The following is a 252,828-nucleotide window of genomic DNA, read 5'->3' as shown; positions in this document are numbered from 1 at the left end:
CATCAAGTTCTACATCCTCTGATAAAATCATTTAATGAGCACATCCTTACCGTCAGCTTCCACGCCATGAGCAGCAAGAATGAACAAGGTAAAATCACTCTTGAGTCAGAGATGTTCAACATGAACTTCAAAGTTACTCAAAGGAGCACATATTGTCTTAATTGTGTTACACTCTCAGAAAAAAAGGTACAAAAGCTGTCACTGTGGCGGTACCTTTTCAAAAGGTACACCTTTGTACCTAAAGAGTGCATATAAGTCCCTCAAAGGTACATATTGGTACCAAACGTGTCCATATTAGTACCTAAATGGTACATATTAGAACCCTTTTGAAGGGTACTGTCCCAGTGACAGCTTTTGTACCTTTTTTTCTGAGAGTGTACAATATATTTAATACAAATATATTTACGTATCAGTGTGATACTTCCTGGCATTTAAACATTTTGTCAGAATGGATTAAACATTTTATTTCACCTTGATAACATTCATCACGTCCTACATATAAAATATTACAAAAATATGTGTCTCAGAAAAGATGACTTTTTAAAAATCAATTTTACTGTATTTTTTTTCTAATAGGTTTTGGTAAATTGACACCAAACAGAAACATTGCCACTATATTATTTAACAACGCCGTTTCTAAATAAGTTAATGCCTAATTTGTGTGGGTTAAAGCTTCAAAAACGGCTGTCAAAGGAACTTAAATAGGTTAGAGGACCATTTTTAAATAATTTAAAGAGAAAACAATTGGTAGAATTCCAAAATTACCAATATTATTTTTACCTTTACATCATTGGAGTCTCTGGGACCCACAACATAAAAACAGTAAAGTCAATCTTAAGTGATAATATGACTGCCAAAAACATCTATAAAAATGTAAAAAAAATAACAAAATGTTTGTTAAGTGTAGAATTCGGTATCGTCACGAATCAATGATGAGTTACCTTAATTCCTTACCCGTTTAGGAGCTCAATAAAATATGATTATTGTCGTATTCCAATGAGGGAGTCTCTTCACAATGTTGTCACTAAGTGGTCCATGCTCACTGTTGCGAGTGCATCTCTAAGCAAAGAGCAATCCCGTAAATTATTGTCAAAATGGCCTACATGGGCAGGCACACTAAACAATGCCCCGCAAGCCAGGCAATCATTCACACAGTGCTTTGAATAACCTGGATATCTGCCACAAACTTGCTTGTAGTCATGGAAAGCCTTTTATTTCAACTCTCTGCTGTAGCCTGATTGGCTTATCAACAATTATGGCCAATGTTCGTAGTCATGGGTAATCAAATTCATTTTACCAGTAACATAAATTTTTTTGTTTGGTAAATGTTTTGCTATATGTTATTTTTGTATTTCCCATAGTGATATGGAGCTGCATCGCAAATGATCTCTTGTATTTGAGAGCGAAAAGGTGCTGATCTCTGGTTGCCAGTGGGCTGCATCAGGCAGAACCATCTGTTTCCACTGCAATCAAGAGGAAAAGGAGGGCTGCAGTCACATTCAGACACAAGCAGCTCATCAAACGTTCCTCTGTGCTGATTCTCTGACTCACTAAACCAATTCCAGCAATGTCAGTCAGCTATTTCAGAAAGAACAACTCAATAACTCTTGTGAGAATGATCTCAAAGAATATCACTGACAAATACTTTATATCTAATGGAAAAATTGTTGTTCATAATTATGAAAATATGCGTAATGTCAAACAGACTTTCCACACATGGTCCACCCCCAAATTTACCCCTCTAATCTTTTTGTTGTTAGTCATGCGAAACATATAGGGACATTTGTGAGGAAGTTGGAAATAAATGACAGACGTGCACTGGTCAACGAGTTCTAGCATGCCTGGACATGTCTGGAGATGTATCAATAAACTAGTGGAGTTTGAAAAGTGCTGACAAGCAGAAAATACAAACGGTGGAGACAGATGAAAAGGCAAGACCTTTGAGAGGGGAAAACCATGCATAAACCGTGTTTTCATATAGATGGACTCTCTCTCTTTCATAAATCAACTAGTAGATCGTCGCAGTACAGAACTGAAACTGAAAAAGTATAGTGTTTGCCACCAAATGATTACCAGTTTTACAATGGTGTTTTGGGTGGTTGCTAGGGTGTTGCTATGTTGATAGGCTGCTTTGAGTGGCTGTTATGTGTACCAACCTCCAAGCAGTGTTGTTATACGCTGCATCCAAAATTTAATACTTTGAATACTAATTTGCCCTCATGTCATTTTAAATGTAAGAACACAAGATTTGGTAATGAGTTCGTTCAGAATTGTGAATCGTTTGTTGAAAAGAATTGGCTTTTTTTGGGGCATTTCTGAAGATTAATAATCACAGTCAGTATTAACTGTTAATATAAATATTCAATTGAAAATTGTATACGTTTGGAATGACATGAACAAAACAATTTTCATTTTTAGATGAAGTATCACAATAAGAAAGAGCTACAGTACAGATTTAAAGTCATTTATTCTAGTAAAGTTACCACCTCTCAAATTTTTGAGTGGAAAGTTTCTAAAAACTCAACTTTTTTCTTTTTTTTTGCTACTAAATATAAGACGAAACATTTTTTTACTGAAATGTTTTTAAGGGCATTTAATCCATAGTTTAAAAAAAGACAGTTTCAGACCCGAATTGACATTTTGACCTATTATTATCATATCAAAGTATTCTGTTTCTCTGCATTATTCATTGAGACCTACGCTGATGCATTTTTCATTGACTTTAATCATGGTGTCTGATTAACATCTTTTCTGAATCACAATTAAATGCACAATGTTTCATAAACAGAACAAGTGGATGTGCATGTATGGCACGAAAATACCTAGTTTCATTCAGAAAAGATGGGTTAAATTGATCAAAATTGACAATAAAAAAAACGTGTAGGCCTACATTATTTATAAAATTCTATTTCAAACAAATGCTCTTTTGAACTTTCTATTCATCAAAGAATCCTGAAAAAAATGTATTAAGCAGCACTACTGTTTTCAACATTGATAATAATAAGAAATGTTTTTGAGCACCAAATCAGCAAATTAGAATGATTTCCGAAGGATCATGTGACACTGAAGACTGGAGTAATGATGCTGAAAATTCAGCTTTACCATCACAGGAATAAATTACATTTTAAAATATAATAAAATATTATATTTTACAATATTACTGTTTTTTTTTTTTTTTTTATCAAATAAATGCAGCCGTGGTGAGCATAAGAGACTTCTGTCAAAAATATAAAAAAGGTTAAACAAGTAGTCTAATTGTTTATATATATATATATATATATATATATATATATATATATAAATGTATGCCAGACATAATATCAGCTTATGTTTTTACCCTTGGTGTGGCAAAATCTGATCTGAATACCTAGTAGAGAAAACTTTGGCAGTAACAAACGAATAATAAGAGGTGTCCACATCCTTGGCTGCTGTAGAAAGATCTTTCCTGCAATATTGATCCTATTAGTTAATGTTTTCGTCAAATGAGCCTGCTGCTGACGCATCAGATCTTGAAAGTCGAAGCAAAGCTTTGCAGTGAAACAAATCAGTCTTTAGGGAGATAGCATTGACCCCAAAATTGAGAAAACAGTGTTAAAAGTCAAACAACAATCTGACTTACAACAGTGTGACTTTCATCACATGTGCAATAAAGAATAACCAGACTGAAAAGGAAGTTGCCATTCTACACTTAACCAACTGTGCATGAATCAGGTCATTCAAACTTTGTTGTACATGTTTCTGACAGACCCCTTTCACAAACAAATACGCCCTCATTATTTTTTGCTGAGACAAACCAAGACTAGGGGGCTTTCCCTGAAAATTCTTCAACACGGTCCAACAAACAAAGGTCTGCTTATCTAGCCCTGCCCTGTGCCGGTGTCCAGAGGAAGTCCACAACAGTCTCCCATCACCCACAGCCCATACAATCCCTGCTTTTGTCAGGAAACACTGAACAAGCCAACGGACAAGGCCCTGTTTGGTCTTCGGAGTGTTGCCATGTGGTGGGACTGAGGAAGTTAATAATTAAAGCCAGTCGCTAAACATCAGCAACTGCTCTTTCACTAGGTCTGACCACTTCCTCTTTGTGTTGATTACCATGAGGTTTTCCTTAAATACGCCATAAAATCCCAAATGGAGTTTTGTGGCATTTAGTCTATGCTGTTAGCTGTAAAGTCGTCCATACCAGTGGTTCTCAACCACTATGAGGCCTTAGAAAAGGGGGAGTGGGGTGGGGGGCGGGGGATATTTTAGGATATGTTAAAATTAACATAATCTTAATCACATTTCTGCACAACAGTAAACTAACAGCATTTTTGGGTGTATAATTTTTTTATTACAACAGAATTACCAGGGGGTACACATTCGAAAATCATCTTAGACATTAGTTGGAATCAAAAAGAAGAGAATCGTTAAAAGGATAGTTCACCCAGAAATATACATTCTGTCATTATTTATTCACCCTCATGTTGTTCCAAACCTGACTTTGTTCTGATATTTTGAAGAATGATTCGATTGTGTTTTTGTTCACACAATGAAAGTCAGTGGAGTTCAAAACAACATGGGACCCATACAACATTTATATGGGGGGGAAAAGGGAAGTCAAGTTTGGAACAACACGAGGACAGAATTTTTCATGATTTGGCTGAACTGTCCCTTTAATAGTTTTGAGCCTGTTAGCTACTAAAAATAAGGGATGAGCCCTTCATTCACAGGCAGTGTTTGTATAAGGGTCTCTCAGTTTATTTACACTACTGTAGAGCATATGAGTGATATCACCTGGCCAGCAGTGTCACAGTTTGTGTTACTCAGCAGTGACTTTCTCAGCACAGCCCACCAGTTGAACTCCACCAAGGAGGGGGCAGGGCGCAGTGGGATTGGGCCAAGGAAATGGAGGACGTTGTCAAAAGGAAACAAAACTTCTGTCTGACTCCTTCTTTTTTTTTTTTTTTTTTTGGTTCCCGAATGTGATTCACTGGTTCTAAGACTACCTCTGGAAATACTGGCAAGTGGGTGACACTAGATTACTTAGTCAGAGTGAGAAATGCACCCCAGCTTTTTACTGTTACTTTTTACTCACGCAGGCTTACTCAAAACATCAAACGACTACAACGTCACGTTATGAGAGCTGTGGGATATTTATGAGACAAAGTCAGATGTTTATGTTGAAAAAAAAACAGTTTTATTTCATACTTTTGTCACAGTTAACAAATTAGCAGAGTTATAGGTACACTTTATACACAGTATATAAATATCTCTTTGCTTAAGGAAACATGTTTGTAATTAAAAAATGTATTCTGCTTAAACCTTCAAATGCTAGAATTTATTTTTTTTAAATGCATTTTGGGTTAATAAATATAAATATTTTGGACAATATAAATATAGATGGAAATTAATTTACAAAATGGCCATAAACATATGAGAAAATTAAATAGATGTAAATGTAAATAAATTTTCTGCTAATCTATATTGTTACAACCCCCTTTATAGGCTATATTTATTTATTTATTTATTTACTTGACTTAACATCCAGCTCAGTTGGAAAAACTGATTTCTCATACGCTGACACAGTCTTATCCATTAATAAGGATAATAAGGACATGACATAAGGACATGTCACATGACACATTGGCTGATCTTTGCTTAAACTGTTTATTATTAATAACTTACTGTCAGTACGACCCGCTCTCCCTGCTCATTCACCATCTGGACTGGAAATGTATCACTGTGACGCAAATGGAAATTTGACTGGAATTAATACTTAGGTAGACTATACAAAATGCTTTTTAAAAATTTATGTTTTTTCATTTTTAAAACATAAAAACATACATTTTTTAAAAGATACATAAGGAGATACATAAGGAGATGCAAACGATCTGAGAGATTAATAAAACCGAAAGAGGACAAACAAACAGCTTTGAAAGGTTTTAGACTATATTCTCTGGTAAAGTACAACATCTGTCCTTGGCTTTGACTTAAAGCCTTTTCATTCTCACTCTTTCTTTCTTTGAACATTCTCTTTTTACAGGCCCAAATATTATGCCAGACCAATAAGACATTCCAAAGTAACAGATAGGGGGAATTCCCACAACATTCCCTGCTGATTATTATGGCAGCCTGGATCCCAGATGCACCTCACAGCAGCACTAAAGCCAAAGGCTTGAAGTTTAAGTATAAAAACATCAGTGGATTTATGTATATCCTACATGTTTAGACAAAGAGATTTACTTCTGTTAGACACGACTTTGTACTTTCCCTTAAAGTACAAAGTTTTTGTTTGCCACATATTTTATCAGTAAAAAGAATGATATCTTTTTTTGGTGACACAAAGCCAAGATTATCATATTGAATTTTTGGAAATATAATCGCATACATTTCTCTAATCAGAAGCATTGACGTTCAAGATAATAACACTTTTCCAGTTATTTTAACAGATACATCTTTAATAAGCCAGCTGATTTCTGTAAAACTAACATGGAAAAATAAAAATACACTGTAAAAAATTTCTAACCTCCCTAACTCAAAATTTTCTAGTGACTGATATGTTATCAGTTTTTAATTTCAATTGGCCTAAGTGAAAATCTGTAAATTTAATTTTATAATTTACAGAATTTCACTTGGGCCAATTGAAAAATTTAGATGTTATCAGTCACTAGAAAATTTTGAGTTAGGGAGGTTAGAATTTTTTTACAGTGTATAGACTAAGATTAATCCAGAGAAGCACAACATTATCTATATACAGTATATGAGATGACTTGGAAAAAGTGTCCCAACCACCCTGAATTTACATACACACATGATCTTAACTAACAGACCAAAACCACCCTTCTGAAAAAATTATAATCAAATTTTTCAGGTTCTAAGAAATTATTTTAATGGAATGTCACTACTGTCTGGCTACACAAAAAGAAATTAATTCAGAATTCAGAAGAAAATACAGAGGTGTTTCTCAAAATCATCTCAGCTTTCTCATCCTCATTCTGAATGCCGCTGGCTCGGCTCATATGAGACGCGTTACTGTTATTAGCTCTACGCAGTCAGGCAACGCTGAGTTTTTCAGAACTGAACTTTTTTGTCCAGAAATATGTGGGTGTTTAAGCTTGATTCAGTGACAGGGTATTTCAGAGGTGACATTCATAACAGTGGGTGGTTACGGTTTTCAAGGTGTGCAGAACTGATGACAATGTAATCGAGGGAGACGAGAGCATCACGCACTTCACGCCGGAGCTGAAACAGAAAGAGACTGAGGGAGGTTAGACTGTGGGCGGAGGACAAGTGTTTTACTCAGTCAGAGGAAAACCCATCAGGGGCCTTTCCTAACAATAATAATAAAGAGAACATGATGAAGAAGAATGTGCACTTAATAAGAGTATACGGTAAATCAAAAAAAAAAAACTACCTGTAGTTTTAAAAGCCTGAAAAAATTATAAAAACACTAAGATAGAAATCAATAATTAATCTTGCTTTCTAATAAATAAATAAATTGTGCTTAAAATGTCTTTGAAAAGAAGTGTTAATACTTTAATACTTGTGTCTCAGAAGCATGGAATGTAAGACACTTCTCTTGCCGTTCTTCTGTCAGACCGGGACAGCCCCGTGCCTGTCTCTCCAAAAACTCCCTTGTTCTTCAGAGTCATAAACCAGACATCTCTCAACTATCTTCTGCTCATTTTCCTAGAGTAGAGAGAGAGGGAGTAGAAACAAAAATAAAAACAACAAAAGAGAACAAGAAATCTACTGGGGAATTTATCGTACTTTCTGCTGTTCCAGACTTCTTGTGAATAAAGCATTATAATTATGGGATGTTCTGTGTCATTGGTAGCATTATAACTTGAACTTAAAAAAAAAAAAAAAAAAAAAAATCTACTGCTGTTGTGCTGTCAAAACCCAAACTAAAGTCGATGGCTTATTGGATGTAATTTCCATGAACACAGTGTACTACATGCATATTTCATGGGTTTTCCATGTGTATGTTTTCCCCTTATTAATTCTACTCCCACATTATGCTCAGTGTATACAAATGTTTGTATGGCCTGTGTTTGCATGAGAAGTGCAAAAACCTGTGTGATTGTATCAAGCTGATAAGAATCACAAATTGAACCCTGAGGGTTATTTATTACACAAATAAACATGCCCACAGTAAACTAATACTGAAACAACAGTACAACCCCTCAGTTTCACACAATGGAAATGTCCATCCATGGACTGCACTGTCACCACAGTAGACTGAAGAGTTACCATACCCTATCGTGACATTTGTGTGTGTGGTGTGTCTCCTGACATTATAATATATCTGTTCCTATTGAGTTTATGTAGCCCTGTTCCACTAAGTTTTTTTAGCAACTATTCAAGATTTTTGTTGACTCATCACACACCTTTCTTTCAGTAAGCATGTTACAACGCATATTATATATATATATATATATATATATATATATATATAAACATATATATATACACTGTATATATATACACACACACACTAAATTAAATTATAGCCTATATAAAATTATAAATATATAAATTACATTTATTAAATTGAATTAATTAAAAATTAATTAATTAAAAATTCATGAACAAATTAACAAAAAAAATTGATATATTTATATATATTTATAGTCAAGATTTGTGTGTGTGTATACATATGTAAATAAAATAAAAACCGATAAATAAAAAAATTATAAAAAAACAATATAAATTATATAATACACAAATTAATATATAAATATAAAAGTAAAAATTGTATATATACCGTATATAATGCGCTAAATATCAGTGCTTTATGTAATATATATATATATATATATATATATACAGTATGTATGTATATATTACAGTCATTATTTCTCTTGACTACTCCACCATTTAGGATTCATTTTTTCACCAAGCATGTCACAATGCATTGGGATTGCCTAATTCACAAAGGATACATGTGATGCTGCTTTTGAATTTGGCCAAAATTAGGTATACCTAATTTTCAAATTTTCATAAGGAAGCATAATTGTGCAGCCTAATGTTCTTTGCTGGCTAGACTCTACGTTTAGGAACATAATGTGTGACTGTCTATGCCTACACAGTAAAGCTAGTGGTGAAAGTTCATTCGAGTAGAAGTGCTGATGTCCATGTGGGTGACCTTTTCCAGTAGATCAACACAGCGTGAGGACGCTCTGAGGTCCAGAACAGAGTCTTACCACTAAGGGTCGACTGAACAACAACAGTTCTCAAGTGATGTGCGGTGAGAGATATTACTTCAGGGGATTATCTTTGAAATACAAGCGCTCTTAAATCTGGCCAAAAGATAAAATGAGTTTTTATAGGAGTGACAACTGAAACTCCCAATGTCTGTCTGTTGTAAAAACATAAAAATTGGCGGCTCGCCTTGTGAGGGAATGTTATATGGGAGGAAAGATACAGAAGGAATTCAACTTATCTGAGCTATTACTCAGATATATTTTGACTGATACGTCTGGACTCTCTCCGCGTTTAGCATCGCAACTGTTTATGAGCCATTCCATTGTTGCTCAAGTCTGTAAAAGACACACAGCACCTTTATAAATCTAAATCAATGTCCTTCTCAAATCTACACACAGTGTGCTTTCTCGCCTGGTACATGAGAGGCAGGGGATGTGCTGTGATATGTCAGCAGAGCTGTGATTTTATTCATCCACTGTTTGCATGAGCACTCGGTTGATGAGAAGGAATCAAATGATACTCAAGAGAATATCTCTGAGCCAGCCAACCAAAGCCCAAAATCCTGCTGTCTGAAACCAGATTTCTGGTGAGAGGACACTGTTCCTCCTAAGGATTGCACCCTGATACAAGGAGGAACTTATCGGTTAAAAGTACAGATTCAAGACACCACATGAGACACATGACGTGTGAATGATTATCGAGCACACTGTCTATGTGCACACCCGATCTGTGTCTTAAGTTATCATGAGCTACAAAATGACATGGTAATAGATACTTCATGGATTGCCAATTATTTGGACTGCTGAGATCAGTGCTTGTCAAGACACACGGGTCAAAGGACAACGCCGTCCTCCCAGCTAACAAAAATCTGTTCTATGTTTGCTAACATTCCCATTAAAGGTGCAGTATGCCAAATTGACAGCTAGCGACTAAAATATTGGAGAGAGTTGTTTCACCCTCTTCTTCAGACTCAGAGCTCACACGGTTTGCCAGATTACGCAATTGATAAAGAAAGCGACGAGCCTTACACTGCAAGTTGATCAGCTAATGTATACGTGTGTAATGTTTTTAATGCAGAGGCTTTTTAGGTCGGGTAGAATCTGTGATCTCTGACCCAGTTCGTATGCTGGATTCCATGGCTGCAGTAAGCGGTGTTTTCCGTCAACTGGCAACCCGGGGTGTCGAAATACTAAATTGGCAAATCGTAAATTGGCAGCAGCCAGGATCACACAGACCAAAACAAAAATAGACATTCTGACACAGAATGCACATTTCAAATTAGTAGAACTGGCTGTAACATTGTTTTCCAAAGTATTTTAAAATGTTTCCTAAATCTCTGCAAACATATTATGGTATTTTTATGCTTAAGTTGGGGACATTTCATTTAATATTTAATATTCAACAATAATATTGATCTGCCTGCATTGACACCATTATATGAGAACTGAACTGAGCTGGACGATGACGTCACGGTTTTCTCCAGAGTGGCTGTATAAATGAAAAAAGAAATTTGCAACAAAAATGAACCATCACTTAACTTACTTAAGTTGGACTGTGACGCTATTTTCTTCTAGAAACAAACTTTCTTGCATTATTTTCCTGTTATCTCTGTAAAGCTGCTTCGAAACAATCTGTATTGTAAAAAGCGCTATAAATAAAAGTGACTTGACTTAAGTACAGTAAAAAAAAAAGGAAAAAAAAAAGACAGCACCTTTAAGTTATGAACATGTCATTTCTGAATGTTCTCTGTGATGAGTTTTTTTAAATGTTTAGAATTTTTTTTTTTTTTTTTTGGTTATGCGAACATAAAGGAAACATTCCATTTGATCATTCTGCAAACATTTTGGGAATGTTACTTTTGAACATTCTCGGAACATTTTGAAGCATTCTGAAAATAGAAAAAATGTTTGAAGAACATCCAACTGAAACGTTTCAGAAAAAAACGTATAAACAATGTAAAAAACGTTTTTGTGCTAATGTTTTGAGAACATTATTAAAGACCAGATAACTGAAGAAATGCTCTATGAACGTTACTGAGGAACATTTGTAGAGAACCTTTTCCAGAACGTATAGCCAAAGTTCTGAGAATGTTCCCTGTTAGCTGCATGGGATGGTGGAAGTAGTATTATCAGGAATGTATTCATACTACACACCTGCATAAGTCAAGAAGTTCTTCATCAAATTCTACTTAATATTAAAGCACAAGTATTTGGATGCATCCCAATGGCCAAAATCGATCATCTTGCTGATCAGACATGCACAGGTGCAGCAACCAACCCTTGAAAAATGGAGCATTTGCCCCCCACCATGTACTTTGCATTTGCTTCCCGAAGCACCACAGAGCTGCTCTCTGTATTAATCTTGCAACATTACAGCAGCGATTAATCAGGGTACAGTCTGCTGAGGCTGGCAGAGGGGCTTCCCAGCAAAAGAGAAAGAGAGAGAGAGAAAAGAGAGTGAAAAGTTCTCATTTGCTCATTGTATTTCCAGTCACACATTATCTCCTCAGGCAGCCGCCCCCACCCCCTTCTTTTCTCTATTTCTCTGTCTTTTCTCTCTCTCTCTCCCCCCTCACATCTGTTTCCTGGGGTGATGTCCATGTTGCTACCTACTTTCCATAACACATTTGATTCCATCCAGGGGAAACACCGGTGTGCTGGAATGTCCAGGAACCAGGTGCATCAGCGCTCTCTGCTTTTCACATCAGAGAGGCTTCACGATCTCTCTGCCAAAAAAAGAAGGATTAATAATTTGTGTAGGCCTACACAGTGTTATTAGTGTAAACAGTGCTTGCTACTGAAGAAACGGCTGTATGTAACCGTTAAACATTGCTTTATCATAGACAGATGGTTTGATAAACTTCACCACGCTCTGATAACTACTTTCACTTGTTTTTCTGAGGATCGTTTAGAGATTGTTTAATGTTGTTTACCATCCAGGCAGTGTTAGCTGACTGTGAACATTGAATAAAAAATAAAACAGGGAGTCGATTAACGTAATTAAGCATCACTTGTTATCAACCCATCTACGCAGTTAGACGGGGCCCTTGTATAGAACTGTTCCTGTTGCCATGGCAAACCTCCAAACCTATCATCACATCAAGGATATGATGAGTCATCCACATGCAGATCCATATTTATACTCCGTCACCTTGGTAGGTTACACCCCCACCCCTCTCGCTTTCCATTTATGTTTATTAGCCGGATGTAAGATCTTAAGATCTTATAAGTAATGCAAAAGCACAACTGTGAGTCATGTGGTATGTAACTTTCTTTATGATTCATAAAGAGATATGTAATATACTGCTGTAATTCTTTATAGATAACATTAAAGTTTATAGTTATATTAATGGGTCATGGTTCAATATATTTACATTACCGTTCAAAAGTTTTTCGGTACGATTTTTTTCGTTTTTGAACATTATGCTCACCATGGCTGCATTTATTTGATCAAAATACAGTAAAAACAGTAATACTGTAAAATATTATTACAATTTAAAGCAACTGTTTTCTATTTAAATTTTGTTTCAGTCTTTACAGTCACTTTTGATCGATTTAATTTATCTTTGTTGAATAAAAGCATTAATTTCTTTAAAAATTGTAAGAAAAATGTCATTTAAATATTAAGAATGATATATAATTCAAAGTTAAAACATTTAATTAGCATGGCAAAAAAAAAAATTAAACATTAACAATGACTATATATAAACATTATTTAAAACAAAATAATATTATAAAATATTGGGGAAAAATGTTAACCTAAAAATGTGTTGCAACGTTTAAATTATTTTATTGAAGTAAAAAATATTAACATCACCGAATCAACCTAAATTTATTGGTTAAGCCTTCATTTAATTCACAAATGCCTAAGGTAACAACTGCAGGTTAAATTTTAATTTAATTTAATTTAATTTAATTTAATTTAATTTAATTTAATTTAATTTAATTTAATTTAATTTAATTTAAAATATAAAATAAAATAAAATAAAATAAAATAAGAAATACAAATAATTGTAATAAAATGGGGAAAAAAAAGAAAAAAAAATACATTTAAAAAAGTTTACATGTTTTTTTCCATGTAATTGTACATCCATTCAAATGCTATTGTAAACACAATGCCATCAGTAGACACAAAATAGAAGAACTGAATAGAAAACTAAGAGACTAATGTGGCTGAAACAAAATACAGTGCAATGTTCTAAATCACTGATCTCTTTGAGCAGAGGGTAATGCTGTTTTGGTGGCAGACACACAGGGTGATTTCCCATGCTGTGTGAGAGAGAAATGTAAACAGTGGGGTGAGAGGGCTGACACCATGGGTGTCTGAGGGTGTTTTCCTAAGCCCAGTCTCTCCTAGCTTTACAGCACGTAGGTGTGAGATGCTGCACAGTTAATAGCACCCTTCGAGTGAAATAGCGCACCATGCAAGCTTCACACACAGGCAGATGGCACCTTTCTAAACACTGCACAGGCTCGTAAAGGCCTATTTCTCTGTGTGCGTCAGCAGGAGGGAAGACTTTGTCATCTTGACTGGCTGTAATATAGATTCCACATGGAATGTCAAAACGGCTCCGGCCCTGTTCCTCAACCACACATCAAAGTAAAGAAGAGAGTTCATGAGCTCAAGATGTCTAATAGTGGATATTCTAACCTTTGACCCTTGAGTATAAATGCTGAGGGTAGTCGTTAAAGGGTTAGTTTACCCAAAAATGAAAAATCTGTCAGAAATTACTCACCCTCATGTTGTTCCAACCCCGTAAGACCTTACGTAAGACACAAACCGTAAACAAACCTATCAATATCAATCCTGCTAAACACTTTCTTTATTCCACTCCGCTCATGTTAATATTGAAATATTCGCCAAGGAACACTCAGGTAAGATCAGTGGCGGCTGGTGCTAAAAAAATTTGGGGGGGCGCAACAAACTGAATTATTAATCCAGGACTGAATGTAGGCTAATTGTTAAATAACAATTTAACAGTGATAATGTAGCTATCATTAGCCTAAAGTTTAGCTAAAACTTCAGCCGGTAGGGTTGGGAAATAGCCAATTGCCAAATAAATCTGAATTTTTGGGCTAAATGGCGATGTATGGTATAATCTGAGTATTTAATTATTATTTTTCTATTTGAATAAAAACAAACTGTATTTAATTTTTTTTATATATATATTTAATATCCAGATCAATATTGTCCTACAAACAATGTTCATATTGAAGGTTATAAAAACAAACCTTGCTGTCTATCTGCAGTCTATCCAAAAAAGGGGTCAAATCACATTACATTCTAACATTGCAACATTACAATCTAAAAACAAAATAATGCTTTTTAAAGAAGTAGTTAAATTTACTAAAAAAAAAAAACTACTATCATAAAAATACACATGTAGGTTTGAAATTCTCTAGCACATTTATGTTCACCAACAACAACAAATATTCAACAACAAATATTTTAGCTAAATATATTTATAATTTAGTGCTAATGTATATTTTAGTCAGAATAATTGCGCTCCGTCTGTTCGGCGCGCATGCACGCGGCGGCGCTCGTTCACGGAAGTTTATCTCATGACAGCAAGCTGGAAATATTGACTTTCTAACATTTACAGATGGAGAATATGTCCGTGAAATGTAAGTTACGCACTGAGGAAATTATTGGATGTCACTTCAGCTTATGGATAGATGTTATTAGAGGTATATTTGTTTCAACCAATCGCTGCACAAGTGAAGTTTACGTATGATGACGAAAGCACGTTAGTGCGAGCCCTCCCGGAAGCCATAGAGAATGCATTGCAGTGCCTGCAGTTCGAAAAAAAAAATCTTTGAATAAGTCTATGGGAACACTCTGGGCGATTCTCAGCCAGAGTGAAATCGCCCAAAAAGAGGCGGTACTCCACAGAACGTGACTTGGCGCTGATTGGACTATATCCAGAGGCAGAACAACAGTGAGTGACTGCTAGCGTAACTCTGTGGTTGAATGAGATTGTGATTGAAAAAGTCCCTTTCACACTTTGGTGGTGCGTCGCCCAATCGCCCTAATGAAGAAACCGCCGCTGGGTAAGATGACGTAACATTAACACAGCCTTCTATCTGTTCCGTTTTGACTTCTTTGCTCGCTGTTTTGCTATTATTCTTGTATTAGTCTCGTTCACTAAGCTGAACAGCTTCTCTCTCTGAGAGAGTTCTCTCTCTCACCGACGGCCCAACGCCAATATAGCTACATGTTGAATCGGCCCAAAAAAAACCCGACGCCGTCCAACTAGAGCCAACAGTGCGGAAACACACCAGAAAAACTACGTCGGCCGACGCTCAAAAAAGGCCCGACGATCGGCTTGGTGTGGAGGTACAAACAGGAACCTAAACTAAGGAGGAAACAGGAACCTAAAGGAAACAGGAAATAAAACTAAACCAAACCAATACAATCCCTGCGTCCCAGTGTCCATACTATCCATCCTAAATAGTATGTGAGATTAGAATAAGTTTGTCCTAAAGCATGTTGAAAATAGTATGTCAGAAGACCCCGGATGGTCTACTATTTCCGGAAGATTTTCGAAATGTGGATCCGTGTTCCCTCTAAACTAAAGGCTAATATTGCCCACAGCCCATTGTGCTTTGGAGGAGGATTCGGGTCAGAACTACAAACACAAGCAAAAAGTGTTCAAAAAAACTACACAACATGGCGGATATGCATGACCGATGGTGAGAAGTTTAGATAAAGGTTTGAGTGACTAATAATCAAAGTTTAACCTGATAACAAAAAGTTATATTTCATCTGCAATAACAATGTGGACTTTTATAAAGATCTGTTTGGCCATTAACTTTAAATGCATCATTATGCATTAATATGAGGAGGGTTCTCCGCATGAAAGACAGCAGATCAACATTTCTACTGCATTTCTCTCCGATACGGTAGGAGGTGAAATGAAATGTGGAGGATTTTAACTGTGACAAGATGATTGACAGCCACAGGCCAGTTTACGTTGACAGGATGCGACAGAGAGCAACAGTTAAAGACGCAATTGTATGACGTGATTGTATGTCCTAAAGCTTACATACATACTTTTAGGGCGTAGTATAAGCAGGCGAATTGGGCAATACTCAAATTGGTGCTTCCTCGTTTCCTCGCTCCAGAGGAGACATTAACGAGGATACACAGGTGTATCCTTCCCTCGTATCCTAAGGGGGTGGAGCAAACAAGCAAGGAAAGGAAGCGAGGGAAGGAAACGAGAGTGTACAAATAAGAAATGAGAAGTATTGAATTAAACCAACATGCGTGACAACTACATATTCATCAAAGAATCATAAAAAAAATCTATTAATGTTTCCACAAAAATATTAAGCAACTGTTTTCAACACTGATATTAATAAGAAATGTTACATGAGCACCAAAATTCAGAACATTCAGCTTTGTCCTCACAAGAATAAAATATATTAAAATAGAAAGATTCATTTTACATTGTAATATCATTTCACCATGTTACAGTTTTACTGTATTTATATGATCAAATAAATGCAGTCTTGGTGAGCTTAAGACTTCTTAACCTACAAGCCCCAAACTTTTGAATACTAGTGTTAATTTTTCAACCAGTTTATTTACCCAATAATAGAGTATTAGAACCTATTTTCAGTGTTTTACTGATTTTCACAGTTTTTAATCATTAAATATTTTTACAACAAATATTGGTCTAAAGCTGTGCAGAAAATAATTACATTCAACCAGAAAGCAAGCAGATACAAAGCTGAGAAAACTATGCATACAATACATGTAAAAACATAAACAATGCATATGTTGCAAGGAAGGAGAATACTTAAAATATTTTTGCAAACTCAAATGGGTATTTTGTTAAAAATTTTGCAAACATCTGGAGGGTCCACTGACCCTATAGTTAAACAGATGGATAATAAGATAATAGTCATTTTTAATAATAGTTGTATGATCCTTATCTACCTTTTTATTTACAGGGATAGTAGAGAAGGGACAGGAACATTTCACATCCACCTTGCACATTAGCACAACATGTAAGAGCATGTTGTACGTCCCTGCTTGCACTGATTCACCACTTACCATTACGTCTAAAGCTTACAAACACAATGTTTCGAAATGAGGGAGTTGAACTCTGTTGCCCTGACAACAGCAGCAACCAGGTTCCCTGGTCTCTGGTCTCTGGCCAATACGTCAGACACACAGAGTAATCATAGAATGAGTTCACTGAGTCTGAGCCGGAAACTAATGCATGTCTATGAGTCTCCCAGTCACCACACACATCGATGAGTGTGACATGTGACACCTTGACGACAACACATTGCATTTTCTTGGATATGATCTTATGTCGGTTATTCATTCTTATTACAGGTTCTATGCAATGCCCTAATTTGCTATTGAATGAACTTATTACAAAGACTATTCCCAAAACACAAACAAAGTCTTTCTGGAAACCAAACTCACCAAAGTGAGTTTTTAATCAGAGGAAAGCATCTGAATAGGTCAGAACAGCTGATCTAGAAGAAAGTTCGCATGGGCCACATAAGCACTGAGGCAGGAAGGCATGTAGCCCGAGCTCCATTAAATTAAGTGAGCAAAGCAAAACAGCCCAAATGATGAATCACGCCTGCCAGCAATGTGCACCTCTCCAGAGAAGAACTAAGTGAGAGAAAGCCATGTAATTATGTAAGTGAGCTGAAATAATCCAGGGAATAAAAAACAAAGCCTGAATAAATCATAAGCTGTTTGATTGCTTTGTTTTTGTCTACTGAAAGTGGATTCCTTATTTCTGCAACAAAGACATACAGTACTGACAAAAAAAGAAAAAGAAAAGAAGCATGGTACCAGCTTACATATACACACATTTATAATTCAGGGAATCAGTGTTATAATGAGTCTGTGGCTTTCTGTCCTGGAAAATCAATGGATTTTTCATAAAACAAAATGACAGCAATAAAAGATTTACTGCAGAAGGATAGGACCATTGCCAATTTACCGTCACAGCTTATTTTATATGGCCAATTAAAATTGTGAACATAAAACACCCTTGAGATTTTGCTGAGGTTCTGATTTAATTTCACACCTTTTCCTGATAGGAATCATTGACGGGAACTCAAATATACATGTTAATGAGTACTTAGTGCATAGAGCATAAATCTACATGAAAGTTAATTAATGCTCAAACTGTGTTATAGTTGTCATCAAAAAACTAAAATGAAAACCAAATAAAACATTTTCCTTTTAACTAAAATAAAAATAATTACAAACATATCATAAAATATGTTTTTTATAAACTATAAAACATGCATTCAAAGTCATAAAAGTTTTTTTTTTTTTTTTTGGCACACATGGCTGTCGTTTTTCTGCTGCCTAAATAATGCTTACACAGATATCATTATACATAACTATCATTTTTGGTTTGGGTTTTGTCTGACAATGTGTCAAAGTATACACTTATGTCTCAACCAATTATATGTCAGATATGTCTACCATCACAAGCATTCATTAGATACTATGCTAATGTGCAGCCTTGGGGGTTTCAGGAATACCTTGACATTTGTTTCTCTTTCACAAGCATGGAATATTTTCTCAGGGAGAAGCAAATACCTGCATATTGTTTGTTTTTAAACTATGATCATCCTTTGGGCACTAGAAAGTTAAACACTTCAAACTTTAAACTGACAAAATCACTGACTGCTTTGCATAACTGCCAACATACTACTGTAGGTATGAGCGTTTCGCCGCGAGCTAGACAGTAATATAGGAATAATATTTTTCTGTTTTAGAAAATGTAATCTTTAAATACAGGAAATCTTCTCCAGTCTATCAGATTCTACACAGAATATATTGATAAATGAATCACACTTAAGATCTGCCTAATAAACTGTAGCTAAACCAGGGAAAACGCTCATCTCCTTAAGCCAGCATTGAATCAATATGCACCCGACAGAAGATCCATGCTTGGCGTCATTTCTCTGTTTGCTGTGTGGTAATCTGCACAGTAAGGAATTAGGTTACACATCACATCCTTGAATGGACTTCCTGTTGCCTGCCTGCTTGTTTGCCTCCATCCGCTCTCAAACACGGCTTTAAATTACACCCATTCAATTTCAAAGGATTCCTCTAAGCAGTATTTTTCTATCTATTCATTCGGTCATGGAGTTGCAAATAATGCATGTGAAAACACCAGGGTTTGAAAAACAGTTCCGAAAAAATGCGGAGTCCTTGAGCGTTTCCGTGCAAGGGTTATTGACTGCTTTGAAATGCTGTTGGAGCGTACAGCTGTAGCACTGAAGCCTGAGACCGATTGCAATTTATATGCTAGCGCTGTTAATGAGGCCAGTGTAATACAGCGCATCTGCAACAGCACACATCACGCCACAACAAGTTTAACGGTTGACAGCAGTGGACTGCTCTTTGTTTAAGGCCACTGAAAGTAAGAATTTTAGCAGTGTTTCCATATGACCTCTTTTGAGTGATGTAATCCTCTAGCGAGGAATGTCACCTCAGAAAGAGATTACAAAAGAATTTGCCACTGACACACAACTCTGAACCAAAAGTGGACTCAAAAATGATCATTCTGTCATTTACTCATCCTCATGTTGTTCCAATTCCAAACAACATGAGTTAACCATGAAAACCATTTTTGTTACTTTTTACAATAAAACAATTTATAACTTAAACTAATTTTATTTCAGCTAGGTGACAAGGCAATATTTCTCACCTAATACCTATAATAAACAATTACAATGAATATGGACTGAAGTTTTTGCTTAAAAATAAATGTAAAATACCATAAAGGAATAATAAAGCAATCTGTGTGGTATATGTGTTTTCAAATCTTCTGAAGACATTTGATTGCTTTGTGATGTATAGACTTATTGATAATACTGATATTTTGTTAACTGTTATTCATTGAGTCAGTGAGTTGAACTGGAGATCTAATGGTGTGTTCCATTTTTTCTCGGAAGTGGAAAAGTCCTAATTCCCAGTAGGAACTTTTAAATGGAACGCCCCCTCAAGTCAGAGTTGCGACTGGGAAACTCTGGGAAGCGCAACAAACCTGACTTCAGAATCAAATATGGCTGCTCAGCGCATCAACCGCAGTGAAACAGTAATATATTGTTTATTAGCACTTCTGTTTGTCTGTCTCAATAAACTCACTGGTGTACACAGTGCTATCCAACCTCTATTTGTGGACATGAAACTTTGACATTATCTGTGAGTAAATATCGTTTTTTTTATGTGTTTGTATTCCAAAAGATCAAGCACAACGAAGGTTTGCCTTCTAAATCCATCAGTCCGATTCATGAACGAATAATTCGGTTTTGTGAACAGAATCAACAGATTCATTAAACTGATCTGATTCAAAGTAAATTAATCACTAATTACTATTTAAATATCAAAATTCAGTCCGTCTCTTTTTTTGCTTATTTTGGAGCTTGACAATCCTTTCACTATATTGAAAAGTCCATATGCTTCCAAAATTCACCCTCTGTGTCCCACGGAAGAAAGAAAGTCATACAAGTTGGGAAGGACGAGAGTGAGTAAATGATGACCGAATTTTCCTGTGTAGGGGAACTATCCCTTTAACATCAAATATGCATTGAGGACACAGTGTGATTGTTGCAGGTCCTGGTTGGATTCCTCTCCTCACTTGCCAAATTAGGAAACTGTGCTAAAATAACCCCTCAAACATCCAGGAGCAGGTGCAGAAATCAATCACATAAATCAACATGAAGCACCCTCATCAGAGTAATTAGCATTGCTTCACAAAAGAGGATCTGAGGAGAGACGTGCGCATGGAAAATTCGAGAAAGAGAGAGAGAGAGAGAGAGAGAGAGAGAGAGTACATACAGTATAATTGCAGGGCTCAGAGATGGTCTGATGCTCCATGAATATGCTGCAGCCCACACACAGAGGGGCAAACACACTCAGACAGTGCTGTGACACAGCAGAATGATGTCATCTCATTGTAGACGTGCGCTCCATTCATATTCGCACAAGACAAATGAGTTACCCCCTTACGTAAAATATCCATTTATAGGAACAGTCAATGTACAAGTAACTGTAAGAGTTGTAGAATCTTTTGTATTACAATACAGAACTAGTTCTGATTATTGAGTCATTTTCAATGTTTACTGCAACACAATAAAGCCTGCTTGCCATAGACCTAGTGAACATATGATCTGAAATGGCCAACAAAATCAATAAACAGAGTTGGCCATAGGTGAAATGAGTTTTAGTACAAACACATCATGGAAAGTTTTGAATTCTTAAGATGATTCGAGTCACACAGCCTTTTAGCAGCAGATCACTTATGAGTACAAATGCAAGCTGAATGGATTTTCACAGGCTAGCCTACAATCCAGCTAAGTACATTTTCATGTTCTTTCAAACTGTCAAAACATATTACCTTACTGATAGGCCACTTCAGACAGAAAGCAGGGGTGGAAAATTAGCATAACCCAGCTAACAGGGTACATTCTCCGAATTTTAGCTAACGTTCTAGCAAGGTTCTCTCAACAAACGCTCTACTATTCTGAAGGTGTTTCCTGTATTACTAGTGCAAAACACAGAAAGAATAAAATCAGTGAGCAAATGTCAGCCGGTTCTTTTTAGTGAATCAAAATCAAACAGCACGACCAGAGAAGATGAATTTTCGAGCAAATTACTTGTATGAGCAGGTTCTTTTCAGTGAATTTAAAAGATACAGCACACTAGAGATGTCTGATTCCCGAACAAATGACTACTGAGCCGCTTCTTTGTAGTGAATAAAAAACTTACAGGTCAGACTGAATCCTGAAAGAATTCTAAAGACTCTTGTAACCTGGTTCTTTTTACTGCAGCATAAACGTACTACGCGGCAAGATAAGTCCAATGCTTGAGCAAAAGACTCAGCCTTGAGCCGGTTGTTATAAGTGAAATAAACATCGCAGACAGAGACTTATACACTCACCTAAAGGATTATTAGGAACACCTGTTCAATTTCTCATTAATGCAATTATCTAATCAACCAATCACATGGCAGTTGCTTCAATTCATTTAGGGGTGTGGTCCTGGTCAAGACAATCTCCTGAACTCCAAACTGAATGTCAGAATGGGAAAGAAAGGTGATTTAAGCAATTTTGAGCGTGGCATGGTTGTTGGTGCCAGACGGGCCGGTCTGAGTATTTCACAATCTGCTCAGTTACTGGGATTTTCACGCACAACCATTTCTAGGGTTTACAAAGAATGGTGTGAAAAGGGAAAAACATCCAGTATGCGGCAGTCCTGTGGGCGAAAATGCCTTGATGATGCTAGAGGTCAGAGGAGAATGGGCCGACTGATTCAAGCTGATAGAAGAGCAACTTTGACTGAAATAACCACTCGTTACAACCGAGGTATGCAGCAAAGCATTTGTGAAGCCACAACACGCACAACCTTGAGGCGGATGGGCTACAACAGCAGAAGACCCCACCGGGTACCACTCATCTCCACTACAAATAGGAAAAAGAGGCTACAATTTGCATGAGCTCACCAAAATTGGACAGTTGAAGACTGGAAAAATGTTGCCTGGTCTGATGAGTCTCGATTTCTGTTGAGACATTCAGATGGTAGAGTCAGAATTTGGCGTAAACAGAATGAGAACAGGATCCATCATGCCTTGTTACCACTGTGCAGGCTGGTGGTGGTGGTGTAATGGTGTGGGGGATGTTTTCTTGGCACACTTTAGGCCCCTTAGTGCCAATTGGGCATCGTTTAAATGCCACGGCCTACCTGAGCATTGTTTCTGACCATGTCCATCCCTTTATGACCACCATGTACCCATCCTCTGATGGCTACTTCCAGCAGGATAATGCACCATGTCACAAAGCTCGAATCATTTCAAATTGGTTTCTTGAACATGACAATGAGTTCACTGTACTAAAATGGCCCCCACAGTCACCAGATCTCAACCCAATAGAGCATCTTTGGGATGTGGTGGAACGGGAGCTTCGTGCCCTGGATGTGCATCCCACAAATCTCCATCAACTGCAAGATGCTATCCTATGAATATGGGCCAACATTTCTAAAGAATGCTTTCAGCACCTTGTTGAATCAATGCCACGTAGAATTAAGGCAGTTCTGAAGGCGAAAGGGGGTGAAACACAGTATTAGTATGGTGTTCCTAATAATCCTTTAGGTGAGTGTAGTTCCTTTTTGTGAAATACAAACACTTACCAGTTGTTTTTCAGATTAATCTGATACTGTTTTATGTTGTCACTGGCTAATTGTTCATATGACAATGTATACACAATATGAGTTTTTTTAGTGGTATTTTATGAAAATGTTTTGTTCGTTGTTGTTTTAAATGTATTATGAGATTAAAATGATCCCAGCATTTGGCAACAGAATTATATTTCTGCATTCCAAATATTTATTCCTCAAATTCAAAAGTATTGTTACCCTGAATTAAGACAAATCAGAATTCGAACCCAAATCATTACCTTTTTTTATGATTACCATTATATTTAGCAACCAAGTGAATTTTGGAAAGGATAGAAGGCGGCCAAGAAGAATCAATGGCAGATGTGTGTTGTTAGAATACATGTGACCCCCTACAAGACCCCTTTTGAATATCAGTATGTTCCGTGTTTACACGCTTGGCGCTGCATGAAAAGCGGCCTTGGGTCCAGCAGTCTGCAGACTCATCTTGGCCTTTGTGACGTGTCGGTCTGGCTTTTGTGTGGTCTTGACAGGTGGGGTAGACACACTCTGTCCGGAGGTTCGGAGCAGCGAGAGGGGTTTATCCCCCATCTGCTGCTGTGAAAGTGGGGCACGCGACCCTTGTAGCAGCCCCTCCCGACACAGCCTTCGGCGGTAGAGTGAAAGAGGCCCAACGTCTTTGAGCACACAATAGAGGAGTCTGCACGTCTGTCACTCTGGGCGTATAACACAGACCGGAGGCCCCAAACAGTCATTTTAGCTTTTCACTTAATGAAATGGTGTGTGTGTGTGTGTGTGTGTGTGTGTGTGTGTGTGTGTGTGTGTGTGTGTGTGTGTGTGTGTGTGTGTGTGTGTGTGTGTGTGTGTGTGTGTGTGTGTGTGTGTGTGTGTGTGTGTGTGTGTGTGTGTGTGTGTGTCTGTACACCTGTCACTGCATTGCCTTGGTTACTCCTTAAAGGAATGCTATTTCATGGTGTCTTTCTGTCCTTATGTGTTCATGCAAGTATAATATATAGGGAGAGGGCTCAGCACATTTCTAAAAGCACAACTGTAGTGAACACCTGATACAGCCCTGACGAGTAAAACCTCCTTTGCCCTTTCATTAGGGGTTGAAACTGGTTTTACACATTTAACAAGCCAGCAGAGCATTGAACTGTTTTCCTAAGGGCTTGACATGGTATTTTGAGAGAGAACATGTAATATGCACCTTAAACTTTTCTCGTAATGTCGAACAATGAGTTTGCCAAGTATCCACTTAAAAAAGAAAAAAAAGAAAATGCTATGTAAGATAAGGTAGAAAAACATCCAACACAACAGAAGCTCAATTGTCAAACAAAAGGTCAAATCAAAGCTTATTTGCTCAACATGCAACCAATATTTAAATTAAATATTAAATAGATTGACAATGGCATTTGTATGCTCCAAAAAACAAACAAAAAAACAAACAAATACAAATCAGAAAAAGAAATAACAATCATGGAAAATGTCAAATTGTTCATACATATACAGTACAGTATACACAGACACACACACACATTACAAAACCTCTCTCTTTCTACGTATGCGTGTGTTTCAAATGTCTTAATGTTAGAAAGCTACTATAAAATTGCTGTATATTTCTAACAAAATATATGTATATATATATATTTTTTTTGTCTTAATTGCTCTGTTTTGCATGCATTTTAGAAAATTAATTGTTGTTGAAATGATTTCGAACATTCTTAAATTAGAAACCTCATGTCAAAAAGGTGTCAATCCCTGCGGTGCAATGTTTTAAAAAGCCTAAATACTTTTTCTCTTTCTCTGTCCTCTATCCTTCCACACCAGTTTTAGCTTGGAGGAAGTTGTGGTTTGACCTGTGCTATTTTATAAGTTTGGTTCTAATGAAATCAGTTGAGTACTTGGCAGTATGTTCTTTTTGGTCGTTAACATGGTGTCTGACATGTGAAGAAGCAAAATTACTAATTACAAAATTAAGTCTTTAGCCATTGATTTATTGAAAGTGCCATTGGAAGGTCTTTAGCAAGTTTATGATACTGTGAAGAAGGCGTAAAAATGATATTGATAAAAATATGCATGTGTCTGTGGCCATGTCAGATTCTCTAACTCTAACTTACTCATATTTAAAAATACTTTGTATATGCATTCTTGAAACACCCCCTCACATCCACAGGAAGGATTTCCTTTACTGGCAGAGCAACAGTGACAGACTGTGCTCAGATTGTACAGACGTTATAACACTGGAGAAAAACCCATTAGAGTATCTTTTGGAAAAGGCCAGTCAGCCAGCATAACATCCCCTTCACCCACCACAAACAAACACACTCCACATACACACCCCATTCATACTGGTACCTGAATCCCACATGCAACATGATTTATGATGACAGCAGCTGAAGCGACACCCCCCACGTCAGATCAAGAGCAAACTAAAACTCTCTTTGGGACAGATTTAATCTACTTTGACAGTGGGTCTGTAGCAAGTCTGTCTGTCACGCCATGAGTGTGTGCAATGTAGGGATCTGCAGTCTAAAAGAGGTGACCTTTAACATTTCACCCCCCAAACCCTGGCAGCTGTCTGTGAAGCCAGTTCAGAGCTGCCCCCATCTGTCACTGACCTCCTGGAGGTGCAGGGGGAAGGATGTCTCTTTATTTCATTAGGCTGAAAGAGAAGAATGCCATTCTCTTTGTTAGTGCACTTGTTTGTTATATAGTGTGATACAAGTATATAGCCATTTGATAGATAGATAGATAGATAGATAGATAGATAGATAGATAGATAGATAGATAGATAGATAGATAGATAGATAGATAGATAGATAGATAGATAGATAGATAGATAGATAGATAGATAGATAGATAGATAGATAGATAGATAGATAGATAGATACTGAGACCATATATTTTATATACTGGATGGATGGATGGATGGGTGGATGGTTGGATGGATGGATGGATGGAGCAGGCAGACAGCCAGATAGACATATAATATGTAAATATACTAGACAGCACACACAAAAAGTTCAGGCAAATTATGAAGTGAAAAGTGAACATTGATATCCGGCCAATGCATTAATCAAAAGATCCAGATCATGCTTAAAAATCTTATACCAGATTTCCTCATCCCAGACCTACTTCTAAACTTATCCATTACATAAACTGATTTGTACCCAAACCAAAGTTCAATACAGAAGGGGGTTAAACTTGATTATTTAAAGCTGTAGTACACAAAGACTCAATTGAGAATACCTCTCTGAGCTCCCCTAAATCCCTAATGCTAACTGCGGTCTAAGGAAGCTTGGAGTGAACTCTCACTGGAGGTAACATAAGATGGCAAATTTCTCTGAGAAGCAGCACACATAGCATAAGGAAATGTAATTTCTAGTTGATGCATCAGTGGTATGAGACTCAAAGAATACAATGAACAGTGGTCAGTCCAGTAGACAAATGCGTTAATTTAAATATCAATGGACAATGACACGAATGAGAATTTGAGTGTTTTTAACATACTTAAAGGCTTAGTTAACCCAAAAAATTCTGTCATCAATTTCTCACCCTTATGTCATTCCAAACCCGTAAGACTTTTGTTCATCTTCGGAACACAAATGAAGACCTTTTTGATGAACTCTGAGAGCTTTCTGTCCTTCTGTTGACAGCTATGCAACTACCACTTTGTCGCTTTTAAAAGTTCATAAAGACATCGTAAAACTAATCCATATGAATAGAGTGGTTTAGTCCCAAATTTTCTAAGACTCGATCGCTTTATATGATGAACAGATTTAATTTATGCTTTAATTCACATACAAACATTGATCAGCAAACATAAACAGAAGCTCAACTGAACCTGCTGAGAACAAACCTCATTGGTTTTTGCTGAAGCTCGAACATGATGTCTAACACACGAGAATGAACCTCATTGGTTCTTGCTGAAGCTCAAACGTGCTGTGTAACACGAGAATGAGCCTCATTGGTTCTTGCGGAAGCTCAAACGCTGAGTAACACAAGAATGAACCTCATTGGTTCTTGCTGAAGCTCAAACATGCTGCGTAACACACGAGAATGAACCTCATTGGTTCTTGCTGAAGCTCAAACATGCTGCGTAACACACGAGAATGAACCTCATTGGCTCTTGCTGAAGCTCAAACGTGCTGCGTAACACACGAGAATGAACCTCATTGGTTCTTGCTGAAGCTCAAACATGCTGCGTAACACACGAGAATGAACCTCATTGGCTCTTGCTGAAGCTCAAACATGCTGCGTAACACACGAGAATGAACCTCATTGGCTCTTGCTGAAGCTCAAACATGCTGCGTAACACACGAGAATGAACCTCATTGGTTCTTGCTGAAGCTCAAACATGCTGCGTAACACACGAGAATGAACCTCATTGGCTCTTGCTGAAGCTCAAACGTGCTGCGTAACACACGAGAATGAACCTCATTGGTTCTTGCACATCAAGCAAACACTTGAGCTTCCGTTTACCACAACTGATGTGTGACATTATGAATGTTTAAATTCAATCTGTTGATCATATAAAGCAATTGTGTCTCTTCAGAAAATTTTGGACAAAACCACTCAATTCATATGGATTAGTTTTACGATCTCTTAATGAACTTTTTGAAGCATCAAAGTGGTAGTTGTGTATGTCTAATGGAGGGACAGAAAGCTCTCAGATTTCATCAAAAAGATCTTCATTTGTGTTCCGTGGATGAATGAAAGTCTTACAGGTTTGGAATGACATGAGGGTGAGTAATTAATGACAGAATTTTCATTTGTGGGTGACCTATCCCTTTAAAACAATTTCAGTCTCACAAATGACAAGTAAAATGCCTCCAATCAAACATGCTTGCGGCAATTAGTAATTTCTGAGATCACAGTATAAACAATACATTAATGTGCCCAAGGCTGTTAGCGTTCTGCCTGATTGGTTGCCGGAAGTGACTCTTTAAGGTGTGGAGAAGTCTCTCTTTCATAGCCGTGTGATGATAAGGGGAGGGAAAGAGTTCGGGGAGCTGTGGGCGGTTGTGAAACGCCAGGAGAACACTTGCCGTGACGCACGGGCGGCTGCTGTCACAGGCAGGATCAGCTCGGGCTCTGCAAAGGCATGGTGTGAGAGGAAACCCCGTTCTGGGATCGCTGTCTAGCTTGTGTGGGTGGTATGGTGCTTGCTGTTGCCTTGGAAACAAAGATCATCTGACTACAGTCTTCCTGTCTTGTTCACACATGCAGTGTGCATACAAGCATAGATACATAAATAGTGGCTTTATCTTTACTGTAGCTAAAGGGAGTGTCTGTTTGCTGTATCTGTGAACTGTACTGCACTGTATTGTGTAGTAATAATCGGCACTCATTTATGTCTGTGAGATGCAGACTTTGACAAGGTGTGGTAAAAGTAATTTGGCTTTGAGCATTTACAAGGTTCCTGGGACTCTATTGAAACTGATAAGACAAACATGTGACATAATATGCTATGCTTTCTAAAAGATACTTTATGTAATCTATACACATTTACTTTCATCAGTTCCCTTTCATCACTATCATTACAGCCTTGATTCCCCTTAGTTTAGTACGTTTCGGATTAAATAAAATAAAAAACATTCTAGTGTGAACATTTGCACATAATGGAGGCTTCAGTTAAAGAGCTACAGTAGTCACCCAAAAAATCAGTCATCATTTACGCATTCTCATGTTGTTTCAAAACCTGTATGACTTTCTTTCTTCTGTGAAACCAAAAATAAAATAAATAAATACTGTTCATTTTTTACATGCAATTACAATTAATAGGAAATGCAGCTTCAAAGGATGCTTCAAAGGATAAATTATAGCATAAAAAAAAGTAGTTCAAACAAGTCTTCTGAAGCCATATGATTGCATTGATGATCACATTTAAGTTGCTATTCACTGAAATATTCAAATCAATCTGAGCTCGTTTTTGGCAAGTTCTTTAGACTGAATCAGTTTATTCATTTCACAGAATGGAGAAAAAGACCTGAAATAATTCATCCTGTAATACAGTGTTCTGTTCCGCATGTTCATACTACTTATAATAGAAATTAAAATAACTGGGTTATAAATTAAGCATAGCGTCAGTTCTGGCAGGTCATGTTAGTCAAGCTCGCATCAGCTGCTCTCAGCTAAACTACGTCTACCTATAGGAATACGACGCCTATCAGCATCCATAAGCTCCTTACGTATTATCAACAGCAATCACGTTTCTCAGGATCTAATTACCCTCCCAGCTCCTCCTCTCGTCCAGTCAGGATTTGGCATTCTGATTCCCCTTTGAATCAGACTAAATTCTATAATTATGTTGTACATTAAAATCTTGAATTAATGATATCTGCAATACATTCATGTTGGTTCTGTTCTGTTTACCCTAAGGGGGGGTGGGGGGGGGGGGGGGGGGGGGGGGGTTTGCTGCTCTCCCTGCTCTTATCCAAGCTGCATGAATTCTCATGGAGTTCTTGCCCAGAACAGAACCATACCGCCAATCCAAACTGTATGCTTGTCAATCGTATTTGACGACAGTGGTCCTGACAGAACTTTAGGTAGTTACCCTGAACCTACCCCTGTAGTTGCCTTACCAGTACTTTCACTGTAAGTACACGTACTGTAAAATAAAGTGAACCATTCATCTTTCATTGTAATTGTGAACTATTCCTTTAAACTCTTTTGCAATTCTCATTTTCTGATATTGTATGACGCAAGTTTTGCAAAGACAGCACTGATTATCTATAACACTGATTGTTCTGATTAGGATAGTGCTCTTGCTGTGTTTTATGGTTTCAGTGCAATGGAGCCATCTGCTATTATTTTACTCAAATACTTATCTGGAGCTAAGCTGAGCCCAACTAAATCAAGGCAAAGTGTCATTCAGTAAGATATACTTTAAATTTGTTGGGTTATTTGTAAAGGTTTCTTTCGTAACCATAACAAAGGGTGATTATTCAAGTATACAGACCGATTAGAATTTTGGGTGATTTCAGACTTGACAAAGAATAACAACATATTGCACCGCCGTGACGTACATCAAAATATGTTGATTTCATTTCTCTCGACCCTAAAACCACACATGACACTTCTCTTGTGGAGTCTGAAATATCTTGCGGTTGTGGCTGGCTTGCAAACATGCACACAAAAAAGGTGTGAGTCTTAAATATAAGTGTAAAAACTGAAAACAAGCCTGACCTAACTGCGTCAAGTGGCTGTTTTGTTTGTGCTAACATAACTGTGACATTTCTCAAGAGATTTATGCCGCATTTATGTAATCACTCAGTCTTTTCTGAGTATTGAGGCAGGTACCTATGTGGATCAAGTCAACAAATAAGTGCAGTAACCACACCTGACATATTTTTAGACTATAAAATGCAGTTCAGATTTCAGACTAGATCAGTTTTGTTAATTTTATTCATTTTAATGAACTTAATAAATACATATTAACATGATCATCAATTCAAGTGATTAGTTCACAACATTTGACAAAATAAAGCATTTTAGTGAAGGAATGAATTAAAACACCACATCTGAATACATGTGGAGCATCTACTGAACTGAAATACTGTAGAAAACCCCCCAAAAGAGAGAATATAGGACAACCATAATCAGGACAAGCACAAGTTTTGCTGCCCGCCACCCAGATAATCAGCCACCCAAGAAGCAGATCTGCTACTGCCCGTCAAGCTACAAAAACAGCTGGATGTCCTCAACTCAGCAGGACAAAAAGACATTAGGAACTCTAACCTGGAAACTAGAGCACCTCACAAACTCCCAAATGGAGAGGAAGACTTTCGCCAGTATCTGACAGTATATTGAGCTTGTTATCCTTACCCTAGAGGCAAATGTTCACATAATATGTTCTTTGAGGGAAAGTGTTTGTGCCTTTAAAAATAGCTGAGACAGGATCAAGGAACTGGTCAGTCATTCTCTCGCTTACATTTTTAGAAATGTCTACTCTTATTATTCCAGATAATCAATCCTCATGAGCCATGCCATAGTGTATCTTTTAGGATAACAGAGGTAGACAGAATTGGAATAGGATCATATTCAGACACAAACTTGCATCATCTTGAACCAAAAGCTCTTATATCACATCAAACAATGCGATTTCTGCAACACAGTTCCAACACAAAACACTACAAATAATTTTTAGATGTGTTAAAAAGGGAAAGTAGAATATGTATTTTAACGTTTCATTGCACTATTGTATATTATCATTATTATTATTATTAAAATCATGTAATGCCATCGCTAGGCCCAGACTAAATTTGCTGCCTTTTTTTAAAAGAGAATTTCTGCACCGATTTTGTTGCAAAATTCTGCAGAATGGATTTAATGAGTAAACCTACATTATATGTGGGCCTAGTTATTTGTACGTATACAGACAGGAAGTTTCGGTTGTTTGATTTCAGCTAGACAGTTACAGATTGCTGATGAATTCTCATCTCTATATACGGTACTGTTTGATTGGTTTTTAAACAGATAAAATCATAGCCTACTTTATGAAAGCATTATGGCTTTATTTCTCAAGATCAAAGTAGCAATCGCATTATTCTTTAAGGATTTCTCTTAACCAAAATGTGTTTTCCACCTGATCAAAGATGACTTTGACTCTAACGTGAAAGAGAGATACAGATGCAGAGTGAAAATAAAACAGAACAAAAGGAAACAGCTTAGCATAACCACAAACACCCTCGTGCACAGGCACAAACACACACATTATACGCTGCTCAGTAAACAACTCTCCATAGTTCTAACAGTCCTCATCAACTATAATGAGCAGACCTCACCTTTACACATCCATCATACACAAGGTCAAGAAGAGCCAGAGGTGCAACTGTGCAAATTGCAACGGAAATTACTGGCACAACCTCATAACATATGACTCATTCTTTAGAACTTATTACATTTTAAAACATGGTGACAGAGGTAAAGAGTTAGTTAGGTACTTTTCTCTGCAGGGTATTATTACAGTGCACATGTAGTGCAGCAGAACTCTGCAGGACACAATAGAGGAGAACATTATGCAGAACTAACAGTGCTGACGACAATCAATGGCACTCAATTGTCCTAAGTTCTGCTTTTGTGTAAATACCTACATTCACTCATTGGATCGTCATTGAAAGCTGATGTAAAATGCGTTTATGCATGACCTTCAAGGCCTTAAAGGACAAAACACTGATCAAGGTCAATGCTACAAGTCAGTTTTTTGCCTTTTGTCATATTCTATTGTTGATGCAGTCTGATAAGTCAGGCAGTCTCGTTACGCTGTCAATGTAAAGGTTACAGATTCCAATCAAGATAAGAAATCAACCCATAACAAGTGTAACGTGTGAAAGAGACTCTTAACTGTGTCTAGCTCCAGAGGGACCGTCCCTGCAACCAGCATGAGTGTCATTTTGATTAAAAAGCATCTGCTAAATGACAAGAAATAAAGTTACACAGAAGAGATCTAAGGGATTTGGTTTGCTGCATTATTCTGTGCCATAGTCAAAATCCTTCACTTGATTAAAAAGAAAGTGCATTTTACCTGAAATTTAATGCAACTTTTCAAAGGTTATTGTTTGGTTATATAGCCCGAAAACTCTATGAAAGTATCACACAAACAGTCCATGATTTGTGAACTCTGCATCTGAAGCCATGATAAATTTGTGTGAGAAACAAAAATTTTAGTTATTATTCACGTTGCATCTAAAGGCACCATATTTGAATGTATGTGGACACAAACATTGGAGGAAAAGCTTTTCTGTGGAAAAATGACCTAGATTTCTATGTCTGTTTATAACAGAATTTTCATTTTGTTCCTATTTTCATTTGTCATGAGTGGCATTTAAGGAATATACTAAAAGCACATGTCATGCATGACTAAAATAAATGGATGGATGGATGGATGGATGGAAAAGAATGTGCTAGAACAAAAAGATGACAGAATGCAGAACTCTCCTGAATCCATAACATTCTCTCTCCCCTTCTGGCAGAGCTCAAGGAAGCAATATGTTTGAGATGTGGGGCACTGGTCCGCACCCAAAACGATATCAAGGTGATGAATCTGTGCCCACTGCAGCTTGAATGCAGCACTGCGTAATAACCATCAATGGAACTGGGAGCAATCTGTTTCTGCATCAAAATCTGCTTGTGTATTATCATCATGATGACACTTACTGGTGTCGAGTATGTGCCATAAACACCACCTGGAACATGAGCCTGTGTAAAAATATTCATGTCTCTTATGCCATCACTTAGGGCTGTAAAATTTGGTCCAAAAAATAATATTGCCACTGCTTAAATATCATGTTTTTGAATAAGAAACTTAGATTCTCTGTAAAAGCATTTTGCCAATAATGAGACCGCAGGTGTACCTCAACTGAGTGCGCCTCTGATTTCACTGGAAAGAAATGTTTATGTATGTCAACCGTGTTACACACAGTTAGCTGTACGCACAATCCATTTATAGATGCATCCTGTGGAAACGTCTCTCAACATAGACACCTGTGTTTGTGAAACACAATGTTTGTTTACAGCCCCTTTTGCTATCAGAATTATTTGTGTACTGTTGTTTCCTTGCGTTGGATTGTTTCTATGCAGCATGGCCTTTTTCTGATATGTCAGCTTCCTGTTGACTTTTGTGGTTACCACACTGCAAAGTGAGATCATCATCGTAGACTAAAATAGTTGAACTGTTTTTCCAACCACTTTCTTTTCCATCGAGCGGGTCACATGGTTTGAACTTGTGAGAGTTACAGACATGTTAAATCATGACTGGTGTCAACTACTTGCACGATTTTCAACTTCTTCCACTACTACTAATTCCAGATTGATTTGATGTGATGTTTTACTTTGTGTAACACACAAAAACATTCAATGTTAAAAATTCTTAAACAGGTCTCAAGGAAATCTGACCTATTACAAAGAACATAAATGCCATAGATCTGCTTACAGTTGATTAGTGATCGTATAGTGCAGAGTCTTAAATATTTCTTGTTCAAATTGAAAATGTAAAGTTTCACTTTCCAAAGTTAACAGTCTTCTGTTTATCCCCAATTTAAATAGAATTCAGATTTTCAGTGTGGACTTTTGGAGCCTAGTACCTGCTGTTTGATTACAGGAATACATATTGTGGTGATTAAGACAATGCAAATCATCTCGTAGGACTTCAAAGAGTTTAACAAAGAAAGACTGTGAACAAATGTAACTAAAGTCATCGCATCACCAAAACCAGAGTGATGATCAGATACCGAGGTGCATAACCAGAGAATTTCCTACCCTATTGAAAAGCATCACAGGGTACGACTCTGAGTTAGGGTTATGACAAATCAAAATTTCATGTGATACATTAGAAAGACTCTTTTTAAGTACACAAAAAAATCCTATTTTTAGAAATTGTGCTTTGTAGCACTATAGCGAAATCTGTATGTATGTACTGTATGTATGTATACACACACACAAACACACATATATATATTTATAAACGTTTATGTTATGCGATTGATCACGATTAATCTATTTGACAGCGCTAATTTAAAAAAGAAATGTATACTTTTATTCAGCAAGGATGCATTACAATGATCCAAAGTGACAGTGAAGACATTTCTAATGTTACAAAAAAAAAAAAAAAACTTTTTGTTTGTTTTTACTTTCTAGAATCCTGAAAATATGTAAACAAACATGTATCATGGTTTCCATAAAAATATTGATAATAATAAGAAATGTTTCTTAATTAAATGATTTCTGAAGGATCATGAGACACTGATGACTGGAGTAATGTCATCACAGGAATGAATTACACTTTCATTAAATTGTAATAATTTTTCACAATATTACTGTTTTACTGTATTTTTAACCAAATAAATGCAGCCTTGGTGAGCATAAGAGACCTCTTTCAAAAACGTTTAGAAATCTTACCGACCTCAAAATTTTGACGGTAATGTATATCCAGCTGTCCATCTATATCATTATCTCACCCAGACCCATACATATGCCACCATTCAGACCAACAGCCTCTGAAAAAATTGCCCAAAAAATGCCTCTGTAAGATTTGATAACTTATGTTATTGGCCTTTAAATCACACCTAATACTAGCCTGGGTTTCCCCATGCTGCCTTGTGCGCAGCGCGATTTTATTCACGCTGCTAGGCAGCCTGGATTCCATGGACCAGATTTTCGCCTCAGCGAGGGGACCAATCACAGAACGGGGAGGGAGCAGCAAGACGATGACGACGTCTATGCGACACACCGAAGCAGTTTGTTTATATCTATGGATCCAACATGGCAGCAGACGCGAAGTTAACCTTTCGATGCAGCCTTAGATAGTGTTCTAAGTAGTTTAGAACGCAAGTTTATTTCGTCTTCTTCCTCGTCGAATTTCTGTCGCTCTACATACGTCATCTGGTATAATTGAAACGATTGGCTATGAGCTACGTGCAGGCGCATTTGATAGACATTCGTAGCGCCCAATAAACGGCTCTGGGCATTCGTAAACCACGCCTCAAATACGAGAAAATGAACATGTGGTTCCCAGACCACGTCTCATGAGAAAGAAGTCTGACGTTAGCCAGGCTAACCTAATACTAATAATACTAAGAATTCTCACTCCTAAACCACACACATAGTACTATTACTAGGTCACGTTAATGTCATTCCAAACATAAGTAGGCTATATGGGTGAGTGTATGTAACTGCCAGACTGGTTGCATCACGGCCTTTAAAGTGTAAAATGCTTTAAAGAATGTGAATACTCAACATGTACAAAGCGGTTAAACCTGTTTTCCTTAAACAGGTGTGGCTGAAGTATCATGAAGAGAAGAAATCCAACACTATGAGTTGGCAGAAACAAACATAAAGACTGAAACTTCCCCATTTTCGGCCTGACGGCTTAGAGAAATAGCTTTTCTCTTTGGATCTCTCGCAGTGGAAGACGTCACCAAGACGTCAGGCTGTAATCCAGCGTAGAGGAGTCACTGTAAAGCAGCGGACATCATTGGACTCTTAGGACCCGAAAGCCTTTTACTCATTTCCTGAACCCAGTCTTCTAACGGGGTTATTTTTAGTGTGCCGTGATTCAGCCATAAGTGCAGTTTGCAGAATTCAGGTCAAGCTGAGCCCGATTTCTAATTTCAAGGCAGAAACGTAAAACAGACACGGAAGAACGAGGAATATGGCGTCAGAAAGAGATTATTTTAGATTAATAGGGCAGAAGGGCAGCTCTTCATTTAGAATGAAGCAAAATGAAAGTTTTTTCATTCCTGATCGAAGGTCTTTCGTTCAGTCGCTCATAACAGCTTTAGCCTAAATTACATTCTTGGACAGATTGGCAGAAATGGAGCTCAGTGACTTTAATAAGATGATGTAATGGACTTACACAGCAATACAAGACTGTGTTGATTCTCAATCCACTATGATTAGCCTTGGGACCAAGCTGGTCAATATAAACTCGTAATTAAACCATTCATCAGTTACAAAAGGAGGACAAAGGAGGGCTGATGCAAGCAGCCGCAACCTACATAAATGCAAAGACCTACTGTATTTTGGCCACAAGTGTTTGCTATATTATGGCACCTATCAGTGAAATCTCTGAGGCTTCTGACAGCCCCAGGCACATTAGTACTCCTTAGACAAGCACAGATGTTGTTTTGCCGTTTCGGAGAAGTGAAGCATGACTGCACAGGCTTTAACGGCTCTGAGTACAGATGCCGACAGTCCACACTTTAAATGGTGAAAACAGCCAGACGTGTGTTCATCTCACCATAACTGCAGAACTTTGAGAATTTGAAATGGTTAAGTGGTTTACTGAGCTAGTATCTGATGGTTCTAATAGGCTGTTACAAGCAATCATAGACAAACAAGGGAGCACATGTATGTGCATATACTGTAGCAATGTTTTCTTAAAAAAAAACAGAAGGTTTTATTATTTTGAATGTGTTGCAGCTAATGTTGTCAATTAAGTAAATCCTATAAATTTTTCCGTGACACTATAGGACTAGTAGTTTAGAGAATGGATTAAACAAAACAAAAATGAAATGAAATATTTGTATTAAATAAAAATAAAAAGGCTAAATAAAAGCATGTCACAACTTTTCACTACATAATTAGACTACATAACTTAGGGTGACCATATTTTAGTTTTCAGAAAACAGGGACGGGGGCGTGGTTGATGGGCGGGGCATGGTTTGGGGAGGTGTGGTTAAGGGGTGGGGGCGTGAAAAAATACTTGACAAATGCATCCACAACCTTGCAACTATGTTATTGTACTTTAATACATAAAGTAATACATCCTTTCCATTCAATGTTTGGCCCGCAACAATAGAATACTATAAAAAAAAAAAAGTTTAGCTTTTAACACCTTTTACATGACACTATTCAAATAAAAAATCTACTACACTATTTCAGTAAAAAACAATTTCAATCCTCGATGTTCTCTTGTAGCCTATACTTTCTTTCTTGAATTTACATTTGGGCTTTTTTTTTTTTTTTTTTTTTACGCTGTTAGCTACTTACATCTTATCTCGCACTTGAGCGTAAACTGAAGCGTTGAGTCACGCTGCTAAAATTCTGTGGACGTAAAGTCCGCTTACTTGGATTTGATTGGTCATTTCAAATATTCTGACATTGAGGAGCAGTGACAGACCAGTGAGGCTGAGATGAACACACACACACACACACACACACACAGGCCTCTGTATTCTGACATGCTCTCTGCTTGCCGCTGCGGATTGAGGAACGCGCTGATTAACAAGACGGGGCGAAGGAGAAACTGGTTTCATGTTTTGTGTGCAAAGGCCATCATGTATTTAAAGTACATGCTTAATGGCCCAATGAAAAATAATGAAAACCAGGACATTTTCATCATTTTATAAAAAACAGGACGGCCAGGACAGGACGTGAAAACAGGACATGTCCTGGGAAAACAGGACGTTTGGTCACCCTAACTGCATAACTGAAACGTAATATTAACACCTGTCTTCCATCTATCTCTCTCAGGCTTAGCTGACGTATTTCTACTGCTACTTTTCCTTTCATTTGCCTGCTCCCAATATTCCTATAATTACAGACCCACATCATAAAAAAGTTTCCTCCTTTGGCCTAAAATAGAGCAACTGGAAATACAGTCATGTCATTCACTGAACACACACATGTTACAAATAGACTTCAGTGACAGAGCAGGACTTATGCACAGGTCAGGAGTGGATAGCAGAGCTATGACAAGTCAGAACCTTTGACACAAATCCATTCATTCCACATTCTTTACACACCACCATTAACACACACACACTCTCTCTCTCTCTCCCTCTGTAATGTGATCGTTCCATGCCTTGAATGCAACTGTCAGTGTGGCATGACATGATGTCACTAATATCCGAAAGTAAATAATGCTTCTCCTCTGTAATTGAGCGAATTCTACCACATATCCTTGCGTCATATTGTCTAATGATCTGATGATGCTAATGGTGGACACCAATGCTGAGTTGAGGTAGCTAACCCAGAATTGCAATAGCCTTCAGGTATTTAAACTTGTCATTAGCTATATTTAACAATTAACGTTCCTGGTTTTACTTAAATGAGGAAGTTCTTGTTGGAATGTACAATGCCATCACATGTTAACAACAGTGAATTTGCACTCTTTCCCTGTGTCAGTTGACTTTCCATTGCTTATTATCACAAGATAAATAACCTTTAAGAGCATCATATGATTTCTTTTTCCCTTTTAAATGAAATATCACAAATTTACCACAAGAAATCTCCCTATTCCTCATAATTTCCCCTCTTCCTCTCATTGAAAACACAGTGTAAATACTAAATGAAGTGGATTAGAACATTAACTGATACTAACACATCATCGATTTGAGAATTCACTTTTCAATACTTTTCATTTAGAAGAATCAAAATAAATGACTTCAAATACATATTTTATCTTGATTTTGATTTTCCTTTTCAATATCAGTCCTTTATAATGTGATGAGAATGTAATTTCCATAGAGAAGCCTGAACCTTTCGTGGGCTTTCCATTTAATCTTCTTTATTGAAAATTGTCTTTATGTTTCACATAAATAAACTTTCCTGTTTCTTTATGTGTGTAATGATCCATAACATAAGTCTGTTCTATGTACATACATGTTCCTGGCTGAGATTACAGATAAAAGGTTTTGGTTTCTAATCTGATAATTACAGACATAAATAAGGGTTGATGCTATGTGCTTATTTTCTTCTTAGGATCTTCTTTCTATCAGCAAGAAAATGTCATTTCTCAGTTCAGCTGAGCTCAGATTCTCAGCTCTTCTTATTTCATAAAACAAGCAGCAGCAACACCTAGTGGCCAGCTAAAGTAATGACCAAAATGACTGCACGGTTGCCATAGAGACAAGGCACGCAGGCACTTACAACAACATCCCACTTCTGCAAGTCATAATGCGGTCAGCTGAGGAGAAAACTGTACTTTTATGTGCTTTAGATGGTGATGTAGAGGGACTTAAGCGTCTTTTGGAAAGTAACAGTGCCACTGATAGTAAACAACCGGAGAATATTTTGTGGGAAAAAGATGAGGTGGGACGAAATGCGCTGTTTGCTGCTTGTACGTTAGGACGGAGCGGCATCGTGAGCGAGCTCGTGCAGAACGGCGCTGACGTCAATGAATTCACAGCGCGGGGTAGGCTAATTAGCGAAAGTTTCTTTGTTAAAAAAGTTAACTTATAGCTTGGCTAATTGAACTACTGCAGTAAAGGTTGTTGTAGATGGGGTTATTTAACATAATAAGACAGGATGTAATTAATCTTATCAATATTAATTTTATGTGCCATGCTGAAAAATAAATAAAATAAACTAGGCTAGGCTAGGCTAACGTTACTACTGAGCTGATTTAAGATGGTTTCTGAGCCTGGCCAAATTGTCTAAAGCCCCTTACCTCCTGGGACCCAGGAATAAACGTTTGCCCTCTGTAGTGTTTAATTATATTTTGAGTGAATTTCTCTGACAGCATACATGTAACAGATTTAAAAAACCAGGGGCCAGTTGTTAAAAAAGTTTAATCTGGATCAGAATGATCTGGATTTGAAAATCCCATGTTTTGCTATCCAGGATCTGGTAATCCATCTTACTTTTGTGCCATTGTTGTGCCGAATTTCGACTCCCTGCCAAATGATTACCCCCCTCGTTGAAGTCAGTACCTGATTGTCTAATCCTAACCCCAACCCTAATCCTTAACCCCTCCCCTAATCCTAACCCCTCCCCCACGACTAATCCTAAACCTACCAATAGGGGGTAGTAATTTGGCAGGGGTCAGAAGTCGGCACAACACCGGTTTTTCAAAGCAAAATTGATGGATCACCCTGATATACACTTTTTTATACCAAATCTGGATTACTAGTGCTGTGATCTACGGAGCCCCTAGGGACATGGTGATGGGGGCTTGGGGGTTGGGGTATCAATGCTTTTGCGTTCTCTTAGAAAAGTTTGGCGTAGCATTCTCCCGATAAACTTTGTGTTCGCTCGCAATAACTTTTGACTGGTGGTTCATCTCTTATGATGGGGATTGGGGGATTATTTTATGGCGCCAAAATCTCTTTTTTACTTTACTGTATTGGCTACCGAAAGGCTTATTAATAGGAAGCCTAATGTCTACTTCTAATGTATTACTTTAACAGTTAAACTAATCAAGAGTATTTGAACAATTTAAAAATTTTATTAAATTCCACCCTTCTGCTGAGATCAGTATAATCCAGATTTTTTGGATCAAATGTATCCCAATCTTACTAAAACGTTTTGAACAACACAAACACATTTGATCCAGATCAAAACCAAGATTGGATTTTGTGATCTAATCTGATTTCAGAATCCTTTTTTTCTTTTCTTTTGAACAACCCATTTTCAAGATTTTACCCAATCCGATAGCCGAAATCTGATCATATTACTTTCGAACAACTGGCCCCAGGATCTAAAGCATGTTTATCAGGTATTTTGGGAGACACTAGAGAATAGGGAAATAAATTCAATATTGCTATGAAATATTATAGCCTATATTATTATGAAAATTATTACATTTCTTTTTTCATTACATGTTGGCCCAAGAATACATGAATATGCGTATTAGATAGTGTCATACATCATATTGAATGGGACTGCCCATTTATGGCCATTGTACCCACATATTGCATAAAGTAAAATGATATATCAATTCATTCTGTTACATCTTCCATAACATAAATTTGGTTAAACAAAATTCTGAAACCTTAAAATTGATTGGTGAATTAAAAAATAATCCCACTGTATTTTTTTATTTATTTTTTTTAAGAGGATATAGCATGACATGAATAAAATATATTTTTACAAAAATGTTTTCCCCCCATTTGTTTCATATACTCTAAATGTAATGTCATGAAAACAATACTAATTATTATTATTATTATTATTATTATTATTATTTTAAACCTGGGTGTCAGAAGGTTAAAACCAGCTTGACCAGGCTGGGAGACCAGCTAAGATCTGCAAACCAGCTTTCTTTGTTGGTATCTATGATTTTGTTCACCCAAAAATGTACATTTTGTCATCATTTACTCACCCTCAAGTTGTTCCAAACCCGTATGAGTTTCTTTCTTCTGTTGAACACAAAAGAAGATATTTTGAAGAATGTCGATGACCAGACAGTTGACGGCACCCATTGACTTCCACAGTTTTTCTTCCCTACAATAAGATACAGAAAGATACTCCAACAGGTTTGGAACAACTTGGGTGAGTAAATGATGACAACATTTTCATTTTGGGGTGAACTATCCCTTAAATGAAGAACTTGTAACATCCATTGACCCTTTCCATTGCACAAAAGGTCATTTAAATGGGAAAAGGTTCTTTAAATTATTCAAATGTTCTTTAAGAATTTTTATTTTGTATTTTTTTTAAGAACTGTTCACTGAAGTTCTTTTGGGAAGCCAACATGGTTCTTCTATAGCATTGCCATGGAAATTCACTTTTGGAACCTTTATTTTTTAGACTGTTTAAACTGTTGCACTGAAGAACAATTTGTCAAGAAATAATCAATGTGGTTCACTGTAGGCTACTCACCATTGCATTGTTCTGCCATGTGGGGTCAGCTGGACACTTTGAAAACTTTGGTTGAGCTCAACGCTGATTTTCAAGCTACCAATTTCCGCGGAGAGAAGGCTGTTGACGTGGCCCGACGTTATGACAAACTGGACTGCGCAGAGTATCTGGCATGGGCTGGTGAGAAAGTGAAATATTTCAGCACATAAAGTCTGGTTGTGATTAATACTGAGGATTTTTTTTTTCTCCTAACAGAGGCCAAACAAAGTTTGCAAGCATTAATTCAAGAAGTCAGAGACATTATCGCTGATCAGGAGAAAATTCAAGGAAAGCTCAGTAAGGAGGACAAGGTAATTCATAATTCATTATATCCATAGTGAAATAGTTTCAGACTGGGTTTGCTAAACCCAAAAAGTACACACTGTCTAATCACTGTTTGTGTGTTGCTATAGAACATGTGTATAAACATCTGTTCGTCAAAATCAAACTGGATACACAACACCCAAAATGCAACAATTCAAGACTTTATTGAACAGGAGAAGCACCTCAAAGACGTACTGGCACCTATTCTGCTCAAGCTTAACACACAGTGTGAGTATGTGCTATATCTGATTTATATGATTTGCATATAAGCTAACAACTTGCTATTATACTTGATATTTCTATATCAAACAGTGCATAATTAATTTGCACTTTTTCACTGAACCCAGTACATTTCTGCCAAATATGTTTTTCTAGATGTTCTTGTCTTTTACTCTTTATTCCCTAAATGAAGTTTTTGTGTCTTATTTATTCACAGCTGAAGCCACAACGAAGACAAGAAAGCAGTAGAACTACATTGCACAGAGGCATTAATATTATGTAGTTTAATGACAATAAATATTTAAATAAAACGGTCGGTTGCATTTACTCAATACATGTTCTGCATTTAGTCTTTACAAAGATAATAATTAAACCCTTAGATGAAAATTGTGTGATTCCCGACAGATCATTGCAACACACTGTAAAATTAAAAATAAAATTGATCATTTACATTCAATTGTTGATTTAAATGTTTAATTTAGAACATGCATTGTACTTTTTCTAAATGAACAATAGAGGGAGACAAAGGCCGCATTTCATGTTCCGCTAAATCATCTCTTAAATATCTCCAATATTGAATATTACATATATTTTTCAATCTGGGTTATGGCTGCAAAATATGTTCTTCAAGAACTAAATACAAAGTCTATTAACAATGTCAAAACAAAAGAAAATCGTTTTGTGACATTTATGCACGAGATTAACCAGCAGATGTCTCAGACTCGATAATCAGTCCACATCTGTCTTACAATGTCGATCGATGCCGGCAAAGTCTCAATTCGTCCTCTTTCACGTTCAACAAATACGTTATGTATTTTCTGAACTTGATGTGCAAAAAACGTCTCCAATTTACAAGTAGTAAAAGCCTGACTGAAGCGGTTTAAAACATTATTTGTATTGATCGATACTCTCGGTCATCCTCTAGTTTCCCCTGAATCCCAGCGCACAGGCTGGCAATGGCATGTGATTGAGGTGGAAAAGCGGTCTGGATTTTGAAGTGTGAAAAAGGGCTGTCTGTCCTCCTCACCACAGGACAGGGAGGAAGGGAGGGAGTCCCAAACAACGAGTCACACTTTAAGTGGACGGCAGAACAATAAACAGATACTTGCTGTTATTTTGATGATCTTTGCCGCAAGGACAATGCAGTAAACTCCTGCCGTCGATCCAGGAAAACCGTCGCCTGGATTCATTCAATTATTACTGCTGTTTCCACGACCTGACTCATGGACACATGCCAGCAACAGCAGTTCTTCCCAATATAACGTTAAGAGCTGCTGCTTGTTTCTGTTTTAACTTTTGCCGGCTGCTTCGGGTTAAGAAAACTTTGCACTTTCGTAAGTTGTTGGCTTTGATAAGTTTTTAAATACACTATCAAAGCTTTATTTTATTAGTATTTCCTTGTTTTATTGTATTTTATTGCCGACAACGTAGGTACAGTGTAATGTAAACACAGATTAGAGTCTCGCGAGTCGCGTGCATAATATATATTCTGACTTTAAAAAAAGAAAAATCATGGGAAAATCCAAACGTTTAGTTTGAACATTGTCATACTGCTGTCGCTAGTTTATTTAAACATTTTTTTTAGCTGTATGGTTTTAAGCTCAGTGATTCTAAACCAACACAAACGAACAGAAAACATTGTGACTGAGGTTCTCCAGCCACGCGCGTGGAAATCCACCGGACTGGAGTCTTTACCTGGACGTTACCGTGAACTGGTGTATCGAGCATGGAGACGGATTCAGTAACCGTTGGCGACGTGGACTCCGTTCAGGGAGGCATGATTTCTTTGGACCCAGTCGACGGGATTTTGATGGACTCGTTTTGCCAGCAGCAGGGATGGGTGCGGGTGTACGGTAAGTGATATTCAGTGGCCGCGCTGTCTTCAGTCTCTAGATCTGTTCACCTTAACACCTCGGTGATATGAATCACAATTTAAAGATAACTCTGAACTTATTAAGTAACTGAACGATTTGCGGTTTTATTTTCGATCACTCTTTAGTACAGAAGGGAATTCAGTCTTATGTTTAGCGAAGCATTGTCAGACAGCAGGACTGTTATGGCAAGCCGTCTGACATTTAGCCTATTCCTTTTCAGGGGGAGTTTGTGGACATTCATCTTACTGGGGCACAGGCCACTGACTTTTTTTAATTTATTTTTTTAATTGTCTTTACCTGCAGTACAGAGTCTTTCAACAGTTACACACCCAATAAAGATCTTAATCGCTGACAAACGATAGTAGATATAGTTTTGTTTGTGGATTATTGGTAAATATCCACTTTTATTCAATTAGTCACTAGCACTAATGATTATATAACGTTACTAGTATTTATTCTTTTGCTACTAGTCAGTCTCAATACTGACAAGTAGCTGCTTCGAGACCAGTAGAATTTTTTGCCAATTAATTATACTTTCAACTAATATGAATCCCAATTGTATGATATGAATAGTTTGGTAACAATTCTAATACACCCTAGTTAGAAATGAAGGCTGTAAAAGCGTACTGAGTTTACCTGTTCTGCGTGATGACGTAGGCTAGATGATGTAGGCTAGTCCCATTTATCCAATCATTAGCAACCGCCTTTTTCAAGACACATAACAGCTTAAAAAATCCTGAGTGGGGTAATACTGATGTATTTTTTGTCGTAGAGTAAAAGGTGAAAGTGTCTTGAGCTTGTGTTCACCACAGACCTTATTTCAGCCATTTAACCAAAATCCCATTTAAAAAAAAAAAAAACATTGACTTCGGGACGATGGAACCGGAAGTGATAAAATTCTAACTCGTTTCCGCATTTTAGCCTACAAAGTGATGTCATACCTGCACCACTCTATAACATTAATATAGATAGCCTACTAGTTAGTTGTATGGAATAAATATTAAAATGGCATGCCATAGTAGCACAGCTCTAATAGAAACATTTATTTTCTTTCCTGTTTGTGACTTATTCTAGACACTTGAAAAGATTAATTCTAGGTTAGGGTTATATGTGCTAATACATTATATAGTGTGCTTGATCTAGTGCATTTTTACTGTTACTGCTTTTAATGTGATTTAATGGCATGATATATGATGGATTCAAATCTGTGTATATTATGATTTGTGGTTAAGGGAAGGGCTGTGGAGAAAATCCTGGTTGTACATAACCGGTTTGAATGTTGATCTTGTTGTGAATGTTTATGTCTCACTCTCATAGCTGTAATAAGAGATAGGGTGCAAATAGGATTCATCGCATTGTTGACAAACATTAAAATGTGTTCTTGTCATGGTTTCAGGTGGAGTTTTAATGAGGGGTTGTTCAAATGGACCATTTTATTCTGATTTACAAAACTGAATAATATTAAGCCATTACTGATTGTGTTGTCAGAACAGTGTTGTAAAGCTTCTTTAAGGCTGTTTAGACCCTATAGACATGTTGCCAGGGACTGTTGTCATGGCAGCCTGTTGTCTTCTTAGGATGTAAGTCGAAACCAGGGACTTCACATGAAAGACAGGACATCCAGTTCTGTCCATCTACTGCCACTGACATTTTCCATTAATTCTGAGCTGAACCAGCTAGTTCTAAAAATTATAAATCAACCAACAAATTAAAGGTTAAGCACTCCTACAAATAAAAAGTGTCACAATTTACTCTCACCCTCATGTTATTAATTCCAAATCCTTATGATGATCTTTCTTCTGTGGAGCACATCGAGGAAAAATAGAGGCATTTTACCAGTGTTTTCCCCACATGCAATTACAACGAGCTTCAAAAAAGGACAAAAAGTGCCATAAATGTATCATTTTGATCAAGAATCATTATTTTGAGACAAATCTTTTGTATGAAATGGTGATCCAGTGAAGTGTTGTTGTCATGCGTTAAGAATTCTCACATTTTCTCCAGTCATGTGCTGTCCAACACCATATGACATCATTTTTGTCTTTAACTCACTAAAGTCCCACTGGTGTAAGTGCAAAACTCACAGTGAGGCAGAAATGAGTCATTAGAGTCAGAGAGCAGTCAGACCTCTTCCCCCCTCTCACATTAAAGCTGGCCTAAGCAAGGATGTCATATCATTCATAATTAAATGACCACGGCAGCTACATGCTCATCATGTTCAACATCACTTTCTCAGATGGAGTGGAAGTGTATCGTGGTTTTAAAATAATCAGCGGAGCAGGAGCTTTCGTTTTTGTTATTCCTGGGAAGTCTTTTTCTCTGTTTATAGCTGTATGTTTTATGTCTGGGGAAACTAATAACATAACTGTTCTGTTATAGTTCATGTTCCTCCCACAGTCTTACTTAAGGGCCAATTGTGTCTTATGTAAATGGTGTTTGTGTGCTTTAATTGGGGGTTTGTATGGCATTAGGCAGTCTATTCGGGAATCGGGACCCTTTTTAGGTTTGTTGCTGCCTAGAGTTATGCAAGTAAAAATGTTGAAATGTATAAATGTACTTCCTCTATTCGTTTACACAAAGCTCGGGGTTGGCGGGTGCGTAGGTTGTCCTGTCAGATTTGGCATCTGTTTGGGCCTGCAGGTTCAAAAAGTTCGCCTACATCCACCAAGCTTCTTACGTCATGTCCCTCATACTAAAATGAAAAGGTACGGGACGGTTCTGCCATGGTGGATGAAAGTGAATGCTGATGAATGTTTGTGAAGTTGCTGCTTAGATGTGTTTAATCTTGTAGAGGAAGCCGAGAGAGGCTGGGGAGGGGCTGGAGTGAATAGTGGGATTGTGTTAGCGGCGGGCGGCTCAGGATGTGCGCCCTGCTGCACCAGCTCCCCTCCACCCGCCGTGAGCCGCTCGTTCGTTCATTGTAGCTGTCAGCAGACAGGGCTGGGACTATGATGTAAGCAGACCGTTCCGAGAATGACCTCAGTGGACTGGATTCCAAAATTCCAGAGCAACCGGCACCAGTGCGTTCATCACAGCATTCCAGAGCTGAAATAGCTCAATAAGGATGCTGTTCGGCTTCTCTCCCACTCACTTCCCTTATGTATCTGTTAAGAATAATGTTTTCCATGCCAACTTGCCTATTCATGGACTTGTTTTGACCATGGGCATTCTTTTCAGCGATGACTACAAAACATTTCCGTGTAGACTTTCAGTCAGAAGGCAGAGCTGCCATCACGGTTTCCAGTACTTCTGACCTGCATGTTCAAGTTGGGAATTTTTTTTAGTCAATATTACTGACAAAAAATTATCTCTCTATATATAGCCTATATATAGTTGCTTAACTGATTACTACAATATGAAAAATGGATATTCATTTTGAGATTTGCTAAAAATTTGTTTTAACAGTGTATAAAAATAATAGGCTAGTGTAAGATTACATAAGCGTTAGATGATGGCAAAAGCATTTTAAAAGTAAAAAGAGAGGAAATGAGCATGTACAATTAAATATCCATTGTTACCCAATGTTCAGGTTTACTTTTACGGCAAGTCTTTTATGCTTGACTTGTGCATTTATTTGATCAAAACGTACAGGAAAAACAGCAATATTGTGAAATATTATTACTATAAATGTTTTCTGATTTCAAATATTTTAAAACATAATTTATTCCTGTGATGGAAAGCTTAATTTTCAGCATCATTACTCCAGTCTTTATTGTCACATGATCCGTCAGAAATCATTCTTATATGCCGATTTAGTGCCCATTTCTTATTATTATCAATGTTGAAAACACTTGTGCTGCTTCATTTTTGTGGAAACCGTGCATTTTTAGCAGTCTTTGTTAAATAGAAAGTTAAAAGAAAAGCATTTGTTTGACATGGAAATATTTTGTAACATTATAAGTGTCTTTACTCTCATTTTGATAAATTTGGCATTACATTTTAAAAAACCTTTAACAAAAGTACATGCTTTTTTTGCACAATTTTGATGCTGATGATTTTTTTTTTAATAATAATCTCTTATTGACCTATAATTGATATGATTCCATTAATATGCTGTGCATCCATGGGTCATTAGAGCAGCAGCTGTGTCCAGTTTTTTTTTTTTTTTGCATTTCTGCATCCAAAGTTCTGTCTAAAATTCACTCACAAAGTCAGATTTAATTGCGTTTCAGCGACTTAATGTGTCCTTGACTTGCCTCTCTATTAATCCCTGATTTTCAGTCTATTAAGCACCTTATAGATAGGGATTAGCCCCCGTTTAATGTGGATTGTGGATGCTCACTTCATGCCATTTACTTGGAGAAAGACCCTTGTGTCTAAGCTTATTAAAGTTTAGCTAGAAACAGGAAAATGTGGAGCATATCTTTTTAGCATGAACTCCTGAGGAACCAATTGGGACAATGACAGTTTTTCAGTGATTTGTGTCACAAAGAGTGATGAGTAAGAACACATGCTGCCTAGTCAAGATCCTCATCAAGTTTGACGCCGTGCCAGGTACTCCACACCAACATGTTAGTGAGTTGCCTGCGGTGCTGAATGTTCAGTTTGAAAAGCCCCTTAATTAGAGAGTTCGCTGAATTGAGTTCACTGTAGTCACAAGAGTTTCACATGCTCAACTCCGATGTACCAGGCCTCCTGCTTTGCTTCCTCTCACAAGGCTGGTTCAAAGGTGCCTTTGTCTCTGTAGATCTTTCAAAAGAGCATGCTGATACTTCTGGGCAAGTCATCTGTGTAAAAAAAAAAACACAATTTTTTAATATTTTGAGTCCGTAGAGTGTGGCGCACTGGTGTTTCCCAGGAGACGAAGGCAGGTATCTGTCAGTTCTCCACCCTTTCCTTTCACTTCCAGTGGCTGAGTGGCTGGAAGACAATGTCCTGGGATTCCAGGCGTTACCTGAAAACACAGGAAGCCCCCTTTCCTGTTTTCAGGCCCATTCCTGATCATTCTTGGATAAATATTTTGCTCCTCGTCTTGCGACAGAACGTGGTGATGAAGAACATCCTAATGCCCTATTATTTGTATTATTACATGACTTTCTGGAATACTTGATACTTATGTCAGTCACATCATTCTGTGGTCTGAGTCTGACTGACCAGTTTCCTGCTTAGCTGTGCTAGTTTCATATCTCTATTACTCTGTGGTCTCTTCTTCTCACAAAATAATGTGATTTCAGATCAATATTTCATGCTCATTTGTTATTTATTTGGCAAGCAGTCATGCAATAAGCAGGGTAATGTACAGTAAGGTGGTCATTACAAAATAAACCCCTTTAGAATGATACAAGAACCCTCTGCTTTTTTAATGAACCTGACTATACATCATTTTTTTACGTATTGATGCACTAATATATATTACTCAGATTGAAATGGTTATATTAAATATGCTTTGTTTGAAGTAACTATATAAATTATATTAATAAAAAAAGATTTACCAGAATTTTCTGTCTTCGATGTATAATCTTTTTTAACATTTGAAATGTTATATCCGACATGCCGTTAAAAGCGTAATATTGTTACGAACAATATTATTTTATATTGAATGAAAATATTTTGATGTTTATAATATTTATGATGTTTTAATTATGACTTTTGGCTTGTAGTTTTCAGCATAAAATGTTGTGCATTGCTACTTTTTTATATTATTGCTATTGTACAATTAGCTTTGTTTTGCTTCCTGAATTTAGTGTGAAGTTTGGCTTCTTTCTAGTGATGAATGATTTTGTCACTTTATTAGCTAATAACTATATTAGCACACAAATGAACTTTGCTATACATTTTTTCCTTTATAAATGACTTGGGAATGTCTGTTTGAACACTCTTGCAGCTTTGCAGCTTGTGTTCTCCCATCTGAATATTAATTCCATGTGGAAGAGATCCTACGAAAGAATTCCTGCCACTCTGGGCTATCGATTCGAGCGTACCAGCAGACTGGTGGCATGTGCTTCCTTCCTGCTCTTTTAAAGACTGATACTGGAGTGTTACTTACCCCCAATGGACCCGTGTGGATTGTCAGGATTGATTGGCTTAATTGGTTTGATTGTGATAATACCCCTAAGGTTGAACAACATCCTCTTGTTAACCAGCTCATGTCTTCATTAGAAAGGCACTGAGGATTTGGTGCCTTTGAATTTCTGTGGCTGGAATGAGACTCATCTGTGCCCGTAAGTAGGCCTATCCAATTATAATGTTCCTCAATTTGTATTTATCCAGTGTAGCTGTGCATTCAGAGATAATTCATTAGAAGTTACTCAAGGTCGGGCTGTATCCTCCAAGCAGCGTATTCTTTTAATTAAATGCTCTCTTGCCCTGGGTTAATGTAACTCATGTGTTTTATCACAGCCCCTTGATAAATGTGATTCATTACGGGTGAGCAGGTCGAATGCAAAAATGCATCAATAAAGCTTCCGCTCATCTGGGATCATCTAAGCCAAGCTGTCAGAAGGGAAGTATATCTTCTCTGGCCTGTGTGGCACCTGCTGTAGATAAAGATACACATGGTTTGCAGATACAAGGAAGAAAATGAGTGAGATTTCCAAAGGGAAAGATGAGGTATGAAAGAACATGAGAAAGACAAGGCTGTCTGATTAAAGATAAACCTTCAGGTTCTTTTGTTTAATATTCAGCACTGCTATAATTCATGACAGCTCATATTTGGTAGGCACTTCCTCATCGTAAAAATCTAGATGGTAATTTTCCACCTGTCTGCTCTGATTCACCATGACCAGTCTGAGGAAGAAATGCCTGAATAAAACGGAGAATAAAAGCCACGCTGCACTCGGACTTCCACAATCTCGTATTACTGGCAGAGACTCATGTGACGCCGAGCCGAAGGTTATTTGATATGCTCCCTTAGTGTTTCGTTTTTGCCATCAGCAGCACCTTCACAACAGTCTGTTCTGAAGCTTTTAATGTTTGCCTTTGTAGGTGCACTCAAGGCAACCACATTTATTTAGGAAGGCTTGGCATATGTAAACATAGAGCCAGAAGGGATTTCGACATCTTGCGTTGCAAAAAATTTGAAGCATGTATTGTAGAGCTTCGGTCTACCCAGAGTTCAGCAAATGGTTTGCTCAGTCCACTAAGCACATATAACGTAATGTCTGTCATACACAATGCTTCACTTCAGATGGCTTGTTTGAGGAAAGCGCAAGGGACTGAATGACATCACGATGCGTAACAAGACTCCTCCCATTAGAAGAGCTAGCATTTGATTGTGTGACACCAGCTGTGTCTATCCATGTCGTTCTCTTGGAGATGGACGGTTGGTAGGTGTAGCTGCTGTTTTGTAGAGGGCTTGATGACAGTGGTTGCATCAAACCAAGCAGTTCTTGGTTTAAATTCTATAGTAATAATGATTTTTTTTATCATAAAATTATATCTTTAAACATAAGCTTCATTTTCTGCATTTCATATAGTATACTACCATTCAATTGTTTGGGGTTGGTAAGATTTTTTTTATTTTTAAGTGTTTTAGAAATAAGTATTTTATTCTCACCAAGGCTACATTTAATCAAACATTCATAGAAAGTTATTTGAAATGTAATTTTTTCAACATTATAAAAGTGTTTACTGTCACTTTTGGTTAATTTAAGACATCCTTGCTCAATTAAAGTGTTAGGCTAATTTCTTTGGAATTTTTTTATTTAATTTTTTCATTCGTGAGATTGACATTTTTGCTGCACATTTCTATAATTGCGTTTTTTGCTACTGTAAAATTATATTACTGGCAGAGGCTTTCCATGCACAGCACACAGATCCGAATAATCTTTTAATGAAATTCATTGATTTTCATTAGTTGTTGCAACACTGCAAATCATTCCAAAAAAAAGGAACTTCTTGTTATACTTGGTACTTATTGTTGTTGTATTTTTGCAAAATGATCAGTTTTTTTTGTATTCAACCTTTCTTATGTTCATTTTGTGTGTTTTTGGGCCTTTCGGTTCATAGTAATATGATGATGTTTTTCTTTTTTTTTTTTGTTCAGGGTGGGGTTGTACAATTTTGGTTCTTTGTTTGGGTCGCCAAATGATTATACAATCAAGCAAATATATAGCCTAGAAGCAAAACCAGTTGAGAACCACAAACTGATGTTCCTTCATTTAATAGGCTAGTGTTCTATTATTTCTAATGTGAGTACCAGCCACTTCCTGTCAGAAATGATGGTCTGTTCTCACTCTTTGTATCAAAATGACGTGTTTCAGCCTGATGGTCATTATGGTGTGTCTTGTTGATGTAGAGCTTCTGTGCTTTTTGCCCTCTAAATGACTGATACCAGTCACAGTCACACTTCATTGCTTAGCAATGCTGTGCAAACTGCCAAAAGAGAGAAGAGAAAGAATGAAAGGCTGAAGAAAATCAGACTTCCCTTAGTGTGTTTCATGCACTTTGCAGCATTCCAGACCCTAAGGATATTAGGCAACTTTGAAAGCCTCATTTGATTTGTTGATCGAGGATGGCTAAATGGGGTCAGCCACTGTGGGCTCCTCAGAGTCTGACTGACCGAAGTCAACTGTGGGAAGCAATACGAGTTTTACCATGCTAATGCACAGCTACAGTACCACAACTGAAAAAGCTCTAAGGTTACTGCATAAAAGATTTTAGATGGCTATCACTTAGTCCGAGATAAGACCTATTGATGTGGCGCCTTTGCATAAATAGACGTCTGCAATCTTTGCATCATTAAGATGTTAAAGGTGTATAGGGCGAGCATATTTGTAGTTCAGTTTGCTTTCAACGTTAGATATCTATTTGTGTTCATATTTTAAATGCATTGTGAGTCTTGTTTTGTGTATGTGCATCTCCGTGAAATGTCTTTCCAGGATGAGCCATCTCATCTATTTTGCACAAGACCTTTAGTCTGGTGTTTCCACTCAGTCTGTTACTATCTTATCAGGGCTTTGCAGCAAACGGCTTTTGAAAACCGCTCAGCTGGACTGGACACGTACAGTGAGGCAGGTGAATCTGAGCTCTTGACATCCTTTTCCCATGCCACCCTAAAGAGCCCACCAGAGACGAGCCACAAACAATAGGTCATCAGTTCTACTCAAGAGTCCTCATTTGTCCTCTTAGTTTTCAATTGTGAAGTACGATCTGCACAAACGGTGAAATAAAAATGTTTAAGGGATAGTTCACCCAGTAATTAAAATTCTGTCAGCATAGAGTGCTGCAATGATGATGTATTTTTGTTGGCCAACCCAGAAGTTTGCATCACTCTGGTTCCCTCGACAAAAACCCAATTGGATTTTTCTAGAGATGGCCAATACCGATCCCATTTGCAATCATTCAAGCTTTATGAAAGTGATATGTAAGCTCTCTGTTGACTGTCACTGTTAACCCCTTACACTCTGAATGCATTTTTAATGATTTCATGTTACAACTTGTTAAAAAAAGGTATCAAGTGCATGATCTCATTTGTTAGAAAACCTTTGATCACTTTGATTTTTATCATGTTTGGAGGTTCTTATGTTACAACACTGCTTGACAAAGTGATGCAATATATTTATTTTTGTTATTATTCATGATTGACATGATATTAGAAAGTATACATGACATGATCATAAAATCTAGTTTGGGCTTGTTCACAAACATGTCAACTGCATCTGGGCTAGAATTTTGTGCTGATCTCAAAGCAATCAAAAGTAATGGTCCCGGTTGATGATCTTCCAGTGCTGTTTCAGCTGTGCACTCCTAATGGTGTACGGTAAATCAAGACCTTTCAATCGGAGCGATCAAACCAATCCAATCCGCACTCCAGCTGTAAAACAGTGTTCTATTGGTCTCTACACATCATATACCCACCATACCAGAGATCCAGTTTCCATTGGTTGAACTTTCAAATGACCGAGAATAAATGCTGTATGGAGACAGAACATGTAAAGTTTAGTTCAATTACGGTTATAACTTATTTTTCATCTTGCTTTTATCCACTATTAGTACAAGCCTGTTGTAGCGGATCGCGTCCGAATGATGGCCAAAAATGTACTGATGAGTTTTATGAAGTTTATTGTACATCACACAAAAGATGAAGTATTAGTTTTACTCCAGAAAATCACCGTAAGAGCTGAATAAACACAGTATAAGAAGTGAGCATTAAAGTCTTATCCATAACTCTCTCTCCCTTTCATTATCATCAACATACACAGCGAATTAAACAGAAACACTCGCTATAATTAACAGTAAACATATATATACACCTTTTCAGGGCGTGCTTAATAAACTGGTAAACTTCATATCCGTAAAACGACTCAGATGAACTGTAATAAAATGCGTGCTCTCCCTTCCATTTCTGCCGTGATCAGTAACGTTAAGCCTATCGCTGAGGAGACTGTAAGCTGGATCTCACGTTCATAGCTATGTTCATTCTTACATCTTATAACAAAACACCTCAATCGCTTAGGAGACATTCTTATCTACAGCTGCTCCGGCGTTGAAACAATGGCGGACTGTGTTTAGCTCACTCAGGGCGGGTCTTCGCTAAAACTGCAGCGTCCATCAACGGTCTTGGGAGGGGCTTGTGTAAATCTACGTCACATTGCCCCAAATCTGAGAACGGCTTGTTCTGAGACAGTGCTTATGATTTATGAGGATTTAAAAAAACAAACACTGGGTGGATTTTTATCATTATAGGGTGGTTGTGTACACACACTGCCAACATACATTTATGTTCAAACACCATGTAAAATTGAATTTTGCATAATAGGTGGCCAAACCTCTGTTTTTAGGTTTTGGCCTGCATAAATACATCATCCTGCTGCACGGTATTTACTAACTTTCATATTGTTCCAAGCCTTCATGAACAACCAAAAGAAAAAGATAATTTGAAGAATATTGGGGTCCAAACAACATTGGAACCAATTTACTTTCATTGTATGGACAAAAACACTAGCCTGGGACACACCAAGCTGATGTCAAAGAACTAGCGGTGACGAAAGCTGACAGTGTTGTCGCCTCTCGTCGGCTGCGTCTGGGCCATAAAGCTGGTCTTGAACACACCAAAAGGACTTAAGGCGACTGTCAACTAGCATGTGTGTTCTGTGCCTGCATGTAAGTGAATATATTGTCTATAACAGCAGTAGTCTATTTTCGTCATTCAAAAAGTGAAACCGAAACTAGGACTGCAGATATACAAGGCAGCGCTTGCTTACCATTTTGAATATCAATCGTGCTGATCACTTTCCTTATTCCAGTCGGCTCATGTTATTATGAAAAATATTCATGCATTCGATTGCTCAGGTAAGATGATGTAAAATTATAACAGCCTTCTGTCTGTACCATCTTGACTTCTTTGCTCGCTTTCATCACTTTAACTATTATTCTCGTGCACTGACTCTATCGCCAAGCTGAACAACCAATCAGAGTTCTCTCTCACTGATGCCCCAATGGCGATTCTGTAATTGGCAGAATTGGCCCCCAAAAAACAACGCCGTCCGACTAGAGCCAATGGTGTGGAACACACTGGAAAAACTATGCCAACCGACGTTCAAAAACTGCCCGAAATTGTCCAAAGGCCGATCGTCGGCTTGGTGTGTCCCAGCCTTAAGACTTGGTTTAAGATATCTAAATTTTGTTCCATAGAAGAAAGAAAGTAATACAGGTTTGAACGATATGAGGGTGAGGAAATGATGACAGAAGTTTCATTGTTCATGTCCTCTCCTCTGTAATCAGATGATGTTCACTTTTAATGATCTTCTCCATGTGTTTTGGATTCAAATCTCTTAGATTTCCCACTTTTTTTCCAAAAGTAAAGTTGCATGCAGGCTGTTGTTGATGCGAAATCCTTTGTGGGCCTGCTGTACTGAGGACGAGATGGAAAGGTTTTTTTTTTTTTTTTTTTTTCAGCGGGGGTGATGTCTGGAGGTGGCAGGATTTCCCCTCCTTAAGAGCCAAAGCAAGAGCGCTAACCTATGTGTGGGTTAAAAATACACACTCCTCTGTTTCTGGGGGGTCTGTTCTTGTTGAGTGAAAAATAAATGCATGTAAGAATTCGTCCATGTCTGTGTGTTTACTGTACTAATGGGATGTTGCTAGCAACTAGTGCTGGGCTTCACATCAAATATTCTTAATATATTTACTGCAGTGTTTTGATGCTAATAACATTTAGCAACATCATGAATATCATGAACCTTTTATTAAAATACATGTTCATGTAACATGTAACAATTATTAAATAGCATTATTCCTTGTCCTAAGAAAGCATGTCTTGATTATTTTGAACTAGGTTTTTACCGTTTAACTTCTTGTTAATTTTGAATCGTTTTTTTATTTTTATTATTATATAAATGTATAGATTAATAATAATAATAGTAATATTACTATTGGCTACATCCCTTAGATCATGTTCTTGTTCTCCTAAATTCAGGGCCGTGTTTTTTTAGTTATTATATTTTTATAAATATTTTGAGTTGGCTTTTATTTGTAGCCTATATTTTTAGTTTTCCTGATACTTTTTTTTGTTACATTTTTAGCCATTTCATTTTGTCCTTTTGTCTTTTTTATTTTATTTTAAATGTATTTGTATTTCGGTTTTAATTTTAGTTAGTGTTTATTTATTTCCAATTAATAATTGTATTGCTTCAATTTAAACTTATTTCAGTTTATTGCCAAGGTAACATTTCTAATTTTCATGTATTATTTTTCCAGCTTCATTCCAATTAACAGAAATGTTTTAATAGTTTTAGTTGACGATAATAACCCTGCTTCAGGCTTTCATGATGTGATTCATGATCTTTGCGTTATCTTTATCATCAGTGACCTTCAAAGGTTACAGTGCATTCTAACCGCTGATATAACTTTCATGCGTTGTGGGTGTGTGTGTCTTTTTTGATTTGGTCTTGTGTCCCCCCGCCCCCCTCCATGATACTTTTTTGACAGATTTGTAGGGCCTAATTCTTGAGAGGTGCTATTTTTAGTATGGGGTGTGCGTGCATGCCCTGTCCCTCCTGGTTTCCTCCTGCACTAAATAGTATAGAGCTAAAAAAAAACAAAAAGAAATCACTGACAATGTGGCGGTAGGTGTAGCTGGAGGTCTTGTGTCATTACTTCCTGTGGTCAGATGTAGACAATGTGTACTTTGCTGCAAAGGTTGGTGTTTTTTTTTTTAGGTGATGCCAGGGTGAGTGGAGATTTGAGAGAGGGAGGAAGCTTTGAGCAATGTCAAACCAACAAATGTTATCAGTCCGGCATTAGCACTTCTTTTAAGCAGTCGTAATGGTCTACATATATTTGCTTTGTGGAATAATTACTGAAACATGGAAAGGAAATGTGACCTTTGCACTTTTTCAGATCAGATTGTGAAGTAAGATAATGGCGTTTTTCTGAATCTCACGCTCGCAGTGGTGGAGAGGGATACTGGTGTTTAATGATTGCTTTCATGCGCTGCCTCCAGGCACTGAGCTTGTTTGATGGCTGTAACAGGGTGCTAATTGCTACTGTCCAGACTGGACTATCACATGGAGTCTGAATTCTAATCCAGGCTGGAATTGGCTTCACCAACTTTTTTTTTACCATCATAAATAGTATAACAATAGAAGTTCATGGATGTTGCTATTTCGCTCACCTGCGTTAAATGCTCTGCCTACTAGACAAAAAAGATGTTTATGGATAACCTGCATCACCCAGATAAATAATGTGAAGTTCAAGAGCACAAATGCAGTGAAGCACATCTGCCATTTATTAGATCTTCGTTTATATCATGTTTGAATTCCATCTCACTTGATGGTTTAACTGAAGACCACACTTTCTTTAATGTGAGTTTCTTTTATGAGTGGTAGCCTAGATTAGAGTAGATTTAGGTTGACCAATGTATTTTTTTAATGGCTGATACTGATATTAGAGGGGAGAGTGGCCAGTAAAATCAGTATAATAGATAATAATGATATGTACAACCAGTCAAAGTTAAAAAACTTTATTTAACCTAATTTGGTTTGTTTGAATGAGTAGGTATCCAAACTTTTTTGACTATGTACATCATATAATGTCAACCATGTAAACACAATTTTTGCTAGAATTCACTTATAAATATTTTAAAATAGAAAATGCTCATCCATGTTAAAGGCAGTTAATTGTATATTTTGAACCCAATGCACTTCTCTTAATTGGCCATGCTGGCACAATTATCCACTGGTTCCTGATTTCATAGATGTACGCCTAAATATCAAATTAAAATGGTAGGCTTTTAATCGTCATAATCTACAGAAGTGTCAGTAATCCACATGGGTTAATCTCAGTAGAGATTGTGGACTTTAATATTCACAGCTTTGACCTTTTGTACTAAATCCGTTGCTCTGGAAATGGACTGCCCAATCCCAAAATCTGGCATATGACAGATTCCTGCTGACAAACTGTATGTTTCTTCTTAATGTCACACAAGGACATATTTACATCATAAGCTAGTTTTTCCTGTGGCTTGGTTATTTAAAAGTATAGGAATTAAAAACCTGTTTGTAATGTTCCTGATTATATAATATTGAAATATACTGACCACCGTATTTAGATGTTCTTTGTTCTTCAGAACACTAAAGTTGATATTTTGAAGAATGTTGGCAACCAAACAGTTTTGGTTACCATTGACTTCTTAAAAACCTTGTCGCATTGAAAACCCTAGTTATCAGCATTGAAAGGATCAGACTTGGAAGGAATTTTTTCTTTAAATGTCTCATTGGTTCATTGGTCGCTCTTGAGTTCATTGGGCTCTTGTTCAGACGTGGGTGTGCTGATGTTGCGCCGACATGCTGTTGACCGCCAATATGTTACAAAAAAGATTGGTTTTCAACCTCTTCATGTAATCAAGATCAAAATGACATTCATTGTATTCATGTCTCCTTTTGTACAAATACCTTAATTTCTCTTATTCAGTGACAACATTTCTGTTCTTTGCCAGTTTCACTTTGCTATTGTTTTTAAAACAGATATTTTCATCGCTTCCTTGAATGTATTCTTGTTACTAATCCATGTGACAAACATTTTATTGACTTGACACTGACGAACCAGATTCTCTGAAGTCAGGGTATTTTTTTGTTGTTGTTCTTCTTCTGATTTTACTTTCATGAAACAGTTGGTGTTCAGGCCAACCACAGATTGGGGCCCTTGGATGGGCAGCACATGCGCTGATTGGATAGTGAGGCAAAGTGTTTCTACGCACACATATCTGACATCTATTTCCTCCCAGAAACCCTAGCAGCAACCCAGAATCCAGGAAGTGGTGGCTCACCAGTGGACGTCATGCTGCTCGCTGAGAAAGACGAGAGACATTTGCTCAGCATGTTTCTTCAAGGCGATCTCAGGGACATTGTTATTCGCTATGTCAGGCATCAAATTTAGAGTATTACGTTCGGATAACTTGGTTAGATCCAGCCTAGCTCATCGAGATGAGACTATGATGTAATAGGGAGTGTTTGAAACTGACTGAAATTGATTTTTGGCTTCCTGCTTCGTGATATTGTTAAGCTTTTTTAGCTTTTCTCTCCTCATTTACCATGAGTTTATCACGGAATGCCACACCGGAGGAACAAACCGGGTCAAACAGGAACCCATCACGCTGTTCGTCTGGCAGGGAGAGTGCTCGTCGCTGGCGTCTCCTCAACAGGCCTTGGCTAAAGCATCGTTCAAATTCAGCCCCCGAGGAGCCCTTGGACATGCACAACAGAAGGATCCTGGCTGGATGGGACATGCGCACGCAGAGCTTGACATGGTCCAGAAGCAGCAGCAGTATGGCTCCGTCCAATTCCCCCATCTCCAGGGTCCACAGTCTCCCGGACCCTCAGAGGGTCACCAGCCGTGGAGTCCTCCTGGAGCATGCTAATCTTCAGAGGGACTGGTTATCTCGCAGCTCAGCCCCTTATTTAAGATCTACATCTGAACCGGGGAATGAAATTCGTACTGAGACTCCACCGCTCAGACGGGTGCCAAGCTCTCATGCGTTTTCAGGGATTCTGCTGTCCATGTCAAGACGAATTAGCCGAATTTTAAATACCTCTCCTGAGCCGGCTGTCGGTCAACTTTCAGATGACGGTAGGAACTTTGATTAATGTTTGAAGGCACATCAGGGAGGCAACCACATTTACACTAGTTTATGTTTGAAAACTGGAGTATTTCTTTTTACTTAGTAGTTTTGATATTATACGCCATATAAATGTTCTCACTTGATGGTTTAACTGAAGGACTACTGTCTTAAAGGGATAGTTTAACAAAATATTTAAATTCTGTCATCGTTTATTCACCCTCATGTCTTTCCAAACTGTATGACATTCTTTGTTCTGCAGAACTCAAAATATCCTATTCTGAAGAATTTTGGCAACCAAACAGTTTTGGTTTATTTTATGAACAATAAAAACACTTCTCATTTTCAAAAATACATTTCTCAGTTTCTTCTTTAATGTTCCACAGAAGAAAGTAAGTCATGCAGGTTTGGAACGACTTGAGTGTGAGGAAATGATGGCAGAAATTTAGTTTTTAAGTGAACTGTCCCTTTGAAGTGCAGCCTCCACGTATATATATATTTTTTTAAATTTGGTTCAGTCATTGGACTTGTTGAGCACTGATTTGTTTCAGATATGTGGCAAGTACTGTAAGTGATAGTTTGACTAACTTCAGAATGATAAAGCCCAATGAGACGTTCAGGGGTTTAAGCCAGTCATATTGAGTCGTCCCATGCATCAGTGAAGGTGAAATTACACACACTTTTTGAGTAACATGTTTCATCTTTAAATAGAGAGATGTAAGCTATTGAGCTTTCTTGTATTTTCCCAGTGTAGATGTTACTTGTTTATAAGCATGTGGTGCTTGAGTCCAATCTCATTGTGTACCAGAAAACACACAAAAATGGAAGCTCAAGCTGTAAATATGGTGGCAATAGCTTTAGACCTTTAGAAACATCTTTAAGATTTCCATATCATCCTCTCTTTAGTTCTTTAAAGACATACTCGTTTGTTTTGTTTTTGACCATATAAGAAAGGGCCATAATATATCAAACCCACAGATTTGAATACTCATGAATTCAGTTTGAGATTTAAAGGGATAGTTCTCCCAAAAATGAAAATTTTGTCATTTACATACTCATACTATTCCAAACCTACAAGACTTGTTCACGTTTGAAATACAAATTAATATAAACCTGAGAAATTGTTATCCCTCCACCAAAGCTTTTGAAGGTTCTTCAGAATTTCGTAAAATATAAGAATGCAGCGATTTAATCCAAGTATTTGGAAGAAACATAGTCGCTTTGTATGAAATCACTCAGGTTTCATTTAAAATATCTTTATTTGTATTTTGAAGATTAACAAAATGGGTTTGGAATGACATGATGAATAAATGATGACAACATTTTCATTTTTGGGGGAACTAACCCTTTAATGTTGCTTGATACCAAGATTATGGCTTTGATGGTCAACAATGATGGCCCCCCATGCTATCCATTTTCCAAACAGTGTTTTTGTCTTATCCTGAATCACTACGGTACACCTATGAGAAGTGTTTATATTTTAGACTGGTTCGGGCCTTACCACTGCGGAGTAGCCCAGTCCCTGCGTGACTCGTCACAGAAACAGAGAGTTATGGACTGCAGCTTTAAACACCTTTTCCTCTTTTAGATTCACTTCCCATTTTCCAACTAATCGTTCAAAATTTCCCATCACCATTAACATATTATTTCTAATTAGCTAGCATCCAAAGGCAAATGCATAAATTTGGTACAGAGCTGAACCGAGCAAAAACGTTCCCTTTGAGCTCAGAGCTCCGCATTGGCTCTGATAAAGTAATTATTGCTTTCGGCTCCTGTGATTCAGATCCATGGGTTTGCATGGAGTTTGTGTCAACAAACCTCGGGGTCTCAGCAGGAGTTTGACCCCCTCCTAAGTCCAGCCATTCCAACTTTTTCCTCCATTCCCATAGAAATGTAGGAAGCAGCTCACTCACCTCCTTTTGTATGCTAATACATGTTCCTGCAAAGATACAAAGACCGTGGGCTCACCACCTTTTAGCCTTATTACCCTATGAAAGGCTATGGCAGAGGTGGTCCGCAGAAATCATGAGAAAGGACCCTGTGGAATTGATTTGGAGTGGAAGAGAAATAACTCTACCTTCAATAAAACCAGTTTTTGTGTTAAAGTGGAATGTGAAAAGTACTTTTTTAGGTCTTTCTGACACATTGGTAAGCACAGTTTCTCTATTTAGGTCTTCTCGTCATGGGCTGGTTTCTCCAGGAATGCCCCAGCAGCCTGACAGAAACACAGTGGGTGGTGAGAGCAGATAGTCTTAGACCTGCAGCTGAAAATGGAGCGCTGCTGAATTTGCGGTGCCAATGTCGTTCTGTCGTGCAGATATTCCCCTAAGAGTTGGCCCACAAACCTTTGTCGTTCTGTGTCTTAAGAATGAGAGCGAGCAGGAACAGTAAAGACACTTAATCCTTTAGAGTGGAAAATGCTGCCAATGAAGAATCAACTGGCTTAAAGGGTAACTCTCGCCAAAATGCAACCTAGAGTCTTTTTGTTAAACTACCCAAGGCAAACTTTCATTTAAAAGCATAATTAGAATGGGAACACCACTTTAAAGTTTGACCGTATTTTCGTTTTCGGTTAAATTGCCTTTTGAAGGGGAGTGCTTGGGGCACTTCTATGATAGCATCAAAAATCGCTATTTTTAAAACACTAAGAAGACTCGACACAACATGAAACTTGGCTCGAAGAAAAAAGTATTATGTAAAAAAAAAAACTTTCATGTCAAAAGCGATTAATCGATTCGACGGCACTATTTTTTTTTTTTACATATCCATGCCTTAAGCGAGAAAGAACCGGATAAAAAAATTTGACTTTAGGTTGCAAAATAGCCTTTTATTTTTGTTAAATGTTATAGCACAAATAATAATAATCATCATCTAGACAATTATTATTATTCTGATTGTTGAGGTTGTTTAAGCATTTATAATGCATATGTTTTGTGATCTAATTTATTTTTGTAATAAGAATTTTGATAAAACAATATCACAGCATAAAATAATAGTAGTCAATTTCTAGGCTTGAAGCAAATGCACAGGAGGTGAGTTTATGTAGGAGTGGGGGATATAAGGAGAGAGATGCAAATGTTCCAGTCATGCTGACGGCAACCTATTTAAATATGTAACAATGTCTCTCAGTGGCGGAGTGTCGTACTTGCGAGGTGAACAAAAGCGTGTGCGCTCGGTGCCCTGCCTCATGCACTGCCTCTCTGTAACAATGGAGGACAGGAATACCAGCACTGCTAATTATTTAACATGACAGATGTCGGACTGTGAGAAATGCATGACCTCCACGTGCGACATTAACGTTTGAAGAGTGCAAAAAAACACGTAGCCGTGACAAATGTGCTAATTGCGCACAAATTTAAAGAAGTGAAATTGATTTTCTTCACCACTGTTTTAAAAAAAAATACATTCCAGTACTTGCAAAGTCCAGTTTGATAAATGTCAAATTAAACACAGGCTGAATTGCACAATAACGCAAGTGATTCCAGTTCAAATGAAGTCAAAATATTATTAATAATTACATTCAATTCATGGGGTCTAGTGTCCTAACAGTGCCTGTAACTCATCCCTCAACAGTATGCATATATTTAGAGGGGCTCAGCTGGGCAGAGAGGATGTTTTGTAGGCGTAGTGTCTGGGTAGTGTGGTGTTTGAGTTTCTACAGGGAGTCACAACTGACTGAACAAATCCAGCCTTTCAGATTTAAGGAGGAAGATGTTTGAGCGTGCAGATTAAAGGGCAGAGGGACGATGGCGTGTCGTCTCCGAGCTGCTTCGCTAGAGTTGCACGATGGTAAAAGGGTTGTGACGCTGATGATGTGAATTATGAATGACACGAAGCACTCTCTTGTCACTGTTATGGCACAAACCCACAAGCTCCATTCTGCTATTCGGAAGCATTTTGTGCAATTTTGCTTTAGGGAAATGACCCGGAAGGGCACCTTTTATATTTCTAAATGAATTTAAGGGGCATTTAAAGAGAAAGTGAATCCATTTAACAGCAGGTGTTCTTTGGGTGAGTTTGACTCTAGCATGGCCTAGATTCCATAATTCAATAATAATATAATATAAATGGGGATGCGCCAGTAGTATTTTAAATTTAAATTCTATTTTAAATATTGAATTCTGGCAGATAGATACTGTAGTGGCCAATATAACATTTTATTGTTATAATAAAATTATAAGAATAAAAATCAAATCAATAGCTTTAAATACTACAAGTGAATTTTGCCATCATTATTATAATGTACAGTATGGAAATTAATATTCATTCTGAGATTTTCTAAATATTACATTTAACAGGGTTATTAAATTATAAGTGTTTAAACATTGACTTTAAGTGAGTGCTAAATGCTGGCAAAGGTGATCTAAATGTAAAAATTAGGGAAATTAGCATGTACAATTAAATATCCATATATGTTCAAATAAAAACAGATACTGTGGATGTGTATATATATTAAAAAATTTAAAAAGCTGTGCCATTTTACAAAGATGGTATGTGTTTATGTGTGATACGGTATGAACGTAGAGCGAAACTCTCAAGTGTTCAGCAAGTGAAAATATATCTATGCTAAACTTATACTTGGCCTCTAACACACACTGGCGAGTAAAATCTAAGAATTTATTACCCAATGGCTAATGATAGACATCATTTAGTCGCCCAGAGTGAAGATTTAGTCATATGCGAGTGGGTGGCGTGTCTGCCCTCGTATGTCCTGAGGTCATCGTGGGTAAGAGGAGAGCACTGCCCCACCTCGCCCCACAGTCAACAGCTGTCCCTCCCAGGCCGGACAAGTCCCTGTTAGATTACTGATTAACCGGTCCTAGCACATTACATCCTGCTTAACCAACTGTGTCAAAACAAAGTTGCAACTTCCCCTAAGCATCCCCACTTTGTTCCTCCAGCTGGAAGCTCCACAAACGCATCCTCACAGAGCTGCAATCATAGCCCAATCTGTTAATTGCAGTCATTTCCTCTCTCTGTAGACCCAACTCCCCCTTCTCCCCAGACACCAATTAAAGCTGCTAATTTGAAGGGCTTATGAATTGCCATCCCAGAGTGAGATGGCTATGGATGGATCTGTATGGGCGTACGCTGAATTTGCGAAGATCTGTATTAATTTAATTCCTTCACTTTGCCATGCTTTTCATAAACAATCTGCAGTACCATGGCACTTTTTGTACTTGTTTTTTGTTGTTGTTGTTGACAAATGCCATATCAAAACTCACTGATGTGAAATTTAACCCATGTTTATTGAACTAAATAATAATTAAACTAAATTATTCACTTGTTAATAATTGTGTTAATATAATGCATATATATCAAATCAGCATAGAATGATTTCGGAAGAATCATGTGACACTGAAGATGTGTGTAGAAAATTCAGCTTTGTCATCACAGAATAAATTACATTTTAAATTGTATTAAAATAGAAAAGGATTTTTACTGTATTTTTGATTAAATAATGCAGCCTTTACCACTCACTCAATATATTTTAAAGTACAAAGTATTACCATCTGATACCCTTACAGTGCCATGTGATATGATTGCCGTATGAATATGAGCGGAAGTGCTTGACAGAAACACTATTTTATTTCTCTTAGTGCTGCCGTTAGTCTGTGGTAACAGTGGTAAAACATTTGCTCTCTCACGGTTTCATGTAGGCTATTTATATAACACGAGAGGAGTAGTCATTCAGGGGTATACGACAGCCAGTTTCTGTACCACACCTTCTCGTTCTTTTCTCTCTCCATCCGTTACATACACACTGTACCATGTGCTGACTCTAATGTTCTTCCACATGAATTGTCAACCTGCTGTGGCCACACCCCTCCCTCTGTGCTGATGCATTGTTATTGGACAGGCTGTTTGTGTTTAAGGGTTGTTGCGGAGACCAGGTGGTTGAGCACTGTGTTGGCTCATGAGAGGGCAGAAGGGTGACGCTCCACAGCCTCCGCGGCTGAGCGACACAAAGCATCTTCTGTTCTCCTTCGTGATCTGTTTGTGTGTCAGGGTGTGCACACACCTGGCAAGCACTGTGGGAATTTGGCATTAGGACGTATATGAAACTAATGAAAGTCCAACGTAATGAAAAGACTCATTTGGGTGAAAGATCTCTGCATAATCGGCCAATTCATGTTTCTAAACTGTGCAATAGTCTGGATGTTTTTGAATCTCTGCTTAATAGGGATGTAATTTGATTTATTTATCTTATATTGAATGTGGGGTTGGGAATCAGGAGCACTATTATACAGAACAATACAGTTTCATTTGAAAGAAGAAAAAAAACAGGATGAATGATTTTCTATTGATCGACATTGGTATAAGCTTGCAATTGCTATGAGATTGCAATCTGTCTTGAATTTGATGAAAGGGAATTAATACTGTAGAGTAAAACAAAGGCATTAAATGAACATGGTCATATCTATTGTGGGGCCAGTATAGTCCAATTAGTGGACAAATAACTCATAAGTTTATTTTTATGAATCTGTCTAAAAAGGCTTATGAGACACAGTGTAAGGCACATCCTGTCAATCCAAATGTTAAAAATGAGGAATAGAAAAACTCATGATGGAATGGCACCTTTAGAGGCCATTATGGCACATACAGCAATGTAAATCTATGTGGTGTTTGCCAGTGTTATACTGGGTGAAAAATGCATAGTAAATAACTGTACAGATTACAGAAATGTCTAACAGTGTAGTAAGGACTTGTTATAGTGCAACACAGATTTACTTTTCCTTAGTAATTGTAAAAAGACTGCACATCATTAACATCCGTATTTTAGTTCTGCAACAGCTAAAGCTTCCCTGTTGCCTCACTTTATAACACTTCTGCTTTCCTCATATCTCCACAATACTCTAAGAACCACTTTTATAGTGTGGTTTGTCATGAGAAAAAACAAGAGAAGCAATGTTTTTCCATTTGTGCTCAATCAATCAGATTCGCTTTGTAAAGTGTTTGTGAATCGCTCAACTATAGGAACCATGTTTGCTGCAAAAACCGATGGGTCCTATTTAGATTAAATTATATTTAGTCTTAAATTAATGACTATTATAAATCATACATAAAAGCATAAACCGCAGCATTAAAGGAATGTACTTTAAAATGATGTCGAACCTGATTCAGTGCATCTTAAGGTCCCATATTTAATTAAAGAGCTACAGTGGAGGTGGGGATGGGCGTATGACGATATATATCAAAACCACGGTATGAAATGTCTATCGTTAGAGATTTTGCTATATCGTGTATATCGCGGTATGTAAATATATAGCACTATTGACACTTCAGAGTGATATTATCCATGAATAGGAGAATATAAAGAGTGGGAACGTACTTGATGTTAAAAAGAGTTATAAGCGCAACATATCTTGAAAGCTGCCTCTCTCAGAAGGCGATCGCGAATTTGGTACGTGCTTGATGTTAAAAAGTGTTATTAAGCACAATAAGCAGTGAAAAAGAACTCAATGCGTTGCACGGCTGACTGACACACTGCTTAAGAAAGCCGCAGGCATGCGATCGCAAATTCAGTCCTCAATCACGTCTTATTGCACTTAAATGGTCGAATACAAGTGTTATTGTCACATGCCCATTTTGTGGAGTATTCATGTAAACACAGCCGGTTATGTCTCAAGTGAAAGTAAACAGTTGGGTGTAAACCAGATTTGTATCGGTATAATGGATCCGTGCATTTAGTCTTAAAGTGACAGCAGCCTAATAAACCTACCTGCTGCTCTGTCATTAATTTGAATCAAACAAAAGAGAAAATGACTTACTGCTTTTGACTGAATAACCTTTTTAGCTTTAATAAGAATAAATGTACACTTAATTCATTTAACTTAATCTATATTGATTCAATTCGAAATAAGAATTTGGTCATATCGCCCAGCCATAAGTGGAGGGTGAGATTTTCTAGACAAAATGACAAAGTTTGGTCTATTTGTTGTCACACTATGCCATCGTTTGACTTCAGATGACTTGGAATATAGAAGATAAGTCATATGGACCAGTTTTATTGTGCTTTTTGCCATTTTGGAGTTTGATAGCAAAGCAAACATTGCCATTTACTTTAATTTATATGCCATTAAACGGTTCTTCAGGAGTTCCCCTATTGTGTTCAACAAAAGAAAGTCAGTCATGGGTTTTCAGGGTGAGTAAATAGTGTTAAGTTTTAGTTGAACTATATTATTCCTATTAATTCTAACTAATATTATGTATTCTATTCCCACCAGTTTAAGCAATGTAACTTGCAAGGGGTCTTTGTTTGGGTGAGGAGAGTTTAGTTTCTTGACAAAGTGGTGTTTTAAAAGCAGGAGCCAGTTGAGTTTTCTCTGTGTTTGGCAGTGATTATCAGTCCCAGGCATTCCCCCGTCTGAAACCTCATCCTGGACAGGTGGTATGACCTCTCCTTCAGCTGAAGACATTCCAGGCAGGGCTGCAGGGGTTAGGATTACCCTTCATCAGACATATGTGAGGCCGGTCTGGGCCTCAGTGGGTGTCTGTGATCGTAGAGATATAGGTTGGGTCAGTGTCACACACATGTTCCTCAACTATGTTTGATCTGCGTGCCAAGTTGCTCTTGCACTCATCATGATGTGAAGAACGTGGTGTACCACATCGGATGCAACACTGGCTTGACTCATCGGTTTTACCATTTTCATACTTTCATGCACACACACAATCAATCCATTGCTTGTTAACTATTACCTCAGATGTCTCACAAACATGATAATATTACTCATATCATATCATCATTCTATATGGACGTGAAGCTTTAATTTAACAAATGCATGTTGTTCACTTCCTGCTAGTCTGTCTGAACCTTTGCTGACCTCTTGGGTAAGCGCTATTTGTGGGCTCCAGCTCCATTACAGGGTCACAAACTGGCAGCTCTTGGATCAGCTGGCAGCCACCCTGCAGTAAGTGTTTTCAAGCTGTGCTGCTGCACAAACAAACATATGGGAGCATGTATAGGACCATGTCCAGGACACCCACATGGTTACTGTCTTATTACACCCTTTCTGGATCCCAGGTGTCTCTCTACACACCACGGCCTACTGCTGTTAAAAGTATTGCCCTCATGGCTCAATGTGTATCTTGAAGGCCAAAATGATCAGCTCAGATGCCAGGGTATGATGTGCACATTTTTAATTCGCTGTAGACGTAGGGAATCGGGATGGGTCACAGTGGTTCACTAGTTAAACAGCTAAACAACTAAACTGGCACAGTATAGATTTCTTACATTCTTTTTTTTTAGGGTTGGGCAATTTTTTTTTTTATTGTTGTTGTCTCTCAAAAGTGTCTTTTATATTAACTTACTTTTAAGCACCACCACTACAGCCATACACATTTAGGGGCAGTTCACACAGAATGCGTTTTTGCATTCCAATGCAAAAAATTTCCATTGGTTTTTCTATGTAAACACGCGCTAGATGAACGTGTGTAACCATTGCACTCTTTGCGTGTCTCGCGCATGACACAGCGTTCTAAAAACACGCCGCTTAAGTTAAAAGAAGTTCACCTTTTAAAAAAACATGTCTCGAGGCAATCAAAGAAAAAACACGTTCTGTGTGAATAGCTCCTTAGACAGACTTTTTTTGGCTGTTGCACCACATCTCACGGCTTTTTTTTTTTTTTTTCGTTGCAATTTTAATATGGTGCGTCAAGTTCAAAGTCCATATTTTTCAAAACAAGTCTTGAGACAATTGCTTCTATTCCTTTTCACTCCTTCTAGCTGCTACAAAACCCTAAGCAACATCTTTGATTGGTGTTTTGGTGTGGGTAAACCCCAAACAATTCTAATTTTACAGGGCTTCCTTAACATAGATTAGTCGACTAGTCATTCAGGCAACCCATGAATAGTCATTTTGAAATCATGTAGTTTTACACATCCCCTATTCAGAGGAATGGCTTCATTTATATCTGTCATTTGTGTTTCACTGCTGTGGTGGCTCGATCTAGACTTAGGTTCTGTGGTTGCGTTTCCCTTCCAGGGAAGTGTTTGTTCTCTACATTTTTCAAGTCTTTCTTATGAAATTCTATGGCAATACATTTGTTTAGATAAGATTATACTGCCTATTTTGTATACTGCCTATACTGGTTTTTATCATCCCCTTGTCTCTTGACATTTTAACTGACCTGTCATTTCAGGGTTTGATTAGTATGTTTTCTAACTTCAGAGCTGCCGCCCCCCTCACAGAGCATGTTGGGTAACATCCTTTCCATGTACTCTGTCATTGCTTACGCTGCGCTTCGATCTAGAGAATATTTGGAGTGATTAGATGATTAGATGATGTTTGGTTGATAATGATGGACATGCTGAACTCTGCAGAAATAACATTTGTGTTAAAATGACTTTCGTTTATGTAACAGGACTTTTTGAAGGACTTGGTTAGGACAGATTTGTTTTTCACACTAGATTTCAGATGACATACACTTAACTATATTGTCCGAACACCTCAGGGAGGGGTCTTTGTATACCTCTGCTATATTTAGCCGAAGATCACAGTAATTAGGTTCCTGAGCAAGTGTTAAATGTTTTTCCTTCTCAATGGACTAGTGTCTCTTTAGTTGTTTTGCTAATGCTTCTAAAGGAATATTCTTGGTTAAATACAACTGAAGCTCCAATGACAACATTTGTGTTACGCTTTTGATTACCACAGTAGATCATTTTGCTCATTCATCTTCATCTTCATCTATGTAGAAAAGTAGCATGATTACTAAGGATTAAGGATTTTTTTCAGTAATTGAAATGACTTTTCCAGATTTAGAAATCACACTTTTAAAATTAGGCATCCTCATATATCAAGGTTTTTTAAGACATGGGAACCCTGTTTTTTCAACAACAATAAAAAAAAAGCTTTATTAGGGGTGAATTAAAATAAGAAATATCTTAATTTTTAGCTGATTTAGCTTAATTTAATGCTTGTTTTTTTTTCTTATTTTAAATGAGGCCCCCTTGGAAGTTTGCTATGCCCTCTAATGGGCCCTGGCCTCTTGGTTATAAACCACTTATTTAGGCCATAAAAGATCAAATGATGTTTTATATGCTTATATTTGTGTACTTAGAAGTTCATTGCTGTAAGTAAGTTTATTTGTTTTTAGAAACTGATGGATATGTCAAAATTATTTTCTGTTGTAATTGGCACTTTGCCCAAGATGCTGTTGATAGAGCTTACATTCAGGGTTCCCATAATTCCGGAAAACCTGGAAATATTAGGGGAGCTTTTGAAAATATGAATTCCCAGGCCTGGAAAATTCATAGAAAAGTAATCGTGTTAAAAGTCATGGAAATGAGTTTTGTTTATGGACTCTCATGAAGCTGAATCCTCAATAAGCTGCTATTCAAATCTCACGCTTTTCTTTTGCAACTTTTGGAGACTTCTGTATATTGGTATATTTATCTGTTAATTCCAATAATTGGTGCCTAAAATAAAAATGGAAATCTTCCTCAACAAAAACCTTTATTGTGATAAATGAATGTAGATTTACTTGCTCCATCATGAACGACTGGAAAAAATCATGGAAATATATTGATTAAAAAAGGGTGGGAACATTTATTTAGCTTTTCACCCAGCATGTTTGTTTATCCTGGGTTTTCTATTCAATTCAAATTCAAAAAAGCTTTATTGTCTATCCCCACAGGAGTAGAAATTTGTCTTTGGCAAGGGCTCAACAAACAATACAAAAGACAACCACAAAACAACAATTTAAGATTGTTAACCCCCCCCCCCCCCCCCCCCCCCATTTAAAATAAATGTGCAGTGTTCTAAAGCTTTCCAATAATATTGCTGCAAATTAAGTTAAATGTATATGCAATGCCTAGCTTTCCATGTGCAATCAAGACTATTTCAGTGAGATGTAAATGAGAACTCTCAGCTCTGAAAGCACTATTGAGTTCTTTCCAAAGGCGAGAATAAAGGCTTTTGAGAGGCTGTTCCATCTGCTGGTTTTGAGAAATCTCTGATCCTCAATGTTCACTGGCCTTTTACTCTCCCCAGAGAGAAGCAGTGATTTGCACATAGCTGGTATGAACAGGCGCAGGTGAAGCCCTCATCCTCACAAGAATGCAGAGGCAGTGAAACTGTACGAGATGCAATTAAAAATCCTAATAATAAATCTCCTCTGGCGCTGCGTTGACAGTCACGCCATCGTGTGGCACAGTGGATGATGCTGGCTGATGAAGTTTAAATAATGAGACCGTACACAGAGGTTAAAAGTTGTCAAGTATGCAAGTGGTGCAGAATGTACACATTTGTAATGCAAATATTGGTGTTATTGAACAGGGTTATTTTTGAATATCTCGTGCCTGGGAGGCTCAATATGCGTAGATAATTATGGAAGATAATGTGTTCCATCAGATGGAGTTGTCAACTGCTTTGCCAACAGCTTCACACGTCTCTTAATGGCATATGAGATCTCTGGAGAAGACACTTTATCTCACCCGTCCATATGTTATATGCTGCCACTGTGCCGCTGAGCGCGAGCTGTCGTCTCAAACAGACAGGCTTTAGATTGGACTGGCTCCCTCCACTCCCACACATTTCACCTCCATCTTTCCACAGCCGCCTTGAGTGGAGCGCCGTCAGTCTCCCTCGTTTGCCTTCCAGCACTTATCCAAACACCCATTAAAGCATGTCTGTTTACACAGTTGTATGCTTGTTTGCAGAGCAATAAATAGAAGAACAGTTTGTTTCGTCAATGTTGAGCTCAATCTCTCCCTACCTCTTTTGTTCATAGCTAGGGCGGGTCGATATAATTAGAGATAATACACCAAAAAATTACATTTCTGTCATCATTTAATCACCCTCATGTCATTCCTCATAAGTATGACTTTCTTTTTCCATAAAATGTCAGTGTAGGTTGTCAACTGAATCTTAATAGTGTCTCTGATTCAATGTATAATGGCAAAAACAACATTAAACGAGTTAGTATTTGATTTAGTTTTTTTTTTTTTTAAGTACCAGTTCTGTCTGATTCAAAGAATCATTTTAAAACTTTCATTTATTTATTGTTTAGTCTTTTTTCTTTAACATATTTCATTAATATGCTACCATTCAAAAGTTTGGGGTCTGTAATTTTTTTAATGCTCTTTATGGAAGTCTCTTGCGCTCACCAACTTCACCAAGGCTGCATTTATTTGATACAAAAATACAGTAAAAACAGTAATTTTTGTTTTAATATGATTTAAAATTTAATATATTCCTGTGATGGCAAAACTGTTTTCAGCATTACTTCAGTCTTCAGTGTCACATGATCTTTCAGAAATTATTCTAATATGATTTGGTGCTCAGAAAAACTTTTATTAGTATCAATGTGAACAAACTCCATCGCACACCTGCAGGTGATAGGTGCGTAGGATAACAAGACCAAATAGGTAGATCGTTTCAGCAGATAAGGACCTCCCGCACACTATCGTTACTTGCCATTAAAATGAATTTTATTAACAACGTTTCGGTCACACGACCTTCATCAGGAATATACAGCAGCCATATCACCCTGTAGCCCAAGACTGGTTGCCCACTGAAGCTAAGCAGGGCTGAGCCTGGTTAGTACCTGGATGGGAGACCTCCTGGGAAAACCAGGTTGCTGCTGGAAGAGGTGTTAGTGAGGCCAGCAGGGGGTGCTCATCCTGTGGTCTGTGTGGGTCCTAACGCCCCAGTATAGTGACGGGGACACTATACTGTCAAAAAGAGCACCGTCCTTCGGATGAGACGTTAAACCGAGGTCCTGACTCTCTGTGGTCATTAAAAATCCCAGGATGTCCTTCGTAAAAGAGTAGGGGTGTAACCCCGGCATCCTGGCCAAATTTGCCCCTTGGCCTCTGTCCATCATGGCCTCCTAATCATCCCAATATACTGATTGGCTTCATCACTCTGTCTCCTCTCCACCAGTAAGCTGGTGTGTGGTGAGCGTTCTGGCGCAATATGGCTGCCGTCGCATCATCCAGGTGGATGCTGCACATTGGTGGTGGTTGAGGAGATTCCCCCTTCTATGTAAAGCGCTTTGAGGTCTCAGAAAAAGCGCTATATAAATGTAACGAATTATTATTAAATGTTCAAATTCATCTCTTTTCAGATAAACACATGACCAAACTTTATCACCTAGGGGTATGAACGATTAAGCATTATTTAATGTAATGTTATAGTGATATTTTGTAACTGTTTTGAATGACGGGTTTTTTCTACTATGTATTCTCAATGAGTTTTAGTGGCTATGGAGCCTTGCTGATTGTTGTAACAGTTTAGAATTACAATTTGATACTGTTTGATGACGACGTGTTGAGTATGTGTTCTCGGTGATCTTGTTAACCTCCAGGGGGATTTTTGCTGATTGTTGTAACTATTTATGATGTGGTGTTAATTATGTACTCTCAATGAGCTTAATTGTTTACAGATGGAGCTCTGTTGATTGGTCATGTTTATCTGAAAAGAGATGAATTTGAACATTTGTATATTCCCGATGAAGGTCGTGTGACCGAAACGTTAATAAAATTCATTTTAATTGCAAGTAACGATAGTGTGCGGGAGTTCCTTATCTGCTGAAATTAGTATCAATGTTAAAACAGTTGTATGCTTAAAATAAATAAATAAAAATCCTAAATTCTTTATTTTTGTGGAAACTGTGATCCGAGGGGTTAATAAAGGCCTTCTAAAGCGAAGTGTTGCGTTCTTGTAAGAAAAATGTCCATATTTAAAACTTAGAGAGAGAGAGAGAGAGAACTATGAGAGATATTGACCATTTGTTTCTTCACAAAGCTCTATTCACACCAACTTGGCCTTTTTTTTTTAGGTCTCCGCTTTAGTCAGTTTGCTCTTTTTAAATCTCTCTATCAGTTCTCTGTTCGCTCAATCTCCTGATCTTACCTCATTCAAAGAGCCAGTGTTTTTTCTTTCTCCCTCCTAACATTGCTTTAGGCTGATAGCTTATGTGGAAATAGTCGTGGGCAAGACGACTGCGTTCAATAACCAAGCGGAGATGCAGCAGTCACACCCGTCCTCTTGAGACACATTGCGTCACTTTCTTCTGCGTCTGTGTGGTGTTAATTTAGTCATGCGGCCTGGGAAAAACTCAAGTACGGCCACAGTCGGCCCAGTCGCCTGATCTAGAGTGACATCAGGGCGGGCTGACCTCTGACCTTGAATCCTGACATGTTCATTCTGTCTCTCGCTCTGGTCAACCCGTACAGCAAAACTGTCAGCCAGAACTGATTGATGAAGCTTAGCGAAGGTCTAAATGATCAACTAATAGACAAGGAGGACCGTTAGGCTTTTTGTCAGTAATGTTCTCTGACAAGTGTTTCCACTCGTTGGTATGTGATATGTGACCATTCCCAAAATGCACTCTTCCTGTGTTGCTCTGAAAGGTATAGCCTAACGCATCTAATCACTCAGTTCTTGCTTTCAAAAAGCAGATGTTTGCCCCTAACAGGGTTGTTTTGTTTGCTCTGACAGATATGCAAAGAATTGAGCTTTCTGGTGTCATTTTTTCCCCATATTGAGATTGACTCCTTTAAAAGAGGTGGATTGCTAGAGCACATGAGCAACGTTGTAAGCCAGTGTAACGCTGCTCTCTACAGGCAGCAGTGTGTGGAACACTTTACACATTTGCTCACAAGGTGAAATCAAAATATACATTCTTAATATAGTCCTCTTGTCTTATTGTGCATGGTATAGCATGTTATTTCAAAGAAAAATGTCTCTGAAACAACTGAATATGGCCCAGAAATGTTGGAATTTTTCTGCCATTGTGTGGCAAATGTTTGTCCAAACAATGGAGGACAGTTTTGGAGACTGTAGTTACTTTTACAAGTTAGTTACAGAAATTGCTTACACAGTGGCATTTAATGAGTCCAATGTGACTCATTTTCTTATGAACAGCATCATTGTCTGGAGTCTATTTTTGTGATGTGAACTGGTGATTTAAATAAAGAAGAGGAGCGAGTTTGTGCCTCTCTAAGGGCCATGTCTATTTCTGCAAGATGTGAGGGAATACAAAGTCCCATTAAAAGCGTTGCTCATTCTTGAAGAGAATTTTTGTTCAAATGAAGAGGACTTGTTTTTGTGGTGATCCTTTCTTGTGGCAACCCATTCTGAGATGTCTTTTCTGTCCCCTGTGCACAGATGTGAAGGGGCCGGCCAGCCACCACTTCTCCTGCGGCCAGTCGCCATTCACGGAGCCCTGCGTTTGGGAGAGGAAGTACTGCATCCTGACCGATAGCCAGCTCATCCTGCTCAACAAGGAGGAAGAGGTGAGAGCGCTCCTTCCCTATGCTTTATCCCCTCATTCTTCTCTCTTCCTCTCCCTCCGAATGAAGAGCGAGGGACGGTTAAAGAAAGACACGCAGATGATGTTTGTGCTTTGTTGTACGTTTCCCCTTTTGAGGGTTAAATGCTTACGGATGTCATTTATTGACCTGGATGGATTTAGGTTTCCAAACGACATTTGAGTTATTTACATATTTACATCACAAAGCAAATTTAACTGACCCTCTTAAGGAAAACTAGTCCCATCCGAACTGTTGTAAAGAGACTTGTTTTGCAGTTTAATGATTAGTCCTCTTCTGTACTGAATTGCAGCGCATCACTGTCTCTGTGCAGGGCAACCGATTTCACCTTGAGGTTATTAAAGGGAATAATCAATTCACTTAATGTATTGATATAGTTTCTGATTGACAGAGTGCTTTCAGATTCAGTTTAACGGTCAGTTAATTAGTAGCAATGTTAGGGAAAAGGACTTTCTTACCCGCTGTTAGAATGTGTACCCCTGTGACCTGCACCTACTGACCTCTGACCTCTGACTTGTTCCCAGATGCCATCTGAGGTCCATGAAAGCCCCACAGCATCCTCATCAAAGGGCCGCAGCCTGAGAAGGACAGTCAGTGTGCCCTCTGAAGGACAGTTCCCAGAGTTTCCACCAGAGGGAACCTCCATGTTAGGTAAGATCCATGTGGTGCTTCTGTTAAGATGGCAAAACTGCACCGTGCACTCTTTCAGGCAACCATGAATACAGAATTTTAATAGGGTTATCATCAGATGATATATTTAATTGTTCATGCCTTTCCGCCTTTCTCTACATTTAGATTATCTTTGCTGTCATCTAACATGCAAAGTTTATTTTAAATTTAACATTAGTAACATTTGATAACATTGATAAATGGCTACATTTTGAAATGTAGTTTTTAGGAAATAATAATTAGTTTACTGTTGTATTTACCAAAATCATTTACATTTTTGATACAAGTAGAATTTTAATATCAGCCATGTATCAGTTATCAAACAAGATGAAAATCATTATTGGCTTAAGCTATTAATTACCAATCAATATTGTGATGCCAATATTCACTGTAGCATTTAAAATAATTCATGTCTTATTTTCTGAGGAATAATATAGAAATTTAATATCAAATATCTATCAGTTATTGGATGTAAGATCAATATAATTATCGGCTTACGCTTTAATCAATCATTTTTATATTGGTTTTATTTTTATTCTAAATGTATTTTATTGTAGTTATGCTTAGACTATATTTTTTATTGGCTCGAAACTTCTCTTTGCAGTCTTTTTAAAAAATATTTTAATAACTTTCATGTAGTAATCACGAGCCATTGGAAATGTCATTGATCAAAAGGTGTGGAAGCGCTGATTCAAACAATAAAAGGACCTCTAGATACTTTAGACAGAGGTTTTTTGTTCGGTCTATACAAATATGAAGCTTATACTGGTGGATCAAATGGCACTCTTTTAGCATTTACTGTAGCTTTAAGATGTTGTTAAGCGGGCACACTCACACTGCAGCTTATAGAATACGGATTTGCGCACTAGCAGGCAGAGCATGAGGTGAATCATGAACAAAATCACGTCAGTAGGTGCATTTGTAACACCAGGGCCATTACTCTGAATCCACTGCCACGAGCACGGAGGATCAGGATAACAAAGCAGTGGATTTAAAAGGCAACAACGCAGGGCTTAGAGAAACATCAGATTGGGGGCGAAAATATGCATGCTAAAAACTGCAGAATATTTCGCAAAAACAAAGATCAGTTGTACGGCAGAATCAAATGCATAATTCTTCACATATACGCTGCCCTCATTGTTTCTACATGAGATTGTTTTGTCTTGCTTTTGTCAGCGATTACTCACTCTAATGTTGATCCAAACCTGAATGACTTTCTTCAGTGAAACACAAAATAAGTTATTTTGAAGAATGTTTCAACTGTTTTTGTTCATATTATGAAAGTCAATGGGGTCCAAAACAACATTGGACCCCACTGACTTTCATTGTATGAACAAAAAACAATGAGGCCTTTTTTCAAAATGTCATTGTTTGTGTTCCACAGAAGAAAGAAAGTCAAACGGGTTGAATGGCATGAGGATAAGAACATGCTTTCACAATTTAGATTTCCCTAAAACTGAGTCAAACGAAAGCTCCCTAGTCCCTACGCAATGCAGACTGGTCTGAAAGCAGATTAATTAGGGGGAATTTTTAGTGGTTGTAAGAATTATGATTCACATCCCTTCTCTCTTTTATTTCCGTCTTATTCATCCCTCCATATCTGCACTTTTTCTCATAACGTTTCGTTATGTTTGAGTAACTTCGGTACGTTTGGATAGATTTGATCCCGCGACCTCTGCGGGCAGGGCGTGCTTGTGCGAGGAGGAGTATAGAGGAATGTAATTCCATGGAACAAAACTCACTGTTGTCAATGTGTTAGTTTTCTTTCTGTTTCTCTCTGCGGACATGGGGGTGTGGGGTGGGGGGTTGTGTTGCTTTCCCTCCCAGGCCTGGGGGGGAGGCAATAACTGAAGCTGCCCTCTGACTGGTCTCACATTCAGCGCCCGTACGTGCGGGGGTGCGGACACTGACCCAGTGGGCCGGTTGCTAAAGGCAGCGGTCAGAGAAATGCACAAATCTCTGTGACTAAGAGAGTCATTCATTCTCCAGACCCTCGTAAGCTGCACCGCCACGGATTCATAGAGCGAGAGGAGAGGGTTATTTATATGTTAATGTTCGCTCTGTTTGACAAAGAGGAATTCTGTGGCCATTCAGAACACGTTGAGTCTCGAGAGGCTGTTGAATTCACAGCAACAAAAATTTAGTGAGATCATATGTGGTTTTTAGTTTGTTTCGATCTGTGAATCATAATTTTTTTTTTTTTTTTTTTGTTCCAATGAGGAGAGATACATCACTTACTGAAGCTTCAGCTCCGTCTTTCTCACAGTTGTCAAGACAATGAGTTTCTGACTTCTCTCACATAGCAAACAGAGATATTTATAAACTATGTTTGGATGGTTGATGTTGGTTTTCATTTTTCTCTCACACACACACACACATGTACAAGAGGAGAACATCTGATTTAAATGGTTTGCTAAAAAAAAAAAAATTCTGTTTACTCACTCTCACTCCAGACTTTGTCTTTCTTTCTTCTGCAGAACACAAAAGAAGATGTATTGTAGAATTAATGTTTCAGTGGTTTTCGTCCATGCAAGGAAAGTAAATGGGGTTCAAAACAACATTTTTGTATGACAAAAGTAAATAAATACATATATATTTTTAAATATCTTCTTGTGTGTTCCACAGAAAACTTAAGTCATACAGTTTTAGAACTAAAAGAGGGTAGTAAATAATGACAACATTTTAATTATTAGATGAGCTATCCATTTCAAATCCGATATTTGAAATGATAACATCCAAATGTTCCGTTAACCTCTGGGGTAAAAGTAATGAAGCGTTTAATAGAGACTAAAATAGAATAATGGTTATCTATTTTGGTAGATGAAATGCATCTTGTCGCACTACCTAATATGTCCAATTGATTTTGCTATTAATACATGTCGATGCCAGAAGGATGTCTCAGCTTTACAGATCTACTTATATTGTTCCCCAAGTCTGTTTTCCATAAAGGTCTTTGTGCAACATTTTTTTTGGGGGGGGATTTTATTGAAAGAAATAAAAAGAATGAAAATAGTTCAGTGAGCAGTGTCATGGGGCACGCTGTCCTGAAAAAAATCACATTTTACGTGGTGGGCGAGATCAAAAGTACTTCCTGGCGTATTTAGGGCAAGGGAAACTGCTACCAGTATGTTGATAGCTGAATATCTTTGTTTTGCTCTTTGGGGGAAGCAATGTATGGAAGCTTAAGGGTAACAATATTCCATTTGAAATGTAAGATGCAAAATGGCAATACAATATGCAAATAATTACAAAGAAATATTATAATGACTTTAATCTTAAAGAGCAAATACTAATATTAAATCTGATATACATACCCTAGAACTTCATTCTTATGGAAGCTTATGGGTAGCGATATTCAATTTTAAATGTAATATGCAAAATGGCAATGCAATATGATATATTAAAATCACAGATGATAAGGTATGTTTAACATGTTCAAGCAAAATTTTTAGCAAAATGATCATTTAAACGTTATTTTTCTTAATTGCATATATTTATAACAACTGATTGTTGTTTATGCATCAATTATAGGCCTATAATAAAACGATGTCCATCCGGACATGCTAATAAGTGTTCTTTATAATAATAACAATAATTTCTATTTCCAAAAATAACTGATGTTTAAACCCCTCTAAAGTTTATTTATTTATGAACATTTTATTTAAAACTTCACAACTACTAATGTTTTTCAACATTGTACAAAAGCATGGAACTCCTGTTCCAGCACATCCCAAAGGTGCTCCATTGGATTGAGATCTGGTGACTGTGGAGGCCATTTGAGTATAGTGAACTCATTAGCCCCTTTCACACAGCAATCCCAGTAAATTACCGTAAAATTGACAGATTGACTTTACCGGTAATACACAAATATGCTGTTCACGCAAGCAATGGCATTCTGGCTTTTTACCGGTTAGTAAAAAGTAGAATTATTTTTATTCACACATCAGCTCCAAAATACCGGTAAATTCTGTGATGTCAGTCATCGGAAACGATCTTTAAACGCCGCGCCGTTGTCATCCGCCCGCATGAGGAGAAGAGCTTTAGTTTCACTATCTGTTCAATTTGACAAAAAATTTTGACATCTGAGTGAAAGGCATAAGCGGATGATCAAACAGAGCGCGTTTTTGCTCCTAAAAAACACGAGACGCTCATAAACGGTAATCTTCATTCCACGTTCACACAGAGCGCATTACCAGTAATTTACTGGTAATGTTACAACTTCCTTTACTGGTAATGTTACAACTTCCCTTACTGGTAAATTGCCAGGACCAATTTACCGGTATTTTTGAAAAGGTCCTGTTCACACATGATCTCTTACTAGTAATTTACTGGTAAGGACTGTATGTGTGAAAGGGGCTATTGCCATGTTCATGAAGTCAGTTTGAGATGATTTGAGCTTTGTGACATATGCGTTATCCTGCTGAAGTAGCCTTTAGAAGATGGTAAACTGCGGTCATAAAGGGATGAACACATGGTCAGCAACATTACTCAGGCAGGCTGTGGCTTTTAAACGATGCTCAATTGGTACTAAGCAGCCCAAAGTGTGGCAAGAAAATATCCATCACACCACCAGCACCAGTTAAAATATATGTTTAAATTATATGTCAAAACTATAGTGTAGGAAATAACAAATGTAAATTATATTAGTGAATTTGAACGCTCATTTTGTTCCAAACGTTGCACATATGGCATGGAAAATGTAAATGTAAATACAGGAATGCATTGCATTTTACATATTGCATTGCCATTTTGCATATTACATTTCAAATTGAATATTGCTACCCATAAGCTTTCATAAGAATGAAGTTCTAGGGTATGCATCATATTTAATATTAGTATCTGCTCTTTAAGATTATTGTAATATCATTGTAATATTTTTTTGTAATATTTTTAATATTAAGACCATAATTTCTCTGGTTGCATTTATCTTCTTGACCATGTTTTTAGCCATTAGTTTAGAGTAGAGTGAAACAAATACATTGCAATGCTGGGTTTTTAGGGTTACAAAATTTCTGTATGCTTTAACTTTCCCTAACCCTTCCCAGCAAGTTAGAAGCCTGGATTTTGGATATGTTCATCCCAGAGCATTCCTCTGTCATTCTCTAAACTAAAGTATCAGGATCCTGTAATATTCCTGCACCTCACAGACTCCCCATAAAGTAACTCCAAATACATAGTTATAGGCTTGGAGTGCAGTTGCTTTGACCTCTATAAAAGCTTTTCCAGTGAGCTAGAAGACAGAAGCTTCAGTTTGTTCATCTCCAAACAACCATGTTGCACTCTATAAATTTTAATCTGTTAAAAAGTATTTGAATTATTTTATCTTTGATTTACTGTATCGACTCTGTTGTGTGGGTAACATAAAAAAATGTTAATCACTAAGTATGCATTTCTGCAACATTCTAATGCATTTTTTGCATTGTTGCAACATTTATTTCTAAATTTCCTTAGAATTGGAAGTGAAAGCTATAGATCAAATACCTGAAAATTGCTAAATTTGATTTAAAACAGTCAGCAATGATGCCAGTCGGCAGTGAACATATTGTGTGACTTTGGCATGCTGGGAGATTCAAATTGCAAATGTTTCCCTGCCAGACTTGTTGCCATGATACATTTCACAGTGTGAGCTGCAGTTATATGTAGCTTCAATAATATCCCATATTAAGTGAAAAATAGGCATTATTTAATTGATTTAAACAAGGACTCTGTGGGTTAACTATCTATAATATTTTAGACGGCCACCAAATTTAATTTACACTGAACCAAACCGTAAACCGTGAACTAAACTTATTTAAAATTTAAAAAAATGTTTTTATGAATTACATGTCTTTTGAAAATGCAAATCTAGTTCGGTTTTTTTTTGGTTTTTTTTTTTTGCTTTCTTATGACATTAGGCTAATTGTCTAATTGATTTATGTTGAATCCACCTATACAGTATGAAATAGCATTCAACACAATGCTGTTGCTCAGAAAAATCGAGTCGAGTTGTACATCCAGCTGCTTCACTTCCCCCATTCATTCCACTATATTGTTATGCACCACTGAGATTTTCCTGTCCTTTCTCACGCATGTAACTGGTAAAATGTGTTACACAATGAGTGAAATACAATAGTGTAACCATACTTTTATATTTCTGGTCATGTCGATTATCATAATCAATGCTATAGGCTATTTATTATGGCTAATATAAAAAATTAAAATTTGATCTTAGGGACTGTCATCCCATCCTTGCATCTTTTTTCCCCATATAATGATGACTGAGTATAAAGAGTGTGTGTGTGTGTAGGCTATGTATATAGTTGTAAGTGTGATATAGTATAAGTAGGCTACATTCCTGGTAATTTAATGTCTGAAGATGGACAGTGTGCTGTCGTCTATAGATTAAAGGATCCCTTTGAAAGGACAGCCATTGTTGTGATTTTCAATAGACACGGAGAAAAACAGAGTGGGTTTGACTGGAGCGGACTCAGGCTTTACTGCATTCCTCAGTGAGTGTATCGACTGAGTGAAGGGGGTGTGAGAGACTTCACTCACTGAACACCGGCTCGGCTCATCTCATCTGCTCTCTGGGATTGTTTCATTTTGTTTTCTTGAAGGGATGTGACTATAACTGATTGCGGGATCGATATCAACCATGGAGTTTATAGGTATGTTTTCCGAAGCACTTTATATTCAACGGTTGTGTACGGCAGTAAGTTGTAAGAGTTTGAATTGCCGCCGCATATTTGATCGTTCGGTCCTCTAACGTTACTAGGATTTGTATTTCTCCATGCAGTTCGACCACCACATTTTAATTGAGATTTCCACACTTGTTATTATTTCCCATGCTAATGAAGCCTACTGACGATGCGGTGTTTATTCAACAGTTGTCTGAAGTAGAAACTTCTTCACGTTTGTAGCCGATACTATTTACTTTTCGGTTTATGATTCGCAATCGATAAACGGTTCTTTCTCATTTCATGATGTGGATGTTTCATGAACATGTGTTTTCCCGCCGTTTCGGATGGAACACCATAATAAAACAGCCTCTGAATCTGTGTGAAACATACAGCGTGACTACTAGCATAGTCCGATTCTCCAACGAACGAATGGATGCGTATGAGTCGGTTCTTTGTAGTGAATCACTAACACACAGCCCAACCGAAGTAGCCCGACTCCCGAGTAAATGTCTCTTTTGAGTCGGTTCAAAATGTGATTCACTAATTGAATTGTTCAAATAGGTTACTGGCATACTGAATTGCGTGTAGTTATTTATGACGTCATTTTAAACCAGGAATTGTTACTGTCTAGGTTGTAATAGTTTAATCAGTAGTGTTTTATAAAAAAAAAAATATCTATATATGTATATAATAAACTAATGAAATATGAAAGTGCTAAAGGAATCGTTAATGGAACCAGAATCGTTAAGAGGAATTGGAAGCAGAAATGCTTAATTTCTAAGAGGTTTCTGGTTTTAAAGGGGGACCTTTTCCTTGTCCGGTTTAATTAAAGCCTTATGTAGATTAACAATGGCTCGTTGTTATCGTGCTTTCAACATCAAGTAGAAGAAAGCATCGATTCTTCCGCTTGCCTGCACCTCTATCCTTCATTAACGGTCACCCCTCATGACGTCCACTGCTGTTATTTATTTATTTGCCCTTTTAATGTCATCTATCCTTTTATGCTCCTGTATTAAAAGCCAGTGGGATGCTTCCTTGAAATGAATCATAGAACAACACCCTGGATTTGAACTTTATTACTGTATGAGTTTTTCTCAGACCTATCCATCTATCTAGAATCATTCAATTATCATTCAAACTCCCTTAGGATTTGAGATTCCTAAAACATATTGAAATAATTTGATTTGTCATGAAAAATATTATTTGGATGTACACTCCTGCTTGGAGTCATTCAATCTTTGTTGCTCATTGCCCTGCCCCCTGTCTGACAAGATTTTTAGGCCTGAAACTTGCTTGTGATAGCATCATCTGAACATGACAGTCATCACAGTCATCACATACATTAGCTGTATTGTGTATGTAGCCCTAAGAGTTTCAGTTTTAAGTGGAAAGGAACTTAGTACGCCATATGACCCTTTGTTTAAACATCACCACTCTTTTAATACCTGATATTAAACTTGAAAAACCTGTCTGTGGGTTTCCGCCATTTTTGACCGAACCTGTTTGACCTTTAGATTCTGAGGCGTCATAAACTAAAACAATGCAAGGCAACTGTGAGTTGCAAGGATCTTAACATGGTGCGCCACACCTGTCTGCTGAGTGTAAGAGTGGAAAGGACGTTCTGCATGTCTCCAGTGTCTAAGCTTAGTGTTGTGGCATCACTACATTCCAGACATTTGGAATCACATAGAAACAGAGAGATGAAAAATAAATAGTGAAAGAAGTATTGTCATCAGGAAAGGAAGAGAATAGATATACTGTTGTGCTTCTGTTTGCACTTGTTTCATTCGAGAACTCATTCTCAAGAGCAATGGTATTTAAGAAGGACCTGAACTGAAATGGCAAAGCAAGAGATAAATTGCTGTCTTAAGCCCTATTCGCACGGGATAAGTATTACCTGGTGACCTCTAGTAATTTGTAATAATTGCGGAGGTTGTCTGTGATCTTAATCCCGTGCGAATCGGCCATGTCTGTAATTTGTGAAGTAAAAATTCCTCCGCAAATGACCTACCATATTTCGCCGAACACCGAGGTCCTGTGATAATATTAGTCCCGTGCGAATCGGCATCTCTGTGATTTAGCGGGGTCGTTAATAATTTTTTCAAGGTTTTTGTTTCCTGTGTGCTTTTTTTTAATCCATCTTTCACGAAGAATGAAGTTGGAGTTGGAGTGTTTTGATAGTATTTTGGGTGCTGGGTCATATCGCTATACACCATACGATACAACTATACAATTTGCAGAAAGAGAAAGCTGAAAACCATCAGAAGAGCAAAAACAAAAAGAATGATTAGATGGAGATGGATGACATGTATAGCAGCATGTGGTAAAGAACATTCTTCTGTTCATGATATATCATACAGCTAGACCTATAATAACGACAAGACATTTCCAAGCGATAGCCTATTGACATCAAATCCGGGAGATAGGCTAAGTCAGTAAATTCGAGTAAAATCACAGGCTTCACTTATCCCGTGCGAATGCGCCACACGAAATTCAGATGTGGGTGGGTAATTTCTAAATCACACGAGGTCCCCAGATAATACTAATCCAGTGCGAATAGGGCTTTAGTCAGTAAACACTTCTGGAAGTGTTCTGTAGTGCCAACAATCTGTTAATATGGTTTAGCACCATAAAGAAGTTTAGAAGTTTCGTAAACCCAGCAATAAAAAGAAATATAACCTCTCATAAAATGCGGATATCTGACTTAAAAAAACAAAACAAACAAACAATCATTGGGATAAAAAGTAGTTGTGAGAAAATCCTGTCCGGGCCCAGTGCTTTCCACTTACCAACTAAAACCCCTCTGCGTTTTGCAGTGGCTTTCATAGAGGATTTTCCCATAGCTTACCGTCTCTGAGCATTATGATGCAGAGAAATGCTGCAGTTGCGTGTGGCGGAAGCGTGGAGCTTTGCTCCACTTCGCTGTGTTCTCTGCTGTTCCACTAAATGTGAATAATTAATGTCTGGCCTGCACATTTCATATCAGGTATCATCATCTTTACTGTGATGTTGTGGAGAGGCCTGACAAGCAGCCTTTTCATGTATTCCATACTGTTCAGGCATGTAGTATTGATAAGTTTAAACAAGGTTTCTCCTTCTGTAAGGTCTTGTTCTTGTAATCATGCTGGGATAATGAGTAATGATTGCTAACACTCATTCTTGGGCAGGGCTCAACAACAAGGAAGCATGAGGGCAGTGAGACAGTTTTGGGCCTGTTATCTTATGTATTATTATGATCCTTAACATACCTTAAACCTGAACAGTTGGTGGCTAATTTTGCCTGTCACCTTTTAAATGTTTAATTTAATGGATTAGCATTGAATGAGGTTTTGTTGTTGCAAGAAAGACTTGTTTTTGTTCCATCTAATCTTGGTAACATTGGTGAGAATTTTGAAAAAATTGTTTGCAAATATATCACACTCTTGAAGACTACTGTATAATTACCAGCTATTATTGCAAATTTTCTTGCCTTTTTTTATGTGATGTATACAGTATCTCAGAAGTGAGTACACCCCTCACATTTCAGCAAACATTTTAGTATAGCCTATCCTCTCAAGGGACAATACTATAGAAATGAAACTTGAATATATTTTAGAGTAGTCAATGTGCTGCTTGTATAACTCAACATACAGCCATTATTGTCAAAATAGCTGGCAACAAAAGTGAGTACACCCTAAGTGATAATAGCTGTATGTCGTTTAACCATGCAATGTCCTATTCATCATGTATGTTTTTGTCTGCTTGACCATAAATGTGTGTATCTTGTATTAGAGTAGTTAAAATTTGTGCTTTGCGTACAATTCTCTCATACTGACCACTAGATGTTCAACATGGCATCTCATGGCAAATAACTCTCTAAGGATTTGAGAATTAGGATTGTTGCTCTCCACAAAGATGGCCTAGGCTATAGGAAGATTGGTAACACCCTGAAACTGAGTTACAGTAACAGGCCAGGGTCATACAGAGGTTTTCCAAGACAGGTTCCACTCGGAACAGGCCTCACAAGGGTCAATCAAAGAAGTTGAGTCCTTGTGCTGTGCGTCAGGTGCAGAGGCTGGCTTAAAAAAACAGACGCATGAGTCCTGCCAGCATTGCTTTAGATGTAGCAGAAGCGGAAAGTCAGCTTGTCAGTGCTCAGACCACACACTGCAACAAGTCGGTTTGCATGGCCGTCGTCCCAGAAGGAAGCCTCTTCTGAAGCTGGCTCACAAGAAAGCCCGCAGACAGTTTGCTGAAAGCAACCTGTCCAAGAGCATGAATTACTGGAACCATGTCCTGTGGTCTGATGAGACTAAGATAAACTTGTTTGGCTCAGATGCTGTCCAGCATGTGTGGCGACACACTGGTAAGGAGTACCAAGAAAATTGTGTCTTGCCTACAGTCAAGCATGGTGGTGATAGCATCATGGTCTGGGGCTGCATGAGTGCTGCTGGTACTGGGGAGCTGCGCTTCATTGAGGGAAACATGGATTCCAACATGTACTGTGACATTCTGAAGCAGAACATGATGCCCTCCCTTCAGAAACTGGGCCGAACGGCATGACAACGACCCCAAACACTCCGCCAAGATGACAACTGCCTTGCTGAGGAAGCTGAAGGTGAAGCTGATGGAGTGGCCAGTATGTCTCCAGACCTGAATCCTATTGAGCACCTGTGGGGCGTCCTCAAGCGGAAGGTGGAGACATCCAACAGCTCCATGATGTCATTATAGAGGAGTGGAAGAGGATCTCAGCAACAACCTGTGCAGCTCTGGTGAAGGCCCAGGAGGATTAAGGCAGTGCTAGATAACAATGGTGCTCACAAAATATTGACACTTTGGACACAGTTTTGACATGTTCACTTAGGGTGTACTCACTTTTGTTGCCAGCTATTTTGACAATAATGGCTGTATGTTGAGTTATTTTCAGAGGACAGTAAATATATACTGCTATACAAGCAGCACATTGACTACTCTAAAATATATATATATATATATATATATATATATATATATATATACGTGTGTGTGTGTGTGTTATATGCATGTGTGTACATGGTATACTGTTTATGTGTATTTTTTTATTTAATATTTAAGTGTTTTTTAAATCCTAAATGTAAGTAATGGCATAACATTAAATTACATTCATTCGTTAAATTGATATTCTTAAATTGAGGTCAGTGAGTGTTGGAAAGCCAAGTTGACCCGTTTTTTTTTTTTTTTTTTTTTTTTTTTTTTGGTTGATGGATGATGAAATGGTTGAAAAAAATCTCATGATTCACAGTGAAGGAGAGACCTAACCACCCTAGCATTATGGCTTAGAGTTTTGCACAAACGAGCTCCACACATAAAACGTAAAAAAGTTTGTGTGTCTCTCCTACAAATGCATCCATATATCAATACATTTAATGATGGTCTTCTCATCCATGCAGAGAATGATGGATAATGTTAGTGTAGTTCTGCTTAATGTTGCAGGGAGTTTGGCTCTAGAAAAATGCATTGTGGCAAAATCATTCTTTTTTAGCAGCTAAATCCGTATTGATTCATTTACACCCTCCAAATGGCATTTTACCACCGATTGATTGCCCAACAGAGGGCAATAAAAGGCAATACGGTGGTGTTGCGCTAACTAGGGACCACCCTTTCTCGCCATCCCCCACCCTCCTATCCACCAACACCAGAGCACCCGCATCACTTCTAATTACAGCCTGGGTCCTTGTTTCAGGTCTTGCTGTGTTCATTTTAACCCCTCTGTTATCTCCAGTGCCGTATTGATCCGAGGAAGGGCTGGGCCAAATCAATGCAGTAAGTGGATTTCCAGGGGCAGTCGAAGCCTGGAGGATATAGGAGAGAAGGAGAGACACTGTGCTGTGCTGTGCTGGCCTCACAGAGGGGCTTACAGGGAGACCTGTCGACTCTGACGCCAGGGGACAGAGGACAGTCAGGGACAGTCTGACCTTGGATGCACATAGTGAGGAGATGGATGGGCTGAGTTACAGAGAAGGAGAGAGACAGGAATAATTGTAGGTGTGATGTAATAGCTGTGATTTAAGGGAGCTAAATGAATGTGTAGTCACTGAGAATAGCTGGTTTGTCCACGCTGCCTTTTTTTTTGTGTGTCTGCTTTTTTGGGGGCTGATGCAGTGTACAAAGATTCATAAAGCCTTGAGTTGAGACCTAAGCTGGTCTCTATTTGCATTGCTATGATGTGAACATTTTTGCTCTACCATTTTTAAGACTATCAAAAGATGATTTTTTTTTTTTTGGGATGGAGGGGAGTCAAATTTTAGACATTGCTGCAAGTCATTGTTTGTTTATTCATTTATTTACTGTTCATAAGTTTGGGGTTCAGTTATAATTTTTGTGAAAGAAAATCATACTTTTATTCAGCAAGAATGCAAATTGATTGCAAAGTGACAGTAAAGACATTTATTATTTATACTAGTGTTACAAAACATTTCTATTTCAAATAAATGCTGTTCATTTGAACTTTCTATTCATCAAAGAATCCTGAAAAAATAAGAAAAGTTATATCACAACCCTCTGTAACAGTCTTAAATGATACATGATGTATCAATTCCATTGTGGATTCTCATCCTTTTGAAGTGCATGCAAAGTTTTGCAACGCTGAAAACAGCAGGTGCGTCTCAATTTGTGTTCTTGTGCCCTATTCTATGACGTTCTGTAGTATAAATAGTGTGCATAGTGTATAGTTTGTCATTTGGGACACAACTAGCATCTTTTCGACATGTCAACAACACAAACCAATCTCTTCAAGGCCTCTGTGCTCCTGCAACTACAGTGTTTGAGGGCGGTTTAAAGTAGACATTGTTCATGGGCAGCCAGTGAAGACCATTGGATGGCATTATGCTAATTTGTTACATATGTAACAGGAAATGAGACTGGAGCTGCTGACTACTCGTTTCTCCTTTCTTTTAGGAGACAGAAACTTGATTTGTCGTGCACTTTAATCTTTAAAACTTTGCAGACCTTTTACAAATCTGAACATCTGCAGTGTAAAGATCCCAACAGGTTTATAATGAAGTTCACATGTAATTTATTCACCATGACATTTATTGTAGTATGATGCATTTAAGCCATTATTAATTTGAGCATTTGACGGATTATCAGTGATTATTTTTTTATCATAGTTTTTGTTTTTATTTAGTTTTTCACTCCAACACCTAGTTGTGCTAATGTGAACAGCCTTAGTTTGTGTCTGGCTTGCGTCATTTCCTGATCCCAGTCTCCTGATAGCAACTGATATTGCTTTATTCAATTTAAAAAGGATTTTGAAGGACATGCTAAATATAGCACATCAAGTCGTGCACCATACCCTTTCAGTTCAGTCCACGTGCAATCTTATTTCAGTAGGTCACGTCCAGCTAATAGCTCTAACATTCTTTGACCTGTGTAATCTGACACATGCTTGTGTTCCTTATCTATTATTTTACTTCTCCAATCCTTAATGACCTCTAAAACGCAACTCATACCAATGACATGCATTCACAGGCACAGCACAAGCCTCCAGAGCAGTGTCCCACATGAAGTATGAAAACAAAAGTCTCGAGGCAAAGAGCGCCTCTTCGTTTTTCCTAATGTGCAAGGCTGCAGCAGGCAGACGGAGCCAGATGCGCCGAGGAGGGGGGGAACAAGCAAATGAGAGAGAGAGAGAGAGAGAGAGAGGGATGGGAAGTGCTTGCAGTTCTGCTGAGAGGAACAGAGGAGTGAGGTTACAACGATTGATTGAGTAAATGCGGTAAAATCTTTTCCGCTGGTCTGCCAAAAAAGAGAAAGGGAAGAGGCTGATAAAGTGAGAACTAGGATTGCTGCCCAGAGAAACGGATAGAGAGAAGAGGATGGACTAAGACGGGAGAGAGAGGTTTAGCAGAGGACGTTTCAGTCTTTGAGGGAGAGCGCTGGAGTGCTGGTACGGAGAGAGAGAGAGAGAGGAAGAAGGTACGATGTGGCAGTGAGCCACAGCAGGACAATGAAGAGGCTGCAGTTTATCAGTGCGGCGGAATCTCTCTCAGAGTGATGGACAATTAAAGGGAAGGCGCTCAAGCTCATTGGATGAGGGTGATGGTCACTCTCCAGCCAATCCAATGGTGACCAGCTCCATTTATTCAGCAGGTGATGGGCAACAGCTGTGATAGAGGTATCTTGCTCTCTCTCTTCCTCTTTCTCATCTGCGTGTTATTAGATTAACTTTTATAAGATTAAGTTATCGTCCTGCTCTCAGACTGGAGGGTCATTAAAAAATCCATAATGATTGAAGTTGGGTTGAATATGCTGTTACAAGTCATTTCCTGTTTGATAAGTTTAGAGGCGAAGCGAGGTGATGTTTTGCTGATTTTGATTTGCATTTACTCACGTTCATGCATCTTGCTTTTATCCAAAGTGACATAAAGTGCATTCAAAATGTATGTTTTATCACTGTGTGCATTACCTGGGATTTGAACCTATGATCTTGGTGTTGCTAGTGCCAAGATTATATAAGTACAACTGTGCTTAGTCATAGGGATTGCTGCGATTTGTCAAGTTCGGCACTGCAGAGCTCTAATGCAAGCAGCAACTTCACGGAGAGTGTGAGAGATGTACGTAAGAGTTCAATCCGAGGAGCTTTTTAATACAATAGGCAGTCTTCAAAACCCAGCTCTGGCTGCAAAGGAGAAGACATGAGAAGTTGCTGTTTTTGTGAAGCAGTGTTCTGATCTCATATGTTTTAATACAAATTTAATGGCATGCACACTTTTTTCTTAAGGGCAGCTGAGCAATTTGAGATGCTGTATGAAACATTTTCTTAATCTTTAAATATCAAAAAGTCGGACGGACTGCACAGAATTTGATTGGACCACTCCTGGGCTGCAAAACAGGTTGAACTGCTAAATTTAGCCGTTAATCAATGGCTCTCTGGATATCAGCCAAATGCGAGTGTGACTGATGTGTAGTTTAAGAGACATTACGTCCTGTTCATTTGATGAGAGGTTGGGTGAGTGTATGTGTATTCCAAGATATTAAAGCAATAGTTCAGCCAACAAATAAAATGTTGCATAATTTACTCACCCTCGTATTGTTCCAAACCTGGATGACATTATCGCTTCAGTGGAACATAAAAAAAAAAAGTATTGAAAAGTGTTATTTTGACCATTCATTGAAAGTCAAAAGGGATGCAGTTTTAGTTTTTGGGCCCCTTTTTTCTTTCTAAATATCTTTTGTATCCCACATAAAAAATGAAGTCATACGGGTTTGGAATTTTGGGGCGAACTATCTCTTTAAGCTCTTTATTGTGAGTGGAGGGTTTGATCTTGAGCAGCAGTGGGCAGCTCTCCAACAGACCAGGCACAATCTGTATTGTATGGATCCACTGAGGCCTGCAAGCTGAAACCAGAACCAGCGTCTTGGCCAAAAGGCCTCTGGGTCAATTTCAACAGTGTTTTTTGATTCAGTGCAGACGCTGAGAGGCGGAAGTTCTGCGGCTGGCTATTCCTACTTGATGGACTGGGTTTTTATTTCTCAGGGTGAATTAACTCATTATGGGGTGATCTACACTTCAGTGAGGCGGACGGCCCGAGGGGTGGATCTCTGGGAGGCTGTGCGGATGTAGGTTACGTCCTGCTCCATCCTTGACACACATTGACTGCGGGCTCCCTGCAAATGCAGAATAAATCGGTCTGAGGAAATTAAAAATAAACTTGGATATGAAAGGAAAATGACTAATATATGTGAGAGCACAGGGCATCCATCTGGACGTCTGGTGGCGGCAGGTAGAGTGGGCGTTTATGAGTGGATGGATGACTGCTTTATTAAGAGGACTTAGTGAAAGCTTTGTGTTAAATCACTCTTTTACACCTGTCTGACTGGCACTTTAGCCAGGCGCAAGCAAGCTCTTTGTTAGGGACCCGCTGGGCATCATTAGGGGAGAGATAGATTTACAGAGGACCGGTGACTTCATCAGACCCCAGACTCCATTTAAGATTGGTCAGGATCAGTCAGGGGTGTAGAGACAGTTTGAAAAGTGGGGGGCACAGGAAGGCACACCTATCTTTGCAAAGCAATAATTAGTGACCCTTAATATATGTATACGTTTTGTCTGTAAGATGTTTTCTTCTGCTCACCAAGGCTACATTTATTTGATCAAAAATACAGTAAAATACGTAATACTGTGACATTATTAACATTTGAAATAACTGTTTGCTATTTTAATTAAAAAAAATATATATATTATTCCTGTGATGGTAAAGCAGAATTTTCAGCAGCTATTACTCCAGTCTGCTGATTTGGTGCTCAAGAAAAAAAAATGTAAATGCGCAAAAGTTAAAATAACAGCATTTATTTGAAATGGAAATCTTTTGTATCGATTTATTGACTCCAAACGCGCGCGCGCGTGTGTGTGTGTGTGTGTGTGTGTGTGTGTGTGTGTGTGTGTATGTACAGGCCTATGTATCTTAAAAATGTAGAAAGAATGTGGACTGTTGCATGCAATCAGTTCAGGCAACAAACCTAAAACTATTTAATAGCTATGCAGTTATAGGAAACAATTGTGTACCTATTGGAACATATCAGCCAATCAGAATGCCCTAATCCGTGGTAAAAGTATTCATAATATAGATCTTAGCTATAACTTTGTACAATAATTATTGATTTTGTGTCAGCCATCATTTCTAAATTAGTGCATCCACAGTAGTAGTGTAATGTACAAATGTTGATTCCACTTATAATGATTCCTCTGCCTGCAGTATCAGTAGTTTATCACTAACGTCAAACTCCCTCCTGGAAGTGATCCACAGTGGGCTACTCCCTCTGTAACAGCTCTCCTACTCTTCATACTTCTCTGATCATTATTGTGCATATTAAAACGTTTAAAAACAACCACCCAGTCTCTTTGAATATTTGCTGTGGTCTAATCCTTCCTTTCCTCTCTTCTCTCACAGCGGAAGCGTCTGCGGAGCGCTCTCCCAGGCGGAGGAGCATATCGGGGCTGGGCAGCTCGGAGAAGAACATTTCCATGGATGGCCCCAATTCGTCACCCTTCAAAGTGCCTGTGAGTTCATTCAGCAAAACTCATATTAGCATTGCACCAGCTCATCATCACATCTCATTGACCTCTTCACTTCTCTCAGTCTGCAGTGCCAGCACTCTGTGTCCTTCAGACATTATTTCATTTTTTTAGGCCTCAGGATTTCCAGTAATTTTTAAGTGTATTATCATCATTTTGGTAACACTCTACAAAAAGGTCTCATTTGTTAACATTAGTTAATGTCTTAACAAAATTAATATGTTAACGCATGCAATACGTTTTTCCAGTTAAACGCGTTCAAAATATTGAACGCATTTAACGCAGCATCGGTTTTTTTTTCAGTCATCCATTGGCTGCGCTATCATTCATTCAACTGCTATCAAACCATACAAGCTCGCACGATAAAAATTCCGAAAGAAGGAAGAGAATGGCCAGTACAGATAATAAATCTATACTGGCCATTCTCTTCCTTCTTTCGGAATTCTTTTCTTCTGTTTACACAGCTTTTCAAAGCAGCGCTACCACTCTCACACCTTTGTGCAACTGTACCGGCTCGGGCACAAGCTCAAATCTAATTGGACGGCTTGTTTCATCGCGGGGCGATGGAAAAAAAAATTGAAGTATAATTTGTTTTGCTTTGTCACGCTGCGATTGATTGCGCTCGTTGAGAAAAGCTCTATAGGGAACTATTGTTTCGATTCAAAGGCGTCATCTCAACGTACATTTAAGGGCCTTTCACACTGAGCGAGATTAAGCAATGCGAATGTATGTCGTGATGACGCTCAGAGAAGAGAATGGATGTTGATGTTATCATTGGTGTCTGTTCTTTATACAGATTATAATTTGTACAAATTTTCCACTGAATTATGTGATCTGAAGAGCTTGAAATGGCGTATAGAGCGCTGTTTTCTTCCGTCCATCTCTGTTATGAGTCCCGAGAGCTCATTCGCTCTAGAGCTGTCAATCATATTATGTGATCAGAACTCTTGCCCTTCTGAATGATTACGTTGTGTTCATTTCCTTGTTCGGGGTATTTTTATAACAATAAAGATTGAGAAATGCTTATATGAGAAATGCTAAGCAGGACAGTTCACTGAAGCAGTGGAATTTGAGGAAACTTGAGAACTTTAAGACGATCTCTTTAAAACACTACAAATAGGGACTAACACACATCTGCCCATTATTTCATCAAAATCCGCTTTAGATCGCAGTCGGAAGTTATTACACGGGCTCGATGATAGTTTCTGTACAGTAGCAACATTTATTTATCTTAATTTGCTGTTGTATGTTGTGCAGCAGACGAAATTAAAGCCAAATGGGGAAAACCTACGAGAAACATATATGAGGAAAAATGTATTCTCTGTCAGCGCCACCTATCGTGCAGGCGTGAATTAGCTGAAGGCAATCAATATTGCATTCGGTGTGAAAGCTCAGTTGGTCGACAATTCGCTTATCTCTTCACACTCAGTGTGAAAGGGCCTTTTAGACTGTTATTAAATGGACACAAAAACACTTTTTCAAACAATCGTTTATGCTCCACTGAAGAAAGGAAGTCAAATTAAATAAGTAAATTACATTTTTGTATTGTTTCATATTGGTGTCTCTACTGTTAGTTAGTCCCCACCATTAATCATTGTCTCTTACAAGAGGCTGGTTACATGTCACACTGCACTAATGTAGAAATAGACCAGAATTCCTGCTTGGGATAAATGCCCCACTTTAATTACCCTCTTGAGCCCCTGATTAGTGAAATGTCGTCGTCCTCCGTTTATCTCCAGCCACTAATGGTCTTCCTTATTCCAGGCCAGTTCTTATGCATTAAGGACAGAATGATATATGTATAAATATGTATAAAGTTTGCATGTTCAGTTTTTGTGCAAGTTTTTCAGTACTGCAATGTATTAACAATGAACAAATGCTTTCTCCGATACGTATATTGTAACAAAGGCACATTCTTGAAATAGTCTGTGCCTCGGAGATGCATTAGAAATTGTTTGATGATATTTTTAACCAGGCAGGAAGTGGGACATGGAAGATATTTATATCCACAGCATTTTTGCGTGTCATTTTATAAGTGATTAATCGTGCATATTGGTCTCCCTGTCACAAAATTCCTAGACAAATAAACTGATTTGGTGCACTGAGATAAAAGACTTAGATGTTGGATGTGTCCCATTACAGCTCAAGTCATTTTCTGTAAGAAATATATAGAAGCATTGATTGACAGGTGCATTGGGACTAATGGGCTCTGTTAAGGCAGCATATAATAATATATTAATTATCTGAAGACTGCTTGAAGCCTGTCAGTATATAGTATAGTAGCTTGTATGTTAAGATACATCAGCAGTCGTCACATAATTCCCAGAGGAGTAAACACTGTTAGGAAAGACTGACTCCCTATTAATGTCAATGATTTTAAGATTGAATGTTTTTTTTTAATTTTGTGGTGTTTAGGTGTCCACATACTTCCAAGGGGGAAATTGACAGACATTTTGTTCTTTTCTTTACCCAGTGACTCCCTCCACATTACTGTCTCACAGTGCTTCATCGCTCTGTCTTCTATCTTTCACCCTCTCTCTATTTCACCTTTCAGACTTAAAGCTTTCTCAAATCATCCCTCTGATGAGTAGTGACTAATTTATCACATACTTTCTATCTCATCACTGCTAATGGCCCTTTTACTTGCCAAACGCGCTCCTACTTATAGTCTGGCACTTATCTGAACAGGACAGATCTTACTTTCCCTGCCCTATTTCTTTTTAGACAGTCAGTGTCATTGTAATCTTATGATTTTAACTTATAGCCGCTCACCTAACCCTCTGTGGGTTAATTACTACAGAATACTCTTGATTTTTTTACTTCCTTATTTTCTCCTCCTTCCTCTTTTCTTTAGAATATAAAATTCTATGTAAACAGTGTTAGGCCATGTTTTTTTTATTTTTTATAGACATCACAATTTTCCCACGTTTCAGATTAGACAACTAAATACAATAGCATGTACTTTACTAGAGGTTCTAACAAAATGTTAATTGCTGCAGTCTATTTAAAAATAATATTTAATTAATTTGAATTATTTGTTAAAAAAAATAAAATAAAAATGTATCAGTTTGAATTGTTTCAATAGCCCCTTTCACACATACAGTCTTTTCTGGTAAATTACCGTTAAGATATCATGTGTGAACAGGACCTTTTAAAAAAATACCAGTAAATCGGTTCTGGAAATTTACCAGTGTGAGAAGTTGTAACATGACGAGTAAATTACCGGTATGTTTACTCTTCTCACTTTCCTTTTAATTATGAGCAACTCCTGAAAAATGGTGCTGGCTTATATAACAAGCCATCTTCTTTTAAATTCATGCAACAGCTGGTTAGAAAATATGCTGTGCTGGGACCTGGCATAACATGAGATCAGTTTTAAAAGAAATTTTAGACCAATACTATAGCAACTATTATGAGTCTCGTGTTTTAAAGAGCAAAATACCGTTCTGTGTGACCTTCCCCTTAAGGGGCTAATGACTCACTTATAAAGACTTCACGTGTTTCATTACTGGATGAATCAGTATTTTTGAATGAATGATTCAATGACAAACACATTTTGTTACAATCACTGATGTAATTGTTACAATCTTTATTTGAAGTTTAATAGACATAGTCAAATCATTGTCATTTAAGATAGATTTGCTGCAAAATTGAATACTTCTCTACTATATAGTCTGTGAAAAACAGTAGTATGTCCGGATACATAGTATTAGAAAAACAGTAGGCGAAAAGTACCCGGATGACTTATTACTTCCGTCGAGATTCTGGAATGTGCATTCAGTCTGATTTCAGAGTTAAAACAAAATATTATTATAATTTTTGTTTGTAATATTGATTTATGTTGCCCCTCCTACTGACTAAAATGAGCTGGTAACATGGATGGTTAATAACTGGACATGAATGAATAAGCCCATGCTGAGTTTTTTTTTCTGTTCCTTCTTGTTTTGCTGAAACTAAAGAGCCTTGTAAGAACAGCTCATTCTGACCCAGAACCAAATATTACTCGCATATATATCCGCAGGTGACCGTTTGAACTCTCTGACTTGGTTACTTATTAATATTTTGTTTTCCTCCAAGACTCTGAGCAAGCACTGTCTGTGCCACATGCAGACGGTAAACTATTCAGCCGGCCTTGGCCGCCCTTTATTATTAGTCTGTGCAAGTGCATTTTGACCGCCAAGATAGACTGATATGTCTGCTGAAATGTTCTGTTGGATTTTACTTCAGCTGCCTCTCCTGTAAAGTACAAACCTGCTTTTGAAAGGTCAAAGAAGTCTTCACTGATGTTGCCATCTGCTTTTTTGTGATGGTGCCATTGTCTCTGTCATATGTTCTCAGGGTGGTCTACATGTATAATTGATCATGACTTTAAAGTTGAATGTACAGACGCTTACTCTTGAGCAAGCTTGAGTCATGCAGGGCAAAGCCGTACACTCAGCCGTCATTCAGCGACTGAAGAACTTGAGTTTCTTAAAGGGACACATCTGACTTTCTCTGCTCTTCTGCTTCACAGGGCTTTTTAAGTAAACGACTGAAAGGATCCATCAAGAGGACGAAGAGTCAGACGAAGCTGGACCGCAACACAAGTTTTAGACTCCCGTCACTACGACCAACAGAAAATGACAGGTACAGTTTACGCTGGTTTGTTTCTCAAATGTATTCAGAGTGAACTTTGACTGAACCTCATTCAGTTTCCTTCAGTCTTTTTTGTCTCTGCCCTGAATTTTAAGAGACAGATGTGGTTATCTGTGAGATAAAAAAATCAAAGCTGAATAGAGATATTTGAATGGATCTGACCTTTTGTAGGTAATAAAGTGATATACATTTATTTTTCTCCCTTTCCTTTAATTATGAGGACCTATTGAAAAAATGGTGCTGGCTTACAGCTTTTAAATTCATGCATGTCTCTAATAGAGAACAGCTGGTTTGGAAAATATGCTGTGCTGGGACCTGGCATAACATGAGATCTGTTTTAAAAGAAATTTTAAACCTTTCAGGCAGTCTGACAGCTCTCTGGCAGAACCGTTCTGGCGGTTCGTCCCAAATGAAGCTAATGCGTCAAAGCTACGATTTAAACTGCTCTTGCTCTACCAGTCAAAAGTTTGGATACGCTTGACTGAATTTATGCTTGGCATGATCTTAAAAATCTTTTGACTGCACTTAGTGTTAGCTTTTTTACTGCCCCACTGGCTGTCTGACTCATGGTTTGGCTGGTTAGCGTAGTCCAGTTCGCCATTGATCCCCATTCAAATGTTCTAACAGAACTTTTTATTTTGTGAGCAGGTGGACAGCTCCTGCATGCTGCTGAAAAAAGACCAAAAATAATCTTCCTCCTTTGTTCCTTTCTGATTAAATTAAATCTTTATTTTATAAAATAGACCCCAAAAAATCTTTCTCCAATGATCCTTGAAAAGTTCCCATGCGTTCTCATTAAATGACATTTTTTTGTTTTGTAAAATAGACCCAAAACATCTTTCTTCATTGACTGCCATTCAAAAGTACCCTTTTTGTTTTCAGCGGCCACTGAAATGAATGTCTCTCTAGGTATTATAGACCTCTTTGGTCCAACACACTGTCCACCCATAAGACGTTAAATCACATGGACAGTGCCTCTTTGTTTTCTGTCATTTGATTTGTCAGATTTACTTGTGATGTACTTCCTCGCTGTGCTGCGGTCGGGTGTGTAAGTGCTGTAAATCTTACTTCAGCTGGAGGATTAATGGATAAGCAGGGCTGTTAATAGCATTAGGCAAAGTCACTTTTGCTTTATTACTACGCAGTCAGTGTGTCACAGGCCTGAGGGTTGAATTAGGGCTGGTTACCTGTGGTGACGAACCAGAAGTTGTGTTTCTTGCCCATCCTTTTTGTTTGTGGCAGTTACTTGGAAACAGGTAGGAGACTGTGGGCTCTGGCTGTGATGTTGCTGCTGGTGTATCTGCTCTCTCTGTATACTCTAATGGCCACAGCTGCTGTGGAAAGACTACAGATGAGGAGGAGGTGCAATTGTAATCAAGATGATTTCTCACACTGCTCCTTGTGGATTGAGTGCATCTGTTTGTGAGGAGCACTTGCTCATAAAGTAATGCTTGGAAGGAGCGTGCGTGTGAGTGTTGTGGTGCATGAGTGTGTGTGTGTGTGTGTGTGTGTGTGTGTGTGTGTGTGTGTGTGTGTGTGTGTGTGTGTGTGTGTCCCTGTAGCTACTAGCTAAGACAGAGGAACTGCATGTGACTGAGATGTTGATTGAGATGAATTACAGCTGAACTCTCAACGGTCATCTGTCAGTGCATTCACATGCACTTATGAGCGTGTGTGTGTGTGTGTGTGTGTGTGTGTGTGTGTGTGTGTGTGTGTGTGTGTGTGTGTGTGTGTGTGTTTAAAGGGATAGTTCACCTAAAAATTAAATCATTTTAATTTATATACATTACCGTTTGATTTTGTTTGGAGTCGGTAAGATTCTTAAATGCTTTTGAAATTAGTTTCTTATGCTCCCCAAGACATTCATTTAATTGATCAAAAATACAATAAAAAGTGGAATTTCTCCTCCCATCCAAGTTAGTGCACACACATTAGGAGCAGAGTACATGAGTACATGCAGAGTACATGCACAGTGAACATACACACACTGCAAAACGTGATACACACCCAGAGCAGTAGGCAGCCATTATGCTGTGGCGCCCAGGGAGGGATTGCTCAAAGGCACCTCTGTCATTTCCTGCCGGTACTGGAATCAAACCAGCAACCTTTGGGTTACCAGTCGGACTCGGAAAAAAAATATTATTATATTTTTGAAATATTATCAATTTAACTCACTGTCCTCACTGAAATTTGAAATATGATTTGTTTGTTCAGTCTGGTGTGTCTGCATCAGTTGCTTAAGTAATTATTTAGTTGTCAGGACAGTGTCAAGAAACTTTCTTCCACAACAACTGAGAGTAGCTGTCAGTGGAAAAAGAGAGGATAGAGTTTTGCATGACATCTCGCTACGGTGGTGAATTCATAATGCGCTTTAGAGTAGACAACAGCAACGTTTAACGCATTCATGCCTATATTGTCCAAACCTGCTGACTCATTTACTATTGACTACACTATATAGCTATATAATTCGCTATATGATAAAAGTTTGTTTTCACCTATAAATTATGACAATTTAGAGTTTTTGCTTTGAGTTTGTATAAATTTGGCAGCATTTTACAGTGAAATTAATGTGATGTTAAACCATTTATAATCTACACCTACAGCTAACCAATTAAAGGTGTTTACCGCAGCTTCTTGTTACCATTTTTATGTGAAAAAATACATATATTTTTACTGTTCATTTGAATGAGATTTGAAACATCAGATTTCATGTGGGGATTTTTGTTTGCTTGTTTGTTCGTTTGCATTTCGGGCTACAAAATGTTTTGTTAGATGTACTGAAAAGCCAAAAGAAAGCCAAAGAAAATGAATTCAAACTTAATTGGTTGCCACATGTATTATGAGCGTGCCAAGAGCATCCAGCTAACTAAACCTCTCTTCAGATAAGGCCAGAGTTTTCTGCTTTCTTAGCTTCACTGAATGGCTGGCTATGGGAAAACATTTAAACTTGTAGCTGAAAGGAAAATGTAAATAGCACATTAGAGGCTTTGAAGTAATCGACCTTTGCTGTAGCAGAATCACCTCTCACTATGTGGTCTGAATGAAAATACTAGTCTTGTATTCAAAGTAGACTTGGAAGCTTTGACTGTAAAGAGCTTGAATGTGGCACCGCAGTCCTGGTGGACTGATCAGATTTCCGGGATAATGTGGGAGAGCTGTGTCCGGATACGGGCTGACTGTGCACTGATCTGCTTAGCTGTCCGAGTCAGCGCAGGTGAAACGTATCGAGAGCTGGAAGTGAGCCCTCCATCAGGAGTCACCCTGCTGTTTCTGCATCAGCTGTCCGATTCAATGTACCACACCTCTGTAAATGGAGACGGAAGGAGATACTGGATGGATGGAGGAGATGGATAGATTGACAGATATCTTTAACTTCACATTGTCATATGCAATTGCATTCAGTCTGACAAGCCACAAGCAGTAAATGCTGAAAGTCAGATTCAGAAGGTTTGGTAAGTGAGTCAGAACAGTATATATGCTTACAGATTCAGTGAGTTCATCTGGTGAAAGATTAATTAGACTAAATCAGAATGATAATTTGAACAGTTTTATTTTTAAAAAAAAACTGACTCATCATGTCATGAGATTTGTTTGTTCATAAATCGAACTACACTAGTTGTGCTGCGTTTTTTTTTATTTTTTTCGTGTTGTACGATCACAGAGAAGATGTGTTGTCTTTATGTATTATTCCTCAATATCTGAGCTGTATAATTTAATTAATTTTCATTCCGACTGGCATATCACAACTCAGGGAAAATATCGGATAACATGATGGACACATAATGGATGTTTTGGGGGAAAAGATGGGCCTTGTGTTTGAGTGCTGTTGGGATTTGAGCCAGATCATTGTGGTAATCTGTTTTTTATGTCAGCAGGCATCACCACGATTTCTCATAATGAGAGAAACTGATGCCAGGAGATTTACGGGCCACTTACGCCAGGATAGTCCGTGTTGTGTGACCAACTGTCTGATCGTATGTGCTGTGTCATTGGGTTCAACTTTATAGCAGCTGTAAACTTTAAAACAAAAAGCTAACAGATGATTGCTTATCTTGAAAGATAAAATCAGTAATTGATCTAATCTATATTCTTCGGGACAGAACCAAAAAAAAAAGTGTATCATGGTTTCCACAAAATATTTCGCAACACAAATGTCACTTGAGCACCAAATCAGCATATTAGAATGATTTCTGAAGGATCATGTGACACTGAAGACTGGAGTCACGGCTGATGAAAAATTAGCTTTGCCATCACAGCAATAAATTACATTTAAAAAAAATATTTTTTAAATTATGATTTTTCACAATATTAATGTTTTTGCTACATTTTTGATCGAACAAATGCAGCTTCGATGAGCATGAAAGACATGATTGTTTTTTTTCTCCTCTGGTCTCATCTAATGACTGAATCCTCATTAAACACAAACCAACCATGTGAGTAATGTCTAGGTGTGGATGTTGTGCAAGTGTGGCGGTAGTGCAGGTGTGAGGTGTGTGTGGAAGTGTTTAAGATGTTTGTGTAGTCAACTCATTCCTCGCTCCTCAGTTCCTCATAGGGCGGTCCCCATGGAAACATTCTCATGGGGACTTTGCATTGGCCAGCCCTCTTTCTTGTTTGTCACATCAGATTTCTGTCGTCCTCTTTAACCTCACCTGAGCTACGGGGAAGTAGCTCTACAGCTACACCAGAGAATGAAGTGAAAACGCGGCGTTTCTTTTTAGGAGTGCGATAATATCCTGATATGCTCTTGGGATACTCCTTCAAGTGGATCTTTAGTTGTTTTTCGTAGGTATAAACTTTCTTTCTGGAAGCAGTGAAATTCTGGAAGTTGTTTATTGTGTGTCAGAGATTATATAATAAATATTGCTTTAATTACAGTAAAGAAGTAGAAATTTATTATTTTGTGTATACACATAATGAAATTATTGGTTTTATCGCTTAAACTCTGACTCTTACGTTTGGCTGCCTCCCTGTGGCCATACTCTGTAAAATCTTTTTTATTATTTTTATTTATTTATTATTATTAAACATGACCTCAACCCTAAGTTCATATGAAATTATAATGAATCTTTCTGAGCAGAAACCATTTGTCATGGTTCTTGTTTGCATCTCAAATCTTCTGTGGCTGAGGACACTGTGTAGCCAGTGAGGAAGGAGACTGAAATATCAGAATCGGAAGAGAGGATGCAATTATTACTAAGTGATCTGGCTGAATCTTGAGTAACTAAGTTAAGGTTTCTGTTTGCTGTTCTAGGTCACGAGGCCTGCCCAAATTGAAGGAGTCCAGTTCCCATGAATCTTTGCTGAGCCCAGGCAGTGCTGTTGAAGCTTTGGATCTGAGTATGGAGGAGGATGTCTACATCAAACCTTTACACAGCAGCATTCTAGGACAAGACTTCTGCTTTGAGGTACAAACTTTGCCTCTTAGCATTATTCCCATGATCACATTGACATTTATATGAACACTACCGTTCAGATGATTTGGGTTGGTACATAAAAAAAAAAAAGCAAAGAAAAAAAGAACCATTTGCTCACCAAGGCTGCATTAATTTAATCAAAAATACAGTTTATATTATATTATATTATTTTATATATTAATATTAATATTGATATATTATTAAATATAATATTAATACAAAAATAACAGTTTTCTATTAATATATTTAAAAATGTAATTTATTCCTGCAATGGCAAATATGAATTTTCAGCAGACATTTCTTAAGGTTTCAGTGTCACATAATCCATCAGAAATCATTCTGATGATTTTGTGCTCAAGAAACATTTCTTATCATTATCAGTGTTGAAAACATTTGTGCTGTTTAATATTTTTGTGGAATTCATGATACATTATTTGGGGATTCTTTGATGAATAGAAAGTTTTTTTTTTTTTATTGCAATAGAAATCTTTTGTAACATTATCAGTGCCTTTACTGTCACTTTTAATGCATTCATTAAAGGTGGGATCAGTAGTTTCTGAAAAACACTTTTGGCCAATGTTGATATTTGAAATCGGCAAAACAAACATGCCCCTACCCCAAAAGGATCTCACCCCTAATTTGATATCTCCGCCCCACACTTACGTACGCGACTGTGACCCAGGCAGCGACTATGGCGGAATCGGCTGTAACTGCCGGCCGAGGGGATGATGTCATCAATAAGTGAAAGCAATGTGTTACTATGGTAATCCACGTCGAATGATTTTTTGGTAGTAATGTGTGTTTTAACGCATCAGTGGTTCAGCTCCGTTTCACGTGGAAGACGACGCTCAACGCCCATCCCAAAAACACAAAGTTATCATGATCAACTCAATAGCACGAGCACGACAGTCATAGTAACGGATATATTACAACTATAACCAGATTAGGGGGTTATATTAATCACTAAATGAGGAACCAAAGGAAACAAACATATATTAGGAGTATGTTATCTTGCTTTTCAGACACACTTTGGGAGCCGACGCTTGAAACAGACAGTGGAGGAGGTTTAGACGCTCCAGACTTATTTGGTGTGGAAATGAATGTTTTCATAGTTGAAGCGAACTACAATAAGATCACAAACAAGCAAAGATGACACACAAGCATATTCAAGAAATGGCCAGCATATATTAGTTCTGTGAAACAAAGCTAAACAATGCTACTCACCTATCGAGAAGAAATAAAGCAACCTCAGCGTCCGATGTTAGGCCTTCCCACTCCTTGAGTTCCCTCGAGTGCTGGAAAGCTTCTCCGATATTAACACGGGTCCTACCTGTTGCCTGATCGTAAGCCTTTTTTTTTTAATTTTATGTTCTGCAGACATTTTCCTCTTTTGCTTTTTTTATCTGCCATCTCTTTCTGTAGTCGTTCGGCTAATGTCTGGGTATGTGCACTGAGCGCTCTCTCCTCCCCATCATTAGTAGATACGTTCCTTACTGCTGATTGGTTAGAAGTGTGTGTTGGTACTCGGTCCAACACAGTTTTCAAAAGTGTTTTTCAAAAACTACTGATCCCACCTTTAATAAAAGTTTATTTTTATTTATTTTTTTATTTTTTTATTTTTATCTCATTCACCCCAAACTTTTAATGCATTTACATTTTGTGAACCCTGTTTAACATACCATGGTATACGAATATGTAACAGTGTTGCATTGATCTTTTGTAAGTCACTTTTAGCACAAAGCATCTGCTAAATTAATTAATGTAAATGAAATCAAACTGTACCTTGGTGCAACCACAGAGCTATAGTGGATGCAGTTCAGTTCTTTATAACACATTGGATGAATGATTTACTTTATGAATGAATTTCTGAATTTCTCCCCCTCCTCATGTAGGTGGCGTACTCAGGTGGAAGTAAGTGCTTCAGTTGCTCCTCTGCTGCTGAACGGGACAAATGGATGGAGAACCTCAAGAGAACTGTGCAACCTAATAAGGTGACCATCAGATGCTTTGTTTTTTTGTCATTTTTAATCAAGACAAAACCATGCATGCTTGATTTATATCTAAAATGAGCTGCTGTGATTCAATCAGTGTCTTTCCATCACCAGGACAACTGCCGGCGGGCGGAAAACGTCCTCCGCCTGTGGATCATCGAGGCCAAAGACCTGCCACCGAAAAAGAAGTATTTCTGTGAGCTGTGTCTGGATGACATGCTATACGCCCGCACCACCAGCAAAACCCGCTCCGACTGCCTGTTCTGGGGGGAACACTTTGAGTTCTCCGGCCTTCCAGCCATGAAGAGCATCACTGTACACATCTACCGTGATGTGGATAAGAAGAAGAAAAAGGACAAAAACAACTACGTGGGTCTGGTGAACATCCCCGTGCAGGGAGTGATTGGAAGGCAGTTTGTGGAGAAATGGTATCCGATCAGCACCCCCACCACCAGCAAAGCCAAAGGTGGAGGCCCTTCCATCCGCATCAAATCTCGCTTCCAGACGGTCTCTATCCTGCCCATGGAGCAGTACAAGGAGTTTGCGGAGTTTGTGACCAATAACTATACCATGTTATGCTCTGTGTTGGAGCCAGTCATCAGCGTGAAAAACAAAGAGGAGATGGCCAGCGCGCTCGTGCACATACTGCAGAGCACAGGACGGGCAAAGGTACGATGCCAGTTAAGTGCTCATTAACTTAAATTATCCTTTAATCACTTGTTTGACTGAAGGTCGACTAAACTGTCTGTATTAGGACTTCCTAACGGATCTGGTGATGTCAGAGGTGGATCGCTGCGCTGACCATGACGTGCTGATCTTTAGAGAGAACACGCTAGCCACCAAAGCCATTGAAGAATACCTCAAATTGGTGGGACAGAAGTACCTACATGATGCACTAGGTAAATTAAAGGATTACCCTGGTGTTTTAAAGGAGGTTGATTGTGCTATTTGCCTTGCTTTCCTTTGGGAAAATGGTTGCTAATTAAAGCTTGTATATCTAAGACCCTTTACTGTATGTTTGTGCTCTGCTTTGTAGGAGAGTTCATTAAAGCCCTGTATGAGTCAGATGAAAATTGTGAAGTAGACCCATCAAAGTGCTCTGGCAATGAGCTTCCAGAGCACCAAAGTAACCTGAAGATGTGCTGTGAGCTGGCCTTCTGCAAGATCATCAACTCTTACTGGTAACTTTCTTTCAATTCCAGAATATAACAAACAAGACTGAGTTTGTATAAAGCATAAACTTTTCACTAGCAGAAAATTCAATAACAATAAAAACAAAGAAAAAATATATAGCAAAAACAGTAATATTGTGAAATATTTTATAATTTAAAATGTTCTTTTGTAACATTATACACTACTGTTCAAAAGTTTGGGGTCAGTAAGAATTTAAAAAATAAAATAAATTAATACTTTTATCAAAAGTGTTTTATAAAAAAATTCTATTTCAGATAAATACAGTTGAACTTTCTATACATCTAAGAATCCTGAAAAAAACTGTTTTCAATAATGATAATATTTTGAATGATTTCTGAAGGATCACATGACACTGAAGACTGGAGTAATGATGATGAAAATTCATCTTTGCCAACACAGGAATAAATTGCATTTTAAAATATATTTTTTATATATAAGGCATATTTTCAATTGTAAAAATATTTCACAGTATTATTGTGTTTGCTGTATTTTGGATCAAATAAAGGCAGCCTTGGTGAGCATAAGGACTTCTTTTAAAAACATTAACAAATCTTACCGATCTAAAATATTTGAACTGTAGTGTGTGTGTAAAATATATATTTCCAGGTCTGGATATGAATAAAACGTTAAATGGGAAATGTTCCCAGTTATTCTCAGCTGAAATGTTTGAAGTAAAATACTTGTGAAGTATAATCTACATCATTTTTTTTTACAAATTATTTTTCAGAAATCATAAGCAACTGGAAAAGTCATAGAAAATAAATAAATCAAGATTAGATCATTATAGATAGATCATAGATTAGATCAGTTTAATAACTTGGTGGCATTCTTTATATATTTATTTTTCCAGACTATTGATTTGGGGTCAGCCAGTTTTTATTCAGCAAGGATGCATTTAGTTGATCAAAAGTAACAAGTAAAGACATTTATAATGTTATGGAGGATTTCTTTGAAATAAATGTAGTTCTTTTGAACTTTCTATTCATCAAAGAATCCTGAAAAAATGTATCACGGTTTTTCAAAACATAAAAAAATAAAATAAAATATTGCCAGCCCAAACTTTTGAACTTTTAAATATGTAAGATTTTTGCCTGCATAATTATGTAGTTCACAATGCCCTTGTATATAGTGTGTTCATGTACACATGCTTGCAATTGCATTAATTCCATCCTAACCTGCTACTGTGCTCTGGTCAGTGTGTTTCCCCGGGAACTGAAGGAGGTGTTTGCATCATGGAAGCAGCAGTGTCATGCTCGAGGGAAACAGGACATCAGTCAGCGTCTGATTAGTGCATCACTCTTCCTGCGTTTCCTGTGCCCTGCCATCATGTCCCCATCCCTCTTCAGTCTCATGCAGGAATACCCAGACGACCGTACCTCTCGAACACTCACGCTCATCGCCAAAGTCATCCAGAATCTCGCTAACTTTGCCAAGTATGTCATACAGTACTAGATTTTCATTCAGATGTTTACTAGATAAAATTCAAAATGTTAAATAGATTTTTAAGGTTTTGAATTTGAAAATAGTAGAGATGCACTGATGTATGGGCCGTCGATTTGATCAATTTAAAACCATTGGCATATCAGCTATAGTATAAAAAAGGCAGATCCTAATGGTTTTGATTTAATTAATTAAGTGAAGGCATTGAAGTTGTATAATGTCAATACGGATTGGCAGGTATCCTAGTAAACAGTCGGCTATGTCTTAAGTGAACATAACAGTTGAGAAATAAAACGCACGTGTGTATTGGATCCGTGCTGCTCTTAAAGTTACAGCAGCCTGATATTCCTGCTGCGCTGCTTACTGTGTTTTAATGTTAATCAAACAACAAAAGACAAAAAAAAATCGCTCAGTGCTCTTGACTAAATAACTTTTGTAAATTAAATAAGGATTAATATATTTAATTTATACAGCAGTGTTACCTTACATTTGATTACTTTTCAATTTCTGTACCTGAAAACTGCTGTTAGACCTACCTGAAAAGCACTGTTGGTAACACTTTAGTTTAGGGTCCAATTCTCACTATTAACTAGTTGCATATTAACATGCATATTACTAGGATATTGGCTGTTTATTAGTACTTATAAAGCACATATTAATGCCTTACTCTGCATGACCATATTCTACATCCCTTAATCCTACCCAATACCTAAACGTAACAACTACCTTACTAACTATTAATAAGCAGTAATTAGGAGTTTATAGAGGCAAGAGTCGTAGTTAATAGTTTGTTAATAGCGAGAATTGGACCCTAATCTAAAGTGTGACCACAATGTTTATTTCATATGTATCTTTGTTCTGTTGTATTTATGTATTGAATATTATGGATCCAGTCAGTGTTCAATGAAGATGATACAGCTATAAACTAGTTAGTATACCTAAATGCATGCTTTTTGAACTTTGCTCATTTAAAACATGATCAAAACACTATCTATTTTAATGACAAAAGTGATATCTATATTAGAATCGGCCAATAGTTTGTTAAAAAAAATTCTATCGGTGTATCTCAAATAGCAATTTGAGTGAATTTTAATGTGAAAATTGGAACTTAAGTCAGGTTTTGGTTACAGCAATCAGGTTAACTGGTACTTGCATATTCAGAATATGGCCAAATTCTGATTTAATGTTATGTATTCATTTTGTAGAATTCTTGTGCATGTAAATGCAGTCATTGTGAAACTTAAGTGTCTGTCTGCTTTAGAGCTCTTTTAGAATTTCTCATGCATTTCTTATTCTCTGTTACATCAGATTTGGGAACAAAGAGGAGTATATGGCCTTCATGAATGAATTCCTGGAGCACGAGTGGGCTGGTATGACCCGTTTTCTGCTTGAGATCTCGAATCTTGAGACGATCTCCAACACCCCTGGCTTTGAGGGCTACATCGACCTCGGCCGCGAGCTGTCAGTGCTTCACTCACTACTATGGGAGGTGGTGTCTCAGCTGGACAAGGTACTGCAATCCCTCCAAACCATTGTACTGCAACAATACCTCTAACAATGAAATCTATTGTAGGCTAAAGTCTGATTTTACAAAGATTTACAACAGCTGAGGTTCTATTTGTTCATAACCTTTTCACTCAGTAATTTCTTCTTCATTTTAGACATAGAAATGAATGGTACTTACACATAAACAAATGCAACATGAATGAAAAGAATATTACTTGACATAAACAAAAAAAATTACTGAGTGCACATTTAATTATTAATTAAGAGTGCCCACGTCTCAAAATCAGGAAGCACATTTCATACCTCAGAGGTATTGCCGCAAATGTCTTGTGTTGAGCTGTGTGCTTTATGTCAGTAACGCTTGATCCCCACTAAACGTTGTAAGGTTGTAGCTTATTTCAAATATTATCTATGCAGTACTGTTAAAGTGCTGTGTGTGGCCAAAAAAAAAGCTTTGTGCTTGTTTGCAGTGTTATTATTACTACATTAACTCATTGTCTAGGTTATCCTCGAGGTTAGTGTCCCTGTTTAAACTGGAACAGTCTGTCTAATGGCATTGGACACAGCGCGTTCAAGCATTCCTATGTGCCTTTCCCCTAACTCTTGCTGACCTGTTGCGTCTGGAGCATGGTTTTGTTTTGTCTGCGATTAAAACCTCCCTGCACAATGTTTTTGTTTCCTGTCATGAGTTAATTCATCTCAACCTTTCTTTTATCTCGTCTCAGACATAACCTTCTGTTGTTGTTTGATGCATGCCTTGCGTTTGACCATTTTTACCTCGTTTGTTATTTTTGGAATGGCTTTTGTCATTTTTGTAGAAGCATGTTTGGTTTTCCTTTTATTTATCCCTAATTTGACTTTTTCCCTTTTGTTTTCTCCTCTGTTTACCCATGCCACTATACATTCCACCCTTTCCTGTCCGACATACTGTGTCTCCATGGTAACGCTGTCCTACCACCAATGCATTATGGTGCCTACTCTCTCGACCAACCAAAAAAAAAAAAAAAAACTCCTGCCAACCCATCAATCTGCCATCTGCACCCTCAAACTCTCGGGCTCCATGTGGTTGCTCTCTGTGGTCCGTAATGTGGTTACCATGGTAACGCACCAACCCAGGGTGACAATTCCTTCCTGCAGGCGACGGTGGCCAAACTGGGGCCCCTGCCGCGAATCCTTGGCGATATTACCCGCTCGCTGTCCAGTCCCACCCCCATCCAGCAGCAGCTCAGGCGCTTCCAGGACCATAGCTCTGCTCATGACATCAGTGGAAGTGTGTCCTCAGGACTGCAGAGAATATTTGAAGACCCAGCAGACAGGTAGGGCATAATTTTCTTTATTTTGATATCTATGTCTCTTGTGCTACATTCCAGATCTTCTAAAGCCATACTTAAGGAAAATGCATCATAGAGGTTCACATATCTTTAGACATCCTTTGCTGAAAGATCACTTTGAAGTTGGCATGAAATGAAAATGTACCCTTACTATGAACTCTTCATCCATGCACGTTTCCTTTTTTTTTTTAAGTCAATTTAAAATTGACTTTAAACCCCAGCCCCTTACAATTGACTGCAAGCTTGCATTCAGATCTGCTTTTGTCCAATCAACAACCGATGAATTGAACCAAGTCCCTGTCCTATATTTTATCTTGTTTGATAATCCGTTTTACTCGGACGTACATCAAAATACAGAAGAAAAGATCTGTCACAACTTCAGTTTCATCAAGACTTCATAACAGATGGCTTACGTATACTTCTCTGAGAAGGCCAACGGGTATAGGGCAAAGAAAGATCACAATGCTATGTCAAACTAATGTATTGTACCTGTATGTTACATTGACGCACGTAACTCTCAGAAACCGTTGAGCCTAAATTTGAATATTAAATCATGTGCAATAGTATGGCACAATTATTCTCATATATTCATTCTTGCATATCTCATTCCCCAGTGAAATGAGGAGCATCAAATCTCCTGTCCAGGAGCACATGGAGGCCTTAGTCCGAGGGAAGCATCCTTTATTGGGTCAGCAGTCCTCCACACACAGCATGAGCTTCTCTGACAAAGAGGAGCGAGACAGCCCTCTCCCGAACGGACGCAGCGTATCTTTAATGGACTTGCAGGACTCTTACCTGGCACAGGGGCATCCGGTTCCCGAAGCCCCTCCTAGATTAGGCCGAGTGGGCTCTCAAGCTTCCATCGGCCCTGTCCCTCCTCCACACCTCCACCAGCCCCCTGTCCATCCGAAAGTTCCACAGTTGAGGGACAATTTGCCCCAGAGTGCCCCGCAGGTGCGTCGACCTATCCATCCCTCCCTCAGCCAGCAGCGCAGCCTGCAACCGTTGTCTTTCCAAAACCCTGTTTACCACCTCAGCAACCTGCACGCACAGTCCACACACTCAACCCAGTCCACGCACTCCGTCCAGTCCCTGCAGCCGGACTCCAGCTCGGAGAACCTGAGCACAGGCAGTTCTCGGAGCGCCAGCCCTAGCGCATCAGGTGTGCGGGGAGCCACTCCTAGAGCCCGGATGCCCTCCACCAGCAGTGTGGAGGAGGAACTCAGCCGCAAAAGCATACAGGGACAGGAGACACCTCCTCCCACTGCACGCTGGCACCCGCCCCTGGCAGACCAGCACTCGGGAGCCCAGGTGGTGGCTGTACCAAGGCAGAGCAGCGCGGGTACTGCGCATATCGTGAAGGTGGAGCAACAGAGTCGAGGAGTGGGGCTGGTGGCAGTAAACCCAGGGGCACGAACCCCAAGGTCGCTCCCTCACAGTACTTCCCTCCGTAGTAGTGGCAGCGTCAACACAGAACCCATGCAGCAGAGCGGTGAGAGATCCAGGCAGCAGTCCACATGCTCCAAAGAAAGCTCGGTACCAGGAGGGCGAGGCAACAAACAGGTAAAGACCGAAAAAAGAAGAGTCTGCTTTTTTTTGTAAATGTTTGAGCCCAACTAATGCTTTGTGCTTGTGCTTGCTTGTGTCCGTAAGGTCCAATCACCCGTAGAGTCGGTCACCATGTCTCCAGTGGAGCGAACTGCCGCATGGATCCTGAATAACGGCCAGTATGAAGATGAGGAAGAGGAAGGCACGAGCAAAGACGATTCCAAACATGTAGAGAAGGTACTAAACGCGATAAAGAAAAATGCCTGCAAATAGGCATTGGATGCACTCTGTAGAAGGTTTTAAGATGTTTTACTCTTCTTCTATAGTACGAACAGGAAATCTCAAAGCTGAAGGAGCGCCTGCGGACATCTAGTCGGCGACTAGAGGAGTATGAGAGACGGCTACTGGCACAGGAACAGCAGATGCAGAAGCTGCTCTTAGAATACAAGGCTCGATTGGAGGACAGCGAGGACCGTCTGCGCAGACAGCAGGAAGAGAAAGACAGCCAGATGAAGAGTATTATCTGCAGGTGAGTGAATGAACAGGAAGAGAATATTAAAATACATATATATAATACAATATATTAAAATTACATTATTTATTAAGGAGTGGAAATCTTACATTTTTAATTGCAAACCTGAAAATACAGTCTAAACGTTTAGTAATGATCAAGTGAAATGCTCCGATATCTGTATGTTTAGCTTTTAGTATGAATATGTTAGCCTTAAGGTTATGAATAAGCTGATGTGTTCCAAAACAATGACAAAATTCGCATTTAGGAGATATAAGCAATCAAAACCTACAGTCTCTCACTTCTGCTAAAATAGATTTTTATGGCATCACCGCGGACTTCAGCTTCTCATCACATCTTCTGTCAAATCAAATGCTTTCTAGAATCTAAAGCATCCCACCCCCTATGCTATAAATACCACCTGGCCAAAGCGACCGTTGACACGTCACGGAGCAATATGGGTTGGAGATGTGTGTTCAGTTGCTCAAACGCTCGAGATTTATTTCGGGTTTCTATCTATGTTGGTTAAGAATGAAATGGCTAGAATTTATTCACACCTCTACTATTAAATCCAACGTATCATCAGCGCTTGAATTCGCTTCCATGGTGCTGTCAAGTACGACTTGCTGTCTGTGAGGTAAACTACACGCTATTCGCTATTTGAAAAGTGGGAGGAGACATTCAATATGTCCCTCCTTAGCATCCTGTTTCAGTGGAAATTACGTCAACCCAACATACAAAGCTGCGCGTTCCAAGGCACTTCAGTGGGCCTTTAAAGTCCCTGTGAACCGGAAGTTGCAAACAACTTTTCTCCAGTGTTGTGACGTATTTCCAAGTGAAATGGAATATTGAACAGAGGGCCGGGTTTTACTTTAGCGCTCCTCCATCTCTGCTCATAGCAGACTAACGGTTTGAGGGGAGTGGTTAAGCGTTTTCAACCCAAGCCGTCAAACTGACGTCATCAGAAAAGGAACGCCATTCCAGACCGGAAGTAACTTTTCAGATTTTGATTAAAGATTACGACGGCAAAAAAAAAATTCTGTGTATTAACTTGCACGGATTAATTGTTCACCACAAGACTAGTAATATGCGATAACAAAGTAAATAGGGTCAATTTTGATTTCATGTCGACTTTAAACATTTAAAGGTCATCTAAGCCATCTGAGCATTCAATCTGGGGACTGGAGACCCTACTCTATTCCTAAGATGGCAAAGATGAATTTTCAGCATTACTCCAGTCTCCAGTGTCACATGATCCTTCAAAAATTATTTGAATATGCTGATTTGGTGCTCAAGAAACATGTATTATTATTATCAATGTTGATAATTGTTTTTGTTGGTTTTGTGGATTCTTTGAATAGAAATTTCAAACGAACTGCATTTATTTGAAATGTAAATCTTTTATAACATTATAAATGTCTTGTAACTGATCAATTTAGTCTAGCCTTGCTGAATAAAGTTGTTAATTTAGGATTAAGTATTTTTTTCCATTTGACCTTTAATTTGTGACGTTGATCTAAACAAAACTATCTAACTTGCCAAAAACCTACAATGGAAAAATATAATTATAATGGTAAAACCATGTGAAATCTGACTGGGTGTTGTGTCATTTGTGGTTCATAGGTTGATGGCCGTGGAAGAAGAACTGAAGAGAGACCATGCGGAGATGCAGGCAGTCATAGATGCCAAACAGAAGATCATTGATGCACAGGTACTGCAGATTGACCATATTAACCAGCATGATAAATGTAAGGGAACTTTAGTGTGAGTTTGGAGATCATCTTAGTCTATTGTCTGGTTGTGAGGTGCTGGCCTGTGTGTGCTGCACAGTGGTATGCTTTGAACTCCCTGCTAAACCTCAGATGGTATTAAAGCAGGCTGCTGACTGGCTCATTGTTACTGTGTCCTACTGAATTCCAGGTCGCTAATGGAACTGAGGTAATACCAGCAGGCAAGTACAAGCAGACAGTTTTGCTAGGCCTGTGTAAGCGCACCCCAATCCAACACCCATGCCTGGCCTGAACCTGTGCAACACTCAGTCCTCTAAGCCATTTTGTTTCCCTCCACTTCGGATGATATAATAAAACAAGGGTTAAAGGTGAAGTGTGTCGGTTTTCTATGGTATAAGATATTCAATCCAAATGTAATGTGTAGAGACCACTATAGTGCAGCCATTTTGTAGGTTGACTTCAGAAGAATGTAAACACTGGGTTTTGAGCTTTTAACATTATTTGACTGATCAAACAATAATGTGCAAGTGTATATATAAAAAAATATATATATAATAAATGGGGTGTAAGCTAAGCTTACCAGGCTAACAGTTAGCTTGCAAAACGTCCTATTAAAGTTACATAATAATAATGAGAATGAGAATTTTCATTTTTGGGTGGACAGCCCCTTTAAGCAATAACGTTTAAAGTATATTACATTTAAAAGACATTTGTGGCTGTAATAACAGTTGATCATAAAGCAGTTTTGTAGGATTTCTAATCAGGAACTTGAGAGAAATCATAAAAAATATATATTTCGGCCATTTTGGGATTGTCGAAAACGTTAGTGGCAAAATTGCACACTTCACCTTTAAAATATATACTTGAATATGTTTGCATACTTTAACTTTTTAGTTGTAGTCTGTTTTGTCATTTCACTTTCAAAATTCTCCTTGGGGTTAGTGAACGTTCACGCTTTTCCCACTTTTCAAAGCTGTCAGAGCATCTTCCCGATGTTTAGTGCTGTTGAGGAATGTGTGTTAATAGGGATCGCTCGTAGCAGATTCGGTACCTGGTATCTGTGAGCTCTAGCTTTGGCTGCTGTTATTTTTTTGTTTTCCCTCCTTTTTTTTGCCTAGTCACTTCCTGATTGCCCATGCTGCCACACTCCCAGCACCCTAGTCAGTGTGTGTGCTCTCTACACAAATCGCCAATGCCCTCTGCAGATAATTATAAGGATGGTCTCGCTTTTACTTCTCTTCTCTGGTTGTTTGTGCAGGATTTGAGTTGTCCTCTTTTTGCTGCCCTCACAAACTTGCCCTTTTGTGTGTGTGTGTGTGTGTGTGTGTGTGTGTGTGTGTGTGTGTGTGTGTGTGTGTGTGTGTGTGTGTGTGTGTGTGTGTGTGTGTGTGTGTGTGTGTTCTTTTGAAGGCAGATTCTGTGCCATTTGTCAGGCTGGTACAGATTATGAATGGGCCCTATTTATGTCAGCTATTATTTGCCTTATTAAATTTATCTTCATATTAAAATGAAAATAGAGTTGATTTAGTTATACTTTAAGGGTGTTTTCACACTTATAGATTGTTTGTTTTGTTCCGAAACAGGGACTTAATTTGTTACAATGTTCCATTTTCTTCTTGGTTCGGTTCGCTTTCACAAGGCAACCTTTCAAAGCGTACCAAAATGTGTTTATGCAAGTCACATGCGCCGAGTACAACCGTCCTCTTATTGGTCAGAGTTTCCTCTGCGTCATCTATCAAGATGATTGACAAGTTTGCTCCATGAGCTTATTGTGGCTTTATTTGTAACTGTCGAGACACACGCAAACACTATACGAAAGTAGCCATCATTCCCGCTGTTAAATTTATATACTACATTCGTATTAATACTACAGCAAATTCAAACACGCTCTCTCTGAATCTCCCAGTGCTGTCTAGAGGTTAACTGTGTCAAGACACGCAAACACTAATCAAATGTTATAATGCAGCTAGAGCAGGAATCAAAGCTTTATCGGGACAGCATTCTTGCGCAGAGAAGCACAGTTACACAACATTTTAAGATGATGAGGTGCTCTTTTGGTTTTCAGCTGTGATAACTAATCTTCTCACTCTCAGAATCAGATACTACTGCTATTTATATAGCACATTTCCTGGTATGAATTATAATACCATTTTGTTCGTTGGTCCGTTGGGTCGGATTGCTTTCACACCACAAGCGATCCGCCCCAGAGTTCGTTTGCAATCGGGCCGGGACCACCTCGTTCGGCCGATCTCCGAGCAATGGTTTTGGTGCGGATCTAAGCGCAATTGCCGTGTTCACATAGCCTATGCCTAAACGAACCGAACCAAGGGAGAAAACGCACCAGGTTCCGAAACAAACACTCATGTGTGAAAGCACCCTTAAAGAAATATACACATAATAAAACATTACATTTAGTGAATTATTATTATTATTTTTTTTCAAATGTTTAGTTTCACAATGTATGTCCGCTATTTTTACTTTCAATATTTTCACTATTTCACAATCAGAATTTTATTGTATTATTTTATTTGTAATGAATCTTTTTAAAAGAATATTCAAGGTTAAATACAATTGAAAGTTTGAAAAAATATGTATAATAGAAATAGAAAAGTGTAGTAGAATGTGATGCATAATCAAAGTTATGCTACTTTTAAATAATAAAGTTTATATATGTATCTATATATAGGGTGGGTTGTTATATTTAACCTTGAATATTCCTTTAAGTAATGTTAAGAAACAAGATTACTAATATCATCTGTATGTTGCTTCTGACCTCCAGATATTGATGTACTCCTCTCTCTTTCTCTCTTTTGTAGGAGAAGAGGATCAGCTCCCTGGATGCAGCTAACTCTCGGCTGATGGGTGCCCTCACTCAGGTGAAAGAGCGATACAGCATGCACAACCTCCGCAATGGTCTGTCGCCCACCAACCCCACCAAGCTCTCCATCACTGAGAACGGAGAGTTTAAGAACAGCAGCTGCTGATTGGTGCTCATGGACTTGATGATCCATGCCGATTGGTGCTCCAAGACAGATCACCGGCACCGATCGGTCGAGTTCAACAGGGACAGAGTACCCAGACTACATGCCTAAAAACTGACTGACTACTGTATAAATGCGATTACAAGGAATGTCTGGTTATAATTGTATATAAACGTTATCTAATATTGGTTATGTACAGAAGTGCTACTGCAGAGGAGTGTTCTGAAATTGCGTGGGAGAGTTAAATGTAGCGTCGGATCTGAGTCAGTGAGTTTGTGTTTTTTTTTATTTTAAATACTGATTTACGCATAAATGCTGATTTAAGATTGCAAAAAGATTTTTAATTATTGCCTAAAATATATGAAGGAGATGTACATATCTTAAAAATAGAATTGTTTTAAAAGAAAATATGAAGAAAAGCACATAGGTATCAGCCGTAAATGTAAATGTACGCAAGTTGCAGAATCTGACAGGCAGAAATAGATGAAAGGCAATTTTATGCACTCAGTTTTCTAACACAAATTTTCTATTTTTTTTTTTTTTTTGTATTATTATTATTATTATCATTATTTTATGTTATCATCTTTCAAAAGGTTGTTACAGCTGATTTTTAGGTGACTAACTGAAAGGACACGGTTAAGGCAGTCAGTTCAATTGCAAAAATACGATATCTTGAAAATGAAATTCAAGATAAGTATGTTCATTAATGTTACTAAAAAGACGACTGAAGCAGTGGGTTTAATGAAATAAAATATTGTTCTGAATTAATCGTTTTATTTTGTCAGACATGTAGGCTATTTGACAGTCACTCAACCTAACTTAACTTTTTGGTTGTTTTTTGCCCTGTGTATCTGACCAGAGTGCTGTGAAACTACCAATCTTCAGTCTCACTGCCCTCTTGTTTTAGACAGCCTCACTGCCCTCCTTCTGATCCTGTCTATTGTTTGTCGGTTACCTTTATTGAAAGTCATTGTTTTACCACTGTGTTCTCACTGTCCATATGAGCATCAATGCCTTTAACCTTTTGTGGCACAGAACTCCTCAATGTTTGCTGTTTCTCGTAGCAATGTATTTGATGGTCAGTCTCAAAGTTGAAAGCTGAGCATTGAATAAAGATGATTGTGGCCTCATTGATCACTTTGTCTGTGTGTGTGACCTGAAATTGATTAATCATTTCTGCTCTCTTAATTTCATTCTTCCTTATTGGCATTATTGCACATTACTATTGTTTATATTCATTACTATAAGGATTATTATATTCTTAAAGTTATTCTTAAGTGAATATATGAATATAGACATGTATATCTTCTAAATATTATGTGAAAGATAAAAAAAATTAACTCAACTAAAACAAAATGTATTGTCACTACAGCATTTAATTTTACAGGTAATGGGTGAACATCTTAGGTGTGTAGTCCAGACATTGCACAAGAAATGTACGCACGCATATATAATGTACACATACATAAAGGTACATAAACAATACCAAAAAAACAGTGCTGACTGCAGAATCGACGGATATACAATACACATAAATATAATGCACATTACAGGGAAGTTACCTTTACGGGTAGTGATCTATATTATGCATAATGTGGATTTGTGTGTGTCAAGCCTACAATTAACCTTCATTGGGCCAAGTAAAGGGGAACTAACATTCGATTAAAATTTTTATGAATTTGCAGTGCAAGGACAGGAGGCGATATTTTTTTCCCCAGGATGATAGGGGAAGACTCATGAATATTCATTAGGGAAGTCATCCCTGATTGGTCTGATGACCTACCCCTAAAACCTAACCGTCACAGGGGGTCTGATGAACTACCCCTAAACCTACCCGTCACTGAGGTTACGACCAATCAGGGATGACTTCCCTAATGAATATTCATGAGTCTTCCCCTACCATCCTGGGGAAAAAAAATATCGCGGACGCGAGTGATGTTGCGCTAGATTTTATGCTACGCTCTCAGGGCTGCGTCACTTCCAGTTCTTCCTGTTCCTGTTCTGAACTGTTTACTGCAATGCTAATTGTCCTGTAACATACGTACTTTTCTGAACATCGTGTACGTCTTGTTTGGATTTGCGTGAGCTGAGTTTTTTTCTGGTATGCTACAAACGTAAAGTAGTTCATCTTTATTTTACTTAATAGTTTTATTTGATAATAATTTTCTTATTTGGCGTGGAGATGGCTGCAGGGGGCTAACGTTATGTTAGCCCATTCATTGCTGCAGACTACCTGCAAACATATAGCCAAAAAAATCAGTTTAACTAGATGTATCTTTTAAATGTATTATTATTTTTCGTGTGCTTACAGTTTCAACTTTTAACTGTCACATTATTGAGTTAGTTTTCTCTAGATAGATAGATACAGTTATTCTTGCCGTTTGTTACTGTAACGTTAACGTTATATCTTCTGGCATTCGCTCTTCCACTCAGTTCAGATTTAAGTTATCTTTGAGAATTTAAAAGATAAATCGTATTATTAATATTAATCTAATTCACACGCAGACCGTCAACAATGGCGGACATTAAGAACTTTCTGTATGCTTGGTGTGGAAAAAAGAAGATAACTCCGAACTATGACATCCGAGCGGCTGGGAATAAAAACAGACAGAAATTCGTGTGTGAGGTGAGGCCTCTAACTTATATAAAATAGACACTGTATATATGATTCATATTCACATCTACATGTCTATATCGATAGATTCCTTTAATACAATACTGTGTGTGTGTGTGTGTGTGTGTGTGTGTGTGTGTGTGTGTGTAGTTGTAGTTGAGGAGACCTGTTTTAAACCATGTTTCTTCACTAAGGTGCGTGTGGAGGGTTACAATTACATTGGCATGGGAAATTCCACCAACAAGAAGGATGCTCAGTCCAATGCTGCCCGAGATTTTGTGAATTATCTTGTTCGGATGAAAGAAATAAGTCCTGGTGAAGTTCCTGCTCTAGGGGTCAGTATCACATCTATGTTGACCACAGCTCATCTGTTGTGTGTTAGGAGGAAATTACTAAGTTTATGTTTATCATTTTCAGGTCAGTGTACCTGATGGAGGCAATGGAGGGAATGAAGAAGGTGTTGAGTTTGGAAATCTCCCATCCAACTGTCCACTACCTCCACATCTGGCTGTGAAGAAGGAATCAGGTGAGAGATGTTAAATTAATCCAATAATCGGTTACTAAAACATAACATCTGCTATAAAGTAATGAAGTATCTGCTTTAGGTGTTGCTTTCTAAATGTTTAGTCAGAATACACAGACATGTAAATAGCTGTCAATGGAGAATGATGCTTTTTGCCCACAGATTCTTCCTGTGTCTCAGAACCTTCTGCAGCTTCTGCACCCGTTCCTGGAGTCACAGGTTTGGGCTACTCTGGTTTTGGAAATGCCCAATGGGAGCGAGGAGCCAACCTGCAGGAGTATTACTCCAAGAGACAGGAACAGGATGACAAAGCGGTAGCTCTTCATTTTTTTTAGTGCAGTTTTCTGTCTAATGACCACCATTATAGAACATTTCTGAGAATTACGTTTTTTATTTTTTTTATTTCCCAAGACCTTGGAATCCGAGGAAGTTGATCTGAACGCTGGCCTGCATGGGAACTGGACTCTGGACAATGCGAAGGCCCGTCTGAACCAGTTCTTTCAGAAGGAGAAAAACCAAACAGACTACAAGTACAGCCAAGTGGGGCCTGACCACAACAGGTCAGAACATTCCCATCAAATACAGACATTTGCTATTACAGCGTAGTTTTTACCCATTCCACTTGCTGTTTAAGTGAGATATTCATTTGTAACTAAATGTTTTCAATGATATGTCTCTTCAAAAATCATACTTTGCATACTTTTGAATGTAATGTATCAAGGGTTTGTTTTTCTGCTGGACTGAAACAATCACAGAGAACTCCTTGATGTACATCTAACCTCAAGGAGATCTCAGACAACAAGATCTCTTCGTCTTGGATGTAATCTTAGAAAATCAACAATGTCATATGGGTGAATCTCACGAAACTTGTCAAGAACATGTCCAGGTCATATTTCACTTTAGAGTCAAAAGAATGAATTACAGTAATGAAAATGTATAGGAATAATGTACTTAATTGCCATAATAGAGAGCCTAAGTCCTGCCCCTCCGCTTCCGGCTCATGGGACCTTATTTCGGAAAAAATATGAATGGAAGTCAATGGCGAGAGACAACTTATCTTTTTATTCCGTCTGAACTGTGCCCTGAACTACACATATGATGTTTGTCAATTTAAAAGGTAATTATGAAAGTCAAGAAAGTCGCAGTTTGTCATAAAACAGAAGAGTAACGTTTAGTTTTATGTGAAAATCGCTCAATGAACTACATCTCTCGTCTCCCACTATGTACGTCACAAGATCCGTTGCTCGTATGTGTGTATTCTGGCTCAAAACACTCAGGCATGACGGCGTTACGTTACGATTATAATGTGAGACTATAGAAAAAATGACAGACGTTAGCTTCAGTAAAGTTAGCTTCATTCATTGAGAGAAAAGGTATGACGTCCCATATGTGCGCCTTCTGGGTTTGTAGTCTTTGTAATTACGTATTTTCACAGTCTTATACCTCAACAGTTTTACATCAAGCTGCGACTTTCTTGACTTTAAAATGTATCTTTTAAATTGACAAACATCATATGTGTAAATCAGGGCACGATTCAAACGAGATCAAAATATTTGTTGTCTCTCGCCATAGACTACCATACAATATTTTTCCGAAATAAGGTCCCATGGTGGTCGACCGGAAGGGGAGGGACTTAGGCTCTCTATATCACAATACAAAAAAAGTGGTTCTAAAAACAGGCTCAATTATTGTTATTAATAATTAAAAATGTCCATTCAAATGTATAATAATAAATAATCAAGATGTTAAATCATGGTAGGAACATGCTCATCATGCTAGCAACATACTAGCAAGATGTTAAGTTTTGTTAGAAACATATTAAATCATGCTAGCAAAATGCTAAATCGTGTTAGCAACATGATAAATCATGATAGCAATGAATTAAATCACGCTAGCAACGTGTTAAATCATGCTGGCAGCATGTTACATGTTAAATGATGCTAGAAACATGATAATCATGCCCCCAAGAGGTTAGCAATGTGCTAAATCATGCTAGCAACATGAAAAATCTATTTATATATCTGTTTTTCTGATAGACTGTATTTCCTTCAAAACATTTAGGTTACTTGAAACTGAAAACCTACAAACTTCAAGCGTTCAAACTTTCTGGCCTGGCTTTCTCAAGCCAACTTCAAAGTTTGTCTTGACAATTTTTTTATCTAGTTGTTATTATTTGATCATATTTACCGTACTTGATTTTAGAGCGAAATGTGACCTGGACATGCTTTTGTGAGATTCACCCATGTAGTATGTAATCTTGAAGGAGGACAATAGAGATGCCAGAAATCACAACCTTACATGGGGGAAAACATGTGACATGACTTAGGCTACACTAAGAGGTCACATGGTAAAGTACGTGATTGATTGGGTTTAGAGGTGGGAAAGGCAAAGTAATGTCTGGTTGTGATTTCTGATGTCACTCGTCCATCAGGGCTCGAGTTCTCCAGTACCTTGAGAGGAATAACTCCCTGTTTAGAAGTCTGGCAGAAAAACAAACCTGCTCAAGATGGGTTGTTCGGACCCAGCGCTGAAATGTCACTCTGTTGATCTCATGTGCTGCCCGGTTAAGAGGTCAGTTTGTGGAGCTTGTTTTTGCTACATTGTTAAGGACATCTGTGGGCTAAATGTCATGTTCGGATGTCTTGATTTAAAATGTTGCTCTATTATAGGAGTTTTATTGCCGAGATGACAATCTTTGTAAGACAACTTGGTAGGAGTAAGTATCAGAATACTTTGCAACCTTCTATGTACTTAACTATAAGGGCCAAGGGCAAATAGTTTCACATCAACAATCAGCAGTTGTGTCCTTGCTAATGCTGTCCTACTTTTCTAGAGGTTTTTGCCCGTGAGCATGGCTCAACAAAGAAGCTGGCGGCCCAGTCTTGTGCACTTTCTCTTGTCCGTCAGCTTTACCATTTGGGGGTTATAGAGGCTTACACAGGACTAACCAAGAAGAAAGAGGGAGAAAGTGTGAGTTTAACACCCCAGTTCCAACTATCTTTGAGGTCTGTGTGTTCATTGACTCCTCTGACTTCCTGTCTGGGTTGCTATGACAGGTGGATGTATATGAAGTGAATCTCAGTGATGATGTACAGCAGCAATTGCACAGTATTGTGCAAGAACTTGGCATCCAGATCCCTCCTCCTGTAAGTGTTGGACAGAAAACCTGCATGACTTCTTATTAGTGACATATGAACATGTGCCAACAACTTTGTTTGTCCTGTTTTAGCCACAGGACCCCAACAGTCCAGTATCTCTGGTACAAGGGAAGTTGGCTCACTTTGAGCCCTCACAAAGGCAGAGCATGGCAGGAGTGGTGCCGTGGTCTCCACCGCAGATCAACTGGAACCCCTGGACCAGCTCCAACATCGACGAAGGACCGCTGGCGTTTGTGAGTCTGCTGTTCTGCAATGAACTTTTTTTAATCGAATGATATCAATTGAATTTAGTGTTATATACATCATCAAACTGAAAATGTATTGTACTACTTTTTGGTTTTCAGTGTACCCCAGAACAGATCAGCACAGACCTGCTACAGGAGCTCAACTTTCAACTTGAACAGGACAAAGATCTGCAGACAGTGAGCTAAAAACAGCCCTTTAAAGTCTGCATGAAATAAAAAATTGGAGTTTTAATGGTTTTACTTGTAGTCTGGGTATTAGCTTTGAGGGCATTTACATGTTTTGAATATTTTCTTTAAAAAAAAAGCACTTCACATTTTTTAAAACCAACATACTAAACCCCCCTATCCCGTTATGTCATGCAAAAGGAGTTTATATAGATATATAGATATAAAGACATAGACTCAAATTTTGGAGTTGTTCTTATGCTGTTAGTATTGTAAAATCAACTAGCAGCATGTTCTTTTTACAGATTGTAGCAGAACGAAGTCAGCTGCCAGTCAAGAACTTTGAGGAGCAAATCATGTCCGCCATTCACAATAGCCCAGTGGTCATCATTCGTGGAGCCACCGGCTGTGGAAAGACCACTCAGGTTCCTCAGTACATCTTGGATGAGTTCATAAAAAGAGGCAGAGCATCTGAATGCAATATTGTTGTTACACAGGTGAGTGTGTTGAAATACTTTATTATTTTGTGTGCTCGGTCACCTTGAGGAGACAGACCTGTTTTATGACTTGCTTCTGCGACCGTTCATCCTCCTAGCCGAGACGGATCAGTGCTGTGTCAGTGTCAGAACGTGTATCTTTTGAGAGAGCAGAGGAGGTTGGGAAAAGCTGTGGTTACAGTGTGCGTTTTGAGTCTGTCCTGCCCAGACCTCATGCCAGCATCCTCTTCTGCACAGTTGGTAAGTTCCACTTCTTAACCTCTGACTGCGGCACACTGCGTAGAGCTGGGCGATATAGCTAAACATGTCTTATTCACAGGGGTTTTGCTGAGGAAGCTGGAATCTGGTATCCGTGGCATCAGTCATGTGATTGTGGATGAAATCCATGAGAGGGATTTAAATGTAAGTCCACCGTTACCATACCATATCAGCTTACTATACCATATCAGACAGAGGTATCCTGTCTCTCTATATTCACAAGTGTGCTTTTCTGTCCAGACTGATTTCCTGTTGGTCGTGTTGAGAGATGTGGTCCAGGCTTACCCTGATGTGCGCGTCATCCTCATGTCTGCCACCATTGACACCACCATGTTTAAGGAATACTTTTTCAACTGTCCTGTCATCGAGGTGCATGGACGTGCACATGCTGTACAAGGTCAGAAGCAGGTTTTCTCAATGCACTGTATTATAATGTATTTTTAATTCTTCAATACTCACATATTGGATTAAATATTCCTAAATTGTTTGGAAACCCATTGCTCAATAATAGAGTATTAATTTAGAATATGTTGACTGTAAAACCTGATGGATTTTTTTCGATTTCCAGAGTATTTCCTAGAAGACTGCATTCAGATGACTCAGTTCGTACCACCACCAATGGACCGGAAGAAAAAAGATAAAGATGAAGATGGTGGAGAGGAAGAAGTATGTTTTGTTTTTGTTTTGTTTACAATTATTATTATAAATATTAAATATGGCTTTTATGTGGTCATTGATTAAAGTTATTAAGACCAATTATTAAATTAGTATCTGGAAATGAAGTATTAATTCAGATGAAATATAATATTCCTGTTCTAATGCTGTTCTTTGAATCCTAAAAAAATCAAAAGCATTAAATTATTTGAATTTAATTATTTTACAAGTACAACTAAAACTGATTTCAAAAACATAAGTGATGAACAGCTGCATTTAACTAACTAAACATTAGATACTCCACAACAGCGTTCAGGTGACCTTTTACTTGATGATTTCAAGCCTACTTCTGTTTTCTACAGGTGAACTGTAATGTCATCTGTGGGCCAGAGTATAGTCCTGAGACCAAGCGTGCCATGTCTCAGCTGAATGAGAAGGAAACTCCATTCGAGCTGATTGAGGCTTTGCTGAAGTACATTGAAACGCTGGACGTCCCAGGAGCTGTGCTTGTCTTCCTGCCAGGCTGGAACCTCATCTATTCCATGCAAAAACACCTGGAGATGAACCCACACTTCGGTCTGTAATTTAATGATATTCTGCTCGCACTCAAGTTAAATATTTTCTTCTGATCAATTTACTTGTATCCCCTAATTTCTTAAAATGACTAATAGCGATTCCTTCAATATTGTGTCCTTCTAAGGCGGTCATCAATACCGAATCCTGCCCCTTCACTCTCAAATCCCCAGGGAAGAACAGAGACGAGTGTTCGAGCCTGTCCCTGACGGTGTGACTAAGGTCTGTAGAAGTTTTATTGTTCAGTATAGGAAATTTATGTATTAATTTTTTTTTAAACAATTGTTTCTTTCACACCACAGGTCATTTTATCCACAAACATCGCTGAGACCAGCATCACCATCAATGATGTGGTCTTTGTCCTTGACTCCTGCAAGTAAGCAGCTCCTGTAATTAAAGAAATTGTTCACCCAAAAAATGAAAACTCTGTCATTTACTCACCTGCATGTCATTCCAAACCTGTATGACTTAAAGGGATACTCCACTTTTTTCGGAAATATGCTCATTTTACATCTCCCCCAGAGTTAAACAGATGAGTTTTACCGTTTTAGAATCCATTCAGCCGAACTCCGGGTCTGACGGTACCACTTTTAGCATAGCTTAGCACAGATCATTGATTCTGATTAGTCCAGTAGCATTTCTTTCAAAATGACCAAAGAGTTTCAATATTTTTCCTATTTAAAACTTGACTCTTCTGTAGTTAAACCGTGTACTAAGATCGACGGAAAATGAAAAGTTGCGATTTTCTAAGCCTATATGGCTAGGAACTACTCTCATTCCGGCGTAATAATCAAGGAACTGTGCGGCTGTACCATGAGTGCAGCAGGCGTAATGATATGACGCAGCGCCTGAAAATAGTCCCCAGCTCGGTAACTTCTTCCAACGTGACCGGGACTAAGTTTGTCTAACCTATTAGACCTATTTTCAGGCGCTGCGTCATATCATTACGCCTGCTGCACTCATGGTACAGCCACACAGTTCCTTGATTATTACGCTGGAATGAGAGTAGTTCCTAGCCATATAGGCTTAGAAAATCGCAACTTTTCATTTTCCGTCGATCTTAGTACACGGTTTAACTACAGAAGAGTCAAGTTTTAAATAGGAAAAATATTGAAACTCTTTGGTCATTTTGAAAGAAATGCTACTGGACTAATCAGAATCAATGATCTGTGCTAAGCTATGCTAAAAGTGGTACCGTCAGACCCGGAGTTCGGCTGAATGGATTCTAAAACGGTAAAACTCATCTGTTTAACTCTGGGGGAGATGTAAAATGAGCATATTTCCGAAAAAAGTGGAGTATCCCTTTAAGATATTATGAGATGTCTCAGTATTTTTTGTCCATAAAATGGAAGTCAATGGTAACCAAAACTGTTTGGTTACCAACATTATTATAATTCCTGTAATGCAGAACATATAAAGTCATACAGGTTTGGGACGACATGAGGGTGTAAATGATGACATTTTTATTTTTAGGTGAATTATTTTTCTTTTATGTACATTTATCTCTATATGCTCCGTTTTGTCCGCAAATGGTTTTAAAATACCAAATATGTGTCATTCAGGCAGAAAGTGAAGTTGTTCACTTCTCACAACAATATGACAAACTACGCCACAGTGTGGGCCTCCAAGACCAACCTTGAGCAGAGGAAGGGGCGAGCTGGCCGAGTCAGACCAGGCTTCTGCTTTCACCTGTGCAGCAGAGCTCGCTTTGAAAAGTATGAAATGTCATTCTTCAGTTGTAATGCCACCTTAAACAAAATCAAACTGTATATGAAATGTTGATTGCAATGATTGTTATGCAGACTGGAGACCCATATGACTCCAGAAATCTTCCGCACGCCGCTGCATGAGGTGGCCCTCAGCATTAAGCTACTGAGACTGGGTGCCATCGGGAATTTCTTGTCTAAAGCCATTGAGCCGCCTCCATTGGATGCCGTTATTGAAGCTGAACATACACTGAGAGGTACAGCTTCAATGTCTTTATGGTAATGGTAATTATGTTGAAGTGAACCAAATCCAACAAGCCTCTGTTGTTTCCCAGAGCTGGATGCTCTAGACTGTAATGATGAGCTGACTCCACTGGGACGTGTTCTGGCCAAACTCCCCATTGAACCACGTCTGGGAAAGATGATGATCATGGGATGCATCTTTAAGTAAGTTTATTCATCCAACCTTGGCTGTTTATGAATTTGTGACTCTTACAAACCTGTCAGGTCACATTTAAACCCCCAAATGAAAAGTAAAATAAAAAAGATGACACATGCATGTACACTACTGTTCAAAAGTTTGGGGTCAATACATTTTTTAAAGTTTTTGAAATAAGTCTCTTTGTTCACCAAGGATTGCTTTATTTCATCAAAAATAAAGTAAAATAGTAATATTGTGAAATATTATTACAATTTAAGATGGTTTTAAAATATTATTTATTCCTGTGATGGAAAAGCTGAAATTTCAGTGTTCAGGCTTCAGAGTCACATGATCCTTCAGAAATTATTCTAATATGCTGATTTGCTGCTCGATAAAAATAAAAAGTCTTATTATAATCAATGTTGAAAACAGTTGAAAACTGCTAAATGGAAATGTGATTTAAAAAAAATTCTAGGATTCTGATTAGAAAGTAAAAAAAAAGCATTTATTTAAAATAGAAAGCTTTTGTAACTTTTGTTTACTGTCACTTTTGATGTGTGCCGAATAAATGTATTAACGAATCCTACTGACCCCAAACGTCTGAACAGTAGTGTATTTATAAGCATACATATTATATAATAGATATTGAAATATAATGTGTATTATATAATTAAATACTTTTTTTGCATACTTTTTAATTAGCTGTTTTTCCCCAATCACCTGTTGTATTTACTTGCATTTATGTGTGTGATTGTGCTGTAGTGTTGGAGATGCAGTGTGCACCATCTCAGCAGCGAGCTGTTTCCAAGAGCCCTTCATCAACGAGGGAAAACGTCTCGGCTTTGTTCATAGGAACTATGCGGGCACACGTTTCTCAGATCACGTGGCTTTACTCTCTGTCTTCCAGGCCTGGGATGAAGTCCGGTAGGTCCAGAGGGCATTGAACTAAATGTAGTATTGTGTGGTGGTGGTGGTGGTGTTTTTTTTTCTTTTTTTTTCTTGAGGGATTCGCAATTGAAATAGATTCTATTTTATCAGGATGGGAGGTGAGGACGCAGAGATCAGGTTTTGTGAGCACAAGAGGCTGAACATGCCCACTTTGAGGATGACCTGGGAGGCCAAGGTCCAGCTAAAGGATATCCTTATTAACGTTGGCTTCCCTGAAGGTTAAACCGTGCTTCTAAATGCACTTCTGCGTTGTGCTGCTGTTTATTACAGTCCACAGATGTTGTTTGAGTTTCTGAATTTGATTTTGATTTTCTCCTTTTCTTGTAGAGTGCCTCATGAATCAGATGTTTAACAACGTGGGACCAGACAATAACTTGGATGTGGTGATCTCTCTGCTGACGTTTGGCTCTTACCCCAACGTGTGCTACCACAAAGAGAAGAGGAAGATCCTGACAACAGAGGGACGAAATGCTCTCATTCACAAATCCTCAGTCAACTGTCCTTTCAGCAACCACGATATGACGTATCCATCTCCCTTTTTTGTCTTTGGGGAAAAGGTTGGTTTTAAAGTCTAGCTTGAAACTAATTTTTTTTTTGTTTTTTTTTTTTTTTAACGTTTCTACTTCATTTAGGCTCAAGACTTGAGCCATAATTTTCTACTTGCTAGTCAGCTGCAGGTGGTATTAAGGGGTGGGACATTCTTATTATAGAGAGCATTTGATTGGACAAACTACTGTGTAGTGCAAGATGAGTCATCAGTATGTTTAGTCCGTAAGACTTTTAAATTTGCACACTACAGTTCAAAAGTTTGGGGTCTAAGAAATTAACACATTTGATCAGCAAGGAAGATGGATTAAATGATCAATTAAATGAATTGATCAAAAGTGACATACTTATACTGTTAGAAAAATATATATTTCAAATAAATGTTTTTAACTTTCTATTCATCACAGAATGTATCATAGTTTCCACAAAAATATGAAGCCAACACTACTGTTTTCAATGTACATAATAACATAAATAATGTGAAATGTTTCTTGAGCACCAAATCAGCACTTCTAAAGAAAAAATAGGAGTACACAAGTATAGCTTGTAATATACTTGTAATATTGTAATATACTTGTACTTTGTCATTACAGATCCGAACTCGAGCCATCTCAGCCAAAGGAATGACTCTTGTCAGTCCTCTTCAGCTCATTCTGTTCGGCTCAAAGAAGATCACATCCAATGGAGAAATTGTTGAGCTTGATGATTGGTATGTTTCTCATGAATCTGTATTTTGAGTCATGAAATTTTTTGATTCTTGATTCGGGAATCCTGGGTGCAAACCAAATATTTGCAAGGAAATCAACAAAAGAGAAGTGTTCCTCGATTATCAAGAATATTCCTTCCTTCTGTAGGCTCAAATTGCAGATCCCCCATGATGTAGCTGCTGGTGTGGCTGCTCTGAGGGCAGCAATGGAAGGCCTGGTGGTGGAGGTGACCAAAGACCCGGAATACATCAGAAATTTGGATCCCACCAACGAGCACTTGTTGAACGTCATTCGACTTGTGTCTAGACCCTCGTCGGCAGGCATCAACCTCATGGCCACTAACCCACGGTGAGATAATTGAACCCATACATTTAAGTGACCTATTAAGCGGAAGGTCCCTTTTGACCTTGAGATGTTACAATTCATTTAACGCATCTTATCTTTGGTTTTTACAGCTTTGGAGATGGTCCACGTCCACCCAAGATGGCCCGTACTGATTTTGGAGGTGGTGGAGAGTTCAGGGGCCGTGGAGGAGGAGGAGGAGGAGGATACAGAGGTGGTGGTGGCGGTGGATCTTGGTCTGGTGGAGGATACAGAGGAGGTGGAGGATACCAGGGTGGTGGAGGTGGCTTCAGAGGAGCAGGAGGTTATCGTGGTGGCGGGGGTGGGGGTGGATACAGGGGATCTGGTGGATACAGAGGATCTAATGGGGGTGGAGGATATAGAGGAGGTGGAGGATATGGGGGGAGGGGATTCAGAGGTGGCTCAGGTGGGTGGGGCGGAAACAGGGGTGGTTATTAAAGCTGAAGCTGAAAATTATGTTTGTTTTATGTTGCTTTTTGTTGGTTCTCATTCTTTTCTCAATTTGTTTTATGTAAATAAAAAAAGCATGAAAAATTACAACTTTGACTGCCATACTGCCAGATAACAACAGTTACTAAACATAGCTAATTTGTGACCAACAATGCAATAATCATTTTTAATAGATGGCAAATACATGTTAAGTGTTGTATTCTATTAAAGAATTTCTTTTCTATCCATATTTTGTATCATTTCTTTATTATACTTAATTCTTTATGTAATGGGTACTCTTGATCTCTCTTATGCCCTCTATGAAATGAGTTCATTGACAGTCCTACCAAAAAGTTACTGGTGGGAATCAGAAAGTTTCCAGATGTGTGGTTTTGCAGCAATGTGTAACTCCAGCCAAGTTTTTTTTCTATCCAGATTGAGCAACATTTTGTTCCCTAAAACTTATCAGCTCATAATTTAGAAGTATGCCTTTTCAGACATAATGCGTGTGAAATTTCACAATAAAGTAACACATTTAAATTTCACAATAATGAATTGCTGATGGATGAATGCAATAATATTGTACTCTAATAATTACATTATTTCAGTTTATTAGAACGCAGTGTCTTTCCAGAGACCACAAAACTGGAAGAGTGCATGTGCCTATTAAACTGTGTACATGCAAGAGCTTTGGAACACTGAGACCTAAAGTGTGTTGACATGTCTGGTGAAAAGTATAAATCTGTTTTATCTTATTTTTTTCCCGCATGTGCACCGTAAATTGTTGTTTTGGCTGCCTAATACATCTTTAAAAAAAAAAAAAAAAAAAATCCATGGCTCAAATACAGCTAAACAGAAACATTTAAATGTGTTAGATCAGAGTGCCTTGAAATCATTTAATGTGTATAATTAAATATTAGCAAACCAGGTTTAACCCTTTAGATTTACCTTTACTTTTAATCTAATTGAGGTGTTTGGAGGGTATTCAAATGTTGTCAGAACCTTTCTTGATTTTGTTTATCTATTTAAATTTGGTGGGTAAGATTAAAATGTTGTCAGAACCTTTCTTGATTTTGTTTATTTATTTAAATTATTACCTCTTATCTGACGTTTATCGTTGTTGTTGTTGTTGTTGCTTAGGGCAGAGGAGTTTGCCAATGATTACCGATAGAGGGCGCTTTAAAACCGCAGCAGACGGTGCTTTAATATGAATGTTCACTTAAATAAATTATTTAAAACGTATTTAATTGCTGTTATTTTAACCTTGAACGACTAACCCAAACTGCAAATATAATTGTTTATCATTGTGTAACTAAATATAACTGTAAATACACACAGTGTGCTGTGTTTGTTCCTCTAGATTTACTCAATAAAGCAAATCTGGCACCACAGCAAAAAATTAAAATATTTGAGAGGATGCTTTGAATATCTTGAGGGAGAAAATAGTTGTAGCCTCTGGGTAAGATGAGCTTACGTACCTTTTGTATCCTGGATAGACTAAGTCCACTTAGAGAACAATTGCTGGTGAATTTGTTTAAAGTTTTAAGGTAGTGAGACAATGCACATCCTGGGCATGCCTGAGCTTGGTGCAGCAGGGTACTGTCTCAGTATGGGGGACTGGAATGAGTATTTGACCAAGCGTTGACAGTCTTTTCTCATTTTGACAGATCTAGCTCTCATTTCCCCTGTTCTGGATGAAGTAAGTCTAGTGATTGATGGATGGACAGAAGTCTAGTAGAGAGCTCATTGCATACGGTCATAGATATAGGTAGATAAGGTCAGGTAGATTCTTGACTCAAAAACATATAAGCATCTCTTTGCTTTATTGCCTTTTAAATAGGTATATCATGATTTTTATTAGGACAATTTAATTTATTTCCAACAGAGCTGATTTTATCCTATTTAGATAGATGCCAATTTGACCGATTAATCTCCACAGCTGATGGGAACTGATTGATTGCCTTTTTTTAACACCAGAGGTTTTTTTTATTCTTTGATCAACATTTGATTAAATCGTATAGCATCTAAAGAATGTCTCCGAAGAGTCTGCTCGCATGGCCATCTGAGAGACTCATTGGGCTCATGCTGAATATCAGGTACAGTATGGGCCTATCTGCTAGCCGCCTAAATCTTATCAATGGTACACATACCTTTGCTGATAACTCAGTACTCCAGCTCTCGCTTTCCAATCAAACCATGGAGCAAACTTTATTTGCGAAAATCCCATGCAAAAAGAAAGTTAATTGAAAAAAAAAAAATATATATATATAAAAAACAGAATAGCCAGTCATATCTGTTGTTATTTATTAAGTCCTATTTATTTTTATTATGATTTTATTACTGCCCAGTCAAGAAAGAAAAAGTTGCTGTTATTATGTTTCTAGCATGTTATATGTTTGGCAACAGTTCTTCTAACCCTAATGGATGGAGTGTGTAGATTTTCATTTCTTAAGCAATCATGTAGGAAGACATCATGGCCATATTCCAGGATGACGATGTGAAGATGCATCAGGCTCAAATTGTCACAGAATAGTTGTGAGGGAGCATGAAGAATTATTTTTAGATCTGAATCGACACCTCTTGAGTCAGACCTTAATTTCATTGACAGTCTTTGGGGTGTGCTGGAGTAGACTTTACAGAGTGCTCGACTCTTCCATTGTCATTACAAGATATTGGCCAAAAATGTATGCACCTCTTGATGGAAATAACATCACAACATTTATTTCCATAGGGGCATCCATTTTCGGTACACACTCCATCAATTAGGGTTAGAAGAACTGTTGGCAAACATATAATGTGATAGAAACATAACTGTCACTGCAGTAAAGATCCAATCATAGACTCTTAAGCATTTGCCTATTTAAATCCAAACTGCAATTTATTTAGTTTTACTGGGCAGTGTATATAGGCTTTGTGTACCGTAGTTAGCTCTGTGAAGCCTTGAATATGCGTACAGTGGTTAGGATCTATGCTTATCTGCGTAAAAAATCACAAAGGCAATATATAGCCTAACATAAATTTGAAATGTTTGAAATTTTCATCAGTCTTTCTTATTTACAGTCAATATAAGGCATTTGCTTTCTTAAAATGCACATAGGCCTACCTGAGAAAACAACAATTTTATTTTTGTTTGAAGTCTGTATGAAGGATTAATCTAAACATTGATAGAATGGGTGTGGGAGGAACTTTTAGCTGGTTCTCTATTATATCTTTGAAACAATGCTGGTAAAATATTAATAAACAGCCCACAAAACGTAACACTCAGCTATTTAAAGGTTTCGGATACACCCTTGCCTGGTAGAGTAGGTATATATAACCTTGCTCTTTGACTCCACTGCTCTCAGCAAGCAACAGCTATCATCCCCTAGTTATTCATAGCATGGGGGATTCATCCAGAAAGTATGTCTCTGAAGATAACACAAGATAAATGTGAAGGTGGACATCTCAGAAAAGTGTTTTAATGAATAAAAGTTTAGAAAGGTCTCTTATTTGAACGAATTTTTTTTTTTTTTTTTTTTTTTAAGCCTTGGTTTAACACACATATTTGTAAAAAAAAAAAAAAAAAAAAAAAGTAAGCTACGGGTAGTTAGTGGTCAGTTCATCGCTCCCATGAGAATCTGTGAGGTAGCCTATGAAATTCTGTCCCCAACCACTCCTGAACATGACTGGCAAAACTGACCAATTGAGAAAGTGCAAAGCCACGCCCATAGCTCTTTCGCCACGCCCACGCATGTCTCCCTGTCCATTCGGACTTGCCTTGTTTAGCGGGTCGGCGGTCCATCAAAGCATCCTTCAGGCGGAAGTAGACGTAGGGATTTTTTTTTTGGAAGTACTTTGACTTGCGCACTAGCTGCCAGGGTGTAGTCGGATATAGTTCCATTTCTCCAAAAGTTTTTTTTTTCCATGGCGGTGGTTACTAAGCACCAATAAAGTGAAGGTCTGCAAGAGAGAAGTCGCGAGGAGATTAAGCCACAACTATTGCTTTTCTGGAGGTGAAGCGATTACCACCATTTTCCGCATGAGTTTATTTATTAAAACACAAACTCGGTAGCTGGCGAGTTACCGCAAACTTTTTAAAGACTGCGAGGATTTTAAGGGATCAGTGACGGTAGCTACGTGAGGTCGCATAAACTAAAGGACACAATGTCGCTGTTTAGTTATTTGTTATTATGGACTTTGTGGGCAGCGTGTAGTCATGGAGCGATGGATGAATGTATAGACGAGTCCAATCGGCCTCAGCGCTGCATGCCAGAGTTTGTTAACGCCGCTTTCAATGTAACCGTGGTGTCCACCAACACTTGCGGTTCGCCGCCTGAAGAATACTGTGTACAGACCGGGGTTACAGGAGTCACTAAATCATGCCACATTTGCGATGCCGGGGACCCCAGACAGCACCACAGCGCTGTTTATCTCACCGATTACAACAACCAAGCGGATACCACCTGGTGGCAAAGTCAGACTATGTTAGCGGGCATCCAGTACCCGAACGTTATCAACCTGACCCTTCACCTGGGTAAGCAGCTTTCACTTGCATCCTCGTCAAACCGCGTTACAAAATGTTTGTTTTCCTGAGCCGTTCTGGGAGTTGTTCTAAAGTTATGACAAGTCCATTTAACATGTGTTGCTTAAAGTTAACCAACTGATTTTTGTGAGTGACTATAGCATCTAGTATAGCCTACTATTCATTCTATTAGTCGCTAGTACGCATTCATAGCATACTATAACTTCCTTTGGAGAATTTTTTTCCTTTGCTACTGGTCGCTATGGATATTGATAAATAACTAGGCTACTTCAATGTGACTGGTAACAAATTGCATTTTTTTCAATCTATGAGGTCTAAGATTCAGATATTAACTATTCATTTCTGGCTATTCAATTGTTGCTAGTAAAGTAACTATCCATTGTTTAGCAGCCTCTTTATTCCTTTGACACTTGTACGTTTTCGGTTTAGTTGCTTGTATCCATCTAATCCAGTTTTCCTAGTATTACTATTTTCTTAAATTAACTATTGTGGCCATTCTTTCTAGTCAATGTAAGTTAAAAAAACAAAACAAGAAAACACTTTCAGTAAGGTCTCTTTATTTGAACTAACAATGGACTGCTTCTGCAGAATTTTTAAATCAAAATTTACTAATACATTTTTAATATTAAAAGTTGTAGGCTATCTGTTAATTAAGATTAATAAATGCTGTAAAAGATTGTTTATTGTTAGTTTAGTTTATCTAATCTAATGCATTAATGTTAACAAATGGGGCCCTACAGTAGTGTTACCAAAAGCAATTGTAGTGAGACGGTAACTAACAATAGATGCTAGTGTCTCATAAATATTTATTACTGTCTGCTAAATAAGTTATAGTAAACCAGATTCGTGATCAGCTCAGATGTGAAACATCTGGCAATTGTAGTTTTCTGCATTATAACAGTCATTTGAGATCACCTAATCCTGCTTCAGAAATGCATTATGAAATAGTGATAGTATTTGATAGCTTTAGGCTGTAAAAATCTGCATGTTTCTAATTGACATTGTTCAAAATGACTTTTTTCCTATATTTTACTGTTATCATATAGCCTACTGCATGTCATTTAGGAAGGTGCATTATCTCTTGAAAAAGACTCAAGTTTGATTGTCTAACCACAATAGTGCTGTCACAATTCCTTGATTAAATTTGAGGTCTAGATTGTTTTTGTTTTTTTAATTGCATTTTGCACATGTGTTGATTGACCGGCATTGTGCTGAATTCTGACCCCTGCCAGATTATCCAAATTATAAGAATTAAAACCATTTAAAATAATATAGCATAGTGCTATTATCAAATCATAAAGGCTGTGATTCAGTTTAAAAAATATGCGCTCCAGGTTTCAGGGCGAAGCGCGACACTCTATCTACTACTATTTTGCTCCACACAGACTCGGTCTCCGCATGTTCTGTTTGTGTGGGTTTCCAATAACGTGCATTTGGGAATGTGTCTCCAACACAGGAGAATACATCAATGTTTCTAAATATGGGAACTGTTATTCATCACGATTTCAAAATTTAAACCCTCGCTCTGAGTTTGCAAGTTTTGATGTCCACATGTTCCTTGTCCAAGAAATTACAGTGGCTGTAGCATTTCTATCATAAATATTAAAGATTAAGTGGACATTTGAAATACATTTTTGGTCAATACTAAACAATGGTCATGCTGTATGTGTAATAGCAACAATAACCTGGCCGTTATTTATTACCACAAAAAAATCCGATTATTCGATTAATCATCAAAATAATCGACGATTAATCGTGAGTGACAGCCCTAAACCACAATCTCTGACAGTTCTGATGGCTGTCATGGAGAAAGCTTACCTATGAAGCTCACATGAGATACTCTGGGTTGAGAATCTGGGTTTTATACTGTTTTAGACAATATAGACCCTCTGTTAGACTTGGCATGGAGTGGCCTCTCTACTAGGCAGTGAAGTTGTGCGCATTACGCGAATCATTGAATTTCTGCCAGCCTAAGCAAAACGATTGGGTTGCAGGAGGAGGTTGTTCTGACTGTGGGAAAAGAGCACTAACATAACCAATTAGTAGTGCCAGCAAGCCATGGCCTCTGTATCATCTCATTCCCAGGTAGATGCTGCTATATCAGTAGGCCTATAACCAAATGTAAGTAATAAGCATGTCTAATGAGCTGTAATCAGCGTGTCAACACATTTGCATTTAGATAATGGAAGAGGAAGTGATTTTGCTTTTAATGTTCCTCTCAGACACTTGGCTAATTAGCAGCCATTTGTTAGCATGTGGACTATAACGGGCCAGTTCAGTCAGACGCCTCTTCTTCTAATTCACTTTAGTTCTTCTTGTTAATTTAGGCATTTTCCATTTGAATCGTGTCATTAAAACAGTGTGAAACTGACAGTCATATAATATTTGATGCTTTTCATCTTAAATATGTGCTGAAATTAAGTGAAGAAATTGACTAAATTGAGGCAAAGTAGAAATATTTCCATGCATCATGTTTATGCAGTATCCCAAAATTAGCTTAAAAATATGTTGATAGTGACAGATACACCTCCGAAATCTGTAATCGGTCGACTTTGATGGGCTGAAGTGTATCTGCACCACTGTTTTCCACCTCGCTTATTTGTAAGTTGCTTTGGATAAAAATGTCTGCTAAATGTAAATGTACACGTCTTACCGAGAACTGAAGCTCAAATCTCAGAGGAGATACACGATTGTTGATTTACATGTTTTTGTTCTCTCTCTCTGTCTCTGTCTCTGTCTCTGTCTCTCTCTCTCTTTTTAAAGTGACTCTGTAGGTGGGAACCCCCAAGAAGTCCGGGTCCCAGCCATAAGCTTTTATTTTATGTGCTTTGCCTTTGATGGCTTTTATGTTTATTCTGCCTTAGTTTGGGATGTTCGAGGCGGAAACAGGCATGTCTTAACTTGACACTGCTGAGTCCTGTGAGAGCATTGAGATTTGGCCGGGTCTAGCAGACTCAGGGGGGGCGAGGAGAGATGAGGAGGGTAGATTTACTATTGAACATTTCTGTATGTCCCACACTCGTACTTTATTAACCAGTTCTGGCTGGCCTGTCACGCTCCCAAGAATGTGATGAGAATAAGAAATGTGAATCATCATCCAGACACTGGCTAATGAAGACTTGAAGACATGTATCTGTACTTGTACAGGCAAATAGAAAGAAGAATGGTCAGGTTAATGGAAGGTAGTTGATGCTGCCTGTTTTAAATTGGTCTAGCCTAGAGGGATTTCAAACACAAATTTAATTGTCATACTGTAGCAATGTTCGATGTTATGGGAAGAAGGAGGCGGGAACCGGCAAACAATCGACAGATTTTAATAAATAAATAAACAGATACAAAACGAAAGTAAAGACAGATAAAACAGACACAAAACATCAAATAAAATCCAGGCCTGGCCTCTCTCGTCCTTCACCGTCGTCGCTCCTCCGCGAGAGATACGAGACGGGTGCGTCGCGCAGGTGTCGCACATCAGCAATCACGCCACCGGCCTCGCGCCGTTCTCCCACGGCCCTCGGCCTCGTCCTGAAATTGACACATACCTTGCTAGCAATGTCAGATAATTTTTCTGTAAGGACATTGTTTTTTCCTGAATTTTCATAGGCTTCAATGTTATATTTAAGGATCAAGATTAATGACTAGGGAGCTATAGAATTGCGTGAATCTGGTTTAATTTTTATAATAGTCATTTGTTCACAAATTCAAAAAAACCTCTAAAGGCTCTGTAGACATCTAAGGAGATTGAAAAATGTATTGTAGAGTGTGATCATGGTCAGAAGTTTTTGTCAAAGGTCTATGTTTTTAAGAGAGCTCATAATTGTACTAGTCTGTTACTTCCAGTTCCAGTTGCAAGTTTATCTTCAAAACTTGAATTGGCAAAGTGCATTTGAGATGAAGTTTTTCTCCAAAACACCATTGGGAGCATTTGTGGTGGGTGAGAATTTCCTTTCATCTGATAAACTGCAGCAGTCAGTGATTCATTAACTTGAGCTTGTGAATGGCCCTTATCGTGCCCTATTTCCTCCCTCACTGATAGAAAGAAGTCCACAGTGCTTACTGCAAACTGTCAGTCCGTGTCTTGCATTTTACTCTGCATCAGATTGTTTTCAATGCCTGTGTCATTTTCAATTTCATATACTTTGAGTTTGTAACTGCACTGAATTCATATGCTCTCCTCATGTGTGCTTTATCAGGAGCTGTCCTTGTTTTCACTTCTGTTTTCTGGGAAAGAGCTGGTCGAACATCTGCCTCCTAATTGTTTAAATCTGGGAAAATTCTGGTACACCCTATCTGGAATACAATGTGGCCCTTTTTAATGCTGTCTTCCTTTAAGATTTTTGTGTAGATGATTATTTATGTGCCTGGAAAAAGCTTGTTTTACTTGGAGCTAATGCGCATTTACAGTATGTTAAGTAGTTTGACCCTGGTTTACTTGACAAGAGCCAAACTCTTGGGAGAAGAACTTGTCCTCAGTTCTTGTTTTCCTCCTCTCTTTGTCTTTTTCCTGTCTCATCCTCTCTCTCTCTCTCTCTCTCTCTCTCGATTTCTCAAATGAGAGGAGACGATGAGTGTTAGCAGTGTGGGAAACTGAACAGCAGAATGTTTCCTGGGCTCTGGGGTCCTCGTCTCTCATCCCTTAGAGGCGCTTTTTTTCCCCAAACTCCATCAAAGAACTTGTCATTTCTGAAGGACCAGATGGTCCAAATTATACCAATCTGAGTGTAGGGGGTTGGAAAGAAGAGCGCACTATCTGGTTTGAACCTATTGTTATTCTCTGGAAGGTATGATCTCAGTGTGTGAAACTTGTGTTTATGAAACCTTTGTAGTCGAGCTGTTCATGTAACTGCACGATTTTGTTTTATTCATGTTGTCATCGGGCCTGTTGCTGCTTTTGTCCTTAGAGACAAATTTGGCTATTGATGTTGAATTTGTTTGGAATTCTATCCCTATAGTAAATTCAATCCAAGCGAATATGTGATGTTTCCACATTTACAATGCCACCACTCTTAGAAGGCAATGACTTGGACTATTTGGTGGCTCTAATTGTATAGCCAGGGGCAGGATTTGTGATTCGGACCACCCAGGATGGACAAAAGTGCAGAATCTCCCTCATTTCCTGGTGATAAAGCCATTGTGAGCCACTAGTCCTTTCCAGATTGTGCAGAAGTGTAATGAAAGATCCCACACTGGGTCTGTGGTGCCAGCCATTGGACCCGTCAGACGGGGAGCTGTGGTTATGGTGTCACTTAAGAGAGTGTTGTCCTGTGGGCCCGTTTGACTGCCAAATAGTGGAACAAGCCCTCGGGGGGGGGGGGGGGGGGGGGGGGGGGGGGGGGGGGGGGCACTGTTTGCTGCCCTTGCCATTACTGATTAGTGCTTGTAACAAATGACTGGACCCCGTTAAAAGTTAAGCTCTGGAGATTTAACGCTAGTTTGGCATAAATCAGCCTGTCCTCATGATGGGTGCTACTTTCTACATACTTTCTGTGCTGATTCTTTGAGTTAGCTGCTTGAGAAAAGTTGAGAAAAAAGTTTAAAAAAAAGTTTTAATAGTTTTTACAGAGAATTTCCCAAATTAAGAGAGATCCTTCATAATATTTGAGAACATAGGCCTATTAATCTTTGGGAAGAAGTGAATTCTGTAAATTCCACTACGTTGATAGTGGGTATCCACGCAATGATTGTAGATCATGCTGATTATTTTATTCAAATTATATTGTTTTCTGTAAAACAAAACATTTGGGCAAATGATCATAACCAATTGTTTTTTGTTTTTTGACCGCTAACCAGAGGGTGTGATTCCCAAAAGCGTTGTTGGCCAATGCCAATTTCCAATTTCTCCAACTATGCAATGCATCGTACTATGGTACGTTTATATAGGTTTACGCACCACAGTTATTTACTGATTTGATTATTTTCTTTATTATATCATTGTAATTGGAAGACTTTTTATTGACCGAAATAAAATACTGTACTATTTTGTCTAAATAAATTTAAATCCAAAACTAAAATCAACCTTTTTAAACGATTTGAGGGAATTTAGGTGTCACATCATTAGAATGTTTGTACAGTGTGAAAAGTAGCCTAATATTTAGCAAATTTTACAAATGAATATCTACATTTAACAGTGTTATTAAATTCTTTGAGTTTTGAAGATTAACTTTAAGTGAATGCTAGATGACGGCAAAATATTTTAAATGTAAAAAGAGTGGAATTCTTTGAGTGGTATTCAATATCGAACTGTACCGGAAATGTAAAACAATTAGTAATCTCAACCAAAATGGTGCCTATGGAAAATCTGTACGCCTCTTTTGTTTGTTTGTTTTTCCCATACAGAGAGGAAAGACTTAGGCTAGTGATTTGTAGTTCTGCTGCTTTGATGAGTGTGTGTTCAAGAAGGAATTGAAACTTTCCCACAGTTGACTTCCCTGTACTTATTTCTTACCTTTTTACGCACACACTGGATGTACATTATTTGTCCTTGGTCTTTCAATACCTTGAGGCTTAGTGCCCTCAATGCTCTCAGCTCCACCTGCAAGCAGCGTTCATCTTGTTTGGATTTAGCTCTTCTCAAATATCTTTGATTGGGCAAGTAGCAGGCACTAAGGCCACCCTATTTAAGTCTTTACAGGTGAGAACATGCATTAACCTCCAGTCCAGTGACGGCATATGTTTGCAGAAGACTTTGTTTCCTTTCTGCCAAGCGCTATATTGTCTGAATCAATCATGCAGTGTCATTCGACATTGTTTTGCCCCTTCTTCGTTTGATCTGGAGTCTAGACTTGTATGGAAATGTAGTTCATGCTGAGAATGTGACAGCTCAAACGTGCTAATGTATGAGTGGAATAAGACTGTGTGGTGGTTATTCCCCAATCCTGTCATTCACAGAATATCAGAAGCAGGAAAATACTCCCATGAACAAGACGCGCAGCAGATGGCCTTTGGGTTGATGCCAGCATTGCAACCTGTTGTGAACTTGCAGGAAAAAAAGCTCTTATCAGAGCTCTTATATGACCTGATATGCCATATGTCAGCCAGTTCATCTAGCATTTATTTTACAATTATATATGTCATTTCACCATTGGGATGGATTTTGCACATCGCTATATAACACAAGTATTCTTATGGAGTCATTCAGTCAAGTTTAGACAATATTTAACTTTAAATTTCCCACAAATAGGACACAAAGCAGCTGTGTAGTTTACTGATACCTCAACTTAAAACATGCTCTTCAAAAACATATCCAATGTCAGGCTCTTCTGTTATTTCTGACAAAACGTTCTTCAGAAGCTTCAAAGCGCTGCATCCAGGTATTGAAGTGTGTATCTGATCTCTCGGCTTCCTTGCAGATTGTCAGTTGCCAAATACAGCTGTTTTCACACATAAACAGAGCTTCACAAGCCAGATGGGAAGAGAAATGTTGTCCCAACACAATGGGGAAAAACTTTATTGTTCTTTAGTTCTTCCAGCACCATCATACTCGGGTACTTGAAAGAGCTGGCAGTGTATGCTTCACAGCTGGTTCATACTTTATGAAAATACCCTCCCTCAGGCATCGGTGATAGCACATGCCTTTACAGTGAAGCATGATTTGAAAGTAGAGTAAAATATGAGGTTTACAGTCGGAGAGAGAAACCCTTGCTTCCTGCTTTTGGAGACAAACTGTTCTTTTTCCAGTGTACAATAAAGAAAACGTTTAAGTTGATTTGTTACAGTCAGTGAGTTCGATTACATGCAATAATTTAACATACCTTTGTTTTCAGAATGTAAGCATGAACACCAGTAAATGTGACATGAAATTGGAGTAAAGTTAAATCCAGGTGTACAAATTTAAGCAAAACCTATTTGACAAACCTATAGATGATTGCCTATTACCCTAATTTATTTGGGAAATATGACACTGTTTTTTTCCAGATAAAATGGCATTTTCTTGCACATTGCCGTTGGGTTATAACCAGTGAGATTGTGCTTGTAAATTTGCCTCAATGGAAATGCACATAAATGTAGATATGATTTTCTTGGACATGTTGGTACAGTAGTCCACATTTTGCATGCTTTCACAAATTCCTAATGCAAATTTAATTCCCAAGCCATTCATCAGTACTTTATATAAATGTATTCGCACAAAGCTGATATTAAAATTGGCTAAGGGTTCAGTATAAGATTAATATGGTAGGGAATTCACTGTGTTTTTATCACATTTTCCCATGTTAAATCTGGCCTCCATTAGTATGTTATGTTGGGAAATATCATGTTCTAGAAACAACATCATAGTGCTTTTTTCCTCTTGTGGTTGGGCAAATAGTTGTTTTAGTCCGTCGTATCTTAGGTCCTATGGTTTCCTGTGTCCTGTGTTTTCCCAAAGTGCCTGGAAAACTAACTCAACCCTTTTTGACAGAATATTAAACAAACGATCTTCTGGCAGTTTACTCAATGTGAGAAAAAGAATGTCATTTGGCAAACCATGACTAGTTTATTGTTTGACTCTTGAACTATTTGGCTTTTATTCCGATCATTTTATTGTAATCAATTCTATACATTTAGAGATGGTTTTCATTCATTTATTTTCACAATGAGAGAACTGTATGAATTATGTACCAGTTTATGTGGCTTACCAACTTTTTTGCCCTTCAGTGCAGGCTGGATTTCAAGACTATTTCATGACCTCACAGTGCATTGCATGAGCCAGATTTTAGACAGTTCCTTCACACATTCCTTTCAGATTATTTGTCATGCCAGCCTTGCATAAAACTCATTCATCACAAGATCATTTTGTTCAGCAACACTTACCTGTCAAAGGAAGAGTTTAATGCATCCAGAAATAGTTTATGAGAGAAAGTCAGTCACAATATAGAGTCAGATGGACAGGTGGAGTCTTGGCGTCTATCCGGTGTAAGGAAAGGCCTCTGATTCCAACCCATGAATCAGTAAAACGTCACACAGCATTTAACTCAATTTGTTTACACGGCCCTTAATGTTAAGAGCTGCTTTATTAGTAAAGGAGATGACCCACCTATGTTGTACGTTCAGAATATTCTATTAAAATGAAAAAAATATATATATATATATATATATTTCTAACCTTGCTTTTTAAAGCAGGTCTTGTAAAGACTTCACTCTATTGACCAAATGTCACTTTGGTTTCCGGAACCCAGAAAAACGTCTCAGCAGTCACTTCCTTTTGTCTCCCCTGTCCAAACACGATCTCCTCCTGAGGAATAACAAAGCAAATTCTGCACTTTGTTGTGACATTCCTCCTGCCTTTGTGTTGGATAATTGGCCAGAATGCTAGTTTGCAGGGCTGGTGTGGTAGTCCAAACTCTAGAGAAATGCTAAGATAGTAATTGACCATTGTTCATTTACAAGGCAGTTCAGCAGTCTTATCAGAAGATGCACTCACGCATTTCTATAGTCCGTAGGATCACGTCTGCTGTACTGCACTCTTATCTTGGTTTCATTTTCATTTATTATTTTACACCCTAAACTGCTGAAGTCACTGCTGAGATAATTGCTTTTTAAGAGGGAATAAATTATAGCTCACAACTGTTGCTATGTGATCAGAACATATTTTGAAGTATTTTAGGGTCAAGTAAATAAATCAATTTTTTTTTATATTTTAATTGAATATTTTTTTTAATTAAATTCTTTGGAATACTTATTTGATCCTCAGTGATTTGATGCAGTTCATTGTTTAGCAAGTATATGCAGTATCTTGTTTCTTGCTACAGTATCTGTGCTCTTGTTTACATTCAAATTAAGATCAAGCGCTGATTTATTTGTAATATGCGCATAAGCACATTGTCCACATTCAGCCGAGTTGGCCGTTATCTGTCTGGGAAACTCACAATCGGAGAATCTTGAACGCCGATTAACTTCATCGTCCTGCTTTGATTATGACTGCCTGAATATCAGAGATTATTTTTTATCTTAAAACGACCACTGAACTCCTCCTCGCTTTTCACGTAGTCTCTGCTTCAGTCGTAAAACCGCATAGAATTGTCTTCAGCAAATTTGAGAGCAGTAAGGATGAAGGGAACTCCACCAAGGAGCTTATTAAAGTAAAAAGGTATAGCCGATTTAAGGAATGGCTTGAATGGCTGCTCTCTCCTTAAGCCTCTTGAATGAAGCACCGTCCCACCGGAGAAGCCTCAGCCGTGTGTGTGTGTGGATGTCAGGGTCCTATCTTTAGATCTGAGGCATGGGCCAGTGCTCCCCCTCTATCTCTAACCCACCCTCTTCAAGTTCTACTTCACAAAACCCCTTTGTCTTCTTTTCTTTACATGGGGGAAGGGTTATCCAGTAACTGGATTAGTCTTTTTGTTTGGTTATTCCTACTTGTCTGTTCATACACCCCCCACCTTTCAGTCTGCTTGTTTTTCCCCTCCATCCCCTCATTTTCTCTCTTTCTTCTCTTCTTGGCTTTCTTTTTCAAACTGAAAATTCTTAATTAGAACTCACTCTCAACTTCATTGCCCCGTCTTAGAGAAGTCTTCATCTGGATGAGATGTTAAACACCAAATTTACACTCTAAAAGCTTAACCACGGCCTGTGTTTGTAGTCCATTCATCACTGTTTACTTTGAAGTTGAAACTTTACATTCCTGCTTTAGAGAGTAAATTGAAGGGCCGGGAGCGGCTTGAAGGGGGGCAAAGTGCTCCGTCTCAGCAAATTAGAGCACCGGTTCTTTGGTGTCAATGGATGTCACCAGGACGTTGTGTCCATCTCTTGCTGTTGTCCCCGAGGGAGGGGAAGCACGAGAAGCCTGAAACGATTTCGAACGGGACAGGATTATAAACTAACACTCGCAAAGTACAAAGTTGGCTTTGGCGACTGGCAGGAAACTCTAGTTTTTACAGGATGGTGACTTTTTTTAATAAATAATGCAATTGCCAAATTGTAAGAATGATAATCTGACGTTCATGGTGTAATTGACAAGTGATTCAAAACAAGGAGCAATTCTAAAGTAAGCATCATAACAGCATTATTTAGTACAAGTTTTTGTGAATATTTCTATCATTATTTGCATTTATGCAGTTAGCAGACGTTTTTATCCAAAGCGACTTACAAATGTGGAACAACAGCAATTTGTCATTATGCCACCAATATCAAAATATGAAAAACAAAATCATGATCTGTCTGAACTTTTTTTTGTTTTTGTTTTTTTACACCATGAATTGGGTTGTGACAAAAATGCACTAATATTTATAATATATAATACAAATATAATACATAAAAATATAACAATACATTTGTATATATAATTTTATGTATTTTTTTGTTGTTATTTATACATTTTATATATATTTACATATTAACATTTTGTTAAAAAATTGTTTAATGGCCAATAATTTTTTTTATTTTTTATTTACTAAATCACTGACAATTGGCAAAAAAAAAGTTAATTTTGGGCCCTTAGTACAGAAGGTTTGATTAAATTTGCTTTCTTTGTATCGTCGTGTTTTATTGTTTTTTCATTTGTTCCTGAACACTTTCCTGTTGTACATTACTTACAGTTAGGGATGAGTCCACTCTGGAATGTCACTGACCATAATGTGACCCATGAGATTTGATTTAGTCATTGCCTTTGTATCTGATAGATGGTCTTCGTGCCGAAACACGCTACACTTGAGGATATGGTGCCCTCAGGACACACTTGACTTGTACCCCTACGCCCATACTCCCTTTTTTCACTGGCCCATTATTGACTCCTGACCCCTTTGAACTCCAAAAACACCCTCCTTATTTCACTAGTGAGATCACAGAGAAGTATTGGCATTGTATGGTATTGGCACTTTGGCAGGATTTAATTGCTTTTGCAGAAAAGCCCTGACTATTTGTAATTGAAGTAAGAGGAAATTAATCCAAGGCCAGATTTTCCATAAGCTCCTGTTGGGCATTTTGTTACTGTTGATGATATCAGTGATCACTCGTCATGTGGAAATGAAGTTCAGCTCTCTGTAGTCCTCCTTTCTCATAATTGCATGCATCAGTTCAAGATGGATTTAAAGGCTTTGTACAGTATGCCTCCTTGACCTCATTAAACGCTGTGAGTTCCTGCAGAAACAAATATTGAAACACAGTACCAGCCTGTGTGATGCTACACCTGAAATGCAGGCTTTTTCCATCAGAATATTGTTTCATCTCTACATTGAAATAAATTATTAATATGGTAATACAATTGCTTTAGCTTCTATATAGTAATGGTAGATATGCTCTGGCCAAATAATCATCTGCCAATATTCAGACATTTGATAATAGTGCCATTGAAGTTTTAATCCATACGGGAAAAAAAGTAATACGTTTTTTCTTTAGTGGTATTTTTGTATTGATTAGCATAAAAAATTTAATGGAAAAAACTGAATTGAAAAATTAGTGCATTTCAAAATGTCTTTGTTCATTTTTAAAAATTCTAAAACTTCATTTATATCCAGGTTTAAATTAATCTCAATATTGTCCTCAGTGTCACATGATTCCTCAGAAATCATTCTAATATGATGATTTGGTGCTCTAGAATCATGTCTTATTATTGTCAATGCTAGTTGTGCTCAATATTTTTTATTTATTTTTATTTATATAACATATAAATGCCTTTTAGGGAAATTTTTTTTTTTTTTTTTTTTTTTTACAATTGCATGCATCCTTCTTGAATGAAAGTGTTCATTTCTTTAAAAAAAAACAATGTAAGTGTACATTTTCCAAATAAAGTCATGACATGTGGTGTGAGAAACAGTTGGCCTTTGGTCAGTATCTTGTACTCAGATAAGCTGAGCACAGACAAGGCACCGGTAGCGTTAAGGATCTTGTAGCTGTCAGATGATAGCGTCAAAGTTTAGTAATTAACATTCAGGGTCTGCTGAAGCTCTTCTCTTCTGTCCCTTAGATGTCTGGCCATGTGATTACTCTATTCAGCTTGGAAGGGTTTTTCCTCATTGTCCATTGACAATATGAGGAGCGAGAACAATATATTACAGTGTTGACTGTCTCCCAGATGTCACCATAAAATATCTCGGTTCAGATGTATCTTTCTGCTGCTGGCGATACAGGAAGTCTCTTGCAGAAGACACTGAGAGGTGTCATTTACAATTCAAGACATTGCTAAGTTAAAAAGAATGTGTCTGCTGAAGCGGATTGAAAAAAACTGTTATTACTGTTCATGTATGTTGTGGCACAATCATGCACTGAGACAGAAAGTACGACCAATCTTGTCACTATCTGCCTGCCTTTTAGCAATGTTCTATACCTGAAACTCTTGATACTTTCTCTGTGCATTCCTGCAGCCTTGTTTTAGCCGTAGCAGCTGTCTTGTAGCAGTCTATGTTCAGTTAGTTTTCGGGGCCAAATTTAGCCCTGGCAGACTGATCTAACCTGACTTCCATTCTTTTTTTTGCCCTGAGAGTTTGCTAGTATAGCATGTGCTTGACGTTCTGCCTGGCACCAAACAGCATTTTCAAGTTTGTGCTCATTAGCATGCCTAGCATACTCTCCTGTGCCTTCACACAGCCAAAGACAGTATGAGGAGGAGGAAATAGAAAAATGAATGGGAGAAAGCGCATCTGTGTGTCTGTCTGTCTATCTATCTGTCTGTCTGTATTTATTTTAGCTTTGTTTCAAAGTTATGTTATTTTGACATACAAAGGGTAGGCAATTTCATAGTGGCAATAGCAATAGCAAGCTAGATTTGAAAGCATAAGATTCTACCCTCTCTTCAGACCAACTCAAGACACGTCTCCTCCAAAAGACATGAACACGTACAGCAGAGTCTGCAAAGCGTCACGATAGTTAGCGTTAAACTACTTCATGTCTCAAAGCACATACCATTACAATAATTATGAAACTTAACTTAGAGAGCTCTGACTTACCAGAACGTCAAAGTTTGCCATCTTGTAACGGTTACGATATGGCGTAAACGCTGCATAAGCTTGTTGTTTTGGTTCAGGAAAACCAGTAAAAGGCGGTGGCAGCTGTTTGTTTATGGCACTCTGTGACTGACTGTCTACAACTCTGCATAGACTCATGGAACGCGCTGATGACGCGTGATGTCTGCGCGAGCAGGGTGCAGGGAGGTATGGAAATGCATAGGTTGACAGTCAGGTACGACATCCTATCATTGCATTCGGACCGAATGCAATGATTGGACGAATATTTGGGTCCTGAGACTTCCACAGAAGATATGTACTTTTATAAAACTTCTATTATTGATTGCAATCAGGATGTTGTGAAGAGAGTTTCAACTAGTATAACAAAAAGTGTTTATGAAAAACATTGCCTAGCTTTAATGTAAATTTTCACATTCATTTTTTTTGGAAATTTGAGAATGGATGAGCCAAGCTCGTCTGTTATTAAACAAAACATAGTCTAAATCCAGTCGCTCATGTTACAATTTTGGCCTTGAATTTGCCGTCTGAGAAAAATGACTGTAATACTGTAATATGATTGGTTCAAATCTGAAACCTCTGTTGACTGTTGTCTTAACATGCTGGTTCAATCTAAACATCACGATTATCCTCCCAAGAAAATCTTTGATGAAAATCTTCAAAATCATGCAGCCAACAGGTACAGCTGTGATGAGAGCTAGGCGAATGGGTGGTTTTGTCTATTAAAGTAGAGAGATAGTGAGATGTCTCCTTCCTCTTATCAATCTCAGAAAAGACCCTTTGAAATGAGCAATTATCCCCCTTTGGCTCTGTGCTGTATCTTTTTTGCTCTTGTAATGGCTGTTATCAGCGGTCCTGCTGTTGGCTGTCTCTGCGCTGTGCTTTATTAAGGGAACAGCTGAGGGTGACAGACAGGAAGTTGCCAGCTGAGTGTTGAACCTATTGGAAAACGAACTCAGTGATGGTGTTATGGTCCTGGTGTTTTTAATATCACACCCAGGCAGTCAGCTGCAATATATTGAAGCCTTTTGATGTTGATAGTCTGATCTTATTGCTTAACCCCTTAGCTATCAGTCCCCAAAAATGACATTTCCACTTTAATGAAAGTTATTCCAAACTCATTCCAAACTTATATGACTTTTTCTTTTGTGGTACACAAAAGAAGATATTTTGAAAAATGTTTGTTTGTTTGTTTGCATGACCATTGAAAGTAAATGGGGTCCAGTGTTGTTTTGTATGAAATTTATCACCTATACTTATATCCAATTCGCCTTGAGTTTTTTCAAAGCAATAGTACTGGGTTTTTGCACATTACCATAATCAGAAAAAAGTAGCCTAATCGGTTTATAATCTCATTCCTCCTCCTCATCCGTAAAACCCTGACCTGATAAAACCACAATCCCAGCCATAGCCGAACCCTGGGCTGTGGGAAAGGGACCGAATGAGCGGTTTAGGCTCCTGACCTCCGGAGGCACCGTTGAAGGAAGTGCTCTGGACTGTTTGTGGGGGGTGTTGTGTGTGTCTTCCTCTTTGTCTGATTTGTGTTGCACAGGAAATTATTAAATGCCTCAGGGAGACCTTTCTCCTAATTATAGACACAGTCTGTGTGTGTGAATGTGGCAAGATGGAAAGAGATGTATAGCGTAGGCATGTAGATGCTTGCAGTTTAATTTTACTCTGTTTTGTATAAGGAATGATCCTCGTATGGTAGATGTAAAGGAGGCAGAGAGGAAAAAGTTGAAGCCATAAACTAATAATTTAGGGGGAATGTGTCCGACACGCAGAGTGTTTTACACACAGGAGACTGAAACTCTACACTGAAGTCCTTTACCGCAGCTGCTCTCGATAAGTTCCATTCAACAGACATACTTTTGTTGCATATGACCTTGAGCTTTAATCACGCAAACAGGATGTTTGTTTTGAAAATTTGTTTTGCCGCAGAATACTTGTTCATCACCGTGCTCTTGCTTGTTTAACTGTGATGGACATGAGTACCTAAATACTCCATGATTGCAATGATCAGTCTTTTTTTTTTTTTTACAAAGTTCAGTAATAATTACACATGGAACAGCTTAATTTTTTTTTTTTTTTATATATATATATATAATTTTTGGTGTTTGAAATTTCTCTAGTCAATCCAATTTTTTTAGTTACATAATTAGGATATATATAATATTATATATTACCCTTATTATTTTGTCATACTTTTTTCACCTAGACATTGTTTTATAGAGATCACACAAAAAACAATGATTAAAATTCCTTATCAAGTCATCATAAACCACTACAAAGTAATAAGAGCATCATGGAAATGTATTAGTCAGAAAGTGTGGGAACCCAAAAAACTAGAACTAACTGGACTGATAAATCAAAAACTGAGATCTCGAGTGGAAAAGAGGCCCTCAACGGCCATCAGGCACAGTTGTTTAATGAATGGCCGAAATATTTCAAGTTTTCAGAGTTGGCTGATTGACCCCGATGATGTTGTAACCCAGAGAAGTCGGAAGTTTAAATAAAGGATGTAGTAAATAATATCATGGATTGTTATTTCTTTGACCCTTCACTTCATTGCTTGAGAAAGTCCTTAAAATATCACGTATACCCCAGCACAGGGATGGTTATTTGAGGAGGAGGGTCGAACGAGGAGCTTGGCAGCTCTTCAGTAATTGTTTATGCAGCTGTTGCATGTCCTGCATCCATGTTTAAACATGCAACCCTCAGACCGAAGTTTAACAGTGTCCGCTTTTTCCGTGCATTATCTTGAATAGGTTAAAACAGCCTCCTCCCGTTTCCCAAGCTCAACTCCCCTAGAAAGGTTTGAGATTTTTGTTGGTTTGAAACGAGGCTGTCGCATGCCTTAAAGCCCTGCAGTTAATGAATGGTGAAGTGAGTGTTGAGGCAAGGCATCCTGTGGAATAGTTTTGTCAATGTAAAGTTATGGGTGTTTATCATTAACTCTTCTGTATGCATGTGCAGACCTGAAAGAATGAGAAGAGGCGTATCCTTATTTTACCTTGATTTCGTCCTTTTCTATTAAATGAATATTCAATACAAGTTAAGCTCAATCAAAAGTACTTGATGCTATTGTTGATTACAACAACAATTTATTTCATAGTCTCTACTTAAAAAAAGATCATGGTTATGATGTGGCGCTTGCAATGAAAATAAATGGGGCAAAATTTTTGGGAAGAATCGAAAGCATAAATGTGAACTTCATTACTGTATAAATAAATAAAATTAAAATTAAAACATTATTTAAGCTGTGTGGTCTTAACCTTTACGTTGGTTTTAGGGTTTTGTACATTGTCATGGAAACAAAGTTTTAAAATTCAATATCTTTACACTGAAAAAGATAGTAACAGATTTTTTGACACCAAATATAAATGCAGAAAAAGATCATGGCAAATTTGATTTCTCATGTCATGACTCCTTGAAGTTTGTATTCTGTGATTTGCTGGTGACCTTTTAATTGCATTTCACAATCCGACTGGCATGCTTACTTTTACTATTTTTAACACTAGACTGAACAAGACCAGACTAGTTAGTGCTCAGCTTCTCCGGCTGTCTAGAACTCAACAAGCTACCACCATGTGTGGAGTTACAGCACAAGAAAATCCCATTGTTATGACTAGTCAACCACAAAGTCTTGTCTATGAACGCTGTCTGATGTGGTTCGCGGGAGGCTGTGATGTGTGGCTAGTGTCACTGTGCGTGCATCTGCACTGCAGTGTGGTTTAATACGCATCAGTGCCTTGAAGCTTTGCCTTAAAGCTTCCCCTTGAACCGGTGATGACAGCTTTTGGTTTCATGCTGTAATATTCAAAGTAAACCACATCTTTGATTTTACTTAATACTCTGCAATGATTAATGGTTACATTTTAATTAAAGCAATGCTTGTAAGTAAAGTCGCCATTTCCTAAAGATTCGTTTTTCTAATCTGATGTGTGTAACGATAGATTTATACACATTTTTGTTGTAGCACGCAATATTATTGATTTGACTTTACTGACACTACTGAATGAGAACTGAACTGAGCGGGACGATGACACCACCGTTTTAGAGCTGCTTTATAGTTGAATATAAATCATTTAATATATGATGATCTTTATACAGTTATTGAACGGAACTGAATCAACACTCAACTGACCTTAGCTGAACAATGGCTCTATTTTCTTTCTAGAGCTGGTTTACAGTAGAGCTTAAATCGGGCCCAACAAATCAAGCCGACCCTACCCTAGCCCGAGGCCCGACCCTACCCTAGCCCGAGGCCCGACCCTACCCTAGCCCGAGGCCCGACCCGACACGTTCACTGTAATTATGACCCCGAGCCCAATTGAAACCCGACCATTTTTAATACGTGGGCCGTTATAACCAGGGGCAGTGCCAGAATTTTTTTCTCCGCAGTTTTTTATATATATATATATATATATATATATATATATATATATATATATATATTATATACTATTAATAAATGAGCAAAAATTGGCCATTCAATATTCAATTATTTTAATTATCACAATTAAAGTTTTAATTTTATTAAATTGAACAAGCACAACATTCAGCATTCAATCAAATATTCTTAAAGATTAATTATTATTAATAATGTTACTTCAACATATTGTTATTTCAACATATGTGTGTGAGCAACAAGCAAGATGTGCATTTGTAAATTCGGTGACCGCGTGTGTTACGAGTTTCAAATGGTGTAAGTGACCGCGGCGCGCCGGCGACTCCATGTCATGATTATATTGTCTGCTATATTGCTTTTTATGTATTAAATCCAGGCAATTGGTTGATGAAAAATGTATTAAAATTAAGATACAATTTATACTAAACGAAATTCACTTTAAAGAAAAGCTTTCTTCAAAACAGAACTTAACAAACTTGAAACTATGTGCTTATTTAATGGCTAAAACACGTAGGCTACTACAGACTCTTTTTTTGTTGCCTACAAATTGCAGCACGTTTCCATACCTCCGATTTTCCTCCAAACTTGCTCAAAGTTAACTCTCCTGTTTTAATGTTTTTCTTAGCTTCTTCAAGCTCCATGTCGCACTTAGAATAGCAACAGAATAGCCTACAGCACGCACAGCAGGTGTGATGCGTCACGCATGCGAGACTGCGAGTGCGAGTGGATGAGACGCTGCGCATGACACGTGACGTGCTTTATCAAGGGCCCGACCCGACCCGGCCCGAGGACAGTGGCGGGAAATATCGGCCCGACCCGGCCCGCTAAAATGTTAAAATTATTTTTACATTTTAACCTTTTGTCCTTTTTCAGATATAAACTGAAACCTGAAAACTGATTTTTCCTCTCTCTCTCTCTCTCTCTCTCTCTCTCTCTCTCTCTCTCTCTCTCTCTCTCTCTCTCTCTCTCTCTCTCTCTCTCTCTCTCTCTCTCTCTCTCTCTCTCTCTCTCTCTCATAGTTTTATATATTTAGATGTAAAGAGCAGTCTAGTTTAACATTATTACGTTGCTCAACGAGAAAGCACGTTTTTAGGGCCGGAGTTGAACCGATCTTTCCGGCCCGGAACCCCCTTTTCTGCAATGGAAATGCACAGAACGGTTTGAGAACGGACAAAGGCCGGGATCACGCACCGGAACCGTGTCGGTGGAAAAGGGGTATGAAAGACCCAAATTGGTTGATGTGCAAAAAACAGGATATAGGATGTGATGTAATCTATTGCAGGATTGCAAATGTTTGTTGTTTGTGCCTTTTGACTTCTAGGGTGTGCAGTCAGGGTGGCCCTATTGACCCTGTTTTACTATGTGTTTGCCCTGGTTTCCCACAATAAAACACACATTTGTAGCCCCATGTGATCCTAGGTGGCCTTTGCTGTCAAAACTCAAAAGCTCATTTTGTTTTCCCATCCTCAGTTCTCCTGTTTGCCTTGAACAGTGTGAAGCCAGTTACTTCTAACTGGTGTGAAAATCTCTTGATTGTAATCAAATTATTTGTTTTATTCAAAACCCCTTGATGTTAAGTAAAGTCTTGTGTAGTGATTTTATAGTCTGACTCTTGGTTTAACCTTTCATTCCTTAGAAGATGCCCTCCTAAAAGATGTTTGGGTATTGTTGTCCACCAGCAACACCAACACAGCTTTTCGTGTCAACACCATGCCATAAGTGATTTTCACACCAGTGGGTCCCATGGTCTGTCTGCTCCGTAACGAGTCGGGGGGCCTCAGGCATTAAACTCAATCATTACTTCCCACCCTCCTTTCTGTTTTTCATCCTCCCCTCTTCCTGCCTCCTCCACCCTAGGGGACCCTCGCACTCCCAGAGCTCAACACCGTGACGCTGTTGACTTCTCACTAAAGAGCAAGCAAACAGCAGGTCCTGTAGGTGCTTAAGTTTAGGTGAAGTTGGATCAATGAATTCAGGGCAGCCTAAATGGGTCTTATCAGAATTAATTCATGAGGGTTTAACTTTAACATGGTAACTCCTAAGTCCATAAACTTGAATGGATCATGTGGAAAATATATTGTCATCGAGGGAATGCAAAATGCCTTTTATGAAGTCTGTTGTGAAATTTTACTTTCTAATCTACTCAGTCTAATCTAGTCTGATTAATATGCATTTACAGTAGTTGCAATATAATCCCTAACATAATTATGGCCTTAAACATTTGTTAGCATTTCTAGCTGTGGAGTTTTGATTTCACAAGTTGCATTCTCAGCGTATATAATAAGAATTAGTGTAAACTATCACCTTTTACAGTACTTTTTTCTTTTTTTTCTTGATAAAATAAAAAATAGGTTACTTGCTGTCATGAATCATGCAGAATTGCAGATATAGTTTGTTAAATTTTTGTTTAAATGTGAAAGCAGGGTATCCAACATATAACACATACACTGTTTAAATATAATAACAAGCATAACAATTGCTTGTTATTTTACATAATATTTACAAAAATAATAATAAATCATTTAACAAGTAATACATTTTAAACAGATCTTGATTAAAAAATAATCGAATATAAACAGATTTATATTTTTGATAGCAACTTCTTGTTTTTGTAACCCTATTAGGGCATTTTCAGAAATAAAAAAAATAGTTAAAAACATGAATAAAATGAAGTATATCTTCTGTGCATCTGCACTCAAGGCACTGTGTTCTCAGCACCGTCAAAATAAAAGTCCTGCTTACTTATTACACTTATCAGCCAAACAGAAAAACTTATCAGCCAATGTCAATAATTTAAAACATTTCAAATATCAGCTATCTACCAGTAATAAGGATTGAAGGTGTGGACACGCGCTTTGTGCTCCATTCATGTCTATTTGTACCCCATGGAAATGAAATAGTGGAAAAGCAAGATCATGCAAAGAAGTTAGTTATCAACCGAGTTGTAAAGTTCTGGCTTGGTCAACTTGTTGTCAAAGTGTATCGTGACTGCACCAAATTCACTTGTCCAGTATGCAGACGGGAACTGAATTTTTTTTTTTTTTTTTTTTACCTTATCAAATTCAGTGCTCTCTGATTTGTTTAGTAAAGGGCTCTCTGCTCGTCTCTATGTATTCTACTGCATTCCTCGGATTCCTCTATTGTAATGCAATGCATGCCACCCTCCTTCACTCCACCTACCCGCTGTAAAATCAATAGTGTAAAATGGTCAGTTCCAGTTCTGAGTGTAGATTGGTTTCAATGTAAATTCTCTTTATTCCTCCCTCACAATCTCATTCTCTCACTGCTTTTGTCCAGATGAGCTGTCGTAGGAACTATTTTGCATCAGTAACAGAAACTGTGTTGCTTGGGTTACAGGTTAAATTGAGCTTGACTGTTGCTGGGAAGCCATGTTTTTACATGACTAATGTGCAATGGCCTTTCTAAAGCCTTGGAAGTTACTCAAAGGTTCATTAGAGGATTGAGCAATAAATGTTAGATCGACACGTGTTAAAGTTATCAAAACAAAACAGATATTTAACAAGATTAGATTAAAGGTTCCACTAGAGGTCAAACAATTTATCGGTTCAAATATCTGTTGTGTGTACTTCAGAAAGCTGTTAAATGAGGCGGTTGATTTGTGTGTAGGGCGCAACGATTGAAAAGTTGGCGAACGACACAATAAGCATTTTGTTTCTTCTGTCAATCTGATTAATCCCAACTGTGCTTATTTTAGGCATATGATTGTGCAACAGTACCACTTTTTTTTTTTTTAAGGTTAAATGTATGCTTTGGTCAAATAATATAAATAATTCTTTATACCTTTGTGAAATGAATTTCAAGAGGTGTGTACTGTGAACATTCTCTCTGGTCACGCTGTACAGGCTGATAGAGTGTTTTGCGGGAGTGTGTACGGGAACAGATGTTCGACATGCATCTCCCAGCAGGCCGATGGGCAGATGGTGAAAAATTATGTACAGGAAAAAACTGTCATGCCCACATGTTTAAAAAGTCAAAGCCGTCATTGTTCATCCCACCACGGAAGAATGCAGTGAGGTCATGAGAGGATGTTTAATTGGACTGTAGCTTTGGGCTGAGGCTTTCCCTCCGGACAGCCCCCCCCACTTATGTACTCATACAGCAATCCCTAATCCCTTCTAGTTCCCTGAGGGTCTCTCTCTCTCTCCATCTCCCTCTCGTGCACCTCCGGCTGTGTTCGAGAGGTTTGGAAGAGTGCTGAAGGAATGCAGAGAGAGGTCCAAGCTTAGTTACCTCACCCCATGCATAGACCGTCTCCCTCCTGGAGCAAACAGGCACACCTTGAGTTAGTCATAGTTGAAATGGTCGAGTACAAATGGTGGAAATTGTCATTGCTATGATTAAATAGTTTTTTAAAAACCTGGATATGTCTGTGTTTTGTGTTTTGTTTGCAGACAATCCAGGTTCTTTCTAGGTCATTTTCACGAGCACCTTTTTTTTTTTTTACATTTCAGTTGCAACTGAAAATAGATGGTTGTGCTTGGAGTCAATTGTTCTATTCATGATAACGAATTGTGGGAATATATTTTTGCTCAGGCTGCAATACATAGAAATTATGAACACGTGCAAAAACAAGAGAGAACAAAATAGTATTAACTGATTATGTTGCAATGTATGCTTTTGTCCTGTGAGCGTTTTCTTTTATATGCATTTTTTACAGCTTTTTTTGCCACATAACTTTGACAGATAAATGCTTTAACCAATTTTAGTGATTTTTGTTCTTCCCTCATATTTAAAATAAATGTTTTGTTTTTTTTAATCAAATATTTCTCATTTTTTAGATGAATGATGTGCAAAGGTCAACTATTGAGAAATGACAGAGGACTGTTGTGAACTGACCAACGCCTCCCGTCAGCCATGCCAAGAGAGGCAGGTCTGGACATACAGGGTGTAGCCCCAATCCAACTCCTTGTTCTCACGGGGAACGCCAAACAGAGCAAATGGTTTTCCGCACCATAAATTTATCTCTGAGAAATCTCAGTCCACCACATGACATTTTAGAATGGCTTATAATCAATTTAGCCACGATTAAAACATTCACACAGCAGTAAACCCACAACAGTAAAGCTTTCAGAGTTGTTTAGATAATGCAGCCACTTATTCAGAGCTTTACCCCGTCCTGTAAACAGCTTTGTGAATTACTGTCGTCCCCTGTGAGACAGTCAGCCTGGGGCCCGAGACTCCATTTGCTGCCTTGTTGAATGGATCCATCTTTCTTTTGTTTTAACAGAGCTGTAGCTCAATTGTCGTAGGTCTTTATCACCTCAAAAATCTCCATTAGGGCTTGAAGGTTAGCTGTAAGGTGTGAATTCATAGCATGGCCTTTGGCAAAGGGCTCCACCTTTTTCTTTTTTTTTTTTTTTTTTTTCCAAACCCCGGAATGTCAGTAATGAATGGAATCCCTGATTGCAAAGATCTGGATCTCACCTTTGAAACTTGTGAATGGGCAGAACTCCTCCACACAATGAGACCTGTGCATTAGTGTTTCATTTGTAATTGGTGGTTATTTGGTGTTTGTTTTAAGAGGATTTAATTGGGGCCATGTGACAGTTGCATACCAACAAGACTGACCATGTTATTGTGATGTGATTTTCTGAGCCGGGCCTCTTGGCAGCGCCTCCTTTTGAAAGAAGACTAGTGGACGGCCTCTCCATTTCAAAGGTCTTTTCAGTTTAGTCATTTCCCCCATAAAACTTGGATTTACCTTCAGCTCACAAATAAATGCGTTTGACACTTTTAAAGGCTAAATCTTTTGCTCTCCGCCTTGCCAAGCAAGCATGCACACGTTTTTTTTTTTTTTTTTGAGAACCAGCCCCTCTTCTTCATTAGACAGGCATTCCTAACAAAGACATTTGTTTTAGTTTTTGTGTTTTCTTTTCACTCACCCTAATCAGAGTCTGGCCATCGTGTTTAAGGGAGGAACTGGTAAGCGGCCATTGAGAACTCTAGTGGGAGTGAAAACTCAAGGATGTAGAGTATCTCCTGACTGATTTGTTATTTTCTTTACTCTCAGTTCCTGAATTGAGTCTCTCTCATGGCTGATGTGTTTCCGTCTCAAGGCTCCGTCGTTCCCCCGCTACGGTCACTGTGTCCTCTCACGCTTGGTTTGAAGTGGATTCATTGCAGTGTCTTTAGACAGCTGCTGCTTTTCTTCACTCAGTTTTCAGTGTTGGACTCATTCTGAAATTTTGATATATGGCGCCGCAAGCACAATGCGCACATCTGTCTGTGGCAAATTCATGTCTAAAACATGAAGAAAGTGATTCAGCTTGGACTTACAAATATTTAGAAGGACAGAACATAGGGCAAACTTTTTTTAACCTCTTTTGATCAACTTAATGCATCCTTGCTGTTTCTTTAAAAAAAAAATCTTACTGAATAGAATAGAAGAGTTTTTATGGTTGGCACACAAGCCTCGGCGTGTTGCCTGAGCCCTTCTCTCATCTTTCATAATGACCAGTTAAGCCACACTGAACCGCACAGTGGCATTTCACAAACTTCCTCGCCTCCTTCAGAGGACATGCCTTAAATTTAATGGCATACATCCTTCACCCTTCCCCTTTTACAGTGCTATGCATAAGTTTAGGCAACCATGCTAAAGTTGACTAAAAAGAGGAATAAAAAATCATATTTTGCAAATTTAACTTAATGCCTTATTTAAAAAAATTAGGAAAAATCCAACCTTTAAGGACACCAATTTTCTTTGTGAATGAATAATGTATCGTAAATAAATAAATGTTCTTCCTTAAAAAACAGGGTGCATAAGTTTGGGCACCACTATGTTAAATTCCCATAGAGGCAGGCAGATTTTTATTTTTAAGTATTTTTTTTTTTTTTTTTTAGGATACTATGCATCCTGATAAAGTTCCCTTGGCCTTTGGAATTAAAATAGCCCCACATCATCACATAGCCTTCACCATACCTAGAGATTGGCATGGTTTTATTTCAGTTAGCCTAATAGCTGGTTTGATTTGCATTGAGAGATGATCTTATGGAAAGTACTCCATGCCAATCTCTAGGTATAGTGAAGGCTATGTGATGATGTGGGGCTATTTTAATTCCAAAGGCCAAGGGAACTTTATCAGGATGCATAGTATCCTAAAAAAAAAAAAAAAAAAAATACTTAAAAATAAAAATCTGCCTGCCTCTATGGGAATTTAACATAGTGGTGCCCAAACTTATGCACCCTGTTTTTTAAGGAAGAACATTTATTTATTTACGATACATTATTCATTCACAAAGAAAATTGGTGTCCTTAAAGGTTGGATTTTTCCTAATTTTTTTAAATAAGGCATTAAGTTAAATTTGCAAAATATGAATTTTTTTTCCTCTTTTTAGTCAACTTTAGCATGGTTGCCTAAACTTATGCATAGCACTGTATAAAATTGGCAAAGTGTTTTTCTCTCCAAACCTTAATTAACTTTTTAATGATCTTTTGATAACAGAAGCAGAAGATGACATTTTGAGTTCTGAAACGTACAATGTTTTTTTTATAGTACAGTAACCTCTTTTATCACAAAAGATCATGGAAAATTCCTCATGCTATGACCCCTTTAATGCAGCTTAATGTATTTTTATTTGACATTTGTTTGCAGTTTTTGCCCAACCAAGATTATTCTCTCATTTAAACATGTCTGTCTTGCATTCTTTGAGTTAGTGACAAGTTTCATCAAATATGTCTCTCCCCCATTGTTCTTGATGTTATCTTCTCTGTTTTACCTCTTTCTCTTAGTCTGTGTTGTCCCCTTGCTTTTGCATATGTTCCCTCTCTCTTTTCAATCTCTCTTTCGGTCTGCTTGACCCCCCACACTGGCGTCACTATGTGCGGAAGCACATTCCAGTCAGTTCAGCAAGTTCTCGCCCTCCTCCCACCTCAACGACTTCTGTCCTAAGTTGTCACGCAGTCTCAGTTTTGGTTAAAGGTATGAGACTGAGAGAAATTGCATCTTAATGAGTCTGTTTACAGTAAAGGCTCAATACCCAAGGCTGATAACCAGAGATATTGTGACCTTGAGCAAGGCACATAAACCAAGGTCACCTCAAGCGTGTTGTCCCTCTGATAAAGGGTTCTAACTCGGCCCAATGTTACAAGTTATCCATACTAGGCACAAAATCAGACGTTATTTGATATTTTGTAGTTGTGGAGAATGATTTTAGACCAATGAAATTTTGCGGTGGGCGGGGCTACACAAAGCTGGTTTTATACAGCTGGGTAGGACACTTTGTAAGGAAGAATTTTTTTTTTATATTTGCTGAATATATGACTGCATGTGTCTGTGTGTGTGAAAACAGATTGTGAAAGACAGGAAGTGAAGGTCCCTGTCTGATAACTGATAAAGCTGTGCTTGACATTTCCAGAGATCTTGATGGTGGACAGACAGTTTGATCTGAGCGCCACAGAATTTTTTTTTTTTTTTTTTTTTTTTTTTATATCCATCCTATATCTATTCAGTCTCACAATGGGGAGCCACACAGTTTTTATCATCAATACCCTGATTGTTCTGGATTGAATGGTGGAATTCCTCTTGTTCTTCTGCTCAGGGCGGTCTTGAACTTGAAGGGCTGGGTAAAACCATGTAGTGCCAGCGTCATGCTTGTGCCACAAAATGCATAACATTCTTCATGGACTTCTTGCATTTTACACATTATAAATGTGTTTTATTGCATTTAAAAAAATATAGATATATTAACCTTGTTCACTAGGGGTCACAGACTTTTGGACCCCATTCTGGATTTAAGTCTACTTCATATCTCTGCATTCAGTGGCAGCAGTAATAGGTGATTTAAGTTGAGGAATTTCCCATTAATGGTGGGATAAAAGAGCCCTTCAATTTGCCTCCATATGAGCCTAATTAGAGTTTGTGAAAAGCTTTAACTCCTGGTGTAAACCTCAATACATCAGTTGACTTCACACCAGCGTTAGTTCATGAGCAGAGAAAGTGACTTTTCCCATGAGGATTATAAAATAAAACCAGCAATCACACAATAACGGTAAACAATAAAAAGACTAAATTAAATTTACTTCCACAAATCTCTCATATTCTAAAGTATAGTCTAATATATTTTGTATGTTTCATATGTTCTAGTATGTTCTCCATAGTATGTGCAGTCTCCCAGCTGGCGCACACTCTGAGAAAGAGACTCCTTCTGCTCATCACTGCGATTTTTCTCAGCTTCAGGAGACACCTGTGGCTACTTCCCCCACAGCTGCAGCCGATGATGGTTTAGGTCTGTGTAATGTCTGCTTTGTTGACCCAAAGGAAATGATTAATTGCCCATAGGATGTGCAATATTTTTGAGATCACGAGAACATCAGGTTCCCATTTTTTTAACCTGTCTGGAGTGTCTGCATATGTCTTATTAGGACTTTTTTCTTTGCTCTGATAAAACTGCTGTGTACCACCTTTGCTGCAGAGGTGTAATGTGATTGGACAACATTTTTATTATTATTATTATTTTTCTGCCACATTGTTTGCAGACCCTGAAATCACACCCTCTCAGTCTCAAAAGGTTTTGTGACAAAGATGAGATGTCATCAAGTATAAGTTCAAAGACTGTCCAGTGCGACGTCCCCCACAGGGCCTGACCCTTTCCTCTTCATGTGCACCCTTGCTTCAGTCATGCCTTTGAGCTCCAGCAATGCTCCAGTGAGCACTATGAGTCAGTGCTCAAGTGTGCTTTGTCTGTCTTTCTGAAGTGCGTTGGCTACGTGAAGGGGCTTTTTTGTTTCCCTCTCAGCCGGCTCGATTCTTCACTGCTTTGCCAACAGATTTGGTTCGTCTTGTTTTGCGAGGATGCCGGGGAGACTTCAGAGGTGAGACATCAATGATGGCACTGTTCGCCTCAGTGCCAGACCAGTCTGTGAAGTGCATGCACAACTTGCGTGCGAACGCTTTAAAGCATTGCTTTGTTTGGGTATTAGGTTTTAAAAGTCATCCTGCTGTTGTCGGATCCATGGCGTAGCTGTGTCAGATGTGGACGCCTTGGATTGTTCCTGGGTTCAAAGCAGGACTTGATTGGTCACAATGTTCTGTACTACCACAATTGTTCCCAGCCTTTATGTCAGTGCACCTGAACTCCAATGGATTACAGTATGATCAAGAGACAAATAAAGTAAAATTCTGCTTGAAAACATCCGGATAAGGATTGTGAGTGAGTCATCCGATTGCCAAAAACAGAGTAGAATTTGAAAGGCCCATAAGAAATATTTACAACTTTTGGATAAAACTGTTGTTGAAATTCTTTTGACTCACTGTTGTGGTGTCTGAATTTGTGCGTGCATGGGAATATTGTCTTATTTCATGAGCATGATCGTCATCATTTTCACTCTTTTGCAAGAGCTTGTGCAGTGATTCCAGCACTTTTTTTTTTTTTTTTTTTTTACTCTTAAAGGGACAATTTATCAAAAAAAAAATGTATTCTGTTATTTACTCACCTTCATCCAAACCAATTTGACTTTATTTCTTATGTAGAACACAAATTAAGATGTTTTGAATAATGTTTTAGCGGTTTTTGCCCATACAATGAAAGTCAATGGGGTCCAAAACAACATTGTCTACTGTATGGACAAAAACACAGAGATGTTTTTCTAAATATTTTGTTTTCTGCAGAAGTCATGCAGAAATGAGATCAACATGAGGGTGATTAAATGATGACAGAATTTTCATTTTAGAGTGAACCTTTAAGCACCGTTTCTTTTTGTATCTGTGCTTATTGCAAGTGCAAGTTCACTCAAAATTGAACGTCATGAATTTGAGTTCCACAGGGGGGAAGAACTAAGTTTTGTTTCTGTGGAACTTGAAAGAAATTGTGTAGCAGAATGTGATGAGGTAGTCACTATCCATGTCCACTGAGAAAAGAACTGCTCAAAAATAGATGAAAAAGTACCAGAAAAAGCCATATGACCTTTTTTTGTATATTCCTGGTCTTCTGACACCACACAATAGCTTACGTAAGGAAAAGACAGGAAAAATAAGTATAGGCTAGTTCTCTGAGTTTTTTTTTGGTTTTTTTCATAGCCTATTTTTTTGTGTAATTTTTGGATGATAACTAGCTATTCTTTGATTCACCTTTGAGTCATTGTAAGCTTTTTTTAAGAGCTACGTTTGGCATTTTCAGCTCATTCACTAACGAAAAAGCATAAAACCCACGCCCGATTGTATAAATCTCTCCCACTTCTGTCGAACTTTGACCTTGTGTGCAGGAGGCTCCTAAAAGTCAGCAAGTTCATTTTCATGTTAACAGCCAAAATGCCCTCAGAGACTGCTGCAAGGAATGAGTCTTTTTGTCATTGCTTCAAACCAGTCCCCGCTTAACGTTAAACTTTTTGATGCAATCTCTCAGCCTATTTACTTAACACACAGTTGTCCTTAGTTTTTGCGGATTTGTTTGGAGAGCAAATTCTTTGCTAAAGCAAACATTGGTCCCCCCCCATGGCCCTGCTTGAAAGATGGTGTCATTTTCTTCGCACTAAATAAACGATGTCTCTCCATGCCATTTCCATTGGCCCCTGGTTACAGTCTCTCCCAAACACCCATAGCTTGCTCAGACATGCAAAAATATGTTTTTACACGCTCTATATAATTGCTGGAGGACCTCGCAAAGCTGCTGAAATCCAGACTAGCACAAAAAACTAAGCTGCTTGTAAAAAAAAAAAAAAAAAAAGCATGTGATTATGCTCTTGTCTTGTCATTTTACGAGACAAGGTTTGATTGCATGTTATGTGTTAAAGAGTGGAAAAAAGCTAGGCTAGTTGACGATGAAATGATTCCAATCATGGCTGAGAGATGATTGTCCACAAAAAAGAAAAGTGAAAAACCTTGAAAAGGAAGACTAGTTTAAACACACGTACCATTATTACAATTTAAAATAATGTTTCTCTTTTTTAATATATTTTAAAATGTAATTTATTTTTGTGATGCAAAGCTGAATTTTCATCAGCAAGTACTCCAGTCTTTGGTGTCTTATGATCCTTCAGAAATCATTCTAATATGATGATTTATGATCAATGTTGGAAACAGTTGTGCTGTTTAATATATTTTTTTGGAATACTTTTTTCAGTATTCATTGAGTAAAACGTTAACAGCATTTATTCATAAAAACAGCATTTATTCAAAATAAAAACATTTCTAACAATATAAATCGTTACCATCACCTTTTATCAATTTAACGCATCCTTGTTGAATTAAAGTACTAATTTCTTTAAAAAAAAATAGTTATTGTTCCCAAACTTTTGAACGGTAGTGTATATTGTTACAAAAGATTTCTATTCTAAATAAATGCAGTTCTTTTTAACTTTTTATTCATCAAATAATCCTGAAAAAAGTATCTCAGGTTATAAAAAAAATATTAAGCAGCACAACTGTTTCCAACATTGATCATAAATCAGCATATTAGAATGATTTCTGAAGGATCATAAGACACCAAAGACTGGAGTACTTGCTGATGAAAATTCAGCTTTGCATCACAAAAATAAATTACATTTTAAAGTATATTAAAAAAGAGAACCATTATTTTAAATTGTAATAATATTTCATAATATTACTGTTTTTTTTTTTTTTTAACTGCAGGCTTGATAAGCATAAGAGACTTCTTTCAAAAACATTAAAAATAGTAATGTTTCCAAACTTTTGACTGGTACTGTATATATATATATATATATATATATATATATATATATATATATATATATATATATATATATATATATATATATATATATATATATATATATATATATATAATATGCCACTTTCACACAAAGTTTACAATTAATGAGCACCAAATCAGCATTTTAGAAATCAGATTTCTGAAGGATCATGTGACACTGAAGACTGGAGTAATGATGCTGAAAATACTGCTATTTATTATCTAAAATAAGTAAAAAATGTGTCAAATGGAAAACTGTTATTTTAAATTGTAATAATATTTCACAACATTAAAAAGTAGTCTTGCTGAGCATTAGTGTATGTGATGTAGCCATCATTTTTTCTTTACATTTTGAATGTGTGTGTCTTATTTTCTTGAAAAAAAATTTTTAATGGATTTTTCAAGGTTAAAGTTTTTTTATATTATAAATTATTAATTCATTGTTATCATTAAATTGTTTGGGGAGTTACACCATCTGACAACCTAAACTAACCAAAAGAATATCAAAATCAATTTTTATTCAGAAACTGAAAACATGCTTATCATAGATTTTGTGTGTTCAAGTCATTGTATGTATAAAATGTAAATTCTATTGTATTTTTGAATAAATAATACAACAACAAATATGTGTAAACACAATCATTTGAAAACGAGGGTGTCCCTCTCAATTGCTAAAGTGGTTATGACCATGATTCTTGCAGCAGTTAGAGGGGGGGGAAATTAGCAGAAAAATAGAAATTTGAGGATAAGGATTTGCAGATCTTATCAGACAGGAAGGAGCGCTGAGGTATTTTCAGTGGAACAAGGTTATGTTTGCATGGCATTATGCCAGCTGTGTGCAATATCAGGCTTGTCTGCTTAACCTTGATCCATTTTTCTGTGCAGTCTTTCAGAGATGTGTGTATGTTTGACACCTGCAGTGCTGATTTAGTGTCTTATCCAGTCCTTGAATCCAGCTCTATCTTTTTGTGGGCTGTACCAAAGCACAGATTGTTTAGTAAAGGGAGCGAATGGTATCCATCCAGTCATCTTCCAGCTTTATCTGAACCCTGTTCTGCCTTTAGCTTGAGGACACTTCTGCCAGCCTATCTGTGTGAAATCTGCCTTGCATTCTCTGTACATTATAGAACATGTCTCACTGATATCTCACTGATATGCACCCCAGCTATTTTAAATTGGTTGGATTTTCCGTTTGAATATCAGGACTTTCTACTCAGTTAGAAAGTCCATCCATTTCAGTTTGATTGCTTTATGGTGTTACATTTAGTGTTTACAATGTGTTTTATGAAACAAAAAGAATGAAGTATTCATTGCCTCATATTGCCTTCTCTCTTCTTCCAGGCAAGGCTTTCGACATCACCTACGTGCGTCTGAAGTTCCACACCAGCCGTCCTGAGAGCTTTGCCATCTACAAGCGCACCAGTGAGGACGGGCCCTGGGTTCCCTACCAGTACTACAGCGGCTCCTGCGAGAAGACTTACAGCAAGACCAACCGCGGCTTTATCCGCACGAGCGAGGACGAGCAGCAGGCTCTGTGCACAGATGAGTTCAGCGACATCTCACCCCTCACCGGAGGAAACGTGGCCTTTTCCACGCTCGAGGGCCGACCCAGCGCATATAACTTCGACAACAGTCCTGTACTGCAGGTAAAAGAGTCTTCTATCTCTCATTTTGTGATCTCTCCCTTGATCACTCGCTGCTCTTTGATCACCCTAACTCACTCATGAAGTCAAAAGCGATCACATCATTCGCAGTCTCAGACATAACAAAGTTATTGGTGGGAATCGAAATCTCAGTTTCCAGATGTGCGGTTGTGCAGTCATGTGTGATTGCAGCCAAGTTACTTTTCCAAGATTTCAGATTGTGCAACTTTCTGCTGCCTAAAACAAACAACTCGTAATTTAGAACTGTTTGCGTGTGTGAGAGATATTGGTATTTGCAAAATTTAACAATAAAATAATACTTTCCATTTACCATATTTTCTGGAAAATAAGTTGTACCAAGTAATAGTAAAAATATAAAGTAATAGTAAAATAGGAGTAGGCTTGCCGCATTGAGTACATTTTAGAAGGTGGATCACGTTTAGGTTCAAATGGTAATTATGTTGTCAACAATTTATTAATTTAATACATGGTTTAACTTTTTTTAAATTTTTTTTAAGAAGTCTGTTATGCTTACTAAGACTATTTATTTGATTAAAAAAATGCAGAAAAATCAGTAGTATTATTGAATATTGTGATAAACTCAATGCATCCTTGCTTAATTAATTTAATTTAATAATAATAATAAATGTTTTTTTTTTTTTTTTTTTTTTTAGTGGCTGAGTAGTTTCCACCATTATTTTGTGTTGTTTCATTAAAGGGGTAATATAATGCCATTTTTGTACAAGCTAATATGATTCTTTAGGGTCTAAATGAAAAGTTTGTAATATACTTTAATTAAAAATTCTCATTAGTATTGTAAGAAAACACCAATTTTACCTGGTCAAAAACAGCTCTGTTTTCAGCACGCTGTTTAAGTGCATGTGTCTTTAAATGATAATGAGCTTTGCTCACCCCGCCCCTCTGTTTTGTGCGTACACCGTTTGAAATAATAACACAATAACCATAACGTGTTGTTCATTATAAACGTGGGATTATGAATTATATTGAGAACGTCGTACATAGAAAACATACCGTAATGTACCCTGAGTGTAAACAGCCGCATTCATCGTGAAGCGTGCTAGCGATTTGCAAAGATTAATATAAATATTAATATAAAGGTTAATAAAACGTTACACTCACTTCAGTTATTCTGGAGGTGCAGCAGGAACATGAATAGTTGGTACCGATCCTTTTTTCAGGAGCAGCTTCTTAGCAAAACCAGCTTTATTCTGACCCTCGTTTGTAAAGCAGTCTGGTGTGTGAAATGATTCGCGCAAACATGAAAGCATTGACGTTGATCGTGGGGAATATTCCCTTCGAAAACAAAACTCAGCCACTGCGTCTTCAGCGGTTCGGATTTAGAAACATCAAAATGACTGCTGTGTTCCTTATTACACCCAAGAACAGAACACCACAATCGCTTAGACGCCATTCTGCTCATAGACAGTGCTCCAGCGTATCAATAATGACGCGCGGACTATGATGACAGACAGCTCGCTCACGAGCGAGGGGCAGGTCTGTGTTGAAACGCTGCTGTCAATCAACAATCGTGGGAGGGGCGTCCGACCGTGTGACATCACTAGGTCGAACGGCTTGATTTGAGAGGGGGGAAAACAGATAAGGAGATAATTTTTTTTTTTATCATTTTATCATGGTTGTGTACAGGCGCTGCCAACACACATTTCAGTACAATCAACTTGTAAAAGTGCATGTACATATGACATCCATTTTATTGTTAAATAGGTTTACGGTGTGTTTTCAACATGTTTCAGCCCGTTGCACGCCACAGAAATACTGTTAGGCAGAAATACTACTGTTACATTTTTCAGTTCACCAGAACTTGATATACTTCCATAGACCACAACCACACAAAAAACATTTTTCAGACTAATTAGCTGAATAAGAGACAGACGTTCAGAGCTGAGTCAGTCCTTCCGTGTGCTGACTATGGAATTCATTGTCATGCAGGCAAAAACAAGATGCTGCTGTGGTTAAGGGGAAGTGAGAAGAGGTTAACTGTGTGAGATATGAGCGGGATTGGGTGGACAGCAGATAATGTATGGCTGAGTTCATGTATGGAAGCTGGCAGGCAGTCTGGTTGGTGTGTGTTCGTGAGACCCGTGGTGCGATGTCCAGGTGGTACGTCGCCTCCCGCTCGCTCAGCACAGCCAGCAGTTGCAACATGTTACTAGTGACGCCCCCAGATTTCCCACCCCGTTCTGCTTGTGCTTGGCAGCACACAGACACAGCTGGAAAAGTATATGTGCGTGTGTTGGTGTGTACATGCAAGAGCTGGAACACTGGGATCTGATTTGGGTTGATTTGTGTCTTTTTTGAAACATTTTGATCAGTTTCATTTCACCACTTTCATATGTTGAACATCCATGTCAGTCTGCATAGTTTCTACTTCACAAAAGAGAATCTAAAATAGATAGTATATTCTTGTAGGATGGCGCCTGAGGTCAGAATGTTTCTAGTTGTGATTTCATTTTGGGAGCTCTTCTTTTGTGTAATTGAGTATGCATCATTCATTGTCTACTTGATTAGTATTTACATGATTTCACTTAAATGGTTGTCAAAATATAATTATGTATCACCAAATAAGTGCTTTGTGTGCTCATGTGTTGTAATAAAAAAAATGTGTATTGTTTTTCAAATGTAATGTTAACCAAATGTACAATTTTAGCCCTGTCGCCAAATGCTTCCATATCAGACATCTCATGTGGTGTAAAACTATTAATATCAAAGCCCCGAACTCTTTTTATAGGAATGGATCTGTTTCTGAGGGTTTATGTAACTGTCATGCCTGCTCCAATATAGAAGCATGTGATGAGTGAAGGTTTGTTAGTGGACTTTTGGAAATGATCAACAACAAGTTTCTTCACTCATCATCTGTCATTATTACCATTAGTTGATAATTAGGTGATACTTTTTATGTTTTATATGTTTCCAAGTAGTTGGCGCCTTGGCGGTATGCGCCTTCAAGTGGGTTTGCCAACCTCCATTAAAAGGAAATTAAGCTCAATTGTGCGTGCATAAAGCCAGAGAACCAGTGAGGTTTGTTCTGGCGCATCACACACACATTCAAGCTTGTGTTTAGCATATTTAATGTATCAATTGAAAGTCATTTATTTACTGTTTATTTGAATCTCCCGTCACGTCAGACTATCTTATGACTATAGATGTCGTTGCCATAACCCGTTGCTTTGGGTTGCGTATTGCTTCGGACACCGCAAGCTTCCTGCTTTGCTTTCTATCCTCATCTCTGCTTTTTTATTTTTGTTGCAATTCTGCTTATTGTACATCTAAAATACAAGAAGCTAATATCAGTAGTCCCAAATTCATAATTGTGACCACACCACACAGACTGTTTACAATGTCTAAGATAAAAATATATCTGGATAAGCTGTCAGAATGACATAAGGACGTTTCCTCCTCAGTTCCAGCAGTGGACTGAAGATGAGCATTGTTACAGGGTTGCCTGGCTCCACTTTAAACCCCTGTGCTATTCTGTCAACCCACTTGTAAAATAATAACTCGCACGGTTTATAGCAAAGCTGGAGGTAATGCTTGCAAATCTTTCAGGAAAGGACTAATGTCTTGGTCTGAGTCATGTTTTCTTTGCTTTCTGAGATTGGCACTCCCAACATGTGGCCAAAGCAGGCAAAGTTCAACTGCAAATAATGTGCAACATCATTCTAAATGGCATTTACATGCTAAACGTCACACTGGTGTTTTTCTCTTCCCATGAAGCCTTTCTGCATACATTACAGTGCCTCAACGTGACTCCAGCAGGTTTGGTTTACATTAGAGGCCTGAGGATTTATTTTCTTTAAACATCTGCACACAGAACAGATGGGAAGAATCCTTCCCTGCTAAAATCTATCCAATATCTGTTCCAGAAAAAAATCGTTACATGCTCATCTGTGACTCATCTATGACATTCTCTATCTACATTCTTTCTTTTGTTTTCCCATGTTTTTTTTTTGTATGTTTTTTTTTTATAATGCCTAATTTGTAACACAAATGTTCTTTTCTCTCTGTCAGGATTGGGTGACTGCCACAGACATCAGAGTGAGCCTGAACAGATTAAACACTTTCGGAGATGAAGTTTTCAACGATCCCAAAGTTCTCAAATCCTACTACTACGCTATCTCAGACTTTGCTGTGGGAGGAAGGTACGTTTTTTTAGTTTCAACATCTGTTCTCTGTAAGTTTAAATCAGCATCTCCAGCTGTTCTGGACGTGGTTCTTTGTGTTGCTTCACTCTCCAATGTAAAAGTCAATATATAGTTTAATGAGACATTCACATATCTGCCTTGTACTCAGACCAAGGATGTCAACAGCTCCATCTGTAATGCTGCACATGTGACCTTGAAAGATGATATGAGTTTTTTTCAGTGTGCAAACAAAAGAAATGAACCAACGCTCTGAAAGATAAGATCGTTGCAGTGTGAGTTTCGCACTTTGAGAGAAATGGGTTGGTTTGAAGTTTTTCTGAACTCACACAGGTCAAAAATGGCACAAAACTTCCTTGTTTTAAACCATTTTGTTCAATTGTGTATGTATAAACGGACCAAAAGGAATTTGCTGTGCAATTATCTGAACTATAGGTACAACAGCGAAAGTATTACCTCTTTATTTCCTCTCTGTGGAATCTGTGAACTATGACAGTAAGCTTTTAAGATGAAGGACATGCAGAAGAAGCCCATATACGGGATCAGAGCGTTGTAAAGTAAGTGTGAAACATCTCCTGGTGCTCCATTGCATGTCTTTTCACCTTAATCTGTTTGAAATGTGGAGCAGATTTCCATTACACAGCCCACATTCCCTACATTCCTGCCTGGGAGTGCTGGATTACAGAGCACAGAGGAACTGGAATGGGGCGGGCAGAGAATCTGGAAAGGGAACAAGGTCGAGGCCAAAGGGAATAATTTACACCTGCTGCCTCACGGCCTCAAGTGCGCCTGTCCAGCAGACACATCAGCGCTGAATGGCAGCCGGATGTTCCTCATGTGATCTGATAACCAGAAACGTAGCATCTTGGGAGGTTTAATACATCCCTGATAAGTTCATATTAGGGAAGAATGCATGCCAATAAGTGCATATCCTCCACCAAGTTATTATTCCTCACATCACCTTTTCCATAAGGCTTTGCCAAAGAACACCTGAAACAATGTGTGCGAGGTGGCTTCGGCTGCACAAGCCCTCTCTTGTTCTGAGGCCTATGTCAAAGTATCTGTCATGAACATGCAGCAGTGAGCATATTCACCTACAAAGACAAATAAGTCCTCTTATGTCCCCAAACTGTGGCCCTGAATGGATGTTCAATTCATTTTGGTAATCAGGCAAAAGAGCTTTAAAACTTTTTTTAGAACAATTAAAAATGTTTTGTGTAGCTTTCTGTCCAGGTTTCAAATTTAATATTATGCGAACAATTGGAATATCATGCAAATAAAAGCAAAGTTTCCATCCAATGTGTTAAAGTGAACTAAATTGTCACTACCCGCAAAAAAAAAAAAAACTCTGAAAAACAGAAGTCGAAGATGAAGCCACTGACACTTTTATCAAATGTTCTATATTTTATTAAATGGGAGAGAATAGATGTTTCATGGAAGTAATAGTAGCAAATCATTGGAGCAAATTATACAATCACATGACTTTGTTTGATGCACATTAATATTTATGCTGTAAATATTTTTCCATTGTAATCTCAAGCAGTCTTATACATGTTAGATAATGTTGTATATACACTTGTGCATTTATTTCATTTATTTAAAATATATATTATTTAATTGTTTCCCTAAATTTGCATAACAATACTGGAATGGAACTGTCAAGCTCCAAAACTGATTAAAAAATAATAATAATAAGTGTGTATGTGTGTATTTACAATTGTCAGTAAAGAATTAAAATTTCAGTCTGTTCCTCACACAAAACTATTGTATGACTTCAGAAGACTCAAAATATAGTCATATGGACTGCGTTTAAGATGCTTTTATTCCTTCTGTTTTGGCATTGCATATATAAATAAAAATGAAATACATTTCCAGCTTGATGTGCTGTAATATGCAATATTTACTGCTGGGATGAAAAACAGTCTGTTCAAAAGCACTGCATACCGTACATAGTATTACTGTACTGTACTCCTGCATACTCCTCTATCAAAGGACAGGCAGGATAAAAACACAGACATCAGCCACTCAATCTGACAACAAAGGTGCAGTGACGTTTCAGTGATAGGCTCAACAAACATCGTCAGAGCTCTGTGTTTGAACAGCTTTGCGGCACGTTTGTGCCTGCTTGGTTTTGTTCCGCACAACTGCAGCAGGATGTGTACACATATAGTAAGTGTGCCCTATCATTGTGTGGTGGCCTTTTGCACCTGACCGGTCTGTTACCTTCCTCCTCCCCACCCAGGTGCAAGTGTAATGGGCATGCCAGCGAGTGCGTGAAGAACGAGCGCAGCAAGCTGGTTTGTAACTGCAAACACAACACAGAGGGAGCAGACTGCAACAAGTGCAAGCCCTTCTACAATGACCGTCCCTGGAGGAGAGCCACCGCTGAAAACCCCAACGAGTGTCTGCGTAAGTCTTCCGTGTTTGGTCGAATCTTCCTCAAGAAAAACAAAAAAACAGATTTCTGTTCCAATGGTTTTTCCACATAATAAAGGAATAGTTCATCTAACAATTAAAATGTGATCGTTTACTCACAATCATATCATTTCCAAACCTGTATAAATACAAATTACCTTTTTATACCGCCACGCTTTAACCAATATTTAAGAATATCATAACCTTTAGTAAGATTTTTTTTAAAGAAATTATTACTTTTATTCAGCAAGGGTGCATTAAATTCATAAATGCTGTTCTTTTGAACTTTTTGTTCAACAAAAACAATTGATCAAATGTGTAAAATATTTAGCAGCACAACTGTTTTAACTGTGATGTTAATAATAATAAATATTTCTTAAGAACCAAATCGGCATATAAGAATGATTTCTGAAGGATCATGTGACACTGAAGATTGGAGTAATGATGATGAAAATCCAGCTTTGTCATCACAGGAACAAATTACATTTTTGAATATCTTCATACAGAAAACATGTTTAAATCGTTATAACATTTATAAATAAAAAGTATTGGTGAGAAATATATTTTAGTGTGCATTTATTAAAATAATTAATATTTGTTAAAATGTTATTCACTGCTAATGCTAAATTAGAGATTAAAAATGCTTTTAGACGTGTTGCACCAAGATTGATGTCATGTCACACAAAATTAGCCCTGGCTAGTCATGTGACTGATTCGCCAAATTTGGAAAACCTACATAAATGAGAACACAAATTAGATTTTGTTCCTTCAGAAGACTTGAAAAATAGCGTACAAGTCATATAGAACACTTTTAAGATATTTTTATGGTACTTTTTTGACCTTTAGGAAGCTAGCAGTATAATCATCTTTCCATGTAAAATAAATCTACTTTCCATGAATTGAAAACAAGCTCAGAAATCCTGCCTAAGATCATTTCTGCCTCTTTTTCTGTAATGCGTAGAAAGATACAAAATCCCACCTGTTTCCTCTGTCATGAGTACATGCAGAACTAGTCTTTCCTCACAAACTAACCTCCTCCATACGGTGTCATGTTTGTTTTCTTTAAACCGGAGTCATATTGTGTGTGGAAGGGGTTTCTGGTGTCCTCCACTCCCTTATCTGGACACATGCATCCACGCATTTATTAGAAATGCATGACTAATGTGGACATCTGATGTACAGCAGCCTGAGGCCCGGTGTTCTCACACCCACACAGCTCTTGCTCCTCCATCATCTTCTTTCCACTAAGTGTGTCTTGTGTCCACCAAGTACTTAGGCAGAAGTCCTACTCGAAATCCTGATGATTGCCAAACCTTGCATCTGTGTAGTTCAGACTAGTTCCTCTGTTATCACCCCAGATTTTTCCAGCATTTATCTTATGTGCAAATGTGAGTGTCTGCATAATAGGCACATTAATGCCGCCCCTGGGAGTTTTTACATGAAATGTCTGACTTGAGATTGTCTCTGTTTCAGCATGTAATTGTAACGGAAAGAGCGCAGAATGTTACTTTGACGCGGAGCTGTATCGTGCCACTGGACATGGAGGTCACTGCCGCAGCTGTGCCGACAATACAGATGGGCCGAACTGTGAGCGATGCTTGGACAACTACTACAGAGATCCTTCTGGCCAGCGCTGTCTTTCCTGCAGTTGCAACCCTATTGGTGCGTAACAGCCATACCGCAGGACCAAGGTGGAAGAGGCATAAAAAGCCATCCATATTTCTTTCTTTTTTGGGGGGGGTGTTTTTTCACTCAAGGGATCTCACAAAACTCCAAAAACCGACCCAAAAATAGAATGCTGAACATACAAATTCAACAAAGATAAACAAATGTATAATATACTGTATGTGAAGGTGTTTTAACATCTTGTTCTGGTGTAAAATTTGAATAGGCCTCCAGAGCTTGAGTTTGTAACCATTACCATTTATTTTATTGGTTCTTCCTTTCCAGGTTCTCTCAGTACTCAGTGTGACAACACTGGCAGGTGTAGCTGTAAGCCGGGAGTGATGGGAGATAAGTGTGACAGATGCCAGCCTGGGTACCACACACTGACTGAGGCAGGCTGCAGGTAAAGTGCTTTAACTCATCCACGCTGGCACGTAGGGCCTAAAACTCATTTTTGTCACACTTGCCAATGGCCGGTGACTTCAGAAAATGTACTGACCATAAATATTTTTTACCGGCCGGTTTTTGCAAAAACAGGCAGTAATGACATCAACATTTTAGAAACCAATGAAAATTCGCAATTTTCTATTCCAGTTAAAACTACTGACCTAACCAATATAAATGTAAAACATTATTAAGGACAATGAAACTGTCAGTAAAAATAATAAAAACAAATAATCAAATTAAAAGCAAGTCGAACAAAAACGCAATTGAAATGAACAGTGCTTTTCAAGTTTGTCTAACAGTAGTTTTCAGGTATAGAAATTAAATAAAGTAATCAAATGTAAAATAACACTGCATAGTCTTCTGTATAAATAAAATATAGATTAATCCTTAATAAAGTTACAAAAGTTATCAGTCAAGAGCTGAGTGATTTCTTTTTTTTTTTTTTTTGTCTTTTGTTTAACATTAAAAACACAGACAGCAGCAGGAATATTAGGCTGCTGTCACTTTAAGACAATGCATGAATCTGTACACATGCGTTGTCTTGCTCGACTGTTTACGTTCACTTAAGACATAACCAACTATGTTTACTAGTATACTTGCCGAGTTTTTTTTTTTTACATTCTTTTCTGTGAATTTGTTCTGTGAATTGAGATCCCCTTCTCATCCTTGCGCTTGAATAATTCAATTGGCAGAGCACAAACTTTCGTGACGATGCACCACTGGTCGATCAACTGTCCTGAGCGTCATTCACGTTAATTTTCTCGAAACATTGCATTGTTAGGGGCCATTCACACAGAACGCATTTTTGCTTTGAAAAACTCAAGATGCGGGAAGTGGAATGGAGGAAAAAAATGCAAGGTCTCAATGCGTTTTTTAAATGTTTAACTTTTCATTTGTTTAATTTGAGCACTGCGTTTTTAGAACGCAGTATCATGTGTGAGACGCTGCAAAAGACGCGAGCGCAACGGACATACACGGCCGTCTAGCATGTGTTTACATTGAAAAATAACGGCAAAGTAGCGCAGTGAAATGTATAACACGTTCTGTGTGAACGACCCCTTAGGATTCATAAAAATGCTACCGGCCAACTGGCGATTGACACTTTTTCATATACTTAACAATGCCGGTAATTTGTACTCTCATTTGGCGCTTGGCAAGTGTTAATTTTAGGCCCTGCTGGCATGGCTTAAACCACCAACCAATACACTTCACCAGAAGCTGTCATTCCTATCTAGAAGGTTATATTAGAATGCAGACTCAACAATCAGGGTCTTTAAAGTTGATTCCTTCTTGACTTTCTTGCTCCCTCTTTTCCCTCTACAGACCCTGCTCTTGTAATCCGGCTGGAAGCACGCAGGAGTGTGATGTCCAGACTGGACGCTGCCAGTGCAAGGAAAATGTGGATGGATTCAGTTGTGACAGGTCAGATTCTTTACTTTACAAAACATCCATGCACATGGTCACCCACACACACACAATGGCAACTGTTGTGGCTTTTTAAACACCCCTGCGCTGTTAGCATTGTCCATACTTGACTTGTTCACAAGGACAAAAGTTATAATTACTTGGTTTGTTTAATATGTTCTCAAATTAGAAGGTAGTCATCAACAGAATTAACTCTTACATCATCCCCTCAGAAGCCCCATAAAGATGGTCCACCTTTCAGCTCCTGCTCTGTTATGAGGATGTCTGTCAAAGCTTTTATTAAACAGAAGTTTAAAAGGGCTGCCTGACGTCTACACCATTTTCTTATGGAAAGTCCCTATGTGGGTGACACACGGAGGATATGAGGCCATGTGTGTGTCTGAGAAACAGAATTAGGACTCTCAGTGTCAGATGGAAGAGAAAATAGCTCAGGGATGGCAAAGGTTTCCCAGCTGAGAGCCCTCAGCCAGACCATGTAGGGCCTCCAGACTTGCAGTCACCAAAGTTTAACTAGCTTGGTGACTGTGATGGGCCATCTCTACATATTTCATTGTGAGTCTTTAATAAAGTGTGATATTTTAAATACACAATAAAAAATTAATGCAATTAATCATAACTACACACTATCGTTCAAAAGTTTTTTTTAAAGAAGTCTCCTATGCTCACAAAGGCTGCATTTATTGATCAAAAAATAGTATTACATATTAATTGATGAAATAGTATTACAATTTAATATAACTGTTTTCTGTTAATATATTTAAAAATGTCATTTATGATGGCAAAGCTGAATTTTCAGCATCATTACTCCATTCTTCAGTGTCACATGTTCCTTCAGAAATCATTTTAATATGATTATTTGGTGCTCAAGAAACATTTCTTCTTATCAGTGTTGAAAACAGTTGTGCTGCTTAATATTTCTGTGTAAACCAGGATTTACATTTTTTTAATACAAAGATCAAAAGAACAGCATTTACTTAAAATATTCATCTTTTTGTAAAATTATAAATTGTGAATTGAATCCATCCTTGCTGAATAATCATTTTCTTTCAAAAAATCCTTCTGACCCTAAACTTTTGAATGTTTAATGATAAGAAACATTAGAATAAAGTACAGAAATTAAAACAATTTATTTATTATTTTGTTTTTGTTTAATTAAACTGTATATCATGATTTTTTTTAATTGCCAAACCCTAATTTAAACAATCATCCTAAGTATTTGCCATTTCCATTTTGATTTAGCATAATCCCAGCTTTCCTGCCTGTCTTCGCTTTGCACTTTGCATAAAGAAAACTCTACTCTTTCACTCACATGTCGACTGTGACATTCCTCTCAGCCATGAGTTTGGCCACACATGGACAGGATAATCCCTGCAGTATATACTCATATGAGACAGACAGAGGGGGAGAAATGGAAAGACAGGTTCAAGAAGGACTAAAGAGAGTGTGGCTGAAGCTCCAGCTCTTGATTAATGTGTGGCTTGTTTTTAGAGGCTCAGCGATGATCTCACTGATGTTAACTGATGACCCGTTTACTTTACTTCACTCACTCCACATGTTAGGACTTAACATGTGGCCTGCATACAAATCCAAAAACCGTATTTCTCAATCATTTAATGCTGTATAAATCACATTGCACAACATTTCACAACACCTTTTGTGAGAAGGTTTTTTACAAATGAAGTAAAATCTAGATGAATAAAACTGGAATAGTAATTGTATTTCAAATAAATAATTGGCATGACCATAATGAAAATAATTGAAACATCCCTCATCAGAAACATGTTGTCAAATATTAAATCAAACTAAAATAATCACAAATTAAAGATAAATCTACATAAACCAGATATGTCCAAACCTGCTCCTTGAGGGCCACTGTCCTGCAGAGTTTAGCTCCAGCTTGCCTCCACATGCCTGCCTGGAAGTTTCTAGTACGCTTATACCTTGATTACCTGGTTCAAGTGTGTTTAATTTGGGTTGTAGTTGAAAAACTAGTCCGCTTTACCAATCATCTATTCAGCCATCCTGTCTCCATTGCTAATACACTTTTGCATCTTACTCTCAGGTGTAAACTGGGCTACTTCAATCTGGACCCCCAAAATCCTCAGGGATGTACTCCATGCTTCTGCTTCCAGCATTCCACTGTGTGTGACAGCGCCGAGGGCTACAGCGTACACAAAATCACCTCCAACTTCGACAGGGGTGAGCATCCATCTAATAGTCAACACTCTGTATATACTCATTTCTTGAATGTGGTTTTCAACAAATGTGCCAATGTAAAGTCAACCAAAGGATTGTAACATGGAGAATGAATAAAATATGTTATATATGTCATTGAATAGACGATGAGGGCTGGAAAGGACAGCAGAGAGATGGTTCCAGCGTTCCCGTGCAGTGGTCACCCAGCTCTCGAGAGATCTCGCTCATCTCAGAAGACTACTTTCCCATCTACTTTGTGGCTCCAGGTATAATAACAGATGCAATTTCCTCTGTGTTAAAGTGGCAGAACATTGAATGACAGCAGGACATGTGTTGTCTGATCACCTGGGATGTTTTCTTTTTTGTTTCTGTAGAGAAATTTCTTGGTAATCAGCTGCTGAGCTATGGTCAGAACCTCACGCTGAACTTCAGGATTCAGAGACATGATGCTCGACTGTCAGCGGAGGATGTTGTGCTGGAGGGGGCGGGGCTTCATGTTGCTGTGCCACTTATTGCCCAGGGCAATTCCTACCCTGGAGAGGAGACACAAACTTTCGTGTTCAGGTAATGTATTTGATTTAGATTTTTATTTAAAGGGCACCTATTATGCAAAATTCACTTTTACATGGTGTTTGAACATAAATGTGTGTTGGCAGTGTGTGTACACAACCACCCTATAATGATAAAAATCCACCCAGTGCTTTTTTTTATAATCCCCATAAATCATAAGCACTGTCTCAGAACAAGCCGTTCTCAGATTCGGGGCAATGTGACGTCACTTTGCACTGGCCCCTCCCACGACTGTTGATTGACACTACAGTTTGAGCATAGAGTGAGCTGGACACAGAGTCCGCCATTGTTTCGACGCTTGAGCAGCTGTAGACAAGAATGTCTCCTAAGCGATTGAGGTGTGCTGTTGTTGGATGTAAGAATGAGCATAGCAGTCTTCATTTACTCTCGTTGTTACTCGAGGATGGCTCTGTACTGTTTGTGATCCAGCTTACGGTCTTCAGAGCGACAGGACTAACGTTACTGACCACGGCAGAAATGAAAGTGAGAGCGCGCACTTTATGACAGCTCATCGAGTCATGTTACGGATATAAGGTTTACCAGTTTATTAAGCACCCACTGAAAAGGTGTGTATATATGTTTACTGTTAGTTGTAATGAGTGTTTTGTGTACTTCGCTGTGTATGTTGATGATAATGAAAGGGAGAGAGAGAGAGTTTATGGATAAGACTTTAATGCTCACTTCTTATACTGTGTTTATTCAGCTCTTACTGTGATTCTCTGGAGTAAAACTAACGCTTCATCTTTTGTGTGATGTACAATAAACTCCATTGAACTCATCAGTATATTTTGGTCATCATTCGGACAGGGTCTGCTACAGCAGGCTTGTATTAATTGTGGATAACAGCAGATAACAAATAAGTTATAACCATAATTAAACTAAACTATACCTGTTCTATCTCCATACAGCATATATTCTCTGGCTCTGTGGGCATTATTGTCCGACTCCGAGTCGAAATGAACACCGCAACTGAGAGTTTCTGTTCTGATATTATCAGATGAGATTGTCCTGGCTCTGAGCGCGTGCTCGTCAGGCTCCGCCCCCTGTGCCAGCAGCAGCAGTTAATTTGCATTTAAAGGGCACACACTAAAACAGCGCGTTTTTCTGAGCCCCCAAAAATGACACTTTAAACATGCTGTAAAAAAAATGATCTGTTGGGTATTTTGAGCTAAAACTTCACATACATACTCTGGGGACATCAGAGACTCATTTTACATCTTGTGAAAAGAGTCATAATAGGTGCCCTTTAAACTAGGGCCAGTATTTAATTGTGATGAATCTAAATTTGTTTTCATCATTAACATCAACACATTCAAATACTCTATAATGGCTCTAGTGGCTATTCTGACAGTTAAATAAATAAAAAAGAAGATTTTAAAACATAGTTCTGCTGTAAAGATGAAATATTTAGATTTCATATTCAACTCAATCTTTTGCAAATGAATTGATTTATGCACATATGTAGCTTATCTGCTGTCCATTTGCTTGAAATGTTAAATATCATCTATTTTGTCATTCAGACTCCATGACACCACTGACTACCCTTGGAGACCCACAATGAAACATGCCGACTTCCAGAAACTCCTGCACAATCTGACTTCTATCATGATCCGTGGAACCTACAGCGCAAGAAGTACGTCTACTAATTCACTGAAGAAAAGCTTTTGTTTTTAGTCGCTCTATGAAGACAAAATATGTATGTGTTTTGATTTCTGTTTGATAATGATGACCTTGAGTTCTGTTGCCGAGACTCTTAAGGGCATTTTAACTGGTACTTGAACTTACTTAATAAAATTTCTGCTGTAGGTGCTGGTTATTTAGACAACGTGTCCCTTGTGACCGCCCGCCGTGGCGCTGGAACTCCAGCTCGTTGGGTTGAGAAGTGTACGTGTCCTCAGGGTTACGTGGGGCAGCATTGTGAGAACTGTGATCTGGGATATAGGAGGAGCCAACCTGAGCAGGGCCGTTTTAGCCCTTGCGAGCCATGCAACTGCAACAGACACAGTGACACATGTGACCCTGTGACAGGTTTGTCATCACAACTGACTTATTTGGATTGCATTGCCTTAGTGTTGATGTATCATTTACTTATCTGCTCTCAGGAGACTCAAGCCTACAGTATTTATTATCTAGATGAGGGCATTACGGAAGGTCATGTGCTCTTGATGCATGCAACATAAAAGCCATTGAAATATACTACACATGAATTTAATTATATAGTGTCACTACTTGTTATTTTACCCAGAAAGTTGGTACAAAGATCTTAATCCATAATGAAGATACACCAGAAAGGCCAAATACAGACTATAGATTGAGTCTTTTCTAGGTATTCCATGCTTACCCAAAATTCACTATAAACATACTAAACTGCAGTAATAATCAGAGTAGTACTAGTGCTACTTTTGGCTTTGTGTTAATATAACGTTGCCATCTTGTGGTGATGTGTGGTATTACAAAGCGTCTTTGTTTTGTACTTCCAGGAATGTGTAACTGCCAGCACAACACCGCCGGCATGAGCTGCGAGAGGTGTAAGGATGGATTCTATGGTGATTCTACGGTTGGCACTTCTTCAGACTGTAAACTCTGTCCCTGCCCAGAGGGTGCCACGTGTGCTGTGGTGCCCAAGACCAAAGAGGTGGTCTGTACAAACTGCCCAACTGGAACCACAGGTACAGATTCAGAGCATTCAATGAGTTTAGAGCTTATACAGTATACAACTTATAGTAAGTATTACAGCATATAATCATCCAAACTTTTAACTGTGTCCAGGTAAACGATGTGAACTATGTGACGACGGCTTCTTTGGGGACCCTCTTGGTGAAAAAGGTCGATCCAGGACATGCCAGGCCTGCAGTTGCAATAACAACATCGACCCCAACGCTGTGGGCAACTGTAACCGAGAGTCAGGCGAATGCCTCAAGTGCATCTACAACACTGCCGGCGTTTTCTGCGACCGTTGCAAAGAGGGTTTCTACGGCGATGCACGTGCCGCAAATGTAGCTGACAAATGCAAAGGTGAGTTGAATGGGAACAAAGAGCTTTTTTTTTTTTTTTACCTTTCTCAGAGCTAGAAAACCATGTTGTGCCAGCTTAAAGGAATATAATTTTTTTGTATATACTGTAGACACACTACCATTCAAAGATTGGGTGGTTTTTTAAAGAAATGTATACTTTTATTAAGCAAGTATGTGTATTTCTATTTCAAATAAACACTGTTATTTTGAACTTTTTATTCAACAAAGAATACTGAAAAAAATTTATTCTTGAGCATATTAGTATGATTTCTGAAGGATCATGTGACTGGATTAATTATTCTGAAAACTTAGCTTTGTCTTCACAGGAATAAAGAAAGCATTTATATATATTAAAATAGAAAATAGTTATTTTAAATTGTAATAATGTTACTGTTTTTACTGCATTTTATATCAAATGTGGCATTGGTTAGCATAAGATAATTTTTTTATATTATGCTATAATATGCTTATGCCTATTATATAAAAACATAGTCTTACCAACCATAAACTTTTGAATGTTTTTGTAAAATATTATTATTATTATTATTATTATTATATAACATATTTATTTGACCACCTCTGCAGCGTGCTCGTGTTCTCCATACGGTACAGTAGACAGGCAGACGACCTGCTCTCAGGTGACGGGCCAGTGTCAGTGTCTTCCACATGTCATTAACAGAGACTGTGGTGCATGCGAGCCCGGATTCTACAACCTACAGAGCGGCAAAGGCTGTGAAAGGTATTCAATCTAACTCTCTTTACGTATATCATTGATACCATATTGCGAACAGGATGTTGAACATCCTGCATGTTTTTGAAACCTTTAAAATCTTTGAATTTGTTTCCTCAGATGCAACTGCAGCCCTATTGGCTCCACAAATGGCCAGTGTGATATCGGAAGTGGCCAATGTGAGTGTCAGCCTGGGGTCACAGGTCAACACTGTGAGCGCTGTGAGGTCAACTTCTTTGGATTCAGTTCGTCGGGTTGCAAACGTACGGTTTCCTGCTGTTTTGCCTCGTCAGCAGTTCTACTAAATGCAATATTACTGTTTAATTTATCTTGCATTTTAGATTTGTTCCATTTACCATTGGTTTGTTTTTGCAGCTTGTGACTGTGACCCAGAAGGCTCTCAGTCGGCACAGTGCAAGGAAGATGGCCGTTGTCATTGTCGCCCAGGCTTTGTGGGAAGTCGCTGCGACATGTGTGAGGAGAACTACTTCTACAACCGCTCCACTCCAGGCTGCCAGCAGTGTCCCAACTGTTACAGCCTGGTCAGAGACAAGGTATGAGGTTGTCTTATGAATCCAGCACTGTTTGTTTTATAACAGAAGAGACGGCTTCTAATACGTCTGTTTTCTTTCTGTGCAGGTGAACCAGCAGAGACAGAAGCTTCTTGAACTTCAGAATTTGATCGATAATCTGGACAACAGTGAGAATACAGTGAGTGACAAGGCCTTTGAGGACAGACTTAAGGAGGCAGAGAAAACAATAATGGACTTACTGGAAGAGGCTCAGGCTAGCAAAGGTATTGCATGTCAGTGTGGAAATTTTCAAAATATTTCAATAATTAGTTTTCATCTAAGCCATTTAATTTGACATCATGTTGATTACCTTCATAAAATAAGAAAAAAAATGTTTAAAAAAGAAATTGACTGATTATAGAGCAGATATTTCATTTTACATCATAATGATTCTGTTATCTTTCACTATTATCATACAGAAGTGGATAAAGGCCTTTTGGACCGTCTAAACAACATCAACAAGACCCTGAACAACCAGTGGAACAGACTGCAGAACATCAAGAACACTGTGGACAACACGGGAACGCAGGCAGATAGAGCACGTAACCGAGTCCGTGATGCAGAGAACCTGATCAACACTGCTAGAGAGGAACTGGACAAAGCCAAAGAGGCCATCAGTAAAGTGGTGAGATTACGTCGCCAAGAGAGCATGTCGTAATATTCCACAAACAACTTGAGCTAATGATTGTGGAGTCCATTAAAATGTCTCTAAATTTTCCTTCTATTTGACTTTTAGGACATTAAAATACCCACAAGCTCTGGAGATCCAAATAATATGACACTTCTGGCAGAGGAAGCCCGTAAACTGTCAGAAAAGTGAGTTAGGACATTTCAGTGTTAACATGACTTTTTCATTCCACCAAACACAGTTTTATATAACCTTTTCTGTGGCTCTTTGCACAGACATAAAGCAGATGCCGATCAGATTGAAAAGATTGCAAAGGATGCAAATGACACTTCCACGAAGGCTTATAATATGTTAAAGAAGGCGCTCGATGGTGAAAACAAGACAAGCAGCGACATTGAAGATCTCAACAGGAAGTACGTTCTGGACATCACATTTTATAAGACTTTCTTTCTAACCAAAGCATCTTACAAATGATACAATTTTTGTTCAGCCAGTAGCTGAGGATATAAAGTAAATTAGAATAAGTTTCAAATATCATTATTATAAATTGTTGTATGTTTGTATGTATATGTGTGTATTCTCCATATATCATGTTTTAATTTTATTATACATTTTATATTCTGATTTTAAGAATGTGTTTAGAGATCTTAAATGCAGATGGTCATGCTTTACAATGAAGATGCTGTTCTTATGTGCTCAGATATATTGAAGCAAAAGATCTGGCCAAGAACCTGGAGAAACAAGCTGCTAAATTACACGCTGAAGCAGAAGAGGCAGGAAACAAAGCTCTGAAGATCTATGCTAACCTGACCAGCTTGCCTACAGTCGACACCAAAACTTTAGAGGTGCTGATTTCAGAACTTTTTCTAATTCTTGCTGAATTTACACAATCATCTTGGATGCTTCTATAATCAAATTCTCTTGAATTGTGTTTTCCACAGGATGAGGCTAATAAGATTAAGAAGGAGGCATCAGACCTGGACAAACTGATAGACAAGACCGAGAAGGAGTACAACGACCTGAGAGAGGACCTGAGGGGCAAAGAGACAGAGGTCCGCAAACTACTGGACAAAGGAAAGACTGAGCAACAGGTACGTGAGATTTGACTTTAATGTACTTGTTTTATCTCGGCTGTATGAGATTTGTTTTCAAAACGCAGTCATGGTGGTCTAAAATAAGAAAAGATGAGTGGAGCTCATGCCATGAGGCCCAGGAGCCACATAAATGATACTGATGAGAGACGAGTGATACCACTGGTCATAGTCCATAGTCTCATCCTAATCTGATTGAGTTAAATGTCACGTTCTTAATTAAAGAGCTGAACCATGAACTCAGACATTGTGCTTGTGAAACCTGCTCAGAGTGTAAGTTAACTTTTTGAGATGTTTGATAAAGTTTGGCATTTTATAAATAGCACTTTCATGATTACTTTAAGACTGGATGTTAATAATATTGTGTATTTGTTCACCCACAGTATTGCTTGTCATTCTTAGAAGTGAATGTTCCTGATAAACAGTATATTTCTTGTCAGTACAGAATTTCTGTACTTACAGAGTGTTAGCCAGTCAAGTCACTGAAGAGAGTGGTGCAGAAACCCAATATATACTGTGTTGTCCAACTCTCTTTCTGCCCCTGTCTTCTTTAGACGGCTGATCAGCTGTTGGCACGTGCAGACGCAGCGAAAGCTTTGGCTGAGGAGGCAGCAAAAAAAGGCAAATCTACCTTCCAAGAGGCCCAGGACATATTGAACAACCTCAGAGGTGAGGGCGTTTCTAAAATAATGATTAAAAAAAAGAAAATAAATATTTTTTTATCTATTATGTCTAAACAAATATATACATAAATTTTTTTATTTTTTTATTTAGATATTCATTAATATTTGTGTCTCACTTTTAGACTTCGACAAGAGAGTGAATGACAACAAAACTGCTGCTGAGGATGCCATGAGGCGAATCCCAGAAATCAATGCGACAATCAATGAAGCCAATGAGAAGACCCGACGAGCAGAGGCGGCTTTAGGCAACGCTGCCGCAGATGCTAAAGAGGCTAAAGCAAAGGCAGAGGAAGCGGAGAAAATTGCTAATGACGTACAGAAGGTACATGTTGAGTTTCTGATGAAGAATATCACAAGCATAAAGTCCTGGGATGTCTGTATCTTCATCAAATAGTCACACCACAGTTGTTTATTGCATGTTCTTACCAAATGTGATGTTTTAAGCCACATGGCTCCTCTTTATCAAAGAGTTGCCTATATATTCTAAACTATTATGTGATTTGCGTTTTTCTAATTTAGGGTTCGGCGAAGACTAAGACAGATGCAGAAAAAGCTTTTGAGGACACCATGAAACTGGATGGAGATGTGAACAATATGATGGACCAGCTCACAGCTGCTGAGAAAGAGTTAGAGAAGAAGAAAGCAGAGGCGGACGCTGACATGATGATGGCATCCATGGTGCGTTTTGGACTTTTTGTCGACCACTTGTTTTAATACCTCATTGCAGACTTTGTATTTTGATTGACTTTGCTGTTCTTCACAGGCATCTGATAATGCTAAAGAAGCTGAGGGCAATGCCAGAAAAGCCAAAAATGCTGTCAGGACAGTGCTGAGCACAATCAATGAATTATTAAGCCAGCTCGGTAAGACTATCTAGTTGCTAATCAATAATCCACATTTTTGTGACAAAAACGAATCATTTTCATTTCTGCGTTTTAAGCATTTCAACTAGCTTGAAATAATCCTAACTGTGTATTTCCTGTTCCATGCAAGATCATGCAAGATTTTCCAATTATCATAAAATTTGAATGAAAAACTAAAACTAAAATGTTTTATATTCTTGTCTTTTATACATACATATATATATATATATATATATATATATATATATATATATATAAAAATAGGTTTAATTTGAAGTACTGAAAGTGAAATCAAATTAAACTAAAACCAAATAGAAAAAACTAAAATAAACTAAAATTAAAATGATAAACTGAGAATATATAAAGTGCTTATTCAAAATATTGTGTATAGTATATACATAATACTAAACTAACACTGGTAAGCTAATAGGCTAAGCTGTTAGCTGTTAACTGAAAACGCAAAGAAAAGAAAATGTTTAACTTGATTTTTAGCTTAAAGGGTTACTTCAGGATTTAGCATTAAGCTTTGTATCAGTAGAAAACCTGTAGTATTTTCGAATTACCGTGCTTTCCTCCCTCATATCCCCCTGAGATGAGAGATTTATGTATTTTTTTGTCTGGAAAAAATCCTCCGATGACGCAAAAATCGTCATTTTGCGTCATCGGATGATTTTTTGGCCAGAGGCTAAAGACTACAGCCAGTAGTAGGGGCTGTCCCGCATGTTTTCAACCCGCCCATAGAGGGTGGGATCTCACTCACAGAATGTACACAGTGTCAGTCTTTTTTTGGAAGCTAAGCTAGCAGGCTCTTGTTCTGTGGAGAAAGCCGAGTAGTCGGGGTTACCATCCTCTTTTTCCCGGACATGTCCGGCCATCAAGATCGTCCAAAATGTCCGGGAGAGTCTAACTGAATTCATTCCGATTGGTGAATCTGAATGTAGTGTTTACATGAATGCTAAACAAGTGATCGGCTGATGTGCGTTTTAACATTGCTAAGAAAATTCCCGCTCCTCCGTGAGAGATATGATACCGGTGCGTCTCACACGCTCATCAGTAATCACGCCACCGGCCTCGCGCCGTTCTCCCACGGCCCTCAGTCTCGTCCTGCTCGTCACAGTAAACATAATGAATGGCGACTGTAGAACGCAAAATCCGAATCCCGGACATTTTGGGCGATCTCGAAATCCCGGGCAGACTCGTCACGGAGACTCACTAGTAGCCTGCGCTTTCTTACCGGTAGGCGTGGCTTGGGAGTGGCCTCCTAGGGCAGCGAAGCAAGTGCATTCTGGGAGTTGTTGTCTTTCATCCACATAAGCCAAAAATACATTTTCTGGCTTTTCTCAGTCTAGAAAGCTCCAAATTCAAAAATTATTTCACATTTCTTCTATATAAATGACCCATTTTAAATACACATTCATCTTTCCAGAGGTGAAGTATCCCTTTAATAACTCCACTTGGTATCAGTAATCAATTTCATTTCCCCATTAAATTGTGCAAGAAGAATGTAGTTCTGTGAAATGTAGTGACGTCTTAGCACACAAAATTACAACACTACCTTATCCTCTTCCAGGCAACATCGACAAGGTGGATCTGAGCAAGCTGAATCAGATCGATAACGCCTTAAAAGACGCCAAGGACAAGATGGCAGGAAGTGAGCTGGACAGGAAGCTGAAGGAGCTGAATGACGTCGCCAAGAGCCAGGAGGACATGATCAGCGACTACGACCGTCAGATCCGAGAGATTCGAGCGGACATTGCTAACCTCAACGACATCAAGAACACTCTGCCGGCAGGCTGCTTCAACACTCCGTCTCTAGAGCAGCCTTAACCTCCACGCCACACGCTACACTCCCTGTGTTCTTCAATGTCCTCATCAGACACCACCCTCAACCAAAACAGGCTGTGTTTCCTTTCAAAATCTCTTATTTGCATTTTATTTCCTTTATTAGGTTATTGTTTGTTTGTATTTCTACACGTGTCTTCGAGATCATGTTTTACAAACAGAAGACAAAAGCAGCTTTTAATTTTTTTTGATATGCAGAAATGATACGTGAAGAGAACTCCAAGCAATGGCGCTCACCAGCCGTGTGTGTGTGTGTGTGTGTGTGTGTGCGTATTTGTGTTTGTGTGTTTGTGTGTGTGCGTTATAGCCAGCTTTTAGTGACCTTAAACCCACATGACTGCACCACCTCCAGCTCTTCCTCTCAAACCTCTCTGATCTTTACCACAGAATCAGAATTATATGACTCAATCATAAGCCAAGACGTTTGTTGTGGGAAGTTTGCTACTTAAGCTAGTGTATATCATCATCGGTAACGCTCAAAGCTAACAGTGAAGGAATCTTAATTTGTTCGTAATGCGCATCTCCTTTCGCCCCTCGTGCTAGGTTTGGTACTGATAAAGCGCGTCGAGAGTGAGTCGTACACGTAAATACAGTATTTCAGCTCGTGTGTATATAAATTGTTCAGTACTAGAAGTCCCTGCATGGCTCAGCTGATTTCATACATTTCATGGTTGTGAGACATTTCAGTTTTGTGTTCGTTTTTATTTTTTCAGACGCTGCTGCTTATTACAGGTGTTCTGCGAATCACATTAACATGAGCAAAACTCAACACTATGCAACTTTGTACATTGGCGTAGCAAGACTTTTATCTGAATACACTGGTGCTAATAATTATTTCAAATGTTATATTTTTGTGTGAATGTTTTTTTTTTCTTTTTTTTTCCTTTTTTATTATAATATAGAGTTAAGGAATTGTTATTTGTGTAAATATGCTTAAATGATTCAGGAACGGCTGATTTTAAACCCAAGATCTAACCAGCCACCTCATCAGTTCATTCATGAGAAAAAAAGAAAAAAAAATCTGCCAAAATGTTATATATAAATGTTATATATATATATATAATATAAATATATATATATATATATATATATATATATATATATATATATATATTCTGTGGTATAATACGCTTGCCTGTATACATGGCTCAGTGTTGCATCATAGCTCTATCATTTATTTTATTTGTGGTTCATTTTCAGCGGATGGTGACGCGTAATGTCTTGACCCTTTAACTTGTACATCCCCCAATCATGTCTGAACATCCACATTTGTCTCTAATATTTCATATTTATCGGAATGATTTGCTTTACTTGAGATGGTAAGCTTAATCACGTGTTGCTAGTTAACCATCTATTTTAGTGCCTAAACTTTTGGACATAATCCTCTAAATGTGGACGTTGCATTTTAAGTTAAAGAGGTCTTTAAAGTCCAAATGATGATTTAGTACATTTCACTGTTTGTTTCTTACTGTTACCGTATCCGTAGTTCCTTCAGTGACAGTCTTACTCTGACAGGTTTGCTGAGTTTAGCGGTTCCTCAGCCGATAATGTCACATGGAGATTCAACTATGGAAAGTGCCACTATAAAACATCAGACATATTATAGACCTCCCCACTCTACCACTGCGGACATAAGTGCAACACGTACACGTTTATGTATAAACAGTATTTTTAATTTATAATGTATCAAGTATTTGTGATCTGTTGTTCTACAGTTAGAGTATGTGTTTGCTGCACAAGTCTTTATGTGATCCTTTGGTTCTAGAGAGTGTAATGGTTTTTAAAGACTCCCTTCCCTCTGTTTTAATCAAGGTATTCATAAACACACTCACAGGACCTGACACACCTCTGCTTGTTACCCATTTGCCTGTAAATTCGAGCGTAACATTTGAATAATAAACAGTGGTTATTACAGGATTCGTCAGCGTGTGATTTTGCTTCATTTTCTTTGTTGAATTCAATTTGTGTGTGTGTGTGTGTATGTGCATGTGTGTGGTTCAGATATTCTTTCGTTGTGAGGACAAAATGTCCCCATAAGAATAGTAATACCAGGACTTTTTTTTTTGGTCCCCATGAGGAAAACCGCTATGTTCTTTGAAAACATCCAGTTTGCAATATCAAGCAACATAATGAGCAGTTTTGCAGGCGACAGATAAAAATAACTGGAAGTGAATGACATCAGAAGCCAGACACTTTAAAATTACAAATGGCCACGCCCGCTTTTACCTGAAAAATAAGATGGGTACGGTTTGTACACTTTTGGAGGTTTTAAAACTTTTGAGGCCATGCAAGAACCCTCAAGTATGAAGATATTGTAAGGAGCCTTTATTCTATACAAGTATAAACTATATGTATAAAAAAAAAACATTTAAACTGTATAAGGCATGAACATTTAATTTATGCAGATTTGTTTTTTATTTCTTACTGTCAATTGAATAACATTCAAGATGTAGTTTCCATAAAATATTACGCCGCACATCTGTTCTCAACATTAATAAAAATAAGAAAGTGGAAAAAATTGCCATATTAGAATGATTTCTGAAGAAGAATTGTGTGACACTGAAGACTGGAGGAATGAGCTAATGAAAATTCAGCTTTGCCATCACATTAAAAATGAAAGTATTTAAAAATAGAAGTTATTTAAAACTAATATTCCATATTATTACTGTTTTTACTGTATTTTTGATCAAATAAATGCAGTCTCGGTGAACATAAAATATGTAGTTTTATTTAAAAAATCTAACCAACCCCAAACATTTGAATGATAGTATATATTTAAATAAAATGCTGACTTTAATAACCCTTAGAAATACATTTTCTAAAACGTTTTTTGTCTCGAATTGTCCATGGGCCACCTATAGCACCCTCTTGTGTCTTTATGTGGGTTTCTGGACCCCTGTTAAAAAAAATGATAACCTGCTGAAGATTGATTCTTTACAATTCAGTAATTAAACGTTAAATTCGAACCATATTCATTTCATTATAGCAGTGCAGTAAACAGTATTTATTGCTGTGCAGGAAATGACACAGAGTCATTACCAAATCTTGTTGGTCAGAATTACAGACAGATTCACTCATGAGACACAAAATCAGCACTATTAGCAATATCACTACATTTAGTAAGACTTCGCTATGATTCAGCGGTCATCATCGGATGCGGTTGCACATCATACTCATCAAACTCGATGTTAAATGTGTTTTTCTCTTCCTCAAGCCTGAAAGTACAAAATGTGAACTATACACATAATGAAAAGCATTGTGCCCTTTTTGGCCTTAACAGACTGTAAGCAACTTAGTATTTCCAAAAGTCATTTACATCTTTGACATAAGAGGCTCTCTTTTAATGTGCTGGCAGTCATGACTCTAAAAAAAGAAATAAAGAAGGTTTTTCTCAAAATCCACCAGACTGATGACTGGATTGAAAAGAGCTATCATGTGCACATATCATCTGCAGAGTTCATCATTTTTATGGTCGTTCAACTGAAGTTAAGTTTCTTTTAACACAAAATGACTGACTTATTGAAATAATAATAATAAACAATATTGAAAAGCTCACTCTTAAAAATGAAGGTTCTTTATTGGCATTGATGGTTCCATTAAGAAACTTTAACATCCATGGAACCTTTCAATTACACAAGAGGTTCTTTATAGTGGAAGAAGATTCTGTACATTTTGAAAATGTTCTTCACACTAATAAATAAATAAATAAAAATTGTTCTTTTAAGAATTAAAAGACCTCACTAAAAAGTTATTTGGGGAACCAAAATGGTTCTATGACATTGCTGAGAAAACAGTTTTTCAGAACCTTTATTTTTAAGAGTGTATGTCATATTAATTTGTCCAAATATATGACAAAATAAACTCAATTAAAGAAAAAGAAAAAAGACAATTAAATTAAAACTTAAAAAAAATTGGGAAATGTTTTGTTTTGAAAGTTTTTTATTTTATTTTATTTTATTTTATTATTTTTGCTTTTTAGGCTACTTTTTGCTTTTTCTTATGCCATAGGCTAATTTAATACACTGATAGTCATACATTTTAAAATGTGACATAAATGTCCAAACTCCTACTGGGGCCACATATTCACTCCAGTCGGTTGGTGCAAAACTTTTATGGAGCACATGATATGAATATTGCAGTGTTTTGCTTGATGTAGCTGAGAGGCAGGTTATTTCTTGTATGTTGATGACCCTCAGTGCTGTTTCTTTCTCCTGTCCCGTTACATTGTGTGTGAGGGTGTGGTGTTGGCAGAGTCCTGCGAGAGGTAGATGTACTCTATGCTGTTCTCTGCAGCCGGAGGGAAAGGGCCTGAGCATGTTTTCCTGCAGAGGTTTTAGGTGGGGCTGTGTGAGGAACAAGGTGTGGAAGATAAAGATGTGTGGCACTGGATGTTTGGGTGTGTTTTGGTAATGCGTAGCTGAGACACCTCTGACTCAGCCCAGCATCTCTCCTTTCCTCTCGGGGAGTTCATGACAGGGCGTAGCCGACTGCACACACTAGAAAATTCACTGCCCTGAGGCTTTGGATTTTTCATGAGTGGAATATATTTGGCTGTTCTACAGTGTGACTGTTCCAGAGCAGTTCAGTTTGCTCCGGTATTTTGATGACAGCTGTGGTTTTGATTTCTAAGCGACGGTCAAAGATCGAATGATCTATATCAAAGATGAACTATTTATTACTCATTTTCAATATATATGATTAAAAGATGGCAAACATCATATGATTCCGTGCCACAGTGAGTCAGGACCCATACACCCAATTTAACATGACAGTGATTCACTGCCAATTCAGATTAGACATTCATTCATTTGTAAGACACAAATGCCGAATACCAAACAAGATCCCTCACAAAAAGTGAGGCACTTTCCAGATGTTTTATGCCTATATTTCGTTCTTTAAATTCACTTGATATATGTGAAAGTTTTTGATGTGCCCAAACTTGAAATGCAATCTCATTGTGGATCTTTGTGATAAAGAAGAAAACTGCAATCTCAGAATGTTTATGATTGCTACATGTCTATGGCTTCAGTTAGGTGGTTTGTTCTTCAGTTTGGGTGTGGTTCTCTTGCCATGGTGTGAACTTCTAACAATTCAGTCCAATAAATAAATAAATGAATAAATAAATAAATAAAAAGACTTTAAATAAATAGAAGAAATGTTATGATAATAATAACAACAATATAGACAGATAGATAGATAGATAGATAGATAGACAGACAGACAGACAGACAGACAGATAGATAGACAGACAGACAGACAGACAGATGATAGATAGATAGATAGATAGATAGATAGATAGATAGATAGATAGATAGATAGATAGATAGATAGTAAAAACTACTGTCTACTGTACTGATAGATAGAAAAAAAATCTTAAGTTATATTTATATATAGGCCCATATATTACCTCAAAAACATACTTGAAAACTCTTGAAAATAATAATTACATTTTGTACACACATGAAAATGTTTTAGTTTTTAGTTTTTTATTTTAGTCATATCATATTTATTTTTATTAATTGCATAAATGTTTCTCAAAAATATGTAGAAATGAATTTAAGTAATACATTTCTAAGAAAATAACTTCTAATTGAATTAGCTACTTCTATTCAGTTTGAAAGCTGTTGCATTGTCACTTTATTAATAACAATAGGCCTAGTCCTATAGATCTGGCATGTGAAGCACAACAGAGCACAGCCTCAAGCATTAATAGGCTACATTTAATAGCACCCTTAGGCCTATATCTAAATAGGTTTAAAACAATGGGTTTAATTGTTCTCGTGCTGTGTTCTAAACTTCTGGTAGCTAGGCGCTACACGTGTTTATGTTAGGAATGGCATGATACATTTCCTATCAGGCACGTATCTCTGTGAATCACTCGTGAGTAAATATACAGTTGAGACACGGAGCTTGACGTGCCCGCGCTTGTCAAGTTGGAAGTTGTTAAATGCGCGCGCAGGGATCAGCTGGCACAACCGTTAGGTGTCCGTCTCCGCTGAGGACCGTCAATATCCTTAATATCGACCTGACACTATAAAAGAGACAACGTGCCGTTAAATCTCGTTTCTTGGATGTGGAAAATGAAGAGCAGTTGGATCTTTCTGTGCGTAGCTTGCATCTGGTATCCAGTTCACGGGACAGTTCGATGTAAGTGAAGTTTTGCCTGTCTGTTAATTTTTTTTCTACATTAGTGTGTTGACAAGTGGTAGCTACATAAAGGCTTTAATTTGCAGTAGACCTATTTTAATTAAGTAACGTTAGACCTATTGCTGAAAATCAGATTTGTGGGCATGACTTTTTTATGACAGTAGGCTAATCACCGAATGTGATAAGCAGATTGTAGAATAAATTCCAGTCTAAGAAAGCTTTAAATAAGGTGTCCAAATGGGACAACTAAAGTAAGGTTTTGAATTATCATTTCTTATTTTTTTTTTTCCTTCTTTTTCTGTTCTCTTCATATATTAACCATGCAAAATGATATTGTATTATTGAGGGGTATAGGCTATCTGGCATCGTATAACATCAGTGACAGTGATCAGAAAGTGTCTCACTTTATACCTGCATGTAGGCCTACTCTTGATTATAATATATAATATAAGCAAATAACAAACATAGCCTACATAGGCTAGAGAGACATTAGGCCTACCTCATATAGGCTACCTACCATAACAATAGCCTAACCATTACCACAATACTTTTCATGAAGGCTAGTGATGTGATTTTAAACTGGTATGATTTTAAACTTGTATTATGAATGTAAAAATAGACAGCGAGCATGTAATGTCAATCAGTGTTCTGATCATAAAATATATTAAAAACTGTTCTTTAAAAATGTAAATTATATAATTATTATTAATGCAGTCAGTGTCTATGACTAACGACCTTTGCTTCTTTTTTTCTTTTTTTCGTTTATTTTTTACAGTTATGACCAATGCTTTAATACGACTTAAGATTTTTTTTTTTTTTTTTTTTAAAGGCTACTTAAAAAACAAACAAACAAAAAAAAAAACACATTTTTGTTACAGGACTAGGCTTTATTTAGATGTAACATATTATGCCAGTATATTACAACAATAGGCTATAGGACTAGGCTAAAAGGCGATACAAATGGTGATTCAATTCTGAACAAAAATGTTAGGGAAAAAAAGTCCATTGTTTTGCGTTCCATTGCGCTGCTTTAATTGTATTTCTTTGTAAACATTCAATACATTTGCACGTATCCAGTAGCCTGGCAAGCCAGACCTGCATCAAGATACATCAAGATACAAAAAAATACATTTTGCTGCCGCTAGGGTGCGTCTAGATTTCTAGGCTACGTATCCAGCTGCTTATAGTCAGCATCTCGTGCATGAGCTCTGCTTTTCTGTGAGAACGACCCCATAAATATGAACAACTCGCATTGTTATGGGCCCTTTTCACATTTCCATGGTGCTCAGAAGCGAAATTCGTCATGTTTGGGTAAATTCAGGAGACTACAGCAAATATGATTTTTGCATTCCCATTTGCTCCAATAGCGAAAGAAAATCCATGATAGCGTTTCCGTAACTTTCCAAAAGAGGAAAAAAATATATAGAGGGTAATTATGGCAGTCAAAAGAGAGTAAAATATCAAAATTAATTGCAGTCACTCCCTCAGCCCTATTAACACCCTTACAGTAGTGCTAACTATTTTAATTTAATGCCTATGTTATATAACACAAAGTATAGGCTGTTATGAAAATATATAAAATTGCAACATCAGTCTGTACAAAGGGTCCACTGTACGGTTAGGTTTTGCTGTTGTTGCTGCCTACCTGTGTTGCTCACCTGTGGAACCCTGATATTGCCACATTAGAAGGAATGGAATGTCTGGTCTGAGTGGATGACGTTTGGTTCATGCTGACTTGATATTACCGTATTATACCGCTGTGATAAATTACCTACAAGAGCGAGCTTGCCCTACCCTCAAAGCCAGTCTATTATTTAACATCTATTATCGTCTGTGTGTTCAGCATTCTGTTGGCCTGGCTGAACATAGAGGCTGTTTTATTGCAGGTAATCCTACATGATCTAATGTGCTTACACAGCTGAGGGCATTTCTCTTTCCCTTTTAAAAGATGTCCACCCTGGAGGTCCGGTGTGTCTTTCAGATGCTTGTTGATCCTCAGACATTTGTGGTTTTGTCATTGTATGCTCTGGTAGCTTATGGTTTGTGGGTTTGAGTAATTGTCTGTGTATCCTAGAGAGTGAATATACCTTAGGGCGGGGTGTTATTTACTGCATTGGTGGCACTGTTTTATAGCTAGAAGACGGTCTTTAGATGTTACTTTCCCATGCTCACAGCAATACCACTAAAAACTTGACTGGCGCCAGTTAACTAGCAATGTGATGCTTTCTTTTTAAAGACTGTAAAAAGTTATTCAGCAGATTCCTAAACCACAGAACGTTGGGAACATCTTTATAGGGGCGCAGCGCCATGCAGCGTCAGAAGCAGAGGACTACGTGTGTGCATTTATTGATAAATTGTTATGATGTCTGCATCTGTGTAGTTCTTTATCATAAATGCAGTTTATATAATATGATGCGGGAGCAATTCAAGAGTAGTTTCCCATCCACTGTAAAACCTGGGCTATTTATTTATTTGTTTGTTTGTTTAAATTATGAAATTATTTAAATTCCTTTTATCTAAAGGGCATGAGACTTTGTGACTTTTCCTACTTTTGCTATAATTCCTACTTTAGTGCAATAAAATAGCTACAATTTGTTATGATAATCATTTTTTATAATAAATCCAAAAGCAAAACAAATGAGAAGAACTATAAAAGGGAGTGGAAATGGCAAATTAGCTAATGAGTGGTCCTCTGCTGCCATCTACTGGTTTTAGTGGTAATTTCATGTCATTTTCATGTTAAAAGTGTGTGGTTTCCACCAGGTGACAGAAATCCTCCACTAAACTTAAGTTTAGGACTAAGAACTTAAGTTAATTTTACTGCACAAATGTAGAGTAAAAAAAAAAAAAAAAAGTGTTTAAAACTATGTGTTGAAAAATAATATTTAAACAAATATTTTACCCACATATTGCCAATCTAGACATTTACAGTACTATAAAGTCTGTCTATATTCTCAATGAATATTTATGAATATAAGCTGGTTATTTAAAATGATTAGAAATTAATGAAATATTGAGGGATTGACTTGATAGGTAGCCTATATATATATATATATATATATATATATAAAGATCATACCCTCATTGGGGGCTGAGCCCTCCTAATATTGAAATCCTAGAATCACCCCTGATATGAGCCCTTCTTTGAACAGGGAAAAGTTATTGACACATCGTAACTCATCTTGGCATGTTGTCTTGCAGCCTCCACTGCTTGTTCGTGTAACGGTAAAGCTCAGTACTGCAGAGCAGATCGTCTAGGACTGTACTGTATAAACTGCCAGAGAAACACAGAAGGGCGGCACTGTGAAAACTGTAAGGAAGGATACCACCACCAGAGGGCAGGAGACAACTGTGTGCCTTGCAACTGCAACACTGCAGGTGAGCTGAACATTTATTTACTCTCCTGTTGTGTTCCAAGTCATACCGGAAAGAATTTTAGTTTTTGGGATGAACTATCTTTTAGAATGTTTTCAAAAGCAATTGATTGTTTTCTTCATCTTGTGAAATAATTTGATGCTGCATATAGAACATTAATTAAAAAAGAAAAGAAAAAGAAAAGTGTGCATGCTCTAAATTTCTTTAAAATATTTGCTAGCCTACTTGTTTTTGATATTTTTTTATATAATGCAAATATGGTTAGATATACATTTTTAATTGTGGCTTAAGTGCCTTAAGTGTTAAAGTGTAGTTTAGTTGTTCAAAATGCATGTATGCTTTGTTCTGTTCAGGTTCTCAAGGACCGTTCTGCAACAATGAGGGACGGTGTGTGTGTAAACAGGGAATTTCTGGAGACAAGTGTGACCGTTGTGATGACGGCTCTCAAGTGACTCCCAATGGATGTAAGCCTTTGAGGTGAGAATAATGAGCCCTACATCTCTGACTGCTATCTGACTATTAATATGCAGGTTTGTTTGGTTTAATTAATGATCTTCTCCTGCAGGCCAAGCTGTCGGTCACGTAACAATGGCCGTCTTACATATAATACGGAGGAGTGTCTGCCCTGCTTTTGCAATGGCCATTCAAGTGTGTGCTCTTCAGCTGAGGGATATTCCATTCACAACATCACTTCAACTTTTGAAAATGGTGAGCTTGATGTGTAACCTCTGGTTTTAGTAAATCTCATTTGGTTTTAGTTGTCTTTGTTCATTTCATTTGTCTCGTCTCACAGGACCTGAGGGCTGGCGGGCTGCCACTGGTCAAGGTGTGAGCTCCTCACAAGTGCAATTCAGGTGGTCTCTCACTCACAAAGACCTTGAGGTTATCTCTAAAGAGATCTTTCCTGCTTATCTGTTTGCTCCCGGTATGATATTATAATTTTTTTATGAATTATTGGCAATATCATAATTCTTAATGATGCATTGTAATTTCCTTGACTCTTGTGCTTCTGTGTTTAATATAGCATCTTACCTGGGGAATAAGGCATTGAGCTACGGTCAGACACTCACCTTCTCTCTGCGTCTGGACAGAGGCGTCCGTCGTCCTTCCGTCTCTGATGTCATGCTGGAAGGAGCAGGTCTTAAGGTGTCTGCTTCACTGGGAGACTTGAGAACTGTGGTGCCCTGTGGAAAGAAAATCACCTACACATTCAAGTGAGTAACATCATCAGTAATAACTAGATCTTTATGTTTTCTAAGGTAATGTGAGTGGTTTTTACCCTGCCCTGGTCCCTGCTACTATTTAAGACTATAGATTTTAGATAGAAAATAGATATCACTTATTGGCCAATTTTATAGAGGGTTTGATTTGTTCAATATTGTAAATGCACTACCGTTCAAAAGATTGTAATCTGTAGGATTTTTTAAATATTTTTATCTTACGCTCATCAAGGCTGTATTTATGTGATCAAAAATATAGTAAAAACAGTAATATTGTGGAAGATTATTACAATTCAAAATAACTGTTTTCTATTTAAATATATTTTAAAATGTAAGCAGCCAGTCTTGTCACTTGATCCTTGAAACATGATCCTTCAGAAATCATTCTAATATGCTAATTTGGTGCTCAAGAAACATTTCTTATTATTATCTATTATCAAATGAAACATTTGTGCTGCTTAATGTTTGTAGAATATTAATATTTACTATGATGATTAGTAAGTTTTATCAGTTTAATTGTGTATGCTCATTTCCCTTGTTTTAATATTGCTTATCTTTTTCCTCATCTAACACTCATGTTAATCATTAAAAACAGTAATACATTTAATAACACTTAAATGTAATATTTAGCAAATCTCAAAATTAATTTCCATTTTTTCATACTGTTCATTGTAATGTTGTAATACCTAAATTCATTTCACATGTAACATTTAAAAGAATATATTTTCAGTTGTTAATGTTTCCTTTTTTATTTGACAAAAGAGTATAGAATTTTAATATCTGCAATTTATTAGTTAGCAGCCATAACATGAAAAGTATTATCTATATGAAATTTAATATCATTATCATCCAGAATTGGTACAAAATGAAATGTTTAAAGGTATATGTCTTAGACTGATAATAATTATTACCATATTTCACAGACTGGACGAACAGCCTGGAAGCAAATGGAAACCGCAGCTCTCATCCATGGAATTTCAAACACTTCTGAGCAATCTTACAGCCATTAAAATCAGAGGAACATTTGGTGAAAATGGTGAGTGTTTAATCTCTCCAATCCAATTATGTACATGCATAAACTGTTTTAAACATGCACACAGAACGTAATGCAGAATAAAAGGATTATGTGTCTGGTTTCACAACAGGACGTGGTTATCTGGATGATGTCTCTCTGGTGTCAGCTAAACTGGGTCCCGGCACCCCTGCAGTCTGGGTAGAAAAGTGCAGTTGCCCTGCTGGTTATGATGGACTGTTTTGTGAGCGCTGTGCCACTGGATACAGGAGGCGTTTCCCTGGTCAAGGCCCCCGAAGCCCCTGTGATCCCTGCTCCTGTCAGGGTGGAACGTGTGATCCAGAAACAGGTTTGTTATTTCAATGGTTAATGCGTGTTTGTGTTTAAGTTATTAAAAAGAAGAAGCCTGTGCTGAGAAAAGTGGATTTGTTATGTTTACAGGAGGCTGTTACTCGGCTGATGAGATACCAAATCTGCAGATGTGCCCTAAAGGTTATTATGTCAACCGCCAACAGTCCAACTCCTGCCAGAAGTGTCCTTGTCCCGAGGGTGAGGCTTGTTATGTTATTCCAGGAACCCAGGATGTGATGTGTGCCCGCTGTCCCCGGGGGACTACAGGTGAGGAACACAGGGAAACTTCTTAAAGGGGATGTACACCCAAAAATCGAAACAAATTTTTCCCTCTGGCTTCTCTTTTCAATATAATGAAAGTATGTCAAAAAGCACTATAAAAGTAGCGTAAAAGTAATCCATATGAGTCATGCACTATACTGCAAGTCTACTGTAGTCATGCACTAGATTTAGTGAGGAACTTTAAATTGAACTATAAAAAACAGTTTGAATCTCATTATTTCTGTTTGTCATGTTTTTAAAGGCTCTCGTTGCGAAATATGTGATGACGGTTTTTATGGAGACCCCCTGGGAGAGTACGGCCCTCCCAAACAGTGCCAGCCCTGCGAGTGTTATGGCCATGTGGACCAGAACGCCATCGGCAACTGTGACCGCCGAACAGGGGAGTGTCGGAAGTGCCTGAACCACAGCACCGGCCCCAAGTGTGAGAACTGTGAAGATGGATACCACCACAGTTACCCCACAGACCCATGTCAGGGTACAGAAAAATACCTTGACTCTCACAAGCATAAATATAATGCTGCATACCAGTTAAGTAAATACAAAATCCATAAGAGTGAAAGTCACCTCAGTTTTTGCTTTCTTTTCTCACTGAAGCCTGCAACTGCAATCGTCTGGGCTCTGTGTCGAGTTCATGCAGCGATAAAGGCCAGTGCAAGTGTAAGGAAGGTTACGATGGACTCAAGTGTGAGAAATCAACATGTCCATCCTGCTTTAACCCAGTCAAGAGCAAGGTAAGACATTGCAGAACTGAAAACAAAATAAAGAAATACAAAATTTTCAATTATTTGATCTAAAATACTGTAAAAACAGGAACATTGTGAAATATTATTACATAAAAAAAAAAATCTATTTTAATCTATTTTAAAATGCAATTTATTACTGTGGTGGCAAAGCTGAATTTTCATCATCATTACTCCAGTCTTCATTGTCACATGATCCTTCAGAAATCATATTAAAATACTGAAACATTTATTAGTATTATTATTATCAATGTTAAAAAACAGTATTGCTACTTAATAATTTTGTGGAAATCGTGGTGATTTTTTTCAGGATTCTTTGATGAATAGCAAATTCAAAAGAACAGCATTGGTTTGAAATAGAAACCTTTTGTGATATTATAAATTTCTCTTTGCTGTCACTTTTAAACAATTTAATGTGTCCTTGCTAAATAATAATTACTTCAATTACTAATCATCCATATGTATGCGTGTGTGTGTGTGTGTGTGTGTGTGTGTGTGGTCCTGGTAAACCCTACATTATGGGGACCAAAATGTCCACACAAAGATATTAATACCAGTAATTTTTGACCTTGTGGGGACATTTCTTTGGTCCCCATGAGGAAAAAAGCTTATAAATCATGCTAAATGAGTTTTTTTTTTTTTTATGTAAAAATGCAGAACGTTTTCTGTGATGGGCAGGGTTAGGGTTAGGGTAAAGAGTACAGTTTGTACAGTATAAAAATCATTATGTCAATGTAATGTCCCCATAAAACATGAAAACCATTGTGTGTGTGTGTGTGTGTGTGTGTGTGTGTGTGTGTGTGATTTAACCATGAGAAAATAACGATCATTTAATTTGTGCTATCCTGTCAAAATAAGCACTTTACACTCTACGCTGTGTGAAAGAAAAGATGAGAGAATCCTGCTGGGTTTGATGATTGTTTATTATCTGGAGTGATATAACGGTATGTTGCTCTGCTGCCGATCTTGAACACTGACTGTGTGGGTGGAATTAAATGTGCTGTTTGCCCAGGGACCAGCACACACAGTCAAGACTGATCTCATACACAATCTCAATGCTGTTAACTGCGGTGCATTTACCAAACCTATATAACAAGAGGAAAAAACCCCACTCAAGGCTAAATATGATTAAAAAACATTAAATGATGACATTTAGCATTGGATCCAGTCCCTGCACAGCTGCTAAAGTAGAGGTATTAAGTTTAATGTTGACAAATTATGGCTAATAAATGTTGGTCTTTGTGTTTTAATTCAGATAGAGGTTTATGCACGACAGCTGCAGGAAATGGAGGATTTATTTAAAGGAATCGGAGGTGATGATGCTCCAGTCAGCGATGCTCAGATGGAACGGGCCATTAGGGCTGCAGAAGTCATGGTGCAAAACCTGGAAATCAGAGCAAATGAACTCACAAGTACAAAAATCCTTCATTTGTTTTGATAAAAAAAAATTCTAGTTAGTTTGTTGTTTTAGTTTGACAATTTTTTTTTAATACCAAATAGGTACAGAGAAACAGCTTCAGGATAAACTGGCGAGCATTAGCCGATCCCAGCTGAGAGAGGACAGAAACATGGAGGCTTTGTTGACAACAGTAGATGGGATCAGAAACAAGGATCAGCAGTACAGAACGGAAGTTTCAGAAATCCGTAACCTCATCAGTGAAATCAGGTTAAAACTGCAACAGGCCAAACGGGACATCCAGCAGGCTGTGAGTATTTAATTCTTATATTTTTATGGGTGGTAATATATTAATATAATATATGGTGTATTTTTAGCATTTGGTTTTCAGCCGGTTGTTGAAAGGTGATCTATAGCTTAACTATCGCATAGAGGGTTAGTAAAAGTATAACTATTGTTGTTTTGAAAATTCTCAGTATTTTTGTAATATGTCTATTTCAGGAGTTTCCCTCAGGTGATGGGGTGCCAGGTGCTGACACCTTGTCTGATTTGGTTCAGAGAGCTGCTGATCTTGCTGAGCAGTATGTCATGTGTTTTTCTCAAATGAAACAGCAGACAGTGAAACAGCACAACATGTTGTGACCCATAACTACATGTGCACTAATAAGACACTTGCTTAGCCAACAAAGGCTTTAATAGTTTTTACAGTTACACATTAAAATGTGGTTCTGAACTGTTTTAGCTCCAGGCTTTACATGGAACATCAAGTGATTATTAAGACATTATCATTGAACAAAAGTCATAAATCAAACACTGAAATGTATTAAAATTCAGAGTTTGATTGGACCTTCTGCATAAGCACATCAACAACAAAAGATTCAAAGATGATAAGCCTATTTATTTTGCTATCGTAACTTTGCATTATTTAGTTGCATTACTGCATTTGGCATGTTTTTTCACTTGAGAATAGTTAAAAATGCATTTTACCATTGAACAGACTTCCACTTCACTTGGAGCACTTATCTGCAGTACATATGTTGTGCATCAGTTATGTGTAAAACTGACCGGTGTTTTCCTTTCCAGGCATCAAGGTGAGGCAGTGACGGTGGAGACCATTGCAGCCAATTCTCTAACCGAATCTGAGAAAGCCCAAGATCTCATCCGAGGTGTCATCAACCGAGAAAATCAGGTCAAAGACAAGGTCAAGGACCTCAAAAGACAGTAAGTTGCTTATAGCTCAACTTTTGAATGAGAAACATTGTTAAACAAGATAATTCTCTCCTCAGTACAGAACTGTTATACCTTCATTGTGCAGAGGTAAAGACTGAGCTTACTTTCTAATGATGTTGTTCTCAGGTATGAAGCAGATGTAACCAAAGTGCTTGACATGGAGAATACGGCCACTAAACTAACTGATGCAGCTGGAAAGGAGAGCGGAGTAGCTCAGAACACTCTGAAACAGTTATCTGACCTGGAGAAGAAACTTCCAAAGCCTCTGACGGTAGTGAATATGGATTCAATATTTATGTGTGTAGAAGAGAGATTTGAGTAAAACTAGGGGAATACAGGAGCCTCAAGTCTTTGTTCACAACCCGATTATTTTCCAGAAACCATTTGCTCGTGTTACTGGAGTCTAAAAAAATACACTATATAAAATTAACAATGTGTAGTACACAATTAAAAATAAAGCGATTTATACAGTGAAAGAAAGAAAGTTATATATATATATATACCTCTAAATTATCACAGAGTAAGACATTTAAACCAGGTTCCTCTAAAAATGTATATTTGTGTTTGAATGTGTTCTTGTATGACGCGTTTCTGGAAGTTGTTAGTCAAAACCTTTCTGTTTCTGCAGAAGGACATTGCTGGTGTGGTTTCCATGTTTGACAATCTGAAGGGTATGGTGGAGGGGAATCTATCACAATACCAGGACTTTCAGCAGTATATGCTCAATGAACAGAAAGAGACGGGCGATCTGTTCAATAAGGCCAAGACGTTCCAACAGGTAAACAAGATCCTCTGTTAAACCTTCCCGATACTGTAGATGCTCAGAAACCACTGAAAAATATGTGAAAGAATGTGATGACTGAAAATGAGCTTGATTTTATGGTGATGAGATTTAACCAAGAATTTGCAACAACTGTGGAAACATTGACCTTTAGTGCATTTCCTGGGTCAACAGGAAACTTGACTAATGTTTTTATTTGATTTAAGGTTCAAGACAAACTTCTTGCCAGGGCAAACGCAGCTGAAGCAGTCAAAAATAAATCTCTGGAAATCTTTGCCAACAACAAAGATAGTCTGGAAAAGACACTAGAGACGCTCAAAGGTGCGGATGAACAATGGATTTTAAGCTATTAAATATCATATACACATTACCGTTCAGAAGTTTGTGGTCTGCAAGATTTTTAATGTTTTTGAAATGCTCACCAAGGTTGCATTTATTTGATTTAAAATATAGCAAAAACAAGGAATATTGTGAAATATTATTACAATTTAAAATAACTGTTACTGTGATGGTTAACAATATTATCACATAATCCTTCTTATATGGTGCTCAAGAAACATTTCTTATTATTATCAATGTTAAAAACAGCTGTGTTGCTTAATATTTTTGTGAAAACCATGACTTTTTTTAGGTTTCTTTGATGAATAGGAAGTTAAAAAGAACAGCATTTAGGATCTTTTGTAACATAATAAATGTCTACTGCCACATTTGATCAGCATCCTTGGCTGAATAAAAGCATTAATTTCTTTAAAAAAAAGTCTTACCTCCCTCTACTTTTGAGCAGTAGTGTATATATCTCCAGATAATGTTCTGCCATCATTTAAACTATCCATCACAATTTACCTTAAATGTCTCTTTTGTCAGATTTTGATGAACAGATTGGTGATAATAAGGATCTTGCCGATGCTGCCATTGCAAAACTGCCTGCTATCAATGACACCATCCAGAAGGCCATAGCTGACAACACCAAGACTCAGGACATTTTGGATGTAATGGCTCCTCACTACAGAGATTCTCAGGATACTATTAACTCTCTTACAAGCACTGCAACCAAACTGGAGGTATGGCGACCTGTTATCTTGAGTGTTCACCTATTTAATTTCTAAAAACAATAGTTGTGCCAATGCCATTATTATGTAAATTTCACAGAGAGGCCAGTTCAGTTTCTCACACTGTCTGTCACAAGTTTACTAAATGACCCGAGTTGAGTGGGCCTATTTGAATTGTATACAGAAAGTTTTGAATGTGCTCACAGGATGCTTGTATGTGTCTCCACAGGGAATGTCCGATTCTCTTCCGTCTTCTTCCGATATTTTGAAAGCTGCAACCAAACTGAAAGAGGACGTGGATGGACTGAATATAGAAGCCTCTTTAACTAGGGACAGACTGAATGAAGAGAAAAACAAGGCTAAAGCACAGATTAATCAAGCGAAGAATGTAAGAATGTCTGCTTACATAAAACTATTTGAGAAAGCTATTTGAAATCATATTTACGTTGGAGATGCATGCTAAATTTTATTTCCTTTATTTGTCAAATCAGGCTGTCATGGAGTCTACTGGCGCACTTGGAAATGCAAAGAATGCCAGGGATGCTGTTAGTGATACTTTAAAGACAATCACTGATATTATGAGCTCACTGGGTGAGTTATAACAGTAATTCACTACATGCAAAATATACAGTCAAGTATGGTAAAAGATAATTATCAAACTGGATAATGACATGTTGGAGGCAGAATATATTTTCATAACTTGATCTTAATTCCACACTCCAACGATGAGTAAGGATTCACTATAAATATAATATTGCTTTCCAGGAACTCCTGGGACAGTCGACGACAAACGAGTGAACGACCTAGAGAACGCCATCGCTAAAAGCCGCAGCCGCGTGGACAAAGAGCTGAGGCCCAGACTCAGGGAGCTGGAGGAGAAGGAAGCCCAGCAGAGAGCCAGCATTTCAGGCATGATCAATGACATCGACACCATCCTGGCTGACATTGCCAACTTAGAGGAGATCCGTAAAAACATTCCAAATGGCTGTTACAACATTCCACCTATTGAAAGGCCGTAAAGGCTTTGGGTTACTACAGGGCCAAGTCCCAATGTTACATAGTTTAATCTATGAACTTACTGATGCTACTTTTCAACTAAAGAGTGTTTGTTGCATATAACATGATTTTGTACTGTTTGAGAGATTTCTTTTAGTATTTATTTTTTCAGTTTATTTTTTTTTAAATGTTTTACTGTGAAGTTTGAAATGATGCCAAAGATATTTACATTTGGGTAATTAATAGATAAATATATACCATCTCTGAAACTAATTGTTCTTGAGAAGAAGTAACACCCAGTTGCTTCTCCATCTGTTTCTGGATATAGTGAAAAATACATTCAAATGTGAAAGAAATGCACAACATAACAAATTTCATTATTTTAATTTCTGTTTTGTTTTATTAAATTCAGTATTCATCAAGGACACGAGTTATTGTCATGGCAGCATACTTTTTCAGTGGTTGAATGCTTATCGAATAGCCACTATAAAATAAAAATATATTCATATATGACATTACGCTGACACACATATACATGCTTTTCACCATAGACCACTAATTTAAAAAAAAAAAAAGATAATATTGAAGATCTAAAATGAAGTTCTGCAGTTTTAGCATCTTAAAAACAGAACCCTATCATCTTAAATGGTGTTTAATATGTATACAAGGAGATTTTAATAGCCTGAATCTCTATAATCAATTCAAAAGCATGAGGGCAATTAAAATACAAGAAACAAACAATATCATCAACAATATCTACTCTTGTTGATCACGAGTTTGAATGAAGGCATGACGAATGCAAGGAAGCAGTGAGGATTGTAGAGGTACAGAAGAATGCAGCATGCCAAACCGTGAAAAAATATATTATTTGTGGTGTATTTCCTACAATCTTCTACATTGAGAATACGTTCCTATTAAGTCTTCTAGTGATTCCTAATACACCAGTTACTATGGTGACTGCTCAGCAAAAAATGGAAATAAAATCATGAAATTATTCTGATACAAACAGTGAGGTATCAATGTGTGTCTTTACACTGTATAATCTGTTCAAAAAATGAAATGGGGGGGTATATTTCTCCTTCAATGTCTGTGATAGTGTACATATCTAACAGCATATTAGGTACAGTAAACCTAGTTTACTCTGGGTATGAGTTGGTTTCACGAGAAATATTTTATAATGTTACAATCTCAGTACTGTAATACGTTTTCATATTTCTGAAGATTAATATTCCGGCTTCCAATTTCATTTATGATAGTCTCTTATGAAAATTAAACATCATATTTCACCAACGTATTTGTTTGTGCTGAAATCATATATCATATAAAAAACAGTAATCACAGTAATATATTGAAGTCTTCATATCATAAAGCCAGAGCTTTGTGTAAACTTGCAAAGCCTATCAAAATGAACTATGCAATATACACATAATTCACTGAATCTGTTATTCTTCTCATCAAATACACTTTGATTCATTTATAAAGGTGTTAGATGTGCAGTTGATTGACATTTCATGTTAGCTCAAATCATTTAAAAGATGTTCCAACAATTTTTAAAAGCGTAGAATTACTTTATGCCCTTGTCTAACATGAACAAAAAGCTCTCGAATGGTGTCAGTGTGGTCTCTTCACAAAACAAGCAAAAAGTGAAAGGAATCTTGGCTGAAACGAATGGTTTGATGCAGAGGCAGTGACTAAAGATCACATCTGTGGCATGTCAGCATGTAAATGTCGAGCATTTGGAGCTGTGTGAGAAGTAAATGTGCACAAAAGCAAAGTAAATGAAATTGCATTCTTTAATGTGCAACCAAATACTCCACGTATACATGAATGCACATTGAAGACAAAACATTGAGGCATAATACAGTATATGAGACAGACGTTTTCTGTACATACAGTTGATTGATGAGTAGAAAATGTATTTAGAGATGAGATGAGTCTAAGCACAGTTAACACTGTAACCACAGACTATGGTCTACGTGGTAGTTTAAACACTCATGCGCTGAAAGAAAACCCTTAGGCATGCACCTACAAGAACAGAGAATATCAAATCAACAGCAAAGGCCGACATTATAGCAGGCAATGGTTTATTTCATTAAATCAAACTCTTTTTCTGTCATAGTGGCGGCGAGGCTCTCTCCTCTTCCTCCTATTGGGCACCTAAGCCCACCCAGTCCCTTAAAGCTGATTGGTGGAGCAGATCCCTCAGGCACAGTGCTGTACATCCCAATGAGACACGAGTAAGAGGGGAGGACAGATTAATGCTCCTCTACATGGAAAAGCAGTGGTAGCACAGGAGGATTATACTCTAGATTACACACAGAGAGACAGACAGGGATGACTGACGGGTTCAGAAGTGGACTTCCCCACACTATCCAGAAGCATTGATGTAGAGCTGACTCTGCAGGATGTAGTCGATGACTGGCTGGCTCAGGTAATCCACCACGTGACCGTCACCGTGCTGAAGAGCCAATCTGGTGAGGAGAAAGGCAGAGGGTTAAGGCCCGTTCACACTAAGTTTATATGACAACGATGTACTAAAATGGAAACGTTTTTCCTTTGCATTATTCGAGTAGCCTACGATCCCCATTAACACGGATATGCGAAAACGATTAAAAATGCAGTATTATGCACGTCAGGCCAGTAGTTGGCGATGTCACTTTGTAAATAAACACTACGCACCTATCGACTGAACACGTACTACGCATGCGCATGATGTCACTGTTTTCACAAATTCGCATTTATGTAGTTTACACGGAGACAATAAAGGTGTGGTTATTAAAAAGTTTGCGTTTCAGGCCCTTAAAAATGCCGTTGTCGTGTAAATGAACGGCCAACGCATAAGAAGTATTCCTTTTTTTTTAATTGAAAACTGTGAAGTGTAAACGGCCCCTAAGAATAAACATAACAATAACTACGTCACCGTCCACACCAACAGATGATATCGTTCTGAGCGGGTATGTTGTCTGCTGCTTTAAATTTGGAGCAATTTAAAACTACCAGTATATCTTTATCTTATCATTAAGGTTCATTTTGACCAAAAACGATAACTATAACGCTAAATATTTTAGCGCCCACACCTGCAGACGATATATCTCTGTTTATTAAGCATATGTGCTGCAGTTTTGTCGTCTGCCGCTTTAAATGCTCGAGCTCTTTAAAGCAGGATGGAGTATGATTGGCTGTCAATGTTTTTATCATTCATTAGGTGGAAAAAAATCGTTCTGAAAGTGACTGCAACGATATTGTTTCTCTGTGCTGTTATCGTTATCGTTGTGGTGAGGACTCTGCTGTTCTTTTATATATCATTAACGCCCTTGTATTGGTGTAAACGGGCCTTTACAGTACAGAACAGACAGATGAATGATGCGGAGACAGCAAGAACACACACCTGCTCTTGGTGGAACTGACGACTGACATCGGGTGGTCGACCTCATCCTTTACCACGATTATATTGTCCTGTGAGAGGAAAACCAAAGCCGTTTAACAGTCGCAAAACAAATATGCTCTAAATCCCCTGCTTTGACTGTGTAGTAAAATGTTGATGACAACTACCAAAGGAAAGCAAATAGCTTGGTGCTAATACCTTATGCTTTCGGAGCACAGATGAATGGTTCATTATCCTTTCTGTATCGACTCCATCTCGAGGAACCACCACTATCCCAAAATCTCCCACAATCACTTCCATCTAGAAGAATATAATAATCTGATATTTAGTTCAGTTTAACAACACATATCTCGATATGTAATATATCAAACAATAGTTTGAATGTTAGTGCCTTGAGAATTCAAAACTGATACTATTTACTTTCTTAATACATGTTCCAGGTCTTATTGTGTAAAATTCATCAATGCATGTTATTCTAAAACAAGTAATGTGAAGTTTTATGTTGACTTTAAATTTCTTAATCCATTACTTGCATCAACATTTAATGTTTATCACGTTCAACTTATTGTTATTATTATTATTATACAAACATTTGTATTTTTTAAGAGATTTTCCCAATTATATATATATATATGTATATATAAAATTGGTACACCTCGTATATAATTGGCATTGTTTTTGGATGTTCTTAGCAATTTTATATATCTAAAATTGCTAAGAACATCCAAAAACAACGCCAGCGGTTGAAGTTACAAACTGAGAAGTTACAAAATCAGGAAAATATCATAAAAATGGCACAGTGAGACATTTTTTGTTGTTGTTGAGGGCTTTAGAGTTGCTGGATATAAGGTGAGTGTTCAGGTAGGAATTAAGTTCCTTACCAAAAATAAAAAATTAGGGCTTAGATTCCACTTTTTTTAGATAAATAACCGGCAATATTGTGTCTACAATGTAAGTACTCCATATTATCTTCTTGCTTATTAAACTATTAAATAATAGCTATATCACAATCGCAACTGCACCATTGGTCTGAATATAAACAAAGCTGTGACTATACCTGAGACGGCGCTTACTCTCGCGAGTGTGATATTGCTTAATTTTAGGAGAACATACAAAATATGAGCAAGAATAATATATTTTATATATTGTTAAACACATGTTTGTGTAAAGAAAGAAAGAAAGAATCATATCTTACATCACTTTCGTTCCACAAGCCAGGGATAGAGAAAGACTCCAGAAGATCACTGCCACAGAGGAGCAGGATACGCAACTCTGAACAAACCACAATCACAGTTTCACATCACACCATAAAAAACACATGACACAGTAATGAGATGTTTTTTCTTCGCTGTAGGGGTAAACACAACAACTTTGATAAGATAAAAATAAAAGAAACAAGTCGCATTTTCCCCATGAGGAGGAAGAATGAGGCACTACACAGTATAGACAAACACCATCACTTTTAATGACTTATTATAGAAAGATGTCTACTTTTTTGTCTATATCTCTGACAACTGTTTTTCTGTGTTTGTCTTATTTGATGTTATTTATATTTTCTTGAGGAGAAACACACAGTGATTTTTTCCCCTCTCCCTGGGAAAACTATGTATTTTCTGACGATGACTCAAAGTGACAAGCAAGGACTGATTTGAAAACCAAAACCATGGCAAGGGAAATCACATTGTCTCACCAATTTCCTCGTAGCGCATTGCTGTACCAAGGTTGGCATTTTCGTCTGTTCAGAAAAACAGAAAGGTTTGAGAGGTCAAAGGGATGACTGATTCATTGAGAGTCACCATAGTCATGTAAAATCGTTACATATCCTGTGCGTATGAATAATTCAAAATAATTATACAGAATTATATGATTTCTGCATGAACTTAACCACAAGGCATTTTAGATTTACACAAATTGGAAGAGGTTGAAATGGTGAGATTAAACTTAAATAAGTAGTGTGAGGCAGATCATTTCATGCATTCAAAAATAATGCAATAAAAAAATGGGACTTCTAGACTGTTTGTGATGTCTATTCAGTGTCATTCTCTGTCATACTAAAGTAATGTCTTAAATCATCTTCATATTTTAGCATATGTTCAAATTCAAATATTAAAATACGAATCTGCATGTCATGTAATAAATTAATAAAATAAAATAAATTAAACTGTTCAGTGACAGTTACAGGTACATTTAATATATTTAATATTTTTATATTTATATTTGTATTATATTGCATATTTGTTATGTATTAAATTCTGTACATGAATATACCAACAACTTACCAACAAAGGTAAAACGATCCATGTGTGGGCGAACACAACATATTTTGCCCAGGTTTTCGCTCATCTTTCCCCAAAGCTTAACTGGAGAAAAAGAGGCATCAGTCAATCATGAAATCATGGACCTGTTCTCCAGAACACCAAACAAAGGTCACCTCACTTACTAGCCACAGACTTGTTTGCTGTGTTTTGGTAAATAGGAGATGTCCCATTTTGGGGCTGGCCAATCACTGGGGTTGTGGATGGTGTGTTCACGTTGGACAGAATGCATCCTGTGACTCTCTGCAGAGGAACAGCTCAGTTTATCACTTTTAGATTGAGTACAAGTAAAAATCGTACAGCATTCAGGACAAAATTGAGACTAACCTTCATTAGGTCACGGTGATGCTCCAAAACACTGCAGGTGGTCTGCCAAGTGTCCTGGTAGCTCTCCCAAGGATCCACTCTGCAAAAGACCATTAATCCATCAAACATTTTATGTCCAATCCATTTTGAAATATATAAGCTATCCATCATCAATATAGCTCAAGGATGCTAAAGTACATGTAAGTGCTGCATAGCATTCTTATGAGGGTGTTGCAGGGCTCCATTTTGACTGATTGACAGTTACCTGATCCAATCAGACGACTGAACTGCCAGCTGACACATGGTGAGACGATGTCTGCTTGAGACAAGGCCCTAGAAAAGCAGAAAAGAAACCAAAACAAGGAAGTGAGTGCTTTAGCATCCACCTATAAAGAACATTTTTGAACTTGTGAAAAACAAAGAAGGGAAACCTATTTGATCAACACAAAAGCCATTTTTCAAACATTTGCCTTTTTTTTTTTTTTAGATCAGGGTTCAAAACACAATGATTCCTAAAATTGTTTCTTTCACACGTTATGCCTCTCCCAACACAACAGATTTAAGCTGGAATGACTGAATCCTGCTTTCTAAAGCATTTATTATTCATATTTTGATGCTAAGAGAGAAGAAAACTAGGCCAAAGTTATTTTCAATTCCAGTTGAGTTCTGCTGATTCATGTGATTCAGATAAAGACCTTATATGCACAAGAATCTACTTAACAAGAGACATGTGGTTTTGTTCACATTTATGAACATAAAATTTGATGTAGACAGTTTAGGGATTTACAATTGGTTCAAATTTGTCATGCAAATGCATCCACTTTTACCAAAAGACACCTGCTTGATTTGAAAGTGACTTATATGTAAGCAGTGCTAAACAACGGGCCTTTCTTCCCTGTGAAATTTCCAGAAATTTCTTTGATGTGACCTCACTTTAATGGAATATAATAGATATAACAGTGGGAGTTTTCACTGTTTATGGGGGATTTAAAGTGAGTTAGATTTGCAGGTTACATATGGCATCAAAAGACTTTGTGAGTCTTATGAGTGATGATTGAGTCGTGAACTCGAGTACTGAACCGATTCGTTCAAAAATGCTGATTCATTCAGAAACAAACAAGTGGCTATCTTTATGAGTGAGTCACTGAGTCATTCCCTCAAACGATTTTTTTTAAAAACACTGATTCATTCAGGAACACCATTACATGTTTCGCTCAGAACCACACAGGGGCCCTATTTTAACGATCTAAGGCTAAGCTCATGATCTAAAGTGCACAGTGCAAGTGCACTTTGAGCGTGTCCAAAATCGAATCCACTTTTGCTAGTTTAACGACGGGAAAAATGGTGGGTGTGCCCAGCGCATGGTCTAAAAGGGTTGTCCCTATTTTTTGGGGTAATTGATGTGTTTTGGGAGTGTAATATCCTATTCCAAGCCAGTTGCGCTCACGCCATGGTGGATTCGCTATTTACATGGTGGAATTTGCAAGCGGAAAGTTTTTTCTAGAGAGCAAACAGATCTGCTCGTGTGCGAGGTTTAAACACGCAAGCAGACCATCTACGAGACAAGCCGGATTCCACCATATCTTTATGTACACAATAATAATCTTTTACATTGTAATCCTTTTATTTTTAATATTTGGCTAGTTTGTGTGCTGCTGCGCGTCCCTGTGTGTGTAATAAGCAGAGTGAACGCACGTTGTTTATCCGCCCATAGGCACACATTACTAATGCGCCCTTTAAATAACAAAACAATATTGCGCCATTGACTTTAGACCAGATTTCAGTTGATCAGTGGCGCAGTCTATTTCAGTTGCCTCAAAATAGCAACGCACCAACAATGTGCCCGAACACACCTCGTTTTCAGACCAGCACGCCCATGGGCGCACAAATGGGCGCAAATGCATTTACTATTTAAACAACGTGGCGCAGGACGTGAAAATGATAACTGCGTCGGGCTGAAACTAGCAAAAAACACTTGAGTCGTGCCTGGCACTGCATTGCACCAAGAGTATGATAGGACCCAAGGTTTGTTTGGAGCAGCAAACAAAGCAAAGATAGACCAAGGAACGGGCAATGTGTATCTAAAAATGCAAGTTACTCAATATCTACAATAACTTTTTGTTTACTGAACTGCAATTTCAAACACAATGATGGTCTGAATATCAACATAGGATGTGATTACCTGCAATAAAAGAAGTAATAGCACTCTGCTCCTGTGATATTGCGTAAATATGCAATACTAAACTGACTTTAAATTGAACATATTCTCTTACCGGTTTGCCATAGGAATCGTGTACAGGTGAGATGATACCCCCAATCACAATGAATCGTCCAGTCTTGTGTAGGTACTCTCTGGCTTTTTCTGCAAACCAAAAAAAGGTTACCTTATTATCTCATGGCCATCATTTGACTTCTGTAACACACCATGCCGTGCTATAAAGGTATACTCTTAAAAATAAAGGTTCTTTATGGCAACAAACCCTTTTGGAACTTTTATTTTTTAAGAGCGTAGCTTAGATGAAAATGAAAGGAACTCTTTTCGAAACATAAGAAAGTGAAACAAGGTATTTTATTCAGGAATTCAGAAGCAATTCTCAGCATGAGCCATAAACCCATTCTTATTTTTGTACCTCAATATATGCAAAAGCATGCAGTAGGGGAAGAAGGCTTCAAAATTAGGTCACGGACACAGAAGCTTTTTGCTTCCGGGGAAAACAGCAGAACTGTATTGATCAAACTGTGGTGGTGGAGGAACTCCTCATGTTGCTTATGCACTGAGAAACTCAGCTGCAGTAAATGAATTAAGGAAAGTACAAAGCTCCTAAGGTTGTTTCCCTGCCTAGTATGTTTACAGCCAATGGTAGAAATCTCTCTCTCGCTCTCTGAGTGTCTATTCTTTTCCCAATTGCACTCTTAGTCAAGTTCCTGTCACATACAGTATGATTGTATAATTGTAACAAAGCTAATCTTTAACCATCATGCTCTTTTGAGATTGACGAAACTTACAAATGCAAATATGTTTAAGATGTTCCTCTGACCTAATCAAACCTGTAGGCAAATATTATTGACATTTTATAATGAAATTGTAAAGTGTAAAACAATCATCCCAATATTTATTTGAAAATGTATGTAAAATGTAATGACAATATGCAGTTCACTACACTTTCAACCAATTTGGACTTTGAACAAGAAAGTCAGTTTGAAACTTAAAACAAAAATCAAAACTAAAAAAACTAAAAAATCAAGTAGACTTAAAATTACTGTGAAAGTTAAATGGATGCTAACATAAAAAAACAAACATTTAAATACATAAATCAAAATCAAAATTGTCTTAAATCATCTCTATAATTTATTTCCATTTATATCAAAATCTAATTCCTTACTAATTTCCTTAAGGTTGACGCATGAAGTTATGTCTATAAAGTCTCATAACAGGACAACATGCGAGTTTTAATGTATCCTACATATTAATTTCATTTGATGTTAAATTTACAGTAGATTGTTATTTATCTTCCTATATAGGCGTTCTAGCATGTCAAGAATCCTTCGCGGGATAAATTATTAATTCCACTTGTTGAAATATCATAAATCATAGATTTGTTTGCTAAACCTGCGGCTGCGCAGCCTCATCATCTGCTCTGAGAGATGATTTGATCATTCTGGGTTCTGAGGCCATCGCCCATTTCAGCACCTTCGCTTTGGACAGCGATCGACAATAAGAATTCATTACAGAAACATCTAATGATTATCGATCACCAAGCGTGACATCACAATGTATGAAATCATCACGGTCACCATAAACCCCTTTACATACGCAAACAACATACGCTGAATTAAAAATCAGCTCGCGCATCCACTCCCTCTAGAATAGGCGAAATACTTACCGAACATATGAATGTGTCCCTTCGTGATGGGGTTGAAACTTCCACATGACAGCAAAATGACATGCGTTTTAGTGTTCTCCGTCATTGTGTTTGTGGTGATCTATCGTTTTTAAACATATGTCGCGGATTTCAAGGCCTTTTGTTTTGTTGTAAGTCCGCAGCAAGAGGCGAGGTTCATTAGGCTGCGGCAGGCGCGAGAGGCAGAGCGTCACTGATCTGTTCCTGCGCACTTAAAGGAACATGCGCGTAGTGATGCGATTCAAGGACTCTTGGTTCTGAGTCATCTGTAAAACGCTTAGCCTATGTTACCTTAACGGTTCCGATTCTTTTAGTGCGCGGTGGAATAATTATTTCGTTACAAAAAAAAGCCTAATAATAACATTAAAGAGAGAGAGAGAGAGAGAGAGAGAGAGAGAGAGAGAGAGAGAGAGAGAGAGAGAGAGAGAGAAGAAAGAAAGAAAGAAAGAAAGAAAGAAAGAAAGAAAGAAAGAAAGAAAGAAAGAAAGAAAGAAAGAAAGAAAGGAATTTCTTATTGAATGTAGCCCTCTTCGTATTGCTTTCATAAAAAATAAAAAATAAAAAAATAAAATTTCTTGAAAAAATTGTTTACACAGTGTTATTTTTCAAAGGCGATTAGAGCCCTGTTACACATATGATTTCTAGAATTGTTTATTTCTTGAAAATGACAAAATCACACAAATCAGGGTTTTGATTTGTTATTACAGTAAAAAGAAGATTATGTATATATATATACAGTGCTATGCATAAGTGAATACACCCATGCTAAAGTTGACTAAAAAGAGGAATAAAAAATCATATTTTGGAAATTGAACTTTAAGGACACCAATTTTCTTTGTGAATGAATAATGTATCGTAAATAAATAAATGTTCTTCCTTAAAATACATGGTGCATAAGTGTGTACACCCCTATGTTAAATTCCCATAGAGGCAGGCAGATTTTTATTTTTAAGTATTTTTTTAAAAAAAATTTTAGGATACTATGCATCCTGATAAAGTTCCCTTGGCCTTTGGAATTAAAATAGCCCCACATCATCACATAGCCTTCACCATACCTAGAGATTGGCATGGGGTACTTTCCATAAGATCATCTCTCAATGCAAATCAAACCAGCTATTAGGCTAACTGAAATAAAACCATGCCAATCTCTAGGTATGGTGAAGGCTATGTGATGATGTGGGGCTATTTTAATTCCAAAGGCCAAGGGAACTTTATCAGGATGCATAGTATCCTAAAAAAATTTTTAAATACTTAAAAATAAAAATCTGCCTGCCTCTATGGGAATTTAACATAGGGGTGTCCAGACTTATGCACCATGTATTTTAAGGAAGAACATTTATTTATTTACGATACATTATTCATTCACAAAGAAAATTGGTGTCCTTAAAGGTTGGATTTTTCCTAATTTTTTAAATTAAGGCATTAAGTTCAATTTCCAAAATATAATTTTTTATTCCTCTTTTTAGTCAACTTTAGCATGGGTGTATTCACTTATGCATAGCACTGTATATATATATATATATATATATTGTATATAATACCTTTTCCAGATGATGAAAATACACTGAAAATCCAAGTAGTTACTCTGAGAGTGCAACCTACTGTAGGCCCATAAAATAAAGCTTTATTTGCAGAGGCACATAACTGGGTCAGACTCGGGCCTATATTCTATACTCACAAATGGGTGTTTCTGAACAGCCGCACTTTCCTTTCATGATATTAAAATCAATGATCCTTCCTAAACAATAATAGCAATAATGATAATTTATCAATGTCAGTGGAGTAGATTGGTATCCCCTGTGGGTAAATTGCATTTGCACCCCATGTTTATCAACACTAAAAATACATTCGAAACACATGTGCAGACAAGCAGTCAAGAGAGGCAAGCCGGTGTCCCTCATTAACACTGCTTGCCTCTATCTCAGTCAGAAGCTTCTACAGCTATAATGTGTAAGTCAGATCAGTTTGAAGTGAACAGAGCCCCACTGGATGTATCTCTCTAATCATAAATGGTCATCAGCAAATATTGTCCAAGATATTTGAAACTCCAGATTAATTAAGTTACTGAACCTAGCTGCTTGGATTAATCGCTTCTGCTCTCAGACCATTAGTTTCTGCTTGTATTATTCTCATCTGTAAATCACTTTGTATAATAGTGTCTGCTTCATACAATGAATTGTAATGAACCCTATGACTGCAAATATAAACTGACTGACCTGTGTGCAGCACTGAATCAAAGCCTTTGCTCTTAGTTCAACTTTAGATGTATTATGTCTAATGTAGGAATAGATTCAACATTTTTCTCACATATTTAGCATTGCATGAGTGATGTGTTTATCAGCACAACGAACACGTCCTTGATGACAGGCGTTTGAATTCGAAGCATTACAGTCACAGTGTGACTCATCAAGAGCACAACAAGCTCACTAATGCTCTCAAACATGTTTCAAATGGGGAAAACAGCTCAGTTTAACAAATCATTATATTTGAGAAGTTACGCAGGATTTTTGTTTGTTTCCCATCATAGCGAAAATATAACCAAGGGGGAGTCCTCCTCAACACAAAACTCTCAGAATTATTAATGTCACCATAAAATAAAAACTGATCAACACATTTTTGTGGAATATTGCAGTGTTTATCATAAATGATTTATCTATTCTTTCTCTCTCTCTTCCATGTTATTACTAGGCATTTTTTTATGAAATAATTATTCCACCCTGCCCTCATAAACTTCAACAATCAAAATAACTTCCCCTCCCTCTTACAGCGACACCTCTTCTCTGCAGACAATTATTGGACAACCTGTTGCTCACATGAGATTGCAGCAATAGCAAACCACAATGATCCAACGATCTAATCAATTCTCAATGGACAAAATCAAGTCCCGCTCAACATTTTGTCTTGTTCGAGAAGCTGTTTCTCTCTCATATATCCATCACAAAAGGGAAGAAAAGACTATTGCAACTTCTGTTTCATTTTGAAAAAAATTGTTTTTCAACCCACTTTTCAACTCCTATGCTTACGTATTCAACACACTAAGAGGCTGATGAGTTGAATGAAGTGTGTGAGTAAATGAGACATCTAAAACATTTTGTCATATTTGACATATTTTGTCGTCGTCTTAAGAGGAATTGTAGCCACTGTTACAGTGGAGAGCAAAACAATTACCTGGAAAAGACAATAATGAAAATACTAGTAAATAAAGTAAATAAAAATCCACGAATAAATAAATCAACATAAAATAATTAATATAGCCTATAGGTAAATAAAAAAAGTAGACAAAGCACCTAATTATTGAATGTTTGTTTAAACTCAGCATGAATGTGTAGTTATATGTATTGCTTTCAGTGTAGCACAGAACTGCCCATGTCTGAAAAATGTGTAAAGTCAAACTGTAAACCCTCAGCTTTTTTACAGAGTATTGAGAAGTATTTGGCCTTGCCATGCTGCAGTCTGTATAAAGACAAACTATAGCTTGCTTTTTTTGTTTTGTTCTCTTCTATTAGCTAATATTTTCATGGTTATCTAAGTATTTGATTTGCTATGATTGATGGTTTCATGGTTACCTTTGATATGTTCATTGCTCAAAATTTTGCAATAAAAAATCTGGACAAACTATAGAAAATGAAACAATTGTATTAAGTGCTGAAAGAAAAGTTTAATATATCAGTGCATCTAGACCAAGAGATCTACCATTTGTTATGAACGCGACCACTGAGGTCGACAGTCAAGTTGTGGTAGTGTGCCTAGAGAATTTCAAGTAATTACTGTAAGTGAGCAAGGGGGCGGGGCCTGTGACGTAGTTCGGCGCGCTCTTCTGTGTACGTCTGGACCGTTTTCTACCAATGACGATGTGATGGACAATATGGCGACGGGAGTAGACTTAGCTTGTGAACCTATCGTTGTCTAAAAGACTGGCGATCCGACAGGATGAACCTCTGCGCCCAATACTTACGGTGAGTAAAATCCGGAGATTCTCAGACTCGAATTGGCGACCGAGACCGTGTTTCTATCATTGAGGCCGAATGTGGTTTATCGGAATGTTGTTCGGCTAGCATTGGCTGTCAGTGCTAGTGCTTGACGCTAGGCTAGTTAGCATGCTTGCCTGTAAACGAGACACGAAACTGAATACAAGCAGAAGTGGATGACGTATTGTCCTGTCTATTACCAAAAACATTGATAGATGGGCGGTTAGGCAAATCGCGCCATTTACTTGATCTAACGAGAATTCGTGTGTACATAGCAGCTGTTGTAGGAGGGCATGCTAGGTGCTATGTTAGCCCGCGTTAGCTACAAACATACCACTGGATGAAGTCAGAAAACAATCCGGTTACACATGCTCGCTACATTAGTCACGCAAGGCTTCGGGTGAGTGATTATGTGTACAAATTAGCCCGAAAAATCAAACCAAAACAAGGTTTCATATGTTGCGTATCTGCTGTAAGTTAACGTTACACATAGGTTTCCATTTTCCTTTCATTTCAGCATGAATAACGAATTACAGTGATGAGCCATTGGTGACAGTGAACTGATATGATCATTACGCTTTTATAAAGCTGTTATGTTGTTTTATGTAAGGTATGTGGATGACGAGTGTGTTTTGACCTTGTTTTATTCGTGTCACTCGATAGTTTTACCTAGTAGCGTGCATTGATTTTGACGTATAGCATTCAGATCAAAATCAACACGTATTTCTTAAGAGATGACTTTAGACTTTATCTGTGAGAATGTCTGGTTTGGTTTGCAAGGCAGTGTTTTTCTTTTTAGTATCCGATGTGCTTCAGTAACCTTGGGTTGGTTTAAAACAATGTGACATGAATCGACCGAGGGAGTATGTAAATAAATTGGCGGCTGATAATGACAAATCCAGGCCATTTGATCGTGTAAGGTTGTAAGCTGAGTGCCGAGTAGATGCGTTTGTTGTTAAGGAGTTTTGTAAAGAAATGTTGGTGATGTGATGACAGTTTTCAGCACGTTTCAGTAGACTGAGCACAGTAGATGACTTCAGTACTCTGGTGTTGTACTTGCTGACAAGAGACAGCAGAAAAGCTTTATGTTGTTGTGCTTTAATGTCATCTAGGGCTTGCATAACAACATTTAATCTGATCTATGTGTGTGGTTTCATTCTGCCTGTTTTAACGGGAAGTTCATTTATTATGCAGTCCCAAATGTTTGGAAGGGACTTTTTGACAACATTAGGCAGGTACTTTTTTAGTATAGGAAGTTGTGCTAAAATTATGGGGTTAGAATTGGTCCTTTATTACGAATAAATATGAAATGAATGTAAAGAGATTCACAAAAATGAAACTCATTCACAAATAAGTAGAATAAGATCCACAAATAAATTGGCAGACGTGCTAATATTAGGAAAAACGGCACCCTTGCTTGTGCGGTATTGTTATCAACTCATACAGGAGCATTTTTGCCCCCATATATTCAAATTTCCACCTCTGACTGGAGGGGAGTATGTATATTATGACACATAATTAATTTACCGAGTAATAAGAACCGAGTATTCAAATGTTGCTATGTTGATGAATGGAATTGAATTTATCGCAAAGATGGTTCTAGAAACGAACCATTACACCTCTTCCAGAAGTGGTCAAATGAGCAATGGACGAACTGCGAGAATACATTTCTTACATAAATCTATTATGATGTTGAAAAGTGGTGTTTGAACAGCTTATTTTTTAAAATCCTTTCAGACCATGTCTCCTAGTAAACTGCAGCGTGCCGTGTACACAGGGCACAGCAGAAAGGCAACAGCACTCAAAGACTCTTGTGATGTTTTTGCAGACATGCGTGTTCAGAATAATGTTTTAAATAGTGTACCTGCCGCACATACAACATTACTTGCGGTACTGTATTGAGTTGACAATACTACCATTTAAAAAATACAGTGGCATCGACAGTGTTTTAAAGCTTTATTACCGTGCCACCCTACTGTGTTCATGAGAATACTCACCAACACTGGCATCGATGCTGGTATTGACACTGTGAGAAATGAGTATTGGAACCATTTTAGATATTTTTGACAACACTAGAAGTAGTCTTTGTATTTTTTTTAGATGATTCAGAGATTAGAGGTAGGATCTTTGTGTGAGGAAGGAAATTAATGTTGATGGTGGGATCTATGTGAGGAAGGAATCAAAGATTTCATTATCAATTTTATTAAGTGCTGAAAGAAAAGTTTATACAGTGCATCCAGACAAAGAGATCTACCATTTGTTATGAATGCGACCGCTTTGAGGTCGACAGCCAAGTTGTGGTAGTGTGCTAGAGAATTTCAAGTCAGTTGATTGAATTGCCTCTTGTCCAACTGGTCCGGTGCTGCGTTGTTTTTATGCCTTGCAAATGTTTTGTTTTCTATGATGTATTTTGTACATTATTGTACTGTTCATTTATTGTATTCAATTGAAACTATTATTGGATGTGTGTTACCAATGCAACATTATCAAGCTGGCTTTTTTTAACCGTCCTAACGAGGGTACTTTTGGGCCCTGGGGAAGTGTTGACATGCCCTGACATTTGTGCTTTATTTTTAAGTTGCTTTCAAAGATTTAAACTCTTTTCCCGCCAGTGTTTTTTTTTTTTTTTTTTTTTACGTTGCCAGCCACCGCCAGCGTTTTTGGTCATTTTCACCATATCTGAAAAAGTGTGAATATCTGAACATGTAATATATCAAAAGAAAGAACAGACTCTGCTTTTAAACAAAAAAATCTGTTTCATTCTAGCTTCAGGCATTCTTTTTTATCATCAACACTTAAAGTTTCATAAAAAAAGTTACATTTTGAGCAAAAAGCTGCGTAGGGATTAGACTAGACTACGTCTGGATCAGATTCAGTACGATGATCAAAACATAGGCCTAGATGTAGTAGATCAAGTCCATTAACACCCCCAAAGCTTGCACAGTCCTATAACACTTCCTGGGCGACATTTCATTCAGTAACATTAGGCCATTTAGATTTATATGCTGTTTATTGATGATTATCGCATTATTCTTCAAATGCATCTGCTTGCATATGAGATCACTTGTTTCTGCTGCTTCTTTGCCTGTGTTTTGATCTGGAGATACTGTACTCTTTCAGGAGATGCGTAATAGCGCCCCCTACCGTATATCAGTGATAACACGGAAAGCTGTAAAAACTTGTCAATGGCAGGGAAGCGTTGTCTCATAAATTACTAGGTAACTCGTCAATGGCAGGGAAAGAGTTAATGGCTAAAGTCTGATTACACTGTTGAATTTAAAGTCCCCCTGTAGTCAATAATTTTATCCATTAAAACTCATGTATGTTTGATCACCAAAATGCCAAATGGCATATTTAAACCTTTTTTCCTGTGAAAACTGTATTCATGCCTTAAAATATATTAAATGTAATTTTACACCTTTGCTTCATTTAGTATTCGTGTAGCCATGAATATGCAAATGAGCCCGGCCTTCGCTCACTCATACAGGCTCATCTACAAGTCGATGTATCAGAACGGTAATGCGTTTTATGTATCGCTCTCTACAACGTCGGACAAATAACGGTAATTAATATGATTAGCCTTTGGCTGGGCTATGTTATCAAACAGCTAATAATGTGTTGCTAATATTACACAAACCCTCTTCCCGTTCTCCATCTCAGAGTCAGACAGCTGCCTTCTAAAAACAGTATCCTTACAATCGCTTTGAAAAACGTAGAACATCAGTGGAGAAAGTCAAGTCAAGTATATTTGTATAGCGCTTTTCACAATACAGATTGTATCAAAGCAGCTTCACAGTATTAAATTAAAATAATACAACAAGGTTTGTTTCTAGTGGAATTTATTGATTGATAAAATCAAATTAAATATCCCCAAAATAAAACTGAGCAAGCCAAAGGCAACAGAAAGGCTTATAGTTAATCATAACATTGTATTATACATCATATACATAAAAATATATCTGGATAACCTGGCTTCTCTTGATGCTCCCCAGCTTCGCAGTATAGTAATGATGATATGCTAAAGCCCTCACGTTGTTGTGATTGGCTACATGGTAGTTTGTCACGTCCGAAAACACCAGCGATGTCAAACTGCGTTTTCGAGACTGTCTTTGGTTCACTGCAGTTTCAAGGAGAAAATACTCTGCAATGGTGTTGACTTTTGAGTTTGCACATGGTTTGTCTTAAAGCATATTAAAAACACCACATATACATAAAGAAAATTAAAAACTTGATTTTCACCACAGGGGATCATTAACAATTGAATTTAGGCTTTTATGTAGGCCTAAGGGATAAATTTCAATATTTTGAGAGAACCACCGGCTGGATGTACATTTTCCTGCTTATTACATAAGTAGGCTAAATAATTAGACATGAAATATTGATCTGAGTTGAAATATTTTATTAGGTCTTTAAACGCAAAGCTTCCGTGGAGAGAGCAATTGCAGCGCGACAAGTTCAAACTAAACGGACATTTATGATATTCGGTATACAGTCATAATATCACTTATTACACAGCATTTCGCCACATAAATAATAAATTATGAAAATTATGGGGATGAGCTATATTGATTTCAGATGTCAGTATGTATAGGCCTGTCATGATGCTTTTTGTTGAGCGATGTATATTGTCCCAGAAATAATTGTGATAAACGATATTGTCAATAATTCTTTTAACTTTTAAGAATATTTAGATACTGGAAATGCTGTCAAAAAATAAATATCCTAAATAATATTTATAAAAATAATAAATGAACTTTTTCTAACAAAAATTGCATAAGTAGCTAATAAGTAAAAAATAAACATCTATGCACAGAAGGGACTTGTATGGAGTTTTTCCTTCGACAGTAAGTAAGGGTTCACACCACTGCTGAAAACAAACCCTACGTAGTTGTCAGATGTTCATATGAACGAAGGCACAGAAGGCAACAGGCCATATCTGCTGATAAACAATTTTTCTAGAGGCGTGTTGTTAAAACAAACATGTCCTTTTACAACAATGGAAAAACCGTGCAGTGGAATAAAAAAAATAAAAACACGTTCTCTGTGAAAATGAACTAGACACTCGCTACTGCCGTGTCCCATGTGAAACAGCCTTAATACTAGCTGTGAGCGTGCACCATTTCGCACTGTGACATTTATATATGTACCGGAACAGTGGATTGTGGCTTTAAATGTGGATTTATTCTACCAAACTGTCGGTAGTTGTCAGGAAAACACTATAACGCCTCAAAATTACGCCGCCTTTTCACCTGTCGATATCCGCTGTGTGAATGAAAGAGCTGCCTGAGCCCCACTTTCGCCTCTGACACGGAGAGCAGACGAGATGACAGCGCGAACGGCAAAATGTAAACATATGTCATGTCACCAAAAATATTGAGGTCATATGCATATATCGTGCAATAAGTAGGGCTACCCATAACTAGAGCCGTCATCCAGCTGAAGGCACTGGATATTGCCAAAGACCTGAACATACCAACCAGCCAGGCCCCTCATTACTTATTTCAGCAATGTACTGACACACTTGCCTCTTAATTTCTTTGAAACGGCCGCTGTGATATGGCGTAACGGTGTGTGTCCACTGGTGCGGTGCAGAGGGAGCGTTTTTAGTCAATTCCTATGGAAGTTCTGCATGACCAGGCTAGCAAAAACAAATCAAACACTAAAATATCTAACAAGAAGTTATTATTATTGCCAATTACTTATTTGGCACATTTCTACGTCAGTTAGACCAATGGCATTGCTTTAATGTTGCTGTGTGTCATCACTTGAACTGTGCTTATTGGTCCGTTAAAACAAATAAAAATTAAGGGCAAAATGGTCTTGAGTTTGTGATTATATGGTCTAACATTGAAGCCCCTAAACTGCAATGCTGTTGTGCTTGTTCCAGGGATGTGTTCACCAGACCTTGTCCAATGATTCTCTCTTAAATCATCACCTCATTAACATATTCATTTCTTGTTTTGAGCAGGCAGGCAGAGGCCCTGAAGGCTGACATGACAGGTATGTGCTACCATCTCTAGTTTAGTCTATTTAGTTAGGACTTGGAAACATTTGTCAATGTCTTTTTATTTATTAGCATGCTATTTTGATGCGTTTATCTAACATGTGATCTTTAAAATAATAATATAATGGCAATGGTCATAAGTTGCACATATTATTAGAACTATTGATGTGATGTATGAGCTTACTTGGAGTCTATTGCTGTTTCATATTTGTCATCTTATCCCTGTCACTTTGGTAACCATGGCATTGGATGTGGTTACTAAGACATGCAGATCTTTCTCCAAATGAACTGAAAGGCACTGTTAGACACAGTCACGTTCTACAGTGCCGCTGCAGCATTAGCTTTTTAACATGTTCCTCTCCACATGTCATGCAGATTCTAAGCTTGGTGCTGCGGAGGTCTGGACATCACGGCAGGCTCTTCAGGACTTGTACCAGAAAATGCTGGTTACGGACCTGGAGTACGCCCTGGACAAGAAAGTTGAACAAGATCTGTAAGAATATCAATGATAATACATTGCATAATGATTTGCATAATTTACATGCATCATGTAAAGTTTGTGTCATCTAAATCATCTAAGTTTATGTATTATGTATATTATGTAAAATATCTGACTGTCATGTTGTCCCTCAAATATTTTTGTTTCAGCTGGAACCATGCTTTTAAGAATCAAATAACAACACTACAGAGTCAAGCTAAGAACAGGGCCAACCCCAATCGAAGTGAAGTACAGGCCAATCTCTCCCTGTTCCTTGAGGCAGCTAGTGGATTCTACACACAAGTAAGCAATGTATTGAAATGATATTGTAATCATAGTTGTTTTATTTATTTATTGATATGCTGTTGCTTTTGCCATGAATGCAGCCATTGCTGCTGATATGGTGTCAAATAATAAATAAATAAACACACAAGGAAGCAGTGTTATTGTACAGTGCTCAATGCTCATTGTTAAGCAGATTGATGTCAGTCTGTTATTCTTTGTTGACTGTTTGCCACGACCTCTAGTGACCTTTATTAAAATCTTTGTCTGGATTCTCAGTTGTTGCAGGAGCTGTGCACGGTGTTTAATGTGGACTTGCCATGCCGTGTGAAATCATCTCAGCTTGGCATCATCAGCAATAAACAGAGCAGCACCAGCGCCATAGTGAAGCCCCAGCCCAGCTCCTGTTCTTACATCTGCCAGCACTGTCTCGTTCATCTTGGAGATATTGGTGAGGTTGCTAAGTTGCTGATGTTTTTGTAGCTATTTCGGGGAGAGCATTAGCAACCTGCTCTCCAGCTTTTATAAATATGAAATATTTGGATGTTATTCACTGGGGGGTTTCATTGGTTGTGGTTTATTTTACGCAACTCGCAGCACGTTATCGGAACCAAACCAGCCAGGCAGAGTCGTACTACAGACATGCAGCTCAACTTGTTCCCTCAAATGGTTTGTATCTGTTTCTGCATGTTTTCACATACTCGAGCCCACCACTGACATTTGAAAATAAAAACAAGTGAATTAAAAATGAAACTTTTCTCCCTCTGCTCTAAGGTCAACCTTACAATCAGCTGGCCATATTGGCCTCCTCCAAAGGAGACCACCTTACAACAATCTTCTACTACTGCAGGAGCATTGCTGTCAAATTCCCATTTCCTGCTGCCTCCACCAACCTACAGAAAGCTCTTTCCAAGGCCCTTGAGAGGTCAGAATGTCTTTGAAGGGCTTGCAGACATTTACATTTATAGGATCATAATATTTTGCTCACATTATCGTTGACAAGTAAGAAACTAGTGTTTAATTCTCTTGCGTCTCTTTAACCCACAGCCGTGATGAGGTCAAAACAAAATGGAGCGTGTCTGATTTCATTAAGGCCTTCATCAAGTTCCACGGCCATGTTTATCTCTGCAAAAGCCTAGATAAGCTGAACACCCTGAGAGAGAAACTAGAGGAGCAGTTCCAGGTGCAGTCAAAACCACCAGCTATAGCACTTCATATCATTTTCTTGGTCTGAATTTGTATACTCAAATATTCTCCTGACTGATTCGCTCCACAGAGGCTGATTCTTCAGAAAGCTTTCAGCTCCCAGCAGCTGGTCCACATCACAGTTATAAACCTGTTTGAACTGCACCACCTCAGAGACTTCAGCAATGAGGCAGACGAGCACAGCTACAGCTCGGACGAGCAGATCAGCTGGATCCAACTCCTTGGCCTCTTCAGTATGTCCTTTATATCACACTGCGTCCAAACCCTTTCTTGTGGTCTTTCTAAACCCTGGGTTAAACACACTTGTAATTTTAAAAGATATACACATTCAATAGTTGGGGGTGGATACATTTTTTTTTTTTACGTTTCTGAAAGAAGTTTGCACTTATTTAATAAAAAATGCTGTGTAAACAAACAGTAATATTGTGACATATAATAGTTTAAAATAACCGTTCTCTAATTGAATATATTTTAAAATGTAATTTATTCATGTGGTGGGAAAGCTGAATTTTCAGCATCATTACTCCAGTCTTCAGTGTCACATGATTCTCCAGAAATCATCTTAAAGGGGGGGTGAAACACTCAGTTTCAGTCAATCTCATGTTAATCTTGAGTACCTATAGAGTAGTATTGCATATCTCCAAAAAGTCTTTAGTTTTATTATATTTATAAAAGAAAGATAGGCTGTACCGAGTCTTTCCGGAAAAAAACGAGCGGCTGGAGGCGTGCCGTGTGGGCGGAGCTAAAGAATCACGAGCGTGTGCAGCTTTTGCGTTGAGCGTCTGGAAGCTGTGACATCCTTTACCGTGAGGAAAAAAACGTTATCCAAAACAAACCATGGCTAACAATCAGATTCAGCCATACATTTATGATCCAGAATCAGATCCCGAGGCTGAAATTGAACACGAGCAGCAGCAGCAGCAACGACTACAGCAGGCAACTCTGTGTGGTGTGTACTGGAACTGTATATATTTGCTTAGCGTTTTTTGTAAATGACTAATTTCCACTTTGTCGTCGTATTTTTTTTTTCTTTAAAGGTGTACATGTGGGAAGGGAAGTGCAGTTTGATGCCAACTGAGGCGGAAAACGTTTGCTGCCAAGAAATAGAACCGGCTATACTTGTGTCTTGAAATGCATTATAATGTGTAAAGTTGTAGTTTGTAAGACTTAAAGGGATAGTTCACCCAAAAATGAAAAATCTGTCATCATTTACTCAACCTCAAGTTGTTCCAAACCTGTATGAGTTTCACAAAGGAAGATATTTGGAAGAATGTTTGTAATCAAACAGATCTCGGTCCCCATTGACTTCCACAGTAGGAAAAAAATATACTATGGTAGTCAATGGGGACCGAGATCTGTTTGGTTACAAACATTCTTCCAAATATCTTCCTTTGTGTTCAGCAGAACAAAGAAACTCATACAGGTTTGGAACAACTTGAGGGTGAGTAAATGATGACAGAATTTTCATTTTTGGGTGAACTATCCCTTTAATATGATAGCATACAATTAGCTTACTAAATGTACTTTAGCACTGTCTTCATAAAAGATTTTACACATTATTCCTTCACCTTCATTTATAAACTTTGGGGATCATTATATAACATTTTAGGTATTATCCAAGCAGTGTATTGCTGTAATAGGATGTAATTACATGCATGCATAGTTCCTATCTCATCATATAATTAAAATTGGAATTAATGACAATGTCAGCAATTACAGTGTGACTGTAAATTACATGGCTGACATAATTTGTGATAAAAAAATAAACAAAAAAACTCCATCCACTGGTCCCTTAACGCTGGGTTCTTTGGGAATCTGTGCAGGGTTGTCTTGCCCTGGCAACCAAAAACACACTTCTTTGGTGACATTGTTTATTTCTTTAAGTCCTGTGACTGCAGCACAGCCGATGACTTCCCTAAAGCCGGGCACAGCGCTTTGATGGGCGTACTGCTTTCGCTCTCTCGCTCTGGTCTGTTCTCCCTTCCGGGAGAAGTGCCCTTAGGACCCGTATAAGGAAATTCTGCCGCGTCTGATGTCACACACGACCATACTCGAAAAAAACTTTCCGAAACTTGTGACAAACTGGAAGGAGGATTTTTGGCACAGAAATACTCCATCAAACGTACAACTTAATTTTTGAAACTTTGTCCATGTTTAGCATGGGAATCCAACTCTTTAACAGTGTAAAAAACTCAGTATGCATGAAATAGCATTTCACCCCCCCTTTAATATGCTGATTTGGTGCACAAGAAAGATTTCTTACTATTATCAAGGTTGAAAACAGTTGTGCTGCTTAAGATTTTTGTGGAAATCATGATGTTACTGTTAAAAATGTTATTTCCCTAGTGTCTTTCCTGGGCGTGATGCTAAGCCGAGCTTTACTCAATAAGAACCGAGAGGAGATCATGGGGGAATGCCCTCTTCCTGCCATCAAAGTGTCTCTGGACTGGCTGAGGCTTCGACCCAGTGTGTTTAATGAAAGTACCATGGACAAGCGCCAGTAGTAAGAAAGACTTCCTATTTTCTTTCCACCAAAGGGCTGAATGCTATTTGAAGATGTAGGTTTTATTTCAGTTTCAAAACAAAAGCTCGATTTCAGTAGTTCTGTTGATTTAGCATTTTTAATGAGTTTGTATTTAGTAGGGAACTTGTAGCAGTTTCTTAAAAGGCTGATTCTGTCTCTTTAATCCGCAATCTGCATAATCCCAGCAACAATACCCACAATCCATTGCACGCCATGTCTGTTTTACTTTTTTGCATGATGACACATAAAATGGTTCTGCCTGAGCCAAGATTTTGAGGTATTGAATACTGTTAAAATGACACATCTTTGGCATTTCACAGCATCTGGCCATGGCTGGTGTCCATTCTGAACAGCTTTCAGCCTAAGGAGGAGGATGTGTCAAATACATCAGGTATGAGTGCTGCATCACACTCTTAAATTTTCTTATGAAATATCTTTTGAACAGTTCTTTCCATTAATGGTCATGATTGTTTTGTTTCACAGTTATTCCACTGCCCGAAGAGTTCGAGCTGCAAGGCTTTCTGGCCCTTCGCCCTGCTTTGCGGTAAACCTTCATTATAAATTGATCACTCTTCTTGTTTTGACTCTTTATTTTACACACATATGACTCTTTTAGCTGTGTTTGTTCTCTTAAGGTTGTTGTTCAATGATTCCAGGATGCTAGACTTCTCTAAAGGGCATCAGAGTGTTGTGGAGAGCCTGTTAGTTCATGCCCGACACCAAAGACTCATCAGCCAGGGCAAGTGGGTGGCTGACAACCAACCACGGTGAGCTGTTTTTTCACTTTCATTCATGTCTTACTCATGACTTTTTCAGTCTTTCTTGAACTTTCCTGAAGTTTGGCACCTTCAAAACTGTATTTGTTCTTTTAGCTGTAAAATACGCATAATTTAATAGTACTTTTTTCTTTTATCTTTTTTTGAGAACTTTTTGTGACTAATTCAGTTTTTTTTTTTTTTAAGTTATGACCTGTGTTTTAATATTTTTCATTTTTGCTTGTGGTATCAACAGGTTGATCCAGTGTCGCATAAGTGATGGCCTTCTGCTCTTCATAACTGATATCCCTGAGATGGTGGTAGAAGAGCCACAGGAAAAAGACACACCAGTCCTCCAGGAGTCATCTAATGGTGAGCAGACCTCCAATGACAGCACCCAGGGCCTGAAGTCTGTCCTCTCGGCTGGAAAGAACCAGAACAGTGGGCTGGATGGTAGCGAGAGACCTGTGGTCACCTTCAAAGAGAACATTAAACCTCGCGAGCAGAGTAGAGAACAAAACCGGAACCAGCACCAGAGGGATGCAGGGAAGGACAGAGTTGGATTCAATAAAGGAAATGGAATGCAAGGGAAGAACGAGCAGAAGAAAGAGGGCAAAAGAAAGAGTGAGGTGAAGAAAACCAGTCATGATAAAACAACGGATGCTGGGAAACAGGTAAGGGAGAATCAATTGTGCCTCATTTTGCTGTAATTCTTATTCAAATGTGTAAACTTAAACTCCTTTTTGTTTTTTGCTACAAGGTGAAGACTCAGACTGAGATAAGGAAGACTCCAGTGTCTGAGGCGAGGAAGACTCCAGTCACACAGACTCAAACCACATGCTCTTCACAGTTTATCCCCATCCACCACCCTGGAGCTTTCCCGCCTCTGCCCAGCAGACCAGGTATACTTAGACACTTTCATACATGCCACACCTGAACATTATTATACATGGGCTGTTCAGTCATTGCTCATTTCCTCATGTTTTTCCTCCTTCAGGCTTCCCTCCACCAGCATATGTGATCCCCCCTCCCGTGGCATTCTCCATGAGCCCGGGCTTCACCTTCCCCACAGGTGTATCCGTACCTGCACCCTTCCTTCAGACCGCCTCTCACCCTCAATCTGCCAATCCTGTACAGGCAGGGAAACCCTCACACATTCCCTACAGCCAGCAGAGGCCCTCAGGCCCTGGAGCCCTAAACCAGGGCCCTCCCCAGCCTCAGCAGACACAGCCGCCCCCTCCACAACCATCCCAACAAGCCTTGCAGCAATCTGTGCAGCTCCAAGTACAGCAACAGCAATCGCAGCAGTCGCCCACCAAGCAGAGCTCTCAGCTTGGCAAAAGTCCACCACATCATCACAGCATGCAGCAGGTAATGTGACGCCTTTATTTAAATCATGTGGTATTACATGAATGCCGATTTAATTTGCTCTTGTGATGCTGAGGTTCAATATCTGCTCTCCTGTTTTCTTGACAAGTCCAATTACCATGGAGACTACATAGAAACATTTATGTTGCTGACCTTGTTAGGTAATTTCTCTTCTTTCTCCATTTTATTTTGTCCTTGCAGGCTTACATGCAGGTGCCTGAACAGCCTGGTCAAATGTGGAGCCAGCACCAAACTCAGCCCACCATGCAGAAAATGCCCATGCAGATGCCAGTCAAACAGCCTTTCTTCATGCCCACCCAGGACCCAATGAAGCTCTTTGATCACCCTATGAGCATGCAGCCCCCTCAGCCCAGCATGGACAAGAAGATGAAGTTTCCAGAGGTCAAAGTGCAGGATTTCTACTGGGAGCCACCTTACCACATGGGAGGAGAAGGCAGGAGCGGAATGGGGGACAGGATGGGCAAACGTCAGCCTGGAGTCTTCTGCCCCGACCAGGAGAACATGCCCAGAGGGCCTCCATATGAAGTTAGCACTCTTTTTCATCTGTTTATACAGCTGTTGTATGTTACAAGAAATTAGTGTCAGGCTTAATATAATATGATGATAGCATACTATTGTATTTTAGTTTTCTATGAGTTTAGCATGTAGTATGCATACTATACAGTGCTATGCATAAGTTTAGACACCCATGCTAAAGTTGACTAAAAAGAGGAATAAAAAATCATCTTTTGGAAATTGAACTTAATGCCTTAATTAAAACATTTTGGAAAAATCCAACCTTTAAGGACACCAATTTTCACCATAAAGTTCCCCTGGCCTTTGGAATTAAAATAGCCCCACATCATCACATAGCCTTCACCATACCTAGAGATTGGCATGGTTTTATTTCAGTTAGCCTAATAGCTAGTTTGATTTGCATTGAGAGATGATCTTATGGAAAGTACTTATTATAACTTTATATCAATTTAATGCATGCTTTTGAATAGTACTTTTTTTTCTTTTAAATCTAAAAATATTTTACTTTTTATATATATTTTTTTCTTCATTTCAGACTGCAAAGAGTTAAGGCATTTTAATCAAATATGGATTGAAACAGTTTTAATTTCATTTTTAAAAACTGGACATCACTCATTCATTTAAAACATGCAACATTAGGTCAAGCATGCAATGTAGTTCATTAATGCTTTAAACATGTATTGTTTCATAATGTGCTCTGTTTCACATTATTTATTCATAGCATTCTGCTTGGTGCAGTGTTCCCTAAGCAGTAAGCAAGTATTCTAATGTGAACACGACCTCAGTCCTCATCATTCTCAGTCAATTCCTTCCCCTTGCCTTTGGTTTATGTAGGCTCAGCCTCTGAAAGAGATCTGGTATGACTCTGTGATTATCATGGGTTTTCCGGCATAAGCTGGGGATCATTTACATCCACATTGGGTTTTATAGAAACTTGATCTCCGCAGTTGTGGAGAAGCGCATGCTTTCTAATTTTCATCTCTTCTTTCACGTTTCCACCTCTGTCTATCTCTGCTGTGAAGTATTCTGTGATTCATTTGTGTTTTTTAAAACACTATTTTACATTTGAGTCAGTCAAAGAGCTTTATCACCAGCCGTGAGCAGAAGTCAGTTTGAGAATGGCACTGATCTTCACAGGCTGTTGTTTTTCTCTCAGATAGCTCTGACAGGCTGCTTCCTATTTTCTTACATTCTGTTTCTCTCATCCCTTTTCCTCTCTCCCTCTCCCTCTCTCTCTCTTTCCTTCCCCTTTGTGCCTCGTTTCTCACTAGGACAACAAGAGCTCCCCTCTTCTGCCCCCAGACCTGTTAAAGACTCTGGTGGACTTTGAGGAAGAGGAGGAGCTGCTCTTTACTAAACCTCATGATTTCTACCAGGCCTTGGCTGGCCCTCTTAATTCTGCTCCTGGAAGGAACATGTTTGTATGTAGTTCTCCTATCTTGTCGTCTGGTGGGAGTGGATAGAGAGTTTTCATATGAGCTTCTATGGATAAAAACAATCTGGTCCCTGTTTACAATAAAGTTTGAACATACCTATTGTTTTCCATTTTATTAGAGAAATCGTATAAGTCGTCATCGTAACTAAGAAATAACACAGAGATGGCATACATGTAACATCATGAGATGCATCCTGGGATACTTTTGAAACAGTATTGAAAGAGGTTCTTATTCAAATTAATATCTAGGTATTAGTTGTTATTATTTGTCTATAAAAAAAAAAAAAAAAAAAGAAGCTTTTAGATTTTAAAAGGGTTTTAAGATCTTAAGAAAAAACAATTCAGTCTAATGTGTCCAAATGTTGGACATGTATCAAATGAGTAGTGTGCTATTACGTACTATATCTTCCATTTGTTATAATGTGTGGCTATATCTGGAAATATAGTTTTTGCTTGTACTGTGGTTTGCCTAAAAATGATTTATCTGTTGGAATGCATGTTCTTCAGAGTACTCATCTTTTGTGCTTTTCTCCCTCTGTAGTTGCCAAATCCGTCACGACTAGACAGTGGAGCTGATGTGATTGGGCAGTCTTCTCTTCTCCCCCGATTTTCCATTCAGGTAAAGCTGCAATGCTTTTGTCAACACTTTTGTCCACCTTTGCATTGTGAATCAAAAGTCACCAGGTGGCAGTGTTTTCCTTCAAAACACTACCAAAGTTTGTATTTGATGGTCTGGATGTTGCTTTATTTTTACTTTCCAATCATGCACTGACTGGTAATGTTACTAAAAATGTCTGGGGGGTTTTGCCAGCTCTGACTAGTTAACTTTTTTAAGAAGTACAATAACCAAATTTGAATTTCCTGATACTATTCTTTCCTTTTTCTGTCCTCTGTTTTACAGGACAGCTCCTATCAGAACAACAGTATTTTTAGCGAGGCATACGGTAAAAATATGGCCCCTGCGTCTAAGCCGGATGCGCCCATGATGCACCAGGAGCCCTCGCTCTACTCCCTATTTGAAGGAACCCCATGGTCCCCCTCCCTTCCTGCTAGCTCAGGTACCATATAGTGATTTTGATTTACTGTAGTATGTGAGCATTAACTAGATGGCTTAGAGACATCATATAATGAGGATTCATTTCATTCATAGCCTTTATTTTAGGTTTGTACATGTGAACTAACAGCATCGGTTTATGAATATTCTGTTTCCGTCTTTTGCTATAGATCACTCAACACCAGCCAGTCAGTCCCCTCACTCTTCCAACCCAAGCAGCCTGCCTTCATCCCCACCCACCCACAGCCACGGCTCCCTGCCCTTCTCCAACTTCGGCCCCATTGGGACACCTGACAGCAGAGACCGTCGCGGAACCGACCGATGGAAGGCTGATAAGACTGGTAATTCCCATGCTGAGAGCATACTCTGGTTCTATATATCTCTTCTAGTGGTCGACCTATATATTGCCAAAGCTGTTATATTTATACACTATATTGCCAAAAGTATTGGGAAACCCCTCCAAATCATTGAATTCAGGTGTTCCAATCTCTTCCATGGCCACAGTTGTATAAAATCAAGCACCTAGGCATGCAGACTGCTTCTACAATCATTTGTGAAAGAATGGATCGCTCTCAGGAGCTCCGTGAATTCAAGCAAATTCAAGTTGCCAACTTTCAATAGCTACAGACCTCCAAACTTCGTGTGGCCTTCAGATTAGCTCAAGAACAGTGTGTAGAGAGCTTCATGGAATGGGTTTCCATGGCCGAGCAGCTACATCCTAGCCTTGCATCACCAAGTGCAATGCAAAGCGTCAGATGCAGTGGTGTAAAGCACGCCGCCACTGTAAAGTTTGGTGGAGGGGGGATTGTGGTGATGGGTTGTTTTTCAGGGGTTGGGCTTGGCCCTGGCCCCTTAGTTCTTGTGAAAGGAACTCTTAATGCTTCAGCATACCAAGATATTTTAGACATTTTCATGCTCCCAACTTTGTGGGAACAGTTTGGGGATGGCCCCTTCCTGTTCCAACATGACTGCGCACCAGTGCACAAAGCAAGGTCCATAAAGACATGGATGAGTGAGTTTGGTGTGCAGGAACTTGACTGGCCTGCACAGATTCCTGACCTCAACCCGATAGAACACATTTGGGATGAATTCGAGCAGAGACTGCGAGCCAGGCCTTCTCGTCCAACATCAGTTCCTGACCTCACAAATGCGCTTCTAGAAGAATGGTCAAAAATCCCATAAACACACTTCTAAACCTTGTGGAAAGCCTTCCCAGAAGAGTTGAAGCTGTTATAGCTGCAAAGGGTGGGCCAACTCCATATTAAACCCTACAGATTAAGAATGGGATGTCATTAAAGTTCACGTGCCAAAAAGACAGGTGTCCCAAAACTTTTGGCAATATAGAGTAAATAGCCAATGTTTTGCCAGTAAGTGTTGTGAGTGGGACTTTTATTTTGACAGCAATGAAACCTGAGAAGATGCACAGAACCTCTTCTTCTCCGACTTTAACAAATCTGTTTAAAAATGGATAGGCAAAACCTATGATACTTTTTAAATACACTGTTGGAATAAAAAAAAATTGCTCTATATCATAAAAATTAATGGACAGTGCATGCAAGACTGTCTTTCTGTGCAAATGATCTAAACCGTGTTAACTGAGGTGTGTTAGCTGTCAATGGACACGCACGAGTGAGCAACTTCAAACTACGTTGGGCTAAATCCAGCTTTCCTCTGTCATGTCTTATTCACTGTGTACTATATGTATAATTGGCCACTGCTAGCCTCTGTTATTTTAAGTAATTAATGAACTGTTAATCATTTTTGAATATGTAAATTTTATGGTTGGTATGTAAATATGACTATCTTCAGGTGTGAGCGGCTTTGGGTTGGACTACCTGCCTTCTGCCTCGTCCTCTTCTGTGTCAGAGACCAACAGCTGGCACCAGGGGGCGCCAACCAGCAGCTGGGCAGCCCAGGACATGCCAATGGAGGACTCTTCTACTGTCCTCCTTGACAGTTTCAAGGTAGCATGAGATGTTCCGTGTTGCATTATTTTCTACACGTTCTAACCGCAGATGTGCTGCAACATATTTTGTCACTTGCTTGGTTGTTTTTCTTTGGTCTTAATGTCCCTTCACTTTCCATTTCTTCTACCCATTTTTCTGCAGTCAATCTGGTCGAGCTCTATGATGCAGCCCGGTCCGTCTGCGCTGGAGCAGCTCCTGATGCAGCAGAAACAGAAGCAGCAGCGTGGCCACGGCAACATGAACCCGCCACACTGAGAGCCCACAGGAAGACGCACTTGTGTCAAACATGATTCAACAGAAGAGGTGAAACACCACAAGCTCCAATCGGAAATTTCCGGCATTATCTGCGCGCGGAGGCTGGAGACGGCGAACGATGTGAAGCGACAGGCTCAAAATGAACCGCTCGCCTGACCGACGAGGGACGTGCAGCCCTCTCCTCTCCTCTCTCTCTCTCACTCACTCTGTCTGTCTCTCTCCCTGTGCCTCTAAGGCAACGAGGGCGTGCAAGCACCTGACCTGTCACGCTGCTCAGCACGTAGCCGCTGCAGAACACTGACTCTGAGGGGACAAACTCTCTCTGATTGCCACCTCGCTTCCTCTGGGGGTCAAAGGTCATTCTCCCGTCTCATCTGGACTTAAGACTCTGGACTAGACGCCCACATGCCACCTGCTTAAATCGCTCTGTGCGACCGGCACGCCGCACGTGGAGGAGTTAGGTGTGGGTGTGCGTGTCGGAAAGGGATGTTTATTGACAGCAGATGTGGTTTTACGAGGGACAAAAAAAAAGAAAAGAAAGGAGTGGTTTTGTTTTATTCCAAGTCTGGATTCATTTTCTCAGAGGGATTTGTGTCGCTATGTCCAGAATAAAAAATAAAAAAACGGAATGAATGAAGGATGATGCAATCGGCATGAACGTGCGCATCTAGAGAATGCGCTCGAATATTAGGACTTAGATTGACACAGGCATGGATCATGGTGTTGTCATGTACAGTCTGTTGATTTGTAAGAAGAGTTTGGTGAACGGGACAGGGAAAGTCTCTAAAGTTCGAACCATTATGAAGCTCATAGCGACATTTATAGCTCAATCAGTATCAAGCGGAGTTGGGGGTTAGACTATAGATGTAGGATGTAGTATCATTAGCTGCAATAGAGACTGCAATTATTAACAATACTGTATTTTGTGACTTGTTCTGTAGCAGTTTTAGCTCTCTGAAATATTATTCAGTAAATATGTTCAATAGTTTACTGCTAACGGGGGAGTTCATTCGATATAAATGTGTGCCTCCCCTTCTCCCTCCTTTCCTCGTTTCTTTACTCTAGCTTACCAGCATAACGGCTTCTTTTGTTCCTGTTCTGCCTTTTTATTAATATTTTTAAGCTTTATCAGCTCTCTTTGTGCCTGATCTGTGTTTTCTCTCTTCCTTTTGTTGTTCTTTCTCTATTTTTGTTTTAAGGAATCGTTAGCATCGCGGTCACCTTGGCACTGTAGGGAAGGTTTGGGAAACTTAGGCGAACAGGTCAAGCTGCGACGCTGTTGGCTTGTCAGAAAGGGACGCGAGCCGGGGAAGCCCATTTTCCCACAGCAACCTCACAGCCACTGAATTGTTGTTCTTTCAGGTACCATCTCCGCAGGAACTGTACTCTGATCGGTTTAAAAACCACAGACCGTATCTCCGAAAGGATGCTTTCCCGCGCTCCCGTTATGCTAAGCACTAAAGGCTGACGCTCCACTCTGAAATCTTATAATGTATATCATCAGTTGCCTCAGGTTAGCGTCAAGTGACTCATGCGATCGTGCGCTAGTAAGTGGTCACATCATCATCATCATCATCATCAGACGCCCTGTTTGCAGCTTGTTTTTTTTCCTCTCTCAAGGTTAAAATCGAATATTGTTTTGAAAACTAACGGTTCTCTTTTCAGTAGAGGATATAGCACTGAGTAAGCCTTCGAGACCTTGTAATGGGTGCCACTGTTTGGTAAATGTTCTGGGGCCAGGGGTTAGTGTTGGATAGGCTGAGATATCTATAATGCGTTCACAGTGGTTAATTCTTCCTGGTTAAGCAATGCGTTTTTGTTCGGAGGTTATATGAAAGACGTACTCTCTTGTATGATGAGAATAAAGCGTGTTTTTATTTTTGAGTAGAGAACATTTTATTAAAGACAAACTTTAAATGATGTGTCTATTTGCCGTGTGATTGTGCTTCTCTTGTTGCATTTAAAATTGTATAAAAAAAAAAGAAAAAAAGAGGAAATAATAATTACGTGGAATCTAAAAAGTTGAGTTAGGTCAAAGTATCATTTGCAAAAAATACAAATAAAATAAGTTTCAGCGGGAGCTGAGGCCCCAGTTTGTTCATTTTTTTGTTTTCCTCTTATAATCGTTCGGCAAGGAGTTTTCAGAAGCTTGTGCTCTGATTGGTTGCTGTGGACGTCTAACATTCTTTTATTTTGGATGGACTTGTAGTGCACAGTCTTGTGTGAATGTGCTTTTTTTTGATACCCTGTATCTCACTGCATTGTAAATGTGGATTTTTCCCTGTTGTCCAGTATCCATCTTTTAACTGTGGCTTCTGTAGTGATGTACATTACAATGCTGATCACAGGACAACAGCCTTGCGCCTTTGGGCCGTAACATAACATTCCAATAATAAAGCTAAAAATAATAATAATTAAAAAAAAAATAACAGCCAGCTTTTTACATTAAATTTACCACTATGAAAGTTTGTCCCAACCCTGAATTAAGTCTGCCACTCTTGAAATTCTGCATGAAATCCATCTTTCAGAATGCCTTGTATTTTGGATGAGGGAGATATCCAGTCAAATTCTTTTGTTTGTTTGTTTGTTTGTTTTTTAGAGGATGTTGTCAGGGAATAGTTGGGTTTGAGGATATCTCCTTCTATAATGGGCTTGATTTATTGTGTTCGTCTCTTTGTGGACACTTGTAAACGCTGGAATCAGCTATGCCTTTAATAAAATAAACCATGTCCTCATAAGCAGACTTTGGATTCTTTTCTGTACCTCACACTTTGGTTTGTCTTATTCCGTCAGGACACTGATGACTTACATCCAACATGATTACTCATGTTGGGTCATACGTTTTAACAGTATTGTTTGTGCCTGCTATTATGCTTTGAGCCAATATCCTATGTTGTAGCTGTTAAAAATGTTCAGTACCATTGCGGGGTGTAAAGGTCCAGGTATCGGTCGTTCATTTGTTTTTGCTTGAAAAAACGAGAAAACAACTAATTTTTCCCGTTTTTTTTAGAAAAACTAAAAAACGAAATTATGACGACGTTCTTACACGGAAATCTGAAAAACCACTTGATATTCCGATTTTCCCCTGTGGGTGGTGCTAAATCTGATTGGCAGGATATGCATTCATTATTTTTCAAATTAAGAGTTTACCCACACTGTATTTGTTAGCCTGTAAAATTATAGTCTATATGCATGCTATTTGTCACCCAATTATTTGGCTTAATTGACTGAAAAGATCTATTGAAATAGCCTAAATGTAAACATGTTCACGCATTGACAGTTGTCAGACAAAAGGCACGATATGTTTTTGTAGGAGAGGGGAAGACCTATACATCTTGAATTCGAATAGCATTCGAAAAAACATAATTGCTGGATTATTTTGACTATAATAAATAAGCAGATGAAACATGGTATAGGCTACTGTTTATCACAGATTACTTTGGGCCAAAGTTACCAAGGACATTTGTTTAGAAACCATTTAAAAATGTATACATTCACATAAAGTAACACCTGTTTGGGTCAAAAGTGAGAGATTTTATCTGTCCCTGTCAATTTAGGACCAACCCAATACTTTTTTAAAACTTTTTTTACTAAGTTTTCGCTTTCTGCGCATGCGCACTTTCGGATATGTGTGTGGTGAGCTCGTTGATATACTGTCTATGGGTGAGCTACGGTTTCAGCCATTCATTGAAGCTCGCCCGTTCTCACCGGGTTTTTTCAAAATGTCTGAGGGTCGCAAGAGAAAAAGTGTCTACGAATTGTATGACAAGAAGAGAAAAATAAAGAAGACAAGACCAGAGTGTTTTTGGGAGAATATTTCACACGCTGGCATGCGCTAAAAGCACAGGTTGGGCTTCCCACTGATGCCTCAGTCGCGAAGTTTCTACTCGACAGGTAAAGGAAAGTAGGCTTGTATGAGCCATGCCAACAACAACTTGAAAACAGAGCGTGCACGAGGAGAACTAGGCTCGTGTATGCTCTCTCGTGCACACGTTTAATAGGCGTTCCCTCTCGGGAGCAGGTAGAGCAGGGTTCACCAATCTCGGTCCCGGAGGGCCGCTGTCCTGCAGAGTTTAGCTCCAACCCCAGTTAAACACACCTGAACCAGCTAATCAAGGTCTCACTAGGCATATTAGAAACTTTCAAACAGGTGTGTTGGAGCTAAACATATCATAGCGATGATATAAAGTATGAATTGATGGAACTTTTTCTAAATCGTTTACATAGATGGGCCTGTTTGTTGGGTAAGCAAATATCCGTGCAGCTTTTAGTGGGCAGGAATTATTGGAACGTTGGAGTGGAAAAAGAAATAATCAAAAATAATAATCAAAAAGGGGTAAATAGTGTCCAATGAATGATAAATTAATTCTAATTTTAAATTTTAGATAAACTTTCTAATTGTAATAAACTTATAGAAACAAATAAACTTTACATAAACATAAATTTACTTAAAAAGCATTGGTCTTCCTGCAAAAAAAAAAAAAAACCCAAAAGAGTTTGAAATTCAGTTTATGCTGTGGAATCAAAACTGATATTGAGAATTGTGAAACCAGTTTTACATACAGATATGATTTTTTTTAATAGCGTTCACCACAAAGTAATAGACTACATTGTAACCAGAAATAAGTATATAAATGGCTGCTATTTTGCATACGTTTATTTGTAATTGTCAGAAAGAAAGAAAGAAAGGGCAGAGATGTGGTTAGGAATGAAAAGTCAGTAGGCCTATGTAGTTTCTTCATTCACTGTGACCTATACCTGCACTGGATGGCCAATTTCACTTGTATTTTCAAAATACAAAATACTGTATTTGTATTTAAATGATTTTTTTTTTCACACAGTATTTTGTATTTGTATTTTAAATACATTTCCATGTATTTATGCCCATCTCTGTACATAGAGGAATAAATTAAGATGATAATGGTAATTGGAGAAGCATATAATACATGTAACATAGAGCTCATGCTGCTCTAATTGACTTACTGCTGATGTCAAGTGTTGTTTACATTTAAATGATCCTAAACATTATATGTCAGTCCAGTAGATTGTGTTGATTTTTGAAATCAACACAACTGTTTCTGAAGCCTTGAAGCCTGAACCCACTTGCTGCAAGCTCTTCACAACTCTACAATTTGGTAAGTCTTTGTGATTTGTCCAGTCTTTGTAGTTCTTTTTGATTCATTATCATGGAGCAGCGTCGGTCACGAAGAACCAGGGCTCTTTCCACACGCCTGAGGGGATTGGTGGAGGGCGTCTCTTCCAGTCCGGACCCTTGTGAGCTTCCGCTGGCAGCTGTAACGTCGGTCAGGTTAGATCACACTTACAGCCGGATCTCTGCCAAAGCTCGAAGACCCACGGGTTTGGAAGAACGCTACTTGAAGAACACTGCTGTCCTTCCTGACGTCCGTCCAGCAGTCTCAGTGGACATGCGTCAGCGGGATGAGCCCATCTCCATCCACGGCTACAGCGTAGAGGCCTACCAGGACATCTACCGCTCTGTGGTGGAGCCCATGATGAAGACGCCCAGTGGTCGGCAGCGTCCCTACAGCCTTGAACTAGGACTGAAGATCAAGCAGCGACTGTGGGAGGCACTCAACCGCCCTTCACTGGAGGAGACGGAGCATCCTGATGGACGTGTCCGGATCACTGAGAGCTTCTCCACAACCAGCAGAAGCTTAGCTCCTCGAATCCACGTGGACATCAGTGAAGAGCCCCTGCCTGAGGAACCCCGAAGAAAGAAGCCCAGACACTGAGTCATCACTGTGTCACATGGAGCCCGGAGTATCACACAGCGGGACCTGTATGTAAATACTGTATATAGTTACAAAGTAAGTTTATAGTTTATACGTTTTATTTTGTAGAGTAAATTTAGAGTTTTATGAGTAACGTTTTGCACATTGTTGTGAGGTTGTCAGGATGTTTTTGGTGATTGTCAAAGCATTGATATGCTGTTCATAGGTTGTTCTAAGTGGTTTTTAACGTTTTGCTACACGGTTGTTGGGATGTTTTGGATGGTTTCCTGTGTGTTGACATGCGTTTGCCAAGGTTTTTTGCGCGGTTGTTAGCGTGTTGCTTTGCGGTTGCTGGACTCTTCTGAGTGGTTTTTCATGCTTTGCTATGTGGTTGTCAGGATGTTTAGAGTAGCCTAGTTGGTTGATATGCGGTTGCTTTTAAGCAGTTACTGCAGGTTAGGGTCCCTCACACGGTTTGAAGCTTGACGTGCTGTGAGGGCTTGTGTGCATCAGTGATGCTGAGAGCTACGCCACTGGTACTTCACAACTACTGCTAGGGTCACCCATAGTGGACAGGTCTCAGCTGAGATGCCAGACGAAGACAAACCACCTGATTCTGGACAGCAGAAGATTGACCTGATGTTCCTGGCAGAAGATCACTGTCTTGTTACAACGACAACAACATCAGCGGTACCTGAATGGAAGAAAATTCATGACTCAAGAAAAACTGATTATTTGTGGAAGTCATCAATGGATCAATGGAAAATTCATGATTCAAGAAAAACTGATTATTTGTGGAAGTCATCAATGGAAGCAACCGATCGAACAGAACAAGGTAAAACAGTTTAATATTAGCAAAGGCTGCATTCTTTCTTCAGCATTTTTGTAAAAGCATTCGGCCAATTAAATCAGAGGAATGCTAATATTATAATTTCTTACAATCTTGTATATGTATGATAAATATGAAATAATTCTCTTCTAAATTCAGGCACACGATCATGTAAATACAGGCAAGCAGAGAAAATGATTAAAATACAACAATTACTATTCACAGGTAAACACTATCACAGTAATCTGAACTTCATAAACAGACACTGTTCTTCTTCTACTGTTCTTCTGTTTTTTCCTTGAAAAAAAAATTCATCATGCCTTAAAAAAGCTTGAATGTAACTCTACACCCTTGCCTCGTTTAGTATACCAGTTCTATGAATATGCAAATTAACCAGCTCAGAGATCCACTCATTGACAATCACATGTTGATCTGATATCAAGGTAGTTTGTGACATCATAAACACCAGCGATTTAAAACCTCATCTTTGTTTCACTGCAGTTTTAAGGAGAAAATACTCAGCAGTGTTGCTGACTTATGAATTTGCACATGGTTTGTCTTAAAGCATATTAAAAACACCACATAGACATAAACAACATTAAAAACTTGAATTTCACCACAGGGGGACTTTCCACCGCAAAAAGTCCACCGCAAGGATCCATTAGGCTTCTATTCAAAGCGTAGAAATACCTGTAGAAATACTTGTGAAATAGTTTTTTTGTGTGAATAGAATGCAACAGAGAACATTAAGCTTTAAATATTTAATTTTGATCTCATTCGTACTTTTTGAGAAATTGTTTTTTTTCTCTCCAGTCACCACTGTAATGAATTAAAATAGCAATAATTGGAAATGGAAACAAATAATAATACAAATCAATATTGCATGAGTTCATGTTATCATAATACTGTACTTGAAAACAATGAATCAGTCCTCCATTGGTCAAAGAGCTCAGTCGTCAATTGCTGTGGTCACAGAAATGGACATTTGTTTTCTTTTCTCGTTGTTGTATTTCTGACTGCTGACACATCCATAGATTTCTCACTCTCCTATTTAACTCTGAAGTGTCGTCTGCTGAGGGAGTCAAAGCTGAACAATGAGAACAAACAGGTTTATATGTTATTTTCATGATTCTAATTGGTTAAAGGCACAATATGTAACTTTTTTGCTTTAAAAATAGCAAAAATCACTATATCTATGTTATATATATTTTTTAGTTGTGTACTTACATTATCCCGACTGTTTCCGACAACTTTCAAACCAGGAGAAATTTGTAATTTAATTCGAAGACACGTCCCGTTTCTTTATTTCCGTTTTGTCGCCGTCAATGGCGTCATATCCGCGTTGTCCCTGGTTTCCGCTCGTACTGCCATAGCAACCAGAGCTATGAACCAGAGCCCTCTGATAGTAACCAAAGCGACAGACGTGCACCACTGTGTAGTTCGCAATTTCTATTTGCACGCTGTTGTTGTTTTGTTCAAACATTATGGACCATGGCAAGCAGACTTTGGATAAAAAAGGAGAACTAAAACGAGAATCAATATCAGCGCGGTGTTTTCGAGATGCCTAGAGCTCCACGTCCGAGACTTCGACCGCTCCTACATGTACTTTATTAAACAGGTGAGCACATTTACATAAAACTAATCAATGTTATATAGTTCAACAATGATAAAATGTTAGAATATGATCCGTATGTTATTCTAATGTTGATCTAGCTTACTGCTAGTCTCATACAGACAAACTAACACATTAATTTCAACACATTCAAATGCAGTTTAGTGTGATAGTGTAATGTTAGACCAAGTGAAACAGCGCTGCGTTACCTCACAAGTTTAATTTGTCTAATAAACTGACCTGTGAGTTGTAATTCTGCACTTGCGTGTAGTTCGGTAGAATGAAATGTCCATATTCCTTTTATATCCGCGGGACTCGCGCCGCGTGTGGAGCTGTCTCTTAGCAATCCCGAACTGCTTCATATCACAGTCATGATAAAAACATCGATGTATTCAGTCATCCATAAACATTATTAGATCGGTCGGCTTGACGTTGACGTCAAGATCCATAATTCTTAGCAAATGTTGCGTCATCAAACTACGCCTTTGTTATTGTAAAGAGGTTCGCGACCCCTAGCGGCGAAAAATTCCATACTGTACGTTTAAATTTAGATTTGTTTATGTACTTACCTATGCTTGCAGGGTCCACAATCTGGACTGGAATGGCCTGTCCGTCCTCCAACAAGATCTGTGTGATGCCACCTTCAGCTCCGGCATTAGTCACCGAGGTCACACTCACCAGCTGGCTCATGTCGAGCAGGGTCGGGGGGTCACACAGAGATATGCTTTCACCAGCACTGCCACTTGACTGGAGGAACTGGGACGGACTCAGCAGAACAGGCTGTGGAGGTGCTTCTGGTGGTGGTGGGGGTGTAGGTTGGGTAGTGTCTTAAACTGGACACAAGGCAGGCTGTAGCTGGATGGCCTATCAGACAAGAGGAGAGCACTCTTAAAGGATAAGTTTGCCAACCAGCTTTGTCCCAGGCAACAGGGAACATTCTCACAAATGAAGCCAGGCAAGTTTTTATGAACAAACATTCTTCCATTAACGTTAATAGAACATTTGTTGAAAGTTATATGTTTTTAAATAATGTTCTCAAAACTTTAGCACAAAGAGTTTCTTTCTGAAATATTTCAGTTGGATGTTTATCTAACATTTTTTTTAAATGTTACAACTTGTTTCAGAATGTTCAGAGAACATTCAAAAGTAACCTTCACATAATGTTTGCAAAATTATACAATTGAATGTTCCCTTAACCTTCGCAACCTTAACCTTAAGCCATGAAATAACGTTTTCATATGTTAATGGGAACATTAACAAAAAATTATTACATAATCAGGTTTTCAAGCATTTCATTTTAATGTTTTTTTTGTTTCTAAAATTATACTATCAGAACAGT

The 252,828-nt window shown here is 38.0% G+C and overlaps 6 protein-coding genes across 16 annotated transcripts; 5 read left to right on the top strand and 1 right to left on the bottom strand.

Moving 5' to 3' along the window:
• Nucleotides 1-39,750: 39,750 nt before the first annotated feature.
• On the top strand, nt 39,751-43,231 carry ankrd45 (ankyrin repeat domain 45; the record flags this gene model as incomplete). The annotated part of the gene is made up of 5 exons (XM_084410622.1): nt 39,751-39,988; nt 42,388-42,555; nt 42,631-42,725; nt 42,828-42,966; nt 43,175-43,231. The coding sequence occupies 5 exons, from the start codon at nt 39,751-39,753 to the stop codon at nt 43,204-43,206; spliced, it is 672 nt and encodes a 223-aa protein (XP_084266748.1). The 3' UTR covers nt 43,207-43,231.
• Nucleotides 43,232-43,934: 703 nt separating this feature from the next.
• rasal2 (RAS protein activator like 2) lies at nt 43,935-120,891 on the top strand. 6 transcript variants are annotated; one of them, XM_084411210.1, is made up of 18 exons: nt 43,935-44,810; nt 76,947-77,074; nt 77,635-77,761; nt 95,349-95,458; nt 99,987-100,099; nt 105,363-105,516; nt 107,418-107,516; nt 107,631-108,185; nt 108,271-108,415; nt 108,553-108,697; nt 109,907-110,143; nt 111,459-111,660; nt 112,794-112,972; nt 113,602-114,550; nt 114,641-114,772; nt 114,862-115,064; nt 116,670-116,757; nt 119,593-120,891. In XM_084411210.1, the coding sequence occupies exons 1-18, from the start codon at nt 44,684-44,686 to the stop codon at nt 119,758-119,760; spliced, it is 3,861 nt and encodes a 1,286-aa protein (XP_084267336.1). In that variant the 5' UTR covers nt 43,935-44,683; the 3' UTR covers nt 119,761-120,891. The 6 variants fall into 6 exon arrangements, with proteins under 6 accessions (XP_084267336.1, XP_084267335.1, XP_084267334.1 ...); XM_084411209.1 differs by having other exon boundaries at nt 112,773-112,972; XM_084411208.1 differs by lacking the exon at nt 43,935-44,810 and adding an exon at nt 60,011-60,839.
• An 848-nt stretch (nt 120,892-121,739) lies between these two features.
• Nucleotides 121,740-133,814, top strand: dhx9 (DEAH (Asp-Glu-Ala-His) box helicase 9). 3 transcript variants are annotated; one of them, XM_084411214.1, is made up of 28 exons: nt 121,740-121,871; nt 122,263-122,383; nt 122,566-122,706; nt 122,789-122,897; nt 123,057-123,208; nt 123,306-123,454; nt 125,564-125,610; nt 125,728-125,864; nt 125,951-126,040; nt 126,124-126,285; nt 126,397-126,474; nt 126,768-126,959; nt 127,058-127,199; nt 127,279-127,361; nt 127,458-127,614; nt 127,786-127,883; nt 128,234-128,447; nt 128,572-128,666; nt 128,747-128,820; nt 130,007-130,159; nt 130,247-130,407; nt 130,486-130,597; nt 131,334-131,495; nt 131,610-131,737; nt 131,847-132,076; nt 132,659-132,774; nt 132,920-133,120; nt 133,228-133,814. In XM_084411214.1, exons 1-28 carry the CDS (start codon nt 121,861-121,863, stop codon nt 133,571-133,573), a joined length of 3,861 nt encoding a protein of 1,286 aa, XP_084267340.1. In that variant the 5' UTR covers nt 121,740-121,860; the 3' UTR covers nt 133,574-133,814. The 3 variants fall into 3 exon arrangements, with proteins under 3 accessions (XP_084267340.1, XP_084267339.1, XP_084267341.1); XM_084411213.1 differs by lacking the exon at nt 121,740-121,871 and having other exon boundaries at nt 122,269-122,383; XM_084411215.1 differs by lacking the exons at nt 121,740-121,871; nt 122,263-122,383; nt 122,566-122,706; ... (1 more) ...; nt 123,057-123,208; nt 123,306-123,454 and adding an exon at nt 125,297-125,465.
• Nucleotides 133,815-137,407: 3,593 nt separating this feature from the next.
• lamc1 (laminin, gamma 1) lies at nt 137,408-212,004 on the top strand. The gene is made up of 50 exons (XM_084412046.1): nt 137,408-138,077; nt 170,376-170,680; nt 174,725-174,855; nt 177,098-177,264; nt 178,744-178,932; nt 179,221-179,338; nt 180,706-180,804; nt 182,870-183,006; nt 183,147-183,269; nt 183,378-183,567; nt 185,094-185,206; nt 185,380-185,601; nt 186,054-186,242; nt 186,343-186,588; nt 187,173-187,326; nt 187,438-187,580; nt 187,693-187,871; nt 187,957-188,113; nt 188,309-188,514; nt 188,626-188,705; nt 188,793-188,930; nt 189,218-189,362; nt 189,459-189,608; nt 190,163-190,277; nt 190,414-190,613; nt 190,811-190,969; nt 191,055-191,154; nt 192,725-192,971; nt 199,028-199,143; nt 202,345-202,521; nt 202,872-202,995; nt 203,084-203,226; nt 203,312-203,443; nt 203,543-203,732; nt 204,662-204,774; nt 204,884-205,099; nt 205,192-205,368; nt 205,625-205,858; nt 205,978-206,114; nt 207,379-207,535; nt 207,624-207,829; nt 208,021-208,100; nt 208,603-208,740; nt 208,876-209,020; nt 209,378-209,527; nt 209,737-209,851; nt 210,395-210,591; nt 210,809-210,967; nt 211,071-211,170; nt 211,345-212,004. Exons 1-50 carry the CDS (start codon nt 137,708-137,710, stop codon nt 211,596-211,598), a joined length of 8,232 nt encoding a protein of 2,743 aa, XP_084268172.1. The 5' UTR covers nt 137,408-137,707; the 3' UTR covers nt 211,599-212,004.
• nmnat2 (nicotinamide nucleotide adenylyltransferase 2) lies at nt 211,980-221,800 on the bottom strand. Its single transcript, XM_084411216.1, has 11 exons — nt 221,466-221,800; nt 219,855-219,943; nt 217,847-217,914; nt 217,603-217,681; nt 217,401-217,518; nt 217,240-217,320; nt 216,651-216,695; nt 216,156-216,232; nt 215,159-215,260; nt 214,964-215,031; nt 211,980-214,046 (listed from the first exon to the last, which is right to left on the bottom strand). Exons 1-11 carry the CDS (start codon nt 221,548-221,550, stop codon nt 213,944-213,946), a joined length of 915 nt encoding a protein of 304 aa, XP_084267342.1. The 5' UTR covers nt 221,551-221,800; the 3' UTR covers nt 211,980-213,943.
• Nucleotides 221,801-225,312: 3,512 nt separating this feature from the next.
• smg7 (SMG7 nonsense mediated mRNA decay factor) lies at nt 225,313-244,778 on the top strand. 4 transcript variants are annotated; one of them, XM_084412693.1, is made up of 23 exons: nt 225,313-225,439; nt 231,420-231,451; nt 231,831-231,948; nt 232,104-232,236; nt 232,495-232,666; nt 232,813-232,884; nt 232,990-233,140; nt 233,263-233,398; nt 233,492-233,654; nt 235,768-235,924; nt 236,266-236,336; nt 236,429-236,489; nt 236,602-236,712; nt 236,957-237,374; nt 237,461-237,602; nt 237,698-238,071; nt 238,270-238,614; nt 239,877-240,026; nt 240,582-240,659; nt 240,942-241,098; nt 241,265-241,435; nt 242,904-243,058; nt 243,203-244,778. In XM_084412693.1, the coding sequence occupies exons 1-23, from the start codon at nt 225,414-225,416 to the stop codon at nt 243,314-243,316; spliced, it is 3,507 nt and encodes a 1,168-aa protein (XP_084268819.1). In that variant the 5' UTR covers nt 225,313-225,413; the 3' UTR covers nt 243,317-244,778. The 4 variants fall into 4 exon arrangements, with proteins under 4 accessions (XP_084268819.1, XP_084268818.1, XP_084268821.1 ...); XM_084412692.1 differs by having other exon boundaries at nt 225,328-225,439; nt 236,581-236,712; XM_084412695.1 differs by lacking the exon at nt 239,877-240,026 and having other exon boundaries at nt 225,328-225,439.
• The last annotated feature ends 8,050 nt before the right edge of the window (nt 244,779-252,828 follow it).

The sequence above is a fragment of the Rutilus rutilus genome, assembly GCF_951802725.1.
Source record: "Rutilus rutilus genome assembly, chromosome: 6".
Lineage (NCBI taxonomy): Eukaryota > Metazoa > Chordata > Actinopteri > Cypriniformes > Leuciscidae > Rutilus > Rutilus rutilus.
Note: the sequence above shows the minus strand (reverse complement) of the source record. Positions and strands in the feature narration are given on the sequence as shown.

What these genes read in the sequence shown, in the direction of transcription:
- lamc1 (XM_084412046.1), top strand. Translation starts at nt 137,708, where the DNA reads ATGTCGCTGTTTAGTTATTTGTTATTATGGACTTTGTGGGCAGCGTGT. An exon ending in TGGAACCTACAGCGCAAGAA is followed by an intron (nt 185,207 to 185,379) that starts GTACGTCTACTA and finishes TTTCTGCTGTAG; the next exon opens with GTGCTGGTTATTTAGACAAC. An exon ending in GCCCGTAAACTGTCAGAAAA is followed by an intron (nt 188,706 to 188,792) that starts GTGAGTTAGGAC and finishes CTCTTTGCACAG; the next exon opens with ACATAAAGCAGATGCCGATC.
- smg7 (XM_084412692.1), top strand. Translation starts at nt 225,414, where the DNA reads ATGAACCTCTGCGCCCAATACTTACG. An exon ending in ACCATGGACAAGCGCCAGTA is followed by an intron (nt 235,925 to 236,265) that starts GTAAGAAAGACT and finishes GGCATTTCACAG; the next exon opens with CATCTGGCCATGGCTGGTGT. An exon ending in GCCCTTCGCCCTGCTTTGCG is followed by an intron (nt 236,490 to 236,580) that starts GTAAACCTTCAT and finishes TGTTCTCTTAAG; the next exon opens with GTTGTTGTTCAATGATTCCA.
- rasal2 (XM_084411207.1), top strand. Translation starts at nt 60,305, where the DNA reads ATGAGTTTATCACGGAATGCCACACCGGAGGAACAAACCGGGTCAAAC. An exon ending in AAGATCATCAACTCTTACTG is followed by an intron (nt 108,698 to 109,906) that starts GTAACTTTCTTT and finishes TGCTCTGGTCAG; the next exon opens with TGTGTTTCCCCGGGAACTGA. An exon ending in ATGAAGAGTATTATCTGCAG is followed by an intron (nt 115,065 to 116,669) that starts GTGAGTGAATGA and finishes TGTGGTTCATAG; the next exon opens with GTTGATGGCCGTGGAAGAAG.
- dhx9 (XM_084411214.1), top strand. An exon ending in GTGGGGCCTGACCACAACAG is followed by an intron (nt 123,455 to 125,563) that starts GTCAGAACATTC and finishes GCTCTATTATAG; the next exon opens with GAGTTTTATTGCCGAGATGA. An exon ending in TAACGTTGGCTTCCCTGAAG is followed by an intron (nt 131,738 to 131,846) that starts GTTAAACCGTGC and finishes CTTTTCTTGTAG; the next exon opens with AGTGCCTCATGAATCAGATG.
- nmnat2 (XM_084411216.1), bottom strand. Translation starts at nt 221,550, where the DNA reads ATGACGGAGAACACTAAAACGCATGTCATTTTGCTGTCATGTGGAAGT. An exon ending in GGGACACATTCATATGTTCG is followed by an intron (nt 219,944 to 221,465) that starts GTAAGTATTTCG and finishes TTTGGTTTGCAG; the next exon opens with AAAAAGCCAGAGAGTACCTA. An exon ending in GTCAGTTCCACCAAGAGCAG is followed by an intron (nt 214,047 to 214,963) that starts GTGTGTGTTCTT and finishes TCTCCTCACCAG; the next exon opens with ATTGGCTCTTCAGCACGGTG.